General features: G+C 38.3%; 3 protein-coding genes and 2 pseudogenes across 8 annotated transcripts; 2 read left to right on the forward strand and 3 right to left on the reverse strand.

Moving 5' to 3' along the window:
• Positions 1 to 9,868: 9,868 nt before the first annotated feature.
• Positions 9,869 to 46,763, reverse strand: Tram1 (translocation associated membrane protein 1). Its single transcript, XM_090338942.1, has 11 exons — positions 46,438 to 46,763; positions 36,109 to 36,172; positions 34,595 to 34,716; positions 34,359 to 34,475; positions 32,135 to 32,193; positions 30,428 to 30,512; positions 21,926 to 21,996; positions 21,721 to 21,825; positions 21,002 to 21,145; positions 20,543 to 20,703; positions 9,869 to 11,434 (listed from the first exon to the last, which is right to left on the reverse strand). Exons 1-11 carry the CDS (start codon positions 46,558 to 46,560, stop codon positions 11,361 to 11,363), a joined length of 1,125 nt encoding a protein of 374 aa, XP_090195068.1. The 5' UTR covers positions 46,561 to 46,763; the 3' UTR covers positions 9,869 to 11,360.
• Xkr9 (XK related 9) lies at positions 45,565 to 156,845 on the forward strand. Of its 6 annotated transcripts, none has more exons than XM_090338941.1 (6): positions 45,565 to 45,716; positions 72,781 to 72,923; positions 96,610 to 97,120; positions 99,030 to 99,092; positions 110,783 to 111,003; positions 156,635 to 156,845. In XM_090338941.1, coding segments are annotated over exons 3-6 (558 nt in total). In that variant the 5' UTR covers positions 45,565 to 45,716; positions 72,781 to 72,923; positions 96,610 to 96,848; the 3' UTR covers positions 156,637 to 156,845. The 6 variants fall into 6 exon arrangements, with proteins under 6 accessions (XP_090195067.1, XP_090195066.1, XP_090195061.1 ...); XM_090338940.1 differs by lacking the exon at positions 156,635 to 156,845 and adding an exon at positions 142,593 to 142,670; XM_090338935.1 differs by lacking the exon at positions 156,635 to 156,845 and adding an exon at positions 118,799 to 119,427.
• Positions 64,136 to 89,644, reverse strand: Lactb2 (lactamase beta 2). The gene is made up of 7 exons (XM_090338943.1): positions 89,417 to 89,644; positions 81,557 to 81,720; positions 75,204 to 75,330; positions 71,606 to 71,784; positions 68,368 to 68,516; positions 65,320 to 65,401; positions 64,136 to 64,538 (listed from the first exon to the last, which is right to left on the reverse strand). Exons 1-7 carry the CDS (start codon positions 89,536 to 89,538, stop codon positions 64,495 to 64,497), a joined length of 867 nt encoding a protein of 288 aa, XP_090195069.1. The 5' UTR covers positions 89,539 to 89,644; the 3' UTR covers positions 64,136 to 64,494.
• Positions 140,564 to 142,443, reverse strand: LOC150058861 (nuclear nucleic acid-binding protein C1D pseudogene; annotated as a pseudogene).
• Positions 156,846 to 274,685: 117,840 nt separating the features above from the next.
• LOC150058862 (U6 spliceosomal RNA) lies at positions 274,686 to 274,776 on the forward strand (annotated as a pseudogene).
• Positions 274,777 to 288,358: the final 13,582 nt, after the last annotated feature.

Consider the following 288,358-nt stretch of genomic DNA (forward strand, 5'->3'; position numbering starts at 1 on the left):
GATAGGAACAGTGAGAGCAAGAACCTCCCAGCTCCCCCAGGAGAACAGAAGGCATCCTGGGCTTGCAGTCACCAGGCTTGGCTCCATTTCTGGCTCTGAGCTTTGTCCTGGGGAATCTCACCCTGCCTGCCTCTGTCTAATCACACACCTCAATGGTTGTTCCTCACAGCTGCCCAAGTCACTCTTCCTGGACTTCTCCCTCATATACCCTGGCACAGAGAGGCCTCCACTCACTCCCTCTGCTGGGTGCATCCTTCTGTCTCCTGGACACCCTTGGCTTTCCCCCTGGAGTCTTAGAATTTGTGAAGTGAAATCTGGTGAAGAATGGTTTTTTACCAGCACCACTAAAATACAGTCTTTGTAACTTGTGGCTAAGAATGGTCCCTACATAGCCACAGGGGTCCTGTGGAGAGCCTTGGTGAGTGTGTGTGTGTGTCTCTGTGTGTCTCTGTGTGTGTGTGTGTCTCTGTGTGTGTGTGTGTGTGTGTGTGTGTGTGTGGTGTGTGTGGGGGGATGTCAAGCATTTGAAATCAGCCTAAGATTAATGAACACAGTCATGACCTTTTTCTTTCTTTCTTTCTTTTTTAAAGGGAGAGATTGAAGCCGGGAGTTTGGCCTAGTGGTTAAAGTGCTTGCCTAGCATGCACCAAGACCTGGGTTCAATTCCTCGGTACCACATACATAGAAAAAAGCCAGAAGTAGTGTTGAGGTTCAAGTGGTAGAGCTCTAGTCTTGAGAAAGTCAAAAGACAGTGCTCAGGCCCTAAGTTTAAGTCTAGGATTGGCAAAATAATAAAAAAAGAAAGTAGAGATTATAGAGTGGAAAAATTGAGAACTCTGAGGTCAGGGTGTTATTTCTGTTCAATATATCTGGATGCAAAAATGCAAATATTCTTTCCCTATTTCTTCCCTCTCAGAAGTAAGGTTCACACCAGGAAAGAGGGTGACAAGAATGGGTGAATGTCAACAATAATGTCAAGAACAGCTATTGTGCAGAGTTCAAAGGGAATCGTACCATTCCAAAAGAGGAACTCATAATAAGTAAGTTTTTCTGAAATAAGAATCACTAAGTAGCCAGACAGTGGCAGCTCACACTTATAATCCTAGGTCTGAGGACTGTGGACAGAAAAATATGTAAGGCTCTTACTTCCAATTAACCAACAGAACACTGGAAGGGGAGCTGTTGCTTAAGTGGCAGAGTGTTAGCTGTGAGTGCTAAAAAGCCAAGGAAGACCACGAGGCCCTGAGTTCAAGCCCAAGTGCTGGCACTAACACAAAAACAACAAAATAAAACAGAATCATTAAATTGAACATTTCCTAGATGAGTGTGGCTGTGCCTAATTGTAATCCCAGGCTAGACTTAAGTAGAAAAAAATCATGAGTCCCGAGCCAGCTTGGGCTCCATAGTAAGGCCCTGCTTCAGAAACCAAAACCCAAATTTCCTAGGCAGTTGTTACCTTTATTTTTTTCCTTACCAACTGGAAATATCAAGAAGAAACAAATTTCAAAAACTTTTGAAGTCGAACTTTCAGATTGGTGAGTGAAGTTCTGAACCTACTTTTAACTTAGTCCTCAGATTGGTCTTTCTATGTAGCCTATCTAGTCATAACATGAGAGTTTTTTCTCTTTGCAGTCCGGAGCCTCAGTATGAAACATAAAAGCATGATTTGAGATGGAAGTGCAGATTCTGCATAAGAAAAAGCTGAAGTAATCATTTAAAAAAAAATCACAAGCCTAAAGGAGAGAATTTATAACATTTTTTGGGGGGGGGGGCAGGAGAGAAGGAACCAATGCTAAGGGTGATTGGGTTAAAAAGTACAGGGAGTCCAGCTGATCTAACCTCAGGAGCGCAGAGTGCTGACATGCCTGGAGGCCAGTGATGGCGGCCCCGCCCCCCTGCCCTTCCTCCACAGCAGTGTGTAATGGGATGATTGGCGTTGCCTGCTGAATAAGAGATGCTGGACTGTAATTAGAATGCTGCTGCTCATCAAAACACAGCAAAACAAGGAGAGTAGTGATTACTTCAACCTGAAGCTACATTCCCCAAGATAGATTTGCTTCTTAAATGCCTTTTATTCTGTGCAAAAGCTCATTCAAAAAAAAAAATCCACAGGCCATGCAAAATTAAGATGCCATAAAAGAAAAGAATGAGATAAGATGAACATTCTGTATAATCTCCAAGAATTAGAGATGTGTTCTATAAATGCCAGTGAAAAATCACTCCGTTTCTTTCTTCCTTGACAAAGATCTTTTGCTTAGTGACTGTCTTCTATCTTGGCCCCTTTGTATTTGTGTTCCTGCAGTGAGACAGACTGGACCACCACGTGGCATTCACAATGAAGTTCCTTACTGGAAGTGAGTGTAGAGATTGTAACTTGGTCTCCCTGATGGAAAGCCTTGGATTGTACCATGCTGGGCTTCAGGACATTGTTGAGGGAGCCAATGTAAAACCCATGCATGTACATTGATGTAAGAAGGTCGCACGCGTGCTTTAGAAGTTGCTCATGTACATCACAGCAAAATCCTGAGTCATTTGGCCCTCGTTTATGACCACAATGTTATGTAACACAAGGCCAGCGTGCTATGGGGCTTGGCAATGAGCCTCTTTTGTTCTGCTTTATAAGCCTGGTAGGACTCCACCAAGTTTTAGTTTGTGCTTGTAATAAAGCCTTCTCCATGCAATTGTACTGGTTCCCTCCATGCTTTCTTCCAGTTTTCTACTAGACTTTTACTGGAACTGTCAGTAAAAATAAAATACGAAATATAAAACACAAAGTAAAAACCAGAAAAGCTTAAGGAGGTTGCTCTGTTATGGATGTTCTTTTGGAATTGTATATAAAGCTTCCAGCACATGTAGCTCTAACCAGTTCCTCGTAGTTTTCTAGGCTTTAATCCTACAGAATTGAGTTCATTGTTGTAGGAACCACTGTTGATATTTTGTTTTCAGTATATATAATATAGTTTGCCTTCTGACCTCAGTAACAAAAAAAATCTTGTTTTTTTGTTTTAAATCAAATCAGCAAGAACTAGAAGAGGACTAGCAACTAATGTACTACCTCATGAGCTAGCTCAATAATGACCTCAATTTAGTTAAATTGTGTTTTTGAAGAATCGAATTTAAATTGTTCAGTTGAAAATATCTCAGAATATTGGAATGTCATGTAGGAATAAAGATACCAACTGAAAAGGAACTCAGCAATGCAAGGAATGTGTGTGTGTGTGTGTGTGTGTGTGTGTGTGTGTGTGTGTGTGTGTGTGTTGCTACTGCTGGGGCTTGAACTCAGGGCCTGAGTGCTAGCTCAGTATTTTTGCTCAGTGCTGGCACCTTACCAGTTGAGCCACAGCACTATTTGCACTGTGCAAATGCAAAGAAGGTAAACAGTAAGGAGGGGAACTCTGTATATGTAATTTAAGTATATGTAATTCAAACTACTGATTGGGATTTTACAATTCATTTCAATAATGTTTTTTACACTCTAGCTCCTTCTTACTTGATTATGTTGCTACTTGAAATGTCACCATAGAGCTTAATTCATATGACTCTGGCTTACAGAGACAATATTTTTCTATGGGATCTGATTTCCTGTATCCTAAGTAAATAAGTTACTCTCTTGATATAAAAACATGACTAGAAGATACTAAGCTGCTACCTTACTCCAGCACAGAGCTTCATCTTTTACAATTCTCTAAGTAAAAATGAATGACCATTGAAGTGTCAACCAGCTGGGTACTGGGTGGCTTATGTCTGTAATCCTAGCTATTGGAAGCCAAGATCACAGGATGGTGGCTTGAGACCTTATCTCAAAATAATAAGAGATTAGAGCTGGAGATGTGCCTCGGTGTTAAGAGCGCCTGCCTAGAAAGCACAAGGACTGGAGTTCCACACAAAAATCTCAGCCAAGGTAAGCCCTCGGGGTACATGTTATCCAATCAAAATAGGATATTTCCTGATTCTCTTTCTCTCTCTTCCTTCCTTCCCCGCCTCCTTCCCTCCCCCTCTTCCTTCCCTCCCCCTCTTCCTTCCCCTTCCTTCCTTCCCTTCCCTCCCTCCCTGCCTCCTTCTCTCTCTTTCTTTCTTTTGTTCTCTCTCTCTTTTTCTTCCTCCTCCTCCTCCTCCTCCTCCTCCTCCTCCTCCTCCTCCTCCTCCTCCTCCTCCTTCTTCTTCTTCTTCTCCTTCTTCTTCTTCTTCTCCTTCTTCTTCTTCTCCTCCATGGGTCATGGGGCTTGAACTCTGGGCCTGGGCACTGTCCCTGAGCTCTTCAGCTCAAGGCTGACTTACTCCTTGACCCACAGCCCCACTCCTGGTTTTTTAGTGATTAATTGGAAATAAGGGTCTCATGTTCTTTAGAGCCCGGGGCTGGCTTTGAACTGTGATCCTCAGATCTCAGTCTCCTGACTAGATAGGATTACAGGTGTGAGCCACCACACCAGCTCATTCTTCTTTTTGAAGGGAGTCTTGCTACATTGTCCAGGTTGTGAACCCCATATTCTTCTTGCCTCTGCCTCCTGATTATGGAGATTACAGCTGTGTGCCACCAGGCCTGACTTTTCTGTCTCTTATTGTGAGATACACTGTTTGGAATACTTCTAACTAGAGACTTTATTATACCTATGGCAAGTCTGAATTTGTTTTTAGCCATAGCAAGGGAAAGAGGACAAAATGGAAAAGGTCAATGCTTCTAGGTAGTGCAACTGATTCAACAAGCTCTTTTCTGTTTCTGAGTCTGTTGGCCAAGAGACCCGGATGTGATCAGGCTTTAGTTTCTCTTCAGGGTAAAGTTTGGGGCATTGTTCATGAGGTAATTTCTCTGAAAGGGTTTTGGGCAACTCCAGAGACAAGACCCATTTCCTCCACTAGGTGGTATCCCATCATCTAAAGCCTGGAGCAGACCGAGAGTAATGTCACATTTCCCTTTAGTAATGTGGCAAGATGTATTGCTATGGTTCTGCCCTGTGAATTTAGATAGAACATCTCTTCTGCCTTTTAAAACCAAGCTTTGTGATGACCACACACCCTTTCCAGTTCAGTGCTCCAAAGCAGAATGTCATTTGGGGTGAGGGGGTAATATGCGGATTGGAGGACTGACTCTAGTTCTGTGAGACTATCCTCCTTGGGAAGAAAGTTAGGAAGTCCACTATTCCAAGAGAAGAACAGTGGTTGGGCAACAGAATCACTCCTCTTATTTCCAGAAGACCAGCACATTCAAGTCATAAGTTCTCCAGTGAAGAAAGAGCATATTTTCTTGTACTTCCGGGCAGTTAGTAGGGCCACATGGTCCTCTTGGCTTTCCATTTGGCCTAATTCCAGTCTTTGTTTCTCCACTAGGAATACATTCCTCTGCTGGATTCCAGTTTCTATTGGCATTAAAAGTAGGACTTCCTGATTCAAATTGCTGCAAATTGCCTAATAGATTCAAGCATCCTTCCTCTGTAAATACTTTGATAATTTCACAGTCACCTAGGGCTTCAGAGCTTGCTAAGTGCATCATGAAGAAATCTGCTTTGCATCTATAATCTTTATCTCAAAACGAATGTCTGATTTATCAATGCCTCAGCAAATGTCAGGGGAGGAAAAGGAATCACAACACTATGCTGATCATGGGACTAGGGAGAGTGGAGCAAACTCTCAGACTGCAGATCCCTGTCTGGTCTGCAAAAGATGTTTTATAGCGTATGTCAATCTGTGTAACGTCAGGTTGTCTGTTTGGTCTTGAACCTTCATCACGATAATACTGGACAACTTGAAAATATCTATCTAACCTGGCAACTATTAGAAGCTGCTTAAATTATTGAGGACTCTGAAAGAGACAGTACAATTTTGCCATTTCCCAGGTTGGTACTAAAAATCTAGCATGATTCCTGGGGTCCTCTTAAACAATGGTAGGGTTCCTGTCTTCAGAAGATTAAAAAAAAAAAAAATCTGTGATTTCAGTCACAAGTTGTACTGCATCTGAATTTCTTTTTGCCTTTAGTTTTGCCTCCTGGGTTTAAGTGAGGACACAGTTTTCCAAAGGTGCTGGCTGGAGGGACAGGTATTTGACCCCAATTAGGCAGTTGGAGATGGAAGGAAAGTGGGACCAAGGCCCTTGATGGCAGGAGACCAAGAAAGGACATAAATCACACTTCTGGTTTCTATCTAGGATGACAGGCTCCAATTCCCCAGGCTCAGAGCTTAGACCAGAAGCAAGCCCCTCCCACTTCACCCAGGACGGGAGGGGTCCAACCAGACAGAAACTTGCATCCAATCAGAAAGGTGGTTCATACCGAACAACCTCGCCTTAACAAATCAAACCAAAGACACAATACCCAAGACAGAGGGAACAATGTAGGAACAAAGACGCTTCAAATTTCCCTCAGGGATTGACTAGCAGTCTCTACTCACTTGAAGAGGCTGCTAATTCCTTTTCTTTTCAAGGCTTTCTTTCATTTTCAAGTAAACTTTCTCTGTCTTAGTCACTTTCCTGCATTGTTATTCTTGAGAGGGCAGAGACAAAGACCTGAACTACCTCTAGACTGTGTCAGTATGGAAAAACAAAGCTACTGTATTCTCTCCTTCTCTCCCTTCTTCCCTCATCCCCTCTCTCTATAAACCCTGCATTAGAAGGGATTAAGCACTATCTTGTCTATCTAGTCAAGACTGGGGAAAAACAAAACATGGGGAAATTATAGAGACCAAGTAAAGGTTCTTCGCTGTATTTGTTCACCTGAAATTCTCTGGGAACTATAACACCAGACTTCTGGAGGGAGAACTTCAGACTGGCTGAGAGATTCTTAGAATGGACTCCAGCTGTCCCTTTCACATCTGTTTGAGTGCCCAAGATCCACTTGAAACCATTAATTACAGCTAAAACCAAGGAAGTACATTATCACTTAAATTAGTTGAAATTTAGACCTTCAAAATATTACTGCTTTCTCTTTTCCTTTGATGAACTTAGATGTAAATCCCTGCCTTGTTTTTGCCAGGCAGGTACTCTACCCTATTCCCCACATTTCTAATTTTTTTTTTGTTATTATAAAGGTGATGTACATACAGAGGAGTTACAGTTACATTAGGTAATGAGTATATGTCTTTTTGGTCAATGCCACCTCTTCCCTCACTCTCTCCCTAGATTTTAAGCCAACTTAAAAGTCAGGTAGCAAGTGAGGTTACTAATTATTTCCTATGAGATCATGTCACAGAATTAAGCCTCTTTAATCTTTTATTTATTTTCAGGAAACTCCAAATGTTTGATTTCAACCTTGACCAAATACATGTTTTCACAAAAGATGGTTAAGCTAGACAAACTGGCTTACCTTTTCCCAAATACTGAACATGGGCCCACATATGTCTCTTGACATGTACCACAATTTTGTGTGTTGGGGGATACTGCAGATTAAAGTGAGAACTTCTTGCTTGCTCTTGAAGTGCTATAATGTTTGAGTGACATCCTGTCATAACATAATTTTTGTAAAGCAACTTATGCTTATAGACATCGAATTAGTTTGTCTTTAGAAATACTATTCTCTATAGTATGCACAAAATAGAGCTGAGCCAAGTGGATGTGTTGCTGCCTTCAGTAAATGGCTAATAGCTTTAAGAAAATGCTCAGTAACCAGACCAACAAAGTACTGTATTCTGGCTTTTCCTTTCATGGCAGTGGACTGGTTTTATCCCAAAGGCTTTTTTCTAAAGCACGTGGAGACTGCAATCCCTCAAGTCCTGAATTTCTAGTGTGAATTGTCCCAGCCAAACATGACTGTCTACTTTGAAATTTCCAAACCTATGCTATGGAAACTTTATAGCACATAAGGTTTAATGAAATAATTTCCATTTTAGTGTAGTTCTATCCTTAAAAACTCCATGCAAGCATTATCCCCTAGAATACTCTCCAAGATTACTTTTTTGGGGGTAGGGTTCAAGTTCAGGGGCCTCGCTACTGTCCCTCAGCTTTTTAACTCAAGGCAAGCTCTCAACTGCTAGAGCCATGGCTTCACTTCTATCTTTTTGGTGGTTAATTGAAAAGCCTTATGTACTTTCCTGCCTGGCTCTCAACCTTTATCCTCATATGTCAGCTTCCTGTGTAGCAATTGCTGTGAGCACTGGTGCTCATAGACAGGATGTGCATATGTAAAACACCAAACCTTGGTGCTATCCCTTGAGCTTATTTTGCTCGAGGCTAGCACTTTATCACTTAAGCCACAGCTCTACTTCAGGCTTTGTCTGTTTTGAGCTCTTAATGGAGATAGGGGTCTCACACACTGCCCTGCCCAAGAGGGCTCTGAACTGTGTCCTCAGATCTCAGTCTCCTGAGTAGCTGGGACAACAGGCTTGAGACACTGATCACTGGTGCCCAGCATTATTTTTCTTCTCCTCCTCCTCCCCCTCTTCCTTTTTCTTCTTTTCCTTTTTTTTTTTTTTTTTTTTTTTTTTTTTTTTTGTGGGCCATGTGGCTTGAACTGGCCAGGATGCTGTCTCGGAGCAGAGCTCCTCAGCTCAAGGTTACCACCCTACTCTTCAGTCAAGCCCCACTTCCCATTTTCTAGAGGTTAATTGGTCCTTTTGTACCCGGGTTTGCTCTGAAGTTTGATCCTCAGATCTCAGTCTCCTGAGTAGTTGCGTTTACAGGTGTGAGCCACAGTGCCCACATATTTTTCTTTTTAAAAACCATTTTCATTGTTGTCCCTTTGTAGACAATTAAGATTTTTTTTTTTTGCCAGTCCTGGGGCTTGGACTAAGGGCCTGAGCACTGTCCTTGGGCTTTCTTAACACTAGAGCTCTACCACTTGAGCCACAGCACCATTTCTGGCTTTTTTTCTATGTATGTGGTACCGAGAAATGGAACCTGGGTCTTCATGCATGCTAGGCAAACACTCTACCACTAGGCCAAACTCCCAGCCAAGTAGAACTTCTTTAAACAGTTAACACCATGGAGACAAAAGGTTATTGGGCTACTAATCACATCTGAACAATTTTTAAAAATCCTGGATTTGGTCTGAACTTACTTTGCAAGATTGCTTCTTTTAGAAGAATTTTTTGTTGTTGTTGTTGGCTTGAGCTCTGGGCCTGGGCACTGTCCAAGTTCTTTAGCTCAAGGCTACCATTTTATCCCTTGAGCCACAGCCCCATTTCCAGTTTTCTAGTGATTAACTGGAGATAAGTCTTGTTTAGTTCAGGGCTGGCTTTGAACCGCAATCCTTAGATCTCAGCCTCCTGAGTAGCTAGGATTATAGGCATGAGCCACTGCACCCGGCTAGAAGAACATTCTTATTACTTCTGAATAGTTAACTTCATATTCTAAAAAGCAGGCACAAAAGCGTTGTGAAGAGAAAGATTAAACCCCAGAATGGCAACACACCTAGCTCATGGTCTCTCAGAGTCTGAGAGCAAACAGCAGCTATCCTGGTCGACTGTCCTGCTGCATGCGCATCAGGTGTCAAAGTTCAACCTGAGTTCAGCTAACAGTGGTGTGCTAGCCTGATCAGTTTAGCCAGTAGGCAGACTTTCTTTAGGCCTTTGAGGAACAGTAGCTATGCTTCCAACTTACAATTACACTGTGTATAGGTATACTTTGTAAGGTTCAGATCACACACCAAGGGCTTTTCTTGTATGGTATAGAACACAGGTATTGCAAAGAACTCAACAAAAAGACAAATGAAATGTACTCATTGCAGTACCACTTTCCCCACTGCTGGCAGTCCAAGACGGACTAGAAACACTTTAGCCAACAGTTCTCTTCTATTATTTAGTTGGGAACGATTTTCCTTGCCCTTCAAAACATTCTATGGAATGGTCAATCTTAAAAAAAAATCTTCTTAATGACACATGTTAACAAGATTACATACTCCAACAACATAAATATTAACAAGGAAGGAACAGTCCAAGAAGCAGCTTGTGAAAGTAAAAATTTTTTATTTCTGATTGATTTCTCATGTATAGTTCAATATAATGCCAGTTTTTAATGGCAAAAATTTGGTTCCACTGAAAGTCCAAAATGCTACAGAGAGCTACTACTTTTCCCAGGGAGTAGGTAAACAGCTGGAAAGAGAAAGCACAACTTTCTAGCAGCATGGTAACTTACACCATGGACCTTGCAGGTCTGCAACTCTGATATGGGAAGTGGCACAGACATTCATCAGCTGGTGACGAGAGTGGGAGGCGGGAAACACGATGCAGACACCCAAGGGAGCACGGATGGAAGGATCACAAAGAAACCAGATAGATCTGGGAGGGCTTTAAAGGGTAAGTATAGAAAAGGGAACCAAGTATTTTACTCAAATGCTTTTTAGAGCCTTTCTGTAGAGATACAAATATATATATATATATATTTATCCAAAAATATGTTTTATACAGATAAATGTTTCTCAATTAAAGATGGGACCAAAGCTATAGGTATGACATAAAGCACTGTCTTTTGTAAGACTCTCCACCTGAATTTGCAATTCCTTAAAGTTAGTGCATTAGTTTTCCAAACAGAATTACCTGACATCTTGTATAGATATAAATCAAGTAGGCATTATTTTTTTAAAGGGTTTGCAGGCTAAAGAATATTTTTCTAAGATGCTATGCATATCAAACTTACAACAAGCCCCATTAAGAATCATTATTAATAAACATATCAAAAAGGGCTCTTCATAGTAAACATTTTCTGATTGCCCATTTACAAGTGTTGAAAATGCACAAGAGTTACTTCACAAGTACTTTTTATGTTAATAAGATTCTGATTCAATACATATGGCAATAAATCTTCACATGTTGTAACCATTACTATGTTCTCTTAGATGGGGAGTTAACACAACCACTACATACAAAATAAAGCACACAATTATTCTGGTGATCTTATAAATCCTTTTTTTCCAGGTGCAAAGGCTACAAAAATTCCTAAAAATTAGAGAATACTAAAAACATATCAAAGTTTGACATCTGATTTTATAGTATTTTCATTTTACCCTGAAAGATAACTTAAAAAAAAACAAAACACCTAACTCTGCTGGAACAGGTCACCTTGCTAATATTATAAAAACAAACAAACAAACAAAAATAAACTGGTGAGAGCAGATTTTATCACTGGTAATGTGGGGTTTTTGTAAATAGGTATCTCCCCAAGACATTAGAAAAATGTTCAAAGATAAAAAAACAAAACCAAAATATGTGGTGGTCCCTAAACTATTCTGAAGGCAGGTAGCTTAGTCTAAGCTAAGGTATTTTTCATTCGTAGCAGTCATCCTCCCCTCAAATGCCCTTTCAATGCATGAAACAGTACAATAGCAAGAATCAAAGAGCACAAACTGTATTTTGAAGAACAGAAAACAAATCTCTAGTGCCGAAAGATAGAGTAAAAAGCAGATTTCTTTGGGGACATCAATCAGTTATCTTGTAACTCATTATGAAGACTTCTCTTTTCTATTACGGGGAGAATCCGCTCCATTTGATGTTACTGTTCCATTTACACCATTTTCTAAAAAGAGAAAAAAAAATCAGTGGTTAACACGTCTAAGAAAAATCAAAGTAGTAATATTTATATACAAAGACACAATTAAGTAAGAAAATTGAAAATCCAATTTATATGCTCAGGTCAAACTTATTAGTGACTAAAGTGTGTGTGTGTGTTGGTATTAGGATTTGAACATGAGGGCCAGCATTTGCTCAGCTTTTGAGCTCATTACAAGTGCAGTACCGTAAAGTCATGCCTCCAGTCAGGCATTTTGCATGGTTAGTGGAGACAGTCTCTTGAACTTTTCTGCTGGGACTAGTTTTGAACTTTGATCCTCCAGGTCTCAGCCTCCTGAGTACTAGGATTGCAGGTGGTTAGCTAGCGATTATTCTTAGTTAAACCCAGTATCATGTTGAACATGATACATTGAAGGCAACAAATAAAACGTAAGTAACTACCATTGGAAACAGAAAAAAGTGATAGGAACCAAAACTCTTTGGAACTGGGGTAGAGCACCTCCTAGCAAGAACAAGGCCCTCAATTCAACCCCTAGTACAACAAATGAAACTAAACAACAGTTTAAAAATAGTACGCATGAGTAGTGCTTGTGGTGGAAATAAATTTGTTACATCTCATAGCAAAGTCCTTCAACATATTTCTTTGCAACACATACAAAGTTGTTGTTTCCAGAGTTCAAGTCCCACTACTGACAAAAAAAAAAAGTTATTGTTTAGGATGGTAATTACTATGTCTAAGAATGTGTCATAGCCACCTCCTTCTTTAAGTTATATGTGATAGTAATTAATGTCTGGTTAACCCCTCCCATAAACCATCTGTAAATGTTGAAGGTAAAAATGAAGGTTTCAAGACTCTGAAAAAAAACCATGAAATATGTCAATTCTGGACCATTTGAAGACAGATGTAAGAAATCTGAATCAGCAGGCTGGAACTATCAAAGAGACATTTAAAGTAGAAAAAGAAACAGTAACAACAAAAAATTGAAAGGAGAACATTGCTAGAGAAACAATACTTGAAACTTAGAACTACCCTCCTAACTTCCCCCTCCCCACCAGTCCTGGGGCTTGAACTCAGGGCCTGGGCACTGTCCTTGAGCTTTTCAGGGATAGCACTCTACGACTTGATCCACAGCACCAATTCTAGCTTTTTCTGTGTATGTGATACTAAGGAATTGAACCCAGGGCTTCATGTATATTAGGCAAACACTTTATCACTAGGCTACACTCACGGCCCCAAAGGATTAATTTTTAATAAACAAAGTAGCAGATTAATATATCAGATGAGATCAATGAACTGAAATTACTCAGATTAAAACTCTTGACAGAAAAACATGCTTGTAAGGAACTGGGAAAGGGGTGTGACATACGTAGACCTGGAGCCGTAGTTGGACAGAGAGAGGTGAGCACTGTTTGGAAGTAATAGTCAAGAAAGTTTCTAAAAATACTAAGAGCAGCCAAAGCTTAAAATACTCTACCCAGGGATGGGAGTTTGGCCTAGTGGTAGAGTGCTTGCCTTGCATGTACAAAGACCCGGGTTCAATTCCTTGGTACCACATATACAGAAAAAAAAGCTAGAAGTGAGGCTGTGACTCATGTGGTAGAGCTCTAGCCTTAAGAAAGTCCAAGGACAGTGCTCAGGCCCTCAGTTGAAGCTCCAGGACTGGCAGAAAAAAAAAAAAAAAAAAACAACAACTCTACCCAACAGGACCGATCCAACATAAGTTGCAGCCAAGTACGTCATGGAATAATACACTATGTGCATTATACTACTAGTATAGATGGTGATCAGAATGGATGGAAAAAAATGAAATCCAATTACATGCTAATACAAATACAATTTTTTATATAGAAACTGTAGGAAAGAACTGTAAGGAAAAACTGTAAGAAAGCTGGTGTGGCTACATTACATTCAAACTCCACATTTGATCATGAAAAAAGCATTTTTTAACATGAAAACAGAGCAGTCCTAGATTTTGATGTACCTAATAACATGTCTTCAAAGTATGTAAAATAAAAATTCACAAAACAAGGGACAGGAGTTTGGTCTAGTGGCAAGCGTGTTTGCCTAGTATGCACGAAGACCTGGGTTTGATTCCTCATACGTAGAAAAAGCCAGAAGTGGTAGTATGGCTCAACTGGTAGAGCCCTAGCCTTGAGAAAGCCTAAGGTCAGTGCTCAGACCCTGAGCTCAAGCCCAGGACTGGAAAAAGAAAAATTTACAAAACACCAACAACAAATGGTCCACTTTCAAATCACATGTGAGATTTTAACATAAAATTTGTACTCAGGGTCAGAACAAGCAGAATTCTCCGGGCTAAATCAGTAGGCACAAAATACTAACAACAGTAATTTGGCCCTCATAAAGATGTGAGTACACATCTCAAGTACAAAAGAAACACCCAAATTTAGCATAGGCTAAGCGGAAATCAACGTCTCCATAGCATCGATGGGATGGAAATCTTTTGCAGGATGTTCTTTCATCACAGCAGAATTAAGTCAAATCAACAGCAAAAAGAGAAGTAGAAATGACCAAATATTTGTAAATTAAATAGAAACTTCTAAAAAAAAAAGTCATGACCCAACAAAGAAATCACAGTAGGGATTATAAAATATTTTGCCCTGAATAAGGTTAAAGGCAATGAGAATCTGTGAACCAAAGCTGAGCTGAGACAGCAAGTCTGCCTTTGCTGGTCATGAGTCACAGACATGCACATCGAAGACCTAGTTCAACAAACAGCAAACAGATCCAGCAAAAGGAAGGTATGAACAGAAATCAACGATGCAGAAAAGATACTACTAAGAAACCCAATGGTTTTTGTTTATTTTGTAGTGGTTGGGATAGAAGCCATGCTTACACATAGGCTCGGCAGGTATGCTACCACTGTGAATCGGCACCACAGCCCTTCAACACTGGCTTTCAAGGAAGCCAATTACTGCCATAAGGAAACAAAAAAGTGAAATCACTGCTGATCTATTGGCACAAAAAGGTTATGAATAATTTGCTGCCAATACATTTGTACACTTATACAAATTCCTTGAAAATCAATCGACTAAAGGACAGCCAATAAGGGAAAAATCTGGATAATCTCATTTTTTTTTTTTTTTGCCAGTCCGGGGCTTTGAGCTCAAGGCTTGAGCACTGTCCTTGGGCTTTCCTCAAGGCTAGTGTTCTACCCTGAGCCACCACACCACTTCTGGCTTTTTCTATGTATGTGGTACTGAGGAATCGAACCTGGGTCTTTGTGCATGTTAGGCAGGCATTCTGCCACTAGGCCAAACTCCAGGCCTGATAATCTCATTTTTTTTAAAATATATTTTTTATTGTAATTAATAGAAGGGTTACATGATATTTGCCAGATAAATGGTGCCTTAATTCCCACACATTGATACCCTTTCACATGTCATGGTTCCCATTTCCCTTCCCCCTCCCCCACCCCTCATCTTGTTTTCCCCCGTTCCCTATCCAATTTCAGATAACCAAATACAATTATATCCGATATATCAGGTAACAAAGCCGATAATCTCATTTTTTAAAGAATATAAATCTGTAGTTAACTGCTCAAAACATAAGCCTTCTCTGGCCAATTCTTCAGAACACGATTCATGTTGATACTGAACTAAGGACAAATGTACCCAATGCTTTCTTTTTTAATTAAAGAATTTATTAACATTGATACTTACATCATATTTTAAATGATATATTTAATAAACAAGTCCCAATGCTTTTTATAAGACTAGTGTAACTTTCACAGCAAAACCAGCCAAGAATACTACATAGAAAGGCTAATTATAGGCCAGGCGCTTACAGGAGCCCAAATAGAAAAATCTTACCAAATACTTAAAAACTTATCCAGCAAAAGTAACTTATTAATTTTCTCAACTTGGTGGCATGGCAAGGTAAGACTTATTTTACATTAAGAAGATAAAGAGAAACTGTATATATAATCATCTAAACAGACACAGAAAAGCATTTTGTAAAACCCCACATCTGGTCATAACTTGTAACAAATGGAGCACTTCTGTAATAGAAGTCTCTTCATCTACAAAAACATTCTTTATTTTCAGTGTGTTGGGAATCACTCCTAGGATCTTGGGCATGCTGCAAGGCTAGCATTCTACCAATAAGCAACATCCCCAGCCCCAAATACCTCTAAAAGCTCACCCCATCATCTGATGGAGACAAGAGGGCCTCATTTCTTCCAATGTATATATTGTGGTCCCACCTAGCCTAATACAGCAAGGGAAAAGAATGATCAAATCTTTGCCAATTATGTGATCATGCATTTCAGTTAACTTTTATAATAAATCAAGTAGGAAGATTTCTTAATATGAGGATTGTATCTTAAAGAAAAGAAATGCTATTTCTATGTAACAAATAGTTTAAACTACAAAAGACAGCACATGGAAGTCAGGCAAGGTAGCTAGCTCACTCTTGTTAACTAGCTACTGTGGAGGCTGAGATGAGAGGCTTACAGTTTGAGGACAGCTGGGTAAAGATTGTGAAACTCCATCTCAATAAAAATCTGAAGCTGGGCACAGAGGCTCATGCTTATAATCCTAGCTACTCAGGAGGCTGAGATCTGAGGATCGAGGTTCAAAGCCAGCCTGGGCAAGGAAGTCCATGAGACTCTTATCTCCAATTAATCACTAGAAAATGGGAAGTAGGGCTTGGCTCAAGGGTAGGGTGGTAGCCTTGAGCTGAAGAGCTCAGGGACAACACCCAGGCAAAGGTCAAGCCCATGACACTCCCCCCCCCCCCCCCAAAATCCAAGTAAACAACAACCAAAGGAGCCTCCTAAAACAGGAAGAAAACATTCACCAATATCCTTTAAAAATAAAAGCACAAAAATCCTCAACAAACTATTAGCAAACCAAGTTAGGTAACATACAGAAAAGGGCTACCTATCACGGCGGAAGTAGGATTGATCTCAGGGATGTGGGATGGCTTAACCTCTGGAAAGTAAGAAATGTAACCTCCAATGTCAACCAAAAGAAAAGGACAAAATACACCAGTGGCCGGGAGTTTGGCCTAGTGGTAGAGTGCTTGCCTAGCACGCAGGAAGATCCAGGTTTGATTCCTAAGTACCATATACTTAGAAAAAAGCCGGAAGTGGTGCTGTGGTTGAGAAAGCTGTGGCCTTGAGAAAGCCCAAGGACAGTGCTCAGGCCCTGAGTTCAAGGCCTAGGACTGGCACAAAAAAAGAAAAAAAAAAAACAACACACCATTATACTACATACAGATCAAACAGTCCAAATCCATTGATAAAATTGAATATACTTTTGTAACCAATAAAAAACAAGCAGCTGGGAAGAGAGCAGAGCTTGTCTAGCATGACTGAGACCCTTCTGAGTCTAAGAAAAACAAAACAATACAAAAAGTAAAAACTGTCAACATGCACGTGTGCATGTCCACCCCCACCTGAGGCATAGAAGAAAAATCCCTCATTTTGATAAAACCCATTGTTAAACATCATCATTAATGGTGAGACCACATGCTTATCCCTCCAAGATGAGAACAAGACAAGGATGCCTCTAATCAGAATACTGTAGTAAGAAAAAGAATTAGAAAGCATCTATACCGAATGCGAAATAAAACTAGTTTTATTTATAGGTGATTCTTGTAGACAGGGAGTCCAAAGAAATCCACCCTGAACAGTTAGAATAAATTCAATGAGGTTGGAGATTACAGATCAATGCACGAAAATGGAAAGTGTTTCTAGTCATTGGCAATGAACAACCTAAAAGTGAAACCAAGAAGATGATTCTATTTCTTTTTTCTTTTTGGTGATAAGATGATGAAAGAAAAACACAACCATGTTTTTACTCCTCAAGGTAATCTACAGATAAAAGTAATTCCTATCTAATATTACAGCTGGCTTTTTGACAGAAAATGAAAAGCGGATCTTAAAATTCATACAGAATTGTCAGAGACTCAGAATAAACCAACTGTGAAAAAGAAGAATAAAACTGGAGGACTTACATCTTTTTGTGTGTGTGTGTGTGTGTGTGGGTGGGTTGTGGGTCTTGAACTCTGGGCCTGGGAGCTGTCCCTGAGCTCTTCAAGGCTACCACCCTACCCCTTGAGCCACAGCCCCACTCTCTGTTTTCTGTTAATTGAAGGTAAGAGTCTCTTCTAGACTTTAGTGCCTGGGCCGGCTTTGAACCTTGATCCTCAGATCAAAGCCTCCTGAATATGGATTACAGGCATGAGTCACCATATCCGGTGAGTTGTAACTTTTTTTTTTTTTTTTTTTTGCCAGTCCTGGGCTTGAGCTCAGGGCCTGAGCACTGTCCTTGGACTTTCTCAAGGCTAGAGCTCTACCACTTGAGCCTCAGCATCACTTCCGGCTTTTTTGTATGTATGTGGTACCAAGGAATCGAACCCGGCTCTTTGTGCATGCTAGGCAAGCACTTTAACCACTAGGCCAAACTCCTGGCCCCAGTTGTAACTTTTAAAGTCAGAAAATGTGAGCCCTAGCAGGGCACGGTGGCTCACGCCTGTAATACTAGCTACTCAGTAGGCTGAGATCTGAGGACTGAGATTCAAAGCCAGCCCAGGCAATAATGTCCTGGAGGCTATCTTCAATAAACCACTAGAAAACCGGAAGTGGCCCTATGGCTAAAGGGATAAGGCTAATATTGAGCGCAGGGACAGTGCCCAGGCCCAGCGTTCAAGTCCTACAAATGACCAAAAAAAAAAGTTTCAACTGATAAATGAAGAAACAAAATATGGTGTAGCCAAAGGAATGAAGTAGCAATACATCCTTTAACACTGAGGAAACTCAATGCTAAGTAATGGAAGTCAGTCACAAAAGCCTGCTTATTGTATTGTTCCACTGACACAGAATGTCTAGAAAGGACAGGAGCATGGCCTAGTGGTAGAGTGCTTGCCTAGCATGCACGAAGCCCTGGGTTCAATTCTTTGCTATCACATACACAGAAAATGCCAAAGTGGTGTTGTAGCTTGAGTAGTAGAGCACTAGCCTTGAGAAAGCCCAAGGACAGTGACTAGGTCCTTAGTTCAAGCCCCAGGACTGGGGCGGGGGGGGGGGGGAATGGATAATCTGTTGTCTAGTTAGTTCCAAGGTTCGAGTGTTTCTCTGGTAAAGTTCTCCTTACTATTAGTTTTTTTTTTTTTTAAAGGAGAGGAGGAGAGTGACTGCTAATGGGTGTGGCATTTTTCAAGTGATAAAAAATGTTCTTGAATTAGCCAGTGGCTCACAACTTTGTGAGTATATATAAAAAAAATGACTGAGATACATACTTTTCAGGTGCAACATAGTAACTTTAATGTGAAGATCATGCCCTAATGTAGTCACTAATTCCCAAGTAAAAGTATTTAGTGATGTCGATGGTAATCTCTGGTTTGGAAATATTGTCAATCCAGTATTTCACTAAGCTTGTGTGTGGAGACAGACTAAGTACAAAGGGCCAAGAATCACAGGGACAAAACTTGTGGACAAATACTAGCACATCAGAGTTGTTATTCTTTTTAAAATTTTTTTTGCCAGTCCTAGGGCTGGAATCAGGGCCTGAGCACTGTCCTTGGATGTTCTCAAGGCTACTGCTCTGCCACGTGAACCACAGCACCACTTCTGGCTTTTTCTATGTATGTGGCACCAACCAACTACTCTATCACTAGGCCATGCTCCTGGCCCAGAGTTGATATTCTTAAAACAGGAACTCCCTGGTTTAAAATACTGAAAGTATTCATCAGAATGTCAGTCATTTTCAATCACAAGACAGAGAAGAGAAGAGGTGAAAGATAAAGGCTCAAGTGATCAGAAATGTGGGAATAAAAGGCAGGTGAGAAGAAGGGATTGAAAAGTTTTTAAAAATTTGAGTGGGTAAGAGAATATAGTAGAATTTAATTTGTTTAAAATTAATTTTGCAGGGGCCGGGAGTTTGGCTTAGTGGTAGAGTGCTTACCTAGCATGCACGAAGACCCGGGTTCAATTCCTCAGTACCACATACATAGAAAAAAGCTGGAAGTGGTGCTGAGGCTCAAGTGGTAGAGTGCTAGCCTTGAGAAAGTCCAAGGACAGTGCTTAGACCCTGAGCCCAAGCAATTTTGCACACCTATGAAGTTTTCACACAACCTCCCATTGTACTAATAATAAATCTTAAATATGGGCTAGGAGTTTGGCCTAGTGGTAGAATGCTTGCCTAGCATGCACAAAGACCTGCACAAAGACCATATACACAGAAAATAGCCAGAAGTGGTATTGTGGCTCAAGTGGTAGAGTGCTAGCCTTGAGAAAGTCCAAGGACAGTGCTCAGGTCCTGAGCTCAAGCCTAGGACTGGCAAAAAAAAAAAAAAAAAAAAAAAAGTCTTAAATATATTTATATATTATACATAATATATAAAATATAATTTATATATTATATAAATATATTATAATTCATATATTATATTGACTTATATTATTTATAAATCTTAAATATACTTATATAATATATAAATATGAACACCTAAGACCATACTCTAGCTTAGCTAGTCCCTATAATGCCCATACATGTAGGTCTACAACCGCTCAAAGTAACTAATCATGGAAGAACTGGGAGTTGACAACATATTGGACAGGACAGGTTCTAAGCGACATAACAGATTCCCTTCACCCAAGGAATCACCTTTGAAACAGAAGAAGAAAATTTTGTCTTTAATTCTGTTATGAAGTAAAATAAGGGTTTCTTTGTAAGATCCAAAAAGAAAGGCTAAATGTGGTAGTATACCTGTAATCCCTGCTACTTGAGAGACTGAGGTAAGAGGATCCTAGGCAAAAAAATGTTAGCAAGACCTTATCCCTCCAAACAGGCCAGGTTGTTGTTGGTACATGCTACTTAGAAGGTAGAGATAAAAGGATCAAGGTCTTAGGCTAGCCTTAACCAAACCTACAAAACTTTAGCTGAAAAATAACTACAGCAAAAAGACTGGAGGTGTGGGTCAAGTGGTATAGTGTCTGCCTACCAAGCTGGAGGCCTGAGTTCAAATCCCAGTATTGCCAAGGAAAGGAGGGAGGGAATAAAGGAGGGAGGAACTGAAAATAATTAAGACCCCACAACCAACTGAAATTTTTGTTTTGCTTCCACAAGTTGTGGGCTAGTGGACACTGACCTGTTCCTTTTCTAGAAGACCTGCCTTTGGTTACTATTGGTTTCTTCTTCACAGGTGGTGCCTGAAAGGTCGAGTGTTCCCTCCACCTCCGAAGCTGAAAGTTAATGAACTTCCACATCATGAATGCTTGAGTAATACAAATGGATGCCAAAACAGCAATTCTAAGAAACACAAGAGACAAAAAATAGTCAAGAAGGTATGAAAATGCCACCAAATATATCCTGCTAGTGCCAAAAATTTCCCTTTGTGAAGATCAGGTTAACAACTATTCCGCTAATAATTTAACCTAGAATTTAAACAGCTACCTTAATATTCCCATTCAGAAACAAAACTACAACACACATGAAAGGATATCAAATGAGTGTTTACTCCAAACCCCATATATTCCATTCTTTTTAAGGTGATGGACTATCACATTATCAAGCAGTGGTACAAAGTCAACATGTTAACTGACTATACCTAACAGCCAGAACGTTGAAGTTTCCAGTACTGAAATCCAGCTTCTGATTCTCTGCTCTTGCAAGGCCAAACCCAACAGTGAGTACTGAAAGAATTAAGGTCAGAAGTCTTCCCAAAACAAAAAGAACTGCCCAGAGGGAAAATCTGTAAGGAAAATGTGGTAAAGTCAAATTCATAAAATCCCAAAGCAAGATTCTACTAATGCTTCTTAGAACAATTTTGAAAAATGCTGTACAAAATAACAATCAGGCTGTAATGATTCTTGTAAGTCTAATTCCCATGACAGCTCTAGCTTCTTTTTATTTTTCCTTTGTAAGACTTTATGCTCTTTATAACTTATAGCTTTACCATGTTTATTTTCAGTTAGACTTTTTGATCAAATTGTTAAGGGTCTTTAATGCTATATTATGCATCATTCCATCTTTCTTTTGAAAGTTGACTTCTTTTTCACCTCTTGTTCATAAAGAAAAACATGCCAAAAACAAAGCAGGAAAAGTTATGGATAGAAATGCAAAGCCCAAAGCCTTGAAAACTTCCAGTCTTTCTAGCTGAGAAAGACTATACTTCAGAGATTAAAACAGCATGTCTGAGTATTGCTAATTTCATTTTATTTAAAGCTGTTATATTAATATTTTCAAAGAATAATATAGTTGCTTTGGCAGGCTAGGAAACTACTCCCAATACCAACCACACAGTAACAAAAGTGGTTAATAACTTACCCTTTCTGATACTTTTCATCACTAAAATAAAACAGGCGGGAAATGTGGAAAAGAAATTCAACAAAATAATGCAGCACCAGTAGAACAAGTCCTAGATGGTTCAAGCTGTTGAAAGAGTAAATTTAACATGTAACGAGAATCAACTGAGACACATTAACACTATCTGCCACATCTCCTGACACACCCAGTCACAATCCCAACTCACTTCAAAAGATAAGCTCCAGCAATGTGAAAGAGGTAAAGGCCAATGTAGACAAGCTGACGTGGAATATCTTCCTGCAAAAGGAAAATACGGTACGGGTTAAAACGTGCTTACACACTTGTGTGCAAGAGCAGCACAATCAAGTGGAATGTATGGTAGAGAAGCAGGAGACCTGCCAGGTATGGTCTGTAACTCTAGCTATAGAGATTGAGGCTCATGTCAGTGCACCCCCACTTCTCATTCCTACGTAGCTACATGGCTTTAGCAAGTCTTTTCTTTTTTTTGGTGCGAGGGGGGAGGGGGAAGTGGGCTATCAGCTATCTCATCTATAAAACATAAAAATTTCAGTTTGCTTCAGTGAGATGAATTCAAACTCCTTTCAAGGTTTATTTAAATGTCAGTCATGGGGCTTGAACTTAGGGCCTGGGCACTTTCCTGAGCTTCTTTGCTCAGGCTGGCTTTGAACTGTGATCCTTAGATCTCAGCCTAATAAGTCACTAAGATTACCATTGTGAGCCACTGGCACCTAGCTGTTTTTATTTTTTAATAATAAACATTTATCATGTAACACAATAATAAGAGCCACGGCTAACATGCTGGTGATTTGATGGCAAATATTAAAATGGCTGAGTTATCAGCAAGGTGCTTTAGTTCACCTAGGATAGCTATATCGTTGAAATTTGAGTTTTAGTTCCCTCACTGTCAGTTGTTAAAACTGAAAGCTGGGACCGGGAGTTTGGCCTAGTGGTAGAGTGCTTGCCTAGCATGCAGGAAGACCCAGGTTCGATTCCTCGGTACCACATACATAAAAAAAAGCTGGAAGTGGTGCTAAGGCTCAAGTGGTAGAGCTCTAGCCTTGAGAAAGTCCAAGGACAGTGCTCAGGCCCTGAGTTCAAGCCCAGCACTGGCAAAAAAAAAACCAAAAAAAAAAAAAACTGAAAGCTAAAGTTCTACCTTCACATTGTGAGACTACCTAATTACAGATCATCCACTTTTCAGTAACTACATCTAAGTCTCTAGACTTCAATTTTTCCTTTTTATGTCTCCCACAGTCTTCAGTGGACTATTTCTAGTTTTAACAAAAGTATTTTTTTTTAATGTAAATAAAACCTACTACTGGCTCATCCATTTAGGAATTAATCAGCATTTTTTTTTTTTTTGGCCAGTCCTGGAGACTGAACTCAGAGCCTGAACACTGTCCTTGGTCTTTCCTTAAGACTAGTGCTCTACCACTTGAACCACAGCACCACTTCCCGCTTTTCTATGTATGTGGTACTGAGGAATCCAACCCGGGTCTTTGTGCATGCTAGGCAAGCATTCTACCACTAGGCCAAACTCCCGGCCCCTAAACAGCATTTCTAAAAATATGAAATAAAACACAAGTCAGAGTTTGTAATGAATTATATGGCGATATTTTATTCTAGACCATACACATTCATGCATAGAATTATGAGGAAGACTTGTTTTCCTGGCTTGCAGAACACAGGCAGTGATAAACTAAATAAGTACCCACTGATGGATGACAAGCCGTTATTGCTTCTGTTCCTCTTGGATTGGAATACTTTCTCTATTTATATATGGGGGTATCTAAATGTCTTCTGTCTATATATAGACATATAAGACATATATTAATGTAATGTAAGACATATATTAATGTAATAGACATAATATAAATATCATATATGATAGGGTTTCCTTATATTAATGGCCTGGCTAGCACTACTCAGGTACTACAGTTACTAATTAAAATGACTAGCATGACAGGCTGTTTTTCTGGCACTTTGTAAAGCCATCTCTGGTCTCTTGTGTAGCTGGGCACAGGCCATATTGGTCTACATGTCTCCCCTTGCATTTCAGCAAAGGCTACTTCTGAGAGAGAGCAGAGGGCTTACAAGTCCAGTTTGACATAAATGGCATAAAACAATCAGGTGGCTCACACCTGTAATTCTAGCTACTCAAGAGGCTGAGATTTGAGCATCACAGTTCAAAGCCAGCCCAGGTACAAAAAGTCTGTGGGACTCTTACCTAGAATTAACCACCAGAAAACCAGAAGTGGTGCTGTGGCTCAAGTGGTAAAGTGTTATCCTTGAGCTGAAGAGCTCAGGGACAGCGCCCAGGCCCAGAGTTCAGCCCCCATTACCAACCCATCCCCCCCCAAATGTACAAAGTTCAAGTGTTAGAACTGTAGCAAAAAGAGGATCTGAGAGGATACACATACAACATTTCATTTTGGGATTCTCTGGAAAACTCCCTAAGACATATCAACTTTACAGGGGCTCTTCTGTTTCTGAAAATAAGTGGTACAGTAGCTAAAATCCTCTTCCCATTTACATACATTAGTGAAATATGTCTCCTTATAAAAGGAAAGAGAGACAAATGTATGGAGACTATTTGGTAAGGTCCAACCAACAAAAGAATGTCTTTCATCTTCTTTTATGATAACTTCAAAGTAGCTCCTTATAGTGATGTTGTCAATCCCATGTACTAGGAAAATCAAGCTGCCACTATGGGTATGATATGCCTGGGTTTTCCTAAGTATAGTTTAGCAATGACTGCACAAAATCATTTACAATAGCAGACAATGAAAGAGTTCTTTAACTTTATAATTTTATACAAACTACTTATATATGTGAATAATTAAAACGTCCTAAGTATGATTACATACAACAAGAATAGAATGAAAAACACACATTAGAAGTACGTGAAGATGCTGAAACAGGACAGAGTCACATGAATGACTGAGGACGGGATCAACATTCTTTCACATCTGTGAGTCAATACCCCTAAGCTCCAGTGACAAGAAAGACAAAGGAAACTCTTGATTCTTATTAGAAAAGCTGTGTGGGGTTTTTTTCTTTGTGTTTTTCCTGGTGCTGGGCCTAGAGCTTGAACTTGAGACCTGGCCGCTAACTTTGAGCTTTCTGTGCAAAAGGCTAGCACTCTACCACTTGAGCTCCAGCTTCCCTTTTGGTTTTCTAGTAGTTAATTGGAGATAAAAGTCTCATGGACTTTCCTGCTCAGACGACCTTCAGATCTCAGCCTCTTAAGTAGGTAGGATTTACAGGTGGGAGCCACTGATAGCAGCTTTTTAGTTTTTGAACTGCTTACTGAACTCATGTCACTACATAAAACCTTGTATAAAAAGTCAAAGCGAAATATTAACCTACTGGAAAAACTATTTCATAGAAATGTAACTTAGTAGGAAGACTGAACCAATTATGTTAATGAAACTTACACTTCTGGTCAATTAGTTCATCTCTCTGCACAAGGAGGATAAAAAGCTGCAACAATAACAATAACAATACCGAAACAAATAAAATGAGGGGCAGACATGAGTGTAATACCAGGAGTGTTGGGATTGTGGTTAACGGGAGAACACATACCCTAGATAAAGGCATTCTCAGATGATTAGTATAACCGTGGTTGGGGGGGGTTGTTTTCATCAAAAAACCAAAAAAACCCAACAAGGCAGATATTAGCACTGCTGCTCTAGGACAAAGTCCCTCAACACTGTGGCATTAAAGCCCATTCAGGATTGGTAGTCATGTGATTGACACTGACAACAAAAACCTTGTCTAGCACCACAGCCTCTGGAGCTTACAGGTTTAATACAGGATGTGGGAACCAGGAGAGAATTGAGGAGGCTGGGTGAAATCCGGCCTTCTCAGAGGGAGCTCACAAAAATCAATTCATTAGTCACACTAAAGATTTAAATCATGGAGTCAGGAAGCCGTCCAAGGACAGCTCGTCAGTACTCTACAAAGAAGGTACTTCAGCTTAACACACTTCCTATATACACTGTTATATGGATTAACAAGTTCTTCCAGAAGTCAAAATGAGCTATGTAACATGAGTATGAGTATATACATATGTATATATACACACATACATACATATACATACACATATACATATATAGACACACAAAAGTGTGCCTATATATGTTTATACAAAAATTAGTTACTAGAAAAGAGTTTCTAGGGCAGGGAGTTTAGCATAGTGGTAATAGTGCTTGCCTAGCATGTATAAAGATCTGGGTTTGATTCCTTGGTACCACATACATAGAAAAAGCCAGCAGTGGTACTGTGGCTCAAGTGTAGAGCTCTAACCTTGAGAAAGCCTAAGGACTGTACCCAGGCCCTGAGTTCAAGCACAAGGATTGACAAAAAACAAAAAACAACAACAACAAAAAAAAAACAAGCCAGCCAGCCTTCCTTCCTTGCTTGCTTCCCTCCTTCTTTGGTGCTGGTACTGGTCTGGAACTCAGAACCTAAAGTTCTCTGTTTTCTTGGCACTCTACCACTTCTGCCATGCTTCTAGTCTGGCTTTTTATTGGTTAACACAAAATACAGGCAACTGAACTTTAATGCCCAAGCTGGCTTCAAACCACAGTCCTTCAGGTCTTAGCCTCCTGAGTAGCTAGGACTACAAGTGAGAGTCACTGGTTCCTGGCTAAAGTTCTTATAAATTCTTAATGTTTAACAATTTATTTAGACTTGGATAAAATCATGAAGTAACTCAAAATTCAGAAAATCATGTGGGTTGGTTTTTTTTGTGGGATATCAAGTAAGTATAGCATACTTAAATCATAAATCCTAAAATTATAAATAATTTCAAGTAACATTTTCAGCTATCTCAGTATCTTTTCAATTTTAGTAGATTTGTTTTTATAAGAAAATGCATCTCTAGACTGTAGTACCCTACCAAAAAATCACATATATGCTCAAACAGAGGACATTTTCCATTTTCCTTTAAGTCTCAAACTAAGCCATCTTACACTTTAAATTCTGAATTAGAAATAAAACACTTGGTTATCTTATGCCTTCCTTAAAAGTTAAAAAGTTGGGCAGGAAATTACTACTATTACCACTAGAGATAGCATCTCTTCCTCTCCTGCTCAGGCTGGTGTAAAAGGCTTCCTAATAATTAGACCACAAGAGGTATACTATGTGCCTGTATGAATGGTATTCTGAATCTTCTCTTGAGCAAACAGGAAATTGTTTTAGACTAAAATAGGCATAATATATATGATTTAAATTTTCTCTTTGAAATAAACTGTTATTTGTAATATTTCTTGAACTATTCCTAAGTGTTCCTTTCCTCTCCTCCCTTTCTTTCTTTCCTATAGACTTCAAAACAATCACTGTACTAGTTTCTTCCAGCAAAGAGTTCTCCAAAAATAATTTTCATAGAGTAAATTTTAAGAAACAGCTTAACACATATGCAGCTGTTACTTGCAAATTATGTTAATTACTTGAAACAGTTACTTTCAACTGTCACATGTAGGTGTTAAAAATAGTTTCACTTAAGTTCTAAGTTATGCAAATTATTCTATAAAAATTAGATTGCATTTCTGGAGAAATGCCATCTGGCAGGAATTGATAAGAGAAAGAGCTTCAAGAACTGAAATGAACAATTACTTTGAAATGTTCCTTTTTTACTCACCAGGATCAATAAAAAGACAAGAAAAATGGATTAATAATGAAACCCAGAAATATATATATTGTCCACGGGTACACAAACATCTAAAGGAAGCTCAAAATATCTGAGCCATGTTACAAAGACACGAAGAAACTTTGATCCTCTCAGTAGCATTGTGCAACCACACTTTGCACAGCCTCGAAAACAGTCTACAAATCTGTCTAGGCAATGCCTGGTGGCACATGCCTCTAATTCCAGCATCTGGAAATGAGGCAGGAGGATCATGAATTCAAGGTTAGCCTATGTTATACAGCAAGTTCTAAGACAGACTGAGCTATATCTAGCAAGGCCCTGTCAACAAATAGAAACTTCTATCCAAATTGGTAGATAATTTAGACGAGCACACTAATTGGCATTTAAAATGGATTATATGATCAAGAAAGTGTTTTTTGGTTTTTTCCCCCCCTTAATCTTATTTTTATTTGTTTACACATGGCTAGTGGCTACCATTTTGGACAGTATAGTTTCTATGAGTCACATGAAAAGCTCACTAAACATGGAAGGGCTGGGCTACTGCAAACCATAAGCCTAGTAATTTTATCTTAAAATATCATCAAGTCAAACATTTTAAATAAATAAGGATATTCATTCTAATCAACTTCACTGAAAAACAAAACAAAACAAAAAACACTGTACAAAAGAAATCAATTAGGCTGGGAGTTTGGCCTAGTGGTAGAGTGCTTGCCTAGCATGCACAAAGACTTGGGGTTCAATTCCTTGGTACCACACACATAGAAAAAACCAGAAGTGGTGCTGTGGCTCAAGTGGTAGAGCTCTAGCCTTGAGGAAAGGCCAAGGAAAGTGCTTAGGCCCTGAGTTCATACCCCAAGATTGGCAATAAAAAAAAAGACAGAAAGAAAGAAAGGAAGGAAGGAAGAAATAAATAAATTAATTAATTAACATGAAATAAACTAGTATGCGCCAGGTGCTGGTGCCTTACACCTGGAACTCTAGCTACTCAGGAACATGCTGAGATTGGATCACAATTTGAAGCCAACACAGACAGGAAAGTCCATTCTACCTCCAATTAATCACTAAAAAGTTCAAAGTAGAGCTGTGGCTCAAGTGGTAGAGTGCTAGTCTTGAATACTAAAGTTGAGAGGCAGCACCAAGGCCCAGAGTTCAAGCTCCAGGACTAGGAATGTGAGCACACACTCGCACGCGCGCGCGCGCACACACACACACACACACACACACACACAAACTAGTATGCTATACTATGTAGCTTCGAATTTTGTCCTGTTTCTAATCTAGCAGAAAACAAAAAAAAGACTCAGAACACAAAAACAGACACTTAAGGGCCTATCACATGAATTAATTATTTAAATAAAAACATAAAAAACAAAAACAACAAAAAAATACAGTGTCTGGCTCCTGGAAATGCAGAATAACGTAGTCACTAAACAGCTGTCACACTTCTACATAAGAAGCCTTCTTAAAGTAAAAGAGAGGGTTAAAGAAAGGCAACATTTTGCAAGTGAACTCACAAATAACATCTGACAAGGAATCAAGTGAATCCCTGTCTATAGTAGTTACTAATAAGTGACAAAATTTTCTTCTACAGCCCCTCCCACTTCCCTTCAACTGATACGCTTTGAAGTAAACCCCACATAGCCTATCACATTTGGACATCACCACTGAAGGAATCCAAGTGCTCACTAACTTATGAAAGGGAAAAGTATTTATGTGTTGGGATTCTGGCATTAGAGAACCAGTGTGAATGAAGCAGGAGGAGAGCACGCAGGAGGAGATGCCACAGAAGAGGCAACACACAGGAGAGAAACCCTCAGAGGAAAGGTAAGCAGTTTTATTTTAGTTGTAAGTAGGAAGGAGGTAGTACAGATTTCAGAGGAACAAAGTTAAATAAAGATAATAAAGTTGACTTCTGTGATAACACAGAAGCCCACTCTATAAAGAAGGTGTCACCAGGAAAAAAGATATTGTAGCAATCTAGTAGTTAACATATTGTTTTAAACAAACATCTCTCCCCCATGCTAAAAAGGGAATGCTCCACTCATTTCAGGAAAGGCTTCCCGGGTGAATATTTAACCATGGTTTACTTTTTGTTGTCAACACTGAATTTTTCCTTGGGATTTACACAACTACAAGCTGTGATCTGACAAATCCTTTTTTGTCTCATTTGTGAAATAAATAGCTAAAAATAACAATATGATGAATTACATCTAAAATTTTTGATTAAATTTAAATTTCCTTGAAATTACCATTAATCTAAATAAAAAATGAGCAATTAGTAGGTCAAATGAAAAGTATCTCCTCTAAGTTTAATAAGGGTTAAGTTTTTTTTTTTTTTCTTTTTTTCTCCAAGAAATACTGCAGGGGAAGTGGAGCTGTGGCTCGGCTCAAAGTGGTTGAGTGCTAGCATTGAGCAAAAGAGCTCAGGGACAGAAAGGAAGGAAGGAAGGAAGGAAGGAAGGAAGGAAGGAAGGAAGGAAGGAAGGAAGGAAGGAAGGAAGGAAGGAAGGAAGGAAGGAAGGAAGGAAAGAAGGAAGGAAGGAAGGAAGGAAGGAAGGAAAAGAAAGAAGGAAGGAAAAGAAGGAAGGAAGGAAGGAAGGAAGGAAGGAAGGAAGGAAGGAAGGAAGGAAGGAAAGGGAAGGGAAGGGAAGGGAAGGAAAGGAAGGAAGGAAGGAAGGAAGGAAAAGAAGGAAGGAAGGAAGGAAGGAAAAGAAGGAAAAGAAGGAAGGAAGGAAGGAAGGAAGGAAGGAAGGAAGGAAGGAAGGAAGGAAGGAAGGGAAGGAAGGAAGGAAGGAAAAGAAGGAAGGAAGGAAAAGAAGGAAGGAAGGAAGGAAGGAAAAGAAGGAAGGAAGGAAGGAAGGAAGGAAGGAAGGAAGGAAGGAAGGAAGACTGAAAGATTTTAATCTTTGAAGATATAGGAGAGGTGAGAGAATGACAAAAGGAATTGTTGAAAGAGAGTAAAAAGGTAAGAAACTATTTTAGGAAGACTTCACAAAATGAAGAAACAAAAAATGACAAGATGATTTTTACAAGTATAAAATCCCAGCTTACTTTTTTGGTTTTCTGGAAGTAGAGTTCAGGGAAAGCATGCAGCCAGTAAGCCAACTGAGAGATGTAGAAAAACTTCATTTGAAATCTGTACAACACAACAAAGCAAAAAGTAAAACATATTATTATTATGATTTGCCAGTCCTGAGGCTTGAACTCAGGGCCTGGCCACTGTTCTTGGGCTTTCTCAAGTCAGTCACTCTACCACTTGAGCCTCAGTACCACTTCTGGCTTTTTCTGTGTATATAGTACCAGGGAATTGAATCTAGGGCTTTGTGCATGGTAGGCTAGCACTCTACCACTAGGCCACACTCCCTGCCCTATTTTTAAAAGAATAAAGTGAATCAACAATGGAAATAGGACACAAGTAGTTATCTTCGTGCTATCATTTTAGACAACTCCTCAGCAGCCATGATCCTTCAGGGACCTTGGCAGAGCTGGACCCATCAGCCACTTCGGCGAGACACCAGACAGATAAGCATCTGAAGGCAGTGGCTAAGGCACAAGCTGTCTGCAAGGTGCAGAGCCTCTTGTCTATAAGTGAATTCCTACTGATTAATAGGCCATGGCAGTGACTAAAAACACAAGGAGCCGATCAACCCACAGATCTGTGAGGTTTCATCAAAAGGAAAACAAGAAAGGGAGGGGGGTGTGGATTGGCCAAATATCACAATAAAGATCATTATTTTGTACCATGAATATAGGCCAGAAAGAAAAGGACCAGCACAGAGCAAAGGCTCATACATTAATTATCACTGGAATCTGAGACAATCCCAAAGCCAAATATCCTGTTTTCCTCTGTAGGGGAAGTACTGCAATTCTACATGGTTGGAACATGGAATAAGGCATGTGAGGATCTCCCATGAGATCAGTCTAGAACAATCCTCTCCTCTTTATACTATTTCCCAGTGACCCTTCTGATTCCACTATTTTTTCCCTTACTTCTCCTCTTCCCCAGAAGTCAAAAATGAAATATACAAAGCCCATCAAATAAACTCATTTTTGAGGACAAAAAAATAGTTCTACATAAAGTCTAATTTTTTTTAACCCACTTGTAAACTCACTGAATTAGTATAACTTTTTAAAGTCAGAAAATGTTTTTAAAGAGGAAATGGTGAGGCCTGGGAGTTTGGCCTAGTGGTTAAAGTGCTTGCCTAGCATGCATGAAGACCCGGGTTCGATTCCTCAGTACCACATATATAGAAAAAAGCTGGAAGTGGTGCTGAGGCTCAAGTGGTAGAGCTCTAGCCTTGAGAAAGTCCAAGGACAGTGCTCAGGCCCTGAGCTCAAGCCCAGGACTGGCAAAAAAAAAAAAAAAAAAAAGGAAATGGTGTTGTGGCTCAAGGGGTAGGGCGGTAGCCTTGAGCTGAAGAACTCAGGGACAACAACCAAGCCCAGCGTTCAAGTCTCTGATCAACAAAAAAAAGAGAGAAATGATAGCTCCCCCCACGGAGCTATTAAGAAGAGAAAGGATAAAGAGAAATAAAAAAGTAAGGAGTCTCAAATTAAGGTAATTGTTAACATCATTTGTCTTAAGTTAATAAAAATGCTGAAAAAATAATCATGAAAAAAAAAAGGCCTATAGAAACTTCCAAGACAGTTCCACCGTTTTATGTTTTTGCCTGAATTTCTAATGAGAACAGGAATAATGAACCTGTGTGTAAGACGTTCAGTTTTTAATAAAGAAAAGGCCTATTAAAAATGACTTACGTCATCAGGTTATGTGGATAAGCCCTCCACAGGATAGTTGGATCTGAGATGTAGTTTTCCTAAGAAAGAAATATATTAACCTCTAAGTGTCAGGCAAACATTTAGTTCCTCAGATTACACTACACCAAACATTACAAGAAAGTCAACTTTTTAGTTGTTTTTCTAACCATTTTAATTACTTATTTCAATTGGTTATGTATTAAAAAAAAAAACACCAAACAGTCCCCATGACTAAATGACATATCTGTAACAAAGATATTTTCCTAAACAATGTAACTTTAAAAAAATGTATATAACATTATAAATTGAAATTTATAACCATATAAAAGGATTATAAAACCAGCAAAGCAAAATGGAGTATATAATGAGACTGAAAATTAACTGTTCATTTAGTGGAAAATTCAGTTCACCTATTTTACATCTTTAACTGGATGATTTTAAAAATCAAATAGTACAAGAGCGATAACTCAATATTTGGGTGCACAATGTTATGGTCTTGGAGATATAAACATAACTACATAGACATAAAAATCTATGATGGGCCATATACTCTATAGACATAATGTTTTATTACATAAATTAATATGTACCTATGACATACAAACCCTCAGCTTAATTTTAATTATGTTCTAAAATCTAAGTGGCAGTGATTGTATATAAATTCATTTCTTGAATACTTGTCTGTTAAACATGACATCTGAAATATGATGTAAAAATCAATGCTAATAAATTCTTTAATAAAGAAACATTACTGAAGGCGAGAGTTTGGCCTAGTGGTAGAGTGCTTGCCTAGCATGCACTAAGACCTGGGCTCGATTCCTCAGTACCATATACATAGAAAAAAGCCAGAAGTGGTGCTGAGGCTCAAGTGGTAGAGCTCTAGCCTTGAGAAAGCCCAAGGACACTGCTAAGACCCTGAGCTCAAGCCCAGGACTGGGAAAAAAAAAAAAAAAAACATTACTACAAAAAATCATATGCCCTAAGGAATAAAAGGCGCATGGTATCCTTAATATGTGGCTATTAGATCCAAACAGTACAAGAGTGAGACTCAATATTTGCATACCCAATGCTATGGACATGGTAATGGAAGTATAAACATAACTACATAGACATAAAAACCTATGACTCTATAGACATTATGTTTCATTTCATAAATTAATGTTTCTATGACATACAAACCTTTAGCCTAATTTTGATTAAGTTCTAAAAACTAAGTGCCAGTGATTGTATATAGATTCCCTTCTTGAACACTTGTTTGTTAAACCTGTCATTTGAAATACGATGTAAAAATCAATGTTAATAAATTCTTTAATAAAAAGAAATCATATGCCTAACAAAATAAAAAATGTGGAAACCATGAAATATTATATAAATGTAAGAGATTCTTATTTCAGAGATTAAGGTTGATACTGCCTTCTCTTTCTTCACTAGAGGGAGAAAAACCAGAGATTTTGATTGTTTTATCTGGAAAGCTATACATTTTCAGTTGGTTGAAAAACAACTGGACAATTTTTTTTTTTTGGCCAGTTCTGGGCTTGAGCTCAGGGCCTGAGCACTATGCTTGGTTTTTTTCTCAAGGCAAGCTCTACCATTTGAGTCACAGCACCACGTCCAGCTTTTTCCTATGTATGCAGTACCAAGGAATCAAACCTGGGTCTTTGTGCATACAAGGCAAGCACTCTACCACTAGGCCAAAATCCTGGTCCATAACTGGACAATTTTTAAAGGAAGGAATGACTGGAAACATTGCAGCTCATGTAACCTAGTAAAGATTTTCACTAGGGCTGGGAGCGTGGCCTAGTGGTAACCGCTTAAGCATGCGCCAATCCCTGGCTTTGATTCCTCGGTACCACATACACAGAAAAGCTGGAAGTGGCGCGCTGTGGCTGAAGTGGCAGAGTGCTAGCCTTGAGCAAAAAGTGTCCAAGGACAGTGCTCAGACCCTGAGTTCAAGCCCCAGGACTGGCAAAAAAAACAAAAAAAACCCAAAAGATTCTCATTAATATTTTTTGCTAATACAGACATATATGCAAATAATCATTAAGCTATAAAAAAGAATTTGTAGGATGATTACAAATGTACAAGGCTTTTTGTAAAGAGTGAACAGAATTCCTTCTGTACAGAAACCTAACAGAGACATTCATCACCAGCATGCTCAATTTACACTGTCACTTTGTTTCTGATCTTAGAGAAAGGAAAACAATACTAAGAATGACATACTTACAGAGATTAAAATGAATGTGCCCCAAACACAAGCAAAAAGGTAGAATGCACTAAGCTGACCAGATTCATTGAACTTGCTGTGCTTCGTTTTGGAGAAGTGCATTCGTCTGTTAATTTTCTAAAAATAAAAAGTTATTAATAATTAAGAATAAATTATAAAACGTATTTAATATATGACTATTGTAGCATGGATAGCTAAGCTTTACAAAATATAGATTTCTAAGATTGAATACTTACATCCAACACATACTCTTGAATTATGGCATGAATAATTATCGCCACTAGCATGTAGAAGAAAACTGTAGCCAAATCTTTGATACCATAGTAATAAAGGGACGCTGATTCAGTAGCTTGCTCCTCTGAAGGCCAAAAAGGACACACATACACAAAAATATACATAAGATTATAAAAACAGCACTAAGTACAACATAGTTATAGAAACAAACAAAAGAAGACCAATCTAGTTTAAAAAAACAAAAACTCTCTAGAAACATCATAGATAATTTGCTCGTAGACATCTCAAGTCTTTGGGGGCAGTAAAAACTGAGGAGAATGCAATCTAAAAACCCAAAGCTTCAGAAATTACTTACAAAGACTTTACTTGACACATGTTAGTAACACCATCAAAGACCGAAAAACAGGACGGGACGCCACTCACTACCTGGTATTATCTCAGGGGCAGAGATCAGATTGACAGAGTTACATTTGGTCTTTTTGCCTGTCTTCTAGGAACTTTCAAAAATTCCTACTTTCAAATGAGATACATTATCATTTTGGTGGAAAGACTGACTTGACCTTTAGCAGACTTAGTTTTGATTTCACAGTAGAGGCAGAGGCTATGTCTACTCAAAGATGTTAATGCTTGCAATTGCTATAATTTTTCAAAACAAATCATTAAATACTTATGATTTGCTGACACTTGTTTTCAAGTTTTTTGTGTACGAAGTCTATTTAGGTAAAATAGATTTTCTGGAATAATAAATGTCAAAACAACACTATAGTCTTACGTAGTCTCCTATCTGAGTGATTAAATCAAGTATTTACACAATTACATATAACTGAACCAAAAAGCCCATTCAATGCTATGGATCTGATCACACATTCAAATTAAAAACTTTAGTTCAGATGAACTGCTTGAATACACTCACACTTAATCAACCAATTACCCCAATCTCCCTTCTCAATCTGCTTAATTATACTCCTTAATTATACTCCTATATTCAACTACAGCCAGCTTCCTATAACAACTTGATTCTCACACTGCAAATTTAGAAATAAAACTTCTTGAGATAAAAACCTAAAGTATAGCTTGGAGACAACTATCGGGTAATTCCTAAAGTTTACTGAAATTCTCACTAATCAAAATAATTATGTATAATAATAAAAGCTAGTTTAAGATACAAAATCTAACTTATATTTGTCAGAAAAACTGAAGCAGCACATTATGCCCACAGAAGCCTTAACTGAAATTTAATATATTGATTTTTAATTTTTTTCTTAAAAATAGATTGGAAAAAGCAATACATAAAGCTTCTCAATGGAATTTCATGGCCACTCACCCCCCCCCCAAAAAAAGACACTAAACATTAAACACACAATATGGGTTCTCATACAATGTGTAGGATTTTGTATAACAAAACATATCAGTCTACTTGTGGGCTATGAGAATTAATGCAAAATCAAATGTTTTTATTTCCAAGCTTATCCAACTGAACTACTTAAATAGGAAATTCTTAATGAACACTACCAACCTGTTGCAGGGAGGGTAACATTATACTGAAGAGTCACAAAAATGATAGATGCTTTTGCTGTTATCTAGAGAGAAAGAAAAACAAAAAGTTGAGTTTATGACTCTCCACAAAGAAATAGGTGTAAATAGAATATAGATTTAGTTCCCAAATCTAAGGACTGAGATACCCTAGACACACCCCACCTGCACATTAGGGTCATTTTGCAATTTAAATTACACTGTTTAATTCAGCCCCAACTGTGACACCCTCTTGCAGCAACAGTAAGCAATGATTTCACAAATAAATCTCTACCACAAAACTATGTTATGAACACAATGCTCCCATCAACACAAAGTTGTTTTGTTGTTGTTGTTGTTTTGTTAGTTTTTTTTTGTGGGTCATGGAGCTTGCTTCTGTGCCTGGGCCCTGTCCCTGAGCTCTTCAGCTCAAGGCTACCCACCCTACCCTTGAGCTAAGCCCCACTTCCCCTTTTCTAGAGGTTAACGGGAGATAAGAGTCTCCCCAACTTTAGTGCCTAAGCTGGCTTTGCAGCACAACCCTCGAATCTCAGCCTCCTGAGTAGCTAGGATTATAGGCGTGAGCCACTGCACCCAGCTAACGAAGTTTTTAACTATAATATAAGTACAAATAGCACAAAAAAACATCTAACGTAGGGTCTAAGTAGGAATCTCCCAAATAGCTGCATGGTAAATACTCAAGTGACTTGATTATTAGTAAAAGTAAAATGGCCAGAACAGAAAGCAGAATGACAGACAGCCGGGTGCTAGGGGCTCAGGGCTGTAATCCTAGCCACTCAGGAGGCTGAGATCTGAGGATTGAGGTTTGAAGCAAAGTGGGGCAAGAACATATGAGAGACACTTATCCAACAAACAGCTTAAAAAATAGCTAGAAGTACTGTGGCTCAAGCATCAGGACAAGCACAACAGTAAAACAAACAACAAAAAACCCCACTAAGATTAAAAAAAAATCAGCCTCAGTGACAAGTTCAACACTGTCAAAAGGATAGGTAAACAAAACTGTTGTAATACCATCAAGTTAGTGTCAACAGAACACACAATGAGTAGATATGACAAAGAATTTCATTTCCTGGGGTAAGAAATGAAGCCTGTTCTGGAAATGCTTCTGGGAGTCATGTGAGAGCTGTTTCCAACAGGAGGTTGGGAAACAGAAGTCTTCCTTCCAGGGAGTGGAGGCAGAGGGTGAAGAGGGCAGCCAGGTAGACAAAGCAAGGTAAAGCAACAGTACATATAATGTCAACTACAGCACAGAGGTCATCAGAGAAGACAGCAGGAAAGTTCAGAAATGACTGCATGCTCTGAAAGTACCTTGTTGACCGGAGTAGTTCAGGTTTTATTTTGATATAGTGGAGGATTTTAAGGACATGGATATTTATGTATACATTTTAAGAAGACTGCTGGTTATAGTAAGTGGTCTCTCAAGCCCCTTCAGATCCTCTGTACGCTACAATTACAATTGTGTCATCATGTTCTCTACTCCACCTACTAAAAATCTTTCATTGAGTTCCTGTTTTTCTGGATCATGTGGCCTATACTCCATTACAACTCCATGTGGGATTCCTCCATGCCTGGCAATGTCTTCATTTCCACTTGCTCTCTGGCCCCCAGCTGTGTCTCCAACACAGGATCCTGGCATTGTTAAGAAGTCTTGTTTAGATCTCAATCTAATCATTTTTTTTTTTTTTTCAAGGAAGCCTGTCCTGTCTTCCTAGAGTAGAGCATTTTCTTTGTCAGGTTACCTGAGATCTGTCTTACCTCCCTTCAGAACATATACTTTGATATGATCTTACTAATTTGTCTCATTGTCACAAAGGTAAACACTGTAAATGCTATGACAATGCCTATTTCTGCCTGTCATAGTAGCTCTGAGCTTACTGTGGGACCTGGCAAATATTAGGCAATGGTCAATAGTATTGACCATGTATTGTTACCTAATAGAGAAAAAAATGCCAGAGTAAGCAAGCAAGTCAAGAATAAAGCTTTGCAAGAGACCACAGAAAGTAAGTTAGGTAGTGGACATAGGTGGACTTAGGAAATAGTATAGGGCTTGGCAAATAAAAGAAAAAAGTCAAAACATTATGTTTATTTACAGCTTGAACAACTATTAAAAATACAAATACATTTGGGCTGGGAACATGGTCTAGTGGTAGAGTGTTTGCCTAGCACGCACAAAGACTTGGGTTCAATTGCTTGGTACCATATACACAAAAAATAGCCAGAAGTGGTGTTGTGGCTCAAGTGGTAGAATGCTAGCCTCGAGGTTCGAGGAAAGCCCAAGGACAGTGTTCAGGCCCTGAGTCTAAGCCCCAGGACTATCAAAACAACAACAACAACAACAACAACAACAACAACAACAACAAAAACACCACCAAAAACCAAATATGGAAGACAAAAAGAACAGACGCCATATGAAAGAGAAAAAAAAAAGTGAGTTTTGGACACCCGGAGATATCTGTGGAGAAAGAGTAGCTAAACTTAAGTCTAGATCTCAGCAGGGAGGGTCTAGCTTAAAGATTCCTGTTTATAGATAGACACTGAGCTGTGGAGTACAGAAATCCCATGTGGAAGGTGTGTCAGATCTGTAGAAAAGACATCAGATCTGTTGGAGATGGCAGAGAAAAAGCCAACACTGCCATCCCTGTTATAACTGAGCTGAAGAACCTAACAAGAGAAGAATGAGAGATTTAGTATATGTTAAGTCAAGACTGGTGTTCAGTTGGGAGACAGCTGGCCTGGGAGCAACAGGAAAGGGCGAGGGAAAAGTGGGAAAGAGGGAAGTTAACCGTTAAAAGAGGGAAAAGGGGGATGGCGGCTGGAAAGACCCGGTAGGGAAGGACACTGTAAGAACAGAGGTCTTGAATGTTCTTTCATAGGCTGGGGAGGAGGCAGCATAGGTAGACTTGTGGAGTTTTCCTTTTCCAAAATGTTTGGAATCAGAAGAATTTTGGATTTCAAATTTCTTCTGATTTTGGAATACCTGCATATGTATGATAAATCTTAGGAATGGGACTCAACTCTAATCACAGAATTCATTCTTGTTTCAGATACACCTTCTACACCTACTTAGAAGGTAATTAATTTATATATATATTAATATATTAATGCCTCTGTGTTTTGAGCACAATCTGTAATATGAGGTCTACTTGTGGTTTTATACTGGTGCTTGAAAAGTTGTGGCTTTTAAGCAACCTAGATTTTGGAATGAGGGATGCTCAATTTGTAAAGCACAAGACAGATAAGACATAGAAATTAAAAAGACAGGAAACTGAAGACAACTATATCTGATAAGCCTTTTCTTTTGTCATACTGTCACACTGTAAGAAATAATGAAGAAGTGAATAAAGAGTATAGAGTATGTATCTAATTCTTACATGGAAAGGAGTTAACTAGGAAAAGTAAAACAATCAATGGATATTGCTAATGCCCAAGATTAAAAACCTCACTGTAGGGCCGGGAGTTTGGCCTAGTGGTAGAGTGCTTGCCTAGCATGCACTAAGACCCATGTTCAATTCCTTGGTATCACATACATAGAAAAAAGCCTGAAGTGGTGCTGTGGCTCACGTGGTAGAGCTCTAGCCTTGAGAAAGCCCAAGGACAGTGCTCAGGCCCTGAGTTCAAGCCCCAGGACTGGCAAAAAATTAAAAAACAAAAAAAACAACTGACTGTAGTATTATCCTTAGTACAAGTATGTAACTTTTTCTGGTATCCCTCAATAATGTGTGAGCTGAGAGGCACAGAAAGTCAGAAACAGCTAGGTGTGGTGGCATATACCTATAATCCCAATTTTCAGAAGGCTGAGGCAAGAAAAATGTAGAATTTTGAGTACAGTGAGACCTTATCTCAAATAAAATGAACAAAGGGAAAGGAAAGGCATAAACATTCATGTCCTTTACTCATTTTCACTTCCTACAATTTCAGTTATTCAGTCAACAGCAGCCTGAAAATATTACATGGAAAATTCCACAAACAAATATAAGTTTGAAGCTGTGAGCTGTTCTAAGTAGTATGATGCAATCTTGTGCTGTCTCACTCCAAATAGCCCAAGACAGACATCACATTTGTGCAATGTGTCCATGTTGCATGTGCTACTGGCCTGGTGCTTAGTATTGGTTATCAGATTAACCATCAAGGCAGGGCTTGGTTAAAGAGCCCGTATTTGCAGACTGGCGCTTGCATTCACCTTACTTAGATGATACTGGTTAGGTATCATCTCTCACCACAAAGACAAGTACACAATAATAACCATATTTTGAGGGATCACATTCACATAATCCGTATTATATTATATCGCAATAATTGTTCTATTTCAATTTTAATCTGCTGTACCTAGTTTATTAAGCTATACTATGTGTATGAATAGGAAAAATACTAGCAAATGTAGGGTTTGGTGGTATATGTGGTTTGGGGCATTTATTCAGGACTTAGGAGCATCCCTGTGGATGAGGGAGAGTGAAGTATATGCAAGGGAAAAAAAAGCAAAGCAGAGAGGGGACTAATATACGGGAGGACAGGAAAAAGGTCAAAGTACCCTGAAAACTGAAAAGAGACAGAGAATCAGCATAGTATTTGAATAGCAAAATAGCACATAAGTTTGTGGCTGAACTCTTTCATACTGAAATTCAAGTCTTGGAGAAAAAAATCAGATTAAAAAAAAAGAAAGAAAAGGAAAGTCTACAATATAGCCCTTAAAGAAAGTTCCAAAGTGAAAATGATGGTGATGAAGATAACGGGAATAGAAAAGTCTAATGCAGTTGGTATGTTAATGGGCAAGGATTCATTACAGATTAACAGAAGCTTCCAGGGTCACCATAATTTCATGTGACCATTTCAATAAAGCAGATTACTGAACTTCACGTAGTTTTTCTTTGTTTAGACTTTTCACACATGCACTGGACTCCTCTCTCCTGCCTCTACATCCTGACTCGGGTTTGTAATATGACCTTACCATTACCACAGCTAAGAACACTTTGTGTTAGAGTTCTTTCCAAACAAATAAAATCCTCCAAAATTTACTATGAAATTCTAAAAGCAACAAAAATTCAATTATCTTTTTATATTAGACGCCCAAATAAAATTAGAACCTGGCACCCAGTTGGTTTAGCACATGACATTAAGCAGAATGAGAAAAAACAATTATAAAACCCCAAAAGGCTAACAGAAGAATTAAATCAAAACTCATTCTCCTAGACATATAAAAAGCCTCTTATACTTCACAGCCCGGCCAGCACTGCTTTAGTTTAAACTAGTAAATAGAATGATATATTACTTCTGAATATAAATGTTACAAAAATTACTCTTAAAAAGTAAAAATAGTAAAAAAGTAAAAAAAGTAAAAATAGTGGTAGAGTGCCTGCCTGGCATGCACGAAGACCCGGGTTCAATTCCTCAGTACCACATACATAGAAAAAGCCAGAAATGGTGTGGTGGCTCAGGGTAGAACACTAGCCTTGAGAAAGCCCAAGGACAGTGCTCAGGCCCTGAGCTCAAGCCCAGGACTGGCAAAAAAAAAAAAAAAAAAAGTAAAAATAACAGCTTATGACTGCTTGGACATTAATACTATTGATCTCCATTTTTTTTAATATGTATCGTTTAGACCTCGATTACATTGCTATATACACTGAGTTCCTGAAAAACGAAATCAATTTCTGAATATCAAATTACATTTTACCACTATCTATCTATAAAGTTCTTTAAAAACAAGGGAAATTTCAAAAGCAAATTTTATCACTAAGACAAGCCATACTTAAAAAATAAAAAAACCCGGGGCCAGGAGTTTGGCCTAGTGGTTAAAGTGCTTGCCTAGCATACATGAAGACCAGGGTTCGATTCCTTGGTACCACATATATAGAAAAAAAAGCCGGAAGTGGTGCTGAGGCTCAAGTGGTAGAGCTCTAGCCTTGAGAAAGTCCAAGGACAGTGCTCAGGCCCTGAGCTCAAGCCCAGGACTGGCAAAAAATAAATAAATAAATAAATAAAAATTAAAAACTCTCCAAAATAGCTCCAAGATTTTTTAGCAGCAAAGATCCCAAACCTGAAAGGTACAGCAACCTCCAGATTCTTAACCCTCTGCAGTGAGAGAACTCCCTTCTAGAAGGCAGTATTTCTTGGTGAATCCCTAACTCTGTACTCCTCTTGTACAATTTTATTTATTTATTATTATTATTATTATTTTGTAGGTCATGGGGCTTGAACTCTGGGCCTGGGCACTGTCTCTAAGCTCTTCAGCTCAAGGGTATTGCTCTACTAGTTACAGCCACAGTGCCACTTCCGGTTTTCTGGTGGTTAACTGGAAATGGGAGTCTCACAGACTTTTGTTCCCAGGCTGGCTTTGAACCGAGATCCTCAGATCTCAGCCTCCTAAGTAGCTAAGATTTCAGGCATAATCTTCTTGTGCATTCTTTTAGAAATCAAGTATTGTTTTGTTTTGTTTTTTTTCTGACTGTTTAAATTGTCCTAATTCAAAACTACCCTTACGTTCTGTGGGCAGCTACTGTTGTAAAATAGCCACCCACCCCCAAAAGAAAAAAGAAAACTCAAAAAACACCCCCCACACAAAACTACAATTGCAACACTTACAAGAACTTTTTTTCAACAATATGAAGTTCCTGGAACTCCCTCTGATATTTCCCCTAATCAGATTACTTTTCAAACTTTTCATTCTTTTTGATCTTTTTCTACTAACTGTTGGACCCTTTCCTCAAATAAAAATGCTGCCATCAAAAAAAAAAAAATGCTGCCATCCTGGGAGGAGAGCTGAGGGAGGGAAAGAGTGAAAAAATGAAGGAGGGGTTAACACCTCCTTCAAACGAAATATATTCATTACATTATGAAACTGTAACTCCTCTGTACATCACCTTTACAATAAAATAAAATTAAAAAAGAAAAAAAAAAAGGCTGCCATCTATTTTCCAACTTTGATGAATTTTTCTAAGGAATAAAAGTTATGTTCTTGCCAGCTGAACACTGACCAACTATATGATACAAGTTAGTAAACTTGATTCTCTCAATAAGCCAATGAGACCTATTCTACAGATAAAGAAGAGTAAGCTTTCCTAGGCTCTTACTTGAATATGGATCCCTTCAGCTTCACAACTTTTAGTTTTATAGTATACCCACTTAGCTTTGTCATTTTGGCTATAATAGAGTACATTATTTCTTATCTCATAAATCCTCTGCCATTTCCTCAGTACACTTGTACAAACACATTAACAGTTCTGCAAAAACCTCAACTTCAAAACTACAGTCCTGGGGCCGGGAGTTTGGCCTAGTGGTTAAAGTGCTTGCCTAGGATGCACGAACACCCGGGTTCGATTCCTTGGTACCACATATACAGAAAAAAACAAAACCGGAAGTGGTGCTGAGGCTCAAGTGGTAGAGCTCTAGCCTTGAGAAAGTCCAAGGACAGTGCTCAGGCCCTGAGCTCAAGCCCAGGACTGGCAAAAAAAAAACAAAAAAACAACAACAAAAAAACTACAGTCCTATAATTATGTTAACTAAGATGCAGCAATTCTTTTTAGTAAAATAGCAAAATTCATCTAATCAATGGGCAGATACAATGTTTTCACTCTTCTAAAACTCTTAACATATGGTAAGAAAAACAGCTGACACAAACTTCCCTCTTCTGTGCACCATTTGAACACTCCTTTGGAAATAATTTAAAAGTCCTACTTAGCCCCACACTGGTGTCTGTACTCCCAGCCTCTCAGGAGGCTGAGATCTGAGGATCAGGGTTCTAAGACAGCCCAGGCAGGAAAGCCCATGAGATTCTTATCTCCCATAAACTGCTAAAGAAAGACCAGAAGTGGAGCTGGGGCTCAAGTGGAAGAGTGCTAGCCTTGAGCAAAAAAAGAAAAAGCTCAGGGTCAATGCCCAGGCCCAGAGTTCAAACCCCAGGACAGGCAAAGAACAAACAAAATTCGTACTTAGTGCTGACAAAAAAGTGAAAATCTACTCATCTCCTAGATTTTCCCTAAAAATGTGGTAAAAGAATGTGTAATTGTTTATACAAAAATGTTACAACATTATCAAGTGTCAAAATTTCTGATTTATATTCTAATTCATTCAAATCATTCACCTTACAAGTCCTGGTATTACTGAATGATATTTGTATAGTCAGGAATTCTACCATGTGTTGCATATGCAGAAGTATTACTTCAATATCAGAGAAGGAAGTATACACAAGTATCCAATTGAAAGGAGTAACAAATGCCTTCCCTTTCCCCTTCCCTCCTCTCCATCCCTTCCTTCCACATGTCCCTTATTCTGTGGGGCCTTGCACATCCCAAAGAAAGCACTGAATGCTGAAGGTGCATCGGGTGGTACAGCATTTGCTTAACATGCTGGAGCCAGAATTCCATCCCTAAATTACCCCCCCCACACACAAAAATGAATATAAGAATAAATAAAGCACTCTACCATTTTGTTAGCATCAATTAGCTGTACAAAGGGGTTTCATCTTGATTTGTTTACATATGCATGCACTCTACCTTGATGGGACTCGCCTCCATCACTCTCACTCTTCCACGCGGGTACATATTCACCCCCTAGGTTCTTGTCTCTCCTTCCACTAGCACCCACACCTGGACAAGACCTGTGTTTTTAGTTCTGTCATTATTTTTGAAGCATATGTTCATTGTTCAAGGGGTTTTGCTGTAGTATTTCAAACAGTATGAGACTGAATCCCCTGGCTTCCTCTCACTACCTGGTTCCCATTACCCCGTTGTAAACTGTCATGTCTAAACATCCTATTACCCCGTGCTTGCAACAACAGCTGTATGAAGACAACTGATCTTCTTTATAAAGGGCAGAAAAATGGAATCTCAGTTTTAGGTCAGGAAGTAAGCCTGTGGCATATGTTAGCTCTGATCTGTTTCCTGTCAACTAAACCTGCTACCTCTTTAAAAAGTGCTTTCAACCATACACGAAATGATCGGAATAAAATCTCTGGGTAGATTCAGAAAAGCCACATAGAAGATAGGCAAAATACGACGAAGTTACCTAATAACAATGTAAAAAACAAAAAAAAAACAAAAAAAAAAACAACCCACTCATCTTTTGGTTCCCCAGCAGCCTTTTATTCCATTAGTTTTTCTCAAGATTCTTAATTTCACTCATATTTTAAAAGCACTATTCTTGGAAATGGTAACAGACTAGTAAAAAAATAATCTGTCTTCTCTATGGTTACATGTCAGGGGAAGAGGAGACAAATGAGTAAATAAGGAAAATATTGAGTGTATCTGCTGAGACGTGGGGCCAAAAGTTTAAAGGGGAAAAAGCAAATGGGCGTGCGTCTTGGGGAACGAGTCAAAAAAAAAAAAAAAAAACCGTAGGATGTCACACGTTCACCTTACAAAGTTTATTAACCACATTCAACAGCTGTTAAATAAGTCATCACACACGAGAGATGTGGGAAGAGAATTTACACACTCTTGACATTCTCATCCTCCTGCTTCAGGGAAGGCGCTGCTGGCTCCACTGCCAGGCGCAGGCTGTTGGAAACCCCGGTTTAGGTGTCCCCCCCCCTTTTCTTTTTATTTTTTTAATTTATTTATTTTGAAGAAGGCAAAAGCGAGCGCCGGGGCAGAAAGTTCGGTAAGTGGCAATAAGTCAAGAATTAACAGCCTCGGGCGCGCGTCCCCAATCCCCCCGCCCCCCCACCCCGCTCCAGGTGTCCAGCCACCATCGCCCACCGCGCCGGCAGCCGGCCACCAGCCGCGGGGCTCCGTCACTTTCTCACCCGCCCCGATCGTGGTCCTCCCCGGGGAAGGGGGGGGGGAGAGACCCCCGCCGTTACCCCTGATCCCGTGGGCCGACCCTCCCCTGCCACCCCCACCACCAGCCCCCCCTCAGGCCCCGGCGGGCCGGCCCCCAGTCCGCCCACCGCGCCCGCCCCGCTCCCCGGCGGCGCTGGGCCGCCCCCGCCCGCCGGCCCCTCGCCGGCTGCCACGTAACCCTTCGCGGGAACCAGGAACTGCGCGGCGCCGCCGGCCGGCCCGAGGGGGCGGCGAGGCCCCAGGCTAGGGGGCGATGCGCTGCCTCCCCGCCGCACCCCCTCCCCCGGTCCACGGGGAGCCGACCAGGCCCGCGGGAGCCCCGCACCTCCGGGATGGCCTCGGGGCGAGCGGGACGAGGGGGTGGAGGCCCGTCCCTCGGGGCTGGGGCCGCGTCTCGGGGGGGGGGGGGTCCCCACGGCACCCTGCACACCCTCCCCTCCCCACGAACTGCGACCCGGGCCGCAGGGAGGAGCCACGAAGCCGGGGACCCGGGCCCGGCGGGGGTCGGAGTGGGCGGTTGGGGCGCGGGGCGGGCTCACCTCGAACATGAGCCCCAGCAGGAAGACCATCGCCACACAGGAGACGATGTCCGCGTGATTCTGCAGGACGAACTCATGGCTCAGGATCGGGGGGCTCTTGCTGCTCTTCTTGCGAATCGCCATGGTGGTGGGGGGAGGTCACCGCCCGTGCCTGCAGGTGCTCCGCCCGGCTCCGCGATCCTCCAAGCTGCTCACTGCCTCGCCGCCGCGGTCGCCGCCTCCCCCGGGCTGCTACTCACAGCCCCGCCGCCGCCGCTCGCTGGGGCTTCACTTCCCATCCCACAGCCAGTACGCAGCCGCCGGGGCCGCCCGGAAAAAAAAAAAAAAAAAAAGAGGAGAGGGAGAAAAAAAAAAAAAAGGCAAGCCTGCAGCAGGGGGCGAGCATGCGCGCTCAGCAGACGGCGCTCGCTCGTGCCCGGGCCGCCCCCGCCAGCCCACAGCGCCACCTGGCGTTCGGAGGTCGGTCGGGTACCCGCGGGCGGCGGGACCCCAGCTGCGCGGCCCCTGCTTGGATCCCAGGCTTGGGAGTTGAGAGTCGTTTGGGGCGCGAGCTTCCTGTACCTGGTTAACAGACTGGCGGTCCTCCCGGCCTGTTTTCCCGCGCTCGTGGTGGCCTCTGGGCTTGCGTGCCATTGTCTTCTTCCCTCCTGATGGTCAGATTGTCCACCGGCCGGAAAAATCTTCGAGGACTGTGCCGCGAAAATTAACCTCTGAATTAGTTTCAGCAGTTCTGTGGACTTTTTCTTACTGATTATGTTCTGTTTTTATCCTTACCACCTCCCCCATATGTCACAATGAAGACGATAGGATCAGCCTAGATTCACCTCTTTTTGAAGTATCTCTTTTTGAAATATACTGTTATTGTAAAGGTGATGTGCAGAAGGGTTACAGTTACATAAGTCGGATAGTGAGTACATTTCTTTTGAACAGTGTCACCCCTAACGTTGCTCTCTCCCAGTTTTTCCCCTCCTGCCCCTCCCCACAGGTTGCAGAGTTTATTTTCAACATTGTGTCTAGTGATTACCACTGCTGCATTTGTTCGCCCTTTGTGCCACCCTTTCTGTGTCCCCTTCTCAAAACAGAAACTTAAAACAAGACCAAAAATTAAAAAGTACCACCACCACCACCACAACAAAATTCTTGTTTCCTGGAGTTCCTTTCAATAAAAATGTTCCGATATTTTATTTTTATTTTTTATTATTAGAACGGTGATGTGCAGAGGGGTTGCAGTTACATAAGTCAGGTAATGAGTACTTTTCTTTTTGAGCAATGTCCCCTCTTCCTCTGCTTTCTTCCAGTTTCCCCTCCTCAAGTTGTATGATTCACTTTCAACATTGCGTCTAATATCACTGCTGCATTTCCATTTTCATAAATATTTTATATGATCATATGCACATAGCTATTGAGCCTTTGTGATCCTCTCCTAAGAATAGCATATTTCTTATTAACAACAGTTGGTAATCCTGAAAGATAATTTTAAAAATGTTGTTGGTTTAGACATATACTCTTTTAACATTTTCTTTGCCCCAGTGAGGACCCATTTATATTCTGAAAACTGCACCACTACCCATTTGCTAAATCTAAACCTAAAGTCACTTTAGAGCTAGACCTTGTAGGCTGCCACAACCAGTCCCTCACCAAATCTAGGCAACTCTGTTTCCCTTCCTACTTCCTTAGTCCCAAGAGAAGACTTACTTCTGCCTATAATATTACCTGGTGGAATTATTAAATGATTTAAGAATAGAGGTTATTAAGTCACTGTTTGCAACCTACTATCTTTATGATCATAGCCAAGTTAGTAAATCTCTAGAGATTCCATTTCCTCATTTATTTCAAGTATTTATGTATTCACTTACTGGGAGTTGACCATAAGCCCATTTGGGGACTCAGAACTCAAGGAAAATTTTCATTAAACCATTTGTATGTGGAGGAGGGGAGGGGAGAATCTTTAGACAAGATTTCAAAAGTGAAATTGTTAAATTGAGTTAAAGACCCAGGAGTAAAATGAAGGGCAACACGAGGACGGTGCATTTGCCTGAGACCTGAAGGAGGCTGTATGATTTCCATAAAATGGAGATAATGGTGGCACTCACTTGAGCAATTGAATGAGAAGATCCAAAGAAAGTGCTTCGCAGGGAGTTGGGGAAACTATAAATTTAGTTAGGTATTAGTATTTCCTTTCCTATCGGAAAATTTCACTTCCAGTTTTTATGTTAGAATAATCTTACCAGCAGGCTCAATACTGTTTAACGTTTTCCCTTGCCTTTCAGGGACCACTATGTGACTAGCCTTTATGACAGGACCAGCCCCCTACCCCTGCCTCAGATGCCCTGCCTGTCTCCTTGCACCTGCATCACACGCTCCTTACAATGTGGAGCCATAGTGTGCCATCCTTCCATGCCTGGCTTGGCCTGTGTGTCTGCTGCTCCCTCTAAAATGTTTTTGTTGTTGTTGTTCTCTCATAAAGCCAGCTGGCAATGTCTGCAGTTTCTCCAAGTCTCTTTAAAACCTTTACTAATTCCAGCGCTGACCTGTCTGTTGGTTAAGATCAACTGCATTTTCAAAACTACTCAAGATAACAGATACAGAGTTCACCTACTGAAAGTAGGAGATTCGATTGTTCTTAGTATATTTTCTAAGTTGTGTTACAGTCACCATAACAGAACTTTAGCATATTTTTATCATCTCCCAAAGAAACTTTTCACACTTTACCAGGGTTTTGATTTGGATCTTAAAAGTCCCTCAGGGTCTGTGTACTAAAAGGTTGGTCCCCAGGTGAGGGGTATTGGCAGGTGGTGGAAATTCCAAGAGTAGTGTGGGGGCGAGGATCTTAGTTGGATGAAACAGATCACTAGAGTCTGCTAGACTCTATGTTCAGAAATATCTTTCAAAAAGCCAGGTTAGAGGTCTGCCTGAAGGGTTAGAACACTAGCTGTAAGAAAGTAGAGCAAGTGTAAGGCCCTGAGTTAAAACAAGACACGTCAAAAGACCAAGTGAAATTCTGTGGTACAGTTAATATACAATGAAGAAAAGAATGCCAGGAAAATAAGACAGGCTCCATTGGAGCGTGTCGTCAGCTGGAGGGGAGAGAAATGAGAGGGGAGGGAGAGCCTGATCTTGATATACCACACACACCCCTCCCCCAATGAAACCCCTTAGGAGACTAACATACCAGTAAGACATCCTTTAAAACAAGCTTTTGTTTTTGTTTTTTAAAGAATTTGGCTCCAGACGAAGAGCTGGTGGCTACTCAGCCTTCTCTACTCTGAAGACTGAGGTTTAGAAGCAGCTTGGCAGGAAAGTCTGTGACATTCTTATCTCCAATTAACCACTAGAAAAATGGAATAGAGTGCTAACTTTGAGTAAAAGAGCTCAGGGGCAGGGCCTAAGCCCAGAGTTCAAACCTCATGACTGACAAAATGACTCCTTCCCTTTTAGAAACACAAGCACCACTTTCGGAAAGGCAGGCCATATATCTGTTGACATACCATTACGTTATTTATAGTAAGTTTTAAAAGTTTAAAATTGAGCTCATGGAAATTCTATTTCTATGAGGAAGGGAAACCATTACATTAACCTCTGAAACTCCTATAACTTTCTTGAACATAGAATGCTAAAGAAATCCTAAAAATGCAGAAGCTAGATCAGGACACGATAACTTATACAGGAGTCCAGGCATTCCCACACAATAAAACCAAAAGAGAATAGATACTCTTAGGCGAGGACTACAAAGACGTAAAGCTTATGCACCTCTGATCACATAAAGTAATAATTACTAAAATGAAGTCCAAGAAATAGAAGTAAGAAGTTTCTTTCTTTGCTGCTGTTTTTCTTTCCTTTTTGTCTTGTTTGTTCATTTATCTTTGAGGAAGGACACAGAAATGGAGGGACAAAGGGTGAAAATGGACTGTACAACTTAACAGGTGGGGACAGGACAGGAGGGAAAACCTGGGAGAGAGCAAAGGAAGGGGTGACGTCTGAAAAGAAATGGACTCTCTACCTGACTTGTATAATTGTAATCCCTCTATCACCTTTATAATACCAATTAAGAAAATTGAAAGAAAAGAAATCATAAAACAAGGGCCGGGAGTTTGGCCTAGTGGTTAAAGTGTTTGCCTAACATGCATGAAGACCCGGGTTCAATTCCTCGGTACCACATACATAGAAAAAGCGGGAAGTGGTGCTGAGGCTCAAGTGGTAGAGCTCTAGCCTTGAGAGAGTCCAAGGACAGTGCTCAGGCCCTGAGCTCAAGCCCAGGACTGGCAAAAAAAAAGAAAAAGAAAAAGAAAAAGAAATCATAAAACAAAATTATAATGCAGGGAGTATCCAGTGTTTAAGACCGACAGGCCCTAGTGGCACATTGTACTTGAAGGTGATCTGGTGAGTGAGAGAGCTAGCTGCTTGTGGCTATGAACAAGAGACTCTCCACAAGTGACCCTCCCATCTTATTCCTGAGGGTAGACATGATCCTGCAGGGTAGGCTGTTAAACTCTGGGATAAATTGCGTCTGTAAACCATGAATCTGTGGGTAGACTGTGAATCTGTGGGTAGACTGTGAATCTGTGGGTAGACTGTGGTCCTGTGGTGCAGACTGTGGTCTTGTGGGGTTAGACTGTGGTCCCATGGAGTTGACTGTGATAGGAGGGAACAGGATTCTCTAGACTGTGATACGGTGATCTGTGATCCTGTGGCTTATGAAGGCTGAAGGAACCCAAGGCAGGGAACTTTACCTTACTTGAAGGAATCCTGAGTTAATGGTTCCCTGATAAAAGAGACCAGCTCCAGAAAGTAGTGAATGAAAAGTGAAGAAATGGAGGCAGGAAGTATAGGCAATGTTTTCTAGAAGTTTCTTTGAAGAGCAGGAGGGAGCAAGGAGGTATGAGGGAGTCTGAGTAAGATTGTTTGGGAATGATATGATGATTAAATGTGCTCAAATGACCGGAAGAAAGGAAGAACAAGGGACAATTGATGGCTTGAGGTCTCCATGTTTTTGCATTGACTGGACTATAGAGGATAAACATTTCATAGGAAAGATACCTTGTTCCTTGCAACGGAGGGAGGAAGAAGGGAGGTTTAGTAGAGGCACATGTCTCAGAACTCTGAGTTGAGATTCTCCTCAAGGATGGTGCAGTCAGGGAGAGTAACATAAGAAAGACTGAACGCCAAATTTCCGTTTGGGATTGGTGACAGAACTTCAGACAAAATAAATTTAACAGTTTATTTGGTCATTAAAGGATCTATGAACAAAATTCTACTTCTGCAATAAGAGCAGCTGGCTTTTATATAACCGGCTTGAAGAAAAGAGCCTTTCCGAGAGAGAGAGAGAGAGAGAGAGAGAGAGAGAGAGAGAGAGAGAGAGAGAGAGAGAGAGAGAGAGAGGGAGGGAGGGAGGGAGGGAGGGAGGGAGGGAGGGAGGGAGGGAGGGAGGGAGGGAGGGAGGGAGGGAGGGAGGGAGGGAGACACTACACTGGTTTGGGGAGGGAGAAGATTGTCAGCCCCAGCTCTGGCCTCAGGATAAAGTATGAGAGACAGGGAAGATGCTGACGTGGAGGACTGAAAGGAATTGGTGATTTGGGAAGCAGACCAGGATACAGTTAAATAACTTGTCAAAGGGAATGTTTGTTGAACTGGTGGAGAAGGTAGAAAAGTTCAATTACAACAGTCTGGATTTTATTAATTATAACTCCTTTGCAAGAAAGTGACTAAGGAGAGAATTGAACCAAACATTATGAGTCCAGAGAAAAGCTTCAGGAAGCAGTTTGTATTTTGCATCTCACTAAGCACTTAAACTCAATGAGTCTCACTTCTCTCTCTCTCTCTTCCTTCTTCCCTCCCTCCCATCCCCTTCCCTTCTTCTTTGTCTCTTCCTCTCTCCTTCATTTCCTCCTATTGTAAGTAGTCTATTTACATTGCAAAAAGAAAACCCACCCAAAACAAAACAGGGTCATTTGCAGCTTCTATCAAACCATTGCTAGGATGGATGTACTATATTAAGCTGGTTTGGGTTACGGATGAATTTGAATAATACTGGGGGCCATGGTTTTGAAGGGTACATCTAGGGTACATCTTGTCCCAGGACCCTTCCTCACTCCCTCCTCCTCCCTACTTCCTGGCTGTCATGAGGACAGCTGCTTTCCCTCTCTGTGCCATTTTACCATGATATTTCTTCCTTGCCCTAGACCTAAAAGCAATGTGACAGTTGACTATAGGCACAAATGTCTAAACTATTGTAGTAACCTGGAACAGAGAAACACCCAAAACTCAGTTAAAGTGGCTAGGAAGTTTTAATAAGCTACATAGCGACTATACCCACTATTCCGATAGTGGAGTGCAGTACAGGCCTCCCATCAAGTGGGGTTTTTAAGAGCATCAACCACTCCCAGGTGGTGTGTAAGTAAAAGGAAGCAGGTTTACAGAAGCAGAGCTAGCAGTGAAGTGAGAGCAATTACAACTGCCATTGGTTTGGGGCGTAGCTGACATTTACCGAACAATTCATTTCCTGAATTGACCCTCCCTTCAACAAACCAGAACCTGAGACTTACCTAACAAATGGACACTGGAGACTGATCTCCCTCCAATCTCTCTATTCCTGGAACTTCTTCTACTTTATCATAATTTCGCTATGGCAGATCTTCCATATTGTGACAAGGCTTGGGTGGGGGGGGGGGGATGGTCCCTACAACACTATGAGCCAAAAGAAATTCTTCCTCTCTTACGTAGTTTAAGATATTCTGTGAGAGCCCAAAAATACAAGCGGTGAGACTTGAAAGGATTTGGAATCCCTTCTCCCAACATACTCTCAGAATACTGAGAGATTGCTGGAAAGCTCAATCTGTCCAGGATTAACCAGGAATTCAGATTTCTTTTGTGAGTGTGGGCTAACTCCACCCTAAACTGTGTGAGAGCCTGGGGATAGACCTTGAAAAAGTCCAAGGACAGTGCTCAGGCCCAGAGCTCAAGCCCAGGACTGGCAAAACAAACAAACGAACAACAACAACAACAAAACCTTGGTGAATGCAATCTTGCCATCTGAGGCTGGTAGAAGCTGACAGATCCCCTGGTATCCCACACCTCAATTCCATTGTCTGGTCTCCATTACTGTCTTGTTCCTGGTTGCAGTGGGTGAAGGGGCACACAGTGGGTTGCAACAGTATTGTATTAAAGTGATGAAGGGCTGCATGACACAAGTACCTCACTCAATAACAGTATTAAATGAGCAAGTTGTAATGTTTAACACCGGCATGAGACCCCAACAAATATTAGTTGCTTTTATTTTGTTGTGTTAACAGTATATTTTAATAGCAGTGCAGTGGCTACTCTCCACTTTCCGGCTGGTAGAGAACAGCCCTGCCCTTCAGTGGGGCAAAGCTTTTAAAGATAAACACCACAAATGGGTGGTAGTCACCTTATGATGTCACTTTATGATGCCCACAGTCAGTAACCACACGATGAAACCGCAGGTAGGTTGTCCTAACCACTACTCGCAGGTGGTGGAGCAGGTAAGCATTTTTTTTACAAAAACAAAAACAACTGGGCAACTAAGCCTGCCATGTTATCACAGTTATACTTTTGGGTCCAGTTGGATCACGTACTTCCCTTGAAAGTAAAATATGTCTATTAAATAGGTGTGGATGGAGATGTATCGATGAAATAAAACTAGGAACCACTAGATATCTTGTCCCAGATAAGATGGTGAAAAAGTTCTGGAAGTAAAGGAAAGGGGAGGTGATTGCACTAGGACAGGAAGTAATGAAGTCTGAACATGCCTAAGTAAGAAGAATGGAAGGGATGACTATATTTGAGGCACATGCCCCCAAAACCATGGTGGTGTGTAATAAGATATATTTGTGCAATAACTTTTCACAGATATTAGGGGGTGGGTCATAGGGCTTGAACTCTGGGCCTGGGTGTTGTCCCTGAGCTCTTCAGCTCAAGGCTGCTGCCCTACCCTTGAGCCATAGCCCCATTTCCCATTTTCTAGTGATTAATTGGAGATAAGAGTGTCACAGCTTTGTAATGCCCGGGATGGATTTGAACCGTGATCCTGAGATCTCAGCCTTCTGAGTAGCTAGGATTACAGGCTTGAGCCACCTCGCCTGGCATCAAATAATTTTAATGATCATAAAGAGCTTAGAGGTCTTAGTTGGACTGTTGCATAAGACTCCTGGCTTCTCATGAACAGACAGGGAAATGGGGGCAGTTCATGGCTTCCTGTAAAGGCTGGCAGAGTACTAGAAGCTTCAGAAGGTTAGTGAGCTCTCACATCTGCCAAGGCAGCTACTCAGTACATCAGTTTCACCTAGGAACTAAACACAGCCAGCATCATTTTGCACAGAATGCTTTCCTGAGTGCCTTCTAAAATTAGAAGGAATTATGCTGCAGGAGATTTGTGGGTGGTGGAATTGAGTAGGGAGCTTTTTTTAAAAAAAAAAAAAATTAGTATGTGGCTCAGTGCCTAGTAGAAGCAAGGTCTTGGGACCAGGGCCAGGCCAGTCTTTGGAGTGCTTCCTCCTTTGCATCACAAAACCCAGGTGCTCTAAGACAAAGCCAACAGCACTAGGAGAGTCAACTAAAATATAAAACTTTGCAGTCCAAGAAGCATTTGTTATGTACATTATAAAATTTAACCTCCTATTAACCCAGGACATAATACTGTCACTATTTCAAATGAAGACATAGTCTCAGAAAAATCTTAAGGGATAATAACTACTGTATTAAGTTCCAACTTCCAATCTAAAGAAGGTGAATGCCAAAGGACAAATATGGTACTTTGTGGCACTCAGCAGGTATAAGTCAAAGTAAAACAATCATAAGGGGATATGTGAATGTGCTACTGGACAGCCTTCAGGAAGTGGTCAGTCACAGGCACCAGTGTGATGTAACCTATCACATCAGCAAAGGCTACCCTATAGCCAGCTTAAGTTTTCCCCTCTTACTACCTTAAATGAGGATTACATTTCAGCCAATAAATAAATTTGGGGGCCACTGATGTCATGTAAAAAAATCATAGGAAGAAAAATATCATTGAGGTGAAGACAAATAATAGCCTTGTTTCTGGGATGTGAACCACTTTCACTAATTGGGTATCTATCCGTCCTCTGAGCATCATTCACCAGTAGTTTCTTGGGCCTTGAACCTGCCTTCCAGCACACCCTCAAGTTAGACATAAATTCTGTCCACCTAAGTAAGCACCATGGGCTTACCAGACATGAGAATGGCCAAGGCTCAACTCCGTTTACGATGTGGGAGAATAGTGGGACCACTCACCCAAATGGTGATTTGGGAGAAGGAGATGCTCAGGAATGTGACACAGTACTCAGTAGAGACTCAGAGTAGAGCTGAGGAGAGGCAAAGCAAGAAGGCTTTTGTTCCTATTCTATGTTCCAAATAGTCCTGAAAAGCTTTCTCATAGAACTCACTTTTTTTCATACTATTTTCTTCTTACTTTATAGACTACTTGCGCTGATCTCTCTAAGCATACTAATAAGTTTCTTTTGGTGTTGTCCTTTTCCCATAGCTTGCTTTGTGCTGGTGATATTTAGATTTATGAGGTAGTGATTAGAAATGGTGTGTTATCTATAAATAAATTGAGGCCTGGTAGGGTTTGCTATTGGAACAACTGGCCATTTTATTGTAGAAGCCACATAATACTATATGTGAATGCCTTCTATCTAGGAACACTCCTTTTCTCTAAAGAATCAATTTTCAATCTTTTATTTGGCATCAATATATCTTGAAGTCACTCCTCTGGGAAAAAACAAGAGGAATGGAGACTTACTGGTCTTTTGCAAAATTTCCTCTGTGCTCCTCCTTATTTCCTCTTTAAGCAGTTTGGAAGTTTGGCTCTGGTAGCTCATGACTAGAAACCTACCTACTCAAAGGCTGAGATCTGAGGATCACGGTTCAAAGCCAGCTTAGGCAAGACAGTCCATGAGAAGTTTATTTCCAGTTAGACACCAAAACAAAAGCCAGAAGTGGAGCTGGGGCTGAACTAGTAGAGTGTTAGCCTTGAGCAAAAAAGCTCAAGGTCAGTCCACAGGCTCTGAGTTCAAGCCTCAGGATTGACACACACACATGTGCATACACGTCGCATCTGTAACTGGGTTCCTCATCCCTCTTCAGCTTGTGATATCAGTACCTTTTAAACTGGTCCTGGGACTTGAACTCAGGGCCTGGGTGTTGCAAAAGTGGCAGAATCATTTCTTTATTAATGAGATAGGGTTTTATCTAGGTTTTACCTAGGTTGACCTTGAACTCATGATCTCAGCTTCCCCAGTGCTAGGTTTTATATTCATGCAGGCCTTCTAATCTAAGTGCTTTATTATTTACATTTTAAGTAGACAATACTTTCCAATAATTTAAATTCAAAAGGCAAATACTGTAAAGTTTCCAGTTCTATTATTTGTACTGTAGCTACCTCTGAGTTCTCTTCTTGGGAACTTAGTATTTATGTGTATATGGTGTTTTTTTGTTTTTTGCCAGTCCTGGGGTTGAGCTCAGGGCCTGAGCACTGTCCTTGGACTTTCTCAAGGCTAGAACTCTACCACCACTTCTGGCTTTTTTTCTATGTATGTGGTACTGAGGAATCAAACCCAGGTCTTTGTGCATGCTAGGCAAGCACTCTACCACTAGGCCAAACTCCTGACCTGTTTTTTTTTTTTTTAACTGTATATTTTTTTGTCTTTTCTTTTTTGGTACTGGGGATCAAATCCAGGACATTGCACTTGCTAGGCAAGTGCTTTGCACTGAGCTACAGCCCAGCCCAGGAACTTAGTATTTTATTTTAAAAATATATACTTTAGGTATTTTTTCCAAAGGTACTTTATGAATATTTGAGTACCTTATCTGTCTATCTATCTATCTATCTATCTATCCATCCAAGTATCTATCCTGCCTGTGCTGGATTTTGGGCTGGCTTTGAACTGAGATCCTCAGATCAGATCTCAGCCTCTTTTTTTTTTTGGCCATTCCTGGGTTTGAGCTCAGAGCCTAAGCACTGTCCTTGGACTTTCTCAAGGCTAGAGCTCTACCACTTGAGCCTCAGCACCACTTCTGGCTTTTTTTCTAAGTATGTGGTACCGAAGAATTGAACCCGGGTCTTTGTGCATGCTATGCAAGCACTTTACCACCAGGCCAAACTCCCAGCCCAGATCTCAGCCTCTTTCATAGCTATGATTACAGATGTGAGCCATCAGTACCTGGCAGAATGAAGAACTTTTGCCTTTTTTTCTCATTTTCTCCAGGACTCCAGTTTTCCTGCTACTAGCCAATTCATGGATTTCTTATTGAAATGTCAATATGAGAGGTGAAAATACTCCCAGGTTACTTAAAAATGCTCAAAGTCACATAGACGCATCCAAGCAAAATTAAGATCGCAAAGCTGGATGTATTGGTGTATACTTGAAATCCTGGTGCTGAGACTGAGGGAGGAGGATCATGAGTCTGGCTGGGCTACATAGTTAGATTCTGTCTCAAACCAATCCTCAAAAAAATAAAAAAAGACCAAAAGGCGCATGGTATCCTTAATATGTGGCTATTAGATCCAAACAGTACAAGAGAGAGGACTCAATATTTGCATACCCAATGCTATGGACATGGCATTGGAAATATAAACATAACTACATAGGCATAAAAACCTATGACTTTATAGACATAATGTTTTATTTCATAAATTAATATGTATCTATGATATACAAATCTTTAGCCTAATTTTGATTATGTTCTAAAAACTAAGTGCCAGTGATTGTATATAGAGATTCCCTTCTTGAATACTCATTTGTTAAACATGTCATTTGAAATATGATGTAAAAATCAATGTCAATAAATTCTTTAATAAAAAAAATAAAAAAAAAGCCAAAAGTAGAGCTGTGCCTCAAATAGTTTTGAGTTAAAAGGCTAAAAGACAGGCCCTGAGTTCAAGGCCACCACCAGCACAAAAGTAAAGAATATTGCCTATTTTATTTATAACTTAAAAAAAATCAAAAAAGAGGGCTGGAAATTAACTCAGTGACAAATTGCTTGACTAGCAAGTACGACATCCTGGGTTCAATCCCCAATTACAAAAGAAAAAAAGATCATGGACACTCAGATTTGGCTATTGCCAGAAGTTTTATTTATCATAAATGTTCCATACATTGGAAAGAAGGAAAAGATTTGCAGGAAAGAAACAATATTTGTCCAGAATCTTCTTGTGACTCTTTTCCTGGGAAGAGAGCACACCCACTCCAGTCAGAATTAGGCATGAGATCAAAGCAGGCAGGACCAAATACAGAACTCCTGTTTCTTTAACCACAGTTGACTAGAAATGGGGAATGAGCCAGTATAAATCAAGGAGTCTTTAGGATTTTTTTTTGTAGTGAAGCTGGAAGAACCAGCTTTTCCTGCTGATTATAGAGTGGTCAGGATATGAGCCCAGAGCTGTCCAAAATACCATACCCCCATTGTATAAAGAAGCCAACAGACTATGGTACCTTTGACCTTCAAAACAGAAATACAGATTGGAGATTTTTATTCTTGCTCAGAAGCATGACTCCATTGATTCTTGTTAGGTCAGTTACATGCATCAACTAGTTTCCTTTGGCTTAAGCCAGCTGAAAAATGTTCCCATCACCTGAAAACAAAATATATCTTGTCTACTTAGTTCCCTTCCATTCCTCTCAGTGCTCAGTAGATATCTTCCTTTTGTTACTTCAAACTCTTGTGTATATGATTATGTCAGATGCATGAAATATCTTTCCTCTCTCCACCTTCCCCATTGCCTATAATCATCCCGATCATCAATATGCCCTGAACATGCCAGAAGTCTATAGCTCTGTTAAGCTTTTTCCTTTCTACCCAAAGCCCATCTCTCAACAGGTCTCTGAACATCTACTTTTGACATTTACCTTCTGCTTTTGTTTTTCCCTGACTATATTGGAAAACCGAATCTCAGAACCTTACCCTGGTTCAATTCAGTTTCTATTCCCCTCTGAAAAGATTTTGGTCCCAGAGGATTGGTTCAGAGCAGCTACCACCTAAGCTGGTCCATAATGTAGGAAAGAACATAACTCTCCCTCTTCAACAGTAATTACAGTTACCAGGTGACAGAGGTGTCCAGAGGCCTAAGCTTCACACATAAAATGCTACTTAGTTGCTGAGACAGAAGCTGAAGTTACCCAGAGAAGGAAAGATGAGAACAAAGAGACTAGAAAGTCTTAAGTATACAGAAAATGAGCATAGGTCTGAGGAGTTCGGGTATCATCATCCCCTGAAGTTGGCAGGAGTAGAGAAAAGGAATCTCTATGATGGGAAACAAATTCTTGCTACTCTTGCGAACAAACAAACCTACCTACCTACCTACAACAGCCCTGGAACTTGACCTGCACATCAAAGTAGTGAGACGACAACTTCTGCTGTTTTGCCAGGACATTAATAGCCCTTCATCTACCTTATTCCTGATGTATCCACTCCATGTCTGTTAGTCATTCATAGCCCTCTCAGCACACTGGCACAGCAACACAGTGTTTATGGTTTGTGTTCTGGTTGTTTTTATTTTACTGAGTAGTAGCAGTCACAGTGCACCAGATGCTGGTAATTCTTAGAGGCCAGAAAAAGGCTGTAGAGTGCTTTTTTTTTTAAATTATTGTTTTTATGGTTTTGAAGTAGTTGTACACAGGGGTTACCAGTCAGAGTGTTTAGAAGTATAAAACATACTGCTGAGCCACTGCTCTAGTCTTCTTTTGTTTTTCTTACTAGACATGTTTCTGCTCCCTTCCCAGGCGCACATGTAAGGCATGTTCTTTTAGGTTTCCAGTTGTTGGAATCACAGCTGTGCACTATCACATCCTGTCTCTCTTCCATGGCAGTCTTGAGGATTTGTCTTCCTCAGAATGGCCTGGCACCATGATCCTCTCAATCTCAACCTCGAGCATAGGGGATGGCAGGCACATGCCATTCTACCTAGCTATGAATTGAGAAGGATGTCTTGTGAACTTTTCTGTCCTGGCTGGCCGTGAACTCCAATTCTCCCATTTTTAGTCTCTCCAGTAGCTAGAATTATATGTGTGAGCCACCAGCACCTAGCTTTTATAAATCAGCATTTACAAATTAAACTGCATTATAGATTTTCACATAAAGGAAAATACAAAGCATTGAGAGAATTTGACAGTGGCCATGGATTGAAGCATCCATTGTATGTAGTAGACTATATGCACATCACTGTACCTGTGAAGCGGCTCAGTGACGACACACTGGTTCCTTTATTCTTATGAGATTCCTGTTATCCTCATGACCTGAATTACACACACCACATAGTCTGTTCCCATAAATTATTTCTCCAATCATGGGATGTTCTGCCATATCTCTTTATCTATATATTCACTATTTCCTTCAATTACAGAAAATCTTCTCATCTCCCTAATGATGTATTTCCCTAATTTTGGCTACTATTACCACAACTTTTCAGACTGAGCTCAGGCTTCTCAGTAGCCTTCTATAGCCTTTAATTAGATACTCTTTATTTACTAAAAAATAACGTAATACAATATCTCCAAAAGTAGAACAGGAGATGTAGTTTTGTTTACCTTTGTCTCCTTGGTGCTTGGTGCAGTGGCCAGCACAAAACATTTCATGTGATCCATTGCTTTTGTTAAAGCTCTGTCTAGACTCTTTCAATAGCTAAAACATTTAATAGTTTTTCATCATTCCTTTCAAAAGATCCACTTGTGGGGGGTGTGGGGGGGAGGGAAACGGGTACCAAGACATGTGAAAGGGTATCAATGTATGTGAATTAATGCACCTTCTATCTGGCAAATATCATGTAACCCTTTTACTAATTACAATAAAAAAAAAAAAAGATCCACTTGTCCTATGCAGTATCTAAAGCCTGTCATGGTATTATAAAAAGGCAGTGATTCCATGGATTTTTCGTAAGATTGTCTCTGCTCAAAATGACAGAAAAAAAAAAATCTTCAAAGCTCTTCCAACAATGGAAGTAGGAAGCTGAAAGTTAAAGGCTACTGTACTATTTTAGGCAAAATAGGATAACTGCTGAGACTCAAGAGTATAGGTGGAAAAAGTAGTAGCAATATATACTGGAGGTCAGAAGACAAGTGAAGGGAGGCAGGAGGGGAGGCAATCAAGAATGACTGCTGGGCTTTCTCAAGTGACCAAAATGAACAGTGTTTTCATTCAAAAAATTTATGAGAAAGACTGGACAAGGTTAAGAGATACATGGATTCACACATTCATAAGTCAGATTTCTTCAAGAACGCCATGGAATTATTGACATGTTGATTTATTTTTGGCAGTGGTATAGGGGAGTATACTTGTACTTTTGATATCATTTTAGTCATTGCATGGCATTTAGTATATTCATGCTGTTTGTAATTACTCCAGTCTCCAGAACTTTTTCACCATCCCAAACTTAAATTTTACATATATATATATATATTTCAGAAGGAAATGTCCAACTGAGGAGCACAGAAGGCCCACGACGTTATTTAGATTGTCCCACCAAGGCAAATGAAGGCAGGACTCAAAATGTGGTATTTCAAGGAGGGTTACTTTTTTTAAAGTTAAATTTGATAAATTTGCCAATGATGTGGTAAATCAAATGGCTCTTCACAGAAAAATGGTTCCCGCCCCTGAGTTATAATTGGGGCTATATAATATTTATCCTTCTGTGATTGGCTTGTTGCACTTAGCACAATGTTTTCAAGATGCATCCATGGTGCAGCATTTATCAGACTTCCTTTTTAAGATGGAAAAATACTCTATGGTGGTAAATATGTCATTTTACTTATCTAGTCATCCCTCAGTGGAAACATACATCATGCCAACCTTTTGGTTATTGTCAAAAATGCTGCTTCATTGACTCCTTGCTTTTTTGGGGGGGGTTAATTTTTATTGTTGGGATAATGTATAGAGGTGTTATAGTTACATCTGTCAGGTAGTAGGTGCATTACTACTCATACATTCTCATGTTTTTGTCCATTTCCCTCCCCCAAACCCCCTCCCTCGTCTTTGCTTTCTTAAAAAATATACGTATATGTATATATTTATAAATATATTCAGAAGCAGAACTGTTAATTATATGGCAATTCTGCATTTTTTTTTTTTGAGCTCAGGACCTTGTACTTGTTAGGAAGGCACTCTACCATGTGAGCTGCCCCCAGCCTTTGTGCTTCAGCGTCAGCTGTTTTTCCTCGCAGGGTCTTATGCTTTTCCTATGGGGCTGGCTTGGGCTGAGATGCTCTCCCCCATGCTTCCTGAATAGCTGGGGTAACAGATGTGTACTATCATAGCCATGGCCATCCTATTTGTTGAGATGGATCTTTTCTTTTTTTTTTTTTTTTTGTCAAGTCGTGGGACTTGACTCTGGGCCTGGGCATTGTCCCTGAGCTCTTCAGCTCAAGACTACTGCACTACTCCTTGGGCCACAGTGCCATTTCTACTTTTCTGGTAGTTAATTGGAGGTAAGAGTCTCATGGACTTTAGTGTCTGGACTGGCTTTGAACCTTGATCCTCAGATTACAGGCGTGAGCCACTGTGCCTGGCTCTTGAGATGGATCTTAACGTACTGCCTGACTGGACTCCAGCTATGATCCTCCAGATCTCCACCTCCTGAGTAGCTGGGATTATGAATGTATATTGACTCCACAGACCTCTTGGGTTTAATTTTGTGAGGAATCACCGCAGTGTGCTCTCCATAGAGGTTATCCCATTTTAAGGACTTACAACGTATAAGGGTTCTAAGTTTTCAACATTTCCCCAACACTTACTATTTTCCTCTCTTTTTCTGTTTTTAATAGCCACCCTAAAGAACATGAATGGTATCATGTGGTTTGGATTTGCCAATCCTGTAATGAATAGTGACACTGAACAAAACATCTTTTTTTTTTTTTTTTTTTTTTTTTTTTTTTTTTGCGGAGAGGGTCAGTCATGGAGCTTGAATTCAGGGCCTAGGCATTGTCCCTGAGCTCTTTTGTTTAAGGCTAGTGCTCCACTGCTTTGAGCTACAGCTCCATCCACTTCTCATTTTCTATTAGAGGTGAGTCTCACAGGCTTTACTGGCTTTCAGTAGCTAGGATTACAGGTGTAAGCCACCAATGCTGAACATCTTTTTATGTGATTACTGGCTATTTTTATATCTTCTTGGGAGAAATGTCAAATATGTTCAAGCTCTTTGTCCACTGAGATGGGATGGTTTTTAAAGCATTTTAAAGCATCACAAGCTATCTGTAAACCAGACAGTGGCTGCACTAATATATTACAAAACAATTATTCATGATGTAATATTTTCAGTTGATGATGTTTTTCACTCCTTAAAAATTGATTTGCATGGATTACTTGAGGGATAATATCTTAAGAGAGTATAACATAATCCATAGCCACAGAACTATTACATAATCATGATGCAGTTGATGGTAACATGAAAATAGACAAAGGCTGAAGAAAAGGAAGGAGCATGTTTAAGTCTGTGCTGTTAACTGAAGCAGAAGACAAAACAGAACTTCTAATTACTAGTATTAGAGAACTAATCTCTAAGAGCAATATCTGGTTTCCATTATGTAAGTTTGATTATTTTAAAAGTAATTCATAGAAAGTTGGTGAAATGTTAGATTCTGACTTCTTGGTAAAATGGAAGACCAAGCTTAGATAATCAACTTTTATCCAGGATGTATAATGCAATTTGTACATTCAGGATACAAATGGCATGGTCTTTTCAAAACAATGTTTTATTGTTATTATAAAGGCGACACACAGAGGAGTTACAGTTATGTAATGTGTGTTTTTGTTTTTGGACACTGTCACACCTTCCCTTGCTCGCTCCCAGGTTGTCTCTCCTCCTCCCCAATAAGTTGTATAGTTCATTTCCAATGCAGTGTCCAGTGAGTACCACTGCTACTCGTTTACCATTTGTTCCTCCATTTCTGTGCCTCCCTATGGCACTGTCTTGAAGTATATCTAGGGTATAGATATAGTTCTATGTTCTATATTCTCTGTAAATAATTCATACATAAGAAAAAGCATCATGTTTTAAACTCAAAACCGAACCAAACTTCCATGAGTCTGAAACTATAGGACAGCTTTCCATTTCTTGTCAGGATCTCTGTTGCTAACTGTAGAAAGAAAATAAGGTAAAAACAAAAATAAGTCAATCATCAGATTTTTACTGTGTCTTTGGTTAGCTTAACTAAGGTGTTTTTTTTTATTTTTTTATTTGCCAGTCCTGGGGCTTGAACTCAGGGCTTGAGCATTGTTCTTGGGCTTTCTCAAGGCTAGCATTCTACCACTTGAGCCACAGAACCACTTCCAGCTTTTTCTATGTATGTGGTACCAAGGAATCGAACCCAGGGCCTTGTGCATGTTAGGTGAGCACTCTACCACTAGGCCATGCTCCCAGCCCCCAAAGGTTCTTTCTTAGATTTTTTATTAGAAAGGCTGAGGCTTCTACACAAACTTGGAGCACTGAAGAACTTTCTCATTTTAAGGACTAAACTTTTCATAAACATGACTGATTCTGATCAGTTAACTGTCCACGAGTAAATGATAGGGATTTACTATTTTCGCATGTGGACTTCCTTAACTTCATTAGCATTTACATAAGGCCTGTGCCTCTTTCCAGATCTTCCCCATGGAAAACCCGTCTTCATGACACACGGTATTGACTGTCATGACAATGCTAGACCCTGGAGCCTGACAGGATGTTCTAATGCCTGTTGGAGCTGTTAGTTCCAACCTGTGGCCAATTAGCCTGGGGCTGCCAACCTTCCCAGAGCTTGTCTTTCCAACCAACATGAAGTGACATTCAAGAGGGAACTCTGATGGGTGCTGCAGTCTGCCTGTAAAAACACTTCATATGTTCACTGTGAAAGAATTCAAGTTTGTAAGTTCACTTACATATTTTTCCATCTTTTTCTAGTTTTCTCAAATGGAGCAAGAGATTATGCTCGGCCATTTTGTGTAAATTCTCAGGAGTATTCTAAAAGAATAGGTAAAAAACATTTTTATTTTTATTCTTTTTAAAGAATAAATATTTAACTGTTTTGAGTTTTAAACAATATATATATATGTATATATATAAAATATAAAAAGTTTAACCTAAATGCATTTTTAAATAGTAGCATAGTAAAAGATTTTTACCTTGTACATGGTTTTACTTTAAGACACTATTCTTACAGATAAAATAGACTAAGTGCTACCAAAAGGTCAGTAGCAACTACTTTACTCTCTAATGAATCCCTAGCATTGGGTATAACACCGCACAGTAAGACATTATTAATATTTATGGATGAAGTAATTATGTATAAATACTCAGGTTACATGATATTATCTTATACAATACAATGCATGATTTCCTTGACTTTTACTAAAACAATAATGAAGTACTGACAATTTTTTTTGTCAGTCTTGGGACCTGAACTCAGGGCCTGAGCACTGTCCTTTGGCTTTCTCAAGGCTACCGCTCTACCACTTGAGCCACAGCACCACTTCCAGCTTTTTCTATGTACCAAGGAATCACACCGGGTCTTTCTGCATGGTATACAGCACTCTACCACTAGGCCAAACTCCTGGTCCTACAACTTTTATCTGGATAAAAGTTTTTACTGCCTGGGCTGGCTTTGAACTACCATCCTCATATCTCAGCTTCCTGAGTAGCTAGGATTACAGGTGTGAGCCACTGTGCCCGGCTACTCCTAGTGTTTGGAAAACACAGTTTTTCTTTTGTCCAGATAAGTTGCTACCATCTCTATGTTGGTCTAGAAGATGTCTGCTCCTTTTTCAAGATTTAATTCAGTAAATTTCTGAAAGCTTTTCAAATAAGCTTTGCTGCTAAGCACCTTCACCTGGTAGTCTTGATTTCTATGTTTGTGCCTTAACATAGAAGAAGACATGCTGGGGTGTAGGCTAGGTTTGTGATGGAAGGAGTGACTGCTCAAAAAGCACTGGACATGGATGTAAAACCCTTACAACTTTTTGAAATTCAGAAAAAAAAATCATAGTAGGTACAGAAGTTAGAGGAAAAGGAGTAAGTATTTAAATATTCAAAGTGGTCCAAAATCTAAAATATTTTTTTAGCATTAGCACTCAAAAACATTTCAGACGTTGTGATCTACAAGATCTTGGAGTATTTTGGATTAAAAAGAATGCTTAATTCAAACAATACTTAGAGTATTATCTGGTAGTAATGTGTAATAAATGGACAACTATTATGACAGAGCTAGTATTTCAAGTATCTATTGAGCATGTCTGCCTTTGCTGCACTATGAATCCCTTGTGGGCAGGGTTCTGCCAACAACTTCGTACCTATGTTTCTCTTCTGGTTTGGAATATAACAGTATTTTATAAATGTTGAATGAATAAATCACTCTAGAATAGCTAATGCCATTCTATCTGCATCAGTTGTCTCACACACTTGCTTGATGAATATACTTCTGTATATACAGTGAGTACACCTCTGAATAGACTCAGTACATTTTTTAGGCAAGGGAAATTTACTTGATGACTGTGAGAGTTTGTAAGTGTTATGAGCAAGTCATGCTACCTGTGTTTATGTTAGGAAAAAAAAAAACCCTCAGTATACCAATGTAGAGTTTAGAGAGGCTACACTCTAATACTTGGAAGAAATGAGCTGTTTCATACATACCTACATTACTATTTTTTGATTTACTTTTGGTAATCCTGAAATCCAGATTCACACATGTTTGACAAACATTCTACTACTACTCTACTACTAAGCTAAAGTCTCTAACCCCAAAAACAGATATTTAAAAAATTTTAGATGTTTTAATCATTTTTCCCATCCCCCCCCCCCAAAAAAAAAGCATATTGAGTGCTAGGAAAGTGGCCTTGAGCAAAAGAAGCTTGGGGACAGTGGCCAGCCCCTCAGTTCAACCCCTAGCACTGGTTAAAAAAAAAAAAAGTATGACTTAACTGTTAATGACATAAGCCTATGATATTAAGGTCTTTTACTAAATTGTAACAGATTCTGATTCATGTCACTTTTGTAAATTCATGCTTAGTAACAATCTCATGTACAGGATGGTTTAGCTTGGGATACTTGGAGACTTTTTTTTTTTGCCTGTCCTAGGGCATGAACTTAGCGCTTGAGCACTGTCCTTGCACATTTTTTGCTCAAGGTGAGTGCTCTGCCACATAAGCCACAGTGACACTACTGGCTTTTTGTGTGTATGTGGTACCGAGGAATTGAACCTAGAGCTTTGTGTAATCTAAACAAGCACTCTACTACTAGGCCACACTCCCAGCCAAATTGGAGACTTTTATTTTAGTTCAGGCTGGCCTCTGCTTTCTGATTATTGGAATTGTAGGGATGCACAATCCATTCCTAGTGTACAAGACTTTTAAAATTCGGGTAGTCTATACACTCTCGACTGCCAACTATCTATCAACATTTCACATATCTAATAATTATCTTTAGAAAAACTCAGTAACACTGACTGATACACAATGCTATTATACATAAGAATACCATCCAAAGCCACAGTCTAAGGTATGGGACTCTTTACTTACATACGGAATCACTCATATTCTCTGATGGCTGTTTTCTCCACTGTTAGGCATTGCTACAACTTCATACTGCAATCATCCTATATTACTACAGGCTAGGGTACCAGATGATCAAGGTGGCAAGAGCAATGTTTGTCATTATAAACTGCTCATAGCACTTGCTCCTGCTGACTCAAGATGGCTAGTTTTGTTTTCTATAGATAATTTTTGGGGGAGAAAGGGGTGTAATTTTTTAACTTCAGTATTTTATAAAGTAAAATTGCTGGCTTCAATTCTGAACAAATAGCATTATTTGTAAGAGCATTACTTGCAAAATTCACAGACAGTCTAACAGGAAATGGTAGGTACATCATGTAAGGTCTATTAAATAGATTATTTGTTATATAAATCTGTGGGTATGTACAAGTAATGGCAAATTACCTTATATATGATTTTTACCATGTCCATCACCGTAAATGATTTTTCAAAGTTATCACGAAATAATGTGAGAATTTGATCTTCTCGAGTATTTCTGTGAGAAATATATTGTAGAATTTTAGCTTCGGCATCATGGATTACTGGGCCATGTCCTGAATTAAAATAACAATGAAAATTACCTCAAACAAATAAAAATAAACAGCAACTACAACCTAACAATATGATAATGTTTGTAAAGTGTTATGTGCTGGGTGTACTCGCATGCTTAGTGTACACTGTACTTACAAGAGTCCCATGAAGTCAGTACAACTATAGCACTCTGAGGCACAAGGAGGGTAGATGACCTTTTCAAGGTCATCCTCTGAACAGAAAGCTGGGGTTCTGACTTGCCCGTTTTTAACCATTCTGTTTTCTCTTAACGACAATGGTCAAATTTATTTGTAAAAGACTGAATGGTGGAAAAGCAGAAAGCAATTTTATGTAAGTGACTAAGATCCATTAAGAATTCACAAGACTGATGGTGGGCACTGGTGGCTCACATCTATAATCCTAGCTACTACTACCTAGGAATATATGGTTCTTGCATTTGTTGAAACCAAGTTGCAGATATTGTAATCTTGGTATCACTTGACACTGGATGTCCACAGCTATTCATTATAGCAGAAAAGCCCTATGCCGGGGTGCTGGTGGCTCACACCTGTAATCCTAGCTACTCAGGAAGCTGAGATCTACGGATCACAGATCATAGCCACTCTTGGGCAGGAAAGTCTGTGAGACTCTTATCTCTAATTCATTACCAAAAACCCAGAAGTGGAGGTGTGGGTCAAGTGGTAAAGCACTCACCTTGAGAAAATAGCTCAGGGACAGCACCTAAGCCCTGAGTTCAAGCCCTAGAACTGGCACATAAAAGGAAAATTCTTACAAGACCCATAGTAGATATTAAGAATCTTATATCTAGACTACTAATTCAGAGATTTTTACAAGTCAGGTGAAATTATACTGAAATTTATTTACTCTTTAAAATCATATAAATCAATGTATTATAAAGACCTAAAAAAAGGTATGTTTCAAATATCTGAGAACAAAATGTCCAGTAGCAGGATAACCTATTTTCATATAAAGAACACTGGGGACTGGTATGCAGCTCAGTGGTAAAGCACTTTTGCCTAGCAAGTGTGTCATCCTCAGTGTGATCCGAAGAAGGAGAAGACAAAGAAGAGGAGAAGGAGGAGGAGGAAGAGTAGGAGGAGGAGGAGGAGGAAAAAAGACCATTGGGCTTTGGTTAGATATGGACAATTATTTATTAGCTAATTAATTATTAGCTCTGCAAGGGAAGTTTGTGCATCTTTCCACATTTATTCAGCTGTGTAATGAGGACATCTCTACCTATTTCACTGGGGTTTTTGTAAGCATGACAGGTACAAAGGCCTTCACACAGTACCTGTTGAATAACAGGCTTTAATTCATGGTAGCTATGACTACAGAGCACGATTTACATATAAACAACCTCTGTGCTAATAACATGCCAGTTCACTGAATTCAAACCCTCTTAAGGTATTCAGCAATCGGCTTCTTATTGGGCCTAGCTTGAATTAGACTATACCATGAATCTCTTCTCTTCCTAAAATAGCTATAAACACATATGCCTTTATAGCTTGGTATTAATCTAAAGGCTTAGCTCCACTGTGGGTTTCCTATTCCCTGAGCAGTCAGAATTCATAAGAGAATGTAAGCATATCAATCTGTACTAACAGACCTTTCCTCAGCTGCTCAGTAAGAAGTAAGTTAAATGGATTAAGTAACCTCGTCTCTTTTTTCTCTTGAGCCTTCTTTCTAGGTGCTGTTTTTTTCTTAGTTGGTAAGATAGAAGGGGATTTGTACTACAGAGCAGTGCAATGTTATCTGAGACATAATCATCAGGGTTCTCGTTCCAGAAAATGGAAATAAATATACTATTTTACAGTTGCTATGGAAACTACTGATATTGCAATAGTGTTAAGAAACTGAAGTTTAGAGGTCGAATCTTGGCTAAGGTGGCATAGCTAAAATATGGTTCATAACACAAATCAAGTTAACTAAAACGACAGTAGCTTTTTTGTTGTTGTTTTTCTGGTTCCTGGACCTGGGTTGGGGTTCAAGTAGTAGAATGCTTGCCTTGCCTAGTAGCTGCTGTAAGGTCATGAGTTCAATCCCAAGTAGCCACCTCCAGACCCTCCCCTCCCCAAAGAAAAAAGAAAAAGGAATGAAAAATGTTTTCTTGTTTTAATGCAAGCTGGTTTTTGTGTTTAATAGGTGTGGAGACATTGACAAGAAATCTCTTTAAGGTTATTATTATTATTGTAACTGCTGGCCTTCTCTTTAACTGCAAAGGGATGCTTCTCACATGAATGCAAATCAAAAACTACCTGAGTTCCTATCTCATCCCACTCAGAAAGGCTATCTTCAACAATATAAACAGCAGCAATAACAATGAGGATGAATGTAGAATAAGAAACCCGTACTCACTGTTGGTGGAAATATGACAATCTAGCAACTGTAGAAAACAATACGGAGGTTCTTCAAGAAGTAAAAACAGAACACTGTATAATCTAGCTATATTCATTCACTCCTGGGTATATACTTAGAGGGATCAAAGTCAGTATATAATAGATAAACCTGCACATCCATGTTATTTTATCAATACCCTTAACAGAAAAGTATGAAATCAGCCTACTCATCAACAGATACATGTATAAAGAAGGTATCCATCTGTCTGTCTGTCCGTCCATTCATCCATATCCTGGAACTTTTACTTGCTATAAATCATTATCATATATAGGAAAATGGATGGAATGGGAGATCATCATGTGAAGTGAAATAAACCAGACTCAGAAAGATAAATAAGTATTTTCTCTCACATATGTAATTTATATTACAAACAAAAAACAAACAGAAACTAACCACTCAACGAGAAGGGTGACTAATAGGAAGTGAATTTCCAATCTTACCTTCTTTTACCCCTTCCGTTCCCCAAAGCACTAATGGGCAGAAGGGAAAAGTGAGAAGGCTTATGGGTAAATATGAGCAAAGTACTTTATAGACATGTATAAATTTCACATTATGAAACCTTTCGTTTTGTACAATAAAGCATATTACTAAAAATACGTACATATTTCATCAAGGATGGCTACAAATACAGAGACACAAGTCAAGATGAACCTTCTTCATTATTTGACAAAAATTTGTTTGCCAGATTACCCACCTGGATATATAATAGCAGCTTTGATTTTCAATAATGCCTTTAGGGAGTTCATATAATCATAGAGGTCTTCGAATATAGTCGTTCCTTCCCCTAGGATGCAATCCCCAGAAAAGATAGCATTTTCTTCTTCCAGGAATAGAGCCATGTGATCATCAGTGTGGCCAGGTGTGTAGATAACTCTGGTTGAAAAAAGAATCCCGGATCATTAAATAACGAGGTAATATAGACTCTTCATGGAGAGCATATGTTGAAGAATAAATTATTCTCTCTCCTTATTTTTGGACAAGGTACCAATAATTGATGCCAGTGAGTTGAATATGCTTTTCCATTGTGCCCACTGAACATTATTGTTAGGACTATTTTCTTGATTAAATTATCTCTCTATTAAGTGACAATTTAATATGTTCACATTTTTTCTTATGTTACAAGCACAAGATGACAAGATATTTGGAAAACAGGAAAGTGCTTAAAAGAGATAAAAATCAGCAATCATTTCCATTACTTAGAGAGAATGGTCTACCACTCGGGCCTTGCCTCTAGTCTAGCATTTTCTTGGCTAAAATGGTGATGGAATCCCTTGAACTTTTTTCGCCCTAGGAAGGCAATGAACTGTGATCTTTTAGGTTTCAGTGTCCTGAGTAACTAGGATGACAGGCATGAGCCACTAACACCCAACAAGGGCTAGAAATTCTTAATCTGCAAAATTAGGTGTAGGTAAGTGTAGTAAGTCAGTACTGTGATTCCCACACTTTTAAGATAAAGACTCAATGAACAACTTGCTGTTGTTTGTATCTACCTCCCCCACTCACTTGGCCTAGGACTGGAATGCTATGGAGGAAATGCAATATTGTCAAGAATACTTGAAATAACTGGCATACTAGAAAAAAAAGGGTACTGATTTGAAAGAACATGGGTGCCCCATGACTTCATTTTCCTTTTTTTAAAACCAACTGTTAATCTACTTGCATATATATATTTATATAAATAAGTATACACACACACACACACACACACACTACTTGCAGGACAAACATTCAGCATTTGCTATATGTCTGAATGTCTGAGATTGAGGATTTAAAGATGCACTAGCATCAGCCTGTGCTGGAGAACAGCTAGCTAGTTATCAAATCTATTTCCTCTTTCTCTTGGACATGGTGCAAAATTGTATTTTTTAGGTTTCCTACACTTACCGTGAGTGACCTGCAGCTGAAATGACAGCTAGTGCAAAAGAAGAGTTGGCTTAGAAAAGCCTATCAGGCCCTTTTCTACTTGCTGGATTGACTGAGGTGAGCATGGCAACCCTGAAAGCCAAGGACAGGTAAGTGTGGAATCACAAGATGCAAGGAAACTGAGTCTCTATCCTATCAAACATCTTGAAAGCCACTGACTAATCAGGAAGCTTTTTGTGGACTTTATGTGAATTTGAAATACATTCATTCCTTGTTAAGCCATTACCTATTTCCAAGTTGGTTTGCTATGGCAACAAATATTAGCTATGACTGTGAATTTAAGGAGTTGATTACCTCTAAAGGAGGTATCTACCCACATACATACATACATAACACAAGCTAATAAGTGCTTTAATGAATTAACATAAATTACATGAGAGCTTGACAGGAGGAGCAGTTAATGCAATCCAGAAAGGTTTCTCAAAGTCAGTAACATGTGGAACATGTACATGAAGAATGAGAAAAGAATAAGAGAAATGTCTCCCTGGTAAAGGAAAAGATTTGAACAAACCCATGAGCTAGGTCTAGGATTATTTGCATGTAGCCAACTGTGTCTGGGAGGGAGTGGTACCAGTTAAGACAAAAAAAGAAAGGTTGGGACCACAATGTAGCACCATAGTGAACTGTGAGATTAAAGCATGTAGGCAGTAAGCTCATCAAAGTTCTCAAGTAATAAAGTATATGTGGGGTAAAGTGGGAAGTAAGGAGCCTGGAGGCAGGAGGGTGAAGTAGTAACGAATAGTGGTGGGTGTGAAGAGGGGACAGTACCAACACAAATTTCGGGAGCAAAAACTAACCTGAGCTGGGTACTGGTGGCTCACGCCTGTAATCCTAGTTACTCAGGAGACTGAGGTCTGAGAAGGTTGCAGTTCAAAGCCGGCTTGGGCATGAAAGTCCATGAGACTCTCATCTCCAATTAACCACTAGAAAGCCAGAAGTGGCACTGTGGCACAAAGTGGTAGAGTGCTAGCCTTGAATTGAAGAGCTTAGGGACAGTGCCTTAGACCCAGAGTTCAGGCCCTATGACTGATAAAAAAAAAAAAAATTAAAAAAACCACCAAACAAAACCCCAACTAACCTGATCAGATGTGTGTGTGTGTGTGTGTGTGTGTGTGTGTGTGTGACAGTAAAGGTGAAAAACAGGGAAAAGTTAAGAGTAATACTGAAATGCTTTTCTTAGAGTTATGAATAAGTAGAGTCCTAAGCATAGAGCAAAGAAGGTATTCTGAGATCAAAAAGTATGGATAAATTGTAGAGGATAGAGCACTGTATGTAATTATTTTAGTTTTAAAATTACTGGGTTTGAAATACTTTTCTGAACCTCTCACAGAGGTCAGGAAGGGTATGAATATAGCCTAGAATTTACTCTAAGTATGTGTCATCTTTCCAAGTGAGAACAAGGGAAAACCTGAAGTGAAATATAGGTAGATTCCCTAAAACAGTCTCAAAGGAAAAGTTAGTTTGTGTGTGTGTGTGTGTGTGTGTGTGTGTGTGTGTGGCATCTGAGGCCTTGCACTCTCACTTAGCTATTTTTTACTCAAGAATGGCACTCTATTACTTGAGTTAGCTGAAGATAAGAACTCAGATTTGTTGGCTTTAAGCTGAGATCTTCCGATTGATCTCATAAGTAGATAGGATTACAGGTATGAGCAGCTGGCACCCAGTGGAAATGCTAAGTTTTTAGATTTAAATTTTAGTTATGTTAAAAAAAAAAAGGTAGAGTTGGGCTCAAGTAGTAGAAAGTCAGTCATGAGCAAGAAAGGTGAGCAAGGAGAGAGTGTTGAAAGGGGCAATATTGAGCAAGATGCATTCCATTCATAAACTGCTTTGTTGAATGGCAACTCCTTTGTATAACTACTTAAAGATAGTAAACATATTAAAAAAAGAAGCTAAGGAAATTGAGGCCCCAGTGCAAAAGAAAATAGAATTCAAGCAATCAAAAAGGGGATACAGAATGAAAAACAGTTTTGCTTTTTTGGTTTCTCAAGCAAGTAATTTTCTCTCCCAGAATACTTAATGTTGTCAGATTTCTTTTGTATCTTTCCTGAAGTATTTGCATATAGGAAAATATGTCACAGGCTGCCTTTCCTGCTTTTTTTTTTTTTCCCCCTGTCGTGGGGCTTGAACTCAGGGCCTTAGCACTGTCCTTGGACTTTTCTCAAGGCTAGTAGTGCTCTACCACTTGAGCCACAGCACCATTTCAGCTTTTTTTTTTTTTTCTATGTATGTGGTACCAAGGAATTGAACCTGGGACTTTGTGCATGCTAGGCAAGCACTATACCACTAGGCTAAACTCCTGGCCCCTCCTGCTTTTTTTTAATGACACACATAAACAGAATGCTTATCATCCCTCAAAAACATTAACTTACTTTAGAGTAGCTCCCTCAGTCCTAATCACATCTCCATCTTTCAGATAAACATATTGTTTCTCTCCATTTCCTATAATTTCTTCCTTCCAAGGACTCCGTGGAAGTTTTCTGATGCAATAGGTAATATCTAGTCACAAAAGATGTAAATATATTAAGATATACTATAAATTAATCAACCTTTTAAGAGATCAATTTACAAACAGGTGATTCTTGTTAATGACTGCATAAAATATTAACATTAAGATAACAAAAAATAGACTAATTATAACAGCTTATCTCTGGAATTTTTTTATATCTCAACAAAGCTTCCCCCTCTCCCCACCATTTCCTGGCATTCCCAACAAAGCTTTTTAAAATTAAATTTTTAAAATTCTCTCATAACCCTCCAGGTCTACATAAGTCTTTATGACTTTTTCAGTCATTTGCATTTGTGTAAATATCTGAAAGTAGATCTTAATAATCTCAGTGAGCTTTGACTCAGGACAGGTGTTGAAGGGGAAATTATTTGAAATGGATATTTCTTTTTTGTTATTGTTGTTGGTCATGGGACTTGAACTCTGGGCCTGGGTGTTGCTCCTGAGCTCTTCAGCTCAAGGCTACTGCCCTACCTCTTGAGGCACAGTACCACTTCTGGTTTTCTGGTGGTTAATTAGAGATAAGAGTCTCATAGAAAGGGGGGAAAACCAAGGCGGGTGGAGGGTGTGGGGGGGAGGGTAAGGGGTACCAAGACATGTGAAAGGGTATCAATGTATGTGAATTAATGCACCTTCTATCTGGCAAATATCATGTAACCCTTTTACTAATTACAATAAAAAAAAAAGAAACATTAAAAAAAAAAAAAAGAGTCTCATAGACTTTAAAGCCTGGGCTGGCTCTGAACCGTGATATTCAGATATCAGCCTCCAGAATAGCTAGGATTACAGACATGAGCCAACACACCTGGCTAAAATGGCTATTTCTTTCTAATTAGGAGCCTGCCTATCAAAAAGTCATGACAGTAGCTAATGAAGTTAGCATATAGCTTTCTGAGTATTGAATAGGAATCCCAAATCTGAAAATGAGATGTTAGACCTTTAAATACATTTAGCAAACACTATTCCTCACAGATGTAAAAAAAACCCCATTACTTAACCAATCAACAACTAAGTTTGTTATCTGACCAACATAAGATATACAGTGACTATACGAACTTAAGAACTGACATAATTGGGGAAGTGAAACTTACATATGGAGAACAGACGCTATGCTCAGTACTGTTTCCAAAACAGTAAAAGGACAATTCAGCTAAAAAAAGAAATAGGAAGCCAGGTGCGGTGGCTCATGCCTGTAATCCTAGCTGCTCAGGAGGCTGAAATCTGAGGATCAAGGTTCAACCCATCCCGGGCACAAAAGGACCAGAGACTCTTTATCTCAAATTAACTTCTAGAAAATGGGAAGTGGGGCTTGGCTTAAGGGTAGGGTGTTAGCCTTGAGCTGAAGAGCTCAGGGACAGCACCCAGGCAGAGATCAAGCCCTATGACCTACAAAAATAAAAAAAAAAGGAATAGGAAAATGGATTCAGAAATGATAGAAATTGAGGTATGATTTACAGGATGAGCAGGACAGGTAAAGGTATAGAGAAGCTCATGGAAGAAATGGTATTACTAACGGCATGAGAATGAGCTTGCTGAAAGTGTAACAATGCTCCCAACTTGTCTAATGCAAAATACGGCTGGATAGGCAAGATGAGTTCAGGTTCTGGAGGCCTTAAATTGCCTTTTGTAGAATAGAGGAATTTATATATTCCTGTTATAGCTATTACACACTTTTAAAAATTAAATATTTTTATTTTTAATACTTTTAAACAGCTGTACAAAGGAGTTTCAACTGATGGGTAGGATGCATTATCATACTTTTAAGTAAGATAGTGTAAGAGTGTTGACAGGTTCAATATGGCAGCTGTGAGTGGGGACAGTAGAATTGGAGGAATAGACAGAACCAGATAATGAACATTAGGGCTAGAAACATGCACTAGAAACATGTAGGGAGGGACAAAAAAGAAAGACATCACAAATTAGAACTGACAAGGCATAGGAATCAGCCCAATATGGCAGAAAAGATAAAAACATGGAAATAAGATTGTAAAACAAGGGGAGAGGAAAATGAGGACAAAAACATGAGAAGGGGTAGCAATGTTTGTTAAGTAATGCACCTTCTATTTGGTGGATATAACGTAATGCTTCTATTAATTACAATAAAAATATATTAGAATATAAACAATAGCAAACAGAACTTTCCTTTCCAACCTCAAACTCTATTATTTTGTACCTTGGAGACTGAAGGAGAAAAAAAGTTTCTCTGGAAACTAACATTATATAACAGATTAGGATAGTGAGGCTTTCAAGCTTTTAAATAATTTTGTCTTCCTTTTTGGTCATTTGTGGGCCTGGGCACTGTCCCTAGGCTCTTCAGCTCAAGGCTAGTGCTCTACCACTTGAGCCACAGTGCCACTTCCAGTTTCCAAGTGGTTAACTGGAGATGAGAGTCTCATGGACTTTAATGCCTGTGTTGGCTTTGATCTGTGATCCTTAGATCTCAGCTTCCTGAGTAGCTTAGGATTACAGGCATGAGCCACCGTGCTCAGCAATAATTTTGTCTTTTAAGGCCTATCGTTCCAATAGGTGGGAGGCTGTTGAAGGAAGATCACTACTTCTGGACCAGTCTGGGCTATGGAGGGAGTCCTTCCTCAAAAACAAAACAAAACAAACAAAACCCCAAACAATTACCATTATCTCAGAATTGCAAAACAATGTTACACTATAACTGTTTCATTTTTCAAAATTATGTGTAAACACAAATAAAAAACATATTAAAGAATTTATTAACATTGATTTTTACATCATATTTCAAATGACATATTTAACAAACAAGTATTCAATCTCACACTGCACTTGTGCAGTAGACTTTTCCTAGGATCAAGACTTGGTACTATCACTGCAATTTTTTTTTTTTTTTTTGTGAGCTGTGGGGTTTGAACTCGGCCTGGGTGCTGTCTCTGAGCTTTTCAGCACAAGGCTACTGCCCTATCCCAAGTCCTGAGCACTGTCCCTGAGCTCTTCAGCTCAAGGATGCTGCCCTGTCCTTGAGCCAAGCCCCACTTCTGTTTTCTAGAGGTTAATTGGAGATAAGAATCTCAGGTCATTTTGTCCCTGGGCTGGCTTTGAACCTTGATCCTCAGATCTCAGCCTCCTGAGTAGATAGGATTACAGGTGTGAGCCACCACGTCTGGCTGCAATCTAATTTTTAAAGTCTCTTCTTCCAAAATCTTGAGTTCTGTCGTAGCTACTTCCTAGTCATTCCCTTCCCAGCTTCTGACAACTACATTATTTTCTGTCTCTGTCTTAATTATCTTAACAGGCTCAAACCCTAAGCTATTAGGGTTTGCTAAATGATGGCATATAATATTATTAGCAATATGCTAATCATTTAAGGTGATACAAATGTGATATTGTTTGTGAGTAATAATTTCTAATTAAAATTACATCTTATGCTGGGCACCGGTGGCTTATGCCTATAAATCTAGCTACTCAGGAGGCTGAGATTTGCAGTTCATAGCCAGCCTGGGCAAGAAGGTCTATGAGACTTTGTTGGTCGTGGGACTTGAACTCTGGGCCTGGGTGTTATACCTGGGCTCTTTAGTTCAAGGCTACCACCCTACTCCTTGAGCCGTGATAGCACCACTTCCTGGGTATTTGATTTCTTTGATTCAGATATGAAATATGTAGCAGAGATCCAGCTTCAGTTGCAAAACTGATACTTCATTATCAGAGATTATATATTATAGAATATATCTTATAATATATATACTTTTTACAAGATTAATTCAGAACCAAATCAAAGCAGAATATGTAAGGACTTTATACTTATCACACCTAGTCAAATTCCAGCTCCCTGTAATTCACTGTGAGTTTTCAAATACATAATGGTGACTGAACATTCTAAAACGATGTTGCTTCACATTGACTGTCTCTTCTAAGTAGCATTTACATATTTGGTGTAGCTTAATTAAAAAAATAAAGGTGGTGGGCACTGCAGAGTAATTAACACTGTAAAAGAATATGAAGCAAGGGGCCGGGAGTTTGGCCTAGTGGTTAAAGTGCTTGCCTAGCATGCATGAAGACCCGGATTCGATTCCTCGGTACCACATACATAGAAAAAAGTCGGAAGTGGTGCTGAGGCTCAAGTGGTAGAGCTCTAGCCTTGAGAAAGTCCAAGGACAGTGCTCAGGCCCTGAGCTCAAGCCCAGGACTGGCAAAAAAAAAAAAAAGAATATGAAGCAAATAAATAATAGTAAACAAAATAGGGCATAATGCTGATTAAGAATTTTTAAAAAATTTAAAAAAATTAATCAACTGCAGTCCTAGACTTTGAATTTGGGGCCTTGACTTGCTAGACAGATACTATACTACCAAGCTCCATTTCCCATTCTCTTTTTTGTTTGTTTGTTTTTAGTTATTTTCAGGTTGGTCTTGAAGGTTTTTTTTTTTGGTCTGGGGCTGCTGGCCTTAAACCAGAATCCTACTTATCTATGGCCTCCCACATGGGTGAGATTATAGCTGTGAACCACCATGACTATCCCAGGATTTAGAGAATTAAGAAGTAATAGAACTTTTGAAGAAAGATTATATTAGTACCTCTGCACAACTTCAATGCTAAACCACCCGGGGTCTGTAGATAACTTGTCTAGCTCCGACATTTCAGAAAGAATGATAAAAGAAAAGCATCACTTAGTTTTTATAAGAGCAGTGTTAGATTTCTCCTATATTTTCCTTAAATCAATCAACTAGGTAACGTGTTATAAAATATTTATTATTTTGTATTAATTCAATACTACTTTAACTGGATCAAACGTCTATTAACAAGTGAAGGGAATATTATGGTAATACTTGGCAATTAAATGGAACAAAATTATCTGGTGAATATAATGTAACCCTTCTATTAATTACAATAAAAATATATGAAAAAATAAATGGAACACATTACCCGACGAATGTAACTGTAACCCCTATGTACATTATCCTGACAATAAAACACAATAATATAAAAAAAATAAATGGAACAAAATGACTGATACATGGAACATGGGCGAATTTCAAATCCATGACAAAAAAAAGGCAAAGAGAGTGATTATGTATTCTTCTACCATGTGTAGCTCTACAACAGGCAAAGACATCATACATGACTGCAGATGGATGGTTGAGAGGCTAGGGAAGAATGTCTGCAAAACTGTGAGGGGATGCTCAAAGTGTTCTTTGGCTGCATAGATACCTGCGTTTGTTAAAATGCACCAATCTCTACTTAAAATGGACACGCCATATATATATATGTATGTATGTAAATTAAACCTCAGTAAAGCTGGTTTTGAAAGAAAAAAGTGAACCATATTTAAATTTTCAAATTGACCTACTTGTCAAAAGAGAGTTGATCAAAATGACAAAACTAAGAATTCTCAGATAGTGTTTTTTTTGTTGTTGTTGTTGGTGGGGGTGGGGCTTAAACTCTAGGCCTGGGCGCTGTTCCTGAGCTCTTCAGCTTAAGGCTACCACCCTACTCCTTGAGCCACAGTCCCACTTCCAGTTTTTTAGTGGTTAACTGGAAATAAGAATCTCACAGACTTTAGTGCCAGGGCTGGCTTTGAACCGAGATTCTCAGATCTCAGCCTCCTGAGTAGCTAGGATTACAGGCGGGAGCTACCATGCCCAGCTCAGATAGTGTTTTTTTTTTTTTATTTAAGAATTTATTAACATTGATTTTTACATCATGCTTCAAATGACATGTTTAACAAACAAGTATTCAAGAAGGGAATCTCTATATACAATCACTGTCAGATAGTGTTTTAATTCATAAAACCTAGTGTGTATTGATTAGAGCAGGACTTCCCTTGTACAATAAAAGCTTCACCAGAGCTTTCTTTTCGCTCAAAGCTAAGACTTTTGTGTCAAGAACAGTATTTGATATCTAATAATCACCTTAATAAATTAAAGAATCTAAGTACATGAAGGCTGGTTAAAGAAACTTTTCCTTTTCTCTTTTGTTAAAATTGAAATTAAATTAAAATTCCCTTTTGTTAATGTCAAAATAAAATTTTGTGAAAATTAATGAGTGCAGGGACAGCACCCTGATCTGAGTTCAAGCCCCATGAGCGACAAAAAATAAAATTAAATTAAAAAGGTAGAAAGATATCACTCAAATCTTACCATTTGCTGAAAAGACCATTTAAATATAAACTATTTAGTAATAGTTTATGGTTTGCTTAATTTATAAGTCATTTCCAAACACAGCTTTCCCCAAAGAACTTAAAGCTTTCTGTTTACCATTACTGATGCCTTTACAAATATCTTCTATGCCTCCAGAATGATCCTTATGCCAATGAGTCACTAGGATCTCCTGGATTGCTGTGTTAAATTCAGCCAGAGCTTGCTTCAAACAGCTGATATATTCTGGAATTGAGGGTTCTCCAGTGTCAATAAGGATTCTCCTGAAAATTAAATGGAAGACAATGCCAAGTGAAACACAGTTAATACTAGTACATTAGTACATTTTGTACACAGAAAGTTTATATTCAAATTTAAGAAACCATATAAACTTTTGTTTTCAACATGATCAGTAACTAGTTATTTGACTTTACCTTCACGAAAACAATCTCACTAGAAGAAAGTTCTTTGAGTTGGGCTCAGAGGCTCATGCCTGTAAACCTAGCTACTTAGGAGGCTGAGATCTGAGGGTCAAGGTTCAGAGCCACCTGCGGCACTAAAGTCCCCTGAGACTCTTATCTCCAGTTAACCACCATAAAACCAGAAGTGGCACTGTGCCTCACGGGGTAGGGCAGTAGCTTTGAGCTGAAGAGCTCAGGGACAGTGCCCAGGCCCAGAGTTCAAGTCCCCAGGACCTATCAAAAAAAAAAAAAAGTAAAAAAAAAGAAAGTTCTTTGTAACAAGTAACAGCTAAATATAAATCTAGATAAAAATAACAATACCTGATAGAACTTCTAAAACAACCATTGCACTATTTTAATTGTATTCTTCATGACAACAGTTTAAGGCAGGAATTTCAGTATATACTTACAAGTTAAGTGATTTCACTGTTATTTTACAAATAAATAAGCAGAATCAGGTATTCTGATTTCAGAATTGTATTCTTATCTACTTCTAGATCTTTTACAAATTCTTCAAATATATCATAAATATGAAACAATTTGATTTACTAGCATCCCTAATGAAACTTAAATTTTTGGCATTAGTTACCTAACTTAACACGAAGTTTTACATTTGTATCCTATATAACATAAGGACAGAAGGAAGTATGGGGGAAATCAGGGAGTTTTACCTATTTAATTTTTGAACTTGTTAGTTATATATATGTATATATCTCTACATATATTTCTTCTAATTGTGAGCCTTCCTTATGCTTTTCTTTATGGTTCAGTCCTTCTGTTTTCTTGAACAAATGAAATCAATGGTATTTTCTTCAAGAACCAACTCATGAACTTAATTCATGATGTTTCACAGTAATACTTCATTAATTTAAGCTAAGATTAGGCTTGAAGTATGAATCCTTTATCATTCAATCATTAATAACTGCTTACCGATTATTATGTGCTTCTATTACTTTTGAAAGCACAATATCCTACTTTTTAGTGGAAGGTGGAAAGAGGGAAAGAAACAATGAAAGTAACAAAAGGCATTTTTCAGGGCACTAAAATAGAGTACACAGACAAGTAAGTGGAGGGCTATTTTACATTACATGAGATTGTTTCTCTGAAACAAACAATTAAAGCAAATTGCCTTGTTACAGTTATATAAGAGCTAACAGTTATGGTGTACTGTACAATAAAGGACTATGGACAACAATAATGTACTGTACATTAAAAAAAGCTAGAAACATAGCTTTTTGGTAGCTAATTAGAGATAAAGAGTCTCACAGACTTACCTACTCAGGCTCACTTTGAAACATGATCCTTCCATTTCACTTACCTAAGTCACTAAGATTATAGGTATGAGCCACTGGTGCTCAGCTCAGTCCATATGATCTTTTTCCTTTTTGGTGGTTCTGGGGTTTGAATGCAGGGTATCATACTTGCTAAGCAGGTGCTGTTACCCCTGAACCACAACTCTATCCCTAATTTTTTGCTCTGTAGACCTGTCTGTGCATGTGCACATGTGCCAGTCCTGGGACTTGGATACAGGGCCTGGGCACTGTCCCTTGAGTTTTGTTTTGTTTTTTCTTTTTTCTTTCTTTTTTTTTTTTTTGCTAAACCTACTGCTCTGCTACTTACTTTTGGCTTTTTCCTGCTGGGCAAGGTGGTTCACACCTGTAATCCTAGCTACTCAGGAGGTTGAGATCTGAAGATCGCGGTTCAACACCAGTCTGGGCACTAAAGTCTATGAGACTCTTATCTCCAATTAACCACCAGAAAACCAGAAGTGGCATTATGGCTCAAGGGCTAGAGCAGTAGTCTTGAGCTGAAGAGCTCAGTGACAGTGCCCAGTCTCAGAGTTCAAGCCCCACCAACTGACTGAAAAAAAAAAATCTCAGCCTCCTGAGTAGCTGGGATTACAGGCATGAGCCACCAGCTCCTGGCTGCTGATTCTTCTTCAAGATAGGATTTCCCTCCCTTCCTGAGCAGGCCTGGAAACTATCAATTTATGTTAGGCTTTCCATGTAGCTAGAATGATAGACATGCATCACCTCGCCTAGCTTTTCACTGAGAAGTGCTCTTTAAACTTTGCTAACAAGGCTGATCTTGAACTGTGGTCCTAACAATCTCAGAGTCTCAAGTAGCTAGGATTACAGGTGTGTGCCATCGGCACCTGTCTATGTACACAATGGTTTTCAGCCTATATCTACCAGATTATTGTATACTTTCCAGGAGACTAGTAGCTGAATGGATAGTAGTCACAGATCTGGGTTCCAATCTCAATCCCAATTTTGATGTTGGATTGGTTATTTCTCAGTGCCTCTGTTTCTTTATCTTTTCTTTCTTAAGATTATATGAAGGGGGTGGAGAAGGGAAAGTGGAGAAAAACATGAGAAGGGGTATCAATTCAATGTTCAAGTAATGCACCCACTACTTGACCAATGTATCTGTATCCCATCTATACATCACTCCTACAAAAAAATGAAATGTACTCATTACCTCATTTATGTAACTGTAACCCCTCTATATATCACCTTTGCAAATAAAATGGTCACATGCACCAATAAAAGATTATGTGAAACCCTCCAAAAGAAAAAAAGCTAGAAACAGTGGAGCTGTGACACAAAGTGGTAGACAGCCTTGAGCATTAAGAGCTCAAGGACAGTGCCCAGGACCTGACTTCAAGTCCCATGAGCAACAAAATATAAAATAAAATAAAATAAATTGAAAAGCTAGAAGGATGTTGACAGTTTTCATTATAAAATATTTGAATTGACAAAACCTCTGATGATTTGAACATTATGCAACATAACATGTATCAACATATTAATCTGGGTTCCATTTATATGTGCATTTTTATGTTTTTATGAATTGCTTAAGTCAAGGTTAAAAAAAAAGTAACTGGCTTCCCTCTCGCAAGAAGATGGTAGCCTGATGGTTAGATGTTCTCTCTTTATCCTTAAGTACTATAGAGTAGTAAATGGGTTTCAGAAGTAGTGAACTGACTACCTGGAGACAGTAACTAGATAATGGTTTAAGGGAGTACTATAAGGTCCTGCTGAATAAAAAAAGTAAGGACTGCAAAGATTCAGAGAATATCTATAAAGCATAATTGATAGGCTTGGAAGTGAAGAATTAATGATTCTGAGGATTTGAGGTAGAATATTTGGTGTGTTATCAGAAAAGACTATAACAACTATGAATCTGAAATGAGCTTGATTTGGGCATATTGATAGCATTTCTAGCCATCTTCCCCTGCTTCTCCTGAATAGCCATTTTTTTTTGCAGTTTAACGTATTTTATACATTTATTTACTTATTGGTCATTTTATACTCTCTATCACTCTAAATGTGAAGCCCATAAGGACAAGAAGCTTCTCTGTTTGATTCTAGGAATTTAAAGACTGTCATGTCCATGAATCCACTGTACAATGCTTGGCTCTGTGGACATCTTATACTAACTTAGAAACATACAAAACATATAGTACTTCTGTATAATAAATACCCTGTAGCTCACAATCCTAGATTTGATTGCCTCTAGTAATGTGTGGTTATTTGGTGCTTATTTACGCCAAATGCTTGCTTCCCTTTAATCAATATCAGTCAGATTATTTTAGTCTTCTGGTCTTTGAGAAGAATCCTCTTTTCTTCTTTTTTTTAAATAACATTAAGTCTTCTTAGTTTTTTATAAGATTAAGTCTTATTATTATTATTATTATTATTATGCTCCAGGCCCCTCTTAGTGTTTTTTAATTTTTGCTTTTCCCACCTTCTTTGAAACTGATTTGAAATATCTAGCAATCTAAAACCTGAATTTAAAATTTTTGTATTCAAAAATTCAAAAGTCATGACAAGATTAGCAGGACACACAGCTTTGCTAAAATCTAATACTATAGAAAACAGATCTTTTAGAATGCCACTGCTGCCTGTTTGCAGATCAAAGTCTGAGTAATAGCAGACCATGGGCAAGCACTAAATGTGGTTCTCAGGCTTCTTTGTTTAGATTTTCTAATGGTTCTGTCTTGGCTTAACAAAATTAGGATTGGCAAAGAAAGGACATTGAAATGGAAGATAATAGGACATTTACAAATCCTAGAATAAACAATCTACTCAGAGTCAGGATGTTGTAAAACCTAAAAAAAAAAAAGGATTTATAACATGTAGGAAGAGTAACAAGGTCATGCTGATATTTTGCATTCATATGGTGATTAAAACCATTGGGAACATTTGTAATTATATATTTTAATCTTCAAACCAATTCCAGGAAAATCTTGTATAGAAAAAGAACCAGATAAGAAAGACAGTGACTTATAGCTAGCAGGAGGCAGTGGTTCCAGAAAGGTCACTGCTTAGGTAAGCATTTAGAGTCATTCTGCAAGCATAAACAAACCTTCAGTTCTAGACTAGAAATAAGTTCTCTTTCTTCCTAATGAAGTTATTCCATATGTAATACCTGTGAACAGTGACAGTGGATTATGTAGGATCATCTTTACATGGGTTGGTTGATTTTGTTCTTCATGATCAGAGACAATATCCCTATGTCAGGAAGCCATTTACAAATGCAAGATATACTCATAAAGAGTTCATGAGAAGGGTGTGAATGAACCTGTATAGGTCCATGGCTGATTTATTCCCTCTAACTTCGTACCTGGCACACAGTAGGTACATAGTAATATTCTGTTACACAGAGAAAGTTGGTAGCATCAACTTCTTTATAGCTATTTATATTGATAGCGATTACCTGGTGTCTCTGTCAATTTACCTTTATTCTTCAAACTCACTGCATATTTGGTAAGCATAAACAACCCAGTTTTGTCTAGATGTTATGATGAAAACAGAACAGAACAGTTAGATAGTATGCTTTCAATACGCTAGAATTTCCTTTTTTTTTTTTTCTTTGCCAGTCCTGGGGCTTGAACTCAGGTACTGGGCATTATCCTTGAGTTTTCTCAAGCCTAGAGCTCTGCCACCTGAGCCACAGCACTACTTCTGGCTTTTGCTGTGTATGTGGTACCAAGGAATCAAATCCAGGTCTTCATGCATGGTAGTCGAGCACTCTACCACTAACTAGGCCATGCTTCCAGCCCAACACTTGCTTTTTTGGTATGTGTTCATTTAAATTTCATGGAACCCTCACTGCATAGGTACAGAATATGAGAAATGACCATCTTGTTCAACCTCACACAAGCAAGTAAATGGAGTAGCTTCTGTATGGTTTCAACTGTATCAGAGTCCTTTCTCTATTGTACAATGTAATCTCAGCACTACAATTTTGATAGGAAAGGTTAAACTGAAGCTATTAGAGGTTCTTGAATAAAGGAGGAATTTGGGGTTGTCATTTGTTGATTCAAATGCTTATTGGGTAATTACATACTATGTACATACATGTATCTAAGTAGTATCTGTATACTTAGTCTCACAAGTACTATTGTTAAGAATGGAGTAACAGGTTAGTGTTTTACATTGATGTAGCAGTGACATGTGGCTTCCATGAGGAAATGCCATTTCAAATGAACTTTAAAAGGTGACGGAGGCTAGCCTTAGTGGTGAAGGAAGAGACAGGTAAGAGAAAGAGAAGGAAGTATGTATGAAAGACAGAAATGGCCAACTCAGCCGAGGCTTCACAGGAAGTCCTGAGGTGAGATTTCAGATGAGCCTGAGGAGGCAAGTAAGAGCCTGAATATGCAAAGCCTTTTCATTTTCATTGAAAAATATGACTGTGGCCCTGAATAAGGGAACAAACTGAAACATGATAAAAGTGGATACCAAAGAAGACAGTTGGGGGGGGGGTGTCATTACAGACACCTATGTAAGAGTTGAACTGGCTTTGACTGGGTGATAATGGAAAGGACGAGATCTTCACAATGGCTTGGAAGTATCTAGGGTACAAGGAATGTCCAGGAGGACACTTGGTCATTGTTCTTGGACCAAGGGAATGGTCCTGTTTATCAACACAGGGACCACGGGAAGAGGGTAGGGAAGACCATGAGTTCATTTTAGGAAAAAATTGTTTCAAGTGCCTGCGAGTCATGCAGATTTAAGAAAGCAGCTGTAAATCTGAAGATCAAGTCTAGCTTTTGTCTAAATTGGAGCTATAAATTTGGGAGTTGATAATTAACAGCAGTAAATACAAGGGAGAAGAGGTAAGAAATACAGTGTAAAAGAGGTGTGGGTTGAATTCTGAGGCACTTAAAGATCTGACAGAGATGACAGAAATGAAAGAACAGCAGGTAGAGAGCCAAGAGGATAACCTGATGTGGTGTTAGCAAATCAGGGATGGGTGGCCCCAAATCAACAAGCTAGGAACAGAACAATGAATTTAGTGATACAGAAGACACTTGTGTTCTATAAAGAGGCTACTATCTTGGAATATTTTACTTGGATTGAATTAATATTCTTTACTTAGCTTTTACACTAGAGTAGTATTATCTGCCCACTAACTTAACCTAAACATACAGAGTTTAAATAATGTGATTCTAGTTCAAGTTCATGTGAATAATAGTTTAGTAGGTTAAGATGGGAGATCATGAATATGAACTTCCTTCAATTAGTTTTAGGTCTTTTAAAGTCTCCTCTAGCATACGTTTACTATGTCAAGAGTGATAGTATTTTTTAATGCAACATGGTCTTACATACCAATGACTGCATCTGGTTTTCAAACAGACCCATCTATTTTAAGTCTGAAGAAAACTAGGTTGTGTTGAATCTGAGATCCATATTGATGGGAGACTGGGATAATTTTTTATGATCGGCTCTGAAGTTAGCGTTAAAGATGACTGAAAAGTGTGGATTTATTTACTGGGTTGAGGGAGGCCCAGCTTCTGGCTATACTCTTCTGTTAAGTCGTGTGGAATTTTTCCGCTTATTTTTCTTACCGTCCAGAGACAGGCTTAAGGTTCTTGTTCCCTGCCTTGTTCACACCGGATTTAACTTTTTTTTCGGGGTCCTCACTTACAATGCGCTCAGTCACTTTCTATCCGCTGCTTCTAAAATTCTAGATCTACCGGGGAAAACGGTAAATATAGCAAGAGATTGTACAGGAAAACTCAATGAGCTTGTTCCCAACAGTTCTAAGAAAATGCAAAATCAGCTACGGTCAGATCCTCTTTGCCACTGGCTGCGGGCTGCTCTGGTAAGCAGGAGAATCTCGCCCCCTGCCGCAGAGATAAAGAAATGGCCTTAGCACCAACGATGGGTTCCGTGGAGGGGAGCTGGTTATTTGTCGGGTGCGGCAAACGCGCTCTCTGCTCGCCATTGCAGGCGCTTCTAAGGAAACGCTGCCTGCGCGGCGTTCAGACACCAACAAGCGACGTAAACTGGGTCGCAAGAGCAGGTTTTCTTCTTCTTCTTCTTCTCGACTTCTCCTCGGCGGAGGAGACCGAGGTGGTGTCTCAAGTGCCCGGGCTGTGGGACGGCGGGAAGGCGGCGGGCCGGGCCGGGCCGCGGCGCTCCCCGCGTCCCACGTCGCGCTGCCCGGCCCGCGGCCCGAGTCCCGCGGTCCCCAGGACGAGGTTAGTGGGGAGGGGCAGGACGTTTACCTGGAGCCGGTCCCTACCAGGTAGGTGTTGGTGCCCTGCAGGGTCATGGGACCGGGGTTACAGCCCAGTACGCGCACCACCCGACTGGACAGCCTTTCGATGCGCTGCAGCGTGACAGACATCTCCACCTCAGACGCCGGGCGACGCAACTGCGCGGCGCTCGGCCCGAGCCGGGAACCCACCCGCAGTCCGGGAGGGCGGGGACGGCACTCCGGTCACACCACGCCGGCCCGGAGGGCGGAGAACAGCGGAACCCGGGCGGGGCCGGAGGTCACGTGACACCGAGGGGCGCCTTGGAGCGAAAGGAGGCAGAAGGGGCGGGGCCAGAGTTCAAGTGAGGCCGGCGACTATGGAGGCGGGACCTAGAGACCGGGCCGGGGGCGGAGCCATACGTCACGTGCGGCCACAGGCACTGTGAATGGCTCCTGGCAGCTGGATCGGGGGCGGGGCCATAGGTCACGTGAGGCACTGAGTTGGCCCTCCTGTCTGGAAGAGTTGCCTGGCTCCTAGGCCCGAGTTGTTCTGAAGGGAGCAGAGTGTGGGATCGGTGTTGTCGAGCCTGGGTGTCCGCACTGGACTTCGTGCCCAAGCAGACGAGTGCATCCACGTGAAAGACTCATTCTAACCTAGGGAATCTATCTTGAGATGGAGCCAGAGGAAGGCAGGCTGGGGGCTTTTGTACACCATTCCCTCCCCTCCTCCCAAAGGATTGCCACAGGGTTTTAGGCCATGGCAGGGTTTCTCTCTATCTCTCTCTCTCCCCTCCGCCCTTTTCTGGGTATGCAAATTCATCTTTTTTAAAATAAGAAGTGCTAAATCTTGGTGGATAGATGTTGTTAGATCTTAACCAGCACTGTTGCAGTGTCCCATTTTAATCCTAAGAGATACATCCTATTTATCACTGTTTGGTAAAAGAGGTGGCATTTGGTGGATTTGCTTCATCTGGCACCTTATCCTTCCTACCTTTCATCAACACTTGTTCTGTGTGGAGAAAAAAGATGGCCCTCCCTCTCTTGTGCTAACTCACCAGACCAGGGGAATAAGAAGGGTTTGTGAAAGACTTGTTTCTCTTTGTAAAGAGTCTTTTCTTGTCTGAGTATGAACTACTCTAGAATTAATTACTGCTCCCCATTTAAAAAATTTGAGCAATAAGTTAATGAAAAGAATATTCAAGGCCTGGCACGATTGCATAAGCCTGTTTTTATAGCTGGTTCTTGGTCAACAGGGACAAAGGTAGACCCCAGTTCCAACAAACAAGCCTGTCATGGAGCGATTAAGGATGTTATAGGAAAGAGCAAAGATTCTGGATTTTGTTCAGTTACATTTGCAGTCCTTTTTTTAAATCTAACTGCAATGTGCAAAGTGTTGTGGTAGACATATTAGGAGACGGTAAAAAGAAGAAGATAGTTTTTTTTTTTTCTTTGTGGAGGGTCATAACTATGGAGACCTTATTGTAAAGTTTATCTAAGTCAATTTTAGCAGTAAAATATAGCTAAAATGATGCAATTGCAAGGAGACAGTGTGGGCTGTTAGCTTATTCTTAAAGGAGTACTAAGGATTTTTATAGGTAGTTAGTGGCTATTCTAGATAGTAAATAACCTTGAAGAAGAGGAAATAAATTGTTTATTTTGGGGAATTTCTGTAGTTTGGATCTGAATGTTCTTCAGAAGCCTATATGTTCAAGCCTTGTGCTCGTTCTATAGGGATAATGGTATATAGTGGAACCTTTAACAGGACTTGGGAAGTTTTCAGGTTATTTGAAGGAGATTATGGATTTCTGGTCTTTCTCTCTTTGCTTCTGATATAAGGTGAGCAGTTTTGCTTTAATGTTTGCTGTTGTTTTGAGGTACTGCCCTTCCCATGCCAGACATAAAAGCAATGGGTCATTACATAATGGACTGGGAACTCTACCACTGTGCACCAAAATTAACCTTTTATTTATCTCAAGTATTTAGTATAGTGGGGGAAGCGTGGGATCCAGTCAGTTATGAGAGAAACCATGCTATTTCTTTCCCCAAAGAGATAATTATAAACAAGTATACTTTGGTCATAATGATACATACTCTTATCACTAGATTAGAAAATACCACTGTGAGTAACAAGTGAGTTCAGTTTCATTTTAGTATTCGATCCTACTGTATTATACGCTCTTTGATTATACTTGTCTTCAGTGAAGAAAAAGATAAATGATTCACAAATGAAGATTTTTCAGAAGGAGCTTTGAATCAAAGAAGACATTTTGGATTAACAAGTAAGTCTCTATTTCATAAGACTTGAATTGGTTGATGAGTTTCTAAGTTTTCCTTTCTTCATATATCAGCTCTGTGGCAGAGAGATGTTCAAGGGCAAAGGTTGTATATATTTTGGCCCACAGCCAGGTAGTTGTGTAAGTGGGTTGACCTCTGAATCAATGGACTGAAAATGTCCTAGGAAATCAGTAAGTGCAAGAAATCTCCTAACGGCCAAATTTTGTAGGTGGCTTTATTTCTCTTAATGTGGAATTGGAATGCCAATTACCTGTAGAGATAGAGCTGCATTATCCTTAATTTAAGTTATAAACCTGTGTGACTGTTGTAAGAGCTGCTATATTTAGCTTCTTATGTAGATTCCTTCCTGGTAAAATTATGTTCTGCCTGACTGAAGTAGATATCTGAACATTATCATATGAGATTAAGTTATAGAGGCTACCGAAAATATAAAGTCTGGTTTGTAGAAATGATTCTTCCCATGTTGTAAAATTTCTCATAAAATTGCTACTGTTTTACTTATTCATTTTAGGCAAAGGAAACTCTCTTTATGAGTAAAGCAGTTAAGAAATGCATATACAGAGATGACTCAATATTATACTCAATAACTTTATGTTATTTATGTTCAAAATCAGTTTCTGTAAAAATTGAGTTCAATTATTACATCTTATTCAAGTTTTACTTTACTGAACTTGTCAGATTATTAGTTATGCTGAGAGAAGTCTGGAAAATGAGTAGAAATATCTCGCAATTTGTTCGTGTTGTTGTTGGTCATGGGATTTGAACTCGGGACCTGAGCACTGTCCCTGAAGTCTTTAGCTCAAGGATGGCTAGTGCTTTACCATTTTGAGCCACAGTACCACTTCTGGTTTTCTGGTTGTTAATTGGAGATAAGAGTCTCACCAACTTTCCTGCCTTGGCTTGCTCTGAATCATGATTCTTGGATCTCAGCTTCTTGAGTAGTTAGGATTACAGGCTTGAGCCATCAGTGCCTGGTTTAGTATTTCGTTCTTTGAAATCCTAATCATGTTTTTTTCCCTCTTTGTTCTCCTATTAAAAAATCATAGTATACTTTTTTTTTTTTTGTGGGTCATGGGGCTTGAACTCAGTCTGGGTGCTGTCCCTGAACTCTTCAGCTCAAGTCTGCCACTCTATCCCTGGGCCTGGGCACTGTCCCTGAGCTCTTCAGCTCAAGGCTACCACCCTACCCTTGAGCCAAGCCCCACTTCCCGTTTTCTAGAGGTTAATTGGAGATAAGAGTCTCAGGTCCTTTTGTGCCTGGGCTGGCTTTGAACCTTGATCCTCAGATCTCAACCTCCTGAGCAGTTAGGATTATAGATGTAAGCCACCACGCCCGGTGGCTCATAATATGCTTTTAGTCTTTTTCAAATCTGTAGACTTCTACTTCCTAGAAATGTGTGCATATGAGGGTTAGGCCCGGAGACTTATAATTCTAACTAGTTGGGAATCAGAGATAAGAAGAGATTGTGGCTCAAGGCCAGCCTGGAAATAAAACAGTCAGTGAGACCTTGTATCTCAAATAGTGAACTGTGTATACTGGTCACATAAAAAAAAAAAAATCTGTAGACTTCTATGCCCAAGTGTCATATTCAAGCATCTGTTAGTATTTTCTGTTCCTCATTTATTATGTAGGATTTTATGTGATTTTTGTGCTGGAAACAAGCAGATTTTACTTATTTATTTTCTTGGTTAACTTTTACTCATATGCCCAATTAATACCCAGTATCTCTGTTTTCAGTTTTCAGACAGTAATACCCTTTACATAGGGGCTTGTGAGTGTGGATTAAATGCAATAATGTATCACTTATAGTTAACATTTTGTAATCATGTTTTTTTATGACTTCTATTTTTCTGCTTATGAATTTTTCCTCAGTACCAAAGCTTAATTTTTATTTTTTCTTGGAACTTGATGCCTTGTACTTTCTCTTGACTTACTTGTTCACAGCTGGCATTTACCACTTGAGTTATGCTTCCACCCCAGCTTCTTGCTGGTTATTTTGGAGGTTGACTCTAAAGGACTTTTCTGTCTAGGCCATCTTTGAACCATGATCTTCCAAAATCAATATCTTGAGTTAGTAGGATCATGGGCAGGAGCCATTGGTTTTTAGCTATAAATTACCTTAACATTTTCGTTTATTAGCTTTATGTAGCTGTACAAGAGTTGTCATTCAACAAAGTAATTTATAAATATAATGAAGCTCAATCAATATTACCTCCTTCAGTATTCTCACATATCCCTCCAACCCTAAATTACATTTTTTAATATTAAAACAGGATTTGGGAACACATTAAATATAACCAATATAACTATGCTAAGGAATCTGCCAAAATTTTATGGGACTTTTGTTTCTAGAGGAAATTTGTACTTTGTACATTAGATTTGAAATCTATCTGTTCCTTTACTTGGAAAATATTTTATTTGGAATCTATCCACATGGCTTCTTTCTTAGCAAATTCCAGTCTGACCAAGTAATTTGAATTTCAGCCATGACCTATCCATCTCTACTTTACTCTGGATCTTCTTATGGTGCTGTTTGTCCCCTCTGGCACTTTTAATCATCTGATCTAATGTTTCAATTTATTTATTCAGTATTATTATTGTTAATATGTATACAGTATATAGTATATAGTTCCATGAAGGCAGAGCTTTTTGTTCTTTGACTTACCCAACAGTTTGAAAGGAGCATATGGAACGTTCTGGAGGTCGGAAGTAAAAAAAAAATCTCTCTCTCTCTCTCTCTCTCTCTCTCTCTCTCTCTCTCTCTCTCTCTCTCTCTCTCCTCTCTCTCTCTCTCTCTCTCTCTCTCTCTCTCTCTCTCTCTATATATATATATATATATATATATATATATCAAGAATTCCTCCCTCCCTCCCTTCCTTTCTTTTTTTTTCTTCCTCCTCCTCTTCCCCTTCCCCCTCCCCTCCTCTCTCCCCCTCCCCCCTTACCCTTCCCCTCCTTCTCCTCCTTCTCCTCCCCCTCCCCTCCTCCTCTTCCTTCTCCTCCTTCTCCTCCTTTTCTTCTTCTTCTTCTTCTTCTTCTTCTTCTTCTTCTTCTTCTTCTTCTTCTTCTTCTTCTTGTTCTTCTTCTTCTTCTTCTTCTTCTTCTTCTTCTTCTTCTTCTTCTTCTTCTTCTTGTTCTTGTTCTTGTTCTTCTTCCTCCTCCTCCTCCTCTTCCTCTCCCTCTTCTTCTCCTTCTTCTTTCTTCCTTCTTCTTCATCTTCTCCTTCTTCCTTCTTCCTTCTTCCTTCTTCCCTCTTCCCTCTTCCCTCTCCTTCTCCTTCTCCTTCTTCTTTTCTTCTTCTTCATCCAGGGATTTATGCTGGGTAAGTTTCCTACCCCAGAGACACATGCCAAGATCTTCTTCCTCTTCTTATCTTCTTAGAGACCAGTCTAATTAAATTACTGCCCCAGAGTTCATATATTATTAACTCCTATTAATGAGGCTTTGTCTTAAAATATAGTCACATTTTGGAGTTAGGCTCTCAAAATATAAATTTTGAGGGGAAATGGTGTATTCTATATGGTGTTAGAAAAAAAAAGATGAAGAAAGATGAATGCCATTCTTTAATTCCATTCCACCAAACAATACAGCTAAAATTAATTTGATATTAAAAAAATTTCTTGGGGCTGGAAGTTGGGCCTAGTGGTACTGTGGCTCAAGTGGTAGAACTCTCAATCCCAAGGACAGTGCTCAGGCCCTGACTTCAAGCCTCAGGACTGGCCAGAAAATTCCCTAGCCATGTATTTCCTTTGTGTTTTCAAAGCTTTGTGATTGTACTGTAGTACTTTTTGATTTAACATATAAAGTGAGGTCAGATCACAAACTCTATCAGGCAAGCCACGACTCAGAGTAATAATGATAACGTTTCTGGAGATGTGTGTGCAGTTATTTTTCTAAGGGCTAATATTCATTAGGGGCTTAATCTTCATTAGAACTCTTAATCTTCATAATGACTCCATCATTAAGTCTATATTTCAAGGGGAAAATGTAGCTGTAATTGTTTATTAAGAAATGATAGTATAGAATAGTAGATCTTTTAGTTTTTAATAGCTGACAGAAATCTGATTTTTGTGTGTGTTTACAAATGGTGACAGAATCCAATCCCATGTCAGATAAATTGTGTCTTCAGATTATATTCAGCACAGTAATAATATTTATGTCCTAAATTTGTTTTAAGAATTAAATGAGGTCATTTTATACATTTGCCAGTGCCAAATAAATGTTAAGTGATAAATAAGTATTAACTGTCATTAGTTGGGTATACATTTCCTCTAGTTCCTGGAATTCCTTATGAAGTTACAAATACTGTTTTTATCTTTCTGATATTTACTGGGTTTACTTCATACATCTTAGAGACATGAGGTCAGTTCAAAGCTACTTTATCATTTTGGGGGCCAGTCCTGGAGCTTGAGCTCAGGGCCTGAGCACTGTCCTTGAACTTTCTCAAGGCTAACACTCTACCACTTGAGCCATAGCGCCACTTCTGGCATTTTCTGTGTATATGGTACCTAGGAATTGAACACAGGGCTTTGTACATGCTAGGCAAACTCTCTACCACTAGGCCATGCTCTTGGCCTACTTCATCCTTTTGAAAGGGCACACGCTGTATCTTTTATTACGGATGTATAGTAATTTTCATGGAAACTATAAGTGTATTTCTGAGACTTTACTTTCCCTAATATAACTATATGTTGTGATACTATATTATATTTAGGAAAAATAGAGCTTTAATTAAATGAAATGTACACTTAAACATTAACTTATAATTTATAATTGTGTGTAATTATAATTAACAAATTAATAGACTGATAATTTTTACATAAGTATAAACTGATTCTTAAGTGTAAATAAATATACTTTAAAACTCAAGAATAAATATTTATACTGACAAGTTTTAGAAATTTATTGTTTTTGTTTCATTCTAGGTATTTTCATCTGTAATGAAGATAATTAAGAAAAAGAAGATTGAGTAAGGCCTAACAATATTGGAACTGGATTGGAGATTTAGATTTCATAATATTCAGTTTTCTGAACAGATTTAGGGAATCAAAATTAGAATTTAGTGCTATACCAAAGTGCTCTTTGACAGTGGTTCCAGCATTTTCTTAATTTTTTGTAAGAAGAGAGAAAATAACCAAGAAGCTAAGGGCTATAGTCATTCATAATGAAATACACAAAATGCAATTTTATGATGTCAGTTTTTGGCATTATAATCTATATAACTGATTTAATTATGGACATCTGTGTATCTATCAGGTTTTTCCATGAAAGACAATATGTTTCTGGTGTTTTAATATTAAGCTTCATGCTTTTTGGAACTGTTGTGGTCCAGTGTTTTAGTTATACTTGGTTTAAGGATGATTTAAAAACAGCAGGTCAAGAAAGTCAACATTCTTTTCTTCTACTTCATTGCCTGCAAGGAGGAGTTTTTGCAAGGTGAGAATACACTTTGATCACTTATACTGTTATTTTTTGTAAACAGAAACTACCTTTATGTATGAGTAGTCAAATATGGCATAGTTTCCTATTGGCAAGTAGCACAAACAATTCGCTTTCACTACTTCACGATTTGTTTTCACAATTGGTACTTACAAGAGTAATTACTGGTGAGATGCTGGGGCTCACATCTGTAATCCTAGCTATTCAGGAGGCTGAGATCTGAGGATCGCCATTCAAAGCCAGCCTGGGCTCAAAATCTGTGAGACTCCTTTCTCCAATTAATCACCAGAAAATTGGAAGTGGGCATTATGGCTCGTGGTAGGGCACTAGCCTTGAGCTGAATTACTCAGGAACAGTGCCCAGGTCCAGAATTCAAGCAGAGAGACAGGGGAGAGAGAAGGGGGGGGGGGAGATATTACTGTACTGGTACAATTTTCATCAGTGAAGTGTTTCCTCTTTTTCTTTTTGGGAGAGTCTCATTATGTAATCACCCAAGCTGGTCTTTAACTTGTAGTCCTCTTGTGTTAGCCTCCTATGTGCTAGGATTACGGGTGTGTAACACCACATCTAACTTAGTAGGCTATTTTAATTTACCTAGTTGTTACTGTTTTTGATATGGTACTCAGTTTTATTTTCAATGTATATTTTAAGCTGATAGTGCAAATTCTGACAGAGTACTTAGTTTTTTATGATCATTGATTTAAATGAAATTTTTGCTGTAATTATGCTATTACCAATGTAATCATGTGGTTAGATACACAGAAGGTCATAGACAAACTCAAAGCAGCCATGAGCATTATATTGTTAAAACCCTATTTTGAGTTGGGAGTAAATGGCTCACACCTGTAAACCTAGCTGCTCAGATGGCTGAGATATGAGAATCACAGTCCAAAGCCAGCCCAGGCAGGAAAGTTTATAATTATCTCCAATGAATCACCAAAAAGCTGGCAGTGGATCTGTGGCTTGAAATAGTAGAGGGCTAGCCTTGAGCAAACAAATGCTCAGGAATAGAGCCCAGGCTCTGAGTTCAAGCCACAGGACTGCCACAAAAAGACAAAATAAAACAAATCCCCAGTGAAAAACCTTATTTTATAGTTAAAATTGACTCTCAATAGGTTTGAAAATTCCATAACTCTCTGTATTTCTAATTTCATGACATTTTTATTATTTCAATAAAGGATCTTATTCTCTTAAAAAACAATATACATCTTAAAAAGTAAAGAGAATTATCAAAGATACTTATAAAAGAGGACAATACACTGTTTTTATAGTTAGGTTTTGAATATGTCTTATCTTAGACACTAACATAGAGAATAATTTTTATTTTATCCTGTTAAAAGTAGCAAATTTATGGACATTAATTGAAAATACTTTAAAAATTCTGAGCTTTGGTTATAGTACTAATAATGTCATTACATTAAATGTAGAACTTTGTAGTTTTCTAAGTTCTTTCACATTGGTTTTCATTGTCTTTTAAAAATTACAGTATTGCCTGGAGTTTGGCCTAGTGGTAGAGTGCATGCCTAGCATGCCAAAGACCCAGGTTTGATTCCTTGGTACCACATACTTAGAAAAAGCCCGAAGTGGTGCTGAGGCTCAAGTGGTAGAGTTCTAGCCTTGAGAAAAATCCGACGACAGTCCTCTGGCCCTGAGCTTAAGCCCAGGACTGGCACACACACACACAAATTACAGTATTATGGTTATTCTTTTGACTACTGATACTGTTATTCTTTAATCCAAATGGAAACTGTGGGTAGTCAAATGTGTAAAGGTCTTCTATTTACAAAGTAGAACAAAGGTTACTTGCTTTTTACTGCTGGTATTTCTGAGACATTTCTGTACTGTCAGAACTTTCCAGATTCATTAACAAAGTATTTTAATTTAATATGTATTTTACTTTGCTAAGAGAAACAAAACGTATAGAGAGAAGTTTGGAGGCTTTCCAGAAGCAGAATTCAAAGTATCTGAGGTACTAATATTGGAAATCACTTTTGGAAGTACACATTTTCAATGAGAAGGAAAGAAGCAGAGGAGATGTATTGATAACTAAATAAATTTATAGTAAGATTGAATCAGTATTCTATTAATGAAAAATGTAATATATGAAGGACAAGAATTATTCATGCAATGAGTTTAGAAATATAGTAAATAAGAGTTTATTTGTCATTCTGTTAGTGGAAAAATGTCACATTTACAGAAATATTTCACTGGTGTTTCAACTGATACATTTAAAAGAGTACAAGATATTCTTATTAATTGTTATAAATAAAAGATGACATTTGGTTTTCAGTAATAACCTTAGTAACATTTTATCTTAGTAATTTTTGATAGAATGTCAGGCATTGTGTATAAGAATCATAGAGGCTAAGTATTTAAAGGTCAGCCTCAGGGCTGAGGGCCTTTGTAGTTATTCTTACCTCATAGATCTGGAACAGTAGTCTTTATTTCTTTGTTATTATAAGCTTGCTAGCAGTGTTACCTTGCTTTTCAAAAACTTTCTTTTTTATTGTAATTAATATAAGGGTTGTATTATATTTGTCAGATATAAGATGCATTACTTCACAGACATTGATACCCCTTCTCATGTTTTTGTCAGTTTTTCCCTCCCCCATCCTCCTTCCCTCTCCCCTCATCTTGTTTTCCCCCTTCCCTATCTTATCAAATAAGCAAATAAACATATATACAATATACCAGATATCAAGGTAAGATATTGTAACAATATGATAATAACCAAGGACAACAAAAGAGATGAGAAATAACATAGTACATTAAGAACAACAATCACACATTATATGGCTCTTGTTTCCTTATCTTGGAGGTCCTTTCATTTACCCTCATCCTATATGGCCTATGTATCTAGGTTTTGCCCTTATTGTAATCCTCTGCTAGAAGAGTCTAAGGTTTATACAAATGAGGGAAACCACTGAGTCTATGTTCCTTTGAGTCTGGCTTACTTCACTTGATATGATTTTTTTCCAAGTCTTTCCATTTCCTTACAAATGGGGCGATGTCATTCTTTCTGATGGCAGCATAGAATTCTATTGTGGATAAATACTACATCTTCTTGATCTAGTCATCTACTGAGGGGCATCTGGGTTGGTTCCATATCTTTGCTATGGTAAATAGTGCTGCAGTGAACACCGTTGTGCTAGTGGCTTTAGTATCCTTGTTTCTGGATGATTGGGTAAATGCCAAGTAGTGGAATTGCTGGGTCATAGGGGAGCTCTGTGTTTAGTCTTTTGAGAAAACGCTATACTGCTTTCCATAGTGGTTGAGTAAGTTTACACTCCCACCAACAGTGTAGTAGTGATCCTTCCTGGCCACATCCCTACCAGTATCTATTGTTATTAGATTTCTTGAGCCTGGCCATTCTAACTGGAGTGAGGTGGAATCTCAGTGTTGTTTTGATATGCATTTCTTTTATGGCCAGAGATGTTGAGCAATTCTTCATGTGTCTATAGACCATTCTTATTTCTTCTTCAGAGAAGACTCTCTTTAAGTCTTTGGCTCATTTTTTAATGGGATGGTTGTTTCTTTGGAAGTGAGTTTTGGAGTGATTCAATTTTTTGAGCTGTTGATATATTTTAGATATGAGGTCTTTGTTGTATGGTTAGTGAAGATCTTCTCCCACTCTGTGGGCTTTCTTTTTAGCTTGCTAGCTATATCCTTTGCCATACAGAAGTTCTGCAACTTTTCAAAAACTTTCTACTTAGCTTTTAACCACCATCATGTAATGTCAACATTAAGCAGATGTTCTAGGGGAAAAAACTGATATTGAGGACCTACCACAATCTGTAAAACTGAAGCTAATCTCTCCATTTCTTAACAGTAACCTTTTGAAAATACCAAATTTGCATCAGTCCTGATTGCGACAGAATCAGCAAATGCCTTCAGGCAATACTATAGAATTATCAGCTCAATGAATGCAACCAAAATGGTACTGTCTAGTCACACATCATCTGTTTTCAGGCTATACCAATGGAATTGCTTTTTCTTAGGGGTTTTATTCGTGTGTGTGTGTGTGTGTGTGTGTGTGTGTGTGTGTGTGTGTACTGTTCCTGGGGCTTGAAATCAGGGCCTGCGCCCTGTTTCTGAGCTAATTTTTGCTCAAAGCTAACACTCTACCACTTTAGCTATAGCTTCATTTCCATCTTTTGGTGGTTAATTGGAGGCAAGAGTCTCACAGACTTCCCTCTCTAAGGCTGCTTTTGAACCATGATTTTCAGATCTCAGCCTTCTGACTGGATATATAGGAATGAGCCACTGGTTCTCTGCTAACTTTTCCTTTATTTGTGGCTTTATTATTTTTTAATTTATTGTAAAGGTGATGAATGGGGCTTACATTACATAAGTAAGGTAATGAGTACATTTAGGTGATGATAGAGGGGTTACAATTACATAAGGTAATAAGTACACTTAAAATTGTTTTATTTTGCTGAGTGTGGTGGCTCATACCTATAATCCTAGCTTCTCAGGAGGCTGAGATCTGAGGATCTGGGTTCAAAGCCAGCACGGGCATAAAAGGACCTGAGACTCTTATCTCCAATTAACCTCTAAAAAATGAGAAGTAGGGCTTGGCTCAAGGATAGGATGGTAGCCTTGAGTTGATTTGCTCAGGGACAGCACCAGGCTATATCAAGCCCCATGACCCACAAAAAGAAAAAAAAATATTTTGTTGTGAAGATGCAGCACAGAGGGTTACAGTTACACAAGACAATGAGCATGTTTCTTGTGGAACATTGTCTCTTTCTCCCTTGTTTGTCTCCTACGTTCTTTTCCCACTTACTCTCCCACTCCACAGGTTGTGAAGTTCATTTCCAACAGAGTGTTTTGTGTGTTGCTGCTGCACTGCTTAGCCCTTTGTCTTTGTCTCACCATTTTGTTATTTCCCTTCCCTTCCCCAAATCAAATAAGAGTATGTACAAGACACAGAGTACCAGAATAAAAATAAGTGATTACTGGGGATAAACCAAAGGGGGGCAAGGAACAAAACCAAAGAAAAAACAAACCTTTAAAGAGTTCAACTTACTCATCACACAATTGCCTATGTTTCCACGGGCAGGAGAGCAATTTTTGTGCTTTTTCTTTTCTTTTTTCTTTTTTTTGTTGGTCATGGGGCTTGAACTCTGGTCCTAGGAACTGGCCCTGAGCTCTTCAGCTCAAAGCTAGCACCCTACCCCTTGAGCCACAGGCCCACTTCCCATTTTCTAATGGTTATTTGGAGATAATTGTCTCATGGACTTTTGTGCCAGGGCTTACTTTGGACCTCGAACCTCAGATCTCAGCCTCCCGAGTAGCTAGGATTACAGGCATGAGCCACCTCGTCCAGCTGTTTTTGCTTTTTCCATGTGAATCTTCCTTCCTTGAAAGTGCAAAGAGAGCAAGTTGAACTCTGTGGGGCTTGGAGCATCAGGATTATTTCAGCTCCATTTACAGAACTGAGAGGGATTTCCTGATTTTCGATTCAAAAATTGGTGGACTGAGCCATCAATGTCTGGCTTGGGCTCCATTTTTAGTTCATGAATTCTTGAACAGTTGGAAGGATAAGGAGCAACATGAAGGGCCTGCCTTTATGATTCTGCATAGACAATCATATTTTTGGTAAATAAATATACCATCTTGCTTACTCTAACTTTGTATTTTGAAGTCATGTAATCATTTCTTTTTAGAGTAGCTTTAATTTTATAGCAAAATTGTGCAGAAATAAGTTACTGTACACACTTTCTAAGTCTTCTTGCCACACACACATTACACAGGGTTTCCTTATTATATGCACTCGGCACTAGATTGCTACATTAGTTACAATAAATTTATGTTGACATTATCCCAAATTTATATTTTACATTAGAGTTCCCTCTTTGTGTTGTACGTGCTGTGAGTTTTGAGAACTGTATGTACTCCTACAGTGTTATAAGGAACAGTTTCACTGCTTTAAAGCCCTCTGGCCTCTAATGAGGCATTTCTTGCTTGCTTGTTGCTTGCTTGATAACTTTCTTTTTTTTTTTTTCTATCGGTCATGGGGCTTGACCTAGGCCTAGGCACTATCACTGAGCAGTTCAGATCAAGGCTAGTGCTCTACCACTTGAGCCGCAATGACACTTCTGGTTTTGTAGTGGTTAGTTGGAGATAATAGCTCTTGTGCCAGAGCTGGCTTTAAACTGTGGATCATCAGATTTCAGCCTCCTGATTACAGGCATGATTCTCCAGCACTCAGCTCTACTTATGCATTTCTGCATCCTTGCTAACCTCTAGAAGCCACTGATTTTTCTACTACTTCCTTCATTTTGTCTTTCAAAGGCTGTCAGTGTTATATGGCTGGATAATGCTGAATATATCTCAGACTATCACTTTCACTTAGTAATATATGTTTAAAGTTCTGCCACATTTTTTCCTAGGTCAATAACCTGTTTAAAGTTCTTCCATATCTTTTCCTAGGTCAATAACCTAACTGCTGTATTTCATTGTCTGGATGTAACAGTTTATCCATTTTTCTACTTTAGGATATCTTGTTTGCCTCTGTGTTCTGGCAGTTTTGCATAAAGCTTCTGTAAATATCCTTGTGCAGGCAATGTTTTTCTTTTTCTATACCAGGAAAACAGGGCAGACATTTAGAAAGAAATAAAATATGCAAATTTTACTCTACCATGACATATAATCAGGGAGAAAAGTTTAGAATGTTAATACAGGGACAGACGTGGGAGACTTTTTTTTTTGCCAGTCCTGGGCTTGGGCTCAGGGCTTGAACACTGTCCTTGGACTTTCTCAAAGCTAGCACTCTACCACTTGAGCCTCAGCACCACTTCCGGCTTTTTGCTATGCATGTGGGGTACCGAGGAATCGAACCTGGGTCTTTGTGCATGCTAGGCAAGCACTCTAGGCCAAACTCCCGGCCCCTAATACTCTTTTTTTTTTTTTTTTTTTCAGAGCCGGGACAGAATCCAGGGCCTTGTGCTTGCCAGGCAAGGGCTCTACCGCTGAGCCAAACCCCCGACCCCGGGAGACTTTTTTTTAAAGGTTGCAGGTTATTTCTTCTGTTCCTATAATTATTGTGTGACATTCCATAGTATGAAATTCTTAGTGCAAGGAAAATCTGGAAAGATAATCAAAGAGAATTTTGTTTCCAGCATAGCATTTTTATCTCCCCACATGCAACCTTCAAAGATAAGAAAAATGTTTTTCTTTGTATACTAGATTACAGTATTTAGAAATTGTATGGAATAGGTATGAGTCAAAAGTTATTATATGCAGTAATAGTAAAGGTTTTTTTTTATAAATTTGTTTTTGCTGGTCCTGGGGCTTGAACTCAGGGCCTAGGCACTGTCTTTGAGCTTTCTCAATGCTAGCACTCTACCACTTGAGCCACAGCCCCACTTCTGGCTTTTTATGTGTATGTGGTACCGAGGAATTGAACCCAGGGCTTTGTGAATGCTAGGCAAGCACTCTATTAGTAGGCTACACTCCAGGACAAGGTTTTTTTGTTTGTCTGTTTATTTTTTAAATCAGCTTTAGAATTTAGACAATTTAGAATTTTAAATTTGGACAATTGAAAATATAATGTATGGGTTATATTGGTAGGGAGAATAAATAACTAGGAAGATTTAAGTGGAATCAAATAATGTCAAAAACACCATATATGTTTTGTAAGATAACATGGGAGAATTATTTTATAATTTTTAAATGGTGAGCTTTTCTAAGCAGTCTTCAAAATCTTGAACCTATAAAAAAGCAGATCTGACTATAAACCAAGTGCATGTCAGTAAACAAAAGCAAACTCTCCAAACAAACAAAAATAAAGCAATGTCAAAAGAAAAACTGTTAACAAGGAAAAATGTTTGTAACTTACAGATGACAAAGGATAGAGACAGACTTCTCTAACGTTTAGAAACTTCTAGGCTAGGTATGTTTCATTGGTGATGTATTTGTCGAGCATACAAGGTCTTCAGTTTGAATCTGCAACTGCAATCAAACAAATAATCTCTACAGACAAATAAGTAAACAATAACCAGAAGTCAAAATGTAGAAGACTATTCATTCAAAAAGAAAATGGAAAAAAATAAAGACAGCTTATACAAAAGAAAACATAAATTGATTTTGAGTTGTATAAAAAATGTTAAGCCTTATTCATAGTGAAAATGCCAGTCGAAGTTGCACATCCAATTGCAAAATTCCAAATGATAATTGGAATAAGAAAAATGTTACTCTCATAACTTGATCAGAGAATAGTTTGGTACAATCTCTGTGGAAGATGGTTTGATTCTGTTGCAAGTATACTTTTAATGTAGGATTTATCTTTCATGGGATTTATTATACTTGCACATATGTAAATAACATGTATAACATGTACCAGAAAGTATTTCATGAGACAATAGATGTCTAAAGTGTATTTTTTTTTTTGCTGGTCATGGGGCTTGAACTCAGGGCCAAGAGTCTCATAGATTTTTCTGTGGCTTCAAACCACAGTCCTCAGATTTCAGTCTTTTGAGTAGCTAAGATTATAGACATGAGCACATGAGATATCAGACATCAGCATTCAGCTCCAAGATCTATTTTTAAGTGTAAAAATGAGATGAAGTAGCAGGCATAGCATGCTACAATCTTCACAAAAGAAGGATGTTAAAAGGAGTATATATATGTATATACACACATATATTTGTAGTTGCTTGTGTACTCATTAAGAAATTCTACAAGGCCATTATAAAACTAATAACAGTGACTTGTGTTCATAGTGAACAGGTCATTGGCTTATGAGAGTAGGACTAAGTTTTCTACTACAAGACTTTTTTTATTTTTTATTTGTAATTATGTGAGCATTTTGTGCATATGACAATTAACAGAGAATAAAAGGGAAAATTGAATTAAAGATCTTCCTTTTTGGGGTCTTTTTTCCTTCTTTCTTTTTATATTTCCTTAGCCTAAGAAATGGCAGCATTATGAGACAAATAGTGAGAAGTAAGCAAAAAACTAGAATATTTCATAACAATAAGCCAAATTAGTGCTGGGGACATGGTTCTAGCTGTAGAGTACCTGCTTAGGCAAGTGTGAAATGAAACTAAAAAGAAAAGAAGTGGATCAAATTATTCATACTCCATAAAAATGGGACAAATTATCCAAAAAAGATGTTTAAGCTATGTACTGAAGGTTTAATATTTGCTGAATTGTGGATTAATTTCCATAAACAATAGGTAGATTGAGATTGTATTAGAAATGAAAGACAAGGAATATTAGCATGAATTATTTATTAGGTATGTGTGTCTATTGCTAGTAAGTATGCTGTTTCTGCTCAGAGATCATTGCCATAAAATATTTCATTTTCCAAAATAAAAATAGATGATACTGTTGCATTTCTGTTTTACGTATGATTTGTGATAAAACTTCTCTTTACCAAAGGAGACTTTTCTTTATTTCTTGATCCTCTGCTGTATTCCAATGCTCTGTGTGCCTATTTTTCTGTCAGAACTATGCGACTTTTGTTACTTTGGCTCTGTAGTATAATTTGAAGTGAAGTGTTGTGATACCTCCAGCACTGTTTTTTTAGTTGTTGTTTGTGCTCAAGATTGCTTTGGCTATATGGCATCTTTTGTTTTAGAGTCTGTTTTTGTTAAACCACGGATTACTTTTGCAGTGTTGTCCCAGCATTTTGGCATATTTGGAACTTGCTATGGGTTCCAGAGACAGGAAATTGCAGACATCCTTGGCTACAAAAGTTAAAATCTCAGAATCTACTCAAGCTGGCTCTTCAATTCTGCACTGCAATCAAGGCCAGAGAGAAAGAATTTTCCTAGTGTTAGATATTATGCTGATTCCAGGATCCTTTTATGGTTAGACTGTACTGCCATAAAGTGGTAGATTTGTGTTAATTATACTTTCAAAGTCTCTCATTCTTTTTTCTTCCTCAGGCCTCACCCTATTATTGAATATTTTTTTAATCAACAGATCATTGTTTAAGTTTTATGTACTAAATGATTAAGCAATGTCAGTGTCATTTTTTTCTATTGTCCTCCCCCATTTTACTCTTCCTACTTTCAAGTTATGTATTTCAATCTTTATATGACATCTATCGAATATAATGGCTGCACTTGTTCATCATTCCTCTCTTCATTTGTCTTCCGGGCACTCTTAAAACTTCTCTACATAAGATACCTTCAATGGAACCTTTGTTCATTGTGATCATTCATGTGTGATGGAAGTTCTCAATTGATAACTTTCCAGTTTCCATTTTTATTTTTGTTTTCATTTTATATTACTTCAGTTTCACTATCATTAAGAAATAATCAATGTATTTATTATTGAAAGAGTTACAGTATGCTTCAGTAACAGATAATGCTCAAGTCTCTGCCTGAACACAATAGCTTCTCACTCACGTTGCATGTCTAAAAACAATTGCTTGAGTGATTTAGTTTCATTTTTTTCCCCATGTGTCAGCTTAGTGTTTCCAGCACAATTTGTCAAAAAGATGCCCTTAAAAACCCTTGCAGATACAGACATCTGATGATCAACCAAGGGACAAAATATTACATTGGAGAAAAGACAGCGTCCTTAACAGTGGAGCTGGGAGTATCCATATATGGAGACTGAAACTATTGCCCTGCTTCTCACCATGTACCTAAATCAACTCAAAATGCATCCAACATTGAATATGTGAAACTATTAAAGAAAAACGTAGGGGAAACATTTCAAGATATAGGCCTATGAAATGACTTTCTGAATAAGAGTTCAGAAGTAGTAATAATTAACAAATGAAAATTACATCAAATTAGGAAAAAAAACTGCACAGAGAAGGAAATAAATATCAATGTAAAGGGGCAGTTTACAGAATGGGAGAAAAATCTTTACCAGTTTCTTTAGCTCACACATTCAGAATATGTGAAATACTCAAAATGCTAGACATCAAAATGAGAGAAATTCTAATAAACAAATAGGCTAATCAACTGATAGCTCTTAAAAGAAGCACAAATTTCAAGTAAATAAGTAAAAATAAAAATTCAACCCACAGGCCAGTGGCTCATGACTGTATTCCTAGTTATTTAGGAAGCTGAGATCTAAGGATCATAGTTCAAGGCTGGCCCAGGCAGGAAAGTCCATGAGACACTTATCTCCAGTGAAATACTAGAAAACTGGAAGTGGTGCTGTGGCTCAAAGTAGTAGAGCACTAGACTTAGGCACAAGCCCTCAGGGACAGCATCCAGGCCCCGAGTGAAATACAATTGATTAAGTACACTGAGTAAAATGGGAAAGACTACAAGCAAAGAAAACAGTAATCCTCTGAAGAGTCACAGGTACCCACCAGCTAGATCTATATTTGTGTAGTACCCAGATACAAGGAAAGAAGCCCAGACTTGTCTCTATGCACACCCCTGCCCTTTTATTTCTTTTCCTTTCTTTTTCTCTTTTCTTTTCCAGTGGTGGGGGCTTGAAGTTAGGGCCTGGGCACTATCCTTGAGTTTTTTTTTTTTTTTAATGAAAGCTAGTCCTCTACCACTTTGAGCCACAGTGCAACTTCTGGATTTCTGGTGGTTAATTGGTGATGAGTATCTTCTGCCTGAGCTGTCTTCCAATTGTGATCCTCATATCTCAGTCTTCTGAGTAGCTAGGATTATAGGTATGAGCCACCAGAGCCCAGCTATGATATACACTTTTAAATGATCAGTGATTTTTTTGAAGAAATCAAGGAGGATATTATTCTTAGAATTAAATGGAAATATAATAACTCTAAGTTCTAAGAAGGATGTTTATTGTAAGGTTTATCCTGCACCCCTCCGCCCCCCCCTTTAGCCCTTCCTGGCTAAGTCTCTGCCCAGTACCTGGGTGGGGCGGGGCGGGGCTCTGGAACAGTCTTCTCACATTTGTTAGGTCTGAGTGCCTACATTATAATAGGAGAGATACCACGAGGAACCTAACGTTGTACCTCAAGGTCTTAGAAGGACAAGAATAAGAAACTCCCAGTGTTAGTAAACAGAAAGAAATATTATCAGGGTGGATATCAATGTAATGGAGACTTAAAGAACAAAGAATCGGTTCTTTGAAAAGATTAGCAAGAGCCATAAACTTAACCAAACCAACCAAAAGCAAGAAGAATTAGACTTAAAATAATAAAAATAGAGATGAAGAAGAAGACATTGCAACAAGTACCAGTGAAATTTGGAGGATTACAAGGAAATGAATAAAAAATTACATTCTAATCTATTAGAACATATAGAAGAAATGAATCAATTTCTGACATTTTGATGTGATTCTATAGTTTCTATAGTAGATGATATGATTCTGTACTTAATGATCCCAAGAACTTCTTCCAAAAACTCTTAAATTTAACAAACATTTTTGTCAAAGTATCAGTAAATAAAGCTTACATACAAAAATAAGTCAGTATACTATACACCAGTAGTGAAACATGTTGAGAAAAACTCAGGAAAACAATTCTACCATTTACAATAGCTAAGGAAAGAAAAAGACACAGGAATAAACCTAACTGAAGAGGTAGAAGACTTCTACAAGGAAGACTCAAAAGCACTAAAGAAAGCAATTGAGGAAGGCATTAGAAGGAAAAAGTCCTTAGACTTGGAAAAGTCCTTAGACATTAGAAGAAGGATAAGTAAAGTCCTTTTATATCCTTACCTTAATAGAATTAATATTGTGGACATGGTTAGTCTATAGGAAGCAATGTAATACCCATTGAAACCCCAATAGAAATAATCAGAAAGTCATACAAAAGTGCAAAAATTCCTAAATAGCCAAAGAACAGTGATGTTAGAATCAGGATATCAAACCTCAAATTGTACTACAAAACCATAGCAATCGAGACTGTATTATATAGGCACAAAGGCAAACATAGAAGCCAATGGAATAGATTAGAATCCCAGAGGTAGGACCATGTAGATACATATTACACTTAACAAAGATGTCAAAAATGTACATTTAAGAAAAGAGCCTTCTTCATTGTGGCTCAAGGGGTGGGGGTAGTAGCCTTGGGCTGAAGTGCTCAGGAACAATGCCCAGGCCCAGGACTAGGGTGGTAGCCTTGAGCTGAAGAGCTCAGGGACGACCCAGGCGGAGAGTTCAAGCCCCACAACCAACCAAAAAAAAAAGACCAAAAACAAAAACCCAAAACAAAACAACAAAAAAACCCCTTCTCAACAATGGTACTGGGAATACTGACTATTGATAAGTAGAAGACTGAAAATAGACCAAATGTTTTCCACTCTGTACAAAAATCAATTCAAAATGGATCAAAGACTGTAAAGTAAGGCCCGAAACTGAAACTACTAGAAGAGAAAATAGAGGAATTACTTCTAGACATAGTCATAGACAATTATTTCCTGAATAGGAAGGATTCCAAAATCTCTGTAAATAAGGGCATACACTGATAAATGGCTATGCATCAAATTAAAACGCTTCTGTGCATCAAAATAAACAACTTTGGAAGTGACAAGACAGCATCCCATTCTGTGAATGGGAAAAGTTCTTTTAAACTATTCATCTGACAAGAGATTAATATCCAGAATATGCAAAGAACTTAGACATTAATGTGTCATTCGGTAAGTAATATGAAGGAAAACAATACGGTAAAGAGAATTTGATGGCGAGCCTGCTTTAGATGATGTGCTCTTGAAGGCTTTTATAAAGAAGTATGAATGAAGGTAAATGCTTGTATTTACTTTACAGGTACTGGTTTGCCTTAAAAAAGGGCTACCAGGTAGCTTTCAAATATGGCAGCAATAATACTAATAACGCCATGGAAGAGCAGAGTGATCTACATGAAGTTATTGATCGAGTGACTGATTTGAGCATGCTCAGGCTATTTGAGACCTACTTGGAAGGTTGCCCACAACTTATCCTCCAGCTCTACATCTTTCTGGAACATGGTGAAGTGAATTTCATTCAGTGTAAGTCTTAACACATTACTGCATAAATGCTGTTGGGGTCTTACGTCGGATGTATAAATCTCAAAGGATTTAGAAGTTTTTTTATTCATTCATTCATTCATTCATTCATTCATTTATTTATTTATTTATTTATTGTGGGTCATGAGTTTTGAACTCTGGGCCTGGGCATTGTCCCTGAGCTCTTCAGCTCAAGGCTAGTGCTCTACCACTTGAGCCACAGCACCACTTCTGGTTTAGAAGTTTTTATCCTTTAAAAAAGGAATTGCTGGGTGCAGTGGCTCATGCCTGTAATCCTAGGTACTCAGGAGGCTGAGATCTGAGGATCAGGGTTAACAGCCAGCTAGGGCACAAAAGAATCTGGAACTCTTTTCTCCAATTATCTCTAGAAAATGGGAAGTATGGCTTGACTCCAGGGTAAGCTGAAGAGCTCAGGGACAGTGCCCAGGCTGAGGTCAAGCCCCATGACCCCCCCCCCAACAAAAGGAATTATTTGAAAAGAAAGTTGAGTAACTTGGTTCAAATATCAAAAGAGTATATGAAAATATATTATTTCCATTTCTTTTCCTATCTCTTTGCTTAGAAAGGAAGCTACTACTGTCAGTTATTCAATGAACCTTTCAGATAACTTTTTGAAAAGTGTTTGTCTTTTTAATTCCCTTAACATCAGTGGTATTGTAAGATAAAAACTGTCTTTGAATTCAGTAGTATGGTTTGTAGATCTATGTAGACTAGTATAGAAAGAAACCCTCTCATTAGTTCTTATAAATCTACATAGCCTTACAAATTGTAGGTGTACAAAATTTATTTATCAAGTTATGCTACTTTAATTTGGGTAATATTTTGCTATTAGATGCTGCTGTGAATAATCTTTTACATCTCTATTTTATGCAGGACTGGCAAAAAACGCAAAACAACCCAGTTGTCTAACAGCCAAAATTGGTAAATAAGTTACTGTAGGCCACTAGTTTTTTTTTTTTTTTTTGCCAGTCCTGGACTTGAGCTTAGCGCCTGAGCACTGTCCTTGGACTTTCTAAGGCTAGAGCTCTACCATCCGAGCCTCAGCACCACTTCTGTTTTTTTTCTATGTATATGGTATGGAGGAATCAAACCTGGGTCTTCATGCATGCTAGGCAAGCACTCTACCACTAGGCCAAACTCTCGGCTCATGACCACTAGTTTTATAAAGAAGTAGTTCAGAAAATGAATCCATTCTTTTTTCTACTCCTTCTGAAATTATACTGGTGTAATCATTCTTTGCAAAATGCAAATAAATGAGTAAAATCAAGATAATACAGAAGAACAAATATATTTCCTGGTAGAATAATAGAGTAGAAAGAACAATATGTGTTCGGAAGCTGGAGAGCAGAATCGGGTGCAGTGGCTCATGCCTATAATTCTAACTACTGAGGAGGCTCAGATCTGAGGATCATAGTTCAAAGCCAACCAGGGCATAGAAGTCTGTGGGACTTATCTCCAATTAACTACCAGAAAACTGGAAGTGGCGCTGTGGCTCAAGTGGTAGAGTTCTAGCCTTGAGCTAAAGAGCTCAGGGACAGTGCCCAGTCTCAGAGTTCAAGCTCCACTACTGACCTTTCCCCCGGCCTCCTCCCCCCAAAAAATAAAGAAAAAAAATGAAGAAGTTGGTGAGCAGATGGGAAAACAGGTTATTTTGATTCCAGCGTTCTACTAAAAGACTATTATTTAGTCAAGCCTTTCCCTGAAAAGGTACTATTGAGTAAAACATTTAAAAAAGTAAAATATCTGATATAATAGGTGAAAATATGCATGGAAGAGGGAATGCCACATTGCCAAGTAGGATTCTGAGAGCATGTACACCCCGAGGGCCTTGTTTTGCTTTTTGCCAAATCTTATAAATCAGGTATCACTTTTGATGTCCTCTCAAAGAAGACACAAGACAGAACTTGGGCACTTCACAAGGAGGAATGTCTCTTGACATTCCTTGCTGCCCCAAATCTATCAAGGACTCTAAAAGTCATCCTCAGACTAAGAGTGGATTTCCTCACCTCACGTTCAACTTCCAAGAGACTTCAAGGAATATTACTTGAGGCTGAGTAGAAAATGTGCCTCTGAAGTTAGAAAAGTAACATTAGCAATCAATTTACATTTGTCTCATTCCCCCCGCAAATACCAGCTACTCTCCCATAACAAAGGAAATGCTATACTCAAAAGTTATGTCCATATAGGATGAGGCTAAGTGAAATGAACTCTAGGATATGGAAGCAAGATGTTCATTTTTGTAATTGTTATTCTTTTGTTGTTTTTGTTGTTGTTGTTGGTTGTGGTGTTTGAACCTTGGACCTGGGTGTTGTCCCTGAGCTCTTCAGTTCAAGGCTACTACCCTATTCCTTGAGTCACAGTGCCACTTTTCGTTTTGTAATGGTTAATTGGAGATAAGAGTCTCATGGTCTTTAGTGCCCTGGCTGGCTTTGAACCACGATCCTCAGATCTCAGATCTCAGTCTCCTCAGTAGCTAGGATTACAGGCATGAGCTACCATGCTGTGGATGTTGTTCTTAATGTACTATGTAGCTATTGGTTTTCTCTTCTGTTCCCCTTATGGTTTATCTCATGTAGTTACTGTATTTGACTTTGGTACCTGGCATATTGTATATACATTTATTTGTTTATTTGAAAAAGGGAAGGTAAGGAAAAAACAAGATGGGTGGGAGGGGATAGGAAGGAGGGAAAGTGGGAGAAAAACATGGGAAAGGGTAATAATGTTCAAGAAGTAATGTACTCACTACCTGATGAATGTAACTGTAACCCCTCTGTCTTTACCCCAATAATTAAAACACATACAAACAACAGTTAAAAGTCTTTCTTGACTGATGGTTCCATCAGGTATGTCAGAGAACAAATTCTTAGGCCTGAAATAGTTTTTTAAGAAGAATGAATTGTTAAAAATACTTTATAGCATCTAAAAACAAGCAGTTTAGGAGTGTAAACCAACAGGAATAGAAAAAAAGTCATTCAGGTTTCAAAAATTAAAAGATAGAGGGGGCCAGAGTTTGGCCTAGTGGTAGAGTGCTTGCCTAGCATGCACAAGACCCTGGGTTTAACTCCTTGGTATGACATACATAGAAAAAGCCTGAAGTGGTGCTGTTGCTCAAGTGGTAGAGCTCTAGCCTTGAGAAAGCCCAAGGACAATGCTCAGGCCCTGAGTTCAAGCCCCAGGGCTGGCAAAAAAAAAATTAAAAAAAGGGTCGGGGAGTTTGGCCTAGTGGTAGAGTGCTTGCCAAGCATGCATGCAGACCCGGGTTCGATTCCTTGGTACCACATACTTAGAAAAAGCCGGAAGTGGTCCTGAGGCTCAAGTGTTAGAGCTCTAGCCTTGGGAAAAATCCAAGGACAGTGCTCAGGCCTTGAGCTTAAGCCCAGGACTGGCAAAAAAAAAAAAATACAAGATAGAAAGTATAAAGATGGAAGTATAAGTAGTATGTTTAAAGAAATAAATGATTAATGTGAAAATATGGAGCAGGAAACTGAAAATAAGCTTCTATTTGAAAAAATAAATAGATGTTATGGGCATGTAGGGAGAAAAGGCCCTAAGAATTAAATCTAAAAATCCAGCAAATTGGACACAGTTTAAAAGGTAATAAATGACTCAATACTGGATCAGATGAAAATGATCCAGATTGTAATTTAAATAGGTAGAGAAATATCAAAGTGACATTAAAATACATGGATGGTAAGGTAAAGGGGTTTAATTATATATGCATACATAATTAAATATAACGTGTGTGTGTGAGTGTGTTTGTGTGTGTTGAACAGTTCTAGAAGGAAAGAAGAGGAAGTATAGAGCAGAAGTAGTATACAAATAAATTGTTTTAGGACTGATGAATGACATCTTCCATACATTCTCATAGTCACATTAAGTAAGAAATCCAAACTGTAGCATGTCACCATTGAGGGACAGAAGTTTTCTGATGTGCAAGGAGGAATAAGAAGCAATGAGAACAGTAAAATTCTGGTTACATCTAAATAAACTTTGACTGTAGAAAACAAAAACAATGCTATGTGGTTATGAAAAAGATTTAAAGAACAAGATGTAGAAAGAATGATGGAAGAAATGGCATCAATCAAAATGGATTGTGCTCATAAATTCACATGCTGAGTTAAAACCCCTTTGTGTGATTACTTAAAAATAACACGTAAGTCAAATGGAAGTAAAGCCTTTCAAATTCCATAAACAGTCTTGGGACAGTAAACAAATGTGTATCTGGTTTATCTGATGTATAAAACAAAAACATTTAGAGACCCTGTTTAAGAAAATTATATAATATAGTGAGAAATAGTATACTTAATGAATGTAACTGTAACTCCTGTATATATTACCCTGACAATATATATTATATATTATATAATATTATATAATGTAGTGGAAACAAAATCAGATGATTATGTTAGTCTGAGTGGGGGACCATAACAGATTCCTATAGAATGTGTCTTCAACATCAGAAATTTATTTTCTCATAGCTATGGAGCCTTGTTCCCCGATCAATGTGCCAGAAAGATTAGTCCTTGGTAAAAATACTCTCCTTAGCCCTTACGTTGCAGTCTGCTTCTGTGTGTGTGTGTGTGTGTGTGTGTGTGTGTGTGTGTGTGTGTGTACCAGTCCTAGAGTTTGAACGCAAGGCCTGGGCAATGACCCTGAGCTTTTGCTCAAGGCTAGCATTCTTCCACTTGAGCCACAGCTCCACTTGTGGTTTTATGATAATTGATTGGAGATAGGAGTTTCAGCAAGTTGCCTTCTTGGGCTGTCTTTGAGTTGTGATTACTAAGTCTCAGTGTCCTGAATACCTAGAATTATAGATGTCTGGCTGATGGTTATGTATGTATGTATGTATGTACGTATGTATGTATGTATGTATGCATGCATGTACACCTGGACAGAAGAATCGGTGTCACAAAATGACCAGTTTAAAAAGGAGAAGAGGGACAGATGAATGGAGAAAAAAGATGGGCTAATGCAGTCATATTATTTAATGTCCATATGTGAAAATAGAACTGGGTAACTTGAGGGGAGGAGTAGAATTGGGCAGATAGGAAAGGATGATAGAAGGGGTGGCATTAATCGGTAACAATTGTACACATAAACTGAATTGAAACCCATTTGTACAACTACTTAAAGATTATTTTTACAAAAGTTGGAAAAAGAGCTGTTAGTAGAGCACCACATAGCATGAATGAGTCCCTGAATTCAAGTCCAGTAGTACGCATGCACACACACACACACACACAGAAAGAAATAAAAATGTGTTTTGTGTAAATGGGCATGATTATTTCAAACCCAAGAGAAATACATAAACAAAGCCTTAGTTTGGTAAGGACAAGACTTCTTTGGCCATAGCATAGCCTGGTATAGGTGAAAACAGAAACATGATCAGACATAAATGTGTTAGGAGGAGGCAGATAAGTGGGGAGTGGTGTTAACTGGATGGGGCCATCATGCCCTAACAATGTGAAAGGCAATGTCGTCATCCTTTGGTGTCTAGGTAGGATTTATTCAAGAACCTCCATGAAAACCCAAACCCACTGATGCTCAAGTCTGTTATACAAAAAAAGCATAGTATTTGTATGTGATTTGTGTATATCCTTCTGTATACTTCAATTTGTGTTTAGATTACTTTAATAGATAATATGATCCCAGTATTGGGCAAATAGTTATATGGTATTGGCAAGAAGTAATGAGAAGAAAAGCCTATGCTCAGTGTAGAGATCCTTCTTCCCTTTCCTCCTTCCCTCCATTCTTTTCTTCGTTCCTCAAATCATTTAGCCAAAACTAGCCTCAAATTCAAGATTTTCTTCCTTCAGTCTCCCAGTTCTGAAAATTACATGTGTGTGCACCACCACTTCTGGTTGAATTTTTTTTTTTTGCCAGTCCTGGGGCTTGAACTCAGGGCCTATGCACTGTCCTTGGGCTTTCTCAAGGCTACAGCTCTACCATTGGAGCCACAGCACCATTTCTGGCTTTTTCTATGTATGTGGTACTAAGGAATCAAACCCAGGTCTTTGTTCATGCTAGGCAAGCACTCTACCACTAGGCCAAACTCCTGGTCCTGAATTTTCTTTCTTTCTTTCTTTCTTTCTTTCTTTCTTTCTTTCTTTCTTTTTTTTTTTTGCAAATATTTTCAATCTGTAATTAGTTGAATGCACAGACAGACTCCTAGATATGCGACTTACAAATCTCTTTATTTTATTTTTTGTGGTTGTGGGGATTGAACTCAGGACCTGGGTGCTCTTTCTGAGCTGTGTTTTTCTCTCAAGGCCAGTACTCTACCATTTTGAGCTACCGCTCCACTTCTGGTTTTTTGGTGGTTAATTGGAGATAAGACTTTTTTCCCGGGGTTGGCTTTGTATCACTATTCTCAGATCTCAGTTTCCATGGCTAAATCTTTTTGTAAAATTATGTTAGCTATACACAGGAGTGGAATTCATTGTTACTTTCCATACATGTTTACATTGTATTTCAATCAATTTTCTCACTTCTATCAAACCCCTTTCCCTAAAGATTAGCATCCTCAACAGATCTTGTTCCATTTTCAGACTTGCTAGTCATTTATTTTGATACTATTCAACCTTCTTTATCATGTTAGCACGTCTCATCTTGCTAATCCCCACCACTCACAGTCAGTTTTTTCTTCCATCTCATCCTCTTATTGACCGTTGGCCTATGTTGAGTTTTCTCTGTTGCTCTCATATATACTTGAGATATACAACACAGGTATTCATTTTTTCCCATTCTTTCTTCTTATACTAGTCTTAATTATTGAAACAAACCTAAACATGTCCCCCTACACCTAAGCTAAATATAATCTCAATTCAATTTCCCTTAGTTAGATATCCAGAGTTCCCAAACTCACTACAATTTACCAATGTAAAATTTCAAAGAGTAAGTTTAAAATAAGAACATTATGATATCATTTCAGAAAAGTGAAAATAAAGATAAACTTCTAGAAGAGTTGATAGAAAAAAAAGATCACTGACTAAAGATAGGGGAAAATGGCATTGAAATTCTTACTGTAATAGTAAAAATTAAAATGTAATTGCAGTGACTTTAAAATTTCAATGAGATTTTTTTTTTTCTTTGGTTGGTTGTGGGGCTGGAACTCTGGGCCTGGGCATTGTCCCTGAGCTCTTCAGCTCAAGGTTACCTACCACCCTAGCGCTGGAGCTACAGCACCACTTCTGGTTTTCTGGTGCTTAATTGGAGATGAGTCACATGGACTTTAGTGCCCAGTCTGGCTTTGAACCATGATTCTTACATCTCATCTTCCTAAGTAGCTGGGATTACAGGCATGAGCCACTGGCGCGCGGCTAAAATGGGAAATCTTTGTAACCTTGAACATTATTTTCAGATAAACTGCATCAAACATCAAACTGCATCACACACATACAGTGAAACCCAAATGTCTAGAAACCTGAAATTATAATTGTAGTACCTTAGTAACCAGAGTATGTAGTTTTTCAATAAAATGTATCCAGTGAATTTATTTAAAATAGTCTGCTATAGTGAAATGGCATACCAACTTTAGGATCACAAGATACATTTTCAATTCAATTTTTCAATTTTCTACCTTATTAATATTTATTGAAGCTTCAGTTTTTTTATATGTAATTTGGGTTAGTAATATCTAAGAATCAGATGAAATGTTTAAAGTGCTTGATGTTTGTGATTGTGTGTATATCCAGATAAAAAGTATGCATGGTATATATTAATTTACTATTGCTGTTACTTTTGTCATAATAAATATTTTTTATTTTTTGTTTTGTAGCTTCAGCCATCGTGACTTCTTGCTGTGCTATTTCTGTTGCAACGGTTGATTTTCAAATAGCTTTAAGAAAATCTTTGCCTGATAAGAATCTTCTTAATGGAGTCTGCCCCAGGATCACATATCTCCTTTACAAGTTTCTTACATTAGCATCTTGGTTGCTTAGTGTTGTTCTTCTCTTGTTTGTAGATATTAACATTACTTTATTTCTTTTGTTATTTCTCTGGTTGATAGGTTTAATATGGGCAATTAAAAATCAAACTCAATTTTGTAATTCTAGAGGTATGGAATTCTTATATAGGATGGTTGTTGGATTCATTTTTGTTTTTACATTTTTTAATATTAAGGGACAACATACCAGATGTCCAATGTCTTGTTATTATAGTGTAAGAGCACTAGCCACTTTGGGTATATTGTTTGTGTTCTGGACTTACCCGCTCTCTATTTTTAGCTCAGACTATTTCATACCCATCAGTGTCTTTATAATTCTTACTCTTCTTTTTGGAATCACTTTTCTAATTACTTATTATGGGAATTGTCATCCAAATATAAATAAAGACACAAAAGGTGACGAAATTGATGGAATATCTGTTCAAAGACATTGTAGGATGAGATATTTCCTAATGGAATAAACTATTAACATATAAGATATATTTTTCTTATTCTTTGTTTCATTGGTTAGTAAAGAAAATGTTTGCTCTGTGTGTACATATGTGTGTATGTGTGTGTGTGTGTGTATGTGTATTATTTTTGCCACCTTTAATTTGAAACCCGAATCCAGGAAGCAGTCACATTCACAATAGCTTTAAAAACAATGTTTGACCAGAAAAGTACTCACTACCTTATGTGTATAACTGTAATCCCTCTGTACATCACTCTGACAATAAAATAAATGTAGAAATAAATCTAACTAAGGAAGTGTAAAACTTCTACAATAGTCACTGAAGGAAGAAATTAAAGACACAACATGGAAAGACTTTGTTTATATTCATGGATTGGTAGAATTAACATTATGATGATGGCTATATTATTGAAAGTGATGTAAAGAAATAGAAAAGACAATCTTTTCATTTGGAAGCACCAAAGATGCAAAATAGGCAAAACAATCTTGTACAAAAAAGTTCAAACACCAGATATCATAATGCTTGACTTCAAAATATACTACAAAGCCATAACAGCAAAACCAGATTGGTACTGGTATATATATATATATATATTTAAAACCCAGACAGTGGACTATGGAATAGAAAAGAAGAACCCTATCTCCTTAGGGAAAAAAATGTTCACACAGCTTCAGTCATCTGGTTTTAAATAAAAGTGCCCAAAACATGTATTAGAGAAAATATAGGTCTTTAATAAATGGTGCTGTGAAACTAGAATATTCATATGTAGAAGACTCAAAATGCCCCCCCTTACTCTCTACAAAAAGCAATTAAAAGACCTTAATGTAATACCTGAAACTAATTTAGCAAAATACTTCAAGATACAGTTATAGGCAATGATTTTCTGAATAAGATTTGAATAATTTAAGAAATAATAGCAAGTATCGACATATAGGATCATATAAAAAAAAGCTTCACTAAAAAAAAAGCAACAGAAATTCTATGCTGCTGTCAGAAAGAATGACATTGCCCCATTTGTATGGAAATGGAAAGGCTTAGAAAAAATCATATTAAGTGAAGTAAGCCAGACTCAAAGGAACTTAGGCTCAATAGTTTCCCTCATTTGTCATAATCAGTAGAAACCTTGGGCTCTCCTAGTAGAGATTTACAATAGAACAAAACCTAGATTCATAAGGCCCATATAGAATGATGCTAAATGAAAGAACCTCCAGGATATAGAAACAAAAGCCATATAAGGAGTGATTGTTGTCTTTAATGTACTATGTTATCTCTCACCTCTTTTGTTATCCCTTGGTTATCTCATATTGTTACAGTATCTCACTTTGTTATCTGATATATTGTATATATGCTTATTTAGTTATTTGAAATCAGATAGGGAGGGGGGAAAACAAGATGAGGGGTGGGGGTAAGGGGAGGGAAATGGGGACCAAGACATGAGAAAGGGAATCAATGTTTGTGAAGTAATGCACCTCATATTTGGTGAATATAATGTAACCCTTCTATTAATTACAATAAAAATATATGAAAAAAGCAACAGAAAACCCCAATAAACAGTTACAATTACCCGATTGAAAAGACAGCTGTAAGATGGGAGAAAATCTTTGCCAGCTATTTATCTCACATTTATACACATTACGATGTAGAATATACAAAAAAAGTCTAACAACTCAAAAAGTTAACCACCAAGCCAAGAGATAGTCCTGTAGCCAAGTGTGAAAATGAATTGGATAGTTCTCAAAAGTCTGCATCACTGATAAATTCATGAAAACCTTAGACAAAGGAAAAATTTAAATTAAAACTACAACAAAGCTGGGTGCAGCTAGCTCACACACCTGAAATTCTAGCTATCCACCCCATCATTCTTCCCCCTTCCTCTTGTTTGCCAAAACTAGTCTCATTGACTTTCCCTTGCTCCATTTTCATGCCTATTGTTAGATTATTATGACCATACTCATGCTCCTTCCCCTTCTCAATTCGTCCACCTCCCTACTAGGCCAGACATGTTTCAACTTCCTAATATGCTCTTTGTTAACACTGCATGGTAATTGTTCAAAGGGGTTTCATCATGGCACTTCATACTTACAAACAGCATGTTTTAATCAGGTTGAAGGGTTTTATTTTTGTTAGCGTCAATGATCAGACTCATTCCCTCAGTCACTTCTGAAGATCTTCAGTGTCACTATATTTGATTATTCTTTGGGAAAGCTGCCCTGTTGGGCAAGCATGATCTGGTTCCAGTTAAGCCTGGCATTGAAGCTCCCTCCAAACCTTCCCTCATTATTCATAGCACTGTATAGGGTACTACAGATGAGCAGAAGAGTGGAATGTCTTAGTCTTTTTTCTTGACAGTACTGACACTATTTTGTAGTTGGGAACAAACGGAGTAGAGGAAAAAGAAAAGGAAAATATGACTTCCTATGTGCACTTGTTGTGCTTTTTTTTTTTTTTTGCCAGTCCTGGGCTTGAGCTCAGGGCCTGAGCACTGTCCTTGGACTTTCTCAAGGCTAGAGCTCTACCACTTGAGCCTCAGCACCACTTCCGGCTTTTTTCTATGTATGTGGTACCCAGGAATCGAACCTGGGTCTTCATGCATGCTAGGCAAGCACTCTACCACTAGGCCAAACTCCTCACCCTATTGTTATGCTCTTTGACATAAACTTCGTCAGTTCAGTAAATGTAAAAGGGACTGTGCATACACTTGAGAGGACTGCAAATTTTATCATTTAATTTTTATATCTTTTCGGAAATAAAATATCAAAATTACATCCTTGATATAATTTATATTAATACTGTGTGTGCTGAAACAGTTTTAACCAACTTACATTTTCTTTATATCTTTATTTAAAAAAATTTGTGATAAAGCTGGCTAGCTACTGAGGAGACTGAGATATGAGAATCGTGGTTGAAGGGCAGCCTGGCAGGAAAGTCTGTGAGATTCTTATCTCTAAGTAGGCCACCAAAAAGCCAGAAATGAAGCTGTGGCTCAATTGATAGAGTGCTTGCCTTGAGCAAAAAGCTAAGGGACGGTGTCCAGGCCCTGAGTTCAAGCTCTGGGACTGGCCAAATATTTTTTTTTGATAACAAAATAGTTACTACATTAACCATTTTAACTGCACTGTTAACTCTATTCACCTTGTTACATAAAAGATCTCTAGCACATTTCCATCTTGCAAGATTTACACTCCATTGAGCAACCTCTCTTGCAATCACTATCCTAATCTCTGTTCTCATAAGTTTGATTACTCATATAAGCTGAATTTTTCTTTGGAATAGATTTTCTTTATTTAGCACACTGTCCTTAAGTTGTTGTATGTGTCAGGGTTTCTGTCTTTCTTAAGACTGAATAACATTTGTTTGTTTATATATGTTACATTTTCTCAATGGACATTTGAGTTGCTTTTACCTCTTGGCTATTGGGAATGATGCAACAGTGAACAAGAGTTTGCAAATATTTCTTTAAGGATCTGCTTTCATCTCTATCTCTATTGTCATATTTATGTACTTAGAAATAGGACTTCTGGGTCATATGGTAATTCTATTATTACTCCTTTAAGGAACATTTGTTCTGTTTTCCAAAAGGCTTGTGTTATTTTATAATCCCACCACAGTGCACAAAGGTTTTAAGTTCTCTACATTCTCATCAATACTATTGCTTACTTGTTCCATCCTCTTCCCTCCCTCCCTCCCTCCCTTCGTTCGTTCCTTCGTTCCTTCCTTCCTTCCTTCCTTCCTTCCTTCCTTTCTTCTTCTCCCCTCTCTCTTTCTGGCTTGCTTGCAATATCCTAATAGGTATGAAATGATCTCTTTGTAGCTTGTTTTGAATCTTTCTCATGATTACTAATGCTAAGCTTTGCATGTGTTTATTGGTCATTTGCGTATCTTCTATAGGGGAAAGTCTATATATACTAGAGGACTACTATATAGATCATCAATATCCGAGAACTCAACATCAACTTCTGCCCCAAATAATCTGATTAGAAATGAACAAAGGATTTGAAGAAGCAACATGCATTCTTCTAGTTTTGAGCATTATTCCTAGTTATAATTAATTTTTTATCCAAAGAGTAATAGAAAGGATGCTTAAATATAGCTGAACTAGAAGTAACAAAGCTTTCCCATGTTTTCTTTCTTTCAGTTTTTTATTATTCTTAGTTTTTTTTTGTTCCCCAGTACAAGAGTTTGAACCCAGGGCCTTATAATTGCTATGTAAGTGCTCTACTACCTGACCCTCTGGCCTTCTTGCTTTAGATATTTTTCAGAGAAGATCTCACCATTAATCGGGTCAACCTTGGATAGTGTCCTCGTTATACCTTCTTCATTTCTGGTATCTGCACTTGCACCACCTTTTGCAGCTTATTTGTTGAGGTGGAGTCTTGCTAACTTTTTGCTAGGCTGGCTGTGAAAGTTATTTCTTGTCTCTGTCTCCTGAGTAGCTGAGATTTCAGGTGTGAGCCACCATGCTCTCAGAAATAAGAGTTGCTATTGTTAAGAGAAAAGAAGTTTCTACATTTCATCTTACAATTTAATATAAAGCTGCTATTCAGCGTTTGGGAAGAAGGGTAAACTGAAAGGATGCAACACATCGCAACTATCAAAACTATTTGAAAACAGTAAGTAAATGTTAATCACTGACACTGGGCCCAGTGTTTTGCTATGTACCACTGGAGATACAAAATACATATAGAACAGTTCTGTTTGTTGAAAAGGGTATATACTGAAGCCTTTACAGAAACTGACAAGCTATCTTTTAACAATATTCACTGTAATGTTGGCGATTTTCATTTTGTAATAAATATTGAACAATGGAAGTGGCTTATATTTAGATAATTACACACAATTCATAAAACTCCACATGATAACCCCTTTGGACTTTTTGAGAAAGTTAGGCAGTGTGAAAGAACTAATTTTGCAGCAGAGAGTGAAACTACAGTTTACTGTGGGGACAGGATCCTTGTATATGCGAGGCTCATCTAGTTCTTTTTTTTGTTGTTGTTTTTTTTTGCCAGTCCTGGGCTTGAGCCCAGGGCCTGAGCACTGTCCTTGGACTTTCTCAAGGCTAGAGCTCTACCACTTGAGCCTCAGCACCACTTCTGGCTTTTTTCTATGTATGTGGTACCGAGGAATCAAACCCGGGTCTTCATGCATGCTAGACAAGCACTTTAACCACTAGGCCAAACTCCCGGCCCCCCTCATCTAGTTCTTATCTCCAACTCTTCATTCTGGCTATGTGTAGATGACTCTACAGTTAAGGTGTAAAGTGATAACAGAGCTTATCTGTGCTTGGCAGCATCTGAATCAGAATATTTAATTCATAAAGGACAAACCCCCACTCCTCCTCTCAGTTGTCCAAGTTTCATAGGCTATGCATTGAACATTGTTATTACATTCTTCCCCCACCTCCTTCCTCTCCAATTAGTTCTTAACTGAACTACTTTCAAGTATCCACTAGAGGGCAGTGGAACCACAGACAAATTGGTCATACTACTTAATTCTCTCTTCTTTTTGTTATATGCTGATGGCTGCAAGCCATGAAAACACCAAAGCAGAGCTAATTTTCCACATGTTCTCTGAAGTCCATTCCCTATTATAATACAGAAAACCATTTGTCTTTCGTAGTGTGAGGGTCAAATGTTTGTTGTTTTTCTAACTCTGATACTTCACATACTGATCAGAATAGATTCATAATTGGGCTTTTGTATGTGAGCATTTGCACATATACCAGTTGCCTTTGGCATTAACATGAACCACTTGTGGTTTCTGAAATTGAGTACATTCTGATATTAGATCTATTTTGTTATGGAAACAATTCCATACTTAAGTGCTATCTATTGTTTTAAGACATGTGCCTTTTATTTATTGAAAAGGGGGCTTAAGTACTCTCTAAACTACTGAACTTTCTATGTAAAATTTCACAGAATATAAAGATTGGAGACAATAGGGAATTTAAAATTCCTTTCTCATATATATATATATATCACTTTACTAGTCGAAAAGTACTAGAGGAAACCCAGATGATGTTTGCTAGGATGTTGTTAAGTAGTCTTTTTGCCTACTGTGACATAGAACTTAAAAGTTGCTTATACTATTGTTGTTATTTATTTATTTTGCCAATCCTGGGCTTGGGCTCAGGGTCTGAGCACTGTCGATGGGCTTCCTCAAGGCTAGAGCCACAGGACCACTTGGGCTTTTTTTCTATATATGTGGTACCGAGGAATTGAACTTGGGTCTTTGTGTATGCTAGACAAGCACTCTACCACTAGGCCAAACTCCTGACCCCCTAATGTTATTTTTTAAGAGTTTTCTTTTGAGGACTTGGTATGGTGGCATACATTTGTAGCACCAGCAATTGGTGAGACAGAGGCATACAAATTTGGAGTTCAAGGGCAGCCTGGGCTACACAGCTATGGCAATAGACCCTGTCTCCAAAAAGAAAAAAAATCTTTCCATATGTAATCTTGCAAGCTTCCTTTTTGTGATGGCTGGGGTGGGGCCTGAACTGAAAGCCTGGTGCTATTTCTCAGCTTTTGTTGTTGATGTTTGTTTGTTTAAGGCTTGTGCTCTACTAGTTGAACCACTTCTTCACTTCGGGCTTTTTGGTGATGAACTAGAGAATTAGAGATAAGAGTCACACAGACTTTCCTCCATTTTGTTGGTTTCAGCTCCTATCTTCAGATCTCAAGCTCCTTGAATAGTTAGAATTAGAGGCACGAGCTAATGATGCCTGGCTTTGCCCTCCTTCTAAAATGATTGGTTTGAGCTAGTAATTACTTTTCCTCGAATTGTAGAACTTTTTACTTGATGCTAAACGTCAGAGTTTTATTCATAGCCCTGATTATTACAATAATAACAATCATAATAACAGCTTCATGCTATTGTGAAAAATCAGTGAGATATTACATGTGATAATGTTTTACAGCTGTAACTCTCCCTGAACATTTCTATTGTTGACATTTCTTCCATTGGTACATAGTATTTTTTAACTCAATTTGGATGTCATGATTATACAAATATAAGAACTTTGATCCCTTCCATTGGGAGGGGGAGAAGGGAGTGAAAAGGGGAAAAAAACATGAGGAGGGGTATCAGGGTTTGAGAAGTAATGCACCTACTACCTGACAAATGTAACTGTAAGCACTCTACACATTATCCTGACAATAAAATACAATAAAAAAGCTTGATCCTTTCGCTTCCAATTTACATGCTTTTCATTTATTTTTTATTACATTCTAATGCCATGTCTAGAATGCACAATGTTGAAGAGATGTGTAGAGCAACATTTGAGAATGTGGCTTGGTGGTGGAGGGCTGGTCTATCATGTATTAGGCCCTAAGTTCAATTCCCACAATGCCCAGCAAATCCATCCATCCCCTGCCAAGAAAAACAACTGATGAGAACAGACCTTGTCTCTTGCCTCCTTTTAAGAAAAGTCACCGTCTTTCACTGCTATGCCTCAGCCTCTTCTGTGATTTGAAGCATGGAGCCTTCCACATTATAGGCAAGCACTTTTTTTCCTTTGAGACAAGAGTCTTCCCATGTAGCTCGGGTTGGCCTTGAGGTAGGGACCTGTGCTTCCTGTGCGATATGAAACTTGACTTTTTTTTTTTTTTTTTTTTTTTTTTTTTTTTGCCAGTCTTGGGCTCAGGGCCTGAGCACTGTCCTTGGACTTTCTCAAGGCTAGAACACTACCACTTGAGCCTCAGCACCACTTCTGGCTTTTTGCTATGTATGTGGTACCTAGGAATCGAACCTGGGTTTTCGTGCATGGTAAGCAAGCACTTTACCACTAGGCCAAAATCCCGGCCCCGAAACTTGACATTTAAAACATTTTTTTTATTGTGATTAATAGAAGGGTTACATTATATTCACCAGATAGAAGGTGCATAACTTCACAAACACTGATATCCTTTCTTATGACATGGTCCCCATTTTCCTCCCACCCTCCTCCCGCTCATTTTGATTTCCCCTCCTTCCCTATCCAATTGCTGGTTCTAGGGTTTGGCCTCTTGCACCATCAGTTCTGTAAGTGGAAGTCAGGGGAGGGGAATGAAAGATCCCCCATTGCTAGACCTTATCTACTTAGCATAAATTTACCTGGAGTTAGGAGAGAACTCGGGTTTCTTCAGGAAAGGGGGTCCTCCCGCTGGGAACCTGGGCAAGCAGGGCCCCTGTGTTCTTGGTTTGGGGCAGGCTTAAGTGGAGTTGGCTTCACTGAGCTGGGGGAAGAGAAAATGGGCTTTATTCTTATTGAATTTCCATGGATATTTTGGGGTAGATATTTCTTCATTTGAAGAATTGTTTTCACTTAATGTTATTCGTGGATACTCTAAATGCTTGCTTTTTAATAACTTTCACCAGGTCTACTAGGGAATGAATCCGTGGTGTCACTGGTCATGATTGTTCTCCACTCCTGTCCTCTAGCTTGGTCCTATAGAGATTCTTAGAGCATAAGCTCCGAGGTGCCGTCAAGGCCCTGCAGGCACTTAAGCGGAACTTGGAGATACTGGGTGGATCAGTGGAAGCAGCGATGCTCAGGGAGACGTAGCTCACAGACCTTGTTTTTCTAAACACTGTCCTGTAATACAGTGACAAGAGATTCCCCCGCTTTGTCCTTCACAAATAACAGTTGTAGTCAACTATGTACTTTCTTTGGTTGAAGATTAGAGCATCTTAACAAGTAACATAAGTTAGCCCCTTGCGCTCTTTGTTTATAATCAGTAATCAGCTTGTCATCAGACAGGCAGCAGCTCATTTGAGGAGTAAATAGCAGAAATCTGCTCTTATGGTTTTCTCCTACCTGTACTTTACTGGGTTGCCTATTGCAATCTGTGATAGGTGGAGATCCTTGAGTTTCAGTGCTAAATACTGATGTACAAGTGTAGACCTATGAAACTTTTACTATCCAAGAAAGCATAGAATTTTAACTTCCATCACAAGATTCATTCCAGTGTCATTCTGTCTACGAAGTCGGAGATTACTTGCTTCCTTAATAAGCAAAACTAAGTCAGTTAAAGGTTTAAAACAAGAAAATACCCCAAGCCAGAGATCATCTGAATAAGTTTAGCAATACAGCAAGAAATTCTAGGCTTTATTAGGTTTGATTAGATTTGATTAGAATTAGGTATCATGCTAATCATTCTTATCTGGAAAAATGTACATATATATATATATAAATTGGTAAGAACTCTACCACTTGAGCCATATGCACAGCCCAGGTTTTCTATATTATTATTATTTATTTATTTTTTTGCCACTCCTGGGCTTGGGCTCAGGGCTTGAGCACTGTCTTTGGATTTTCTCAAGGCTAGCACTGTACCACTTGAGCCTCAGCACCACTTCAGGCTTTTTGCTATGTATGTGGGGTACCAAGAAATTGAACCCGGGTCTTTGTGCATGCTAGGCAAGCACTCTACCACTAGGCCAAACTCCTGGCCCCTATATTATTATGTTTTATTGGGTTTAAGAGGATCAGATTTCAAAATAGAATCACCACTCTTGGCTATTATGTATAGATGCCTGTTTTTACTAATGGCTCATCCTCTTCCTTTTCTTAAGGAGCACTGTACTGTATATGGATTTTCAAATGACTCAAGAATATGGGTACTATATAGGGACTTGGAAAAGACTTTAGATTCTAATTTTCAGTTGAAAACGTTTTTTTTTATGTGGGGGGCAAGAATTGTTTTGCTAACTTGCTTACTTTTGGTACTGAATGATACGTTCTTTTAAATAAAATATTTTGAGCAGTTCGATTTTCTGAGATAGGAAGCCAAATGTAAACTGGTTTGGGTACAACAGGTGTTATTATATGAACAGGACTCATTTCTTCAGGAATTAACAGTGATTTTAAAGGAGGAATCAGGTAAAAATAATGAAAGAAAAAGAAAATTTTCAAAGGAGAAATAATTTTTCTAAGGATATGGGTCAGTTATGGGACCCCTGCAGATAAAGTTTTTTTCTTTTCATTGTGGAAAATGTTTGAAAATCTTATGTTGTGCATCGTACCTGGCCTTGTCATTTTAATCCAATAGTAAATAGAAAATGAATGTTTTCATTTTCTTTGAAGATAGGGTTATGGCTAGTTGAGTTAGAGACAGAAAGGTATTGCGTCCTGTTTTGACTACTGTCCTTGTGTAGGAGAGGGACAGCATTCCATGGACTTGTTTTAATTACCTCACTGGTATCCATTGTAACATCTGGTGGTATCAGGAACTCACCTGATGGACCACAAAGAACCCTGATTTATGAACCCATAATTGGGTTTCCAATAAACACTTGTCAAAATAATGTATTAGTTCAAACCCAAGCCTTCTTCATTTATTCATATAAAAGAGCACTTAACTTTCAACAAAGAATTGCCTGTCATCAAAAATACTCTATAAACGAATCAAATTTATGAAGACGTAGGCTAGGGGGACTATTTGTTTTAACTCTTTAGAGGACTTAGCATTCTGATTTATTTGTTTCTACTGGCTTCTCTCTCTTATTTTATTTTTGAATAATGTGTATCTTAACAATTATACATCAAGCGACTTGTTATTGAACAAATCCAATGACTTAAAGTATTTACTAAGTTATGAAACTAGCATATCTTTAGCAGGCTGTAACTCTTCATCATTCTGTAATTTTCACATTCTGTTTAGGACAACACAACTTCCCTGTTTTCTTTTTTTCCTTTTTAGTTTACCTCCCAAAGAGCAAAATATATACTACCTTCCAACTACTTTGTAGAATGATAAGGCCATTGGTAAGAGGATTATTGTAGATTTTTTTCTTTATTAACGTTGATTTTTACATCATAGTTTAAATGACAGGTTTAACAAACAAGTGTTCAAGAAGAGAATCTCTATTTACAATCGCTGGGACTTAGTATTTAGAACTTAATCAAAATTAGGCTAAGGGTTTGTATGGCATAGAAACATATTAATTTTAGAAAATAAAACATGTCTATAGTATTGTAGATTTTTAAAATGTAAATATTCAACCACCCTGACTGTTTGTCATTAACTGATTGGCCTTTGCTTCTGCTAAGGCAAATAAGATGTGTAATTGGTGTAGCCTCTATAGCTTACAACCTTCACCTTGGTACCTTGTACTGTTATAAAGTTCATATGAGTCATTATCTTAACATTTAGTAGTTACCAATTCTCCCCTCTCCTATGTTATTCTGGTCTTGAGAATCGAGCTCAAAGCCTGGGTACTGTCCCAGAGCTTTGTTTTCCCAAGGACAGCACTCTACTACTTGAGTCAAAATTCCTCTTCTGGCTTCTTTTGGTAGTTTATTGGAAAGGGTCTCATGGACTTTCCTGCCCCGCTGGCTTTGAACCATAATCCTCAGATCTTTGCTTTCTTAGTAGCTAGGATTATAGGTGTGATCCACCAGGACCTGGCACCATCCTCTTTTATTGCAGAAAATATGCATAATATATAGTTTATTACTATGTATAATATAATATATAATTTTTGCATAATATATATTTTACTAGTATTATGTCAGCAAATTGTGCTACCATAACAACTACCCATTTCCTGAGATTTCTCTCTTGCTATCTGAAATAGAAACTGTGCACTTATATAGAAATCATTCCTGATTCCATTGCATACCAGGCCCTGGCAACTTCTAGTTTACTTTCTGATTTTATGAATTTGTGCCTACTGGGTAGTCATATTAAATGTAGTCATACAGTGTTGATCTTCGTATACCTGGCTCATTTCATATATCATGTTTTCAATGCTCATCCATTTTGTATCATGTACTAAAATATGATTTCTTTTTTAGGCCAATATTTCATTATAGATATATGTTGCATTTTGCTAACTCATTCTTCTGTTGATGGGCACTTGGATTTGTGTCTGCCTTTGAGCTGAGTTCCTCTTTTCAAATGACTTAGAATTGAATTGTGGGACTATATGATAATTCTATTATATCCGAGTTTTTGAAGAACCTATTAAAGTAATTATATTGTCATTGAACTCTAACCTAAGTCTCATTGCTTTGTAGAATGCCTAATACAGTGTTACTGAGTGCTCAGAAATATTGTTTGGATAGTTCTAAACAAATCTTATCATTGTACATAGGGAGGTAAGCAGTATAAGAGAATCACTGAGAAATATCTTTGCCTAGGTTGTCTAAACAGAAAAGGAATGTTACTGACATGTCTGTGGATATTCAGGGCATTAGGACAAAGAGGATGTGTATTAACAAATTGGCTGTGTTAGATGGTTCCTGAAAGAAATTCATTTGAATAAACCTAGGGACTATGGTCATAGAATAAATAGAGCTTTCTTTTTCCCATTGGGCTGACACTATTTTCCTGGCTCAGAACTTAAGTCCCACATCTAAATTTGAATAATGTTAGTTGTAATGTGTTTCAACTTCTGCATTTTGGAGGAAGGGAGAAATGCTTGGGTCAAGTTTTGTGTGTTAATCTTAGACACTGGGTTAGACTGTGGGCACGAAATTGATAGCTTCATGGTAAAATAATAGCTTACCATTTCCAAATTCCATTTGATAGTTTAAAGGGTGATGATACTTGAAAATGTTTAAATATTATGTTTTGAAACAGAATTAAAGAAGAAAAGAAAAAGATGTAATCTTTAATCTTTACCTTTATTCTTATCATTATCAGATAGGGTTATGACTCAATGGTAAGAGTGCTTGCCTGGCATGCAGGAGGTCCTGAGGTCAGTACCCAGTGTAGCAAAAGAAAAAAATGAAAGGAAGAAAGTAAAATGCGTGGTGTGAAAATAGTGATTTTACAAAACAAAAGCTGTAAAGTTTGGGAAGGGGTTAACTGTTAAGAAATCTTATTTCTTTTTTTGAAATCTTATTAATAAATTCAAGTGCTACTTAATGAAAAAAGGAAAGCAATGATTTATTTCCTATTTACATAGGCAATGAAGTAACAAAACAAATACATCATTGCAATAATTGGAATTAAAGTCCAGGAAGAAATGAAAACATTAAATTTGTTCTTAAGACAGTGATTCAAAGATTATAATGAATTTTTACTATTTGTCAGGCTTTGCTAGGCTTAGTAAGGAGGCCGAGCTTGGCTAGTATAATATAGCCAAAATATGGAGATTTAGATACATAGCAGAGTGTTTCACAGCACTCTCTGAGCACTGTTAAAACTTTTCCCTGTACAAGACGTTTGAATAGAACATCTCTTCATTGAGGTCATACCTCTCATTTCATTTATGATAGAAGTTCTCAACTGATAAATTTCCATAGTTTTTTTCATTTAATATTATTTTAGCTTCAATTTTATTAAGAAAGAAAACATGTAATAAATGAATTTTTTATTGAATTAGTTAAAATGGCCAAATCTTAGTGTTTGACCACAATGGCTTATTTCTCATGTTGCATGTCTAAAAACAATATAAGTATGATCTCTGCTTGAGTGATTTAGTTCTCCTCTCTTCTCTCTTCTCCTCTCCTCTTCTCTCCTCTTCTCTTGGTTTTCTTTTTCCCCAGCCATGGGGCTTGATCTCAGGAGGGTGTGGTCACTGTCCTTGAACACTTTTTGCTCAAGGCCGGTGCTCTGCCACTTGAGCCACAGCACCACTTTCAGCTTTTTCTGTGTACGTGGTACCGAGGAATCGAACCCAGGGCTTTGTGCATTTGAGGTGATCACTCTACCACTAGGCTACGGTCCCAGCCCAGTTCTTTTCTATGTGTGTGTCTAGTTTTTTTTTTGTTGTTGTTGTTTTTTGCACAACTTACTGAAAAGATTATCCTGTCTTTATCTTATTGAATTACCTCGGTGTCTTGAGATTTTTACATGTTTGAGGACATTTGTACACTGTCTAGTATTTATGTAGTTTTATTTATCTAATTTTATACCACTGCACAAATTAATGTCTTTATAAATGTTTAAATAGAGTAAATGGAAAACAAAAACAAAAACAAAACCAAGAAACCTTGCTAGGATTTTGGCTAGAACTGCATTAAATCTTTTTAAAATTTTTTAATTAATTAATTATTATTATTATTTTTTGCCGATCCTGGGGCTTGAACTCAGGGCCTGGGCACTGTCCTTGGACACTTATTGCTCAAGGCTAAAGCTCTGCCACTTGAGCCACAGCACTATTTCCGGCTTTTCCTGTGTATGCGGTATCGAGGACTCGAACTAGGGCTTTGTGCATGCGAGGCGAGCACTCTATCACTAGGCTACCCTCCTGGACCTGCATTGAGTCTTTGAGAGTCAAATTTGCATCACAATACTTTTGAGTATTGCAGAAACTCCTCAAGTAGGTCTTTAATTCCACTAATATTTTATAATATTCACAAGACACATTCGCATGTAATTTATCCCTATTTAACTTTTCCATTTGTGGCAAATAGTATTGTTTTCTTTCTTCAATTTTATTTTTGAATTAGCACATTGAATAAATTTATCTCTTAAGACTGATATGTAAATACAAATGATATTTTGATACTGGTTCTATAGCTTGCAGTTTGCTAAATTGACTTTTTAATTTGTCCTTTTTTGAGGGTAGGTTTCTTAGTATGTTCTATGTGCATAGTGATGCCTTTGCAAATTAAGACAATTTATCTCTTCCTTTTTGAGTCACATGTTTCTTTTCTGAAATTCCTTCACTAATATGCCCTCCAACACAATATTGAACAGTATTTGGGGCAGACGTCTTCTTTTGATTCCTCTCCTTTTCAGGAAAGTATTGTCTTTCTTGTTAAGCATGATGTTGAAAGTTTTTAGGTTAGTAGATAGTCTTTATCAGAGAGGAAGTTTTTTTTTTCTAATTCTGGCTATGGGATTTAAAAATTATGAATAAGTGGGTGTTTCTTTTTTTTTCTTTTTTGAGACAGTCTCAGTTTGTAGCTCAGGCAGGTATTAATCTCTCCATCTTCCTGCCTCTGCCTCCTGAATGCTGAAATTATAGGTGTGTGCCACCACATAAAGCCTAACATATTGAATATTGACAATTTTTTTTGCATTTATTTTGATGCTTAGATTAAATTTATTTTGCTACTATAGTAAATTATACTGATACATTTTGAAATGTAATACTAAACTTATACTAAGGAAAACTCAATCATAGTGCATTAAATTTTTTTTTAGTTTTTTTAGTATATTTTTTATTGTAATTAATAGAAGGGTTACATGATCTTTGCCAGACAGAAGGTGCACTAATTCACAAACATTGATACCCTTCCACCTGTCTTGGTCCCCATTTCCCTTCCCCCACCCCCTTCCCTATCCAATTTCAAATAACCAAATACAAATATATCCGATATATCAGGTAACCAAGTGAGATACTCTAACAATATGAGATAACCAAAGGACAGCAAAAGAGATGAGAGATAACATAGTACCTTAAGGACAACAATCATTCATTATATGGCTTATGTTTCTATATCCTAGTCCTTTCATTTAGTGTCATACTATATGGACTTTTGTATCAAGGTTTTGCTCTATTGCAAATCTCTGCTAGGAGAGCCCAAGGTTTCTACTGATTATGACAAATGAGGGAAACCATTGAGCCTAAGTTCCTTTGAGTCTGGCTTACTTCACTTAATAACACATTAAATTTTTTATGTATGACTGTCTTTACCATGTCACGTAGTCCTTTCAGATTCACATCTTTTACTTAGAAATATGAAATTTAGTTTCTGCTGTGTCTTTGTGTGGCTTACTTTCTTTTATTACTGAGTAATATTCCATGATGGGAATAGAACAATATAAATATGGTTTATTAGCTACCAAAGAACATCGGAGTTGTATTTAGCTTTTGGAATTTATGAGTCTTATGAATATTCATGTGTAGGTTTTGGTATAGACATAATATTTAAGTTTATAAATTTAAAGCATTACATTTAAAATTTTTATCATACATTTTTATTGTAATTAATAGAAGGGTTACATTATATTCACCAGAGAGAAGGTACATTACTTCACATACATTGATACCCTTTCTCATGTCTTGGTCCCCATTTCCCTCCCTCCCACCCCCATGCCTCACCTTGTTTTCCCCCTTCCCAATCCAATTTCAAATAACCAAATATACATTTATCCGATATATCAAATAACAAAGTGAATTACTGTAACAATATGAGATAACCAAGGGACAGCAAAAGAGTACATTAAGGACAACAATCACTCATTATATGGCTTTTGTTTCTATATCCTAGAGGTCCTTTCATTTAGCATCATACTGTATGGCCTTATGTGTCTAGGTTTTGCTCTATTGCAAATCTCTGCTAAGAGAGGCCAAGGTTTCTACTGATTATGACAAATGAGGGAAACCATTGAGCCTATGTTCCTTTGAGCCTGGCTTACTTCACTTAGTATGATTTTTTCTAAGTCTTTCGTTTCCTCACAAATGGAGCGATGTTCTTTCTGACAGCAGCATAGAATTCCATTGTGTACAAATACCACATCTTGTTGATCCACTCATCAACTGAGGGACATCTGGATTGGTTCCATATCTTTGCCATGGTAAATAGTGCTGCAATGAACATCGTTGTGCTAGTGGATTTAGTATGCCCTTGTTTTGGACGGTTGGGTAAATGCCAAGTAGTGGAATTGCTGGGTCATAGGGGAGCTCTATGTTTAGCCTTTTGAGGCACTGCCACACTGCTTTCCATAGTGGTTGAACGAGTTTGCACTCCCACCAACAGTGTAGTAGTGATCCCTCCTGGCCACATCTCCTCCAGCATCTCTTGTTATTAGTTTTCTTGATCCTGGCCATTCTAACTGGAGTGAGGTGGCATCTTAGAGTTGTTTTGATTTGCCTTTCTTTTATGACCAGAGATGTGGAGCATTTCTTCATGTGTCTATAGGCCATTTTTGTTTCTTCTTCAGAGAAGACTCTCTTTAAGTATTTGGCTCATCTTTTAATGGGATGGTTGTTACTTTGGAGATTAGTTTTGGAGTGATTCAATTTTTTGAGCTACTGATATATTTTAGATATGAGGCCTTTGTCTGTTGTTTGGTTGGTGAAGATCTTCTCCCACTCTGTAGGCTTCCTAATTAATTTACTAGCTATGTCCTTTGCCATAAAAAAGCTCTGCAGTTTAATGCAGTTCCACTTATCCAGCCTTTCTCTGATTTGTTGTGATTCTTGGTCCTTATTAAGAAAGTTTCGACCTGTGCCAAGGAGGTCTAGTGTGTCTCCTGTTCCTTCTTGTAAAGTTTTCAGAGTGTTGACTTTTACCTCCAGGTCTTTGATCCATTTGGAGTTAATTCTAGTGCAAGGTGACAAAGAAGGATCCATGTTTAGTTGTTTGCAGGTGCTTAACCAGTTCTGCCAGCACCACTTTTTGAAGAGGCTGTCTTTCTTCCATTCTACTTTTTTGGCTCCCTTGTCAAAGATTAGGTGGCCATAGGTCTGTGGTTTAATATCTGGGTCCTCAGTTCTATTCCATTGGTCTTCAGGCCTGTTTTTGTGCCAGCACCAAGCTGTTTTGATTATTATAGCTCTGTAATAGAGTCTAAAGTTTGGTATTGAATTTCCTCCAGCGCTGTTCTTTCTGCTAAAAAGTGCTTTTGCTATACGGGGTCTTTTATTATTCCATCTGACATTTTGGATTGCCTCTTCTATTTCTTTAAAGACATTTAAAATTTTTAAAATTAAATTAAAATTAAAAGCTTTCTTAAAAATGTAAAAAACAATTCTAGAACAGTGTTAGATTTACAGAGAAATTGAGCAAATATCACATCATGATTCCCTGTGTCCTTAATGTGGTATAATGGAGAAGAGAAGAGATGGAGACAGGAGAAAGGCTGGAAACTAATATCCCTTATACGTTTACCTAACAGTTCTCCTCTGCCATAGTATTTCTCATAATTGCAATGGGGTTGCAGACTTGCGGGAGGATGAGCACATAAAAAATGCTATTTATGTAATGTGATACTTTTATCACTACAAGAAAACAATCTGAAAATCTGTCAGATTTTTCCACTATAAATTGGTCCCTCCTTGTGAAAAAAATTTCTTCTTACTGAACTATTACATGTACATAGATGTACACACATGTACACATGTATATAACGCTTGTGCATATATGTGTATATAAATATACACACATAAGTGTGTGTGCATGTGTGTATGTGTGTGTGTGTGTGTGTGTATTTGTGGTGGAGTTTGAATTCTGAGCCAGGGTACTGTCCCTGAGCTTTTTCTTTCAAAGCTGGCACTGAGCCACAGTTCTACTTCTAGCTTTTTGGTGGTTAATTGGAGGTAAGAGTCTCATGGATTTTCATGCTTGAACTGGTTTCAAATCTCAGTCTTCAGATCTCAGCATCCTGAGTAATGAGGATTACAGGACTGAGCCATTGTCGCTCAGTTTACTGTGCTCTTTAAATGTGAATCATCCTGTAGAGACATCCGGAAGGAGTGAGGACTGTGAACCCTTCCTTAAGGGAAAGGTTTCTTCAAAATTTATTGAGAATTTTTTATATGGGGATTTTTCTCATCTCTCCCATTCATTTTTATATTAAACCATTCATTTATATCGGTATGGATTCATGGATATATATTTTATGCTTCAGGCTATAATCTATCACTACTTTGTTTTCTAAATTGTTACAGCTCTGGCCTTTGGGAAAATGTTCGGTTTGCTTTTTATGTCCTTCTGACACCCACCCACCAATAACTTCTCTTTATTTTTTAATTAAACTTCTGCTTTTGAGATAATTGGATATACATGTCATCCTAAGAATGATACAAAGATAAGCTATGTCCCCCTTAATCAGTCTCTCCCAATTAAAGTATAGTATTCCAAAAAGAATGCCAGTGTCAATACAGACCCGTTTCATCAACACCAGGAACTTTCCTGCTGTGTTTTTATGACCACAATTTCTTCTCTCCTACTCATGTCCTCTCCTTGACCTCTGATAACTATCTGCTGCTCCTGTTGATGTTCATTTTAAGTTTAATCATGTTAGGTAACTTCAGCCATATGTCACCTTTTTGAATTGCCTTTTTTTCCCAGTCAGTGTAATGGTTTCCTTTTATTGCTGAAAAACATTCCATACTATGGATGCAACATAGTTTAACCATTTATCTGTTGGTAAACATACATAAATACCTGTGTATATATGTTTTTACATGAACATAGGTATTTAGTTCTCTGCCATAAATGTCCAGAAGCACAATTACTGGATTATAATCACTTCAGTAATACACTTACACTACTACTTTCCATTCCTATAGATAATATATTAATGATACAGTTTCTCTGCATCCTCACTAGCACTTCACATTTGGGTGGCTTCAAGTTTATTGTTAGCTCATAGGAATGCAACTGATTTGTATATTTATCTTGTATCTCACAACCTTGCTCCACGTGCCTCTTTGTTTTAGAATTTTTTTATTTTATTTTTATGAATTAGTTAGGATTCCATCTGCAAATGGGGACAGTTGCACTTTTTCCTTTTGTATTTGTATGCATTTTATTTCCTTTTCTAGATTTATTCTTCTAATTCGGATTTCCAGGACTATGTCATTATGTTAAGTGATAGTGATGAGAAATAATATTCTGCCTCATTTTTTCCCCCTTTTTTGTCCATTGTGATTTGAACTCTGGGCCTGAGTATTGTCCCTGAGCTCTTCAGCTCAAGGTTACCACTCTACCCCTTGAGCCATAGGGCCACATCTAGTTTTCTGGTGGTTAATTGGAGATAAGAGTCTCACGGACTTTAGCTCCCAGCCTAGCTTTAAACCATGGTCCTCAGATCTCAGCCTCCTGAGTAGTTAACTCTATTTCTAGGTTCCCAGCTTCCACAGTTTTTTTTTTTGCATTATAAATGAGTATTTTTTTAACATTTCATTAACACTGATTTTTATATCATATTTCAAATATAAATGAGTATTATTAAAAATGATGTTTCACTGAGAAGGGGTATCAATGTGTGAGAAGTAATGCACCTACTATCTGGTAAATGTAACTGTAAACCCTATACACATTACAATAAAAATAAATAAATAAAATAAAAAAGGAAAACTAAGAACAAAAAAGAAAATCTCCAAATAAAATGAGAACTGTAAAGGGCAAATATTAATGCAGTTGAGAATACTGCAAATGGAAAATTTATAAAGTACTTAAAATTTGCATAAATGCATATTTTTTTGTGCAAGTCCTGCGGTTTGATCTCAGGCCCTGGGCACTGTCCCTGAGCTTCATTTGCTCAAGGCTAGCATTCTACCAGTTGAGCTACAGTGCCACTTCCAACTTGTTCTGTTTATGTGCTGCTGAGCAAGAACCGAACCACTAAAACACATTCCAGGCCCTCAAATACATGTTTAAAAAATAAGATGATGATTATCACATACGATTCAATTGAATAAAAAATTAATTAAAATGTAATTTTAGTTGCTGTAAGGTGTGAATAAAAATAGATGACAATGTAAAAAATGATGTTTCAGTTATTGAGAAATTCTTTTTTAGTTACCATCTTTATTACTCAATGTTGGATCAAAATATGCCCCCTGGGAGAGAGAGAAAGAAAGGGTGACATTGTCTAAAAAGAAATGTACACGGTATCTATGTAACTGTAATGCCTCTGTATATCACTTTAATAATAAGAAAAACATTAAAAATAATACACAACTTTCTGAAATATAAGAATATATTTTCTATTTTCAAGGCAACATGCCAAGAATTAAAGTACAATCTTAAAATTTTAACTTCATACTCTGAATATGAAGAAAGCAATTCCTAAAATTAAAAAAAAACATGATCCGTTAACTACACAAAACAGTGGATAGTTCGGTCACTTCATTCCTTCTTCGAATCAGATAACAAGAGACATTCTTATATCTTCTACATACAAGGAGCATATTCCACAAGGTCACATCATTTAAAATAACACATATGTTTACAATGACCATTCAACTTAAATTTCAGTTATTGACAAGATGGTAAGTCCAAGATTTACCTAAATAAGGAAATAAGTGTCATACTGAAAGAAGTGGTAAGCTATAGAACTGTCTCACAATGTTAAAACTTGATGATATTCTACAGGAAATCCTAGTCTTTCTCAGGGAAAAATGAATTCAGCATTATAGATTTAAAGTATAAATACATTTGAATTTATAGGTTTGAAGCTAGAATACATACAAATTTTTAAAGGAACACATTTAAACCACATATTCATTACTCTTGTGAAAACAACAAAAATGATGTACTTTTTGAATATGTATACAATAAAACCCCAAAGTTAATTTTTGCTTTTTCCTTTAGTAGCAACTTTTGACAGTTTTTTAGATTTTGGTTCCCAGAGGGCATTTTTAACAAATCTTGAAGCTGCACCTCTGTCTAGCTTGGCAGACTTTTTCTTGTCTGATATTTCCTTGACTCTGTTCATGTACACTCGGATTCTTTCCAATTCTTGTTTTACTGGATGTTCTTTAGGATTAACTCCTTGAGTAGCCAAATAAACCCAAAACCCAAAAGTTTAATGTGTATGCAGAAACTAAATCCACTTTTGCTTGTTCGAGTGGGTCCAACTTCTGTAACAACTCATTTCTAGAAACAGACATCATGGTCTTCAGCATCTCATCCACAGAACTAATGGAGTTCTCAAAGGCTGATAAATAATCATGAATTTCTACTGGATAGTCTTCATTAATTTCTTCACTTACCTTTATGATCAACTCAGCGGCTTGGAACGCTGTCTTCTGGAAGACGGGGAGCACTGACAGAGAAATTCTTTTTTAAGTAATATATTTTTATTATTTTAAGTAGTTGTACAAAGGAGCTGCCATTTAACAAAGGATTTTACAAATAAATGTGTCTTTATTTGTGTTGTTCTTTTGTTGTTGTTGCTAATATGGTGATTATAGTGATTGATTTTCAAATGTGGGCATTTGTTCTAAATGGCCTTTCACTTTGCCTTCTATTTTCTACTTTCTTTGGAACAAGTTTTTTTGTTGTTGTTGTTTGGTAATGAGAAATTGATTTTTCTTTGTAACTGACTTGCCTACTCTTTCTCTTTTTCCAATTTATTGGCTTATAAATATTGGCTATTCAAAATGCAGGTCCTAGGAAACTGTTGAATTTTGAGAATTGTTTTATACTCTAGGTAGTAGTCCTTTATCAGATCTATGATTTGCAAGTATGTTCTTTCTATCTGTAGTTTGTATTTTCATTCCCTTGACTATACAACATGATTTGAAGAGTAGATATTAATTTCAATGAGATTTGTTAGTTAGTTAATTAATTTGTTCCTTATATTTTCCTTGTCAGAAATCTTTTCCCAGTCCAAAGACTGGCAAACTAAGGCCTGAAAAACTCAATGTTACCCACTAACTCTGATATTTTTAAAATTTTTATTTTACTTTATTGAAAAGATGATAAATCGAAAGATTACATAAGGTTATGGTAATGAGTGCATTTCTTGTTGAACATTGTTAACCCCTCCCTTGTTTTTCTCCCACTTTTCCTCTTCCCAACTTTTCCCTAGCCCCTCCCAAGTTGTAAATTCATTTCCAACATAGTGCCCTGTGAGTATCACTGTTGCATTGATTAAACCTGATTCTTTGTAAGAGCTGAGGACTAAAATTTTTTCAGTGAATTTTTATCAAGGTAGTTGTAGATTCATGTGCAATTTTAACAAGAAATACAGGGGAAACCTGGAGAATTTTCCTATGTCTTTCAGGAGTAACAATTTGCAAAACTATATTATATCACAATTAAGATATTGACTTGAAGAACATCTACCAACCTCATTTAGAGTTCCAGCTTTACTTGGGCTCATGTATGTAGGTAGAATGGCTTTTATGTTTTAAGTGGTTGAACAAATTCAAAAGAATAGTATCACTGGGTGGATGAACATTACATGGAATTCATCTTTCAGTGTCCACAAGTAAAGTTTTATGGAGCTTAGCCACAATTCATTTGCTTCTGCATTGTCTGTGACTGCTTTCTTGCTACAGTATCAGAATAGAGTGGTTATGATAAAGACCATATGCAGTGCTTTTCTTACACCCTGCTGCTGATCTCAATTGATGTATTACAATTATAACTCAATAGTATTTTGCTCACTACTTACGTTCTGACATTGAATTTACTTTTTAAATATTAGTGAATACATGTCATGCCAAAACAAGAAAAATGGACCTTGAATATCATGCTTGAAGGCAAAGTGGAGTTTATTTTGTCAATAAGTGATGTGGTAAAGCATTGTATTTGTTGTGCCATTATATGATAGGTGTGCTGAAAGACTACAACCCATATTGGCAATACTGATTATTCTTCACAATATTTCAAGCTCATAAGAAAGCAGGTTAAAAAAGTGAACTGAGAATGTTTAATCACAGGAAAACTTCCTTTCCAAATATAAAAAAGGAGCTGCATCAAGGTAAGTTTCCTAGTAGTTCTTTTGTTTGCCAAGAAAGGATTACTAAAGATAAAGTAAATAAATGACATTGGATGGTGGCAGCTAAAGAAATGTACCTAGGGAAAACACATTTATGGAAGATTATTGTTGTTGTGAGTGAGATATGGAGACAACACCTGCAGTTAACAAAAAACAAGGCTATGAATCCAAATGGTGTTTTTAGGCTCTTCATGAGGTGAGAAATACTACTGACATTCTTCAACTGTTGTTTATTCAGATTTGATACTGGGTTTGAAGAGATAATGCATTAGTCCTACACATAGTCTGCATGACTTCCAGTAACTTGAGATGACAATAATATAGTCCAATGTGAAAGAGAATCCACTAAAATTGTCACAACTGACAGTGGCAAAAATATGTGTGGAGCAGGAAAAATTTGGTTGAAAAATCTAACAATACTTTTGAAAGTGGCAGCTGTTTAAAGTCTTGGCTACCCAGAAGATTCTTTGAATAAAATACTTAATTTTCCATTGACCCACAATGGTGGGTTTAATCAGTGCTAGGTTTTTGAGTGTGTCTTGACTTTTCACATTCTAATCCAGTGAGGTAATTTATAGTCATACTTTCTTAAAGTAGCTACACTGAGGCATCAATTTATGTGCATTGTGCATCTGTGTGTGTGTGTGTGTGTGTGTGTGTGTGTGTGTATGCCAGTCCTGGGGATGGAACTCAGGGCTTGAGCTTCTTTTTGCTCAAGGATAGCACTTTACCACTTGAGTCCCAGCCTTATTTCCAGCTTTTTCTGTTTATGTGTTACTTTGGGAAATCAAACCCAGGTATTTGTACATGCTAGGCAAACCCTCTATCACGAGCTACCCCAGCCTCTGCATAGTTCATCTTGATCAGAGACTCTCCTATCTCTCTCCCCCATCTATCCCATCCCTATCCATCTTCTCAGGTTTCCTAGTTCAGTTCGCAAAAATGTACATTGATTATTTTGACTATGTTTACCCAATGGTCATATTAAAAATATGCACAGCCAAGACTGTCTTCTGAATGAAAGAATCTCTTTGAATTATTAGTATTGAAAACTGTGATGGCTTTTTTCTTTGTCAGTTGTGGGACTTGAACTCTGGCCTGAGCATTGTCCTTGAGCTCTTCAGCTCAAGGCTACCATCCTACCTCTAGAGCCACAGTGCCACTTCCAGTTTTCTGGTAGTTAATTGGAGATAAGAGTCTCATGGACTTTAGTTTCCCAAGCTGGATTTGAACTGCCATCCTCAGATCTCAGCTTCCTGAGTAGCTAGGATTACGGGTGTGAGCCACCGTGCCTGGCTTGAAATGGCTTTTGAAATTGGGCTTTGCTTTAGCTTAATGAAGTTTCTTAATGAATTCAACTAAAAATGACAAGACAAGCAGTGCTTAATGAGACCTTACACTGACATGAAGTCATTTTGGTTTTTGTTGTTTGACTAAAAGCTTCCTTATATTCTTCCTGGGTTAGTCCAGCTTATAAGAAAATATAAGATATTCAATTACATAGACATTTGTAGCAGATCAATTTTTCCAGTAACGTATTTAAATAACATGATGCAAATGGAAAGGAAATTCTGTATTTCAGAATCTATCTAATTATACAACTGGAGTATCGATAGTTTTCAATAATAAGTCACTGATCTGCCATCTAATAACATGCGGAAAAGAAAGAATTGAAAGTTATAAACAGAACTTTATAAGTACTTTGCAGATGATGAAAGGAGTCAACCAGAATTACGAGATTATGGATTGCTGTCAACAGGTGTTTGGTAGTCATCCATTTGTTCATTTGTGGGAAAGGACATTTATAAAGTTAAAACCAGCAAGAACTCATTGTAGATCAGCATCAGCAATTACATATGTACATTTGCAAATAATTTTTTGGCTATTTTGTTTTCCACGCAGATTATAGGCTTATTGTAATTTTAATTAAAAAAATAAGTAGTTGCACAAAGGATTTCAATTCCATGAATCAGATTATGAATATAATACATTGTCATCAATGTCACCTCTTTGGTCATTCTCCTCCATCATTCCCAATCTCATGAAATTAATTTTTAAATTAAATTTTGTTGAGATATAGGTTATACATTATAAAATAGTTTTCTTTGTCTTTGCTTTTTTGGTACTGGGAATCAAACCCAGGACATTACAATTGCTAGGCAAATGCTTTGCCACTGAGCTACATCCCAGCCCCAAATTGGTTGTTTCAAAATATGGAATTTAGTGCTTTTTTTCTTACTATTTTCACAAATTTGTGCATTTATCATCTCTACTTACAGACACTCAAAAACTTTTTAGTAACTATTAATCATTCTTCTATATTTTAGCAACCAGAAATATACTTTATATCTCTAAATATTTGTTTATGCTGAACACTTCCGATCATTTCTCTGTCTTTCTCTCTGTCTCTGTCTCACTCTTTGTACTGAATTTTGAACTAAGGACCTTATGCTTCCTTTTCTTCCTTCTTCCTTCCTTCCTTCCTTCCTTCCTTCCTTCCTTCCTTCCTTCCTTCCTTCCTTTCTTCCTTCCTTCCTTCCTTTCTTTCCTTTGTATTGCCAGTCCTGGGCTTGGGCTTCTCAAGGCTAGAGCTCTACCACTTGAGTCACAGCACCACATGCAGCTTTTTTTCTATGTATGTGAGTCTTCATGCATGCTGGGCAAGCACTCTACCACTAAGCCAAACTCCTTGCCCCAGACCTTATGCTTTCTTATCTTACTTGTGCAACAGGTGCTGGTATGGTACTGCTTGATCCATATCTCTACCCCCAGCTCTTTGCAAATAATCGGAGATGGAATCTGTTGAACTTCTCTTCTTGGGCTGGCTCTGAACCGATATGCTCAGATTTCAGCCTCTTGAGTAGCTAGGATTGTGGACATGAGCCCCTAGCACCTAGCTTATTCTGTTATTCCAAGAAAATGGAATCATGTATTGTGGAATCATAACATCCCTGTAAATACTCACGCATAAATCTTCACATTAATGCCCACTTTCATTTTTTTTTGTCAGTCCTGGGCTTGAACTCAGGGCCTGAGCACTGTCCTTGGACTTTCTCAAGGCTAGAGCTCTACCACTTGAGCCTTTGCACCACTTCCAGCCTTTTTCTATGTATGTGGTACCAAGGAATCGAACCCATGTCTTCATGCATGCTAGGCAAGCACTTTAACCACTAGGCCAAACTCCCGGCCCCCACTTTCATTTCTTATGTTTATGCAACTAGAAATCTGGCGTGTTGTGGGATAAGCCCTTGTCCTCCAAAACAAGCTGTTGGAAATCATGGCCCTTGGTATCATGATATAACTTTTTGGAAAATAGAATCTTTGTAGAGTTACTAAAGTAGGATAAGTTTTTATTGGGCTAATAAATTGTATTTTTATAAGGAAAGTGAGGTTAGGATTCAGAGAAGGAAGATAGTCATTGTGAAATAGAAACAGAGATTTGAGTGATAGAGCTGCAAGCCATGTGATGTGAAGGAGATCAGGTAACACCAGAAGCTTGAAGTGGCTTGGTGATTTCTTCCCAAGGATCCACAGAGGAAAGGTGACACCGCCAGCAGCCTAATTTCAACTTCTAATCTCTAGAACTGTGAGAGAATAATTGTTATTTAATATTGACCAAATTAGGGCAACCTTCAAAACTAATGTATTTACCATATTATAATCTTATGTCTCATGTTTAATGGAAGTGTCAGACTGTTTCAACAGTAGCTCTACCATATTACAATGCTATTGGCAATATATGGACATTCTGTTTTCTTTATATGCTCACCAACAATGGATCATTTCATGTCTTTTCCTTTCTAATTGCCATCCTCACAAGCATAAAATGGTATCTCATTGCAGCTTTGGTTTACCTGTCCCTGAGATGAATGATGTTTGTCTTTTTTATGGCTTAGTCAACACTGATACATTTTTTTAAAAGATACTGTGTATGTATTGCCCATTTTCATTGTGTTATTTTCATTTTTATTGTTGATTTATAAGGGCTTTTTATCTAGCCTAGATAGTTTCCTATCCTTATCAGATATGTGATTTGTCATATATTAGCTATTTTGTGGACTGTGTAATTTTATTTCATGACAGTGTCTTTTGATAAAATCAGTTTGGAGGAAGTCCATGTTCATGGTCATTTGGGTTAATGCCCATGAGTGGGATTGCTGTCTCATAGGGAAGTACTATGTCTAGTCATATCTAAAATATACTCAGAACTCAAAAATTAAATTTCTCCCAAACAAATTCTCTACTGTTTTTTCTTTATGGTTTGTGTTTTTATTTTTGTGTGTGTGTTAGTCTAACCTTCACTCAGACAAACTTGTCTTAGTCTAGGCTTGCTTAGTCTAGGCTTGCTTGGGCATTGGCATTGTGTCTGAGCTTCTTCTTCTTCTTCTTCTTCTTCTTCTTCTTCTTCTTCTTCTTCTTCTTTTTTTTTTTTTTTTGCTTAGGTTAGCAACAAAAACAAAAACAAAAAACCACTTGAGTTAGAGCTCCACTTCTAACTTTCTGCTGGTTAATTGGAGGTAAGCATCTCATGGATAGACTTCAAACTGCAGTCCTCAGATCTCAGCCTCTTGAGTAGCTAAAATGATAGGTGTGAGCTACTGGCATCTAGCTGGTTTGTACTTTTAATGGCATATTTAAGCCAGGGTCCTTGTTATGGGCTGAACATATTTTCCCCTGTTCCCACACAGCTAATTCTTATGTATAAATCCTGAACATTTATCGCAATCTTTCTAGTTGTAGAAAGAGTTGTTATAATTTAAGAGGTTAATTTATGTGTATAATGCATTAATGCATCTTGATCAGTGGAGCCTCTCCCCTCCCCCCACAGTCCCCACCCTACTAGCCTCAGGAAGTTTCCTAGTTTCATTTTCATGTATATGCAACAAGTGTTATGGTTGTATTTTTCCATTGTTCCTCTTTCCATTCATTCATCCTTGCATTAACCTCTAATCCCACCACAGATGGGCTGAACTTACTTTCTTTCCCTTTCTTTCTTTCTTTCTTTCTTTCTTTCTTTCTTTCTTTCTTTCTTTCTTTCTTTCTTTCTTTCTCCTTCCTTCCTTCCTTCCTTCCTTCCTTCCTTCCTTCCTTCCTTCCTTCCTCCCTCCCTCCCTTCTTCCTTTCTTTCTTTCTTTCTTTCTTTCTTTCTTTCTTTCTTTCTTCCTTCCTTCCTTTCTTTTCTTTCTTTCTTTCTTTCTTTCTTTCTTTCTTTCTTTCTTTCTTTCTTTCTTTCCTTCTTTCTTTTCATTCTTTTGACAGTCCCGGGACTTGAACTGAGCACTGTCCTTGGGCTTTCTCAAAGCTAGAGTTCTACCACTTAAGCCACAGCACCACTTCCGGCTTTTGGTATGTATGTGGTACCGAGGAATCAAATCCAGGTCTTCTGCATGCTAGGCAAGCACCCTACCACTAGGCCAAACTCCTGGCCCTCCATCTACATTTAACCAGAAAAATTGAGGACTGAAGTTGTGGCTGAAATTGTAAAGTGCAAACTGTGTGTTTAGGAAGCCTAGGGGAGAGCATGTGAGACACAGTTTAAGCACTGGTAATGTCACATGTGTAAGAAAAAAAAAATTAAGTCCCCTTCCCCTCAGTCTAACCAAGCTGTTATTAGCTTCTGTATAAATATGCTTTGCTATAGAAATTAGGCTACCTAACCCCCCCCCCACCCAGGATGAAGCCCACGTCCTGCTTGTTCTGTTATCTGTAACGTCCTGTTTGCTCTGCTATCTGTAATCGACAACTGGCCAGCAGTAGCACCATCCAGGCCTTGAAAGGAGCTAATTCTATAACAGGACAAGGGTCATTTTCCCCAGGACCGCGGGTCCATTGGAATGTGCTACTCAGCGTGAAGACCCTGCTAGCCCATATTGTTAAGGAGCAGACTTCTGTGCCTGACCAAGCTGTTTCTGGCTTCTGTACAAAATATGCTTTGCTAAGAAAATTATATTATTAGATCACTTACCCCACTCTCTCCCCTTGGTAAATAGGTAGTAGCCTCACAAGCTAATCAATAAGCTCACATCCTGCTTCCGCAGCTAGCCATCCTACCTCACAAACAACACGTGCTAACTCAGATAAGGGTCGCTTCCCCATCCAAAGGCCAGAGGGATACAACTCAGCATGTATTTCCCGCCGGGCCCTGTCTGAGCGATTATTGGTCAAAATGTATAATTTGTTTCAAAAGGATTAGCTGCCTGCGTGCAGACCTTGCTGTAATGCTTTAAACTTATTGGCTGTAAAAGCGCGGGCTCTGCTATAACGGACTGTAGGACTGTATAAAAAGTCACTCCCGAGACAGATCGGGGCTCCCAGCCACTGACCGGAACCTCACGGATCTCGAGGTCACGTGTACCTGAGAGCCCGAGCCCAAACACTGACCCGAACCTTGCGGATCTCGTGGTCAAGTGGACTTGGGAGCCCGAGCATATGTCCGAATAAAATCCTCTTGCCTGTTGCATCCAGTGGTCCATGTGTGCGTCCTTGGGTGCGGGTCTCCACGGGTCTTTCAACATGCACACAAAAAATTCTTCTATTAGTTTTGAGAGTTTCTGATTATTGAAAAAAAAGCCTCTAAATTTTACAATTGATATGTAAGCACTTATATTTCCCTGTAATATTTTGTATTTATGTATGTTTATTAGTAATGTTTTGTCTATCATTCATGATTTTAGTAATTAGAATCCTGTAATCATGTTCTTCCTTGTCACTTTAACTACAGGTTTATCTATTTCAAAATTTCTTATTTTGATTTTTTTTTTGGGGGGGGTCATGGTGCTTGAACTCTGGGCCTGCACTCTGTTCCTGAGCTCTTCAGCTCAAGGCTACCACTCTACCCTTGAGCTAAGCCCCACTTCCCTTTTTCTAGAGGTTAATTGGAAATAAGAGTCTCAGGTCCTATAGCTAGCAGATTAACTAGTGAGCCTACAAAGTGGGAAAAGATATTCAGTAACCATACAACGAACAAAGGCCTCATATCTAAAATATATCAACAGCTCAAAAAATTGAATCATTTCAAAACTAATCTCCAAGGAAACAACCATCCCATTAAAAGATGGGCCAAAGACTTAAAGAGAGTCCTCTCTGAAGAAGAAATAAGAATGGCCTATAGACACATGAAGAAATGCTCGACATCTCTGGTCATAAAAGAAATGCAAATCAAAACCACTCTTAAGATTCCACCTCACTCCACTTAGAATGGCCAGGATCAAGAAATCTAAAAGAAACAGATGATGGAGGGAATGTGACCAGGAGGGATCACTACTACACTGTTGGTGGGAGTGCAAAATCATTCAACCACTATGGAAAGCAGTATGGCAGTTCCTCAAAAGACTAAACATAGAACTCCCCTATAACCCAGCAATTCCACTATTTGGCATTTACCCAACCGTCCAAAAACAAGGGCATACTAAATCCACTAGCACAATGATGTTCATTGCAGCACTATTTACCATAGCAAAGATATGTCTGGAACCAACCCAGATGTCCCTCAATTGATGAGTGGATCAACAAGATGTGGTATTTGTACACAATGGAATTCTATGCTGCTGTCAGAAAGAACAACATCACCCCATTTGTAAGGAAATGGAAAGACTTAGAAAAAATCATATTAAGTGAAGTAAGCCAGACTCAAAGGGACATAGGCTCAATGGTTTCCCTCATTTGTCATAATCAGTAGAAACCTTGGGCTCTCCTAGCAGAGATTTACAATAGAACAAAACCTTGATACATAAGGCCATACAGTATGATGCTAAATGAAAGGACCTCTAGGATATAGAAACAAAAGCCATATAATGAGTGATTGTTGTCCTTAATGTACTATGTTATCTCTCATCTCTTTTGCTGTCCCTTGGTTATCTCATATTGTTACAGTACTTCAATTTTGTTATCTGATATATTGTATTATGTGTATTTGGTTATTTGAAGTTGGATAAGAAAACATGATGAGGGGTTGGGGTGGGGGGAGGGAAATGAGGACCAAGACATGAGAAAGGGTATCAATGTATGTGAAGTAATGCACCTTCTATCTGGTGAATATCATGTAACCCTTCTATTAACTACAATAAAAAATATATGAAAAAAAGAGTCTCAGGTCCTTTTGTGGCCAGGCTGGCTTTAAACCTTGATCCTCAGATCTCAGCCTCCTGAGTAGCTAGGATTACAGGTATGAGACACTGCACCCAGCTTATTTTTATTTTTTTATTTTTTTTTGGCCAGTCCTGGAGCTTGAGCTCAGGGTCTGAGCACTGTCCTTGGGCCTTCTCAAGGCTAGCATGCTCTACCATGTGAGCCACAGCACCACTTCTGGCTTTTTCTATGTATGTGGTACCGAGGAATTGAACCCGGGTCTTCATTCATGCTAGACAAGCACTCTTCCACTAAGCCAAACTCCCAGGCCCTTATTTTGATTTTTTTATAGACCAAATTGTTAGTTTTACCAGTTTATTGTATTGGTGCTGGTCCTAGAACTTGAAGTCAGGGCTTGGACACTGTCTCTGATCCTTTGTGCTAAAGCTAGTGTTCTACCACTTACGTGGCCGCTCTGCATTTGGCTTTTTTGGTGTTTCATTGGAGATAAGAGTCTCATAGACTTTGCTGACCAGGCTGCCTTTCCGTTGTGATCCTCGGATCTCAGGCTCTGGAATAGCTAGGATTACAGGCAAAACCCCCTGGTGCCTGGCTAAATTAATCTTTGTTTAAAAGACAAAAATTATAACCCCAGCATTTAAAAGTCAGAGTTAGGAGGACTATGAATCATGAGTTCAAGTCCAGCTTTGGCAGCAGAGAAGAACCCTGCATTCCCCCCTCCCTGTCAGAAAATGCCTGTCTGAGTTGCTATTAGCCTTTTGTTAATTTTCAGAGTTCTGAAAAAGGTCATTTTGACATTTCCTGTATTTGTGTTTGTTTGTTTGGTTGGCAAACTGTTGAAGTACTTACTCTGTTTTCAGAGATGTCACTCTGTTATCGATTTTGATGTTAGAAAACAATAACTTTGAGCTTCATTTTAACAAATTATTCTTTCCCTTAAAATGTTTTTATTTAATTGCCTCAGCAAGGCAAAATTTACTTTTGCAGGGAATGTGTGATCACCCAGAAATCTGGCAAGCAAATACACAGAGGAATCACATGTTCCCCCTTTTATCCTGAACACAGCAGCCCCTGTTCCTCTGTTTAGACTGGTTGAGCTCAGGTTCAGAATTGGCTCATGACTGGCTAGTTTGAATAAGGTAAGATGCATTTACAGAAAATGACCATTAAAACACTTTGAAATAAGGTTTACAGTACAGAAGAATCTCAAAACATACTCACATTCTCTACTGTTTCCTGAACAATCTGAGGTATGTCTTAAAACCTAGTGGCTCACAGCTGTAATTCTAGCTACCCAGAATGCTGAGATCTGAGAATTGAGATTCAAAGCCAGACCAGGCAGAAAAATCCATGAGAGTCTTATTTCCAGTAAAGTACACTAAAAATGCTGGAAATGGAGCTCTGGCTAAGTGATGGAGTGCTAGCCTTGAACAAAAGAAGCTCAGAGACAGAGCCCAGGCCCTGAGTTAGTCCTGGGACTGGTATACAGTCACACACACACACACACACACACACACACACACACACACACACACACACACACACTAATAATCCCATTATTACCATTATTATTATCACCTTTTAAAAAGTTAATTGGCTATTGTTACTTCACTTTAAACTTCTTCCTTTTTTTTTTTTTTTTTTTTTTTTTTTTTGCCAGTCCTGTGCTTAAGCTCAGAGCCTGAGCACTGTCCATGGGATTTTTTTTCTCAAGACTAGAACCCTATCACTTTAACCACAGCACCACTTCTGGCTTTTTCTATGTATGTTGTACCGAGGAATTAAACCCAGGTCTTCGTGCATGCTAGGCAAACATTCTACCACTAGGCCAAACTCCTGGTCCCACTTTAAATTTCTTGAAAAAATTCAGTTTTCTTTTGGTATTCAAAGCTTAAAATATTTACTATTGCTGGGTGCTGGTGGCTTACATCCTGGCCAGCCAGGGAAACAAAGTCCATGAGATTCTTACCTTCTAGTAACCACCTGAAAACTGGGAATGGTACACTGATTCAAAGTGGTAAGCTAGCATTAAGCAGAAGAACTCAGGGATAGAGCTTAGGCCCTGAATTGAAGCCCCAAGACTGACAAAAATAAAACAGTATTTACTATCTTGCCTTTTATGGAAAAAGTTATAGTTCGGGTCTAGAAATTTATTTCCCTATGTATTTCTAGAAAATTTATCCTTTCCTTGCTTTACTTTTAGATCCTAAAATCAAGTTGGACTGACTTTTATTATATACATTTTAAGAGATAAGTCTAACTCACTTTTTTCCCCCCGTGTGACTATACAGTAGTGTTATCACAATTTGCTGAAAGACTTCCCCTCTCCTCTATTGTCCTGTGCTTTTGTCAAAAAATTGTCTATAGATGTAAGTTTCTTTCTGGTGTTCTTTTCTATTAATCTATTACCTATCTGTATGCCAATGCTAAGCAATGTTTTGATTATTATTGCTTTATTTATAATCAGTGAAATGAAGTTAGTATAGCTCATTAACATTCTTAGCTCCTTCTAGAATTGTTTTGGTTATTTTTAGATTTTTTTTAACATTTTTATTTGAAAGTTAGAATTAGCCTGTCAACTTCTACATGTCTAAATGCTGTTGGAATTTGCATTGGGATTATGGGGAATCTATAGATTAATTTGGGGAGAAGTATCATGTTAACACTGTGAAGTGTTTTGGACCCATTTATTTAGTTTTTTTCTTTTCCCCAGGTCTTCCGTTTGTAATAATTTGTAATCTTAGATCATTGGAGCTTAAAGATTACAATAGCACAAAGGTGAAGAGGATCATATGAGCACCAGCTCTTGAGCCAAACTGCCTGTTTTTTAAAATTTTAGCTTCAGAACGTTCTAGCTGTGCGATCTTGGAAAACTCTCTGACTTGTGATATGCTTCAGTTTACTATTTATGTAATGGAATAGTGGTAGTAGTTATTGGCAGGATTAAAGTGAGTATATCTCAAAAGCTGTAGGTCTGTCTGTCAACAACAACTTTTGTATACTATGATAAAGAATAAAGGGGGCCAAGAGTTTGGCCTAGTGGTAGAGTGCTTGCCTAGCATACAAGATGATCTGGGTTTGATTCCTCATTACCTCATAAATATGTATATAAAAAAAGCGGGAAGTGATGCCGTGGCACAAGTGATAGAGCACTAGCTGTGAGAAACCCTGAGGACAGAGCTCAGGCCCTGAGTTCAAGACCCAGGACTGGCAAAAGAAAAAGAATAAAGAATTCATGTACACTTTGATTAAGACTTGATATTGTAGGTTGAAGATGTCTAAAGCTATCTTAGTCTACAGGAGCAAATGAGAATTATAGTCTAAGTTCGGCATCAATGAATCATGCTGACAATCTAAGCATTTATGAGACTAAGATCTGAGGATCAAGGTTTGAAGCCAGTCTAGTTAGACAGATCTGAGACTCTTATTTCCAATTACCTAGCAAAAAGCTGAAATGGTAGAGTGCTAGCTTTGAGTGATAAAACTCAAGAGACCCTCTATTCAAGTTCCAGTCCTGGTGTGCTTCGCACAAAATGGATGAAGATATATTGTATCCACTAGTTGATTTATTAAATGTCAGTTGCTTTGTACGACAACTTAAAGATAAAAAATAATAGGTGTGCTAGCCTATCACATAGAAAGTGCTAGTGACTACAAATTATTTTCACAATAGACACAATATTTAAACTCATACTTTAATGATGTGTGTAAATGACACAATAAAATTCTTCGAGTCCTGAGGATAAAACAGTTTTATGATAAAGTTTACATTTGTAAAGTGCTTTTAGCTTGTAAGTATTTTTCCATCTATTATTTGAGCACATTATATCTCTGACTGGTTTTTAGATTGCTCTAGTCATGGAAGAGAAACTCTAGGTTAGTAGCCAAATAATGACTTAAGCTATTTCTCATTTCAACATTTAAATAAACATAAAAATCCTTCACTTTAACTATCAAGTGCTTTGTATAAAATAATAGACTAATAAACGGTGTGATTTGTAGTGCTTGTAGAATATTGGTTAAGAATAAAGAACCCTGCCGAAGGCAAGTGGTTCATGCCTATAATCATAGCTACTCAGGAGGTAGAGATCTGGAGGGTCTCAGTTTAGAGCCAGCCTGGGCAGAAAAATCTGAGACTCCATCTCCAGTGAACTAGTAAAAGCCAGGCTGAAGGTGTGGCCTACATTATAGAGCATCAGTCTTGAGTGCCAGGTTTCTAAATTCAAGCTGCCTCACTGGGAAATAAAAGGAACAACAGCAACACAAAAAGAGTAAGGATTTTGAAGTCATACTGATGGGTTCAGCATCTGCCTGTCCACACAACATATAAAGAGGACAATTACTTAGCTTTCCGATGCCTTGGTTTCTTCATCGGTAAAAGAGGAATTAATAACAGTACCAATTCATACCAAGGTATATGGTGATTGAACTAACATTTTCAAGACATTCACAAACTCATAACCACTTTTATTAATGTAACATTGTTTTATGTGTATTATTACAAAAGTATAGATTTTTAAGCTGGGTGCTGGTGATTCGTGCCTATAATCCTAGCTCCCTAGGAGATTTGAAGACTGTGGTTCAAGCCAGCCAGAGCAAGAATGTCCATGAGACTTTTATCTCCAATAAACTACTCAGAAAAAGCTGGAAGTGGTGCTGTGGCTTAAGTGGTAGAGTGCTTGCCTTGAGCATAAAGAGGCACACTTACTACCTATTACAAGGCCTTACATATTTTAATCTTCTGAAGAATTTTTCATACCTCATAGTTACATTTTCTTTCTTTCTTTACCTGTTTATTGAGCATCTCTTGCGAGACAATAAACTTTCTGATTCTGGACATCATTATTTTAATTTGCTACTTCATTTTATTAATTACAAAGAAATTATGACTGTGTATTACCATAATGAGTAAGGGGTGCTATTTGTTGGTGGCAGAAAGTAAATGCATATTCCTGAATATCTGCAGGAAGGCTGGAGAACTCTGAAATCTTGGGAAAAATGGCCATATGCACTGTTGGTATTGGATAGTATTTATGCTGAGTTGCACTGAACCTATTTGATAGCCTGGAGCTTCATTTGTATTAAATTGCTATAGAGAAATGTAGCTCAGGATTGACTGGTCTTCGATATTGTACCATTTTTACATACCTTCTCCAAGTCATTACTAGAGAATTGAGTTACATACTGGCCTATGTACAGCAGTGATGTAGTTTGGCAAGGCCAATTCTATGGCTGGCCATCTGGGTTTTAGGTCCTTCTTTAGGTCTGGAACGGTGAGACAAAAGCACTCCTGTCTCTCTAAAGCTGATGAAGAACAGACTTCTTCCTTGGAATGGAGCCGAATGGTAATGTGCCTCTAAGGACTACACTGAGTAAACCTTTAGAGCAAGGTGCAGTCAAAGCTGATTAAAATCACACCATTTCATAACACTACTTACAGGCAAAGACATACCAGGAAGCTGTGAAGAAAGAGCTGCCTGCACACAGAAAGGCAGCTTAGAGCTGTTCTCTTAGCCCCTTGAGCTGTTTGTTTAGTACTGCATGGAAACAGATTTCCTGGTTTGTCTGTTAACATTTCAGCTTCCTTTCAGTATCTTAACTTTCTGAGAAGATATCAACAGATGGCTCATGTTGAGATTGGAAATTGGGATGATGTTTCTATTTCTCTCCTATGTCCATGACACGAGAGATTTAGTGGTGTTTTAGGAAAATTGAGAATGAATCCCACCTTGTGGAAGTTTTCAGTGTGCTACCAACAAATAAAAAGTTTCCATTTTCTCTTTGAGGATGAGACTGTTTCCAGGAAGCTGTCCGCTAGAGCTTTGCTATTCAGTGTTATCTGAGTGCTGATGAGAAGATGGCTGTTTCTGGAATTTCGAGAAGACTTTGTATTATGACTATGTTACTTAACAACTTGAGGACTTCGGGCAAATCACTTAACATCTTGGAGCCTTAATTTCCTTATGTAAAATAGAAATAACAGCTGCTCTAGTTACCTCATAGCATTTTTTTTAAGAATCAAATAAAATAATGGAAATGAAAATATTTTGTATCCTGCTAAAGCTCTTTGCAAATGTAAAGTTCTATTGTCTTTGCCAAGGCTTTTCCTCTCCTTTTGGTAAAGAAAATGTTAATATTTTCCAGCCATGAGTTAATCATTCCTCTAGGACCACACTTGTTCCCAGACAGAACAGGTGTCAGTTTCTGTGATGAGATTTGGAGGGAAGTGGAGAAGAAACCCTAGATTCTTTCAAGTGACCTTCTAGCCTATGGGTCTTCAAAAAGAGGAAGACCGGTTCCTGTATCATATCTCTTCTATGCATGGAAAGCCTCTTTGGAGCTACAAACCTCTGATAGAGACCATTCATGGGATTCAGAATATACCATATGTGCAAAATGCCACACTGGCACTTAAGAAAACAGCAGAAGCAGGAAGTTTACTCTAGGTCACTCCCCCCCCCCCCCACCCTCAACCCAAGCAGGAGATGAGCTAGTCATGTAAGAGAACTCATATTACACACAGAGGACAGGGGTATCTTTACCTCTGATGAGCAGGGACACAGAGAAGCTGAACAAATAGGTCTTGCTATGTTTTCAGTTGATGAGCATTAGAATATATATTTTTGTTTGATTCTATTTCCCCACCAAGGCTCTTCCACTCTTCATCAAATCTAAACATAAAAGGACACACATTCTTTTTTTTTATGAGAACATTTTTTAAAATATTTTTTATTGTAATTAATAAAAGGGTTACATGATATTTGCCAGATAGATGGTGGGTTAATTCACATACATTGATACCCTTTCACATGTCTTGGTACCCATTACCCTCCCTCCCCACCCCCCCACCCGTCTTAGTTTTCCCCCCTTCCCTATCAAATTTCAAATAACCAAATACAAATAAATTCAATATATCAGATAACAAAGTGAGATACTGTAACAATATGAGATACCCAAGGGACAGCAAAGGAGATGAGATATAACATAGTACATTAAGGACAACAATCATTCGTTATATGGCTTTTGTTTTAATATCCTGGAGGTCCTTTCAATTAGCTTCATACTATATGGCCTTATGTATCAAGATTTTGCTCTATTACAGAATGAGAACATTTTTTTATTGTGATTAATAGAAGGGTTACATTATATTCACCAGATAAAAGGTTCATAACTTCACAAACGTTGATACTCTTTCTCATGACATGGAAAAGGACACACATTCTTATTTCATTGGTTCTTCATTTCTGAGGTCTTTTGTATCATGTAATATATATATATATATATAATTTTTTTGGCCAGTCTTGGGGCTTGAACTCAGGGCCTGGGCACTGTCCTTGGGCTTTTTTTCTCAATACTAGAGCTCTTCCACAGCACCACTCTGGCTTTTTTTTTTCCTCTGAATATGGTACCAAGGAATCAAATTCGAGTCTTTGTGCATGCGAGGCAAGCATTCTACCACTAGGCCAAACTCCTGGCCACATGTAAAATATATATATTTAAATAAACTTACATCTATCTTTTAAGAGCCCAAACAATAAATCTAGAAATCAGTAATAAAACAAATTTATTTTTGTCAGTTGTGAGACTTGAACTCTGAGCACAGTCCCTGAATATTTTAGCTCAAGGCTGGTGCTCTACCATCAGCTCTAGCGCCCAGCACCACTTCTGTTTTCTGGTGGTTGACTGGTGATAAGAGTCTCACAGACTTTCAGCCCAGTCTGGCTTTGAATCACTATCCTCAGATCTCAGCCTCCTGAGTAGCTGAGATTAACAGGCATGAGCCACTGGTGCCTGGCTAAGTTTTTTCTCCTCTCTTACTATATATTTTAGGGATATTGTTAGCATACATACATATGTATGTATATGTTGCTAAGAAAATGGAAGACAATGCGAAAGGAATAGGCTGGACTCAGTCTTCAACAGGTGAGGACTATTTACTGAAGAACAGCGAGAGGCACAGACATTCCCACAGGATTGGAGATTGTGCAACCGAGTTGAGACAAGACCTGCAGTCAATGCAAAAAACCTGGGGCTCAAGGAAGGTGGGGGCTTCCCAGTTGGGCCTGCAATGGGATGTTTATAGCTAGGCTTAGGTAGATGAACCTGCTGGAGTCAGGCAGTCTGACTGTGGTGGCTTGCCTGGTATCTGTATATACCTGGGAAAACAGATTAGGAGTCAATCCTTCATATCCCATGTTTGGATACATATATATACATGTGTATATATATGTATATATATATGCATATATATATAGAGAGAGAGAGGGGGGGAGATTATATACACATTGATTTAAAATATGACCCAGTGTTTTTGACATATATATATATATATATATATGACTAAAATCAATTTAAGTTTAACCTTGTTTTGGTTTAAGTAATGATATTTTAGTTAAAAGCAACCTCATCTTTTTGGTCTAAATTTCAGAAACACAATATTATATGTCAGTCATAGGTCAAACTATAGGGTGCTTTATCATAATGGTTATAGAAGAACACCTTGAAAAATTAATTTCAAATACTTTGGGAAGAACAAGAATATTTGTGTTCATCAGTGAAGGATTTTGTTCATTTCTCTCCCAACTATTATTTTACTTACATCAATCTCAATATATACAAGTCTGCTGATTGTGTGTTTCCATTAATATAGCTATTTATATTAAGGAAAGATGAATACATTCCTACCTAGGCAGCTTCAATTTAAGTTAAATAATCACTGCCTTAGTGCCAGCCCCAACAGTGAAATGAATCCTTTGACACCCAGTGACAGTTGGTTCTAAGAAGTAAATGTGACATGTTTCCTTCCATCCCTGTCCTCAGCCTTCAGGGGAAGGGGAGATAACAGAAATGTCACCATGAAATTTCTTTGTACAATTAGTACATATGCTTAAAAAACCCCACTTTACCTACTCTGCAAACTCAGAGTAGACCATTTCCCAATCAGAGGGACACATATTTTAAACAATTTTTAGGGAGAAAATTCAATAGAATATAGGACATTATCAGATGGGCTTATTGAAGTTTTAGAAACCTTGGAAAGTTCTTATAAATAAGCAAAACAATGAACACACATTAAAGAAAATAGATTCTTCACAATTAATTTCCACCTACCACTTCTGGCTTCTTAGAAAAAAAAATTTCAAGGTGTCTATCTGCTAGAGTTTCAATATGATGTAACAAAGGTTCAGTTTGCCTGATGGGAACCTGAGGAATACATATACAAACGAAAGGGACAATTTCTTTTGTCTCAAGCTCTGACTGAATGCCTGCGTGGTTCAGAGTTGTTGAATCTGTCTCTAGATTTCATTGTAGTCCCTCAAGTACACTCAGATTAAGATATCTGATATTGATATAGCTTTGGGGCAATCCTTTTTTCTTTTAAAAACATATTTGCAGTCCCCAAATAGGTATTGTCAGTTATATCCTCAGTTTAAGGGTCTATAGCTATGGCTCTGATGGCTGCAATTTGTGTAAAAATGTCATTACTTCTTCCTTTTTCTCTGTTCTCATCTGTTAGCAAAATGGCAAACACAAGGTAATTGTTGTCTGTCAGTGTAGTGTTAAAGCTTTACTTGGTATTTTCATGCTTTTTATTTAGTTTTATTGATCTGCTCATTATTTTTCTGAACCGTTCTTGGTTTGTTTTCCCTCTTACACCCAAAATTTCTCATTTCTGCCTTGAGCAAATGTCTGTTTATTACTTCAGGGGATCAGATAGGTCCAAAAAATAGGTCTGCGCAAGAAACTAAATGAGGTATATGCAGAAGAGATCTGTTAAAGCAAATCTCATCTTTTTGCAAGCTCTTTGTATATTGAAGACTAAAAGAAAATGAATGTGGAAAAGAAAGATGGCGCCGAGACAATAGGGACGCTGCCTAGCTCTCTCTCACAAAAAGAGAGAACCAGGGAGTCCCATGAGCCAACTATCTAAAGAAATCCACAACAACAAACTCAAAAAGCAACGGAGAAGGACTCAAACCGGAAAAGAAATCCAGATAAAGCTCACATCCAACTTTCTCAAAGAATTCGGAACGCGAGGACCCCTCCCCCACCTCTCGCCGCCGGATCCAAGCCCCGAAAGCCGCGGAAAGCTGCGAAAAGCGGCAGCAGTGGAGGGCGCCAGGCCGGGAGCCCAACTGCTGCAGAAACTAGCACAGAACCGGGCCAGCGAACGGCGGAAGCAGCGGAACCCAGACGCGGAACCAGAACAGCAAGCAGCGGAACCCAGACGCAGAACACAGGCGGCGGAGACCCGAGGGGAGCGAAAGACTCCCCACCACCGTGGAGCACCCGCAGACGGACGCAGAGGCGTGAGTAATACAGCGCATCCCCAAACACATCGGGAAAGCGGAGCAGTGCCAAGCAATAGAACTTAACTCAGACCCCAACACCCCGCCCGAGAAAGACTGGCGGGAGCAGGGGGGCAAGGAATTTAGAATCCTGTCCCTCCCCTCAACAGCCCCCTCCCCCAGGCCATTGACTGAAGATTGACAGGCAGGCTACCCATAAGACCCAGCACCCCACCAAGGGAGGCGGCGCTGTCGCAACTCCCACCTGCCCAACGGGCTCAACCCCCAGCCTTCTGACTGGAGACTGACAAACGGGCGGACCCTAAGACTCAGCACCCCACCAGGGGAGGCGGGGCTGTCCCAGCTGCCACCCGCCCACCAGGCTCCTCTTCCAGGCCACTGGATCTGGAGAGCAGAGAGTGCTGGGACCCCGCCTTACAACAGCGGGTAGGGGGTGCGGGAAAATAGGAGCCAGCATCTGCAGCCCCTCAATTCTTGAGTAGGGTATCCTCCAGCTGGGAATCCTGAGCAAGACAGCACCTAGGGGTCCCCCATAGTCACAGACTCTGACAAAGCAGTGGAAACACAGCAGGGATCTGAAGGGCCGACCAGCAGCCAAGCTCCCCTTTTGAGAATCAAAAAGGCGTGGCTCCGCCCATGTCCTCAGCTGGGGCCTGCCCCTGGAAGCAGCACAGTAAAACGTCTGCCAACCGCGCTCAGATGGAAGCTGGCAGATCCATCTCATGGTCCACTGTGAGGCCACTGGTTGGACTAAGAGCTAGTCGTGCAGCAACACATAAGTTTTATTCTAATACTTTCCAAACTTTGTACTCAAATACGCTACCTACTTACCAACTTAGGTCAGTTATCCTTATGCTATACCTTTTCTTCAGTACTACAATATTCTTACACTCCTATGTTAATCCTCTTGTACCTCCCCTGACCTCTCTCATTCTATTTTTCTATCTCTGGACCTCTGTTCATCTTTCTACCCTTATACTGCATGGATCTACACTTGATGGCTGTTGAGCAATACTGTATATCTAGGTGTTTATTCTCTAGGCTCAGAGGGACTTAAAGACAATAGAGATTGGATTGAGAGGCTTATTGTTTTGGGTATAAATCGCTTATCAGTGGATGTATTAGACTGGTCTGTAACTGCACAAAAAGAAAGAGTGATAACACCAATCAAAACTTGTGAACATCTAGTGTCTGCCAGCTACAGAGGTCTAGGTTGGTTATATCTGAAAAACTATAATCGTGTTTAGTATTAATCTTGCTCCCATTTTCAAATGGGCAGAACAAGAAACTCAAGAAAAATGTCAAATCAAGAAACAACATCCCCCACCCAATGTAAACAGACAATGGAACAGTCATTGGCAAACCTAGAGGAGAGTCTTCCAAGTGCTATACAAATGCAATTGATAAACATCATTAATGAAAAATGTGAAAATCTAAAGAAAGAGATAAGGGAGGAAGCCATAGCTGAACAAGAGGAAACCATAAACAAGGTGATAAGTGAAAAAGAAGAAGCCATAAAGGAAGCCATAATAAAGGTTTTTCAAAGAAAGATGGATGAATTCATAGAATCCACAAATAAAAAGGTGACTGAACTCCAGCAAATGTTCAAAGAAAATAAAGCTACTGAGCTAACCACTCAAATGGAAATCAAGGAGCTAAGGAAATCCATACATGATCTAAAAGAAGAGATGCAAGGCATCAAAAATGAGCAATTAGAAGCAAGGGAGATGAAAAATAAAGTAGATATCTTTGATAGCAAGTTAGACAAGCAGAGGAGAGAATTTCCGAGGCTGAAGATAATTTAGTTATTATAGAGAAAGAACAGAAAATGAGTCAATCCAAATCTAGGAAAAATGAGAGAGCGCTTCAGGAGGGCCAAGATACAATTAGGAAACCTAATTTAAGGCTAATTGGTATTGAGGAGGGTCTGGAGAAAGAGGTCAATGGTATTGGAAATATACTTCAGGGAATCATCTCAGAGCATTTCCCAAATATCCACAAGGGCAGACCCATCCAGATACAAGAAGCTTTTAGAACCCCAAACAGACCTGACCAGAAAAGAACATCCCACCGCCACATCGTAATCCAAACTGGATCAATAGAAACCAAAAAAAGGATCCTAAAGGCAGCCAGGGAAAAGGGTTCAGTAACCTATAAAGGAAAACCAATCAGAATAACCCCAGATTTCTCAGCAGAGACCATGCAAGCAAGAAGTGACTGGGAGCATATATGTCATGCCCTTAAGTCAAATAACTACCAACCAAGAATACTGTACCCAGCTAAGTTCTCATTCATAACTGAGGGAACAATAAAAACATTTTATTCCAGGGAAAAGCTGCAACAATATGTCGCAACAAAACCAACACTACAGAGAATTCTCAAAGATGTTCTATACATAGAAAACCAAAATAAATGCAATATAGGGAAAGAAATGGCACCTAAATAGCATACCATCTAAGGACCACAAGAACTATCAAGACACAGGCCCTAATAAAAGCTTTTAAAAATGTTAGGAACTAATAAATATCTCTCAATCCTAACTCTCAATATCAATGGACTTAACTCTCCAATTAAACAGCATAGGCTGTCTAGTTGGATCAAAAAGCAGAGCCATCATTCTGCTGTCTTCAAGAGACACATCTTACCCCCCAAAAAATCATTTTTTGAAAGTGAGAGGTTGGAATAAACTCTATCAAGCTAACGGCCCCCATAAACAGGCTGGAGTTGCCATCCTCATATCAGATAAAATAGACTTCAAACCAAAATTAGTAAGAAAAGACAAAGAAGGTTACTACATACTACTAAAGGGATCTTTCCTCCAGGAAGACATAACAATCCTAAATATTTACACACCCAATCCCGGAGCTCCGAACTTCATCAAGCAAACTTTACTTACACTGAAACCATACATAGATCGAAATACAGTGATTGTCGGTGATTTTAACACACCACTCTCACCTATGGACAGATCAACAAGGCAAAAATTCAACAGAGAAACCTTAGAACTGAACAACTATATAGACCAACTAGATCTAACAGACATCTGCAGAATATTCCACCCAGCAACAATACAATATACGTTTTTCTCAGCAGCACATGGAACATTTTCCAAAATAGATCACATCTTAGGCCATAAAACAAACCTGGACAGATTCAGAAACACTGAAATTATTCCATGCACACTCTCAGACCACAAAGGCATCAAATTGGAACTGAACACATATCTCCACCAACGAAAACCCTGTAACTCATGGAGACTGAACAACACATTGTTGAATCACCAATGGGTCATCGAAGAGATCAGAACAGAAATCCAACAGTTTATGAAATTTAACAGTAAGGAGCACACAAAATACCAACTCCTTTGGGACACAGCAAAGGCAGTACTCAGAGGAAAATTTATAGCGCTGAGTGCCTACAACAACAAGTTGGAAAAATTGCAAACCAACAAGTTAATGTCTCACCTTAAACTCCTGGAAAAAGAGCAACAAACCAACCCTAATCCCAGTAGAAGAAAGCAAATTATTAAAATCAAAGCAGAATTAAATGATTTGGAATCCAAAAAAACTATAGAAAGAATCAACAAAACAAGGAGTTGGTTCTTTGAAAGAATTAACAAAATTGACAAGCCCTTAGCAAATCTTACCAAAAAAAGAAGAGAGCATATCGAAATAAACAAAATCACAGATGAAAATGGTAATATCATGACAGAAATTACCAAGATCCAGAATATCATGAGGGAATACTTCTCAAACCTTTACGCCAACAAATTTGAGAATCTAGATGAAATGGATGAATTCCTAGCCAATATTAACATACCCACACTGAACCAAGAAGAACTAAGCCAACTCAACAGGCCTATTTCAAGCTCTGAAATAGAAATGGCAATTAGAGAACTTCCACCTAAGAAAAGCCCAGGGCCAGATGGATTCACAGCTGAATTCTATAAGGTCTTCAAAGCAGAGCTCACACCAATACTCCTCAAGCTCTTCAACAAAATTGAAAATGAAGGTTCCTTACCAAACTCATTCTATGAAGCCAGTATAACCCTCATCCCCAAACCAGACAGAGATTCATCAAAGAAAGAGAACTATAGACCTATATCTTTGATGAACATCGATGCAAAACTTCTCAACAAAATACTGGCCAACCGTCTACAACAACTCATCAAAAAAATTATACACTATGATCAAACTGGATTCATCACAGGGAGGCAAAGCTGGTTCAACATTTGCAAATCAATTAATATAATTCAACACATCAACAGGAGCAAGGACAAAAATCACATGATTGTCTCAATAGACGCGGAAAAGGCATTTGACAAGATCCAACACCCCTTTATGTTAAAAGCTCTGGAGAAACTAGGAATCCATGGAACATTCCTCAATGTAATAAAGGCTGTGTATGACAAACCCACTGCTAGTATTACACTTAATGGTGAAAATCTAAAGCCATTCCCTCTAAAATCAGGAACGAGACAAGGATGCCCACTCTCTCCACTCCTCTTTAACATAGTACTAGAATTCCTAGCCAGTGCAATAAGGCAAGAAGCAAGCATAAAGGGGATCCAAGTAGGGAAAGAAGAAATAAAACTATCCCTCTTTGCAGATGACATGATTCTCTATTTAAAGAATCCTATAGACTCTACTCCCAAGCTCCTTGAGCTGATTCAAAACTTTGGAAGAGTAGCAGGCTATAAAATCAACCCTCAAAAATCAACTGCCTTCCTTTATGGCAACAGTGAGAGGAACGAGGCAATAATCAGGAAAGAAACTTCTTTCACAATAGCCTCAAAGAAAATAAAGTACCTAGGAATTAGCTTAACTAAGAATGTAAAGGATCTTTTTGATGAAAACTTTAAAACCCTAAAAAAGGAAATTAAAGCAGAACTAAGGAAATGGAAAAACCTCCCATGCTCCTGGATTGGAAGAATCAACATTGTGAAAATGACAATCTTGCCAAGGGCTATCTACAAATTCAACACAATACCCATCAATATCCCAATGGCATTCTTTAAAGAAATAGAAGAGGCAATTCAAAATTTCATATGGAATAATAAAAGACCCCGTATAGCAAAAACACTTCTTAGCAGAAAGAACAGCGCTGGAGGAATTTCAATTCCAAACTTTAGACTCTATTACAGAGCTATAATTCTCAAAACAGCTCGGTACTGGCACAAGAACAGGCCTGCCTGCCAAAAATATTATGTAGGAATCATGATAAACCTTTAAAGCCAAGAAACACCAGGGAAAGCAATGAAAAGAGTTGGGTAAATATCTATAATCACATAAACAGTTATTTTTTTGTTCTTGGATCGTGTTGGATAGTCGTAAATTTTAGTGGACTCAATTTGAGTGAAGTCACTTATCAACATACACAACTTGTTCCAGAAAGTCAAAACACCAAGGAATAAGTAGTATTAATAGAAAAGTTAATAATGACATCCAAGGAATCTTTCAAGATCTTGATGTTTTCTCAGGGTAGAGTTCAGAATAGACTCCATGGCAAGAAAACTTTATTTCAAGCAGAGTTAAGCTTCACATTCAGTCTGTTTCTCTGATTTCTTCTTTCTTTGGACTTGGAGATGTGAATGCCTGATCTTTGAAGCTTTTTCTAGACATTTTCTTTCCTCTGTTAGAGCTAGTTGGTGAATGACAAATTGTAATCCAGAGCCAGTTCTTGTTCTCTGTCTTCCCTTAGTGGCCTGCTTAGATGAGTTGGAAAATTTGTGGACCTGATTTTTTTTTGTAGAGTTCTACTGTTTTGAAACCTTATTTCCATCTTCCATGTTCTCCCTCCCCCCATGAGTTGTCATGGATAGGAGGAATTTTAAATTCATAGCATTGTCTCATTAAAACCCTATAGTATGCCTTAGTTTGAAAAAAATTATCTTCATATTCTAATGAAAAGGACATTTCCTTGAAGGACCTGCTTAGTGGTTGTCTCTTCAGCCCTTGAAGGTACTTATAGTGCTTTTACTGGACTACCCTGTAAAGCTTCTTTTTAACAGGGTCCAAGCACTTCTTTGCCTCTCAAAGTGCACAGTAATGTCTGTGAATGTCATTGCTGTCATGTAGAATTTTAATAGATAAGCCATAGGGAAATCTGTTAGACACCTGGACACTGAATAATCCTTTGAAAATTGATCATTCATTTGTGGGATCTCTGGACATGGTCTATTAACTATCCAACTTCCTTCCTCTTTCCTCTTCCCCTGCCATAACTATACTTGAAAATGAAACTTGCTGCTAAGGAAATTTAAAACTAACCATACTTCCTTCAGCATGGCCCATTTTATTCTTATAGTTATTATACATATTTAATGTACTTGTATCTTACACATACTTTTATATGTATATTATATGAACTTATATCTGTTTTTAATTGATTATAGAGTATATTTTGCATTTGGATACATGGTAGAATAAATTAATTTTTAAGAAAATATTTGAGTTAGAGACTAGAGTAGTAGATAAATAAAATGATATTCCATTAACTCAAATCTTATTTGACATCTTTATTTTCCAAGGGACGAACATACTGGCTATGCACTTGTCAAGATATTTGCATCGCAAGTTTTCAGATATTGAGTTTAAATTTTGTCTTCAAAACTTTAGACTTGGTTTGCAAAATATCCTCCAAATTATTACTTACAGAAATCAATAAATGAAATTTGAATGAATCAGTTTTATGGTGTGTAAGAAGCTTTGTAAAAATGTCAGTTTGTTCTATTATGAGCAAAATCATACCTACTTGTTCTTAAGCATTCTTTATCCAGTGATATAATTGAGAAACTTAGCTTGCTTCTTTTGGATGCAAAATATAATTTTAGCCTAATTTGATGCAGGCAAAATGGCTTAAAATGATACTTGTATTTATTATATAAGAAATTTAAAAGTATTGAAATTGCCTTGAAAATAATTTCTTTTGCCTTTCACTTATATAAAATTATTTATGTTGGCTTACAGTACCTTCTTTCAAAATTATCAGAGCTCAGGTGAGTATATTTGCAGGCTTTCCATTGCCCATACACAGAACATTTTCCTTTCTTTTATTTGATATAGTTATTTCAAGAAATTTCAGGTAATATTGTTGCACTATTCTCAAATATTGTCAGTATAGAAATGGAGTTTAGCTATTTAATACATTAATATAAGCAACAATTAACACATTTTAAAATAAAACACTGCCATTTGACTTAAAAAATCAATAAAATTTGTAACAATGCCTTTCCAACCTATTTTCAGTGCTATTTAGAAAGAAAAATAATTAATTGCAGAGGTGTTTGAAGGACTACTTTAGAAAAGATTAGCAAATAAAATAATTCAGGCAACAAAGTACATAAATGTAGCTTATTTAATGATCCCTCAACTTTTAAAATTTGTTGAACATAAAGGCGATGCTAATCTGATTAGTAACTGCAATTGAGTAAATCTACTGTAAAAATGGACTATGTTCTGGTTTTTAACATGATACCATGAAGTCATTTGAGAACTGCCTCTGTGGAACATAAAAGTCTCTTTGATGGACTATGTATTCCACGATTGAAAGCTAAGTTTATATATATTTATGTTTATACACATATCTACACATACATGATCATATAATATCTCTTTAATTTAGTTCCTAGAAAATGGGAAGGAAAGAAGAACATCATGATGTGATTGCTGAAAGTTAAGACCTGAGATTATCTGGCAGTCATTTAAAGTTCTGCCCTGCCTTCTTTCTGCCTGCAAACATATATATTGGAGAAGAGAATTAATCTCCAAGAGATTCGTGTAGGCATTTTCAGTACCTTATTTAACTGGGAGAATAAGTTTGGGAAGGTTTATGCTGTTGAAAAAAAATCTGTCAGCTAATATTGTAGGACCTTGGAAATACCCCTCAAGTCTTCAATTCTTGCCTGAGCGTATTTTTGTATGCCACTTTAGCAGTCATAGATACTTCTTTTAAAGCAGAGACGTTTGTTCACTGGCATTCACATATACTGCCATGAGTCCTTTTGTAACATGCCAAACATTTCTGGCAGTTTAAGCTATGTCCAAAGAAATGTCAGCACTGCCCATGAATGTATTTATTGAGAAAAAATGGTCATTTTCCAATTGTAATGTGTGATATTATACTAAGAAAGGAAAGATTTTTAACCAAATAAAATTTGCTTAGTTTTCCATTTCTATGGAATTTACACAGAACTTTCCACTTTAAAAAAATCCCACTAGAGATACTGCAAATTAAGTGACCTCATTTTGATTATTTAAAAATAAATCCAGCGAACACCTTATTTATAAGTAAACTCATTCTGTGCTTTTATAGTACCTTTTGCAGAAGAGTTTGATTATTAACAGTGTTATAAAATGTGAATGTGGACATCACACAAGGCACATTAAGATGGAAGCAGTTGACTCAACAGTTAGGGTTTTGTTTCTGCTTGGCATTTTTTCTTAGTTTCATAGCAAATGTTGGAAAAAATTGGCCACATTTGTTACCCTTTTAAGGGATCCAAATTGTTTTCTGGGGCCGGTTCTGTCTTCAAACATGAAGGCTACTGAAAAGTTTCCAATAGGCCTCTAATCCATGATTTTGAAAGTAGATCCCAAGTACCTTTGGACTTTAAGTTCATGATTTCACTGTAAAATCAATCATTTCATCTATCCCTTAGTTTAGCCTGCTAACATGTAATTGCTAACATGAAGCCAGTAGTCAGGACACTGTAAGATGTAGTGTTGAACATGTAATAGCTTAGTGTTATACATAAAGACCAATGAGAGGAAAGCAGTGTGCAGGGTACATGACAGAGATTACAACCCAAAGGGGTTGAAATGTTTCAAACTACATTGTTAATTGGGTCATTAGTAGTCCTGAGAATAAAGTTCATAATCCCATTCTAAAATTTTTACAAGCACCAACTCTTCTACTTACATGTGTAACTCTTCTTACCAGTGAGTAGAAGAATTTAACTGATTTTTTGATTCCTAAGGACATTCAACTTGTTTTCATCCCCCAATGGGAAATTCTCCTGATAAAAGTCAGAAGTTCTTCTCTTTTCCTGTTTTTTAATTATTATTTTATTTTTTATTGTTGGGGAGATGTATAGAGAGGCTGCAGTTATATTCGTCAGGTAGTAGGTGCATTCCTATTCACACATTGATACTCCTTATGCTTTTGTTCCCATTTCTCTCCCCTCACCCCCTCCCAATCATCTTGTTTTCTCCCCTTCCTTTTCCTATTTCAAACAAACAAATAAATGTATATACAACATACTGGGTAACAAATTCAGATACAGTAACAGTATGAGTTTAACCAAAGGGCAAAAACAGATTAATAACATTAAGAACAGAAATCACACAAGATAAAGCTCTCTTGTTTCTATATCCTAGACATCCTTTCCTTTAGTCTCATCCTATATGACCTTATGTACCTAGGTTTTGAGCTATTGTAAGCCTCTGCTAGGAGAGTCCTAGATGTTTCTGGGTTTTGTTTTGTTTTGTTTTGTCAGTTGCAGGGCTTGAACTCTGGGCCTCGGTGCTGTCCCTGAGCTCTTCAGCTCAAAGGCTACCTGCCTACCCCTGAAGCCACAGCACCACTTCCCATTTTCTAGTGTTTAATTAGAAATAAGAGTGTCAGGGTCTTTAGTGCCTGGGCTGGCTTTGAACTGAGATCTTTAGATCTCAGCCTCCTGAGTAGCTAGCATTACAGGCGTGAGCCACCGAGCCTGGCTTGTCCTTTTCTTTGCAGTGTTTTTGCTTTGTTCACCAGTTTTTATGAGGCCTTTCTTTCTGTTTGTTGGATGTGGGGCTTGAACTCAGAGCCTTGATGATATCCAGTGCTCTACCACTTTGAGCTACAGCTCCATTTTTGGTGTTCTGGTTTATTGGAGGTAAGAATCTCACAGACTTTCCTGCCTAGGCTGGCTTTGAATCGTGATCCTCCGAGCTCAGCCTCTTCGGTGGTTAGGATTACAGGTGTGAGCCACCAGCACCCAATGAGGCTTTTCTTTATTAAGCATGTCAACCTTTGTCATAGCTGCATAGAAGGCAGAGTTACAGGACATCATCAGACTTGCAAAATCTCTATAAAAATGCAGCTTGTTTTTTCTTTTTATTGATGGTGGGACTTAAACTCAGGGCCTGGACACTGCCCTTATCCTCTTTGTGCTCAAGGCTAGTGCTCTACCACTTGAGCCACAGGACCACTTCCAGTTTTAAGTGGTTAATTTGAGGTCAGAGTCTCACAGGGACTTTTCTGCCTCAGATCTCAACCTCATGATTAGCTAGGACAGGTATGAGCCACCGGCTCCCAGCTCAGAATGCAGCTTCTTTAACAGCAAAGGATGCAATCACAATGAAGAGCATCGGGAAACCCAGTGACACTTGAAGCTCCCAATTAGATAGAGATGTTGCTTCTGATCTCTCCAATTTTAAGTTAAAAATCAGATAAATAACAAATTACCTCTTAGTTTCCTAAGCAGAATCCCCTATATTAATTTCTGTTTGCCTTGTTTTTAAATTTATTTTTATTGTAAAAGTGCTGAATACGATGATATCTACCGAAATGAACAAGAAATGCAAACAAGAGGGTTTTGTTGTGGTTGTTTTCGTTTTTGCCAGTCTTGGACTTGAACTCAGGGCCTGAGCACTGTCCTTGGGCTTTCTCAAGACTAGAGCTCTACCACTTGAGCCACAGCACCACTTCTGCCTTTTTCTGTGTATGTGGTACTGAGGAATCGACCTCAGGTCTTCATGCATGTTAGGCAAGCACGCTACCACTAGGCCACGCTTGCCCCACTTAAAAAAAAATTAGTTGTGTTTTTTTTTCTCCTCCCTTTTTGTTACTATTTTTGATTTCTGTACTTTTTGTCTTGTATGTAAGTTTACCTGTGGTGGAGAAGGGAAGAAGGAAGCACAGAAATGGAAGGACAAAAGGTGAACAAATTCAGCAGTGATATAGACTCTATGTTGAAAATGAACTGTACAACTTGTCTGGAGAGGGAGTTAGGAGGGAAAAAACTGGAAGAAAATGAGGGGAGAGGTGTCCTGTTCGAAAGAAATGTAGTCATTAGCTGACCTATGTAACTATAACGCCTCTGTACATCACCTATTAGTCTTTTTTTTTTTTTTTCCAGATCTGGGGCTTGAACTCAGGGCCTGCGCACCGTCCTTGGGTTTTCTCAAGGCTAGTGTTCTACCATTTGAGCCTCAGCACCATTTCCAGCTTTTTCTTTTCTTTTTTTTTTCACTTTTAAAAATATTTTATTGCTATTGTAGAGGTGACGTACAGAGAGGTGACAGTTACATGAGTCAGGTAATGGATACAATTCTTTTTTTTCATATATTTTTTATCGTAATTAATAGAAGTATTACATTATATTCATTTCTGGATTTTTTATGTATGTTGTACCGAGGAATCAAACCCAGGTCTTCGTGCAGGCTAGGCGAGCACTCTACCACTAGGCCAAACTCCTGACCCCTGATTAGTCTTTTATTGATTGTGATTTCTTTTACTGAAAAGCTACTATCTATAAGATTTATAAATTCTACTTTTGTTTGTGACTAAGTCCTGATTGCTACAGGGAAGAGATTTATTTACTCATCTATTTTGAGTCCCATTTATGTGAGGTTATGAAGTCATTTATTTCTGTTCTAATTCAAATTTATCTTAAATAATCACAGTCAACGTTTCCTTATAAGTATCAATGAAGAAAACAGGTACATATTATTTGTCACTTCTAATACATGTGCTATAATTTTATTTCACTTTTTATTGCTTTCTTGTACAGCAAAACAAGATGTGTATTATTCTCACTTTACACATAACAAAGATGTTTCTCTTTTTGGTTCATACAACTAGTGAATGGCAAAATTTGGACTTGAAGCCAGATCCTCCAGTTCCAAATCCACAATTTGCTCATTGTTCCATCTTGTCTTTATGGTTTATGAACAGTTATACAGATACCCAGTGACCTTCTTTTTCTTTTGCGTTGCTATCATTAAACCTAGGGCCTTACCCATGCCAACCAAGAGTATACACATCTCAAGCTTCCCAGTAAATAACTTAAGAACCAGACTTTTAAGGACTTGACTTTTGGATTTAGGTGCAAAATGTTTCTCGGTTCCAGCTAGATTCTTCTAGAGAAGGACAAAGGAAATAACATATATTGAATTGAAATTTAGTTATATTCAAAATGTATTTATATTTAGGCCTCTTCCTTGTTTAAATAGCTTTACTCATCATTGTTTTGTCTTTTTCAGCCTCTGTGAATACATGTTCTAAACTCTCTTAAAAAACAATCCTTCAGCAGGCTCTGTGTTTTTATTTTACTTTTGCCAAACCAGTCATGCATTTTTTTCTTCTTTTACCAAAGATCTTGACATCTCCTAAATCTTCAAATCCGGTACACCTTACACAATTGCTGTCTCCCTTGATTCTCAAAACAGTAGGCATTAACATTATCTTTTCTATTTTATAGGTAAGGCACAGATTTTGAGAAGTGACCTCACTTGTCCAAGGTCTCTTCACTAGTAAATTCTGGGGCCATGATCTTAACACAAGGCTTTTCCTGCTGTATTCTGCTACCTCCTTTCCCAGGCTGAGCCAGATTCTTTTCACCTGCTATGAGGCCGGAAGCAGTTTTTCTTCGGTGTCTGAGCAGCTGTAAATGCCCTTCTTGGTTCCAATCCCATAAACCTAATTCCATCCCAGGGTCATTCAGCACAGCTTGACTTACACATAGAAATGAACTTTTAAGAGGTTTACTTTAGTTTGATAGCCATCTAGTCACTGATCTAGAAAGCAGGTATCCCGAGTGCAATTTCCTTTGTATTCATGAATCCAGTGCTCTGCTCCTCTCTGAGCCCATTCTGCTGGGGTATCACATTTGCATTATTGTTCCAGACTGGAGGAGGAAGGGCACACTGGTCCACAGTGCTCAGCCCTCCTGCTCTGCAAGTTTCCATAAACAACGAAGTCTAGGCAAGGGTGAGATTTGGCTCCTGATTTTTATTTTCTCTATGTTTTGGAAATGAGTGAAAGAAAAAGACATGGAAAGTATGTGGGGAAGATACATGCAAACAGCTTTTGGATGAAAGAAAAGATTTGTAGAAAAATATGTGAGGAGCTGTTTTTGTACCACACCAAGGATGACTGAGGGAGGAAATCTCTACTGACAGGATTATATTTAAAAAGAAGATAGGTGTGGTTGATGAAATGGTAACATTGAAGAAGATGCGTTGTACTCACACATTGACTTGCAATCCCTTTGTACAACTACTTAAAGTTAGTACGAAGAAAGGAAAAGCTAAATGAGAAAAATAAAAAATTTTTGGAATGGAATGAACTGGAAGAAGGCAGCTGGAGCAAGCTTTTCATGTCAACAAAGTATACAAGTAAATCTTCAAATGCTGTGTAATGGCTGGAATATTTTCCTTAATTTTGCTAGATAATCCCAACTAAGTTAGTAGTGGTAGGCATTTAACCCTCAAAACAACCCACTAGTGAGGTACATCTATTGACATTGTTTAACAAATCAAGTGTTCTCTTAGTAGCTCTTGCCATGACCTATAATTATTTGCTTGCTCGCTGCCGATCTCTTCCACCAGAATGCAAGCAAGGGAAGGAAAAATGACTCCATCTTTTCAGATTCCCAGTGCCTTCGTCAGGGTCTGACTTGGAGACAATTCAATAGATATTTACCAAATGAACGAAGAAGTAAATAAACTCCTACCTCATGCAGAATCATACTGTATTCCAGCCAAATATCCTCACTGATTGTTCGTGTTTTCCTTTAAACACTTAAAATGTTCTTGAAACTTTTATAGATTCACAAGGGAAAGTGTAGCTAATTAGTTAAGTTTTCTCTGCCTCAAAACGCGATTAACTTCCTCTAGAAATGGAAGAAAGAGAAAGTAATATTTTTACCAATTGGGGCCAATATATCTAAGTGCAATGCTGTGTGTCTGCCATTCCATCTATGAAGGAGATTGAAATTGGGAGAATCAAGCTTCCATTTCAGTGGGAGAAACTGATTTGGTATCACCTACAATGTGAAGCATAAAATAGATGGTCCAGACATGGCCTGAGCCAAAATGAGAATCTATCATAAAATAACTGGTACAGAAGTAAGTTTGGCTTAGTAATAAAGTGACTTCCTAGCAAGCAGCACCACAAGGCCCTGCGGTTAAAACTTCAGTAATGTCAAGGAAAACAAAACCAAGAAGATACAAGAAGTACTGTATATTCATCCAAGCCACTGATGAAAATGATATTGAGTAGGTAAAATCACTTACACATCTTTCCATGGAATGGTTTAAATTTACTACAAACTGAAGAAACAAGAGTGACTTTCTTGTTTTGACCTATGTTTGAGTAGCTAAAACATATATGCTATTTTACTGCAGATTAAAGAAAGATCCTGAGACTAAACATTGCATTTTGGATTTCCTTCCTAACAATAGCATATTTTTTTTACCTTGCATTCTTTTTTTAATAGTATATTTTTAATTGATTTTTACATCATATTTCAAATGACATATTTAACAAACAAGTATTCAAGAAGGGAATCTCCATATACAATCAGCGGCACTGAGATTTTAGAACATAATTAAAATTAGGCTGAGGGTTTGTATGTCATAGATACGTATTAATTTATGTAATAAGACATTATGTCTATAGAGTCATAGATTTTTATGTCTATGTAGTTGTGTTATGTTCCCAGTACCATGTCCATAGCATTGGGTATGCAAATATTGAGTCATCGCTCTTGTACTGTTTGGCTCTAATAGCCACATATTAAGGATACCATGCGCCTTTTGTTCCTTAGGTCTTGACTTGTCTCACTCAACATGATTCACTCTAGATTCATCCACTTCCCTGCAAATGCCATTATTTTATCTTGTCTGTTGGCTATGTAGAATTCCATTGTGTGTGTGTGTGTGTGTGTGTGTGTGTGTGTGTGTGTGTGTGTACCACGTTTTCTATATCTGCAGTAGGGCATCTGAAGCAATAGTACATTTTTGAGCTGGATAGGCTGATCAGATGAATGGTTGAGAATCTAGACAAAAATCATATTGGTGTTCTTCACCTTAATTAATCCTATTTCATCAATGTTAACTGTTCCTGTGCCTGGGCTTCAAAGGTTTTACCTCTGAGAACCACAAGGAGGAGCTGTGGCCTAACAAGGAAGAGGCATGCAGTGTCTAAGAGGCAGCTCCAGGATGTGTTTAGAAAAAAAATACCAGATTGGAAAAATAATCTTTCTCAAAAAAATGACATGTATATAAGAAATTTTCAAAGTGTAAGTTAGTTTTCTACTTTCTTTTTTTCTTTAGTGTATTTTATTGTTGGGGTAATTTTAGAGGGGTTATAGTTACATTTGTCAGGTGCATTACTTCTTGAACATTGATACCCTTCCCATGTTTTTGCCACCATTTACCTACGTCCAACCCATCCCAATCATCTTGGCTTTCTCACCTTCCCTTCCCTATTTCAAATAAACAAATAAACATATATACAATATACCAGGTAACAGATACAGCAAAAACATGAGATTAATCATAAAGGGGAAAAGAGAAAAGAAATAACTGCACATAGTACATATATTAAGAAAAATCATCACAAAGATAAACCGTTTGTATCCATATCCTAGAGTTCATTTTGCTGAGGCTCATCCTGTATGACCTATGTATATAGCTTTTGAGGTATTGTGATCCTCTACTAGGAGAATACTAGATGTGTATTAATGATTACAAATGAGGGAAACCATGGAGCCTATGTTCCTTTGAGTCTGGCTTACTTCACTTTTCACTTAATATGATCTTTTTTTTCTTGCAGTTGTAAAGTTTTTATCTTTTTCTTGATTTTTAGTCATTTGCTTAGTATACTGAAAATGTGTTGATATCATCAATTTAATATGATCTTTTCCAAGTCTTTCCATTTCCTTAAAAATGGGGCAATGTCATTCTTTCAAATAGCAACATAGAATTCCATTGCACACAAGCAACACATCTTCTTGATCCATTCATCTACTGATGGGCATCTGGATTGATTCCATATTTTAGCTATGATAAATAATGCTCCAATGAACATTGTTGTGCTAGTAGCTTCAGTATGCCCTTATTTCTGGACATTTGGGTAAATGCCAAGGAATGGGATTGCTGGGTCATAGAAGAGCCAGAGCTCCTCTTTTGAGGAATTACCACAATGCTTTCCAGAGTGGTTGGAGGAGTTTATACTCCCACCAACAGTGTAGTAATGATCCCTTCTGACCACATCCCCACCAGCATCTGTTATTAGATTTCTTGGTCATGGCCATTCTAACTGGAGTGAGGTGGAGTCTCAATGTTGTTTTGATTTGCATTTCTTTTATAGCCAAAGATGTTGAGCATTTCTTCATGTATCTATAGGCCATTCTTATTTCCTCTTCAGAGAAGGCTCTCTTTAAGTCTTTGGCCCACCTTTTAATGGGATGGTTGTTTCTTTGTGGATTTGTTTTTTAGAGATTCAGTTTTTTTGAGCTGTAGGTATATTTTAGATATGAGGCCTATGTCTGTTGGACAGCTAGTGAAGATCTTCTCCCACTCTGTGGGCTTTCTATTTAACTTTAGTCTATTTTCAAATGGAAAAGAAACAAGACATTTGTGTATAATTCAAATGAAATGCTTTTCTTTTTTTTAAGGTTAATCAGTTGATTAGTGTTTGATCAATTGATTAATGGTTTCTCAACCCAGAAACCTAGGCCTATACCATATACATTATTCTCAATATATACTATTGCGGTAAAATTTTACAAAGAAAATGCACAAATCTTAAGTAACATTCCTGAGTTTTGACAGATGAATACAATTGTGGAGCCAAGAATTTTCAAGATTCAGAACATTTGCCGCCACTCTAGAAGGTTCTCTCGTGTTTCTATCCCCACAAGAGGTAATGACTGACCTATATTGCTCATTTTTATTTACATGTTTATTTCAGTTTGGTTTTCCCCTGTATGGAAGGTCACTCAGGACTCTTGCTATTTTTCTTTGTTAGCCCAGTACTTCTGTGAGTCATTGATCTGATCTCTTACATAGCCTTGGTTTTTGACATTTTTTACTTAGTATTCCATTAGATCAATAAATCACAGGTTTTTCATATGTGTATTCTATTGTTATTATAAACAAAATGTCTACAAACATTTTGTACCCATATTTTTAATAGCCATGTGTTTTCATGTTTTTTGAGTAAATACCTAAGGCATTAAAAACTCTAATTCAGAGGTGGATGCACATTCACTTTTTTTGAGTATCTACATGTCATTGTTTATTGTTGCATCTCTCACAATAACCAAGAAATGGAACCAACCTTTATGTCTGTCAATAGATGAATGGATAACAAAAAGACAAAGGAATATATATACATACACACACAAAGGAGTATTATCCAATTAAAAATATAAAGTTACAGGGTGCATGAACCTAGAGGATATCATACAAAGTGAAAGAAAACAGACAGAATGGCCAATAATACTGTACAATATCATTTATATAAAGAATCTAAAAGTCAAGCTCATAGAAGCAGAGATAGAGAGTGTTATGGAAAAGATGGGGAAAGTTTCCATTATACAAGATGAATAAGCTATAGTGATCTAGTATACAGGATAATGCACAGTGCTTAAGATACTTTAGAGCATATTCAAAATTTACTAAGAGACCAGATTCTGTGTAATGCACATTCATTTTTAAAGTATTATTTTAGCCTCTAATAAATGTTTGTTGTCAGACATTGGGATAAAAGGAAATGACTCAGTTCTCTAAAGTTTTAATGTGGTACTACTCTATGGCTTCAATATATTATTTTAAAGCCGGCATCTTATCAAATCAATCAGGAAAATTTCCTAAAATAGTTTGCGATCTTTATTTCAAAAGAGCCAGCCTCACTAAGGACACTTGCATTATTACACAGTCGTCAGGATTACAGGCTCTGTGAGGCAAAATATCTGGATCCAAAAAGAAATCCCAATTCTGGTAACTGTATGACATAGAACCTCTGTATGGCCTAGTAGCCTTCTACTAGAGTCTCTGCTTACTACATTGTATTGAAATGATTTACATACACCTTTGCTTCACTTTAACAGACTGGGCCTCTTTCTAATGTCTTCCTTTTAATTTTATTTAGAAAACTTAAAAGTATTATCTTTAATTGTATGAAGGAGTTGCTATTTAATAAAACATTTTATTAATGCAGTGGATCTTTACCAGTGTCACCCCTTGTAACACTCTTACTCAGACTAAGTCTCTTAAATGAAACTCAATTATCTTCTCTCTCTTACACACACACACACACACACACACACACACACCCTGATCTCTCTCTCTTTCGCAGGCAATCTTAGTACTATATATAGCATATCATTTTTTTTTTTTGCCAGTCCTGGGCTTGAGCTCAGGGCCTGAGCACTGTCCTTGGACTTTTTCAAGGCTAAAGCTCTACCACTTGAGCCTCAGCACCACTCCCAGCTTTTTTCTATGTATGTAGTACTGAGGAATTGAACCCTGCTCTTCGTGCATGCTAGGTAAGCACTTTCCTATATGTACATATATATAATATATATATATAATGTATAGAAAATAGCAAGTAGTCAGGGAATATTTGGCGAATAAATGACTTGCTATCTTTTTTCTTTAATGTTTATGGCAGTTTCCAGGAGTGAGCTGTAAGAATAGAAATGAAAAAAGCCTACAAATAGGTGCTGTAACATTATTGTGAGTTTGCCCATGTGATTATCAGTGTTCAGAACCTTGAGTGATGCAACAGGGTACAATGGAATTTTTTTTGGGTGTTGCTAGGGATTAAATACAGGGCTTCTGCTGGTCAGATAGACATTGTCCCAGCTGAGCCAGGCTGACGTAGGGGCTCATTTTAGGCTGCAGTTATCCTGGGCTGAGACCAGTCACTGATGGAGATGGAGCCTCATGAACTTTTATATCCCAATGGCCTGGAGCTGTGATTCTCCATCTCTGCTTTCTCAGCAGCTAGGGTCACAGGCTACATCCAGCATGGAAATCTTTAGGAGTGGAATGTGAATCCGAGTCTTGACACTGAAACAGATCATTGAATTTAAGTACTGGCATAAGCCTGGAAAGACAAGATGTAGCGGGGTAAAGAATGGAAAGAGGAAACAGAGCAAGAGAAATAAACCTACAAAATTCACAACTTAGCCAAGTCCTGATTGGCTGGTCTCATCCCTACTTTGAAGGAAACAAGAGCATCTATGGATCATGGTAACTCCTGGATCTCATTGATGCCAGTAAATGCCTTTCTTGTCTCTGTTGCTGTTTTAACACTGGAATAATGAGAAGCAGAGCATGTGAGGGCAGTAAAAGCATTTATCAGCTAACACTGGTGAGAGAGAGAGAGATGAAGTATCTTGCCTTAGGTGTCTTGATGTCTTTTACTTAGTTTCCCTTTTTAAATGCGCATGATCCTTCCCTGTCATTGAGAGTCACTTTCATAGTGAGAACTTGAAATCTTGTTGAAGGTCATCTCTGAGGCAAGCATTTAGTTCTCTGGTGTTATTGCTGTTATTTTGTGTCATTAGAGAAGACTTAGAATTTTGTGTCTTTGGAGTGACTAGTTGATATAATACCAGGTATGATTAAGTTAACATTTTTAAACAGATGATTATTGAATATTCTAAATAATAGTAGCAAAAATAGATGTATTTAGTGATTACATTGTACATATTCAGTGCAGAACAATTTTATCTTTATTATCTTTTTATTATTTTGTTTGGGGTTTGAACTTAGGTCCTCACAATTGGTAGGCAGGTTACTCTCCCATTTGAGCCACAATTCCATCCCTTTATGGATTTTACTTTTTTTAATCATGATTTTTTTTTTGCCAGTCTTGGGGCTTGAACTAAGGACCCAGGCCTGTCCTTGCACACTTTTTTGCTCAAGGCTAGTGCTCTGCCACTTGAACCACAATGCCACTTCTGGCTTTTTCTATGTATGTTATACTGAGGAATCGAACCCGGGATTTGTGCATGTTAGGTGAGCATTCTATCACTAGACTATGTTCCTGACCACATGAATTTTTTTTTTTGAGGCTGGCCTTGGCTTATGCTTCTCCACACTGAGTGTATGGTATGATGACAAGAAGATACTACAATACCTAGTTTATTTGTTGAGATGAGGTCTTACAGACTTTTTGCTCAGGCTTTCCTTGAACTTTGATTCTCCTGATCTCCACTTCCTAAGTACCAGTGATTATAGTGCATGCTACCCTATCCCCCAGCCAATGATCTATTTATTCTTATAAGCTGAGGCTTAGAAAAAGTAGAGAAAGTGTACTCTCTACCTTCAGTACCCCGTGCACTGAATAGATTCGTGATGTCCTTTACTAAGAAGATGTTATTAGCCCCCTCCCTTTTTATAGACAATGACACAGACTGCAGAAGACTCACAGGCTCTTACTGAATACTTACGATGTGTCAGGCATTCTCTTAAGTGCATTCCTGGCATTGTTAGCTCCATTTCATAGCCTCATAACAACCCCGTCACGTACATACCATGGCCGCTTCATCATGAATGAGAAAACCAAGACTCAACCATGTGAAGTAATTGGCTGAAATTTATCACTGCAGTGAACAAAACCAAGATGAAACCTGGGCGTAAATGTAGTGCTGCTCCCTGAGGTGTGCTTGCTCTTTCAGTTGCACTTGGCTGCTTGCTCTTGATGTTTGTGTACATCATCATTATATGCTCTGTCCAGGCAGAGAAAATCAGCCAAGGATGATTTTTTCAAATATATGTGACCCTGCACACTCATTATCTCTAGACTAAATACCGTGGTGGTGAATCCCTTACTTAGAAATTGGGTTTTCAGCCCCTGGTACTTGTGCTTATTCTTGAAAGTTTCCTGTCATGGTTTTGAAAGGCAGCATCAAGGGGCTTCTGCTCTGCTACAGAGGTTACACGATGCTCTCAGAGAGGAGAGGCTTACTCAGAAGCAGTCTAACTTAGTTATTTAATCCTACTTATTCCACTCATATGACCCGATGGTCTCATCTGTCCTGGGAAGACCATGAGGAACATTGCATTGTTCTAGAATTTACGGTATGTGTTTTGGAGAATTGACTGGCCTTGCATAGCTAGATCTACCACGTACGCCAAGAACACTGTAGGGTCTTGCATTACAAGGGAGATTTTTACTGTCCAAATCTGCACCTTAGGGTCTGTACCTTTTCCTTCTATCTACCACATAGTATAGTCTTCAAGAGGCGAAGATTTACAGAGGAGAATAAAATAGGGTCCTTTTGTATTTTCCCCCATCAACTACACAACTACAGCTCTGTGCATTTCTAAGCATTGGCGCTACCAAGTAAAGTGTTAATGCTTGCTTAACCCCAGGAATACTTTTATCTGCAGCATTTTGGCACACTACTTGGACTGGCATTGATATTCTTGTAAAAATGTGTTTCATCATCAATTTCTTGTGTGTGTGTGTGTGTGTGTGTGTGTGATGTTCTGAAGATATCTTGGTCAGTTTCTTCAGGTGAATTTCATATTTGCCTAAGTAAATGACAATGTGATTTTGAGAATGAAGAAGAAACTGTCACTTGTTGAGTGGTTACCCTGTGTCTGGGGAGAAGTGCCATCCTGGAGTTTACGGGCATCTACCCCTGCCAAGAGAGCCACCAGCAGGTGGCAACACCCTTACGTGGAATCTTCTGCCCACAAATGGCAAGTGCCTAACAAAAACTGATCACTCAATGGTCACATGCCATTCTGAGAAATTGGATAGCACTGGCTGGGCAGGAGCCCATTTAACAGTACCTCTCAGCTATTATCCCATCTCTCCATCTCTTCATTCCATCTGACAGTTCTCCAATTCAGCATTTTGTATACACTGTCCTAAAGGTCACACATGGCTACTGGGGCTTTCCATATACTTCTGGGCTTTGGAGTGAGGGCTGGACATTTCTAAGAAGTAACTGTCTACGGTAGTAATCTTACTGGAGCTATTTGCTGTCTTCACTGCCAGTGTTTCCTAACTTGTGATGTTTCCGGTGTGAAGTCTTGGATAACAAGAACTTAAGAGTAAACCTGGAGGCAGTATATGTGCTTGGTGTTCTTTTTAAATAGGAAATTTAGAACTTATGTGAACTTGGTTGACCGATCTCTCTCCCTTTTCTTCTTCTGGTGACTTGACACATTGGTAGACTTCTAGACAAATTATGAACTCATTTACAAGAGCTGCTTGCCTACTAGCAGAGATCTGCAATAGAGCAAAATCTTGATACATAAGGCCATATAATGTGAAGCTAATTGACAGGACCTCCAGGATATTGAAACAAAAGCCATATAATGAATGGTTGTTGTCCTTAATGTACTATGTTGTCTCTCATCTCCTTTGCTGTCCCTTGGTTATCTCATATTGGTATAGTATCTCACTTTGTTATCTGATATATTGAATTTATTTGTATTTGGATATTTGAAATTTGATAGGGAAGGGGGGAAAACCAAGAAGGGTGGGGAGTGTGGGGGGGGGGAAGGAAATGGGTACCAAGACATGTGAAAGGGTATCAATGTATGTGAATTAATGCACCTTCTATCTGGCAAATATCATGTAACCCTTTTACTAATTACAATAAAAAATAAATAAAAAAAAGAGCTGCTTGCAAAGTATGGTAGCTTTCAGAAACAGATTGAGATATAATGAAAGTTATAAAATATATATTATGCATTCCATATATAGTAAGATATATAGATAATATATACTTGACGTATACTCTACATATATGTACTGCCTATCTAATACATGTATTATATAATATTTTAAGGTCTATTTTTTTGCAGGAAAATATCCCTAGCCTTATTTTTTTTCCATTGGTGTTCATTTATCAGGCTATTTTTAGCTATGATAAAAATCCATCCCAAATTGATTTTATAATGATATTTATTGTTTTCAATGCTAGGAGATCCTAAGATGAAACTATCTTCTGTATTTAGTTATTATTGTAAACAGTGCTTCTGGATGTAGATTCTTTATGTTGTCATTCACATTGACATAATCCTTAAACTTTTATGTTCATTATATGGCAGTTTAGCATCATCTAAGATTAAAGCATGCTTGTTTACTAAATTCCTGAGAGGCCTGAACATCATTGAACAAACTACTAGAGAGGACTAACCATTAGCTTGTTGACTGTGAATAATCATTTGGACTGGGCTGAAGATAAGAAGAAATTCACAATGTTGAATCCCATTGGACTTGTTTGTATCTTAGGTCTGTTTTGAAGTTGATTTACACATCCCCCCCCCCCCGCTTTTTATTCCTTGAACTCTGGGCCTGGGGGCTATCCCTGAGCTCTTCAGCTCAAGGCTACTGCCCTACCCCTTGAGCCACAGCACCACTTCCAGTTTTCTGGTGATTAATTGGAGTCTCATGGACTTTTTAGTGCCCAGGATGGCTTTGAACCGTGATCTTCAGATCTCAGCCTCCTGAGTAGCTAGGATTACAGGTGTGAGCCAATGCGCCCAGCTTACATAGTCCTTTAATGGCTAGGACATTTGAGAGTCAATGTGTCAAAGGAATAGATATTTCTAAATGCAAGATTAATATTGAAATGGCTTTTTTGTCTTTGTGGGTAGAAAGTTAGAGTCTAAATTCCTCTAATTGTGGGGCAGGTCGAAAACTAAAACAATGCTTACTTGAAGCATTATTTGAACTATATAAAGCAGGCTTTTGTGTTAGTAATGTCATGACATAGGAGAATATGTCCAGATTTTTAAAAGAAAAATCCATATCTATGACTGTTGTCCTGTAATTACATAGTAGCACTCCATCCTTTAAAAAATGTTTTTAAGGCTCAGTCTCCAACAATATATAGGAAGGGATGAATGATTTCTGAGCTTTCAATAGGGTATCTATCATTCCATATACTGCTTGTTGTTTAAGAACCTACTTCAATTAAAAAAACATAACATTTTTATGGTCTTTCTGCTTAATGTTTAAATCATAATCTTTTTCATTAACGTAGGGATTTTGAAAGTAGGGATGTGAACATTTCTAGTCTATTTGCCCTGTTTATTTTTGAAATAGAGTCTAACTTTTTGCCTTAGGGGGCCCAGATAATGACCATCCTATTTTATACTTTCTGCTATAGTTGGAAAGACATGTACCACTGTGCACAACTTTTTCTGTCAAGATGAAGATCTTATGACCTTTCTCTACTCTTGTCTGGCCTTGACCTGTGTGTGATACATCAGTCTTTGGCATAAATTTGGCTTATATTCAAGAACTTTTATGATTTACTTGAGATTAAAAATAAATTATTTCAACCACCTCAAACATGAAAATATAAAGAACAGTGCAGAACACCCTGTTTACTCATCAACTATGGCCCATTCAAGTTTTAACTATCACTTACTGATATACTTGATAGTGCAAGGAACTAAAGACACTTTCTAGATCTTTCACTGTTCTCAGTCCTCTCTTGAATTTGAAATCTTTGGCATACTCAGTTACTTTTTAGAAATATACTCTTGTGGAAATATGCACTTCGTAGAAATGAGTATTTCAGATACTTCCTCCTTATCAAGTTATGTAGTTTTCCACCATAAAAATATCTTCCTTTATGGGAAAATTTCACAGGTGCAATAGTGTGACTTTCTCATGAACTCTGACTGCCGTGTCAACATTGGGTCTCCCAGCATTGTTTCTTTTCTTGTTATAGTTATGTTATTTTTTTAAAATGTGGGAATATTGTTAAATAAATAAATCTTTGTTTCCATCTCACTAGTTTTAGTATCCAATGATGTTTCTTATTTGAGTTATTATTCTGGTTGTAATATATATATATTTTCTATTTCCACTGTTTCTTCTACTCTTATTAGTTGATGTTATACTGAGTGGGAAAATTTCCCCCCATTTACTTATTCACTTATTTGTGTCTATCAGTCTAGAAACATGGATTCCTATTTTATCTAATAGATTGTCTTGTTATAATTTTAATGTAAAATTTGTGTTAGCATAAATTAATCACGCAGAGGGCTTCCATTTTGACAATTACAACTTGTGCATAACATATTTTGATCAATTGAATCCTTCTTTTGTTAGTCTTTCTTAACCATCCTTCTTTTCCCACCTCTTTTGTATGTGTGTGTGTGTGTGTGTGTGTGTGTGTGTGTGTGTGTGTGTATGTATGTGCAGATCCTTGGGGCTTGAAGCCAGGGCCTGGGCACTATTCCTGAGCTTCGTTTGCTCAAGGCTACTTTCCTACCACTTGAGCCAGAGCTCTGCCTCTGACTTTTTTTATTTTTGAGTAATTTATTAGAGATAAAAATCTCATGGATTTTCCTGTCTAGGCTCACTTTGAACTGTGATCCTTAGATCTCAGCTTCCTGAGTAGTTAGGATTACAGGCATGAGCCACTAACACCCAGCCCTCATCTCCTTTTTAACAGTATTTGGTTAGTTTTATTGTGCTATTTACATACATAATTATGCTATATTGTTATTATTTTTAGGTCCAGATTCTTCATATAAATGAAAATGTGATAACTGTCTTTCTGAGCTTGCCTTGTCTGACAATATGATGATTTCTAGTTCTATCTATTTTCTAGCAAATTATGTAATTTCATTCTTCTTTATGGCCCATTAATATTCCATTGTGTATATATACTATATTTTCATCAATAATCACTTGAGTTTCTGTGTAGTACCATTACTTGTCTCTTGTTAACAGTGCTGTTATAAACAAGAAACTCTTCTGCATAATTCTTTATATTCCTCCAAATCCATGTGCAAGAATGGTAGCACAGGAATAGATGGTAGTTTTATTTTTAGTTTCTTAAGGAATCTCCATACCGATTTCTATGTTGGCTAAAATAATTTACACTTTCATTTTCAGTGTACAAATATTTCTTCCCCCTTCCCATTGTACCCCTGCATCCTCACCACAATTTGGTGTTGTTTTCTTTGTGATGTCCATATTCTGGCTGGGGTGAGATGAAATTTTTGTGCTGTTTTGATTTGCATTTCCCTGATGGCTAAGGATACATCACTATTACTTGGGCTGCTCAGATTGTATCAGATTTGTCTATGAAATGCTCATTCAGACTGGTTTCTATGTTGTTTTGTTAAAAAGTTTATTTTTTTGCCAGTCTTGGCTTTGAGCTCAGGGCCTGAGCACTGTCCTTGGACTTTCTCAATGCTAGCACTCTACCACTTGAGCCTCAGCACCACTTCTGGCTCTTTTCAATGTATGTGGTACCGAGGATCTGGATCTTTGTGCATGCTAGGCATGCACTCTACCACTAGGCCAAACTCCCAGCCTGTTTCTATGTCGTTTTGACATGTTATTGCCACTTTTTTTTTGTTTTTTTTTTTTTAATTTTAATATATAAAATATTTGCTGTTGATGTGCGGGTGGCAAGATGGCCAATAAAGGCTAGTGAGCTTTCACAACCACAGAGCAGACCATGAAGACCTGGCACAAGGCTGTGACCAAAAGGCCCCCATTTGGGATGGGGTCCTGGCCTGGCCCGCCAACGATCTCCTGATTTTTTTTTTTTGTCACTCGTTGGGCTTGAACTCTAGACCTGGGCCCTATCCCTGAGCTCCTCAGCTCAAGGCTATCTTGAGCCACAGCACCCCTTCTGTTTTTTTTTTTGTCACTTTTTGTTTTTAAAAAGAACTTTCTTTTTGTTTGCTGCCAAAAGATGTTTTAGGATCATTTCTAATTCCTTACTTAGCCTAAAACTTAGTCATTCCTCTAAGAAGTCCCAATTCCTTTGACACCATATTAGAATTCATAAGCCATGTTCTGAATGATAGATGTTAACTGTGCTATGCACACTGTTCTAGGCCAGAGTCAAGGGATATCTGTAAACATTTGTATCTATATTTATTGAAAGCATACATGTATGCTGGTAATTCTAACACCAATCCAATACTATAGAATTCTTCTCAGTCACTGAGAAATCTGGACTTTGTGGCTTGTTATTTGCTCCACTTTCTGTATATACCATTTACTGACCTTGCCTGCCTGACCCTCCTTTCCTAACTCCAACACCATCTTTCCATGGGCTCATTTGCTACCTGGTTCCAGCACCTTCTCAAATCCATTGAAATTCCCAAGCTGTATCTTCTTCTCAGCTCTAAGTCCCGCAAGCCACCATTCCTATCCTTCTGGGTCTTCCTATCATTTTCAATTGAAGAAAGAGAGAGGAAAAGAAAATAATAGGACTACCGACTCAAGGACTCATGAATCCAAGTAACTAATGGGAATTTGGAGTTTGATCAAGTTAGGGTGCAAGTGTATGATTTGCTATTTATTTATTTTTTTAAGTTTCATAATGCTAAGCACCAGTTGCTCATGTCTGTAATCCTGTCTCCTTAGGTGGTTGAGATCTATGTTCAGAGCTATCCAGGCAGGAAAGTCTGTGAGATTCTCATCTCTAAATAACTATCAAAAAAGTCAGAAGTGGAGCTGTAAATCAAGTTATAGAGCTCTAGTACTTGAATAAAAAGCTCAGCGACAGCACCCAACCCCTGAATTCAAGCCTGAGAACCAATGTGTATGTGCGTGCACACGCAGACACACAGACACACACACATTTCATGTTAATGTCCATCTTAACAGAAAATTGGCATAAATCTTTTCAAAAAGAAATAGGTTTTAAATAAAATAAAAATGATGGGATAGTTGCATGAAATTGGGATTTGATGTATGAAATAAGATACAGTTCTACTAAATAGGTAAATGTAGCCTGATACTGTCTGAACCTTAGTTAGCAAATGTGATCTTAATGGTAGCTATTATTATTTTTATCATCATTGTTTTCCTATAACTCTTTTTTCATATATTTTTTATTATAATTAATAGAAGGGTTACATTATATTCACCAGATAGAAGGTGTATTACTTCACAAACATTAATAGCCTGTCTCCTATAACTCTCTTTATGCTGAAATAGTTTACTTTCTCATATTTGCATCTGCTTCAAAAGTTACCCTAACAAATTGCGGTGGTTTGAATGTTGGTGTTGGTCAACATTTTTATGTTAAACCTCTAATCCCAGCACTGTGCTGCTTGGAGTTTTTGAACTAACGTTCAAACACCAGGATGGAAAGAATGGGATTCCTAATCTTACAGAAAGAGGCCAGAGAACTCTCAAGGTCCTTGCATTATGGGAAGACACAATGAGGTGTTGTGATCTGCAACCTGTCAAGTCTCAAGTCCTCACCTGAACCACCAGAGTTGCTAGAACTAAGTGGAGAAATATATTCATAGAATCCACTTTATCTACAGTGCTTTGTTATATCGGGCTATCAGAGAAATGAAGACATAAACCTACTCCAAACTTTCATTTACATTATTCCCTTTTCTTTTTTTTCCTTTTCTATAGAAAGGATTGGTTTAATTCAATTCCTTTTGTTCATCTTCCTCTCTTTTGTGACAGGCAGTTTTTTTTTTTTAACTTATCTATCCCTACTCCTAGTCTCAGAAGTCTGTTCTGGTTTTACTCCTTTTCTCTTGTTAGTTCATAAATGTCTGAACCAGGTTCTGGGAGACTTTACATGATCCAGAACATCCAAAGATTGAATAGTCCTTTTGTTGGTAAGAACAAATTCCTTAGACCCATGAAGGGAGGCAGATTTGGATATGCTTGTGTGGCATTGTTCAAATGCTCAACTACTGTGGGCCTTAGTCTTCTTGGACTGTAAAATGACTGCTGTGGGATTGAGATGAGATTGCTTGATAAAGCAATTAACACTCTGAAATACTGCTTATTATGATTTCAAACTAAGAGGGGTTGATTTTGGCCTTCTCCACTTTGACTTTCCTTGCTTCCCTAAAATCTTTTTTTTCCATTCTATTTAAATTCTCTAATTATCATGTAGCACCCAACAGTTGTCTGTTAGTATTGTCTATGAGTGAAATACTGTGGATGGTTTAGAAGGACATCACCACTGCAGAAAATCCAACACAGACAGCCACTGAGAGATCATATTGGAGCTTGAACTCAGGATAGCTCCTTAGCTTTGCTCACAACTGGTGCTCTACTACTTGACATGTCCATGTACAACTTTTTGTTGGTTAATTGGAGATGAAAGTGTCACAGATTCCTGCCCAGGTTGGTTTTGAGCCAAGATCCTAAGTGCTCTGCCTCCTGAGTAGCTAGGATAATAGGCATGAGGCACCAGCACCAGGTTCCCTATGTAGTTTTTAGGAGCACAGTATCTGGAGCCAGACTATATAGATTGAATCCTACTCTTCTCCTCCCTGGGAAAGAAAACCAGGCAAGTCAGTTCACCTCTCTGTGCACATTTTTTTTTCTCACCAGCGAAGCTGGGATGATCAGAAAGTGCTTCTTCTAAGATTGCAATCAGCACTTACTGTCATGAATGTAAAACTCTTTGGTTACCACTAGAATCTGTGTTAGTCATGTATGATTCCACCAGCCTTGCAACAGAAAAAGAAAGCAGACTATACTGGACAAAGATGATGGAATTTCCCATTTTTATTCTGCCTTTCTTTCTCTTTCAGGCTAACCTAACTTAATAAAACTCCATCAAAAAAGAGCCTTTGAAATTTCATCACTGGTTTTGTGAACGAGGTGAAAGTTGACCTAGAAGTGCTTGACCTCTAACGTGGCAGCTACTGAAAGCCTAGCCTCATAACTCAACAGCCCAGTGACAGCTTGGCCTATAAACCCAAGTCTTCATTTCACTAACATTTTCAGGATTAGTCTCCTTGAAAATGCTAACCAAAGTCAAGCATATCATTTCTCTGCTTGGAATGGCAAAGGTAATGTTTATGGAACCGCTTGCTGTCTCAGGGGTAAGCTCCCGGATAATTTGCATTAACCTTGCTGTGTCTCCAGATACCACATTCCCCTGGGCAAATGATCTCTAGAGTAACTTCCCAGATCTTAAAAGTTTTGACCCCAGCGGGATGCTTTATCAAAGAACTTTCAACAGCAATTCAACGATTTTCCCCAGGTTTCTTTTAGTTCTTTTGGTTGAAAGGAGCCTCCATCCAGGCAAGAAAAGAAGCTCTGTAAATAATTTTTAATTAGATTGTAGGGAATATTGACATCTTCCATTTATTCTTTACGTTTCTTCTACAAGTCCACTGTTAGATACCAAAAGGCCTCTTTCCTCATACTGAATCATATTTTTAATTGATTACCCAGAAAAGGGAAGAGAAGTGTTTTTGTCAGTGGTAGAATTTCTCCAAGGAGAAATTTGTCTTTTGGAATGGCAGCAGCAAAATTCTTTCATTTATATTGATCTAAGTTCCCCGGGTGCTTTTCTTAAAAGATAAGATCAACCCCCCACAAACCACCAAAACAACACAACACAAGCAAAACAAAACAAAAGGAGAGAAAATGAAAGATTCTCCAAAGTTGGGCTCCATGTTGCAAATTCAACCTTGAATTCCCATTCAAGTACAGCTTGCTCCATTTATACCTAATTGTAGTCTAAGAACTGTGTAGTTCTTAATATTATACAGGCAGAGCTTGTTATTTTCAGGACCAGGGTATGACTTTTTACTGTGTTAAAATTAAAAAATAAAATAAATTAGAACAGCCTTCATCCAATTAGATTAAATTTAAAATAGTGGACAAAGTCAAGCAGGTGTGGTAGAAGGGCTGGAGTACTTCTTGGATTTGATGGAAGAGACAATCCTCTCCACTTTATAGAAGAGAAAAGTGAGAGTTAGACATCTCATATTGGAGCGGCTGCAGTTGGAACTCTGAGTCTCTGGAGTCTGAGCATTTCCACTCTTAGTCTTGCCTATAAAATGCTTAGTTACTGTATCTGTTTGAAAAGTGGAATTTAAAAGACAATAGGAGAAGCCATTATGAGGGGATAGGAAAAGGAAGTGGTTGTGGATTGGGGAGCACTTTCACTGAAGACTTAGTTGGATTACAGTATGTAGAGTTGGGGCCTGGTAATTAGAGAGTGCACTGATTAACTAGCTACAGGCATTTCCATTGGGTTTGGCTACACAATCCATTATGAAGATTAAAGACTAGTCTGAGCATTTCTTTCTTTGTTTCAAACCAAAAGAATGGGAAGAAAATTTGTATTTCCATTCTAAGTCTAGAATTTAAAGAAATAATGAGAATAATTGGTGTTTACTAAATGCCATCCATTTTTAACTTCACAATACATTTGTGAATTGTTTTTTGAAGTGGGCTCTTGCTATGTAGCCTGGAAATCACAATACCCCTGCCTTAGCCTTGAAGAGAGAGCATGGGTATTTTTATTTCTGTTGTACAGTTAAATAAAGAAACCAAGTGGTGTAAATACTGTATGAAGGTTTCTATGTAAAACTGTGAATACATGAATTTTTCTGTGTTTGTCTTAGTATCAATTAGTTGTACAAGGGGTAAAGGTGAACATATCTATGTCATGTAGACAATGTGTGTGGATCCATGTTAATCCCTTCCTCATTTTCTCTGCATCCCACTTCCAATACCAGTCTCATAAAGCTTCATTGACTCATCTTCATGCTTGTACATAAGGGTTCACCCTTTCCCACCCTCTCCATTTTCCCACCCTTTTCCTCCTAGCACCTGCATCCCATGCAGAACATGTTGCAGCTCCCTAAGATTTGTTTGTGTTAAAGTGCATGATAATTGTTCAAAGGGACTATTTTTCTGTGTTTTTGACACAAGAGTATCACCTTCAGGTTGCGGTGTACTCTGTTCTGAACTCGCTATCCTCTTTCCACATATTTCTGAGTGCTGGGATTACAGCTAGGCAAAACACAGCTAGTAATAGGTCTATTGTGGTTTAGAGTTTGAATCCTCCCCATTATATCTGGCTGTCTCCATGAAAACAAATTGATATCATTTTTTATTCTTGTGAATAAAAACCTTGGAACTATGTTTTAAAACAGAATTGTATGTTTTAGACTCAGGGTACTCAGCAGGCAAAGTGAGCTAGATTGGTTTTAGACAAGAAAAACTCACTTTGAGGTTACTTGGCTATTTTAGTGTATCTGGGGACAGGTCACTGGCCTCAGTTAGACCACATTTACTTTCCCAGACTCAGATAAGTCATGTAACCTTCTAGCCTCTTTTTCATGCCCTTTGTTTTATTTTCAGTTCTAGAATGGTGCCTACCACATAGGGGGAAGATGCTATACAGTACTGAGGAGGAGGTAGAGCCTGTGAATGTTCAATTTCTTTTGTTTCTACAATTCTGCAGTTCACACACAGTTCACACACAGGTTTCTTTAGCTTTTCAATGAGAAAAATGGTGCCAAGCCTGTTTACTAGATTATCATGAGAATTAAACTGGTATAGTACTTTGCAAGATACAAAGGTCTTACAGAAGAAGGTGACAAGATGGTATCTTTCTTTTTCAATGACTTGTGATTGTCGTCATTAATATTTTATATTGCTTGAATGCCACCATTGTGCCAGTTACTCACGAAAGTAGGAACTGTCCAGCAAATTCATGTTCTGAACATGATTGGCATTTGTATTAGTGACAAAGTTTAAAACTGAGTGCATGCTGTATTTGAAAGGTCTGGTCACATATCTTATACAGAAGAAAGAATCAGCTTGGCATGGCCACAAAGAAGAGAGATCCTGAGAGCATATTGTGTTGGTGGAAGTGTTCCCATTGCTTCTTATCGTTGTGGTTTGAAATGGCAGGTGGGTGTGGTTTTGAAGTTTGGAAGCCAGGTGTTTTGTGTTCCAGGCTCAGTAATTTGCCAACCTCTTGATTCTGTGTATTCATTTTGGAAAATGGACAGTACTAGTTACATCATTAGTTTGCTGTGGGAATTTATAGTGGACCATTACAGAATAATCTAGGAAAACTTCTATTTCTATAGCAACTATCCATGTATTATATACTTGTGAAGCCCACTGAAAGGTCAAAAGCAAGAGTTTTGGTAACAGCTTGGTACCTTTTGGGTCCCGTGTCCATGGCCTGAAGCTGGATGATTGTCTGACTCCTTGAAACCTTGTGAGCTGACAACAAAAAGGGAGAATTAGATTGCTGTCACTGGAAAGAGATGACTACAGATGCCCTCTACATTGCTTTTAGTGATGTCTAATATCTGGAGAGGCCCCATTGTCTCCCACCTCATCTTCCAGCCTCCTTTCATCCTGGACACATATTTTCCCTATTTTCCATATCTGGCTTTGCTTATTAGTCCTTTATAATATGAGTCCATGGTTTACAACCACGAATGTTGGGGATTATGAAACCCTTTAGTAGAAAATGCTTCCATTTATAGCAAAAAAAGTGGTCTGGCATATGGCATGTGTAAAAACATGTGTTCTTATAATCATCAGAATCTCCAGATAAATGGTAGCAAACCAACTTTTGTAGAGTAGTATACATATTTTGTGTCCACTTCACAAGGAATTTCTAATGTTGGATGTTTCCCTAAAGAAAAAGAATCATGCAGATGTTTATGTTAGCAATCATTTTATGCTAGAACATTAAACTATCTCCAGTGGATGGTTGTATTTAATCTAATGGATTTCTGAGTGCTTAAAGATGCCTAACACCTGTCAATGGAGTCATAAATGATTTGATACACCATCACAATCAGAACAGGATGAGATCTTTAAATATAACTTTCCATGAGGATATAAGATCAGTGTAGTCCATTTGAGAATATATACAGAATTATTTAATGGCGTTCTATTATATTGGGACCACACTTCAATAATTTATTTCTACATAAAGTTCTGTATTCTTGAAAATAATACTCTTTAAATTTGTTACAATATTAGTCAAGACAAACTATTTGAAGCATATAGTCATTGTAGAGAGTGGTTTCATTGTGATATTTCCATAATGTACATGATATGCTTTGAACAAATGTACCCTTTTCATTAACCTTTCTTGTCATCCCTCATCCCATTCAAAACAATATTAAGCAGATTTTATTATTGTATTTTCATACATGCAGGAAACATAAGTTTTATCACACTTACCCCCCCCCTTTATTTTTTGCCAGTCCTGGTCTTGAGCTCAGGGCCTGAGCACTGTCATTGGACTTTCTCAAAGCTAGAGCTCTACCACTTGAGCCACAGCACAACTTCTGGCTTTTTTCTATGTATGTGGTACCGAGGAATCGAACCCGGGTCTTCACGCAGGCAAGCACTCTGCTGCTAGGCCAAACTCCTGTCTCCCATGCCTATCCTTTATCACTTTATTCTTTTTTTTCCATATATTTTTATTGTAATTAATAGAAGGGTTACATTACATTTGCCAGATAGAAGGTGCATTACTTCACATACATTGATACCCTTTCTCATGTCTTGGTCCCCATCCCCCCCCATCCTTCCCCCCATCCCCACCCTCATCTTGTTTTCTTCCCTTTCCTATCCAGTTTCAAATAACCAAATACGCATATATCAAATATATCAGATAACAAAGTGAAATACTGTAAAAATATGAGATAACCAAGGGACAGCAAAAGAAATGCGAGTATCACTTTATTCTTTTGCTCTTCTTTCTCCCTCCTTTCCTCTGGCAAATCTCAGCCCTTTTTACATTTATGCCATCATCAGTTTTATCTTTTAGATTTAGAGTCAACATTTAAGACAAAACCTGTGGTAATTGTTTTTCTGAGTTGAATTTTAACATGATGAATTCTAGTTCCATCCATTTTTGCAAAATTAGTCTGATTTGTATTTTTAAAGTAAATAATGCTCCATTTTGAATGTATGCTATATATTTTTAAATTTGCTCATTGTTGACAAATGCTTAGGTTGATTCCATGGTTTGTCTACTATGAATCATGTTTCAATAAACATGGTTGTACAAGCATCTCTATTATGTGTGGACTTACATTTCTTTTGATATATATATGAGTTAAATAGCAGGAATGTACTGTATGTCCTAGAGTTTTAAGAAATCCATTACTAAGTACCATAGTGATTTAGACTAATTTGCTTCCAACCAACTCTGTCTCACCTTCAGCATTTGTTGTTATTTATTTTCTTCTTGATAGTAATTCTATAGTTTTCATTTTCACTTTTTTATGGCTGAAGATGTTGAAACTTGTTCATATATTTATCTAGCATTTGTACTACTTTTTTTTCCATCTGCAAAGCTCCCTACTTATTAAGTTCTCTAATTTTCTTCTGTAACATTCCCAATTTTTTAATATATTTTTTATTGTAATTAATAGAAGGGTTACATGATATTTGCCAGATAAATGGTGCCTTAATTCCCACACACTGATACCCTTTCACATGTCTTGTACTACTTTTGAGGAGTAAAATGCATGACTATTGGGGCCAGGAGTTTGGCCTAGTGGTAGAGTGCGTGCCTAGCATGCACGAAGACCCGGGTTTGTTTCTTCGGTACCACATACATAGAAAAAAGCCAGAAGTGGTGCTGAGGGTCAGGTGGTAGAGCTCTAGCCTTGAGAAAATCCAAGGACAGTGCTCAGGCCCTGAGCTCAAGCCCAGGACTGGCCAAAAAAAAACATGCAAAAAAATACATGCCTATTGGTCATTGTTAATTTGAGCATTCTTTAGTTGGTGTTTTGATTATATATTTGAAAATTAATCAGTTGATGAATTGCTGACAGATATCAGATATTTTCTCCCATCTGTAGGAATGCTGCTAATTGTTTGAGTTTTATGTTTAGAAGGTTGTTAATATGATATACTTCTGTCTGTCAATTCTTTTTAGTGTGTGTGTGTGTGTGTGTGTGTGTGTGTGTGTGTGTGTGTGTTTTGGTTCTTGGGATTGGATTTGGGTCCTGCCTGCTGTCCTTAAGCTTTTGTGTTGAGGCTACCACTTGAGCCACAGCTCCACTTCCAGCTCTTCAGAGATGAATTGGAGGTAAGTGTTTTATGGCCTATCCATCTCAGGCTGTCTTCAAACCATGATATCCAAACACTAGGATTAGAGGCATGCATGCTCAGTGACTGGCCACCACTAGTCAATGTTTGCTCTTGTTTCTTTAACTCTTGGAGTCCTGTTCAGAAACTTGCTGCTCATTCTTGTGTCTTTTGATGTTTTCATGTAATAGTGCCTGTTTCTAGTGCTGTAAAGTCTTTGGTCTATTTTGAGTTGGGTTTTGGTAAAGGATGAGAGGTAGGGATTCAGCTTCAGTCTTCTACATGAAGATATTTCCAAATACCAGTCTTTCAGCAAATCTTTTTGGCCACTTTTTTGAGAATCAGAAATCTGTAGGAGTGCAGACTTATTCTTGGGTCTTCTATGCTTTTAGTCTGTGTGTTTGTTTATTTATTTATTATTTATTTATTAATTTTTGTACTAGTATCATGATGGCTTTGTTTCTATGCCTTTGTAGTAAAACTGGAAGTTAGGAATTATGAAACTTCCAGCACTGCTCTCTACAAGTTCATGAATTTTTGCTTAAGGCTGGTGCCCTACCACTTGAGCCATACCTATACTTCTGACTTTTTCCTGGTTAATTGGAGATCAGAGTCAGAGAATTTTCTGCCGGTATGGCTTTGAACTGTGACCCTCAGGTCTCATATTCTTCAGGGTCTAGGATCAGAAGCTTGAGCCACACTAGTGACTAGCTCTTCAAGGCTTTTCTTGAAAGGCCATTGTGTTTTGTTGAAGGCTTTTCTGTAACTATTAAGACAATCATATGATTTTACCCTTCATTTTGTTAATCTACTATATTTATTTAATTATATATGTTGAACTATCTATGTATCTTTGGAAAGAAATTAATTTGACCATGGCTTATTTTTTTTAACATTACTCCATTGCATTTCTTCTTTTCTTTTTCTTTCTTCCCCCCCCACCTTTTTTTTTGCCAGTCCTGGGCTTGAACTCAGGGCCTGAGCACTGTCCTTCGACTTTCTCAAGGTTAGAGCTCTACTACTTGAGCCTCATAACACTTTCAGCTTTTTTTTTTCTATATACGTGGTACTGAGGAATCGAATCCGGGTCTTTGTGCATGCTAGGCAAGCACTTTACCACTAGGCCAAACTCCCAGCCCTTTCTTTTATTTTTATTTTATTGTCAGGATAATGTATAGAGGGGTTACAGTTACATTCATCAGGTAGTGGGTGTATTACTTCCTGAACATTGATACCCCTCTCATGTTTTTGTTCCCCCTTTCCTTTCCCTCACCCCCTCTCAATCATCTTTTTTCCCCCCCTTCCCTTCCTATTTCAAATTCTTGGTGTATTTTTAAAAAATATATTATCAAATCCAGATTGTAAGTATCTAACAGAATTTTAAAATCTATTTTCGTGAAGGAAATTGGCCTATAGTTTTGTTTTTCTTGTGTCCTTATCTGGTTTTCATAGTAAAGTAATAGTGGCTCTGTAGAATGAATTTGATAGCATTCTTTGACTTTTGTTTTATGGAATTGTTTGAGATACATTGGTGTTCGCTCTTTAAAGGTCTGATAAAATCTGGCAGCAAATCTGTCTGGTTATGGGATCTTATGTTTTGTGGGGACTACTACCATTTTAATTTCATTGCTTGTTGTAGATCTGTTTAAGTGTCTTATATAATTTTGATTCAACTTTTAGTCAATTAAATGCATCTAAAATTTGCTCATTTCTTTCAGATTTTTTCATTTATCAGAATATTACTTTTCCCAATATTTCCTAGTGATCTTCTGAATTGTATTGGTATTTATTTTATGCCCTTTTAGATTTCTAATTGTATTTTTGAAGATCTTCTTTCTTTTTCTTTTGGGTAGTTTCCAATAGTATTTGTCTTTCCAAAGAATTATTATTTTAAATTATATCTTTGAATTATTCTTTTTGATGGGCCTCCATCATATTAATTTCTGCCCTGATCTTTATCAATTATTTCAATCTATTGCTTTTGTTTAGTCTTTGAAATACACCACTAGATAATTTATTTGAGAGATTCTGTGATTTCTTTTTGGCAGTACCCTGATTTATTTTTGGAATGTCAGAGAGAATATGTGGATAGTAGATTTTTAGCTACAGAATAATGATTTAAAGGGTATATATGTGTGCAAATGCTATTTAACATTAACAATGTTTATAGCTCCAAAATCATACTTGGTTAGAATCTTAAAATATTTTGCTGCTTAATAAGTGAAAAGGTATCTTATTTTCATTTATGTTCCCTTGTAAAATAGTTAGGCATTCATTCATAACTTATTCACTATGCTTCTTATTTTGGTAACTTTACAATGAACACAGTTTTGAAATTTTTTTATTACATTCATCTTTTTTTTTGTCAGTCTGGGGCTTGAACTCAGGGCCTGAGCACTGTCTTTGGACTTTCTCAAGGCTAGAGTTCTACCACTTGAGCCACAGCACTACTTCTGGCTTTTTCTATGTATGTGGTACTGAGGAATCAAACCCAGGACTTCATGAATGCTAGGCGAGCACGCTAGTACTAGGCCAAACTCCTGACCCCGATTACATTCATCTCTATCTTGCACTTACTGTGTATTAGGGAAATCTTCTTGGTTCTGGAAACACATTGGCAAAATAAAGCATTGCTACTATGGAGGGTACATTGTAAATAGTCTGAATCCAACACATAATCAAATGGGTAGATAATAACATTGGGCATAGACAGTGAGAAGGCAGAATGTGGAATTCTATGTTAGTGGTGCCACATAGTGCGATAAATACTGTGACTGAAGTGAATAAGGGTATATGGAGGACAAACATCTAAGCCAGGGGACAGGAAACCAGTAAGAGGAGTTAATACCTAAGTCAACGTTTGAAAGGTGGGTATGTATTTGATACTTTCATAAAGGAGAAAGTGAGGAGGACAGAATGGATAACATGTGGGAAAAATGTGGGAGTGAGAAATTCATGTGGTTCAGAATGACTTAGTGTGGAGTGTGGGTGGGTAGGGGAATGATGGAAGATGGGGGTAGTGATACCATATGCATGAAATTATACAAGATTGTGTTTGCTATGATTAGAACTTTTACACAGAAGACTGCTTAGAAATATTTTGAGCTTACGTGTGACACGATCAGATTTGTAGTTCGATTACATTACTAGAAGCACTGTGAACAAAGAATACAATACTGGAGTGCGGGAGGAAAGTAGAGCTGCACATGAAGGCTAGACTGCAATGGCTCTGGTATGAATAAAGAAGGAGGGACAAAATGTAGAGGCACAGGGACATAAAATAGATTGGATTCGAAAGTCCTCTTATTGTGGATTTTGAGAGAACTGAATCGAGTGCTTATCATAGTAATTGGGGATGGCGATTTATGGAGGTAAAAATACTGCAAGAAGAATGGATTTGGGGTAAAAGGTAAAGAGTCTCAATCCAGATTTGGATTACTTAATTGAACATTTTGAGTACACAATTGTACATTCCTGTCTTGAGCTTAGACTGGAGAAATTAGGGGTTGTCATTTTACTGATGGAAGTTGAAACCACAGACGTGAATGAGATCACTTGGGAGAAATGTGCACAACTGGGAGAGAAAGTGGACTTAATGAGGGGGAGGGGAAGGGAGACGGAGAAGCATTGGTTTATAAGACAGGGTCACAAAAGCCAGAGGAATTTCCACAATTATTTCTTTTCAAGACCTTAAAAAGTCTTTTATGTCTTCCAAAACAACAAAACACTTGAATTCAAGTAACGAGGAATACTAAGTTTGCCTCGAGTCCTTCCTTTACTTCCCCCATATAATATGAACCAGTGACAGATATTATTTGTGACACAGGAAAAGAGGTAAGAAATCAGAAAGTTAAAAATCACTAAAGGAGGGCCGGGAGTTTGGCCTAGTGGTTAAAGTGCTTGCCTAGCATGCACAAAGACCCGGGTTCGATTCCTTAGTACCACATACATAGAAAAAAGCCGGAAGTGGTGCTGAGGCTCAAGTGGTAGAGCTCTAGCCTTGAGAAAGTCCAAGGACAGTGCTCAGGCCCTGAGCCAAAGCCCAGGACTGGCAAAAAAAAAAAAAGATGTCATAAAAAAAATTCACTAAAGGAATGACCAGTGTTTTCTAAAAACAATGGAGCATTTTCCAGTATTGTTCCAAACTTCTCTGTAAGTGTGTGGAGGAAATAATTGGTGAATGTGCAAACCCATCCTATGTCATTTTCCTCAGGGGCTTCCTACTTATTTACCCACACTCAGTCCTCAGTAATTTGTGCATCTCTAGCTTAAGTAGTCTACCTTTTGGTTGTTGTTGCTGTTGTGAAGTGGGAATGATGCCTTTTCCAAAGCTTTCTTTTCTAGGATGAACCACTAAGGTTCATCAGTGTCCTCTTAGCCAAGGTCACTGTTTCTCTAACTACTTTAGCAATAGATTGCAATACATATTTACATCAGATATGAAATTCAGAATAGATGCACTCTGCACAAATGAATCTACCACAGAACACTTTGAATGACAAGACAGACATTAAATTGTTTCCTCTCCCCACTTCAGGTATATATACCACAATTACGTTTTCTGAACGAATAAGGGTACATACTCCATATAATTTTACCAAATGTGAAAATGAGACTCTGGGAAGACCTACAATTATATAAGACAAAAGGCATATGAGATCACAAGACATAAAGTAGTGCTGTGATAGATGCAGTATCCAGATCGTTTGCCAGGAATGACAGCCCTTCAGTTGTGGGAGTGCCATCTCCAGACAAAGCATCCAGCTGTGGAGTCTGACTCAGCAGCTGAGGGACCATGAGGCTTTGCCTGAGCTGGCTGGGTTCTGTTACCTACTGATGAGGCTTGACTCACCTCTTCTTTCACTGATTCTGCCTTGGGACTGTGTGTGTGTGTGTGTGTGTGTGTGTGTGTGTGTGTGTGTGTGTGTGTGTGTTCCAGTTCTGAAGCTTGAATTCAGGGCCGGGGCACTGTCCCTGAGCTTCTTTTGCTCAAGGCTAGCACTCTATGACTTGAGCCAAAGCGCTACTTCTGGCTTTTTTGGGGGCAAAGGGGGTAGTTTTATTGAAGATAAATATCTCATAGACTTTACTGGCAGGGCTGGCTTCAAACTGAAATCCTCAGATTATTTCTGTGAGCCTTTGCCTCCCAGGCTTGCCTGTTTTGGGGTGAGAACCGTCTAGATTTGGTGTGTCTCTGGTACACACATCTGGAACAACAGTAAGTGGCACCTGGGTCAGAAAGGAACACACAACAAAAGTGGGAAGTATTGAAATTGTTTCAGTACAACTTTCTATATTTATAGTCAGTTCTGTCTTGCATGGCCAGAGGCATTAGAATGCTGCATAGATACTCCAAGTCCCTTGAGAGTCTTGGAGGTTTGTGAATGGTTCATCCATGATTCTGTAAATATGAGGGTTTTTTTGGGGGGAAGGTTGTGAGACAGTTACTAAAATGTTTGTGGTGTCAGCATCTGTAAGATTATTTACACCTGGCTAACTCTGACAATAGTATATATTTAATAAGAATGCATTTTCTTCTGTCATGTGTCGGAATTATTTTTGTGTGTGCTTGCTGGTTCTAGGGCTTGAACACAGAGCCTAAAGCATTGGCTTGAGCTTTTGTGCTCAAGGATAGTGCTCTATCACCTGAGTGACAGCTCCACTTTTTGTTTTAGGTAGTTAATTGGAGATGAGACTCTCCAATTTTTATTACTCAGGAAAGCAAGGGCTTTCTTGCATGGGCTGGCTTTGAACTGCAATCAGCCTCCTGAGTAGCTAGGAAGACAAGCAAGCATAAGCTACTGGTGTCTGGCAAATGCATATTGTTTGAATGGGGACAATGATTATCAAAATATCTAAGAGAGAATATCATTATATATGTTGGAAATTTCATTAATGATAAAGCATTTCATTAAAGAAATTATTAAATATAAGATTAACTGGACAATGGAAGTATAAAGCCCATGCTTAAAGTGTATATTTACATGAAATTAATAGGCTAGGATTTTTGTTCAAGAAAATTTTAAAGAAAATTTAAAATTGGAAAAGACATTTTTGTTCAGTCATGAGTAATAGCCAGAAAAATTTCTTACCTATCATATTTAAAATATATATATATCAGCATAAAAATGCAAGTTGTTCAACTTAAATATTTAGAGATTTTTCTTGGAGAATGGATATGAAATATGACATCTTTTATTTGGTAAGAAACCAAAAATAATGACGTGGAATTAAATGAGGTCACCAATTTTCAAATGGAAACAGTCTGGGGATAAGAATGCATGAGAGGTAGGTTCTTAAAGGGAATTTTATGCTCACCTCTCTCAAATTATTAGCATATGATTATGCTGTTTTCTTAGTGACTTGTCCACATTTTTGAGTAATTGTTTCCATTATTTTGAAATGAATTGAGAAAGAAAAACAAATTTGGAAAACTTTCTCACCATCACCCAGTAAGTGAAGTAAGCACTTCCTGTATATATTTTTTTGAGCTGTCATTCATTATGCTTCTATCCTTTAGTTCATCCTCTCTTTCTCAGTGTAGTTCTGCATCATACTCTGAGATTAGAGCTGAAGAAGTTGATGCTTGCCCCAAGGATGCAAATTGAATAGGTAAAGTCTAAATTTTCACTCATATCTATGAATGTTTCTACTGAATATTTGAAATCCTCCAAATTAAAATTCTAAGGGTTAACAGGCATTATATAATACCTTATTAGTAGACCTTAGCTGTACAGAACAATATTTCATTTTAACATTTCCACACATGTATTAATCCTTTAATCCTCTTTTATCCCTTCCCCCTTTAGAATACAATTTTAGGAGGTTTCATTTTTTTTCTCTCTTTTTTTGGGGGGGGGGGAGAGTCATGAGGCTTGAACTCTGGCCTGGGTGCTGTCCCTGAGCTCTTCAGCTCAATGCTACTACCTTACTCTTGAACCACAGTACCACTTTCTATTGGAGATAAGTCTCAGCTTTGTATTGCCCTCAGATTTCAGCCTCCTGAGTAGCTAGGCTTATAAGTGTGAGCCACTGCCCCAGGCTTCATTTTTCTCTTTTAACAAGACATCTTACTTCACTTAATATGATTTTTTTCTAAGTCTTTCCATTTCCTTACAAATGGGGTGATGTTGTTCTTTCTGACAGCAGCATAGAATTCCATTGTGTACAAATACCACATCTTGTTGATCCACTCATCAACTGAGGGACATCTAGGTTGGTTCCATATCTTTGCTATGGTAAATAGTGCTGCAATGAACATCATTGTGCTAGTGGATTTAGTATGCCCTTGTTTTTGGACGGTTGGGTAAATGCCAAGTAGTGGAATTGCTGGGTCATAGGGGAGCTCTATGTTTAGTCTTTTGAGGAACTGCCATACTGCTTTTCATAGTGGTTGAATGATTTTGCACTCCCACCAACAGTGTAGTAGTGATCCCTCCTGGCCACATTCCCTCTAGCATCTGTTGTTATTAGTCTTCTTGATCCTGGCCATTCTAACTGGAGTGAGGTGGAATCTTAGAGTTGTTTTGATTTGCATTTCTTTTATGACCAGAGATGTTGAGCATTTCTTCATGTGTCTATAGGCCATTCTTATTTCTTTTTCAGAGAAGACTCTGAGTGAAGTAAGCCAGTCTCAAAGGAACATAGGCCCAAGAGTCTCCCTCATTTGTCATAATCAGTAGAAACCTCAGGCTCTCCTAGCAGAGATTTACAATAGAACAAAATGTAGAGACATTAGGCCAAATAGTACGACACTAAATGTAAGGAACTTCAGGATAAGGAAACAAAAGCCATATAATGAGTGATTATTGTCCTTAAGGTACTATGTTATCTCATCTCTTTTGCCATCCCCTGGTTATCTCATATTGTTACATTTTTCCACCTTGTTATCTGATATATTTTATATGTGCTTAATTGGTTATTTGAAATTGGATAGGGAAGGGGGGAAATCAAGATAAGTGGGGGGAGGGTGGGAGGGAAATGGGGACCATGTCATGAGAAAGGGTATCAATGTTTGTGAAGTTTGCACCTTCTATCTGGTGAATATAATGTAACCCTTCTATTAATCACAATAAAAATAATAGTAATAAAAAACAAGACATCTTAGTTCTAAACGCTAAATAGAAATAAAAAAATACAATCGAACTTCAGAAACATATGCTACTTTTGTGTTCAATTAGTAGTAATAACACAAAGATTCTTAGTTAATTTTAAAGATTGTAGTTATTCTTATGATCTTTTCTAGCTGGGCTGGCTTTAAACTGTGATCCTCAGATCTCTGCCTCCTGAGTAGCTAGAATTTACACGTGTGAGCCACCAGAATTTACACGTGTGATTTCCATGACAACAAATTCTTTATAAGGTGATTTTTTTTCTTTTTTTAACTAAAAAACAATAATAAAAATATGTGGTAAACAAAAAGCATTGTCTAAAGAATGTTGATGACTAGACAGAAAGGAGCCAAACTCATGAAGCCGTGAAGCCATGTGTGATAAACTGATAAGCCATATTACCTTCCACAGTTCTCTTGTAGGCCAGTCAGGTTGTGGGTTGTTGTTGCTGTGAGCTGAATATAGCATTTCACTTCATCCCAATTCTTCATCCCATGTAGCCAATCATCAAGTGAAAAGTCTCATATTTAATAAATTCAAGTCCTAATTGTGGTGGGCTGTAGCCAGAAGACCGTAGGTCTAATAATGCAGTATGGAAATGGAACGATGTAATTGGAGCCACAAAAAAGATCCCCGAGGGCTGCAATGGATCCTTGCCAGCCAGCCAAGGTAAAGGCAAGAAAATGTTCTGTGTAAGTTCCTGGGACAGCTGACCTTCAGGGCCCCTTCTTGATGAGCTAGGGAGGCCAGGAGAGATAGAACTCCCCGTGTCTTTGATTTTTGTCATGTATATGCCTATTCTACTTGTTTTCTATTTGGGTAGCAAACGCTAATTAACTCTGTGGTAGAGAGAGTTAGGTTTAAATTGTGAGACTTGTGCAATGTTGCCAGATACTTTTCCATTTCTTCTTCTCTTTACAGAAAGAAGATTTTTTTCTTCTCTCTGCAGAAAGGCTTATATTTCATTCATATTACATTTTGGGTGGCAATATTACACACTTAACAAAACTCACACAAGTACACACAAGTAAATAATGATACTCTTTCCAAAGCCCCAGGGAATATGGCCTTTTGATATTGGTTTAGGATCAGTAGAATTAGTTCAAATGAATTATATATCATATAATATTTACTAAAAATACATGGTGATATTTCTAAAACAAAGTCATGATTTTGTGATTACTTTTCTAAGGAGAAAGGGGGAGGAAATGAAAAAAAGGAAGCAGGATTATGTATAGTGAATCTACTGAATATAAGCAGTGGGTTGTTATGGAGACCAGCAGATCTAGGGAATTCAACTCTTCTCTATATTTTTAAGCTGGATAGACACCTCTTAGCTTCTGCATGCCAGGGACCCAGCACCAAAATACAGACTTCAGTGAGTCCTTCCTGGGTCTTCATAGAACCTAGTTGTTTGGGCATAGCTGATGCAAAAGGCATTCCAAGTCCTCATTTATTGCTTTGTTGACTTTTACAGGAAGTTAGTATCCTATGTATCCTGGATAATGGGTTGCTGCAGATAAGGCCATTCACTTCCATTCCCTTCTTGCAGACAGTTACTTTTTGTGCTAATTATGGTGGTGACATATGATTGGATGGAGAAGGGAATGAATATTCTACCAGTATAAACGTCCAACCACATTGTCTTTTCCCAGTGGTTATGGGATCTTCTTGTTGTTGAAGAGATGAGGAGGTTGAGACAAACACATCAAAAACCTTCCTCAACAAATGACTGTGCCAATAGTTTCATGTGACAGGGAAATGATCTTCAGTCCATCAAAGGCATAATGAGTTGCTCACAGGAACAGAGGGAATTCTTTGCTTTTGCCTTGTGTGGCACAAGACAACCAGTAGTGAAAAAATGAGCAATTATGGGCATTTGTCAACTCTTAGGTTCTGTGGTAAGAAAACGGAAACGGCAGCAATCACACTCAATTGAAGTCTCTCATGATGTCAGGTTTTTCACCGACTCACACAGACATCAGAAGAGACTGGAAAAGGTTTACAGATGTCAAGTCAGCTATGACGGTGTTGCTGCCAACGTGGCACAGAGATCAACTAACGATTAAGATATCAAAAGCCATCCCCGGAGCTTGCTGACAGCTTGTTCAATTGTTTGCACCTGTTTTCCCTGCATTACACATGTGTCTGGAATGGATTATTCTGGCTTGTGCCAGGCACATTTCACCTTTCTTCATGGAGATGTCCTTTAGCAGCCCCACGCAGAAGACCAGACAGCTCTTACGAGACCCATGGAAGGAAGAAGCTGGTGAGCTCCAGAAGATGATGCTGGGAATCAGAGCTAATGGGACTTAGGTTGGTCCATTGCTGGTTTAGGATGTTCTAGACAATAGCAAACAGTGGTACCTGGAGAGTGCTCCCTCACCCCGTGAATAAGCATGAGCTCTGGGATGTCACTGCCATCTTGGATGCTGGCCTGCTCTGCCCGGCCTTGTCTTACCACTTGCCAGCAATTTTCAACTTGTTTTGGAGGTGCTATGAGAAGTCTATCAGGAGCCACCTCCAGAAACTTGGTGTCGACAAAGCTACCTGATGAACACAAGCTTCCCTTAGTCTTCCCAGGATCTAAGCTCTTCACATGCTAAGGGCTTCACATGCTTACACTTTTGTTTTTTGTAAAATGTGCCACAGTAAGACATTTTGACCACAGTGGGTTAAGACAGCCATTTCTTTCCACAGGGATTTCTCCTCTGACATACTTCCCATCATGTGATGTGGCACTGGAGTGATTGTGGGCATTTTTCTTGTGGAGCTGAAAGAAAGCTGTGTTGGGGACACATTTAGTTGGGGTTTAGTGGGCTGTTTTGCTGTGGTCTGCGGTCACTTCCGGATATATATGTATATATATATTTTTTTTTCTTTCTGGATTCCAGGAATATTCTCACTGTCTATCATTGATGCCTGATTTTGAATTCTTAATTGTGTATTCCATGTATGTGTGTGTGTGTGTGTGTGTGTGTGTGTGTGTGTGTAACTTTCTGTTTATCTTAGAGTTTGAACTCATAATTTGGATGCTATTCCTGAATCATTTTGCTCAAGGTTAGTGCTCTACTCCCAGGTTTTTGGTGGTTAATTAGAGATAAAGTCTCATCGACTTTCCTGCGAGGGCTGGCTTTGAACTACATTCCTCAAATCTCAGTGAGTAGTTAGAATTACAGGTACAGCCACTGGTGCCTGGCTATATGTTCTTTCTTTTCTTTTCTTTTCTTTTTGTTAGCCCTATGGTTTGAACTCAGGGGCCTGGGTACTGTCCTTGAGCCTCTTTGTGCTCAAGACTAGTGCTCTACCTCAATTTAGCCATAGCACACCACTTCTGGCTTTTTCCTAGTAGTTTATCAGAGATTAGAGGCTCATGGACTTTACTGACTGGGCTGGCTACCAACTGTACTCCTTAAATCTCAGCCTCTTGAAGAGCTAGGATTATGGACATGAGCCATGCGTACCTGGCTTGTATGTCCTTTCTCATCCTGGATTAGCCCTCTCATTGTAAGAGAGTCAGATTTCACAAAACATGTGTCTTATATCTAGTCACTAAGTCCTGTCGGGTCCATTTGGGATATGCTGGCATACTGGTCCTCTGACAACTAAAAAGCTCTGTTTGCTAATTTCTGTGGCTGAGTTCTAAGCTGCAAGTGGGTTTAAAAACCATCTTACAAGTTCATTCATATAGGCTGGTGCACAGGCTGGCTCTCCGTAGAAACAGTTCCCCAATTGTCTCTCTCCTCTTCCTCTCCCTCACCCTCTCCTCTCTTCCTTTGTCTTCATATCTGATGATCTTACTTCAGACTTTTATCTCTTCACTATTTTCTCATAACCATTGTGTAAGCTTCTTAGCTCATTTTTCTTCCATTTGGCTGTCCTCAGCTCAGTCCATCTCATACCATGCCACCAGGTTTACTTAGTAAAATTCAAAATTTCCCATATGGAGTCATTGTCTTCACTCTTCTTCAGGCTTGCTTTTATCTAGAAAGAGAGAATGTACATTCCTGAGCTTGTGGATTAGTGCCTTATGCTCTGGCTCTTCCCTACCGTCTCCCTCCCTGGTATGCACACTTCCTGGTAAAAAGTCACACTTCCCATACATGTGGGAAACCATCACTTTCCTGTGCCCTTACCTGCACTTTACTTCTTTTTCATTTGGGAAACTCTTACCCACTTATCTACCTATAGGTCTATTTTGTATATTGAGGAAAAACTCTTCTGCATTGAGGCTACCTTACTGATGTCTTCTAGGAGTTTCCTTGAAGGCACAGGACAAAAACAAGGCTCTCCATGTCTGGTACTAAATTTCCCTCAATTTCCTATGCATCTGATCAGAGTTCCAGTAGGATGCTGTCAAACTACACAAGACCATTTCTTCGAGGCCCCTCAAAGGATGAATGGATCAAGAAAATATGGTATATATACACAATGAAATTCTATGCTTCCATTAGTAACAATGACATCACCCCATTCATAAGGAAATGGAAAGACCTGGAAAAAATTATGCTAAGAGAAATTAGCCAGACCCAAAGTAACACCACTGCATGGTTTCCCTCATTTATAGTAACTAGAATGTGTCTAGGATATTCTTAACAGAGGATCACAATAACACAACAGCTAGGTGCATGTGACCATGTAAAATGAAGCTTATCGAAATGAACTCCAAGAAATGGCAGTAGGAGATTTTTAAAAATAATATACTGTTTGCAGTTATTTTTCTTTCTCTTTTGTCCCCTTTTTGGTTTATGCCTTTTGTCACTGTTTTTGATTTCTGTAGCCTTTGTCTTGTATATGTTTATCTCATTTAGGGAACAAAAGTGGAATAACAAATGGGCCGAAGAATAAACCAATACGACAGTGATACTCACTAGACACCGTTGGAAATAAACTTTACAACTTGAGTGGGAAAGGCGAAGTTGTGTGAAGGCAGATGGGAAAATGAGGGAGAGGGTAACCCATTCAAAAAGAAATGTATTCACTATCTTACTTATGTAACTGAAACCCCTCTGAACATCACCTTTACAAGAGAAGCAAAAGTAACACAAGTCATTAATGCAGGATTAAAGAAACTGAGGTAGGCTATAGCTCTCTAAGCCAGGAGCATTAAAATTTAACCTCAGGTTTTCAGCCTTAATCGGTTCTCATAAAGAGTCATTAATGCAAGGCATTCTGCTTGCTTAAGTGATAACCTAGATTATCTTATCATCTCTTGGACACTTTCAGTTGAGATTCTTCCCTTCGTAATGTTCTTTTGTCCTGCTGTAGAAGTCTTTCCCCAGTTTTGACAGCAGCCACAAAGGTATATGTAATCATCTGTTTAAATTTTTGTTATGTTATGATTAGATTATTCCTCAAACATAGGCATCCTATTAATTTATATTAATGTATGTATATCCGATAGCTGACAAATGGGCCCTGAATAGCATACACAAACTCTAAGAAAGCATTGTGGGAAATGTGAAATGAAACTTGGGGATGGGAATAGACAGGATGGAGGGGAGGGATGATAGAAATGGTGACCAACAAGATTCATTGACACTTAGATGGATACATTATGTTGCAGCTCACTGTACAATCTTTTGTAGTTCAGAACGAAAAGAATGTTTTGAGTAAAGATAAATAAAATACTGAAGCAGTTAGGTAAAAGTTAGGTTAGTTTGTATGTGTCCATATAAATGGTAATCAGAATAGTCTACTTTCAAATTGATGAATTTGAGTTATCACACTAGAAATAAACAGCAGAAGTACCTGGGTTTGTGGTTACTAATGTTACAAATATAATGGTTTCATGCAATTAATTTTTATTTTTATTCTAGATATGGTAACTTTTAAACATTTAACAAAGAGATATGATTGAGATGGAGGGAAAGATTTTACTAGAATGGAGATTGGCTTATGTATGTAGTGATACCTGATGTTAAAATACAAGCTAAAAATGAAGAAGAAAGGATGCATGAAAGAGCAGGTGGTAATTAAGAGTAAAGGGCAGGAAAAGCAGTATGCAAAAGATACACAGAAGAGATCAGCATGATAATCACAAGAGCTTACTGGTGGCATGTGGCAAAGAAGTAGGCACAGGAAGGACAGAAGAAACATGGACTTAGAAGACAGAAATGTATTTAGCAAACTAAGTGAAAACAATTGGAATTTCCGCAATGCGCTGAAAGATAGTTGGAAGCAGCAATGCCAGAAATTGGCTCATCTAGCATTTTCTTTTCACATTAGATGAGTGAGGTTTCCAAACACTAGGACAGTCTTTCCCACATGAGGTGCTGGGGAACACGTGATATCTTCAGAATGGTGACAGTTTTCTCATGAGGCCCAGATCCCACATATATTACAATGTCTTCTTATACATTTATTCAGTCACATATTACATTCTTAGATTTTATATTTAAATCTTTCTCCATTTATGAACCAACTTTTCCAAACAGATATAGTCTCTGATCATGTCTCTCATGAAATACTTACTAAGAGATTCTTGAAACACAAGTTGGTAAATACATACACATATTTCATCTAATTCACTTAAGTGCAGGCCCACATCATAACAAGGAGGATAACTGTATTTCAATCAATACTAACTGTTACTAATTACAGAGACAAAATAGACACAAAGATATTATGATCTGAAGATTAATTTTTGTCTTTTTGGTATGATTTTTGTTGCTATTGTCATTGTTTTGGAACTTGTGATCTAGTAGTAGAAGACTATTTTTATTGTATCTAATACAAGAAGATCTTGTATTAGATTTAAGTATGTGGGAAGATGTGCATAGTCTGAATAAAAATATTGCACCATGTTAACTAAGGGATTTGACTATCAGCAGAAGTTGTGGGGATGATACATACTTATATAGATGTGGAAATGGATATGGATAAATTGATACAAAGATGGAATATACATATATTTATGAGCATGTGTTGCATTCATGGGACTTAATTGGGAGGAACCATTGTTTCCTGTGGTGTGATTATTTGACAGTAAGCAGAGAACAGGATGGGATGCAGGAGTAAGAAGTGCAGAGCAGCTGGGATTGCTGTGAGATAGACCCAGGAAGTAACAGAAGGGAGAGCAGGATGCCATTGATTAAGCTTCTCTGACTGTGCAAACTTTTGTGGCTTCTGAAAAATAAAGTCTGGTGTCTAGATCAGCTTTGTCTGTGTTGCTCTAATCCAAACATTGGAGTTGAGATAATCTATTACTTCTCACAGTTCCTGAGCCTGGGGAGTCTAAGATCAAGGCCTGGCACACTTGGTGTTTGGTAAGGGCTCGCTCTGTTTCCGAGGTAGTGCCTTATGGTGTTCACTAGAGATGCTGAATGCTGTCATAGAGCTGAAGGGAGTGACAGACTGGCTACTTTCTGAAGCACCCTAATCCATTCACAATGGTGGAACCCTCATGACTTAATCAGGTCCTCAAAGGCCTCACCTTCTAATGCTACTGCAGTGGGGACTCAGTTTCAAGATGATTTGGGGAGGGATGTAAACACTGGAGCCATAATACTGCTCACGTAGGTACCAATCCCTTTGTCCATTTATTTCTACGTGGTTGCCCGTAATGATGTCTATACTTACTGGAGTTGGTTATGGACAGGTGGATACTAGATCTGACAAGAGCAACCCATCCTCCTTTCTATAAGAGGAATGATCTGGAAATTGTCTGCCCTCCTACATCTACCCCATTTAGGTTGAAGTGAACTCCAGAGCCCCTCTGAGCCTGCAGCTGTAGGCTAATCCTGAGGTTGACCATTAATCCTTGTTTATTGCCTGCTTAGCACTATGCCCAGGTGTTGGGTCCTTTGGGCCTTTTGTGTATAGTTTCTCTGTTTCCCTCCTTTTCTTTGAGCCGAACCCTGGAAATACTTGAGTTCAGCTTTAAAGCTTTCATTCAATCCAGCATTTTCCTTTTCTGCTGGACCTCAAAGAAATATCTATCTGATTCTCAGGTTTTTATTAGGACATTTTGGTACCTGACTGCAGTCTGGTCCCAGCCCTGGAGATATTACTAAGCATAGCTTATGGGAGGAAAATATTTGTGGCAAAAATTAAAGATTCTTGTTAATCATAAACTAAAATAGGGACATGTGAGTTACATTATTTTATCTGAAACGTCTTTATGTTAAAAAGATAGCCTTTTAGGTTCATGAACTATGAACAAATAATAACAACGACGACGACAACAACAAAAAGCCTGATTTACCATTGTTAGCCATCGTTTTATCATTTTCCAGGAAAGATATTCTGTGTCTGCCACCTAGGTTTTAGTTGGAATTCATAAGTTTTGCTATCTTCAAACATGGGTGCTCTTCCCTCACCTGCATCCCCTCTCCGTCCCCATTGTCCAGCATTCGCCAAGGTTATACTTCCTTGATTATTGTCTTAGATGAGCAGAGGGTCCTCTGGTTTGACTTTGCCATACTAGTTAGACTCTAAGATTAATCCTAGTTTGTTATCTCCTACCAGGAGTCATGGATAATGCATTATTGTTAGCTTTGTGCAAAGAGAATAGGGAGGATATGAGATGCCATACCATACAGATTTAATTAAGGCAAGTCAAATCCTAAGAGCTAAGAGAGATAGCATGGAAAGAGTATCTAAATTCTACTCACTCTTTCACGAGTTTCTTCTTTGTCTGGGAGTGAGCAAGAAATGGAAGGTAGGGACGCCTTCTCTTTGATCAGTTATCATGCCCTTTTACTTCCCCTGGTGTGTGCATCTCACTTGACTGTGATTGTAGTCTTGAAGATACATATATTACCAACTCATCAGTAAGTGCAATAATGATGACATAATTTACTACTCACAGTAAATCATGGACCAAAGGTGCAGGAAAGGACTGTTGTGGTGGTTAGGTGCTACATGTAGTTATTGAGCTCTTGATATAGCCAGTGTGACACAGGAATTTAATTTAATTAAAAATGATTCAGAATAGTTTCAGCTGGGTGCCAGTGGCTCAGTGTCTGTAGTGTTAGCTGCTCAGGAGACTGAGATCTGAGGATTATACTTAGAAGCTAGCTTGGGCAGAAAAGTCTGTAAAGACTCTTCAATTAATCACCAAAGAAAGCCAGAAGTATAGCTGTGGTTCGAGAGGGTAGAGTGCTAGCTCTGTGCAATACAATTTCTTTTACATTTTTTTTTCTTTAAAAAATTATATATATAGTAATTAATAGAAGGATTACATTATATTTGCCAGATAGAAGGTGCATTACTTAACAATCATTGCTACTCCTTCTCATATTTTTGTCCCCATTTCCCCCCCACCCTCTCCCTTCATCTTGATTTCCCCTCTTCCCTATCCTATTTCAAATAAACAAATTAACATATATATGCAATATATCTGATAACAAGGTAAGATACTGTATGAGATAACCAACAAAAGAGATGAGAAATAACATAGTATATTAAGAACAACAGTCACACATTATATGGCTCTTGTTTCTATATCTTGGAGGTCCTTTCATTTAGTCTCATCCTATATGGCCTTATGTATCTAGATTTTGAGCTATTGTAATCCTCTGCTAGGAGAGTCCAAGGTTCATACTAATTATGACAAATGAGGGAAACCATTGAGCCTATGTTCCTTTGAGTCTGGCTTACTTCACTTAATATGATTTTTTCTAAGTCTTTCTATTTCCTTACAAATGGGGTGATGTCATTCTTTCTGATGGCAGCATACAATTCCATTGTGCATAAATACCACATGTGCAAGATGACTTCGGAGACAACACGCAGGCTCTGAGTTCAAGCTCCAGAACCAGCACCAAAAAGAAAGAAAAGAACAAAGAAAAGGTTTTATGCTTCATGCTGCCATACAAAACAGTACAGTTTTCTAGTATGCTACAGTTTCTAGTATGTTAGTTTCTGCTTTCTGCATAGAAAATTAATACAAACACATGCAACAAGTTTTATAATATGTTCTTTAGGACAGAATGCTGGTCTGTCTTGTATGAGTTCTCTGCTGATAGTGTCACAAGGCTGAAATCAGATGTGGCATGTTGGGCTCTTACCTGGAGGCTATGGCCCTTTTATACTGTTAGAAGGGTTTGGTTTCTTGATTCTTGGTGGCTGTTGGCCAGTGATAGTTCCCTGCAGTTAGAGGCTGTTGTTGGGTTTTTTTTTTGTTTGTTGTTTGTTTGTTTTTGCAGGTGGTCCCTTCCATTTTCAATTTGGCAATGGCCACTGAATCCTTCTGGTGCTTTGCATCAATCCGATTTCCTCTGTTTCCAGCTTGAGGATAGGTTCTTCTTTCAAAGGGCTCATTTGGTTAGGTCAGATTTATCTAGATAATCCCCATCTTAAAGCCAGTTGACTTGAGATTTTATTTACATCTGTAAATTCACAGCAGTACCTTCTCAAGGGATCACCTCTAGCCATTCTGTCTAAATCAGTCGCCTTCTTAAGATTTTCAGTAACAATTGTGTGTGTGCGTGTGTGTGTGTGTGTGTGTGTGTGTGTGTGTGTACGTGTTAGTAACTTCAGGAGCAAATATTGAGTAAATGATGAACTTCCAGTAGAAGAATTGAATTAAAAAATGTAGAAAGGGCCAGGAGTTTGGCCTAGTGGTAGAGTGCTTGCCTAGCATGCACGGAGACCCGGGTTTGATTCCTCAGTACCACATACATAGGGGGGAAAAAGCTGAAAATGGTGCTGTGGCTCAAATGGTAGAGCTCTATCCTTGAGAAAATTCAAGGACAGTGCTCAAGCCCTGAGCTCAAGCCCAGGACTGGCAAAAAAATGTAGAAAACATGAATTTAAAAACAGGTAGAAAGTAGGAGTTTCTAGGAGGCATTTGTATGTGTGGTAAAGTAGGTGAATGCAAAACTCCATCTTATTTTTAGTTATGTGTAGATGGTATGGGCTCCTCCTAAGTGGTTGGCTGATCTAAGGGAAGGATGGTGAATAATTTTATAGATGATTAGGTGAGAGTCTAGAGGGAGGGCTTAGTGGCCACTAATGATCACTTTCTACCACTTTTGCATTTGGGCCACAGATTGTCACTTTGTACCCAGCATATTTGAAAAGCCAGTACGGTCAACCAAACAGCGTGAGTGGTTAAAAAATAAGGAGATCTCTCAAATCTCCTCAAAGTGATATCAGATTGTGTTAATGAAAGCATCATGTTTTAAACCAGAAAAAAAGGTTCTTTTTTTCAAGTTACTTGGCACTAGTCTTGCCTGGACATATTTCAACTGCTTTGAGTTTGGCATACCACATGTTGAAAAAGAGACAAATTAGAGAAAATTCAGAGAGCAGCAACCGACATGATAAAACGTCTAGTTAAAGATTCCTGGTGTGGCTCAAGGGATTGGGAATGGGATATAAATCCTCTATCTCGTCATCACTTCATTTTCAGTGGTGTCTATCTAATGGTTGTCATTGCTGCTTAGATTCTAAGAACAGCATGGGAGAAACTGACAGTTGGGATGTGGTTCAGAATATTGTGGCCCATGTGCCAAATAGCATCAGCATCAGAGCCTTAGTCACCTTTCTGTTGAAGAAGCAAAGGCTTTACAGATAGAGGTGAAATCTGGTATTCACTTCAGTCTAGCTGAGACAGTTAATGTTTGGGTGGATATATTGGTAATGATTCCTTTTTTCTTCATGCATTTTTATTGTTATGAAGGTGATGTGCAGAGGGGTTACAGTTATATAAATCAGATAAAGAGTGCCTTTCTTTTTGAACAATATCACCCTTTCCCTTGCTCTCTCTCTTCCCTCCTGTCCCCATCTATAAATTGTATAGTTCATTTTCAACATGGTGTGTAGTGTGTACCGCTGCTGCATCTGCTCACCCTTTGTCCCAACATGTTTGTGCCTCCCCTTACCTTCCAAAAGAAAAATAAATAAACAAGCCAAAGGAAAAGAAAACAAAAACAGAAACAAAGAAAACAAACCAGTTCCATTTTCTGGAGTTCATTTTGACAAATACTCTTGCATATGATCAGATGACACAGGTATTGCACTTTCGTGTTCCTCTCCTAATAATATCCTCCCTTAGTCTCACTGTGTGTGAGTGCTTATCTAGATAATCCCCAACCTTTTGTTTTTGCCAGTCCCAAGGCTTGAGCTCAGGTCTTGAGCACTGTCTTTGGACTTTTCTCAAGGCTAGAGCTTTACCACTTGAGCCACATCACCACTTCCGGCTTTTTTCCACGTATGTGGTACTGAGGAATCAAAACCTTGGTCTTTGTGCATGCTAGGTAAACACTCTACCACTAGGCCACACACACTTCCAGTAGATAATCCTTATCTTAAAGCCAGTTGACCAGAGATTTTATTTATATCTGCAAATTCACAGCAGTCTATTCTGGGAAAATAGTAGTCAATAGCATCTCAGACTTTTTTTTGATACTTCAAAGATGTCATTTATTTACTTATTTATTTTTGTGCCAGTCCTGGGGCTTGAACTCATAGTCTAGGCACTGTCCTGGAGCTTTCTTTATGCTACTGTTCTATCACTTGATTTTTCTCCATATTTTTTATTGTAATTAATAGAAGGGTTACATTACATTCACCAGATAGAAGGTGCATTACTTCACAAACATTGATACCCTTTCTCATGTCTTGGTCCCAATTTCCCTCCCCTGACCCATGCTCCTCATCTTGTTTTCCCCCCTCCCTATCCTATTTCAAATAACCAAATAAACATATATACAATATATCAGATAACAAGGTGAAATATTGTAACAATATGAGATAACCAAGGGACAGCAAAAGAGAGCATCTCAGACTTCTTAAGCTAAGCTTTCTTTGATTTTATGCTCATTCTCTAGAGGTAATTGTTCTAGCTCTATTCATTAATGAACTTTTATACTTACCAGTCAATTCAGTATACAATTATGGAGGATTTCCAATGTGCAAATTATTGTGTTAAGTATAGAAATAGGTGATATGGTCTCTGCATGTGAATGATTTAAATAACTAAGCCCCATGTGGTAATGCATGCTTTTAATTCCAATACTCACTCAGGCAGATATGTTGAGAGAATCACTTGTATTCAGGACTTAGAGATTGGTGAGAGAGATTCTGTATTAATAAATGAATTAAAATACAAATTTTATGATTATGAATAAGAATAATAACATGAATATGTAAAAGATGAATAATGACTATTGACAAATATAGAGGAGACCAAAATAGGGGGTAGAAATGGTGGTTCAAGCATTATGGGAGAGGATATGGAGCAAGGAAACTGTAATTTCACTTAGGAAGATTAGATATGAATTCAACAGAAAGCAACATGTGGTCTGGATTTTCAAGATGGGAGTGGGGGCAGATTTAACATTCCTTGAGAACTACAGGCTAAGAGTCAAAGTTGGAGTTGCAAAATATTCATTAGATTCACTGTTGAACTGGAGAGGATACCATGTAGGAAAGGATGTTGGATGGTTCCATTATTTCACGGAGGACATATGACCCATGTGACTGCTGAGTACAAGAGGGGGCTCTGCTTGCATCTTGAGTGGAGATCAGTATGCAATATGAGGGTCTTTAATAATCATTCTATTTTTCCCTGCCATATGTGATGACTGTCAGAAGGAGCCACCAACACAATCCAGAAACAAAGCTAACTAAACCACAGAGGCCATTGAAGATACAGAGGAATATATTGTTAAAGTTGAAAGAGAGTGGTCAGATTTAGTGGAAATGAAATGGAAGAAAAATACTGTTTTTTTTGCCTTTGCTGGCATAATATAAATACATAGTCCCCAAAATCTTTTTCTGTACTTCATTTATACTTAGGTACAGAAGAAAGTGGTCATTGTTAGTGAAGAAGGCCTCCAGCAAGAAGGGACAGGTCTTTTGTCCATCTTTACTCCTCTGCTCTTCTTCATCTCACCATTGTACTTCAGAAATGTTTAGGGTGTGTATGAAAAATGGAGAGCCCAGCAGGGGACTAGTGGCTCACACCTGTAATCCCAGCTACTCAGGATTCTGAGATCTGAGGATTGCGGTCAGAAGCCAGGAATGGAAATCTATGAGATTTTTTATCTTCAATCAATGACCCAGAAGCCAAAAGTGGAGTTGTAGCTCAAGTGGTAGAGAGATAGACTTGAGCAAAAGAACTCTGGTATGTTGCCCAGGTTCTGAGTTCAAGTCCTAGCATTCTCTCTCTCTCTCTCTCTCTCTCTCCCTCTCCCTCTCTCTCTCTCTCTCTCTCTCTCTCTCTCTCTCTCTCTCTCTCTCTCTCTCTCACACACACACACACACACACACACACACACACACACACACATCCCATGGAGATTCCAGAACTTAATTCCAAACTGAGTGGTGAGAACGTTAATGGATAGGGCCCAGAAATCTCCATTTGAGATTTAAATATTATTTTTATATTCTGAAGTGACGAAATTGCCTCCCTCCATCCACATAATTTCAGTATTGCTACGATGTACATCTATTAATTGCAATAAGAACTATCATTTACAGAGTACTAATTTTTAACTACCTTAAGTAGCATACCTGCCTGATCATGAAGCCAAATTTTTTTTCTTTATTTTTTTAATATTTTTTATTTATTTTTTTAAAATTGTAATTAGTAAAAGGGTTACATGATATTTGCCAGATAGAAGGTGCATTAATTCACATACATTGATACCCTTTCACATGTCTTGGTACCCATTTCCCTCCCCCCCCCCACACCCCCCACCCGTCTTGGTTTTCCCCCCTTCCCTATCAAATTTCAAATATCCAAATACAAATAAATTCAATATATCAGATAACAAAGTGAAATACTATAACAATATGAGATAACCAAGGGACAGCAAAGGAGATGAGAGACAACATAGTACATTAAGGACAACAATCATTCATTATATATGAAGCCAAATTTTTATGGTGACAGTGTGACTCTCATACTGCAGTGGAAAAACCAAAATTGGAAAAGAATAATTTCCCGAAGCCACATATAGTAGTACTCAAACATTGAAGGGCAAAAGAGAAGAGAAAATTTGCATGTTAGTTTGCAAATATTCTGTTTGTAAGAAACCTCATGTGGGGCTAGCTGTGTATTGCCTTGGTCCTGTGGATGTTATCATAACTAAGACCACTTAGGTGCTGCTTTGCTATCATGATAAGCTGGTACTCTGATGAAATGAAACGCCAGGAAATTCCACACATGTTTGGCAGAGGTAACGCCTGGCATGTAGGTTCCTTGCCAATGCTAACATCTCTCTGTGACACTGATGAGGCCGTAGAGACTTGTTTGGTTAGGCTAATGTTCACATTTTCAGTTTGGTAAGAAATTTAGGCAGCCTCAGCAACACTATGCATAATTTTGGAAAAGATGACCAAAATTGTTGCATAATGACCGATTTTATGCAATAGAATATGGGTAAGAAAGATGTTCTGTTTTTCTAAACAAAAAAACCCCTAACGACCCCTCCAGCATTCCACTTAAAAGCAGATAAGACAGCCAGGTGCACGTGGTTCGTTCCTCTTGTTATAGCTATTTGGGAGGTTGAAGTCTGAGGATCATGATTCCGTCTGGATAGGAAAGTCCAGGTGACTCTTCTTTCCAACTAATCATCAAAAAAAGCTGGAATGGAGCTGTGGCTCAGGTGCTAGCACACTGGCTCGAACACGAAAGCTTAGGGATAATACTCAGGCCTGGCAAAAACAAAAAACAAAAAACCTTTCAATTCAGTGGGCAAAGCACAAGGGGAAAGTATTGTTTGAAGAAACTCTTGCAATTACCATGTAAGCTTATTATAGCTCTGGGGAAGAGAATTAAGTAATGCATGTATCACATATGCAAAACAGTAAAAGATAAACATTTATTATAGTTAAACTAACTGGATTTGAAAGACAGGTAGCAAAGGAAAACAATCCAAAGTATTGTTACAAATTATCTACTATTAATCACTAAAAATGATTTTGTCAAACTAAGCTTATTTATTTTATGTATGTTTTGTGTACTGTATTTACTTCTCATATTTATGAGGTACAAATCTCCAATTTTAGGTAGTTTAATGTCAGAATATATTGAAAAATAAATAAGAAAAAACTAAGCAAGATTCAGTGTCCTCACTTCATTTATGTTTGGAATTTTTAAAATAGGAAGCCAAGGATTTTTTTTTAACCTCTGTTCTTTCTCCGTTCTACTTGATGACTATGGCTAACAATTTACTGCTTATCTTTTCTCAGTTTCTCTATTTCTGGATTGGATTTACCTAGAATGTGGTTTGGACTTCATTCACTCAAAAGGTGTTATGGGTATGTTCTCTAGGGCACTTCATGAAGTGCCACCAGCTTTTTCAAGTGACGTATTTTACAAACAACCCCTCTATATTGTTACTGTTGAATCATTCTGTTTTGTTTATGACACCATAGCCGTTCTTCTATGAATTTTTTGTACAATTCAATTCAAATTTGAATAGGTATTAAGCAGTTACTTTTAACAAAATCCATACAACTTTGTCTATCCACTTATCTGAGAATATATGTTACCCATTTATTGGCACTGGCTGTTAGCAATCTTTAGGCACTGATAAATCTTCTGAGGGAAAATCATATTTGTTTTGCTTTGTAATAAAAATAGACCAAATTAAATTTGAATGTATTTCTAAAAAGTTCTTAATATTGACTTAAGAGTAAAGTAGATAATTGCTTAGTTAAACTCAAATGTTACTTAAGTATTGTTCATATTCTTCAACTAGACTACAAGAATGCTTTATTTGCCAATACCAATAATTTATTCAGAAGTTCAAACATTGATTCTAAGTTTTGCTTTTTCTGCAAGAGAACTAGATGAGGAGCAAGTAATTCTGCTTGTTTGAAGAATTCAAACTGTTTTGTTTTCCCCACTTGCATTTTGTTATTGGGCCCAATCTTCATCTTTATTGCCCATATTAGAATTACAAATTTTAATTTAATTTTGGGCTGTTTCTGACTAGTAGTGGCTTATTCGAGCTATTTCACTAATTAAATTAAAACCATCTATTTCTGATAATAAGTTATCAGTCTCGATGGATAAGAAACTGAAATGAGATGCTCTTGACTCAACTGAACCCTCAAATACCTTTTCTGGCTTAGTAGTCATAAAACCCAACACGGAAATAATGCTTGTCTCACAATCAGGTCACAAATGATAACTGAAACCTTGGAATCCTTCAGATAAGCTACCTGTGTAATCAGGGGAAATAGCTGAATGCCGAATAGAAGGCTTTGTGTTGGAGGATAGTGATTGAAGTTCAAAAGGCTTCAAGTTGAGGTCAAGTTGGCAATGTCAGGCATTTCCCCAAGTTTACTTCATTCAATTAAGTTAAAACAATCTGCTCCTATGAAAGAATTAGGGCTTTTCTTACCTTGGAAGGACCCAGGCAAAGAGACTATTGATTTTCTCTGTTTCACAGCCACATCTGGGATGGTTTTACAAAAGACATTGAGTTAATTTTCAGGAACTTTCTATAGAGGAGTAGATGTGATACAATGATTGTAGATTTTGTGAATTTACCAGATACCTTTGAAAGGAATGGAAGATATATTTATCTGAGTGTATTAGCCAACTGTCAGCCACCAAATTCTTTTTGAGCTTTGTTGTTTCTAGGTGGAATAATCTTTCCTGTGTCTGTCCCATTAACTCAGCTGGTTTTCTTCCTGTTTAGTCAATTGCTTGACCCCTGCCCAAGAAAGGAACAAAGATGCCCTGGATTGAGGGCTTTCTTGGAAGTTCCTGTGTTCTCAGTTTGAGGCTCCTTGATTCATACAGATTTGAGAATAGAAAAGTGTTCAAGGTTACTTTTTAAAAAATCACTTATACATACTTAGGATTCTTTCTTCTTTCTTGTTCAAGTAATTACTTTAAAAACATGGGTGAACTTTGTGGAGGAATATAAATGGGACATACCCTGACTGCAGCAAATGATCAGATTACAGAGATAAATTGATATATGAGAGGTCTGAAATACTAATTATAGCACTACCTCTAGGCAATTGTCTCTTTCCTTGTTCCCCCATCCTATACACATGCATACACATATCCATTAACATCCTACATAGCATGTTAATGTGTATTTGTGTGTAACTGCAGATTTTAATTATAAGAAAGATTAGGAGAGAAGCCTAGTTTTACATTTGGATACTAATGCACTTTATCTTTGATATTTATTACAATTTATGTTTTTAAAAGTCCACAACCCCAATAACTATTTATTAGTCAGATACTAGTCAAAACAAATGTGAACAAAATTGATGTAATTCTGTAGGTCCTAAGTTTACCTACATGTTAGCTTCACATAGACCTATCCCATCTATGGAAATTGAATCTCTGAAATTGAGGTCCTGCAATTTGTAGTTTTATAAGGTCCCTGGTGATTCTAATAGCTGAGTTTATGAAGCTTAAAATATTAGAATATCATCTTGTTCTGATCAATCTGTTGTTAAGGTAATTGTACAATTAGGTGAAGGGATATTATGCAAAAAAAACATTGTAGTCACTGAAGCTTTTTAATCTTCTGTCCTTCTCAATGTTCAGTCCATTTTACAGATGAGAAAATATTCATATGATCAAAAACAATATCATTGACTTAAGAAGGTAGGGCAACTAAGATTTTTCTCCCAGTCCATGTCTATGTCCTGTTCATTGAAGCAAAAATAAAATTTGAGAAATTTCCCCCCACTTATCTCTTTTCCCCCACTGATCACTGAACCTTGATCCTCAGCTCTCAGCCTCCTGAGTAGTTAGGATTACAGATGTGAGCCACTGCAACCAGCTTGTATTGAATTTTTTGAGTTCTAACAGTTTATCTTTCAATCATCCTGGAAAAACTATTAGGGCCAAGACTAGTTCGGATGAGAGCACATTCTCTGGGTTACTTTGTGCTTGCTTTTGTATTAGATGATGGACTGGATCGCAGGAGGATGGAATCTAGTTAAGGGAGCCTTGCATATGTGTGTAGGTGCACATGTGTGCATATGTATGCATGTGTGCTTGTGTCTGTGATATTGTGCACCAGAAGAAATGGGTCCAGTTGGGAAAAGTGAGATGTGGAGTAGGGAGAAGACAGGGCTATGTACCATCTTTCAAGCTGGCATATAGGACATTGCAGGATGCCGCAATATTTAACTGGAAATGTGCCTGTCCAGGACCTGGCTTTTCTTCCCCATGTGTTCATTATTATCTTCTGTGTGTGCTCCCAGCCCATGCCCCGCAACAATATTTGAACCTAATGCTGGAAGAGTCTCTATCATTGTCTGGAATCAGACGAAGCACAGTGACTGGGACTACTGCTCATTGCCACAGGTGTATTTGGGAGGTGGATAGACACAATAGCATCAGCACAATAGACAGAGAAGCAGCAGGTTCCTGGGCTAGGACTAATTTTTCTCTGCTGTTTGTAACAGGTGGTATTTATCTAAACAGACTGCCCTGGGCAGCTGGTTGATGGGTTTTTCCAGCTGGACATCTTCTCTCCATTTAGTCTGACCACACCTGCTGCAGACAGCAAACAAGAGCCTTTCTCATCTCCAGTATCTACATGTGGGGGTGGGGGAAGGGGTATGGATCAACCACTGAGCTTCCAGCTGTAGTGTCTCATGATGTCTGAGGATCCCATCTGGTCTTTTACTAGGAGAAACTAGCAAAGGAAAAAAGTTAGGTTTTAGGTTTAGAGGTGAGCTTCCCCACTTCACTTCTTTGCCAGAATGGTTTTATCCGGTTGCTTTCTTTTAAGAGAGATTTCATCGCAATCTGCTATCAGGTGATCAGACTTATCTCCCATTTAAATTTCCTTTCCTTGAAGCATGCAGTGACATGAAGGTACCTGTCCCTTCAAGCTTTTACTACACTGAATTAAGAAATAGTAGAAGAGTCTCGTGAAAGATTAATCACTTCCTGCAAGCATCTTGTACCTGCAGACAGGCAATTACTGAAATATGTCCAAAAGAAAACAAAGAAGGATGTTAAAATGTATTGGCCAGGTATTTTTTTGGCAGCATGACTATAAAACTTGTTTAGGTGCCAGCTTTTGGGGAGCCAAAAAGGACTTCTGTGCTGAGTTAATGGATCATAGTTTGTTTTGTACATGAGTAGCAATGCTTTCTTTGTAATGATAGCCAAAACTTTGACATTGCACAGGTATTTCTCTTGAGGCTCTACAAGTAGTGTATACATTCTTATTTGTTTCCTTGTCTGACCTAAATGATGAATCAACCATTTGGACTAAATTCCAGCCCTTGTAATATAGAGAATCCTGTAACTCCAAGTCTGGGTCTGACAGATAGTATGCTTTCAATGAACAGTTGAGATCTGACAATCTATTTCATAGGCGCCAAGGGTTTATGAAAAGAAAGTAATATTGTAGACGATGTCAGAATTGCTGTCCTGAATAATTCTAGCAATGAATAAAGTACTAGCTTCATCATCACCTTGACTTTTTTGGGAGAGGGGATGGAGTGTGGGACCAGACCCAGGGTTTTGGATATGAGAGGCTAAAAGTTCTGCCACTCAGTTGCATCTTCCTCATAACTAGTCTTGAATAAGAACTCGACTGTTGGGCCAAAGCACCACCATCCGTACCATACCCCCATACATGCTCTAGAAGACCTGGCCTTTTTCTTTAGCAAGCTGAGAATTCCTGGTGAAAGAAGCCATAGTATAAAAATAATAACACCAGAAACAATACATATGAAACCTTTAGTCTCTTCTCTCCCCTCTAGTATTTGTGCCTAGAAACTTGTTTAGTCCATAAGTATTTTTCAGTTGTATACATGGATGCACAGTTACACAGCTCTGTGCCAGGAAGTGGTAGAACTATGATATTATGAAAAAATACAGAAGTAATGGGGCCCTGGTGATGCGTACCTCTAATTCTACTCAGGAGGCTGAGAGTGGAGGATCACAGCTTGAAGCTAGCCCAAGTAGAAAAGTCCTAAAGGTTCTACTTCAATTAACCAGCAAAAATGCTGGATTGGAGGTACAGATCAAATGGTAGAGCTCCTACTGTGAGCAGAAAATTTAGAAAAAAAGGCAAGTGTGGCTGTGAGATCCTGAGTTCAAACCCTGGTACTAGCAAAAACAAACCCACAAACAACAAAACCAAAACGAACATGGAATGCGTGGCATGCTCTGTTGGGGAAGACAGAGGTGCAGAGAGAAGCTGTCTTTAATCTGCTGTAATGGATCAGAAAATGGCTTCTGGGGTAAGCCTTTTCCCCCACGGCCCTACTTCTGTGTGTGGAATCGAATCTGGGACATGGGTTCCTCTCTGAGTCTGGTCCCTGTTCATCTCTACTATCAGTGGTGATCATTGTGTTCTACTTTGTGACATCTTTCCTACATATGTCTCAGTTACTTAACAGCAAGCAGATATAATTACATGGTTTAGAGGGGAAAGAAATGGGGACCAAGACATGAGAAAGGGTATCAATGTATGTGAATTAATGCACCTTCTATCTGGCGAATATAATGTAACCCTTCCATTAATTACAATAAAAATATATGAAAAAAATAATTACATGCTTTAAGAGCTACACTTTGCTTTGGTGACTCTGGAGTGAGACCCAGTGTGGTGTGAATCATGTGTCTTCCAGTTGCATGTTATTCAATATAGGGCAAGTTACCTAACTTCTCTGAGCTTAAGTGTTGTCATGTGGAAGAAATGGTTATGTACTCATTGCTTAGATCTGCTTAAGTGAAGAATTGAGGTAGTATATAAAACAATCACACAGAAGGTGCTCAGTAATTTCTCTCTGCCTTCTTTAATTTTATTTTCTTTTTTTTGTGCTGGTCCTGGGGCTGGAACCCAGTGCTTGGGCATTGGGGTGTAGCTTTTTTGCTCAAGTGTCAAAAGTAGGAGAGCTTTTAGTCCTCTTCCACCTGAGCCACAGCACCATTTTTGGCTTTGGGGAGCTTTCTGGATATGAGTCTCATGGGGTCTTTCTTGTTCTGGCTGGATTTGAACCATGATGCTCAGATTCCAGCCTCCTTAGTAGCTAGAATTACAGATGTGAGGCATCAGCCCCAGCCCCTGGCTTGCTTGAGTTCTTTTTCTCCAGATGCACAGAACATCTGTGTTGAGAGGAGATGATGAAGGTTGTCTCCAGGTAAGAAGTGATCTGAGGCTAGTGAATTGGTTTTTTTTTTTTTTTTTGTCGGTCATGGGGTTTAAACTCTGAGCCAAGGCATTGTTCCTGAGCTCTTCTGCTCAGGCTCCTGCCCTACCCCTTGAGTCACAGTGCCACTTCCTGTTTTCTGCTGGTTAATTGGAGGTAAGAGTCTCATGGACTTTAGTGCCTGGACTGGCTTTGAACATCCATCCTCAGATCTTAGCCTCCTGAGTAGCCAGGATTACAGGCATGAGCCACCTTGCCTGGCTTGAATTTGCTTTTTGAATGTGGCTGTAGTTGGAGCAAATAGAAAACAAAATATGTAGCTGTTGAAAGTTATTCTCTTCAAAGTGAGCCAAAAGACAGTACATGTGACCAGGAGGTTGAATTTCATTAAGAGAACACAGACTTCAAACCTGGATTGGAATTTGTGACTAAGTAAATTTGATGATGTGAATCTACTATTGTAGGTAGAATCTCAAGGGTTGGAAGACTTGAATTTCTTTGCAAGTTGAAGGTTTCGGGTCTTAAAGCTAGTTATAGAAATGTTTTGGAAGATGGTCTTGAACTTTCTTAATAATTTTTAAGCAAATCATGAGAACAATTATAAAGGCTAGACTTGCTAAAAATTAATGTTCTTTCAACACTCAAAATATTCTCTTAGATAAATTGTCTCTGTAAACCACAAAATACCCTGATAGTCTACCCTTCAAACTCTCTTTAATTTGGACATAGACATTTATTCTGTATTTTATATAAGTTGTTTGCTTTCAACCTGGAGAAAGGGAAGTATGTGGGGCTGCTGGTTGGAAAAGCAAGCTTTGTATCTCTTGAGAAAGAAGCACTGCCCCTTCTCACAGCCTCTCATTCCCACTGACATAAAAAAAAAAGGGCCCCTATGCTCTTTGACCTTGATCTTTATCCTTGGGAAGATTTTATTCTTTTTTTTTTCTATTTGGGCAATGTGCTTGTATTACAGTTATATGTTGACTTATGATGCTATCTGTCTGTCTTTATGTAAGTTAAGAGAGTGTCTTAAATAAACTCTTGTTGCAACAGTGGGATCCACCTAGCTCTGGGGTGACGGCGTTAAAAGATACTTCCTGATATTTCAGAAACATGTCACTTTAAAGACAGTTAAGAAGTGATCATCCTTAGTAACTACATTTGGCTTTTGTGGTTCTCCAGGAACATTTCTATGATCTACTTTTATAATGTGTAGATTCAGAGGACAGGCTCCCTTACAGCCTTTTGTTTTATAGGCACCTTGACACTAATCTCTGACTTGCCTTCCTGGGAAACATGAAAATGGTCTATAGACAAAGGAGAGAACATTTGTACAAGCAGCAGAGCCAGTTGGGAAAATTCCATTGGGGGAAGTAATGCATTGTTTCAGTCACAACCCATTCTATATTATTGTCATTGTTTGTGATATTCTGGGCCCCAGACTCGTCTACCATTTAAGCCACACTCCTGGCCCATTTTACTTTAGTTGTTTTTCAGATAGGGTTTTGTGATTTTGTCAGGTTGTTTTTAACATTCTAAGGTCACATTTTGTAGCTAGCTCATATGTGTTGCTACCTGCTTTTTCTCTAAATTCCCATTTTAAATAGTTAAATTCCATTTTACCACTCTTGTCATGGTTTTGTTGTACTTGTCTATTTTGAAGTTGGAAGAGATTCAAATTTTTAAATAGCTAAAATATAGGCATTTACCATATAGCCTAAAATATTTACAAAAATGTATTTTTATTAGCCAAAACAGTGACAAAAAGATCTTTTTCCTGGAACTGGGATAAAATTATCAATCATTAAGTACTCATAGAATTAGAAAATGAGCTCAAGTTATACTCAGATACCTTTGAGTTGTCTTCTGCCGCCCATTCATTCACTAATTCATGAATTCATTGGTTGAAGGACCTTTCTCAGATTCAAAGATTTGGGTTGTGATAAGTACCTGATTTTTACAAGTCATGATTTAGCAATTATTAGTCAAATACAATTTAATAAAGTGAAGCACAAAATCTGGAAATGGATTAGTAATCATCTTTAGCTGCCAGGTGATCTCCAGTGAAATGCTAAAGATGTAAGAGGAAAGAGTAGAAACATACAGATTTCATTTTCCTTGAAATATGGTTTGATTTGGAAATTAAGGGAAACCTGGGACAAAATATTTTTGAAGCCAGCTTCAAGAAAGTATATATCTGACTAAATGCAAACCTGAACCAAATTCAAACATTTGGTTTACACATTGTTGTCAAATTCTGGAAGACTTTTTGTTCTTTTAAGTAACAATGAAAATCAATAGGTCTTTCCTTACCCCAAATAAGTTTGTTCTCTCCTTGTCTTGCCCCATGATTAGCAGACCTTGGGGAAATAAATTCTAAGTGAAGCACCATTGTTAAAATGCTGGCTAGGAATTTAAAAGTTTGGAAGTACTTTTATTTCCAGATAAAGACTTACAAAAACTTTCTGAAATCAGGAACTATGGAAATGACATTTTAAATTAAATTAAAGCCTAATTTTAAAACTTGGTTAATTTTGTTACTATAGTGAACAGTATCTTTAGATTTATATTTTTTTCTCAGAATTAGAAAAATATTTTTTTGAAACTTATATTCTGGGTAACTTATTAAGTAGCATATGTGTATACCATTAAGAAATCAGACTTCTATATGTGCATTATTTTCTCAAAAGAAGAGATGAAGGTATTTCCTAAGGGTTTAAACTTCAACAATTTCTTCTTTCTTTCTTTCTTTCTTTCTTTCTTTCTTTCTTTCTTTCTTTCTTTCTTTCTTTCTTTCTTTCGTTCTTCCTTTTCTTTTCTTTTCTTTTTTGTGGGTCATGGGGTGTGTATTCAGCCTAGGCACTGTCCCTGAGCTCTTCAGCTCAAGGCTACCCTAACCCTGGGCCTGGGTGTTGTCCCTGAGATCTTCAGCTGAAGGCTGCCACCCTATCCTTGAGCCAAGTCCCACTTCCCATTTTCTAGAGTTTAATTAGAGTTAAGAGTCTCAGGTCCTTTTGTGCCAGGGCTGGCTTCGAACCTTGATCCTCAGATGTCAGCTTCCTGAGTAGCTAGGATTACAGGTATAAACCACCAAGCCCACCTAATCTTGAACAATTTCTAATACTTTCAGTGTACCCATGGGTTTTGTGCAGAATGTTCTGGTTGTCTTCCATGTATATATCAGACAAACATGGTTTTCAGAGACAATTACTTCCCCTATAACTGTATTTCTTTTTAGAGAGCTGCACCAAAAATAGATGATCATCAAGGAAGGAGCTGATACATAGGGTTGAAATAAAAATAAATCCATCTTTATAAGCAAGTGATCCCCTGGTTTACTGTGTGAAATATCATGACCTATCCTAAGAGGAAAACAATCTGCTTGTTTAGGAGAACAAAACATGTTACTCAAACCAGAGAATCTATGGACGAAAGACCAAATGAAAATAGCTTTCTTGAGAATGTTAATGGAATAAAGTTATTTGGGGGAAAACTAGCAAGAATGAAGAATAGATGAAAGTATGAGTCACATACAAAAATCTCTTTTCCTGGTCTCTGATGCGTGTGTGTGTGTGCACACCTGCACACACACTTATCCTTGTCCTCCAGTTCACATCTGAAACTGCTAGAGTATAATAAGGAAGTCCTTGGTTCTCTACTGCAATGTGATCTTGGTGTAGGTACCATGACTCCAAGAAAGGTGGGAAGTGTCTGAACACACTCACATACCACTAGCTTCCAAAGAAAGGGATTAGTAACACAATTTAGCAAAGAAGATCACAAATGGCTGATCATTTAATCCAGTCACCCATGACACAAACATACACACAGAAATCTCTCTGTAAAATTTCCCTTTGCCCCCAACCCTTGTTTTTAGGCTGTCTTAATGGCTGAGCTTATCTAAAAGTAAAAGATGTTAACTCATGCTACAGAAAATAGCAAATGTATGGTCTGCTAAGATGGATGAATTGTTATTAAATCCTGATCAGTAATGGATATATCGGGGAAGACAATTCAAGAAGATCAGAGGGATGTGGCATTAGGTGTGGTGTTTCTCAAACACTAATTTTTTTTAAATGTAATAGTAGTGTTTTGGTACAATTTATGATAGAACCACTGTTAATTGTCTAACTGTAATTTCTTCAGTTACATGTTTATTATGGATCTTAGCATGCATCTTTTCAAGTTTTGTTATGAATATGTACTGATTGATTAAGGTTTGTAGTGGATGATGTTTGGCAAAATAATTAATAGCAATGCCTTGGGCATGAATCAGTATATGATTAAAAGTGGAGCACATGGCGATATGGATACTAATTTAGTTGTACAATGCTGTGTAAAGTCTCATAGAATTACATTAAATAGAAATGAAACTTGACACTTCTGGCTTGAAAATTTAATTTTGAAAAAGGGGCTCATGGCATCCCCAAATGGCACATGTCTTCTGACTAAGCAGTGCAAGATGCTGTAACTAAATCCTAAAAGTGAAGGCTGAAAATAGAAATAATTGGAGAAAAGGAAGGGAAATTGTGTTAGTAAGTTCAGCAAGCACTAATCGCTGTTTTTTGATGTCTAGACACTACCTAACTCCATTGAAGCTTTTATGAGTGCTGAGAAGTGAGTGTCCTTTTTACCTTATTTACAGCACTAAAAGATGTCTATATAAACCAATATCTCTATACACATTCACTTGTCTGAATTGCTGGTTGTCTGAGTTTTTTTAAATATCGGACTTGGTATTAACCATTATTCTTTTGGTACAACTGAAAAAAAGACATGCTATTGTTTATTTTCCGAGCTAGCTTTGCCTAACTGAGAGCTCTAACTCCAAATAGCACCTTTCAAACACCCAGCTGACAAAGGCGTTTGCAGCCTATAAGGACTAGGTATTCTGAGGCCACCCCATAGTCTTTATACTTGACCCATTTATGTTTTTGCCAGTCCTGGGCTTGAGCTCAGGGCTTGAGCACTGTCCTTGGACTTTCTCAAGGCTAGAGCTCTACTACTTGAGCCTCAGAATCACTTTCGGCTTTTTTCTATGTATGTGGTACCGAGGAATTGAACTCCAGGCAAGCACTCTACCACTAGGCCAAACTCCCAGCCCCTTGACCCATTTTTAATGCGTAATTTTCTAAATTATGTGTCATAGGTATAAGTGCCCCTCCCTTCTTGCATTGGAAATGTCAAACACTTATTGTGACTTTATATTCTAGGAAGCAATCTTTGAATAAAGTATCATTATCTTCATTTTACAAATGGTTGACCTGAGACCCTGGGAAGATTAAGAAGGCAGTTCAAGACCACACAGCTGGTAAACAGAGACACAAGGATTGAAATGGGACCTAACTACAAAGCCCTTGTTCTTAATACAAGACTCTAGGAAATGTCCTTAGTCTAAGCCAGTCTTGAGGGAACACTGATATAATTTGTCCCTGCTCAGGAGTTTTTCCTCTGCCAAGGCAAAGGAAGCTCTTTTGTTTTTACAATATTGCAATTTCCATTGTGGATAAGAGTTTCACATTCACAACTTACTTTAATTAGTTGACTCAACAACCTCATAAGACCTCTAAGAATAAGATACAAGACTTCTGGGTTTATTATGGACTTGTTCCAGAAGAGAACTATCCAGACAAAATAGGAGTACATAGGAATTAGAAACTCCTGAGTCTCTGCCAGCTATGATTTCTACTGCCAGGGACCTGTGTGCAGGTGTTAGAAATCCCTGCACTAGGCAGCACTGGCAAAACAGTTGGGATGAAAATGAAAAATGGGAAAGGAAGACTGACAGATTTGGCAAAGAGCCCTGGCAGGATAAGTCCCAAATTGAGCCCATAGTCAGAAGCTGATGTGTAGGTCCATCCAAAGACTTGAGAATATGTTTTGTTAACAAATGACAATTGTTAAGAGAGCTGCTGCTAAGCCCTGATTTTTGAATGACCACATTCATGACTAAGCCCCAGTATCCCCAAACATACTGACAACCATATATACAAATACATCCGATTTTCTCTCATTCATTGTACTTCAAGGAGAACATATGACAAGGAGAATAGAGAGAGATCAAAGAGAGAGTAAGAAATGTCTTTAATAAATGATCAAGATTTAAGTGCAAAATTCATATTTCTTTAAATGAAGGGAGGATCCTTTGAACATGTTAAATAAAGGTAAAAGTGCTTTTCAATCCTTGTCCAATTATTCTTTTAAGACAATTTATGTAATAGGAGGGAAATATTAAATAGGTAAGAAAATCTATGCTTCAATAAAATGTCACCTTGCATTTTAGGGCTTCCAAATATTTAACGTTTTACCTTGACTCATTGGTGAATTCTTCTGCTTAGGGGGCTATTGGTATCATGTGCTTGTTTTTATGACTTGTAGACAAAGTTGTTAGGTCTTCTTTTATAATAGTATTTGAAAATCAAGAGTAAAGTTTTGATATCATAATTATTCCAGGAAATGGTCAGGTATTTATTCCTTCATATTTTCCTCAATATAAATATGTTGAGAAGGCGTATTCCAATGTGTATATTTTGTGTCCTTTGTGATTTAGTAGGAGCATGTGTTTGCTAAAACCCATGGTGAAAGTTAATTGCTGTCTTCTTGAAAAGCTTGAAACACCAGATTTTGCCCCTGGCAAGATAATTTTATAAGAGCAAGAACAAATAATGGGCCAGGCTGTCTCTCAGCTATTACTGTGTCAGATGAAAGTTTCCATACTCATCTCCTTGACTCTCTTTATATATTTATATATTGCATAAATCATATGTAGTAATTTATGTAGTATATATGTAAATAAATTACTTATTGAGATATGCATATATTTAAAATTACTGTTTATGATCCAGGCAGCACTAACAAAAATCATCATCTATTGTAGCAGCTATGGCTTTCTCTGTGAATTTTGAGTGATATATTTCTAGACTCTAAAGGAACAAATTACCTCTCTTCTTCTGGCTAAAATACCTGCTCGCATTAGCTTTGACTTACTTCATGTAGGTCTTTCAGCACTAGGATTTAACATTCTGACCTAACATTTAACATATTAATCCTAATTTTAATCCTAAACCAAGACTCCCTGTTGTATTGAATCAATTCAGGTTAATTCGGAATCAGGTTGCTCCCACCCAGAATCAATAGACCCACTGTTGATTCTCTCCAAAGCTGACCACCCAGTTTTGTGAGAATCTGCAGCAAATTAGAAAATCTGTCATTGCTGGGAGACTGGGCCGCTCAGATATGGCATGTCATTCTCTTTGGTCTATACAATAGTCACTCTTTGTCTACCGTCTCCTAAACTAAGCTGACATAACTCAGCCTGCTGGTCAATGAGATCTTTATTCTCCTGAAAGGAGTGCCTAGCACACCAGCATTATTAAGAAATTTCTGGACAATGTTTAGTGGCTAAAGAATAATCCAAGGTTCTATTAAAAAGCCATCTGGGTAATTAATAGCACATTTGTTCTCAGCCTCCTCCCAATTTGTCCATTAGTGGAATAAAAGCTCAGGACAAAGGGTAATGTGGTTCAGTTATATTTTACAAGAATTCTTCAGGAAGTTGGAAACACATGATAGTTTTGCAAAGATACATATGTTTAGGGCCTCTCAGAACAGCAAAAGGAAAATCCATGGGCTTTACACTGAAGTTTTCAGCTGCCATGAACTATTAAAGTAAAAAAATTAGTGTAGATTTATATTGATCATTTTTGCCTGGCATCGACCAATTTGGTTGTAGATGCTCCAAAAAGGTATTGAAGCTAGATCTCCTTTACTCTTATACTTACTTTTATTCTGAATGGTTTCCAAAAGGAAAAGTAGAAAAATCTAGGACTTTTACATGCTTTTACTTGGTAGTCCTGGCTTTTCTGGGGTTGATTTTAATGTGTTTTTACACAAGTGACTTCAGGTAGGAGATTTCCATACCCCATTGCTAAGTATACTCTGGTATTTGAATCCATGTTTTTCTATCTTTCCTGTTGGGTTGCTTGTCTTTTTTTTAACTGCATATATGGAAAAAACTGAAGTTGTAGATATTTACGTTAAATGAAGTTTCACTATGTTACTTTTGTCTTTAAAACAGAGGGACATATATTCATCAGGAGATGCAGTGTCTCGAGCTTGTGTGTGTGTGTGTGTGTGTGTGTGTATGTGTGTGTGCGCGCGCGTGTGCTGGGGGAGGAGCTTGGAAGAGTTGTACCAGGCAACAGTGGTCACAACAAATGCCTGGTAGTTTGAGAGATACTGAAACTAATACACAGGAGTTTGGAGGAATTATTCTGCCACATGAAAGTGGATAAAGTGAGAAGTAAAGGAAGAAGAGAAGGAGACAGTAAAATAGAGAGAAGAGAGGGATAGACAAGAGAAGGACAAAGAAGGAAAGGGAGAAATAATGAGAGAGGAGAAGAGTTAGAAAAGGCAAAAATAGAAACTGACTGGCAGATAAGATTCTACATGTTTTGAAGGCATTGGGTTATAATCAGCAGTTCAGAGCCTGGCTCCAGAGAACCCCCCACTCTGTCCCCAGGTCAAATCAAGCCATTTATCTCAATATGCCAAATAAAGATGGGAGGTGGCGAGACAGAGAAAGGAGATGTATTATGTGGCGTGGGCACATCACAGGGAGAAGCAGTAATAGTGCAGCCCATCTTTGGAATATAGACATTAGCTTTAGTGGTGAATTGAGGAAGAGAGATGTGCAAGATGAAACAGTTTCATGGATTCTCAGCTCCATTCTGGACCAGGAGGGGTTTGGGTGAGTTGTTCTGCCAAGTCTTGTGGGAAGCAATCAGGTTTCTTCCTGCTCCAGAGTGCCACCTGATCATTACAGGTAATTGTCCTCGTAGGAGAGGGGTGGCTTGGCCTTTTGGGTTCTGCTGGTCTTTCCCTTGGCATACTTTCAGTTCCTGCTTATAAAGATGAAGATGTTATTGGTTACACTTGTTCTTCCAGGACTCCATGGTGATAGCAGGGTAGGGAGAATCAGACACAGAGGCAGATGTAAAATGGAGTCAGGGATGCCAAAATTTTCTCTTGTTTTTAGTTAACTGTGGGTCCAAGTATGGAATCAGTGTTTTTTGGTTTTGTTTTGTTTTTGCAAGAGTAATTTTTCTTTTCTGGTACCAGACCTGAGGACTGAACTCGGGCCTGTATGCTGTCCCTGGGCTTCCTTTGCACAAAACTAGTGCTCTATCACTTGAGCCCACAGTGCCACTTCTGCCTTTTGCTGAAGAGCTGATTGGAAATAAGAGTCTCAGAGACTTTCCTCCCCTGGCTGGTTTCCAACTGCTATCCTCACATCTCAGCCTCCTGAGTAGCTAGGATGGATTGCAGGAGTGAGCCACTAGAGCCCAATAGAAGAATGATTTGTAAATATCGGTTTTGTAAGGTGAGGAAGAAAACAGCAAGATATTAGTTTTCCTTCCTTTTCTTTGAGTGCTTCTCATGTACCAGCCTAGGCTAGCTCAGTTATTGAATCCTGATAATAATGCATAGTAATAATAATGTGAGTTGTCCTCATTTCCTGATGATGTTTAGAGGAAGTGAGTTTATACGACTGCTATGAGTTGTAAGTCTCTATAGGCTCATTCAGTTCTGTCCTGCCCTTTCTAGCAGCCTTTCTTATTTTCCAGGAAAATGGCTTTGGAGACAGGCAGAGACAGTCATTCAGAGCCTTGACTTGTTCACTTCTCATCTCCTAACTTATTAACTCCCCAGCCACTTTGGAAGGCACAAGAGTGAGCAAAAACCCTTCCAGCTCTAGCTTTGGCACGATGTAGTAGAAGGAGGGAAACAAATGCTTGCACAGCCACAAAACTGTTAAAAATGACAAGTGTCGACAATGGGGCACAGGATACTCTCAGAGCCTATGGGAAGGGAGTATTGAATAAAGCTGGGAGGTTTGGGAAAGGCTTCCTGAGGAAGTGCCTCCAGCTGAGAGCTGAAGGACTGAAGGGTGACATGATGGGAAATTGGTCCAGGTGCTGAAACATCTTCAGAACAATAGGGGACTGTCTAAGGTTGTGATCCTTGGGATAGTACTTCTCAAAGTCTCTCTCTCCCTCCCTCCCTCTCCCTCTTCCTCCCCTCCCCCTCCCCCTCCCCCCTCCCCCTCCCCCTCTCCCCCCCTCTCTCTCTCCCCCTGCATCCCTCTTTCCCTCCAGCTCTTTTCATTTGGGGCAAGGTAGTTGGTTGGGGTGAGGAAGAGACAGTTGTTTTGCCTTCAGATACCTTCCGTTCCCAGGCTCAGGAGAGCTGATCTGGAGGATAGGCAGCCACTGGCTACTGCTGCTACAGGATAGGTTCAAGTATGGCTCTTCTGATCCTATGAATTCATGATGAGAGGCAGGATTTTAGTCCTGAACCAAGTTCTGTTTTAGAAACACAGACGCTGAACAAGCCAAAGAAACAATCACAGTACTGGAGTTTTCCATTTCACCAACGTGACATGTCAGTTATGTGGGCTGCCAAGGGTGAGAGGAATATAGAGTCCCTGGAGCGGAGGCTCCCAGAGGTGAGGCTGCACATAGCTGTTCTGCTCCTGGGCAAAACAAATATTTGTTAGGACTTTTCACAGGAACACTTGAGCATGCCTCCTATTTACATGGCAAATGCTCTGTAAACAGCACAGCAGTTATGGTGCCTGAATGTTCTCATTTGTTTGAGGATGCTCTATTTAGAGAGGATGTGAGAAGTAAGCTTTGGAAGAGAAAGGAGTGCCATTAAAAAAGCAATCTGAAACAGTGTTCCCTTTGCAGTGTTCCCTTTGCCAGGACAAGATGCTTAAAAGGCTCCCCAAAATAAATCCCAAAGGAGCAAGCCTGCCAAGTTTCGCCTCTCTGCCCCTCTCTCTCTCTCTCTCTCTCTCTCTCTCTCTCTCTCTCTCTCTCTCTCTCTCTCTCTCTCTCCCCCTCCCTCCCTCCCTCCCTCGCTCCCTCCCTCCCTCTCTCCCTCTCCCTCTCCCTCTCCCTCTCCCTCTCCCTCTCCCTCTCCCTCTCCCTCTCCCTCTCCCTCTCCCTCTCCCTCTCCCTCTCCCTCTCCCTCTCCCTCTCCCTCTCCCTCTCTCTCTCTCTCTCTCTCTCTCTCTCTCTCTCTCTCTCTCTCTCTCTCTCTCTCTCCTCTCCCTTTTGGCAGGTTAAGTGGATGCAGAGCTATAAACCACTAGCACAAGCTGTGTCTGAGAAGACTAGATGGCAGTTTTGTTCTGTGCCTCTTTCCCTGTGGTGGGACTCCCTAGGGCCCAGGCCTTGAGCCTCTAGCTCATCAGCAACAACATTGCTACGTCCCTTTGGGAGCAATGTGTCTTAAATACTTCTAAGAGTTAAGGTCTCCAGTCAGCACAGACCTACACACGTGGTGGGATTATGGTCAAGCATAGGCCAAATCTGTTTTTTTTTTTTATGTAATAGAACTGTGCCTTTTCATTTTAAATAGAAAAAAAAGGTTTGAAGACAAAACTCCACTCAAATTCTGCAATATAAATATATAGTACTCTTCACATTGGAAAAGAGACTGTTACGGGCTTCTCGTTTGGTCAGTTTAAATTGTTTTTGTTTCATGGCCCCTAGGCAAGGATGACATGCAAATTTGTGAAGCGTTCTATATTTTTTAAAAAAAAAGAATGTTAATATTGAGTTTTGTTTATATGATTTTGTCATAAGGATTATCTTCACATGATGAGTGTAATTCTAAAAGTATCACTGTCATTTTCTTCAACCTGTGTGCCGACCAAATCATGGAATCTCATCGTTTATATTTCTTCCATATTGACCAGTAGTCTGTTGTGTTCTCTCTCTCCCTCCCTCCCTCCCTCCCTCCCTCCCTCCCTCCCTCCCTCCCTCCCTCTCTCTCTCTCTCTCTCTCTCTCTCTCTCTCTCTCTCTCTCTCTCTCTCTCCCTCTCTCCTCTTTCTTTCTGTTTTTGGTATGGGAATCCTGGGCCTTAAATTCAGGGGCTGGGCACTGATCCTGAATTTCTTTGCTCAAGGCAAGCACTCTATCACTTTTTTGGCAGGTTAAAGCTCTTCTTTACCTCCTCCCTCTTCCTTTCCTCCCTTTCTTTCTTCTCCCTCCCTTTCCCCACAAAATGCTACATCTTATAATGTGGATTTCATTTTCAAATGTGTTCTTGGGAGTGGATTTTCTTTACCTTAGTGTCTGTCTGCCAGGTAGTGGTGGGTGCTGGGAGTGATATGGCATAATGGTTAAAGAAGGGCACAAGAGGTCGGGGGTTTGGCCTAGTGGTTAAAGTGCTTGCCTAGCATACGCAAAGACCGGGGTTGGATTCCTTGGCACCATATACATAGAAAAAAAGCCGGAAGTGGTGCTGAGGCTCAAGTGGTAGAGCTCTAGCCTTGAGAAAGTCCAAGGACACTGCTCAGGCCCTGAGCCCAAGCCCAGTACTGGCAAAAAAAAAAAAAAAAAAAAAAAAAAAAGAAAAGAAAAAAAGGAAGGCACAAGACTCAGAGGACTACCTTATTTATAACTTAAGCTAAGGCCCTAGATGGAAATAGACTCATGGATTCTGATCTTCTGAAGAAATGGGGAGGAGTACATTTCAAAGTACATTTTCAAAGTTTTGATGGAAACTCATGGTCGTCCAGCCTGGTAGAGCTCTGCTTACGAACAAAAGGCAGGAATGTGAGAGACAGTAGTCATGTGATAGATGCATGGAGCTCTTCCTGTTTTGTTGATATTTGGTCCTGGACTCTGCTCCTTGCTTTGGCTTTCCCTGTCTTGGCCTCTGGCTCTGCCTGCCTACTTTGCTGGCAGATTTACAGGGTTATAGTGACGTGGGGAGGTCTTACAGCCATTACAGTGAAGCAAGGGGATGGGAAAGCAAGAGGGCAGACTCAGAACAGGAAGTGACACACAATGAGGAGGACAGAGGAACTTGGCTGGCGGCCATTTATTTTTTCTTTTCTCTTTAGAGTTAGTGTTTAGTGTCTGTTGTAAACTTGGAGCCAGGTGGGATGTTTTCCATTTGCAAAAGCAGCCTGGGTGAGATCACCGCGGGCCATTTCTGGACAAATCTGGGTGATGTTTGGACAAGTCCTGTTTCAGGCTAGTCTGGACAGCAGAGGGAGAGGAGCCCACTATTTTTCTCTCTTAGGATTTTGAGGAAGGCTGGAATCCTGGGCAGTATGGAGTTTCTTTGGGTCCTCTCTTTCCTACATACACATAGGAGAATGTTTCCCTCCCTGAATCTTACCTTCATCTGGCTGGGAGAAGTCTAATTTATAACCTATGGTGTCACTGCTGTGATTTCCAAAGTAGCCAATCACTATCCCCTTTGCATTGTTTCTAGCAAACTGGTCTTATTAGCTTAGGGATCGTAGGCTTAAGGCTCCTACCTTTAGGAAGAATGGCTGCCTGGAACAGAACAGCCCAGGCTTTCCCTCAGGTTCATTTGGATTCAGTAGTCATGAACCAAACTACTGTGTTTTTGTAGACAAATCCTCCCACTTTTACAATCCAGGTTATAGGCCTGACCATCCTTTCCCAGTCCCAGGTATGGTGTGAGAGCTAAATGGTTCTGCACAGGATATTTAGATTTTCCTGAGTGAATATTTCCCCTTTTGGGATGTATAATTTACAGGCTAGTAAAGACATCAGTCTTTTGTAAGCCTGAGGTTTTTCATTTTAAAATGAAATACTTTGCTTCTGGGGACTTTTCTCCACAAAATGAAACAGTGCTCAGGTGTGAATGTACAATTTATTTCACGAGGCCTTTGTTGTGAGAGTACTGCAATGAGAAAAAAATGAAGGGGACTTCTATTTCAATTCTAACTTCATCAGTGATTCCTGGGTGACCTTAGAGAAATTAGTTAACCTCCTTGGGTTTTATGTGTTTCCAATGAGGGTAAGACTATGAGCTCATAGTCTGCATTTATGACTCAATGAGAAGCTAAAGCCAGTGGGATCCTTGGGTGAGGGAGGTGAAAACGTGGTTGTGTTCTCCAGTGGGGAAAAGCCTTGCTCCATTCGAAAGGGCACAGTTGCTTATTCTGTCAGCCTGCATCCACTGGGAGGTGTGACACAGAGGCAATACTTTGTACATGATGAGGATCATGACTTTAAAATATTTTTTTCAATCTGTGAAAGGTGGGATTTATTATCATCCTCAGTCTATAGAATCTGTGTAAGGCAGAGAATGTAAAAGATACATTAAGTATTAATTTATAGACTCATTTAACACTTATTTTTTCCCACAGCCTAACACTATGGAAAGATAGCTACTTTGGCAGTATTTACTTTATTATCTTTTTTAATATGCCAGTATTAGGGCTTGAACTCAGAGCCTGGGCACTATCCTTGAGCATTTTTGCTTGAGTGTAGCACTCTACCACTTAAGCCCCAGCTTCACTTTTTGCTGGTTAATTCGAGATAAGGGTCTCTGGGATCTCATGGGCTTTTCCTGCTTAGGCTAGCTTCAAACTTCAATATTCAGATCTCAGCCTTCTGAGAAGCTAGGATTACAGGCATGAGCCCCAGATTCCCAGCTTAGTATTTATATTTTAGTGTAAATTATACCTTGGAAGTACACTGGTTCTAGAATCAGTGTATTTAAGTCTTAGAAACCTGATCTGCCATTTAATAAGAGAGTAACCTATTTCTGTAAGCCTCATTCATCTCATTTGTAAAATGGGGAAAATAAAAATACTTATTCCATAGTGCTGTTTGGAAGATTAAATAACATTTATAAACACATATGATATCCTTAGTATATAGTAAATTCCCAATTATTCTGTGATGTTTTATTATACTTTTACTTATGTTATATTTTACTGACAAGTTAAACTTAAGATGTGGCATATTTCTTTATTTAGTTTAAACTCATTGCATTTTAGTCTTTTGATAACTCAGAGAAGCACAAATAAGAAAATTTAAAGATGATCAGTAAACTTTCCACTCCATGATTTCTTATTGACATAAAGTAAACACATTTGTAAGATGAGAGATGTCCAACAGAGAGGTGTGTAATACTGGGGATGAGGAACTTTTCATAAATGAATCCTTGTATTTACTTATGAGTATTCTCAGAAAAAGGTGCATGCTATCATATCTATAGGCATCTACTTTTCTCTTCCTCGTCCCCTCTATAATATGCCAGTTGGCACAGCACTTGTACTTGTTTTTTGTTTCTCTTCTTTTTCTGCGAGTTCTTTCCACAGATAGAATTCTATTTAATGGCCTCTCAGGGTTCCATCATCTTAATGCGGTCAGATTCATTTCTCTTGTTATCTATTGATGATACTGATTGTGTTTGGTTTTGGTTAGCTTGTTTGAAACTAAGTGGTACTTCCATGAATAGCACTCTACTCTATATTGGAGAGGTTTTGGAAGTAAATGAGTGACACCATTGTCTAGCAGTGGACTTTCTAAGACATGACCTTTAGTTTGGTAGTTATTGGGTGGAGCCTTCTCTGCCAAGTCATACTTCAGAAAGCTTTTTCCCATACTCTGCAAGCCCTGAGTATCTTCTAATTGTAAGCATTTTCAAGATTACAAAATGGCCTCTTGTATGTATGTATTGCCAGTACTCAGGATTTGGCACACACAGATTTTGCTCTTTGAGCCATACCTCCAGCTCAACGTTTTGATGGTTGATTGGAAATGTACTAATGGAGATTCTTCTTCCTGGATTGGCTTGAAACCTCAGTCCTTTAGATCTCAACTTCTTGAGTAGTTAAGATTATCGGCCTGAGCCATTGTTTCCCAGCATTGTGTTTGTATTTTTTTAATCTTGTTTTGATTTGATTATTTGTACAGCTTTGTGTATGTGTGTGTATTGTTATATTGTTTTTCTACTGCGTGTGTAAACTGATATATAGAGAATATGTCACCTTTTTTCTCCATCCATTCTTTATTTTTAATATTTTATTAGTACATTATGTTAGTACGGAGGCATTTCATTATGATATTTCTATACATTCATGTAGTGTACTTTAATCAAGTGCATTCCTTAATCCCCAACATTTATTTTTCTTTAATTTAATTTAATTGTTAAGTTTATGTACAGAGGAGTTACAGTTGCATACAGAAAGTAATGAGTACATTTCTTGTTGAACATTGTTGCCCCTCCCTCATTTTTCTCTCACTTTTCCTTCCCTTCCCAAGTTTCCTCTTGCCCCGAGTTTTAAAGTTCATTTCTAGTATATTGTCTTGTGAGTATCACTGTTGGGCTAGTTCACGCTTTGTCCTTTGTCTCACCATTTTTTGTTCCCCTTCCCTTCCCTAGTTCAGATATACATATATACAAGACACCAAAATCAAATACGGTGACAACAGGGAATACATCAAAGTGGGGACAAGAAAGAAAAAAGAAATAACTTTACATAGTACATTGAAAACAACAAAAACAAAAACACATCTCGAAGGTCATTTTGATTAGCATCATCTTATATAGTCATATGTCTATAGCTACTGAGTTATTGTGTTCCTCTGCTAGGAAATATATACATATACATAATTATTACAAATGAGAGAAACCATGAATTTATGTTTCATTGGGTCTGGCTTACTTCCCTTAATTGTTTTTTTTCACATTTTCCCATTTCCTTATGAATTGGTACAATATCATTCTTTCTAAAGGATGTATTGCCTTCCATTGTGTATACATAACATTTTCGTGATCTATTCATCCACCGAGGAACAACTAGGTTGATTCCCTATCTTGCCTATGGTAAGCAATGCTACAGTGAACATAGTTACACTGGTAACTGTAGTGTGGCCTGGTTTGTGGTCCAATGGATAAATGCGTGGCAATGGGATAGAAAGCTGGGTCATAGTGAACCTCTACAATTTTATTTTGTTTGTTTTCTGAGACAAGGTCTCAATATGAAACTCAGCTCATTACATAGCCCAGGCTGTTCTCAGACTTGTGAACCTTTTGCCTCAGCCTCCCAAAAGTTATAGGCATGTATCATTAAGTGGGCTTATTATTTCTTTTTCTTATTTATTTATATGAACATCTGCAGATATGAACCTACAGATAAAGAGTAAATTTTATTCTGTTTCTTTCTTTCTTTCTTTGTCTCTTTTACACGCTCTCACTCTCATGCATGTCCTGAGAAAGACAGGCAGGACACTAGAAAATCTACTGGAATCTCATCTCAGGAAGTAGAGACAGAACTGTGAGGAAGGTGAGCACATAATACTGATATTTATTTTCTCTAATAACAGATAACACAGGCTCGATCTAGACATTTGAGAGGAAACAGTGAACTGAATTTGCATTCCGGTGGAAGAAATGCTATTGAGGTGATTTGGAATTCTAAGCAAAGCTCTGAATGCCAGCTACACTTGAAACAGATGGGGACTTGTTTTGTGTAGTTGAACTAGTGTCTTCATTGTGATTGAGGCAGATCCTCAAAGACCAGGTAGTCAGAATACAGCGGCAATCATTGTCCATAAGCTTGTGTCTTTTGTAAAGGCATGCATTTTGGTAGCTACAGAAGCACTCAAAGGGGCAGTCTGCTATTTGTGTCCCTTGTTCACCTTTCCCTTTTCTGTATTAATTGGGAATTTGGAATATGGATGGTACTACATGTGAGATGCTGAGTCCTACTATTTTGCACATATTTTAATAACTAGGGCTCAAGAATAAAACCAGGTAGAGCCAGGACTTAAGACTACAAGTTCATAATGCTACTTACTTTTGGCATTGAATGCTGGTTTATATTCATATTCCTTTTGGCAAGCCAGAAGTTCTACATTGAGTAAGAAGAGTTAAGTGGTGAAAATGTGTAAGATAAACTCATAAAATTAGGTTTCTAAAACAGGAATTAGCTAAGTAAAAAAGCATAAAATCAGCCTATAGTAAGGAAGGTAGTAATTTATATCCACTTAGAAATGTTTTTCATTTTTTTATAGTGTGATAGTAGCAAGAGTGACAGGTCAGCAAAATTCAAACCATGTAATAAAACCAGCCACACTGATTAAAGAGGAAAGTTTACTAAGTGTAGATCAAAATGATTTTCTCTCTTCAGGATGAACTCATTAGAAACGTCAGACCGGAACCATCTGGGTTACATTGAGACCAGCCAAGAGCCATGCACTGAATTAGAAGGGAAAAAGCCCTGCAGCTTTTCTTGCTTGGGCTCTTTGGCATTTGCTTGGGAGATGAGGTAGAGAGCAAGAGCGCCACACATCCATCATATGGTGTAAGTACACTGAATTGGGTAAATGCCATTGCTCCAGTTCTTCAATCTCCTTTCCTGATTTTTCTGTGGATGTATAGATCTATTTGGTTATTTGAAATGGGATAGGGAAGGGGAGAAAACAAGATGAGAGGCAGGGGTGGGGGAAGGGAAATGGGGACCAAGACATGAGAAAGGGTATCAATGTATGTGAAGTAATACACCTTCTATCTGGTAAATATAATGTAACCCTTCTATTAATTACAATAAAAATATATGAAAAAAAGAAATGATCACATTTTCTGGTATTATTGAAAGTGAAGGATTTTACATATATGAACTTCTAAGGTGACTCTGACACCTACATTTTTTACACCATCATCATCATCATCATCATCATGATTGTTTTTGTACTGGACTTAGGGCTTGAAATCTGGGTCTGGATGCTGTTTCTGAGCTTTTGTGCTCAAGTCCAGTGTTCTACCTCTTGAGCTACAGCTCCACTTCCAGCTTATCAGTGGTTAATTGGAGAGATGAGCCTCACAGAATTTCCTGCCCAGGCTGACTTTGAACCGTGATTCTCAGATCTCAGCTTCCTGAGTAGCTAGGATTACAGGTGTGAGCCACAGGTACTTGGCCATTTTAATTATTTTTAAGAAGACATTTTCTAAGTATTATTTTATATTTCATTGGGGTCATGAATGGGACTTCTATGGGTGGTTAATTCCTTGGGTGGTCCACAGGATTGCCTGAATGTCAGGGTGTCAGCTGCTGTTACTCGTTATCCGTTATTGCTTCTTTCAAAAACCATGACGCCACTTGAGCTTTACATGTTCAAATTTGAAATGGTGAATACTATAGTCCTGTGTCCAGAAGGGGCCATACCATTTTTCCAGCAAAATTTGGACCACAGTGTGCCTGCAACCTGCAAGAGGATTCCAATGCTGAATGCAGAATTCAGAGGTGACTCAAAAGAGCTTCCGTGATTGGTTCTCTGGGATGTGATATGTTAGAACCGTATCTAATCTTCTGGATTTGTCTTCTTCACTCTTGCTATATTAGAATATATGAGACTGAGTAATGAATAAATAAATAAAGATGATTTAGCTCTTGGCTCTTACTTGTGGAGGGTAGAAGTTCTGCAACTGTCCAAATAGTGGGAGAGCAACTGGTGGATGAAGAAGACAAAAGTATGAGGGACACCCCTACCTTAATAACAAGGGATCTTTTGTTAAGGAATGTAGTCTTACGAGAAAGGCAGTGGTCCCCTGTGATGGCCTATTTCACCTATTTGTCTTGCCCTTAATATTACTATATTGAGGACCACATTTCCCATTATTTACAGAGGACCACCATATTGTGAATGTCGTACTTAGCTACCTCCTATTCACTTTTTTTAAACCTTGATCACTTCTCCCAGGGGAACTTCGGTGATTTTTGGCGAGACTGGTTTGCTCCCCACATACTTTGAACTTCTTACGCTGTTACTTCATGTATCACTGTACCACAATGACTTCCACTTATTTAATTTCTGATCCAAGCATGCTGGCATTGGGCCCAACTCTAGCATACAGTGACAGTTTATAACCCTTTCTTTCCTGACTATTCTGCTATCTCAAACATAGGTGTTTCTGCTGCCTGTGGGTCAGAAAATGTACCAGGGGATTTGCCTAGCGTGGGGCCTTCAGTGCCTTCACTATCATCACGCCTGAAGTATTGCGATGTCATTTAGGATCTGATCAGCTTCACTCTCTTCTCAGACCTATGGAAGATCTCACTTTCTTTTACTTCTTAACCTTCCTTTCTTCTAGCTTGAGTGCCCCAAGACTAGTAAAACAAGCCAGAAAAGGTGTCGGCCTCTATAGTTTCTGTTGTGTTTATTGCAACTCACATCCCCCTAAAGAGAAGTTATTGCTATTGTTTGAGAGAGAAAAAAGGGGGAAAAAGAAAATAACAGAAAAATTCTGTTGCAGGTAGTACTGGCTTTATATCGGGCTCCCCTGCAGATTCCGCCCCGTCCCTCCCCGCACACACACCCAAACAAACTGACAATAGGATAATGTAAGACTATTTCAGTACAATTGACAGGATGCTATAAGGAATCCTTAAATATAAAATTCTTAAACGTGCAAGTCCTGATGGTCTGAGCTATGTCAAGAGGAAAGGCCTTTCTGAGGATAACTCTCAAGAAAGAGCACAGAATTCACCAGTTAGAGGCACAGCGCTCAGTATTTCCAAGCCCAGCTCCCTCAGTGGTGCCCATTTGAAACATGTTGGTCTGGGCACTTAGGACAGCAAGAGTGTCAGTGATGGAATGAAGACTAGGGAATGGATTAGCGTGCATGTACTTCAGACGCCAGCCTCAGGCTTGGGGATTCCAAGGACACCACCCACACTTCTGACCGACTACCTAAAGACTCAGGGACTCTCACCACTGTCTCTTCTTTGATACTTTGCTTGGATAACTCCCAGAACTCAACAATGCTATACTTTCATTTTAATTTTATGACAGTGGGTACAAATCAGAGCTAACCAATTGAAGAGATGCAAAGGACAAAGCCCAGGTGGGACCCCCCCCCCCCCCACAGGAGCACCTGGGGCCTGGCTGTGTACCATTCTCCTGATACATCAGCGTGTGTGTGTGTGTGTGTGTGTGTGTGTGTGTGTGTGTGTATGTGTACACCCAGGAAACTACCTGAGCTTAGTGCCTGCAGTGTCTATCCAGGTTTTCCTATGTACATATGGTTTATCTTGTGGCATGGCTAAGGGCCAATCCTGAGTCACCTTGTTAATAAAATCTCAGGTACAGGTGAGGGCCCAGTGTGAATGTCAGACATTTCTATCATTTTGCAAATGCCATGGAGTTAAAGGTTATGATCTGGAGACTGAAGAATAAAGCTAATTAAAATCATGAAATATATGTATATATGAACTGAAATAGGTTTATGAAATGAAATATGTATGTGGAATATGTATGTATTATGTAGCACAAGAGGGTGAGAAGATACCACACATGTTGAAATGCATTTAGGGCTCTTTTCCCACTTTGTGTCACAATTCTTTTGTATAGGGCCCTAAGGCTAAACAACTTTTATAGTTTCCATACAGTTTGGTTGTATTGGTAAAACTTACATTTGTTCTCCCTTGTTCCCTTTCTCTTCCTAAAGAGATCCTTCCACTTTCATTTCCATTAAAAAAATCTAGATTTTTATACATGAGAGAATGCATACAATATTTGTCTTTTTGAATCTGGTGTGTTTCACTTAACAAGATCCTCTCCAGTTTTGTCCATTTCTTGAAAATGACGTGATTTCATTCTTTAGGGCTGACTTATACTTGTTGTGTATAAAAATATAATATGAAAGCATTGTTTTTTGCACTTTATTTTTTATTACTGAGGTAATATATAGAGGGGTTCCAGTTACATTCGCCAGGAAGTAAGTGCATTACTTCTCACTCATTGATACCCTTTCTTATGTTTTTGTTCTCATTTTTCCCCGCCCACTCCCAATCATTTTGTTTCCCCCCTTCCCTTTCCTATTTCAAATAAAGAAATAAACATATATACAATATACAAGGTAACAAAGTCAGATACAGTAACAATATGAGATTAGCCAAAGGGCAGTAAAGGAGAAGAGAAATAACATAGTACATTAAGAACAACAATCACTCAAGATATAGCTCGAAGAGGAAAGTATTCTTTTTTCTTCTTCTTTTTTTTTTCTTTTGTCAATTGTAGGGCTTGAACTTTGGGTCTGGGCACTGTCCCTGAGCTCTTCAGCTCAAGGCTAGTGCTCTACTACTTTCAGCTACACTTTTGGTTTTCTGTTGTTAATTGGAGATAAGAGTCTCATGGAGAGCCGGGAGTGTGGCCTAATAAATGATAGAATGCTTGTTTAGCATGTATGAAGACCCAGGTTTGATTCTTTGGTACAACATACATAGAAAAGTGGTGCTGTGGCTCATGGTAGAACACTAGCATTGAGATAGCCCAAGGACAGTGCTCAGGTCCTGAGTTCAAGCCAGGACTGGCAAAAACAAACAAACAAAAACAAAAACAAGATAAAGACAACAAACAAATAAAGTCTTATGGACTCGTGCCCAAGCTGACTTTGAACCATTATCCTGAGTGGATAAGATTACAGGCATGAGCCACCAGTGTCCAACTGAAAATATTCTGTCCTATTCCCAGTGTCAATTGTCCTTTTTCCTTACAGGTAGATTTCCCTCTGCTTACCATGCTTCTAAGTTTACTTCACCATTTCTGTTTGAAGTTTAACGACTGAGCTCTTGGTGGTTTTCCTCTAGTTTCAGCTTCCAAGTTCTCTAGGCATCTGCAGGCATTGGAGTTAGTAGTTCAGTGGTACTACTACAGTAAGCTTTAGATTATGTCTAACTTTTTATTATTACAAGCAAGCATGAAGTGTACTTTTGCAATGTAATGGTCTACATGCTTTAGAAACGATTCTAGTATTTCTGAGAACAATTCTGTTTTTCAAGGAGTGATTATAATCTCTAAGGCATAAACTATAGGAGGGGAAACAATATTGACCTTCTCTACTTCCTGCTCAAGTATTTTTTTCCAAATTCCAAATTCTGTAGGTAATTGAAAAAGAATACACCTAGTAAGACTTTGAAAGGCAGTTGATTTAAACTTAGTTTGAAAATGTCACTGTTGACAGTGTGTACAAATGTTATGAAAGATAATAAATAATTGATGTCAAATCAATGCTAATTTATCATCATGTTAATATAAAAAACAAATAGGCTATAAAATCAAAAGATAAGATCAGGAAAAATAAGAATATTGGTGAAATTCCTTGTATCAATCTGCAAATAACTTTATTATAGGGATATAGATTATAATAAAATTATTTTATTCTGCAACTTTATGGAATGTAAACGTATACTAATTAATAGTCCACATGAAGACAATAGAGAGTTGCTGTTAGCAATGTAAATGGAATGCTGGTTCTGCCACTCATTCTCATGTAAACTTAGATAAATCACTCATCCTCTCTGTTTTATCTTCCTCACTGTGTAGATGGTTAAAAAAAGAGAGGGAAGCAACACTGACCTTCATTTCTTTCAGTACCACGTTGTTTCTTGACTGGTGCAGAGCAAGGTGCATCCTTACATCGTGGCATGCAATGACCCCACAGCTTCTTTGCAGACACATGCATCGTGGATGGTACAGGCGGAGAGAGCAGTCATTTCACTGGGCCAAATGGAAAGTAATTAAGAAGCAGAGGGCGCTAGAGAATAGATCCATGGATAAAACACTCAGTTTGCTGTGTTCTGGGTTCTATTTAAATATGTTGCCTCAACAACCCCTTTTACAAATGATGAAATTGAAAAAAAAAAAAAGTCAGGAAAAAGTAGCTCTAATGCAAGTGAGCTGAATCACCTGATTCATGTGGACAGCATAGAGAGGGTAGCCTTTATCCATGCCCAGTTCTGTGTTCTTTCAGGAAGCTTCCTTTTCTTTCAGATCTCTGCCTTTTAAGAAAGCTATTTTGGACTCACAATGGCCAGTTAAAAAAAAAATCCCAAATTCTACTAGGTATGGTAAAAATCAATGAGCAAATAAACACCAAAATCAAGAATATATTTTCAAACCTTGAAAGCAATGTGACTGACTCCTTTCTCAAGCACTGCAGTTAAAATTTTATTTGCTGAGCGAACATCTGGGCTGCAAACATGGGTCATAACAGACCCTCAGGTGGTATCCTGAGTGAAAGAGAAAACAACAATCGCTGGGATTAGAATTATATATTAGCTTACCTTCGTCCCTATCCTCATATGTTTTGGACAAATCCTAAAACTCTCACCATCTTTATGTTTTCCAATAAAAAATTAAGAGGATAATAATAGGAACCTATGCTTAATTTTTATAATGAGGTTGTTAGGATAAGCAAGAAGAATAATGCCAGTGTAAATATTTTATCAACTATAGATTAAATATTAAATCAGGTGGCCTAGTTTTAAAAGCTCTCCTTTTTGAAATAGATGTTTTTTGGTAACATAATAAAGATCACTTATGATTTGGTTCAGAAATAATCATTTCATTCAGAAAAGAACATTCTGCTAAATAACACTTGCATTTTGCTTTTTTCTGTTTTTGCTTTTTCCATACAGAAACCAACAAATTGTAAGCAGAGAATAAGAAAAAAATCTAAGATTTTCTTAGAAGTTCCCTTTCTAGAAGATGTAATTGAGAAATAGACTGACTGCATTTGTACTCAGAAAATGGACATATTTAAAAAAATATATCCCATGCTATAAATGTGTTTGTTTTCTCATCCATAAAAGTAAGCATATATTTCATAAATATGCTTATAGTAAAGTCCTGATATCACTGTTACATGTTCTCACAACTCAGAACTTGGGAAGAAAAATGAGGAGGGGGGAAACCAGTCTTCCTGAGTTATGGCAGATTGAGGGATTGTTGAAAATTTAAAATATGGAATAGGAATTCATTTATTTGAATACAATCCTATTAAAGGGGAAAGACTGATGTGTTTTTAAAATCATATTAAGTGAAGTAAGCCAGAACCAAGGCCTCCCTCATTTATACTAATTAGTATATGTCCAGGATTGTCCTAGCAGAGGATCACGATAGCTCAACAGCTATGTACATATGACCATATAAGATGATGCTAAGTGAAATGAACCCCATGATGCGGAAACGAGGTGTTTTTCTTTGTGATTATGTTTTTAATGTCCTCCTATGTGAAGTTATTTCTCTTTTTTTTCTTTTCAGATAGTTACTACTTTCTTCCTCCCCTCCCTTTGCCCCCCATAGTTTATTGCCCACTGTCACTGTATTTGACTTTGGTACCTGATGTATTGTATATAGTTTTATTTGAATTAGGGAAGGGAAGAGGAACAACCAAATGGTGAGACAGAGGACAAATGATGAGCCAGTGCAGCAGTGATACTCACGAGACACTGTTGAACCTGACGACGTTGGGAGAGGGGAAGTGGGAGAAAAATGAGGAGTAACAATGTTCGACAAGAAATGTACTCACTTCCTTTCATAACTAAGACCCTCAGTACATCACCCTGACAATAAAATTAAATTAAAGATATGAAATGAAATCTATCTTATTTACAGTCCATAAAGGCATAATTGTATTTATCTTTATTAATGAATGCGGGCTTTAAAAATATCCAGATGATGTATTGTTTGGGGTTTTAGTTTTTTGTGTAAACATGCATGATTTAGTTGGCTGAGGTATAGTATATGCAGAAGAGAAATTTCATGGCACAGATCTTTTGAACAATTAACAGTTTAACAAAATGAATACCAGGAAGCTGAAATGAAATTGTAAGGGGAAAGATAGTGGGCTGGATGAATGGAAAAGGTAATTGGGGACAAGGACAATAAGAACACCCTATGTACACAGGTAATAAAGGAAATGGGAAATGCGAATGAGTCTGAGGGGACAGAGCAGGCCAACTGGGGAGCCTCCAGTGCTGGAGGCTCACATCTGCAAGCCTAGCTACTCAGGAAGCTAAGAGCAGAGGACTGTGGTTCGGACCCCGCCCTAGCAGGAAAGTCTATGAGACTCTTGTCTCCAACTAAACACCAGAAAATACAGAAGTGGGGGTGTGGCTCAAGTGGTAGAGTGGCTAGCTTTTTGTGAACAACTCAAGGAGAGTACCCAGGCCCTAAGTGCAAACCCCATGACCAACAAAAGAAAACAAAAAAGAGAAGCAGCCCTGAACTTTTAGATGAACAGCTTAAAACTGTGACCCTTTTGTGCAGTCTTTTGAAGTTCAAAAGATTTTAAAAAATTAAAAGAGAAAGAGAACAATAAATAAAGTAAAAGAAAAAAAATGCCCAGAAGATTCTTCTGTTTTCTAATATTTCTTATAGAATCATCTGTCATCTGATATTTCCTAATGGATCTCTTGTTGAGTTCCACAAAGCCACGTTCCTTCTTAACCTAAATTGCAAGTTTTCTTTCCAGCTATTCCACATAAAATGATAATAGTGTGTAAAATAACAGGGAGAAGACACAAGTATTATTTCATGCATTTAAAAATGATCATTTTGGAACTTTTAGAACTTGAGACCATTCGATAGTTGTTTTCAGGACATGTATAGAGACTGACCTCTTTTTTTTCCATATATTTTTTATTGTAATTAATAGAAGGGCTACATTACATTCGCCAGATGGAAGGTACATTACTTCACATACATTGATACCCTTTCTCATGTCTTGGTCCCCATTTCCCCCCCCCACCCTCATCTTGTTTTTCCCCCCTTTCCGATCCAATTTCAAATAACCAAATACGCTTATATCCAATATATCAGATAACAAAGCGAAATACTGTAACAATATGAGATAACCAAGGGACAGCAAAAGAGATGAGAGATAACATAGTACATTAAAGACAACAATCACTCATTATATGGCTTTTGTTTCTATATCCTAGAGGTCCTTTCATTTAGCATCATACTGTATGGCCTTATGCATCTAGGTTTTGCTCTATTGCAAATCTCTGCTAGAAGAGTTCAAGGTTTCCACTGATTATGGCAAATGAGGGAAACCATTGAGCCTATGTTCCTTTGAGTCTGGCTTACTTCACTTAATATGATTTTTTCTAAGTCTTTCCATTTCCTTACAAATGGGGGGATGTCGTTCTTTCTGACAGCAGCATAGAATTGTGTATAAATACCACATATTATTGATCCACTCATCAACTGAGGGACATCTGGGTTGGTTCCATATCTTTGCTATGGTAAATAGTGCTGCAATGAACATTGTTGTGCTAGTGGATTTAGTATGCCCTTGTTTTTGGACGGTTGGGTAAATGCCAAGTAGTGGAATTGCTGGGTCATAGGGGAGCTCTATGTTTAGTCTTTTAAGGAACTGCCATACTGCTTTCCATAGTGGTTGAATGATTTTGCACTCCCACCAACAGTGTAGTAGTGATCCCTCCTGGCCACATCCCCTCCAGCATCTGTTGTTATTAGTTTTCTTGATCCTGGCCATTCTAACTGGAGTGAGGTAGAATCTTAGAGTTGTTTTGATTTGCATTTCTTTCATGACCAGAGATGTTGAGCATTTCTTCATGTGTCTATAGGCCATTTTTGTTTCTTCAGAGAAGACTCTCTTTAAGTCTTTGGCCCATCTTTTAATGGGATGGTTGTTACTTTGGAGATTAGTTTTGGAGTGATTCAATTTTTTGAGCTATTGATATATTTTAGATATGAGGCCTTTGTCCGTTGTATGGTTAGTGAAGATCTTCTCCCATTCTGTAGGCTTCCTAATTAATTTACTAGCTATGTCCTTTGCAATACAAAAGCTCCACAGTTTAATGCAGTCACACTTATCCAACCTTTATCTGATTTGTTGTGATTCTTGGTCCTTATTAAGAAAGTTTCTACCTGTGCCAAGGAGACCTAGTGTATCTCCTATTCCTTCTTGCAAAGTTTTCAGTATGTTGGCTTTTACCTCAAAGTCTTTGATCCATTTGGAGTTAATTCTAGTACAGGATGACAAAGAAGGATCCAACTTTAGTTTTCTGTGGGTGCTTAACCAGTTCTGCCAGCACCACTTGTTGAAGAGGCTGTCTTTCTTCCATTCTATGTTTTGACTCCCTTGTCAAAATTAGGTGGCCATAGGTCTGTGGTTTAATATCTGGGTCCTCAGTTCTATTCCATTGGTCTTCAGGCCTGTTCTGTGCCAGTACCAAGTTATTTTGATTATTATAGCTCTGTAATAGAGTCTAAAGTTTGGAATTGAAATTCCTCCTGCGCTGTTCTTTCTGCTCAAAAGTGTTTTTGATATACGGGTCTTTTATTATTCCATATGAAATTTTGAATTGCCTCTTCTATTTCTTTAAAGAATGACATTGGGATATTGATGGGTATTGCATTGAATTTATAGATAGCCCTTAGCGTGATTGTCATTTTCACGATGTTGATTCTTCCAGTCAGGAGCATGGGAGGTTTTTCCGTTTCCTCAGTTCTGCTTTAATTTTCTTTTTCAGGGTTTTAAAGTTTTCATCAAAAATGTCCTTTACATTCTTAGTTAAGATAATTGCTAGGTACTTTATTTTCTTTGGGGCCATTGCAAAAAGCGTTGCTTTCCTGATTGTTGCCTCGTTCCTCTCACTGTTGGCATAGAAGCAGGCAGTTGATTTTTGAGGTTGTAACAACATTTCTAACACATCTTTCACTCTCTTACAAGTCCATATTGATTTTATCCAAATTGTATTTAGGATGGTAGATGATTCATAAACTTTATTTTCCCCTAAGATGTTATTATTGGTTTTCCTGATGGCCAGCAATTTTCAAAAAATTAGGAAAAGTATAATCTATCCACAAAGGCAATTGAGCTGGCTGGAAGCTACCAGTGACTTAACTCTAGGGAAATCATTCAAACAGTTGTGAAAGACTCAGGGTAAGTGTCATCTACCCTGTAAGGCAGCATTCTACAGGGACAGTATCTTAACTGAGAGTTAGGCCCTAGTACTCAAATCTGGCCTGCAAGTATTAGTCTGAACTCATATGATCTGGATATTTTTATAAAATGCCATCTAAGAGGGATTCTGCATTTTAATTTTTATTAAGACAACAAAGGATGAAAAGAATGAATTTATTCTATGAAATAGGGAATTATATGGCATTTATCGACAATCTATAACAATGTATTGCAAATTGTGTTCTGAAAAATAGAGATGCTTATTGAAACCAGGCTTCTTGGTTTTAGAAGTTGAGGAAACATGGCATTACAGTCCTGTCTCTTTACTGTGACTCCAGGGCTCTTTCACATGCTAATGTGGGTCCTGAAGCTACAAAGGGAATAGAGATAGTTTTTCTTTTGTTGAATACCTCTTAGATCTTTATGAAACTCCTAAAACTACTTCTGTCAAACCCTGGGAGGCCTTTCTACAGTTAATCTTATCCAACATAAACAAATTGAGGCTAACCTATGGTGGGGGGTGGGGCTTGATAATTCACTTCAAATTCCCCTGGGTCATGATTAGGAGAATGACCAGCCTGAAGAAAGGACATAAAATGTGCCCTGAAGATTTGGCTGTCTCTGTTGTCTCTTGACTTCTTCACAAGTCAGCTGCCCAATTCTTATTATGCTCTCTGTACTATATTTCTTGGGTCTCCTTCAAAGCCTGTAGTAGTAATTGAAGTCAATCTTTTGTAGCTCAGGCTGGTATTGTTTCACATTCCGATTTTTTTTTTTTTTTTTTGCCAGTCCTGGGTCTTGAACTTGGGGCCTGGGCACTGTCCTTGGATACTTTTTGCTCAAAGCTAGCACTCTGCCACTTGAGCCACAGTACTACTTCTGGCTTTTTCTGTGTATGTGGTAGTAGGAATCAAACCCAGGGCTTCATGTATGCTAGGAGAGTACTCTACCACTAGGCTATGCTCCCAGTCCACATTCAGTTTTTTAAGTACAGAGTTTCAATAATTTCTAAGTGATTTGTGTGTAGGTGCAACTCCACAAAATATCTGTTACTTGCCAATTGAGAATGAGTTCTTTACTAAGTGTTTATTTCTTCAACTTCACACTTGTTCTTTCTCCATGTGGTCCTCAAACCTGGAGAAATACACTGAAGAGATAAACGCTCATATCCTTTTCATCACGGCCAACTCCTCATAGAGCCATTATTGCCTAACATCTTAAATTCATAAATAGCAATAATGTGCTACCTCTTGGCATCATGGGAGTTATTGATTGTCTTGTAGATACATCCCTCCTATTTCTGGTCTCACAGAGTTCTCATATTCCTGTTGACCCCCAGCAGCCATTCTCTATTTATTACAGCTCAGCCTCCTTTGCAAAGATCATGTCAAGCTTTATTCTGGTCTTGGGGGCAGAGGGGAGCAAAGATTAGGCTGTGCTCTCCCAGCTTCATCTACTCTGCTGTATCAGGCTTTGTGATCCTGAGGCAAGGGTTAAGAAAATTGAGGACTTAAAAAATATTTTTAGCCAGGTGCCAGAGACTCAGGCCTGTAATCCTAGCTACTCAGGTGGCTGAGATCTGATGATCACGGTTCAACCCCCGCCCCCATCATAGTTCATCCCCCAACCCCACCTCATGAAAGTCTGTGGGACTCTTATATCCAATTAATCACCAGAAAAGCTAAAATGGCACTATGGCTCAAGTGGTAGAATACTAGCCTTGAGCTGAAGAGCTCAGGGACAGTATCCAGGCCCAGAGTTCAAGCCCCCAAACCAACAAAATAAAAAAGAAAGAAAGAAAGAAAGAAAAGAAAAATATTATCTGTAAGTAGTAGTACAAAGGAGTTGCTATTCATTGAAGCAGTTTATGAATACAGTGACTCTTGATCAATATCACACCTTTCAACATTCTCACGCATTCCAACCCACTCCTTCCCTTACTTATTTTAATTTTAGGTTATATATTGAATTATTTTTTTCATCTTGAATGGTGTCAACATTTCAACATTGAATTGTTTTTTAAAATAAGTTGATTCTCAGTTTATAGAGAACACTAGAAGTATTACTGGCATGTGTTTGTAACCAACAACGACAATAGGAGCACACACACACACACACACACACACACACACACACACACAAATCGAGGGGAAAACCAGCCATTTAATAGAGAGGGAGAGCGTACTCCTGCAAGGGAAATGGCAGACCTGAGATAAGTGGCTTCAGAGCAAATATGTGGTTACAAATTTCAGTTTTCTAGAGTTTGGAATATTGGAGGAGTTCATGGTAATGATATTGGCCTTATCTTAGGGAAATGGAAGACTTTTGAAAGGGGTTTGTGCATGTGCAAGATTCTAAATATATTTAAGAGGTGTAAGGCATATGCATGCAACCTTAAGGAGAAGTTTGTTGAAAGGCTAACAATGAATATGTTTCTACTGTGTAGGTATTTAGTTTCATGAAACTATCTTAAAGTTTTCTACCCCTAGGGTAAAGTCCTAACCACACATGGATCACTAATTATCCTCTAAAAGAAATGGCCATCCGAGGTATCAGAAAGAGGAAGAACTCTCACTGGCTCCTAGGTCAGGAGAGGGGAGTCAGTTTCAGCATTCTTTCTCCACAACCTGTGGAAGAAAAACGCTAGGAGGCTGGAAGAGGTGTTTACTGATGTGTATCCCTTTCTTTAGAGACCCCGTAATGACATCTCACTCGGGACTTGTGATGCCCAACTTCCTGAACCACTTCCAGAATTAAGCGTAGGTGTGCTGGCAGCAGCTTGGCCCAGAATCTCTCCTTAGAGGTCTCAACCAAGATTTCCAGGAGCTTTCAAGCTTTTAAGACACAGCAACAGCTGAACCCTGTCCATGTCATCTAAGTCTGCATGTCAGGGAGAAGAGTTTTGTTTTGGTTTTTTTTCTGGCTTATGAATTCCCTAGGCTCTGGAAGGTGGCAGATGCCCTTTGTGTCCTGCAGTGACTTTTTCCATGGTTCTTCAGCTTTGTTATTTGACTCTTCAGTCCTCCCGTTTACCCACTTGAAAATCCCTCTGTTAAGCTGGCATGGTTTCTGTTTTCCTGGAGGCTTGGCGGAGGGAGAGTAAGTCCCAGAGCTGCCTCACCACCACGAAAGCCAGGAGCCCTTAGGTTCACACTGTCCTTCTACTTTCTAAGTGCAAGCTGAGCCAGGCCAGTTCAACTGGTCTTGGCCCTCTGAGTCTTAAGAAGGCTAACAAACATTATGGTTGAAGTGTGCTTTTCATAGCAGGGTTGTTGACTGTATTCTTCTGTTGAGTTTCCTTGTCAACTCCTGCCTACAAGCCAGATTCTCTAGATTTAATTCAAGTTGACAATTCTCTGATAGTTTTTTGAAAGTGTCCCATATTACCCAGAAATTCCTGTAGTCAAATTTATATGCCTGCTTCTAAGGAATCCAAATGCCAAATAAATTAAACTGTATTGGGAATTCAATTGCTTCAAGGTCATATTTATTACACTGATTAGTAACTATTTTCAATTAAATAAAACTTATAATGTCCTTCACAAATAGGAAATAAGACAACAAAGGAGAAAATAATTTACATAATCCCTCCCCCAGGGTCATAGAGCCTGGTAATGAAGAGTGAAAGTGACAGATCACAGCTTAATCACTGCCACATTGGCTCCAAGACCAGCACAAGCCTTGATGTAATCTTCCAAAAGAAACTAAGGTGCTAGTAAAGGGAGAATGGTTTCTGGGAGCTCAAAGGAGATTGAGAGCATTGGCCAACTTGGAATATTAATCAGTGGTCACATGCTGGCTAAGAATATTAATCGCTGGTCACCAAATTGGAGATTGCACCTCTGATGCAGTCACATAGAACGCTATGCTCAGACTTCAAAAGAGCAGCTTTTAAGAGCAATCATTTCTGTCCACAGCCTTTTAGCACCCTGTATATTTCTTGGTACTTCATACATCCTCAATGTTAATTGAACATGTGCTCTCTAATTATCCAATTTCTACAAGAGCCATGTTTCAATTAAGGTACTGCTGTGGACCTGCAGGCACTTAGCATGCTTTTGGGAGAGCATGCTCCCTCTGAGTGATTAGCAATAATGAGTTAAGCTGTCTTTAGAGAGTGCAGAGACACCCCATTAGGCTTTTAATCATTTGGTTTCCCATCCTGCCCCTTCTCATATTTTCTGTGGTAAATAGCATTTGTAATACTTCCCTTTAGAGCATAAAATGTGCATCAAAATATTCCTAAGGGTCAAAGTCAGAAGTGATCTCTCATTGTTTTCTTTAAGAGATAGGGGACAATGGGAGTGATTTGGTGTTGATTTTTAGACCACTGGGTCTCAGATTTTTTTGTGCGTGTGAAAAAGAATTGCCCAAGGAGCATTTTAAGTACAGATTCCTGGACTCTATGTACAGAAAATTTGGTTCATTCACTACAAAGTGTTGCTCACAGGAATGTACATTTTACCCAAACTCCCTCATGGATCCCTAAGCAGGGGACAGGACAACTCTGGTCTGGGCCTGGCTTGTGTGGGCCTTGCCAAGGGTGAGGCCACCAATATATTTGGCCATGGACTAGTGTACAATGGTAATACCTAAAGATTACTGAGGACCATGGAAATGAAGAATATGGATATAGAATATGAATATAGAAATATGGATATATAGAAATATGATTGAAAATTATTTAATTTTTAAATTTAAAAGATTTACTCAAAGATCATAAATTTTTTATCTCATTTTCTCTTACCTTGTACAGACACTGCAAGCCAGGGCAGTCGCTTGCAGTTAGCTCCAGCCCAAAAGAAGTGAGCCAGCTCCTAGATCATTTGTGTGGCTACCATACCATGAACTCTGTAAGTCACTCTTAATTTTAAGTTTTTATCATGACCAAAGTCACTAACTTAGTCTAACATACTGCTGGCATTTTAGACAGCAAGGATTTTTTAAAAAAAGAGTTAATGTAATCAGGAGTCTAGAAAAAAAAGCAAAATGCCTGTATTCCACCAAATAGATGAGTAATTATACTAGCAGAAATAAAGGACAGACATGGCTTCAGGGGGTCCTTTTGATCTGTTCTTCATGGTGAAGAAAACTTAATGTGTCCATACATGATTCCCAGTGACTTGTAGAAACTGCCTCTGTCACCAAAACACAGGACAACCACAAAGTAACAAGAATCAGACAGTCCTGTGCTTAAAGTAGCTGTTTCATGTCACTTACAAATTCAGACCATTGAAGCTGTCAAAGTAATTTAGTGGCAAAGTGGTCAGTTTTAGGCCCTAATGCTCCTTCCTTTAAGAAAGCAGCACCATAACCTAATAACAATATATATATATATATTTTAAAAAGAATGATGGTGTTTATTTTTTATTCTATAGTTTACAAATATATCTATCTCACTGTGATGGTTTATATAAATGGCTGCTAAATATTTCAGTCTTTACCAGAATGCTGCATCTTCTCTAGCTCAAAGTAAATATCTGTTAGAACCAATTCTCCTCTCTCTCCCTCCCTCCCTCCCTCTCCCTCCCTCTCTCTCTCTCTCTCTCTCTCTCTCTCTCTCTCTCTCTCTCTCTCTCTCTCTCTCTCTCTCTCCCTCCCTCCCTCCCTCCCTCCCTCCCTCCCTCCCTCTCTCTCTCTCTCTGTCTCTGTCTCTGTCTCTGTCTCTCTCTCTCTCTCTCTCTCTCTCTCTCTCTCTCTCTCTCTCTCTCTCTCCCTCTCCCTCTCCCTCTTCCCCTCTCCCTCTCCCTCTCCCTCTCCCTCTCCCTCTCTCTCTCTCTCTTTCTCTCTTTTCTGGTCCTGGAACTTGAACTTAGAACCTAGGTGCTATCACTTGAGCCTTTTATGTTCTACCACTTGAACCACAGCTCCACTTCTGGATTTTTTTTGTAGTTAATTGAAGGTAAGTGCTTTATGGATTTTCCTTCTTGGGCATGCTCTCTTTGAATGGTGATCCTAAGATCTCAGGCCCTTGACTAGTGAGGATTACAGGCGTGAGTCACCAGTATCCAGCTTTATTTTTTTGTTTTTGTTGCTGCACCTCGCTCTTCCCTAGAAGGGGTGAGGTAATATAGCTTTTAATTTTAGTGTTTATATTTATTATGTACAACTTTTCATTTGAACATTTGTAAGAAGTTGTAACTTTAGTTTATTTCCCATAAAATTAGAAATTCCCTTTGACAATTGCATACTGGAAATTGTCTGTGTGTCTGATAGGCTGTTTGTTAGTGGTTGCAATGCTAATGTTACAGACATTTCAGTTGTCAGTAGTGTATAGCTATGAGGAATTATATCTACTGGCAGTTTTGTTTTACATAATTTTAATGAAACATTTATAATAGGTTCACAGGTTGTAGTAAGCTTTTTTCAAATTCACCATTTATATTTATTTATATTATTTTCCTTTCTAGTATATAGAGTATATGATCAACTTTCTAATAGAGGCTATTGCGTCTTTAAACAAAGTTAATTTATATAAAGTGGCAGTGTTAAGGGGAAAAGGGACTGGATCCATCCCAAATGCCTAAGAGTTCCCCGCCCCACTGTGTAAGGTCGACAATGGTACAGCCCAGCCACCTTTGCCCTTCTAGGGAAGGGCAACCTTGACCTTCTCCCCACCCCCAATGAGGAAGGATACCTGCTTGGGTGGGGGTGGGCCTGCTTTGTGTGGAGACCTGCCCAATTCGTGTGCCAACTCCAACTAAGGTGATAGGTAAATTCAAACACTGGGCTGTAACCCTATTGGCTACCTGCGTGTGGCCAGAGCTGACTATGTTCCCTCTGCGTATGTAACTATCCCATTGGCCACCTGTGTGGCCAGGTTCTACCGCAAGGGTTTTGCCCTTAAAAACCCAGCGTGATAACTAAAGTTTTGATGAAAACTTTAAAACCCTAAAAAAGGAAATTAAAGCAGAACTAAGGAAATGGAAAAACTTCCCATGCTCCTGGATTGTGAAAATGACAATCTTGCCAAGGGCTACCTACAAATTCAACGCAATACCCATCAATATCCCAATGGCATTCTTTAAAGAAGTAGAAGAGGCAATTCAAAATTTCATATGGAATAATAAAAGACCCCGTACAGCAAAAACACTTCTTAGCAGAAAGAACAGCGCAGGAGGAATTTCAATTCCAAACTTTAGACTCTATTACAGACCTATAATAATCAAAACAGCTTGGTACTGGCACAGAATGGGCCTGAAGACCAATGGAATAGAACTGAGGACCCAGATATTAAACCACAGACCTATGGCCACCTAATTTTTGACAAGGGAGCCAAAAAAATAGAATGGAAGAAAGACAGCCTCTTCAACAAGTGGTGCTGGCAGAACTGGCTAAGCACCTGCAGAAAACTAAAGTTGGATCCTTCTTTGTCACCTTGCACTAGAATTAACTCCAAATGGATCAAAGACCTGGAGGTAAAAGCTGACACACTGAAAACTTTACAGGAAGGAATAGGAGATACACTAGGCCTCCTTGGCACATGTCGAAACTTCCTTAATAAGGACCAAGAATCACAACAAATCAGATAAAGGTTGGATAAGTGCGACTGCATTAAACTGCGGAGCTTTTGTATGGCAAAGGACATAGCTAGTAAATTAATTAGGAAGCCTACAGAATGGGAGAAGATCTTCACTAACCATACAACGGACAAAGGCCTCATATCTAAAATATATCAATAGCTCAAAAAATTGAATCACTCCAAAACTAATCTCCAAAGTAACAACCATCCCATTAAAAGATGGGCCAGAGACTTAAAGAGAGTCTTCTCTGAAGAAGAAACAAAAATGGCCTATAGACACATGAAGAAATGCTCAACATCTCTGGTCATGAAAGAAATGAAAATCAAAACAACTCTAAGATTCCACCTCACTCCAGTTAGAATGGCCAGGATCAGGAAAACGAATAATAACAGATGCTGGAGGGGATGTGGCCAGGAGGGATCACTACTACACTGTTGGTGGGAGTGCAAAATCATTCAACCACTATGGAAAGCAGTGTGGCAGTGCCTCAAAAGGCTAAACATAGAACTCCCCTATGACCCAGCAATTCCACTACTTGGCATTTACCCAACTATCCAGAAACAAGGACATACTAAATCCACTAGCACAACAATGATCATTGCAGCATTATTCACCATAGCAAAGATATGAAACCAACCTAGATGCCCCTCAGTTGATGAGTGGATCAACAAGATGTGGTATTTGTACACAATGGAATTCTATGCTGCTGTCAGAAAGAATGACATCGACCCAAATGGAAAGACTTAGAAAAAATCATATTAAGTGAAGTAAGCCAGACTCAAAGGAACTTAGGCTCAATAGTTTCCCTCATTTGTCATAATCAGTAGAAACGTTGGACTCTTCTAGCAGAGATTTGCAATAGAGCAAACCTTGATACATAAGGCCATATAGTATGAAGCTAATTGAAAGGACCTCCAGGATATTGAAACAAAAGCCATATAACGAATGATTGTTTTCCTTAATGTACTATGTTATCCCTCATCTCCTCTGCTGTCCCTTGGGTATCTCATATTGTTACAGTATCTCACTTTGTTATCTGATATATTGAATTTATTTGTATTTGGTTATCTGAAACTTGATAGGGAAGGGGAGAAAACCAATACGGGGAGTGGGTGATGGTTGGGAGGAGGGTGATGGGTACCAAGACATGTGAAAGGGTATCAGTGTATGTGAATTAATGCACCTTCTATCTGGCAAATATCATGTAACCCTTTTAGTAATTACAATAAAAAATATATATAAAAAAACCCAGCGTGAGAGCTGCTGGGGTCACAGTGGCAGCTCCCGAGTCTGCACTGTGTCCCTGGCTGGTCAGTTCACCATCTACTTCCCCAACAAATTCACCTTTTTATATGAGACTGTCTCTGTGTGGTGGACTCTGGTGGGACGTGGAATCCCCACCTGGAGGGATGTGGAATCCCCTCCTCCTGACCCCATAACAGCATAAACACTAAGGGACAAAGCCTGTATATTCAGTAGGCATTTTCTATGGAATATAGTCTACATTTATATGTTTCAGTGTTGTAACTGCAATAAAGTCATGTGCACATTCACATACATTTTGGGAGAACTTTAACGCACTGAGCTAGAATGAGAGTGCTAGCACTCAGGCTCTGAGCATTAGCATCGCCTCAGTTGTGAGCAACGCCAGTGTGGAAATGTGGACCTTGGAGGGAAGCCCTGGCAGTGAAGTTTGTGTGATTACCTATCAGATGCCTGTTTTCAGAAAGGACTATCTTTCTAAGTGGTAAATGCAGCTCTTCCTTGGGCACCCAGACAAATTGTCTTGTAAGGTCTAGCTGGTTTGTCAACAGGAAGTATCTAGCTGGGGAAAGTCTCCATTTGGCATCTTCTCCGTCTTGTAGGCTGAGAGAGGATGATGTTTGGATCCATGTGAACACAATATTCTTTATCTTAAATGCTTAGGATCTTGAATCTTTGAATGTATGGATGTGAGGTATCTTGGGGATGAGAGCCAAGGCTATACACGGGCTGTGCTTACTAGTGTACATCCAGGCCAGGTAATTCAGCAGCTTTAAAGTTAGTGAGCAGTATGGTATTCTCAAGTTCTGCCTGGTGTTTTGAAAAGTGTTACTACATTTAGGAATGCAGTCTCTTTTGACCATAGTTTATTTTCAGGACATTAAGAAAATGCATGCTTCAAAACTCTGTAAATCTCCAAGGGCTGAGAGTTATTGGCTTGCTACTTGAACAACAGAAATGCCTCAGTGTGGGAGTCATTTCAGGAAAGGCTAGGAAGAATTTCTGTGTTAGGCTTTGGATCTTAAAACACTGCTATCTCTCCAGAACACGCACAGTGTGTAATATACATTGGGTACCTGATTCATTACAGAAAGGAAACATAGGTGTGTTCTAAATTGAAGCCCTGTAGGTAGGGTGAACAAAAATAATCCACTTTACATAAAGTGGGTGATTGGCTTCTGTCTCTGGCTTTGTTCGATAAGTAGTCTTTTAAGTCCCTGCCCTTCCCAATAATTAATACCCTTGAAAATATTTTCTCAAAGATGAAACTTGTAAGAAAAAATGGCATTATAAAGCCTCGTGCTGGGGCCAAAGTGTAGCCTAGTGGTAGAGTGCTCGCCTAGCATGCACGAAGTCCTGGGTTCGATTCATTGGTATCACCTAGTCAGAAAAAGCCAGAAGTGGAGCTGGGGCTCAAGTGGTAGAATGTTAGCCTTGAGCACACGAAAAAAAATGTCCAAGGACAGTGCCTAGACTCTGAATTCAAGCCCCATGACCAGCAAAAGAGTAAAAAAAACAAAAATAAAACCTCAGGTTAATGCATATAAAGCCTGAAGTGGAAGTATTTATAGGGAAAAGGAAATACTTTAATGTGGTTTTGAAGTATGTCCCGTTTACCAGGAAGAAAGGGAAGGGTGTCTTGAGTAGACAGATTTATGTATGCAAAAGAAACAAGGCAAAAAGGACTATGGCCCTTGAAGGAGGGGAAGGCACTGGGAAGGATGGGTAGGGAATTAGTCATGTTAACCAGGTCATCTAGTGGTGGGCCAAGCCAGGGGACATGAATTTCCTTTTAGGTGCTGCAAAGGAAGCTAGAGAAAAATTCTTATTATTACAGTGATAAAGATTTTATTTGGGGCCAGTTGTTTACCATCCCCAGTTGGGCTGTTATTAGGAGGCCAATAAATGTCAGAGTCCTGGTTAATAGGATTATGCAATCCAGCCTAGGGTTGGAGGTAAAGCTCAGCAGCAGTAGAGGGCTGGACTGGTATGAAGCATAAAACCCTGAGTTCCATCCTCAGCATAATCTAGCCTAAAAGAAAATTAGCAGCATCCTGTCTGCCATGGCAAAGTGACTGAAATAGAGGACAGTCATTTTTTTTTTTGATATGGGTCAATGTTTGGTTGTGGGTCTAAAGGTGACTAAAATAGACAACTAAAGACAGAAACGTTGCCTTTAAGTGGTTTACGATGAAATTGGAAGACTTGCTAGTAGCTCCCTTGTAGATGTTGGCTAATAAGAAATGCACTCACATGGGAGAGTCTTATTTCTGTGGGGTTCCATTTGTATTAGGCTATGTTGAAATTTGCTACAAGAGATATCTCAGTTTGAGCCAAACAAGCATTTATGAAGTTTGATCCCAGTAAATTGGCTGGAGTCGAAGGCTGCTTTTAGCAACATTCAGACAGTAGCAGATACCCTGACTAAGGCAAACTGGTGGAAAATGTTCACTGAGTGTGGAAAGGATTGTATCACAGTGGGAGAATCTCCCATTTTGGATTAACAAGACCTAGATTTTTACTTTAGTTTGCAGAAAATTTACTTAGTATCTCAGTATCAGTTTCCTTATCTGTAAAACCAAGATTTCTGGTGTGTTGTTTTGATTTCATGAACCCCAGGAAATGTTCTTACCCTGATCTGGAAACTATGGTAGAGTTTTCAAATGAACAAGCAGGTATTCTAGGTTTGTAACTGAATGAGAATATTGAGGCGCTTAATGCCTCAATAAAGAAAAATCAGGCTGAGTAGGGTTATATTATCATTCCATATGTCCAGCACTCTTCCTGTAATAGGGTCTGAGATGGCGTGGCCAGTCTGTCCTGACCTCTGCAAGGGTATTTTCCTCTTTGGTTTGCCAAGATAGCATTCTCACTAAGTAGAAGTAAAGCTTTCAGTTTGAATCTTTGCATTTCATTCAATATACCAAAGGAAACTGGTTTGTAATGAACTTCCTGGGGAACCTAGTTTTGTGTTGTCAATTAATGATCTGAGATGAGTAGAATAATCCAGTAGGAAATGTCTGTGTTCTCTTGGACACAGAATTTTCAAGACTCTCAGGCCCAATAAGGAGCACACAGACAATACTTAGGGAAGAGCTAAGTGGCCTGAGAAGAGCAGATACAAACTAGAGAGAGAAGTTAGGAGTCTATACCCTTCCAAGGACAAATGTCCAGATGGGCTCATGGTGTTAGCTAGCTCATTTGTGGACTGGGGTAGGGAATGTCAAAGCAACAATTCCACATAGAGAATTTCTAAACGGTTGAATTTCTTGTAAATGTCTCCCCAACTGGAATACATATGTAGTATAGTAAGAGAAAGAAGCATTGAATTGGAGCACTCACACTTGCTACATTAGCTAATTAGTTTTTAGGAACTCAAAGCAATCCAAAATGGCATGTACCACGATGGTATGGAAGTGTCCAGCTTTTCTCTGTGAGTCAAGAATTTCGGGGTGGAGTAAGGAACAAGGGACAGTGAGGAAGAACAAGGAAGAATGGAGAATAATTGAGAGTGCAATGAGGCCTTCCTGCCTGCTTGTCACCTTGTTGCAGATTTTGTCTTTTTGCAGCAGAAATATAAGCAACTGGGAGATTTTTTGGTAGAATTTAGTTTTTCTCCTCTTGTGTATATTGAAATATAATTGCGTTTTACAGAATAATTTCTTATCCATTCCTTCTGGTGAAAAGTGACTTGAAATAGAGCTTGAGACTATTCTAGTACTCTGTTCTTATACATTTTGTGAAGAATAACCTCCAATTTAGAACTTTCTGAGGCACAGATGTTATTGTAAAGTAAAGGAAAACTAATTTTATCACTAAAGTTTTTAGGTTCTAGAAAAATCAGACTGTAAATGGGGCTGGTGGTTGAGAACAAAGTCTCCTTGGTGTGTGGCTGAAGATCAGTAATCCTGTGTACAGAAACTGCAAACCAGAGTCCCCCGAGGTGGGAATGAAAGAATGGTGAGGGGCAGGGCATGACAGTGTCATTCCAAGGCAACATTCATATTTCCTGCTTCCTGGGTGCTATTAGTTTTGAAGAATAGAGGAACCATGGTACCAGGATTTTTAAACATTTCATGATGAAGACACTGGTGTCATGTGATAATGAAGCAGGTATAATTTCTGTGCTGCTTCTGTCCAGTCTTTACACGAACAACAGACCATCAGTGAATAAGGGTCTGCTTGTCCTCTACAGTGGAAGACAAAGAGTGGTGTGCTAGGGGGCATGGTAGCATGAGTACCAATTCTGGTACCATAATTTACCATGCTTTCTTGACATGTTTTATTCTGATACCATGAACATTATTATTATTATTATTACTTTATTACTTTCTGGGACTTGAATTTAGGGCCTGGGCACTGTCCCTTAGCTTATTATTATTATTACTATTTTATTTTTTGGTCAAGACTGGTGATCTACCACTTGAGCATCAGCTTCATTTCTGGCATTTTAGTATTTTATTGAAGATCAGTCTCATGGACTTTCCTGCCTGGGCTAACTTCATACCATCGTTCATAGATCTTAGCCTCCTGAATAACTATAATTACAAGCATGTGTCACCAGTGCCTACCCATTTATTGAGGTTTTTTTTTTGCCAGTCCTGGGCTTGAGCTCAGGGCCTGAGCGCTGTCCTTGGACTTTCTCAAGGCCAGAGCTCTACCACTTGAGCCTTAGCACCACTTCCGGCTTTTTTGTATGTATATAGTACCAAGGAATTGAACCCGGGTCTTTGTGCATGCTAGGCAAGCACTTTAACCACAAGGCCAAACTCCTGGCCCTATTGAGTTTTTTTTTTAAAGATGTATATTATATTGTATTTTCAGCAGTCATGTAGATTTTGTATTAATTCATAACTAGCAAGAGTACTCTTGTGCCACTTAATTCTATAATTGTTTATTCCAAGGAAGCATTATTTTCTTGTTGATCCTGTATTTCCTGAGAAAAGCATAATAGGTTGGTTTGCCTGTTCTTAAATTGGTAGTGAAAGTCTTCATTTATTTTTTTGGAATTTAAAAAATTATCTTTAAGTAATTGTACAAAGGAATTACCATTCAACAAAGCAGTTTGGGAATGCAGTGTATCTTGATTAATATCACCCCTTCCAACATTCTCACCCAAGTGTTCATGTTTTAACCCATAGCAAAATAAATTTTGGGTTGGAAAACTAAAATTTAAGAGAAAAAAGGCAGCTGTGGCTATGAGTTTTAAACCCTATCAAGGGCAATTTGCTTCCATGTTAATGTATCTTTGGGCTTCTTAATATATAGGTAGAATTTAAGAGACTTAGACTCTCTTGAACTCCAAGTGAAATAGTCATATTTATGATATTAGGTTGATGACAAATACATGTGCATTTCTAAAATCTTAGTTATGGAGCTGGTAACAATGGCTCTGTCAACTGGAACATATCCTCCAGCTTTTTGTGAAAACTGCAGAGGTTTACTCTTAACCCATCCTGGATGGACCTTCCTTTTCTTCACTGTTCTGCTGCACCAGTTATTTCTGAATGTTTGTGCTTGGTCATTTCACTCCCATTGTGTGGGATTGAAAGGGATATGGTAGAAGAAAGACATACTGCTTGCCTAGATAAAATTGTTAAAATCCAGGGTGAGAATGTACATATTTGTTTCACATAAATTTTAGATGATTTAACCCAGAGGAAGAATATGATGTCCACTTCATAGATGGCAAAAGGTTATGGAGTATGTACCAACTCTTCATCCTTGTTTTGGGAATTTTCTTCATATGTGTAGTGTGTTCATAAACCTGGAATGAAAATAATGTAAACAATTAAATGTATTGGATCTTTATTAAGATTTTGAAGTCCTACGTTCACTTGTCACTAAACTATTGTCACCAATAATACTCTTTTTTTTTTTTTTTTTGCCAGTCCTGGGCTTGAGCTCAGGGCCTGAGCACTGTCCTTGGACTTTCTCAAGGCTAGAGCTCTACCACTTGAGCCTCAGCACCACTTCTGGCTTTTTTCTATGCATGTGGTACCAAGGAATCGAACCTGGGTCTTCGTGCATGCTAGGCAAGCACTCAACCACTAGGCCAAACTCCCGGCCCCATATTACTCATTTTTTAAGCAAGATTCTCAGATCATTCACAGAGAATTCTTAAGAGTGTAAATTTGCCTGTCTCCTCAACTTTACCCTTTACTAAGAAGTCCAAAGACATTTTACCTTGTGGGGTTTAGGACCTATACAAGGCTTTTTTCCTTGATAAATAATAAAAGAAAAAACCTCCATAAAACTTAGTAATAACTAAGCAAACTTAATTAACAAGGACTATATTTAAGAACTAGAACAAGCAGAAATAGCATGAGAAAAATAATATAAAGGTAAATTTCTTCAGAGTAATAAAACTCAAAATATGAGGAAGATAAATGAAGTAGTTAAAGATGAGAAAACTAAATGAGAGAATCAGAAAATAAAAAGGACAAAAACAATCAAAATAGAAATGTAGAATGTTTACCTAGTCAAGTTGTTTAAGCGTTGTGTGTTATCATCATCTCAGGTTATATGGGAGTATATTTATTTTTCAGTTTGCTTTTTTGTATTATATGACTTTTCAATAATGACCTTACAATGTATGTGTAACAAAATATTAAGAAAAGCTATGCCCCCAAAACCATAAAATCAAAGTAGATGCTAAAAAGCGTTATAAGAGAGGGAAACAAAGCAGAGAATAATTAGTGTTCCACACAGCACAAAACAGAAATTAAAAGAATAAGGAAAAGAGTAAAAAACACGTAAACATCTATGATAAATTTTCTATAAAATTTTCTTACAAAATTTAAGAGACAATAAAAAATTCCCTAAGGAATTCTTAAAAATTTTTGTTAGGGTCTAGAGGTTCCCATGCTTTTCCTTGGATAGGAAGATCAAGAGCAAAAAGCAAGGGCCTAGCTTTTCTTGCTTACCTTATAACAAATATCCTGGCTGACATGCTGGAGCCAGCCGGCAGTGAATGGGGATTCCTGACTTAGGGCATAGGTACTTGGAAAAGAAGAAGAAGACAAGAAAAAGGTGGGGTCGGGAGGACTACAGTCCAAATCAGCTGCCCAGGAAGGCTGAGAGCTTAAGACTGTAGCCTCATTTATTTCTTTGTTCCAATCTTAAATACTTATCTGAAAACCAGGAAACTGCCAGGTGTTGCATTCCTACAAAACAGCAATCAAGTAAACAAGAAGGGATTAACATAGCCCAAAGTCATGCTAATAGCTTATTTCTTTGTGTACACAGCTGTGCCTGTCCAAGGTCCCTCTGACTCCACTCTCGGTCCCCAACACTGATAGTCTCCACTAAAAGTGTCCAGCAAGTGGTGTAGAGTCAAATTTCTCTCATTCGACACACATACAGTAAAACAGTCATAGCTTCTGAAAAGGTGACACTTGTGCATTTTTCTGTCATTCTTCATACTCTTCAGAGTTTTCATCTCTTCACTTAAGAGCTTCTGCAACTGTTGAGGCAAACCTTGAATGGACATATTCCAATGGGTAGAAGAAAGAAGACTAGAGGGCAAGTATCTGTTGGGCATCACCTCTAGCTTAGGCATTTAAAAGAAAAATGGAGTTAACCAGACCCACCTACCATAACTTTTGGAAGACCTTGATTGTACTATCAGAGGGTTATGACTTAGCCTATTCATATAACCCTGAGATGCACATACGTGTTCTACCTTGCATACCCTTGAGGCCATAATTGGCCAGATGCCCTTTTTTTCTATGGTGCTGCTGCTGCTGCTGTCGAATCTGTGGATAGAGAGATTGAAAATAAAGCATGACTGCTATTCCTATCATCCTTCTATTTTCTTTCATTTGCCTGAATCCTGCTTCAATCTTCCTGGAACAGAGAATTTACACTGCATTATTTTACTGGGGAAACTACTGTGCTCCTCTCCTCAACCCCTCCTCGGCCTTAACCAAGCCTGATGAAATATTTTAATGCCAATTTTGAGGCCCACTAATTGGAGGTGAAGGCAGGTGATATAATCTGCTCAAGATTACATTAGAACTAGAAGCTCTAAATTCTTGAATCATTTTTTTAATAGCATGCCTGCTGAGAAAGCAAGATGTAGGCACAACTATCCACACTTCTTTCTAGAGTAAGGAGAAGGCCAGTGAAGATGGAGGTTGTTACTGAAGTCCAGTCAAGGTGTTGACAGCAGAACAAATCGGCCTGGGAGTCCTGATTAGCATGAGAGTGGGGCTGAGATACCCAAAGGCTCAGCTATCCCCCTTCCAATGAGGAGGAAGGCATTCACCTTGGGAAAATAGCATAGAAACTTGGAGCCAGGTTGCCAGGGGTTTTCAGATGATGGTCTTCAGGTCAGCATCAATGTGAACTTATTAGAAATGCAAAGTATTAGCTCTTTTTTAATTGCTGCTACAAATAACTGAGAGAAACAACTTAATGGGAACTACTTAGACTTTGGCTCATGGTTATGGTCCATGGTTGGCTGGCTCCAATGGTTCAGTGCCATTGGCTATCATGGCAGTGGGAGTGTTCGGTGGAGGACTTACCTCAGGGCATCCAGGAAACAGTGAGACAGGAAGAGACCAGAGACCAAAGCCAAGGCCTCTGTAGCCTACTTCCTTCAGCCAGACCCCACATTCTTCCACTTTCTAATAATGTCATCAAATTATGACTCTGTGGATGAGTCAATCCCTTGATGAAGTCAGAGTGTTTGTGATCTAATCACTCCTCAGTTATTAGATTTACCAGGTGGGAATTGATCAACATGGGAGGCTTTCGGTTGACATTTCAGATCCCAAACCATAACAGGCATCATCCTGGCCTAAAGAGTCAGTCTCTGTGAATAAGATACAGCAAACGGGACAATCTTGGCGGGTTCCTAAACTGTATGTAGGCTCCAAAAATAAAAAAAAAAGGAAGAAAGCAAGAAAGAAAGAAAGAAAGAAAGAAAGAAAGAAAGAAAGAAAGAAAGAAAGAAAGAAGAAAGAAAGGAAAGAAAATTCTCCACCTTGCAGGACTGTGAAGATTATAGAAAAATGTATGTGTAACACTTTTCATGGTGTCAAGTACAGATTAAAACTATTTTCTGAATCTAACTTGGACATTATTTTGATTTCTAGCATCAGTCTTCACTGTGGCCACATCTGGGCAACTTTGGAAGAAGCTATGACTTTAGTCTTTGTACAGAATAGCTCCTTTATATTTAAACACTTTACATTTCCTACCTCCCCACACCCCCATTGGGTTTGGGAATCCATCAATCAGCTTCCGTAAGCCACATAAAACATTGTGGGTCTATATCTTAACTATTTCTGCATTCTAGAGGCAGGCAAGCTTCTCTCTTTTTCTCCTGCCTTGTGTTCAGAGGCATATGAGTTGCTGGGAATGGGGATTCTTTCTTGGCTAAATTGAACATGATTAAGACAAGAAGAAGCTGGTAAACAGCATCACGTCATGGATACTGACTTTATTGAAGGGCTGAGGAGACTGCAACCTGGGAGATGTGTTTTAGAGAGATAGAGAAGTCAGGGCTCATGCCCTAGGCTCCATAATTTGCCTTTTACTTTCCTGCATTTTCATATTTGAGCCTGAAAAAAGAAGAGAACCAAAACAATCAGCGGCAGATGTCCTTGGGAATCTTTATGGCCCATGGATTCAGTTAGCATGCAAATTGTCATCCTAGGGCGATCCAGGGAACTGCTGCCCAAAACATCAGGCTTGCTCTGCAAAGTAGATAGATGACATGATTAAAATGTCTGGATTCAATCATGTGTTTAATTACAACCCCTTTTTTATCTCAACTGCAATGACTGGTAGCTATTACGACACAGTATTGAAAACGCCTATGATGCATAGTGGCACTTGGAAGGCTGTTAGGTGGTCTGTGTTTGATCAAAATGATCAAAGCTCTTTGTCATGGAGAGCTCCTTCTCCTTGTCCCTCATCTGATCCACTTTGACAAACAAAATATGATGTACAGGAGACAGTTTATGCGACTTTCATTCTTATGCGGGGACATAATTTTTGCACCATCACTTCCTCTGGAAACACAGAAGCTCATCAACATTTACAGACACAGAGTGACTAACGTTCTTCCCCAGCTGTCTACAAGGCATGGCTCAGACTTCGGCTTTAATTTGCTCTCATAGATTCAAACACGTTCACATTTTATTATTGGTATGACCATAAAAAAGATGGAAAAATGCTCACTTCGGCAGCACATATACTAAAATTGAAATGATACAGAGATTAGTGTGGCCTCTGTGCAAGTTCATGAAGTGTTTCATATTTTTTTTTTTTGCCAGTCCTGGGCTTGAGCTCAGGGCCTGAACACTGTCCTTGGACTTTCTCAAGACTAGAGGTCTACCACTTGAGCCTCAGCACCACTTCTGGCTTTTTTCTATGTATGTGGTACTGAGGAATCGAACCCGGGTCTTCATGCATGCTAGGCAAGCACTTTAACCACTAGGCCAAATTCCCGGCCCGTGTTTCATATTTTTAAACCATTCTCATGGGAAAGATGAGGACCTTTATCAACCAAACTGCTAAGCAAATATTTCTTGGATGGTACCTGGTGGAAGGACTAATCAGGCACCTCTGACTACTTCTCCCCGTTAAAGCAGGAAGTAGCTCCAGAAGAAACAACCTCTGTCCAAACTCCTGCTCTGGTACTCCTGATATTATTATTATTATTAGTTTTCTTTTGAGTTTATTTTATTTTTAATATATTTTTGATTGTAATGAATAGAAGGGTTACATTATATTTGCCAGAGAGAAGGTGCATTACTTAACAATCATTGATTGCTACCCCTTCTCATGTTTTTGTCCCCATTTCCCTCCCCCACCCCTTCTCATCTTGTTTTCCCCCTTCCCTATCCTATTTCAAATAAACAAATAAATATATATACAATATATCATATAACAAGGTAAGATACTGTAACAATATGAGATAACTAAGGGACAGCAAAAGACATGAGAAATAACATAGTACATTAAGATCAACACTCACACCTTACAGGGCTCTTGTTTCTATATCTTGGAGGTTCTTTCATTTAGCCTCATCCTGTATGGCCTTATGTATCTAGATTTTGCCCTATTGTAAACCTCTGCTAGGAGAGTCCAAGGTTTATACTAATTATGACAAATGAGGGAAACCACTGAGCCTATGTTCCTTTGAGTCTGGCTTACTTCACTTAATATGATTTTTTTCTAAGTCTTTCCATTTCCTTACAAATGGGGGGATGCTGTTCTTTTTGATGGCAGCATAGAATTCCATTGTGTATAAATACCACATCTTGTTGACCCCTGGTCATTATTAAACAACAAATTCAGGAATGTTAGTTACATTCAGCCATATAGGGTCCTCAGCCCCTCCTCTTCCATTTCCCTCAGAGAAACTTGTAACTCCCCTGCCCTGGAAGAGTAGGCTCACCTCCTCCCATCTAGTCCCCCCTTCCATCTAGCTAGCTGCCTCTCTATCTCCCACCCGCCCAGAGGCACAGACACCATTCCTCTATCCCCTCTCACCCTCTTCTGGGGACTACACGACCCCTCCCTAATAAACTCCTTTATTATCCTCCTGAAAAAAAAACGCATGGAAAAAACCTTAGTGATGAGTGAAGAAATATTTGATTATTTTTCCCTAATTGCTCATCCACTGAGCTTAGGGCCTGGGAACTGTCTCTGAGATTTTGTACTCAAGGCTAGTGCTATACCACTTGAACCACAGTGCAATTTCTGGCTTTTTGCTAGTTAATTGGCAACATTCATTTCAATGACTTTACTTCCTGGGCTGACTTTCAATCCTCAGAGCTTAGCTTCGTGAGTAGTTAGGATTACAGGTGTGAGCCATCAAAACCTGGCTTCAGAAACTTCATAATACTCTAATTCTACCTTCAAAGATTTTACAGACAAATTCTGATACTACAGAATCCTACCCTTGACAGGATTGCCATTTTCACAATAATTCTTCCAATCCAGGAGCATGGGAGGTTTTTCCACTTCCTTAGTTCTGCTTTAATTTCCTTTTTCAGGTTTTTAAAGTTTTCATCATGTTTGTCCTTTACATCCTTAGTTAATTCCTAAGTATTCTATTTTATTTTAGGCTATTGCAAAAGGGGTTGCTTTCCTGATTTCTGACTCGTACCTCTTGTTGTTGGCATACAGGAAAGCCATTGGTTTTTGAGGGTTAATTTTATACCCTGCTACTTTGGAAAAGTTTTGAATCAGCTCAAGCAGCTTGGGAGTGGAGTTTATAGGGTTCTTTAAATACAGAATCATGTCACCTGCAAAGAGGGAATGTTTCACTTCCTCTTTCTCCATTTGGATCCGCTTTATGTTTGCTTCTTGCCTTATTGCACTGGCTAGGGATTGTAATACTATCACAATATCTCACTTTGTTATCTGATATATTGGATACATTTGTATTTGGTTACTTGAAATTGGACAGGGAAGGGGGGAAACCAAGAGGGGGCTGGGGGGGAGGGTAATGGGGACCAAGACATGTGAAAGGGTATCAATGTATGTAAATTAATGCACCTTCTATCTGACAAATATCATGTAACCCTTTTATTAATTACAATAAAAATATTAAAAAAAACAAAAAACAAAAAAAATACTATATTGAAGAGGAGTGAAAAGAGCGGGCATCCTTGTCTCACTCCTGATTTTAGAGGAAATAGCCTTTTGCCATTAAGTATAATGATAGCTGTAGTTGCCATTCCTCTGTCAATATCATGTTTGTGTTGATTTTCAACGTGTAGAACATATTTGAGAATTTTCTGTAATGCTGGTTTGGTCATTATATAGTTTCATTTTTGCCTTACTGTGGAAGTTTTTTTTTATTGTTCCCTTACCTGTGAATGAGAGCTCTCTGGGTACAGTATTCTTGGTTGGTAGTTATTTGTCTTTAGGGCATGAGATACATCATTCCAAATTTTCTTGCTTGCAGAGTCTTGCTGAGAAATCTGTGTTATTTTGATTGGTTTTCCTTTGTAAGTGATTGTTCTCTTCTCGGTGGCCAATTTAAGGATCCTTTCCTTGGTCTCTATTGATCCTATATGGATTATAATGTGGCAGTGGGATGTCCTTTTCTGGTCAGGTCTGTTTGGGGTTCTAAAAGCTTCTTGTATCTGGATAGGCCTGTCCCTCTGGATATTTGGGAAGTTCTCTAAGATGATTCCCAGAAGTATATTTCCAATTCCATTAACGTCCTTCTCCAGGCCTTCCTCAATACCCATCAGCCTTAAATTAGACTTCCTAATAGTATCTTGGAGCTTCTGAAGAGATCTGTCATATTTCTTGGACTGTTTTGAATAATTTTCTGGTCTTTCTCTACAAAATCTAGGCTTTCTCCAATTCTGGTTATTCTCTCTTCTGCATTGTTTAACCTGCTATCAATACTTTCTACTTTATCTTCTCCCTTCCTTCTAGTTGGCCATTTTCTTTTTGCGGGTCATGGGAGCTTAAAATCTGGGCCTGGGTGCTGTCCCTGAGCTCTTCAGTTCAAGGCTGCTGCCCTATCCCTTGAGTCACAGCCCCACTTCCCATTTTCTAGTGGTTAATTGGAGATAAGAGTTTAGTGCCCAGGCTGGCTTTGAACCGCAATCCTCAGGTCTCAGCCTCCTGAGTAGCTAGGATTATAGGTACGAGCCACAGTTGCCCAGCTTAGTTGGTCATTTTTGATGGCTTGCATCTCACTTTAGATCCTTACCTCCTTGATTTGGTTTTGAGTGCTCTCTCTGAAGTCCTTTAGCTGAGTGGCTATACTCTTGTTGGGCTTTTTTTGGATTTCATCCAGCGTTCTGTTTGTGGATTCCATGAATTCCTCTATTGATCTTTGACTAACTTCCTCATGTTCAAGTATAGCCTTATTCATGCTTTCAAATTTTTCATTGATTATGTTTATCAGTAGCATTTGTAGAGTATTATGAGGACTCTCATCTAGCTTCTTTATTGACTGCTCTGTTGCCTATTTATTTTGACTTGCCATTTTTCTTGAATTTCTTGTTCTGCCTCTTGGGAAATGGGAGCAAGACTAATACCACACAAAATTACAATTTAAAGATAAGAACCAAACTAGTGCTCTAAAGCTACACAAACTATACAGGTTCACAGTCTTAGACAGGTATTTTCAATGTCTCTCACATTTTGTGCATTTAAAAACAGACTAAATACTGCCACCCAACACAGTATTAAGGCAAAAACCAACCCAATCCCGATTTAAATCAGTCTGGACCTACAGTATAATTGAACAGATACAAATATAGTGTGGGTCAACAACCATTAACTGTAGATCCACAAACTATGGTAATCAAAGAAGGAGAAAAGCACCAGAGATAGCGAGTTATAATGAAAGGCAAGAGGAGAAAAGAAGAGAGTAGTGTAGGGAAGGAAAGGAATAGAGTGAAAAATACTTAGACCTAAAGTGAGAGAAAGGGCAAAAGAATGAATAAATCTTGTGTGATTATTGTTCTTACTGTACTATGTCATTTCTCTTCTTTTTTGCCCTTTTGTTGCTGTATCTGACTTTGTTACCTGGTATATTGTATATACGTTTATACGTTGCAGGTGACTGAAGCACTGAGCGCTCAGACTCTGGTGCCTTTGTCTTGGCACAGCTGCTCTGGGGTCATGTTGTCTGCTGCTGCTGCTGCTGCTGCTGCTGCTACTACCACCACTGGTGTGGACTCAAAACTGTCTTGTTAAGCAGGCTTCCTGTCTTTTTCCTCTCTGGCTGAGATCTCTGAGCTATGACAGCTTACTTGGTGGGACGTTTTAGCCTCAAACTTTTTGCTAGAATGCTAAAACTGGTATCTTGGTGAGAGTTCAGAGAGACTCACCCTGAACTTCTGCCATTTTCCAGAATCCTCCTGGACATCTTTTTGAGGGCCACTATTCAATCCATTGAAATAATTTTCCCTAAATAGAATAAGTTTTGGAAAGTTTATACTCTACAACTGTAAGAAATGTCAAATTCTTTAAAATATTATACTTGCAATTCTAAAGATATAGAATGATTTAAGAACATTTCCAGTCTAGACATAGAAAGTGACTATGTAGGGTATTTCTATTTCTCTATTTTTGAAACTCTATGTTTGAGATCTGAGTCTACTATTTACCAGCTGTTTGCAAGTCTTCCCTTAAGCCTGATCTTCAACTCCTTCCTAACTAATGCCACTGATTGCTCCGAATGATGGGAAGACCAAATACTATGTGACATCAATTGAGGGTTGATATGAGGAAATAAGGCAGGGGAGTTTGATGAGTTTAGAAGGAAATGAGAATTGCATAGTATTCTTTTTGGAGGCATGGCATATTATCAAGATGCATTTCAATCTGTGAAACTACTTACACTTGTTTCATTCCACTTGAATTAAGCACTTCTAGCATGAAGCCACTAACTCCGGGATAGCAAGGTTTTCTCCTAAACATCATATATAAAGATATATTTGATCAGAAAAATGGAAAGAAGTTAATAAAGGGATATGATCATAATATATGTATATGTGGAAATATCACATCTCAATTATACAATAAAAATATAAAAAAATTAAATAAAAGATGTTTAAAGAGAAGACATTTTCCTTCACAGTCCTGAGATAATTACTCCACATTGAGTAACTTGGCTTGTGAATGTGTTTTCTGTCATTCAACACTTAAGGCTTGAAGTAACTAAGAGAAGCTGGCAGTTTCTGAAAGCTCAGCAGACATATGGAAGGATGGTTCTATTAGATAAGCACATACAACTTCAGGGATTTTACCACTGCAAATTCATACACTAGAAAAATTTTAATATGCAGAGATCATCTTTAAATTAAAGTGCCACAGCTAGACTTTCAAAGCCATTTATTTTAATGATGCCTCATTAGCTGTTAAAAATTCCCAAAGTTTTGTGTCACTATTTCATCTTGCAAATGTAAAGTATTCTTTGTAGACAGGAACTGTCTGTTAAAGTAATATTTGACATCTACTGAATCAAAAAATACTTTACAATGAAAGGCTGACATCTGTTTACTATATAAAAAAGGGTGTTGTGTATTTTTACTGGAAGAATTTTCCTTTAATAAGGCAGCCAAAAGTCATCTACACACATCAAATCCATTTATAGCCCAAACCTGTTGAATACCAAGCAACCCAGCATCTTGGGTACTGTGCAATGTAATTTTTTGTAGAATTTTGATTTTAACACTGAATTTGTATAGGAAAAATTTTTGAGGAAAAGTGTATACTAAAAATGAAAAGACTGGGTTACTAATTTGGTGAATTGTAATCATTTTATTTTATGATATCAGCAATTGGTTTTCTTTGAAAAGATCAAGCTACAGCTGAGATTTTTGTGTGTTTTTTCAATCAGCCCACTCAGTAGCAAACAGAATCTGAATGTTTGACCAATTCTACTTGAGCTCTGTCTAAGCCACTGCAATTAGAATGAGATCAGACTGAAGGCAGTCAGCTTTGTGGAGAGTTGAAATCTGTGTGTAATCTCATACAGGTGCTGCTTCCTGTGCTCTGAAAAATCCTTCAGCACAAAACAGACCAACACACCTGGGTTTAAGCAGAACATCTGGACCTACTCGCTCGTGTTCTTCAAATGTTCCCTTAACAAATGGTGCTTTCACACTGGTCTGACATCGGAGATTTGTAAGCTTAAGGTGCACTGCCAAGTCCAGTTTGAAAGAAAACACAACTACTCTTCTGAATCAAATACATTATAGATAGGATAGCCCAGGCACATATTTCAATTAGTAAAACCCCAAATAATTTATGGAGGTCACTCCCAACAGTTGCAATAAATTTCCTAATGGCATTAACAACAGAACAATGAGTTGAAGTACAACATCTTTTAAATACCCTAACAGTTACTAGTTATATGCTCTCTGTTTTCTAGTCATAGAGCCATTAAGTAGGAGAGGCCTAAAAGTCATATCTGACATAGATGTAATTAATGGAATGCCAGTTTAAATTTGGTTCTTGTTTTTTTTTTAAGTAAAATATTACTGGGTGCAGTGACTCACGCCTGTAATCCTAGTTACTCAGGAGGCTGAGATCTGAGGATCATGGCTCAAAGCCTGCCCGAGAGACTGTTGTCTCCAATTAACCACTGAAAAATCAGAAGTGGCACTGTGGCTCCAGGGGAAGGGCAGAAGCTTTGAATTGAAGAGCTCAGGGACAAGCACCCAGGCCTATAGTTCAAGCTCCACAACCAACAATTAAACAAAAAAAAAAAGAAAAGAAAGAAAAAAGAAAAAGCTCCACAACCAATAATAAAAAAAAGAAAAGAAAGAATAAAGAAAAAGTATATGTATATTAAAACACTAAATATCTATTTTTTCTTAGTGAAATAATGTGTTTGAGGCAGAATTCTAGGAGAAGTTTATAATTATTGAATGACTGTATATTATATTCTATACTTAGCATTGTGCTACAATAACTTTACCACAAGTGACCCAGCAAACTGTCAATGTAGGCTTGTGCAGTTTTATTTCTAGTTTTTCAGTAGGTAATATTTCCATGTGAAGTTTTGATGTTTCAGATAAGTAGAGGCTAGAAATCAGGCATAGTCAGCATGGGCATTGAACATTATAAAGCAAGTATGCCTTTTCTTTTTCCCATAAACTGTAGATAGGAGGGAGTCTGTATGAAGAGAATTATTAGCAGAGGTTACGTTTTAGGTAAACATAACAAATATACCTCTAGGATTAATATTTTGAATGTCCAGCCCATTCATGACAGTTGCTATACTTGCAATGTTATTCTGTTTGTTCTTGAAATTTCTTGGCTTTAGTTAAGTTTAGTCAGATTTACCATACCCGATATGTTTAGGGGTTAAGAAGTAGAAGGTTGAGTTTGATGGCCCAGTAGGGTACAGGATGTAATGGAGAAGCACAATGAACACTGGTTATCTGATGATCCAGACTTACAACTGCCCGGTTCAGGGAGCAGTCTCAGCTTTAAGGGGTAAATCACCAACGAATGCTCTATATCATTGAAAGATCAGGAATAAGAAAGACTTTAGGGTGACTGGTCTGGTCCAGTTGTTCCCAATGTGGAGATGGAGCATCTCCAAGATGAGTGATATGACGTAGTAAGTACTGCGCCAGTCAAGTGCCTCTTGCTCAGGAATTCCAGTTATCTGTTTGTGGAAGCACTCATTTTTCTTTCTCCAAAGTCTTTCTGCAACATAATTTGGTTTTGTTGTATGAATGCATGGCTTATAACATGGAATATAGGAACTAAATAGACTTTCAGATTTATGAATTCTCAAGTTGACAGTTTTTCTGAACATTTACTTTGCTTTTAAATAAGTTGGATTGTAATAGGTTTTGATTTTCTCGATCTCATTTTGGGAGATATAGATAAGCTACTATTAGCAAAGTTAAAGGTTTCTTATGTAAATTTCTTTTATCTAGAAATGAAGGCTAATCAGGAAGCAGGAAGATTGCATGCAGAGATTGGAAGACGAGTAAGGGATGTTCTAAAGGAAACCACAACAAAACACAAGTAGACAATAGAAGATGAAGTAGTCTAGAACCCAGGCATAAGATAATCTTTATGAAGTTATGCAGGCCCAAATCTAACAATTTGGAGAAAATGGACCTCCCTAATGGGCTACATGACATAATATAGACTCAGGAGATTGGTCCCATGAATGTATGGAGATTAAAGAGTTTGTGGAAGACGAAGTAATTTCTGAAATAGATTTCTTTTTTAAAAAATATTTTTTATTGTAATTAATAAAAGGGTTACATGATATTTGCCAGATAGAAGGTACATTAATTCATATACATTGATACCCTTTCACATGTCTTGGTCCCCATTACCCTCCCCCCTACCCCCACCCCTCATCTTGTTTTCCCCCCTTCCCTATCCAATTTCAAATAACCAAACACAAATATATCCAATATATCAGATAACAAAGTGAGATACTGTAACAATATGAGATAAACAAGGGACAGCAAAAGAGATGAGAGATAACAGAGTACATTAAGGACAACAATCATTCATTATATGGCTTTTCTGAAATAGATTTCTATTGGAGAATCTGTGGGAACTTCCAGAGATGTAAAGAAAGCCATGTAGTGTAACTCAGGTCATAAATATGGTAGTTATACATTCTCCTGGTGGAAAGGAAGGGTTTCATGAAAACAGAGATCATAGTGTAGATTTGGTTTTCCAGCCCCTAACAAAAAGCCTGGCATATCGTAATTAATCAGTGCTCAAAGAATGAGAAAATTGTAGGGGTATAAAAAAAATTCATCCCAAAGAGTGGGGAAGTATTTCCTAAAAACTAGGATATGGTTGGAAAGATAAAAGAGGATTTTCCAAGAAATTGTAAAAGATGTCACAAATTGGTTTTTTAAATGAATTTTGAAATTTAATTTTAAAAATTTAAAAAAATATTTTATGCTGGGCCCTGTGGCTCACGCTTGTGATCCTAGTTACTCAGGAGGCTGAAATCTGAGGATCAAGGTTCAAAGCCAGCCTGGACACAAAAGGACCTGAGACTTATCTCCAACTAACCTCTAGAAAAGGGGAAATGGGGCTTGGCTTAAGGGGTGTGGCGGTAGCCTTGAACTGAAGTGCTCAGGGACAGTGCCCAGGCTGAGTTCGAGTTCCATGACCCACAAAAACATTATTTTATTATCAGAGTGATGTATAAGAGGGATTACCAGTTAAATTCATAAGGTAGGGAGTATATTACTTCTAGTTACCCCTTCCCATTAGAAAAGTTAATCAATCCTTAAACTTCTCCTTGGAAATTACCTTTTCAAATTATTTTCTTTTTCCAGTGAAAATATACTCATTTTAGAATATCATTACTAGATAACATTGTGTAGCTCTATCAGGTGATTTAGAAATGGAAATGTGGAGGACAAATGTTCTAACGTTCTTCAGGCCTGTGGTGGCCAACTCGTTATTCTTAGGGCTTCTGTCAAGACTATACATACTTTTCTTCTGTACTTTATTTTTTTTTCATTTCCAAAGCTTTATTTTTATGAGGAAATTTAATAAATTTCTGAAAAACAACTCAAAAACAATTTAAGCTTTACTGAATGTTACAAACCATTCAAATATAGTTTTCATAGAGTATGATTCAAAATATATTTCTGTACTTTTAAAAAAATAGGAACACAAAAGCTTGAATATAAGATCCAAGTGAGAAGTATCCTCTTCCTTCCTTTCTCCCTCTCTTCCTTTCTTTTCTCCTTATTTCCCTCCCCTCCTTCTCTTTTCTATCTATACCTCCAGGTGTTGTCAATAAGATATTTTATAGATGGGGCCAGATGAGGGAGGATTTGGTTGGCTAAGAGATCTAAAGTGTGCAGACTTTTAGTGAAATCCATCAACAGTATTTGCTGTCATATTTATTAAGTAGGAAAATTTGTGCCCAAACTACAGAAATCTAGTTTTTAATGTTGGTATTCCTGATGAGGATCTATCGGTAGATATTAGGGAAGCTGGAATGCTCAGGTATACTGTCTTTATTCCTTCACAAACTGCTTGGCAAAGGCTCACACCAGCGGGTTGGTTGGGAAGCCATGTCTCCATGTTGATTCAATAAAGAGATCAACCTCTTTCCTTCCCTCTGGAGTCTTTAGGAGAACACAAGTGGTCTCTTAGCTAATTCTCTTATGTTTTTGTTAACTCTCTAAGGTTGAGGTTGATTAACTTTTAGATTAAGTGACACTCAAAAATGAAGTTGAAAATGTCTTAACTTTCAATAAGAAAGAAATTCTCACTAGTCATTATTTGAATTCACTGATGTTACAAATTTGTGGACGGATGTTATCCATTAAGGTGAAAGCAGAAAGGGGCTATAAAGTTGATTCAGAAGGCTAAGTACTTTACCTTCAGGGAAGCACATATAAAAAAATCTATCCTGAATCATATATATAGGAATAGTTAAAGCTTTTTACACCTGGTTCTTAACTGGCTAGGCAAAGTCATATAAAATCCTGACATACCTTCTACTTATTGCCATTTTGATTGTTAGTCAGGCTACTATTTTTATTATATGGGCTTAGGAATTTAGCCTCAGTGATCAGTCAATTCAAAGGGCAATTTATTGAATGCCAGCCATGTGTCAGGAAAAACTTAAAAATAAAGTTTTGGGTCAGGACTTGATTTCTTAGTACTTGAATTGGTTGAATTCTTGGATAATGCAATTAATGGTTTATGTTTCATTGCTCATATAAACATTTTCCAGCAATTTGACAAACAATTTTTCAGAGACTTCAAAATCTTACCAAATATTGTCTTTCTAGTCCGGTTAGTTGAACTTGTTGGAAACATGGTTCTAATGAGGTTAAAGTTCAATTCCCATATGCCCTGGGTCACAGCACAGGAGAAAAATTGTTCCATAGCCACAGGCTGCATCTCTTATGTCTACTTCCTTCTGAATTTGCCAACAATAGCCATGGTTGCAAAAGAGGATCTCCTTGGAGAAATAGAGAATACTTTAATATTCTTAGAAAAACAATTCAAAATTTATGTACCATGATGATAATATTGCCTCTGTCAATAAACACTGTTTGGGTTAAGGAGATGTACATACATGGGAGAGAGAAGAACACAAGATTACCAATACATAAATTATTTATCTAGGAGCTGGAGATACAACTCAGGGATATAGGGCTTGCCTATGATGTGTGAGGTTTCTAATACTACAAAAATAAAACCAAAGAAACACAAAATACCCCAAGCAAGGAACAAACAAACAATAAAACCTCATCTGATGTCTTAGTGTATAATAGGATATAGGGAAAATAATTACTGATTATTTATTGTTGTTGCTGTTAATTGTAGGACTTGTACTCAGGGCCTGGGCACTGTCCCTAAGATTTTCCAGTCAAAGCCAGTGCTCTACCCACAGGTCCACTTCTGATTTTCTGGTAGTTAACTTGAGCTAAGAGATTCATGGACTTTCATGTCCAGGCTGGCTTTGAACTGCAATCCTCAGATCTCAGCTGACTGAGTAGATAGGATTATAGGTGTGAGCTACAAGCACCCAGCTAAAATTGATTTTACTGACTATTTTCAGCTATTTTTCTAAGTTTTTATGTACATGAGTTTATCTTTATAGCAACTCTACTAAGTACTTTCATGGGTCCAATTTTGTTCACAAGGAACAGGAAACTGATAATTAAGAATCTTAAAATTTTGCCCGAGGTCATATAGCTTGGGCAATAGCAGAGTTATACTACGGGAATCCAAGAAGCCTAGTTCCTGAGCTCTGCTCTTATATTAACCACTGTATTCAACATTAGCTCTGCATTTAGAAAAAATGAATTAGCTGCCAGGCAGGAATCAAGTAGGTAAGAGCTATGAAAGGACTACCACCCAATTCACTGGTGTGGTTGATGCCTACAGAACAGGTTTCATTCCTTTTATTCCATAGCTGAACTGCCAAATTTCCTGTTTATCCAAAATCATTTTGTGAATTTTTATCTTTTCAACCTTCTGAGAAACCATGGAGTGGAATATTTCTTTGTGATTATTCTTAGCTCTTCTCTATGAAATCTTGTCTCTGTTCCATTCGATAAATATCATTTAAGTCACTTCCTGAAATCAAGGTGGAGATTAAAAGTCAAAGTGGGGCCAGGAGTTTGGCCTAGTGGTAGAGTGCTTGCCTAGCATGCATGGAGACCTGGGTTCGATTCCTCAGTAACACATACATAGCAAAAAGCCGGAAGTGGTGCTGAGGCTCAAGTGGTAGAGCTCTAGCCTTGAGAAAGTCCAAGGACAGTGCTCAGGCCCTGAGCCTAAGCCCAGTACTGGCAAAAAAAAAAAAAAAAAAAAAAAAAAAAAGTCAAAGTGGAGGACATGATCTTCTTTCTGCTAACCTTTTCCACCAACACCAGGCATGTCCATTCTCTATGGAGAAAAGCTGCTTTTCTTTTGAAAGCTCAGCTTTCAACCAATCTGTTCCCATCTCTGCATCCTAGCTTTTAAGCTTGGAATTCTGAAAGTCCCTCATTCCTAATCCATAGCAATGTGCTTTTCTGTGATCAATTCCTGTGGACATTATGAACCTTCTCTTGTAAGGTGACTCTAATGACTGTTTCTGGAATTTTGTTCATTTCCCATCTTCTCTGTGATATCCTAACTCTACATTCACTCGACCTGCATATTCATTAAATTATTTTACGTCTTTTAAGTTTTTCCTGTTTTGTGTTTTTCTTAGCCTTCTTCAACACAAATATTGCCTTAAGGTTTTGTCTTTAGTTCTCTTCTCATCTTATTCTGTACTCTCACCCTGGGGCAGTGGGTGGGGTATTTAATTTCCATTCTTACTCCCAAGTGATATTTTGTCTTCTTTTCCAAACACCAAATCTATTTTATATTTCCTTAAAAGTTATTTTTCTTCCTGTTGGCCTACTAACATTTCAAATTCAAATTTATTTGAAGTGTGTTTTTACCTTAAAATTATTCTGAAATTTGTATCTTAACAGAGCTCTTTTCCTTTTTAACTTTTCTTTACCTCTTAGGTCTTACCATTAATGGTTTGCCAGATTCTATTTTATTACTTAAAAAAATTAGAATTAGGGTGGGTGTCAGTGGATCATGTCTGTAGCTATTCAGTAGGCTGAGATATGAGGAAGATCACAGTACACAGCCAGCCTGGGTGGGAAAGTCTGTCAGACTCTAATATCCAATTAGCCACCCAAAAGCTAGAAGTAGTGCTGTGTCTCAAGTGGTAGAGCAACCACCTTGAACACAGAAAGCTCAGGGATAGCCTTTAGGCCCTGAGTTCAAGCCTTAGGACCAAAATACACACAGAAACATTAAACTTATTGTGCTTAAGCTGGACACTGCTGGAAAGCACGTGAAATCCTAGCTACTCGGAAAACAGATCTGATGATCACAATTCAA

The sequence above is a fragment of the Megascapheus bottae genome, chromosome 9 (assembly GCF_031878675.1).
Source record: "Megascapheus bottae isolate mThoBot1 chromosome 9, mThoBot2.hap1, whole genome shotgun sequence".
Taxonomy (NCBI): domain Eukaryota; kingdom Metazoa; phylum Chordata; class Mammalia; order Rodentia; family Geomyidae; genus Megascapheus; species Megascapheus bottae.

What these genes read in the sequence shown, in the direction of transcription:
- Xkr9 (XM_090338935.1), top strand. Translation starts at nt 96,849, where the DNA reads ATGAAATACACAAAATGCAATTTTATGATGTCAGTTTTTGGCATTATA. An exon ending in CAAGGAGGAGTTTTTGCAAG is followed by an intron (nt 97,121 to 99,029) that starts GTGAGAATACAC and finishes TACTTTGCTAAG; the next exon opens with AGAAACAAAACGTATAGAGA. An exon ending in CAGAATTCAAAGTATCTGAG is followed by an intron (nt 99,093 to 110,782) that starts GTACTAATATTG and finishes TTTACTTTACAG; the next exon opens with GTACTGGTTTGCCTTAAAAA.
- Tram1 (XM_090338942.1), bottom strand. Translation starts at nt 46,560, where the DNA reads ATGGCGATTCGCAAGAAGAGCAGCAAGAGCCCCCCGATCCTGAGCCAT. An exon ending in GCTGGAGCTTATCTTTTGAA is followed by an intron (nt 21,826 to 21,925) that starts GTGAGTTGGGAT and finishes CTCTTTCAACAG; the next exon opens with CTTGAACCATCTAGGACTTG. An exon ending in GTCTTCTAGAAAAGGAACAG is followed by an intron (nt 11,435 to 20,542) that starts GTCAGTGTCCAC and finishes TTCTCTTTTTAG; the next exon opens with AAAATGGTGTAAATGGAACA.
- Lactb2 (XM_090338943.1), bottom strand. Translation starts at nt 89,538, where the DNA reads ATGTCTGTCACGCTGCAGCGCATCGAAAGGCTGTCCAGTCGGGTGGTG. An exon ending in AGCTGCTATTATATATCCAG is followed by an intron (nt 68,517 to 71,605) that starts GTGGGTAATCTG and finishes ATTTTAATTCAG; the next exon opens with GACATGGCCCAGTAATCCAT. An exon ending in TGGTAAAAATCATATATAAG is followed by an intron (nt 65,402 to 68,367) that starts GTAATTTGCCAT and finishes CTATTCTTTTAG; the next exon opens with AATACTCCTGAGAATTTACA.